At 40.9% G+C, this 288,358-nt stretch overlaps 9 protein-coding genes across 11 annotated transcripts; 6 read left to right on the top strand and 3 right to left on the bottom strand.

The window, feature by feature from the left end:
• Window positions 1-69,411: 69,411 nt before the first annotated feature.
• Window positions 69,412-77,671, top strand: clptm1l (CLPTM1 like). Of its 2 annotated transcripts, none has more exons than XM_083982410.1 (18): window positions 69,412-69,674; window positions 70,693-70,892; window positions 71,048-71,142; window positions 71,571-71,760; window positions 71,974-72,161; window positions 72,439-72,517; window positions 72,792-72,909; window positions 72,999-73,093; window positions 73,462-73,546; window positions 73,741-73,844; window positions 74,287-74,352; window positions 74,569-74,619; window positions 74,734-74,816; window positions 74,919-74,953; window positions 75,119-75,174; window positions 75,344-75,388; window positions 75,624-75,739; window positions 75,843-77,671. In XM_083982410.1, the coding sequence occupies exons 2-18, from the start codon at window positions 70,728-70,730 to the stop codon at window positions 75,919-75,921; spliced, it is 1,650 nt and encodes a 549-aa protein (XP_083838536.1). In that variant the 5' UTR covers window positions 69,412-69,674; window positions 70,693-70,727; the 3' UTR covers window positions 75,922-77,671. The 2 variants fall into 2 exon arrangements, with proteins under 2 accessions (XP_083838536.1, XP_083838535.1); XM_083982409.1 differs by having other exon boundaries at window positions 70,672-70,892.
• A 785-nt stretch (window positions 77,672-78,456) lies between these two features.
• Window positions 78,457-80,767, top strand: rplp1 (ribosomal protein lateral stalk subunit P1). The gene is made up of 4 exons (XM_083981852.1): window positions 78,457-78,670; window positions 79,724-79,798; window positions 80,267-80,381; window positions 80,639-80,767. Exons 1-4 carry the CDS (start codon window positions 78,599-78,601, stop codon window positions 80,719-80,721), a joined length of 345 nt encoding a protein of 114 aa, XP_083837978.1. The 5' UTR covers window positions 78,457-78,598; the 3' UTR covers window positions 80,722-80,767.
• A 5,129-nt stretch (window positions 80,768-85,896) lies between these two features.
• Window positions 85,897-145,188, bottom strand: LOC310994112 (focal adhesion kinase 1-like; the record flags this gene model as incomplete). Its single annotated transcript, XM_083982674.1, is given in 40 exon segments — window positions 85,897-86,917; window positions 87,012-87,097; window positions 87,445-87,525; window positions 87,753-87,908; window positions 88,990-89,093; window positions 89,472-89,511; window positions 90,225-90,287; window positions 93,486-93,590; window positions 93,775-93,882; window positions 95,251-95,325; window positions 95,420-95,531; window positions 95,845-96,049; window positions 96,188-96,277; window positions 96,777-96,877; window positions 97,370-97,485; window positions 97,612-97,712; window positions 97,822-97,906; window positions 98,305-98,402; window positions 100,140-100,160; window positions 101,165-101,221; window positions 103,959-103,976; window positions 106,000-106,086; window positions 106,500-106,564; window positions 108,320-108,350; window positions 108,771-108,888; window positions 109,779-109,886; window positions 110,009-110,086; window positions 110,282-110,422; window positions 115,134-115,188; window positions 117,258-117,320; window positions 117,667-117,746; window positions 118,003-118,090; window positions 119,483-119,652; window positions 121,270-121,514; window positions 127,579-127,605; window positions 144,942-144,972; window positions 144,975-145,034; window positions 145,037-145,060; window positions 145,062-145,176; window positions 145,178-145,188. Coding segments are annotated over 40 exon segments (3,546 nt in total). The 3' UTR covers window positions 85,897-86,790.
• Window positions 145,189-148,733: 3,545 nt separating this feature from the next.
• Window positions 148,734-170,740, top strand: dennd3a (DENN/MADD domain containing 3a). Of its 2 annotated transcripts, none has more exons than XM_083982434.1 (30): window positions 148,734-149,287; window positions 152,068-152,168; window positions 152,501-152,656; window positions 152,933-153,068; window positions 153,267-153,382; window positions 153,498-153,628; window positions 153,715-153,826; window positions 153,934-154,053; window positions 154,703-154,801; window positions 154,899-155,018; window positions 155,669-155,784; window positions 156,293-156,448; window positions 156,542-156,638; window positions 156,733-156,836; window positions 157,450-157,655; window positions 157,740-157,899; window positions 158,324-158,480; window positions 158,953-159,175; window positions 160,690-160,769; window positions 160,984-161,163; window positions 161,264-161,434; window positions 162,298-162,427; window positions 162,739-162,846; window positions 164,905-165,002; window positions 167,314-167,468; window positions 168,233-168,299; window positions 168,453-168,525; window positions 168,619-168,737; window positions 168,861-168,998; window positions 169,107-170,740. In XM_083982434.1, the coding sequence occupies exons 2-30, from the start codon at window positions 152,088-152,090 to the stop codon at window positions 169,299-169,301; spliced, it is 3,804 nt and encodes a 1,267-aa protein (XP_083838560.1). In that variant the 5' UTR covers window positions 148,734-149,287; window positions 152,068-152,087; the 3' UTR covers window positions 169,302-170,740. The 2 variants fall into 2 exon arrangements, with proteins under 2 accessions (XP_083838560.1, XP_083838561.1); XM_083982435.1 differs by having other exon boundaries at window positions 152,065-152,168.
• Window positions 170,741-175,861: 5,121 nt separating this feature from the next.
• On the top strand, window positions 175,862-226,255 carry slc45a4a (solute carrier family 45 member 4a). Its single transcript, XM_083982814.1, has 16 exons — window positions 175,862-175,982; window positions 177,387-177,465; window positions 194,658-196,023; window positions 215,676-215,864; window positions 219,929-220,108; window positions 220,226-220,416; window positions 221,108-221,294; window positions 221,448-221,909; window positions 222,024-222,295; window positions 222,586-222,747; window positions 223,041-223,140; window positions 223,243-223,323; window positions 223,413-223,543; window positions 223,862-223,930; window positions 224,049-224,203; window positions 224,363-226,255. The coding sequence occupies exons 3-16, from the start codon at window positions 195,723-195,725 to the stop codon at window positions 224,550-224,552; spliced, it is 2,670 nt and encodes an 889-aa protein (XP_083838940.1). The 5' UTR covers window positions 175,862-175,982; window positions 177,387-177,465; window positions 194,658-195,722; the 3' UTR covers window positions 224,553-226,255.
• A 5,539-nt stretch (window positions 226,256-231,794) lies between these two features.
• LOC310993208 (G-protein coupled receptor 20) lies at window positions 231,795-237,320 on the bottom strand (the record flags this gene model as incomplete). Its single annotated transcript, XM_083981523.1, has 4 exons — window positions 231,795-232,382; window positions 232,658-232,790; window positions 236,719-236,975; window positions 237,135-237,320. 4 exons carry the CDS (start codon window positions 237,318-237,320, stop codon window positions 231,795-231,797), a joined length of 1,164 nt encoding a protein of 387 aa, XP_083837649.1.
• Window positions 237,321-243,205: 5,885 nt separating this feature from the next.
• cfap20 (cilia and flagella associated protein 20) lies at window positions 243,206-245,287 on the top strand. The gene is made up of 6 exons (XM_083982012.1): window positions 243,206-243,367; window positions 244,177-244,256; window positions 244,348-244,459; window positions 244,629-244,817; window positions 244,917-245,030; window positions 245,167-245,287. Exons 1-6 carry the CDS (start codon window positions 243,284-243,286, stop codon window positions 245,170-245,172), a joined length of 585 nt encoding a protein of 194 aa, XP_083838138.1. The 5' UTR covers window positions 243,206-243,283; the 3' UTR covers window positions 245,173-245,287.
• Window positions 245,288-248,017: 2,730 nt separating this feature from the next.
• On the bottom strand, window positions 248,018-259,322 carry dgat1a (diacylglycerol O-acyltransferase 1a). The gene is made up of 17 exons (XM_083981456.1): window positions 258,774-259,322; window positions 256,353-256,440; window positions 252,478-252,518; window positions 252,213-252,298; window positions 251,893-251,945; window positions 251,268-251,373; window positions 250,895-251,023; window positions 250,405-250,479; window positions 250,203-250,306; window positions 249,989-250,027; window positions 249,827-249,868; window positions 249,658-249,702; window positions 249,156-249,268; window positions 248,909-248,974; window positions 248,720-248,807; window positions 248,343-248,405; window positions 248,018-248,226 (listed from the first exon to the last, which is right to left on the bottom strand). The coding sequence occupies exons 1-17, from the start codon at window positions 259,124-259,126 to the stop codon at window positions 248,080-248,082; spliced, it is 1,638 nt and encodes a 545-aa protein (XP_083837582.1). The 5' UTR covers window positions 259,127-259,322; the 3' UTR covers window positions 248,018-248,079.
• Window positions 259,323-260,647: 1,325 nt separating this feature from the next.
• Window positions 260,648-272,694, top strand: LOC310993381 (TBC1 domain family member 20). The gene is made up of 10 exons (XM_083981717.1): window positions 260,648-260,882; window positions 262,169-262,223; window positions 263,070-263,200; window positions 263,302-263,382; window positions 264,013-264,199; window positions 264,343-264,444; window positions 267,623-267,764; window positions 268,667-268,851; window positions 270,146-270,255; window positions 271,890-272,694. The coding sequence occupies exons 1-10, from the start codon at window positions 260,813-260,815 to the stop codon at window positions 272,069-272,071; spliced, it is 1,245 nt and encodes a 414-aa protein (XP_083837843.1). The 5' UTR covers window positions 260,648-260,812; the 3' UTR covers window positions 272,072-272,694.
• Window positions 272,695-288,358: the final 15,664 nt, after the last annotated feature.

Below are 288,358 nucleotides of genomic sequence, written 5' to 3'. Positions count from 1 at the left end.
CAACTCTTCTGCTGCAAACTTGGTCACAGCTTGTTGATTTTTCAGAGGTACAGTTTGTTTCCAGTCTGTGCTGCCACCGCCACCACTGCCCTCCCACGCACAGACGCACAACACACACAACTGGACAGCAGTCCCCTTGTATTACGCACTGTGTCAGAGCTGTGACTCAGTGAATGTGGACAACGTGATTAAAGGAAAATTCCACCCTCAGGTGCTTTTTCTCTCTTAGATACCATCAATCTGTGATGCTCTGTGCATTGCAGCAGTTATTTCGTGATTAAGTGTCGCAATTTAGTCGCTCTGTGTACCCACTCCCTCTCAACCTGTCCTCTACTCCAGTTAATGCTTCCCTGCATCTCCCAGAATGAGTTTAACCAGTCCCTTCAGATCAGAAATGAACTTGTTGCTTTCAGCTGTCAGGGTGTAGGTGGAGGGAGAAGCAGTGAGAGACAGTGAGATTTGTTCCTATCAAGAAACAGTGAGTCACGCGCTCTTTTGAAAATGCAATGTCTTGACGCTGCAATGCATTATGGACTATCCATTATGGGCAACCGTGGGCGGAGAAATTCATACCCAGTTCCTGCTCTGCAATATATTTCACCCTGTATGAAAAATAAGTGTTAATGGGAATCCTTGCACTGATTGAAAGACACAAAAAATATGATAATATGATTCATTACAATTCACTCAGCTGCGCCGGACATATCTCGCATGATGTGACTGCATCTTCGATTTCTCACAATGTCTGCTGTTTTTCCAAAAGCATACTTTTTTGTTCAAAACACTGTTCACGGACGGAAACCAGTCATTTCATACCACATTTTAGTCGCAGATTGGCTCAGTGGCAAACAGCCAATGGGAGATCCATTATCAACTTTACCAGCTAAAATATAGTCATAATAATCAATAATTGAAAAAAGAAAAGCTAGGGACATATTTTCCTTTCGTACTTTAGTCACTGATGCAGCTTTCCTCCCAGATGAACTCAGTGGCCAAATTTATAACTAGTCTGGTACCCATTACATCACCCATTGGGGTTAGTCTACAAAACTAACAGTCTGATGGTTTGTGAGAGGTTGACCTAAGATGGGGTCAATTTCCCAGCCTCAATTACTGTTTCAGTCCACCCCTGGACTGACTCACAGTAATGTCATCTACGTGGCTCCAAACTGTTCAGTTAAAGGCCAGGATTTTTATAAATACTCATAAGTTATGGGAATCTGGTCATAAGTCCAAACTCCCACGTGTATTTTCTTTTCATTTATTGCCTAAAAAAAGGTCAGTTCATTAACCAAAAACATTAAGTTTTTGGAAATGTAAATATTGGCTGTAAAAAAACAAAACGTAATGAATTCTTAATATACTATAATCATTGAATATAAACTTGTTTTGATGGCAACCCTGCAGTTTCTTAGAAATATTATCGAGAACTCTCCTTTCCATTGATATTTTATGCCTGAAGTTTAATTTGAACTTATGCAAATAAATATGGTATAACCTATTTGGCCAATAAGCCACAACAATTAAGAAACATGGCACCTAGCAAAGTGGACCCAGATGCAAAATACATTTTTCACTCCAACACTGGTGCACAGTTTTATAGCAGGGTTTTTTCGTATTAGTGTCAAGACGACGGTTATTCCCACTGTCAGATTGATATTTGGAAAACTTTTTGGTCCAATGTCATAAGTTTACTGCCCCCCTGTAGGAGATTAAATCTGATATGTTCTCCTCTGTGTCCACTATTTACTATTCTACATTCTATATATAAGCACTTTTGACAATGCTAGCCTGTGTCGTCCACAGTAAAATCCAGAGGTTTAACCACTACAAATCATTTCATGACACTAGAACATACTGCCCCCATTTCCAGCCTCGCATCCCGGCTGGAAGCGAGCCGCTTGTGTACCGTCTGCACACAGAGCTATCTGATTCACAGGGTGATGCTTGGAAATTAGTATGAAAATAAACCTGCCATCACATGGAGAATAATCGCCTTCGCTTGAAATCTTTAACCACAGGGGAATGTTTCTCACAGGATGCCGTCTCCCCTCCTCTCCTCCTCTTTCAGAGTTTCTGGTTAAACGTCAGAAACAATGAGGTTGTGTGATGATTTTATTACTGTAACACTCCATCGCAGGAGCAGGGCTGTGTGCTCACATACAGACACACATTTTATTATTGTAAAACTAGAACAGCAGGCATGTAACACATGTGGTTCAAATACAGCAACAGCCCTCATGTATTACAATCAGAAAAAACAGCCACACACGCACGCACACACACATACAGTATACGGTACTCATACAGTATGCGCAAATCTATACACACACAAAAAGCTATTGTGAATAAGTGGAGGTTTGTGCGTCTAACTGGAATATTGAATTTATTATTCCTGTTGTGGAGGCGAACAGACCGGATACATATAGGGTTGTTATGGCGGGACAGATAGATTTGGAAATATTACTCATGTAATCCAAATTCCAGTAGAAAAAACTGACTCCGCCCCCGCTAGATTTCCCTTTTTTTTTTTTTTCATTTTTCAGCTTGTCACTGTTTACCACATGAAGTCCAACGTGTCATTTTTGTCAAAAAAAAAAAAGAAAAAGATTTGTGGTAAAACTAAACAGTTTCCCTTTTGACACAAATGTGTTTTAGTATTGCAGGAGGTGGAAGGGTTTTCCTCAGTGCCAGGGTCGAGTGAATCACTCGGGACTCAAGTTAGACAATGGGCCTCATGCAAGACGAACTAACCCTAACCCCATGAACACTTTCACTCTTGTGACAGATACTGTATGACTAATTTAAGACACTTGTGGCATTGAATCACTTTCTTGTTCTCTGAATTTTATCTCCCATTAAGTTTGAATAACATTCATGGGTGGTCCAGACCAGACTTGCAATCCCAATGCATTAATGAATTGAGAGTTTACAGTATTTAGGATACTTAAAGTAAATTACTAAAACACTGCTACATTAATTATTATCATGGTTGCAAATTTACAAAAAATTGCAACAAATTGTATTTATTATAGCAACTGGAAGTATGTCCAGTGGAACATGTCCCCTGTGTCCAGCAGCGTAACACCTACTTCATAACATCCACTCAACCATCTGTGACTGTGATGTCTCCTTGACAACCAATCAACCCGTCATGGACTACCCTGCTTTCTAAAGATGTTCTGAGCACACAAGGGCAAACCATTTTCTATTTATTATCAATTTTAACCTTTATGTCAGTAACATTGTGGCACAGTTGGCAGTCTACTCACATCATCAAATTTGATATTTTTTTATTCTTTTTTATTTCTAACAGTAGGTCCTGAACCTCTGCAGTGTGAGATTTTACTCTTGGGTTATTTTTTTGTGAATGAAACAGATGTCCTTTCATTGTGGACTGGAGGCTTTGATTATGCAAATTTCACAAACATACACAAGCCGATGACCAGCTGGCATTCACTAAGATGTAACAAAGCAATTTATAGTTGTTTTTTTTAGTTATGCAACACTTGTGCAAGCAAACTGAAAAACTACAGATGGTGATACAGTACGTGTGTACATTCATTGAAACATCTGTACAGTAAGTCAATCCAATCTTGATTTAAGGCAGGTCAACTGTGTAGTCGTTCTGTAAAACAATGCAAATGTTGTGCTATTTGTGTTTACTTCTGGGCTCATTGTTGCTATCCTTTAAGTTGCTGGGAAAGAGGGAGCCATAGATGGCAGCAAGAAGGGTTTTTTAAAGTCAACCATGGTGCATGATGGGACAGCAGGGACCTCCTCTGACCGAAATCCATCTTTAAAATGGTCCTGCGTGATCAGAAAGAAAAAGTAAAAACTGCTACATGGCAACAGCACATTTGATGGGAACCTTTGACAATAACTATTGTGGGATATTGGAGCATTTCTCACTCCCCCTACCCTGCACCAGCAACCATGTGGCAGCCAGCCCACTTTCCGAGAGTCTTGCAAGGTATTGCATTACCGTATATTTTATTTATCTACTTTTACATCTGTGAAAAATGGTACTATTCATTGTTGTTGTTCGTCTTGCTTGGTGAAATGGTTCAGCAAATGGTTGAAATAGCGAACAGGCCTGTTGTTTCTGAGACAAATAACTCTCCCTGAAGTCAAAGTACCCTCCATTTCTCTGCTTATTCCCCCTTTTTTTATTCCTAGCTCATCTCTCCAAGGACCATTTCAGGGTCAGAAGAGGATTTTCAGGGCACCGAGCCGAGGCCTGCTGGTTGTTGCTAATGATGATTTAGGAATTGAAGCTTATTCTACTGCTGCACTCCTTGGTAGTCAAGCTGCCAAACACTGCAAGCTAAGTGCCAATAATTCTAAATGTAAAATGTACACAAGCATGAGTTTCATCCGGTATGACGGCTCAAACTGTGATGCAAACCACAAAGACAAATAAATACGACAAAGTGTTATTTTGCTGAGAAGGCATAAGACAGTGTTTTGTTTGCTGGTTTACTGGAATTAATCTATGGTAAATAATGCATGTGCACGCACACACACACAAACACACACTCATATCACTTGCATAAATGCACTCAAACTGCTCCTTTTTGTTTATATAGTTCCCTTCACCACAGATATATGCACACAAAATTCAAATACACAAGACATTGGGAATAAGTCAAAACGTGCATATCTAACAACATATAAGATAAAACAATAAAATGGAGTGCACAGTAAGAAGTGCTTTGTGCATCGTAAACAGTAATTGATTCTACCCGACCAGAGGAAATGATGAAAAAACTGATGGAAAATAGAAAGAAAACTATACAAGACTGGACTGCAGATGAGCCAAAGTCAAACATTAATAAAAAGGGGTTTATAATCTAATTTTCAACACTTCATCATCTCATCTTGTTTTCAGGATTTTTTATTTTAAATTTTGAATACCTTTATTGATTACTTGCTGTATTTTAAATTGAGCTGAAACGGTTTGTCGATGGACAGAGAATGACTGACAACAGGATTTAGGAAAAAATGAGTTCCAGAGTCTCACTTTATTACCATTTTATTTGTCCTCTATTATATTAACATCCTTATGTAAGGACTTGTTATGGGCTTGAATATTAACGATGTAAACATTCACAGTACAGAAGAAGGGAGGTAAAGTAACCAAAAGTTTACCAGGCTGTAAGCATGTTTATCTCTGCTATAAAGCTGTTTTGGCACTCGCCTGGAAGTCGCTCCTTGGACAAAATAAGCTATTTGAAGATTTCACTCTGACATTTCATGACCAAATCACCAAATGATGAATAACTCAACAGACTAATTGATAATGAAAATAGTAAATCAGCTTCAGCTCTCATTTGGAAATTGAATAAAACTACAAGCTCTGTAGTATAAATATGGAAAATCACACAGTGAAAAAATACCCAAACACTCACCAGAGATACACACACAACTTAATGTCATCAATCTATGCCTCCATTACAACAGACACCTGCACAAAGTCACACTCTCTCTCACACACACAGACAGTGCAGCTCATTGCCAATGACGTATGTGTCCAATAGAGACAGTATTGATTAGCAGTATGTGGCAACAATAAATAGCTTACTGTCAACTGTAAAATATTCTCCCGTGTGTGTGGGTGTGTTTGTGTCTGTCTGTGTGTGTGTGAGTGAGAGAGAGAATGAGACAGTGTGTGATGATACTTTAATGTATATTTAACTTTGTTTGTGTGTGTTTTTGTGTGCGCGCCTTGTGTCCTCTATTCACCTCTTCCTACACCTATAAATACTCACTGTAACTGACTCATACTGTCCAACACACACACACACACACACACAGCCAGCCATAACTATAATTTGTGACCAAGTGCATCATCCTGTCCAAGGTACCAGGATATTTATACACACATTCTCTCAACAAGCCAAATTAACTACACCTATATAACACGCTCTGTCTTTCTTTCTCTCCCTCTCTCTCTCACACACACACACACACAACCAGTCATCTATAGTATTGAGAATAAATGTGTGTGTGTGTGTGATGGCGAGCACGGTGCATAAAGCAGGTTGTTACTGGTCACAGGTCCGTTGCTGGTGGCAGTTAGGGGAGTATCAAACGCTGACTGGGAGGCTGAGGTTGGGGACGGTTAAGACACCCAGAGCCATTTACAGCATATATGGGGACATTAAAGAGGAAATCCTCCCTAATATAAAATTCCCACACAGTAGAAGTGGACTGTAGACTGACTGTATGCTATTCAGACTCCAAATACACACCATCAGGTAATTACAGGGTGCTGCTGACAGGTGAGGGATGAAGCTCTTAGTCATTTCTCTACAGGGAAGCTTTTGTTATCAATTAGCCTCATCACTGTTCGTCATTCCTGTCACTTACTGTGTTATAGTGGCCATCAGAGACAACACAATGCAGCTACTGTATGCTGATGACAACAACAACAACAACAACAACAACAACAACAACAACACATACTAATGTTGTTCTTTCTTTCTAGAGAGGAATCAATTCTATTTCCCTAATTTGACATGTCATCCTTGTTTCACCCCAGGACCAGTTAGACCCAAATGAAGTGCTTTAAAAGGTTTTCACTTGGTGTCACATTTAATTACAATACAGTAAAACCCACCTGAATGCTTTAAATAGCCTAAATAGACTTTTCACAAGCTTCGTTATTAATCAATCAACATCTTACCTGTAATAAATGGGTAAAAATGTAATGTTTTTGTCAGGTTGTCATGTGCTACAAGCGTGCTTCAGCCAGAAAACAAGGAACTGCTTATTTATTTATTTATTATCAATCTTAGGAGTTTTTCCAAGCTGTATAAATGCCTTTGAGGAATAAAACCCAGGTCAAGAAGACTCCCCGAGGCACTGGTTCAGTTTGTGCTGGAGGTGAGGGTGGATTTAACAATCTCTGTCATATTGCAACATGTATCAGGAAAACCAGGATCAGAAAATCCAAAGTGGTCCAACTCACTGATACGTCAACACCTGTCAGCACAGACAGGTTTGCCTCCAGCTGTACATGAGCTACCCTGACCTTTCAACATGTGGACAAACATGTGGAATATCATTGGAAGGACAACTTCAGTATCATATTATTTCATCTGCTATCCAACGATCTTATCTCGTTCAAGAGCTTGTGAGCATAAGCCAGTCTCTCCTGAAGCTTGGAAAGAGCAGAACAAGCCTATCGTTATTTTATTATGCCATCAGGACATAAATCCTCAAGCTGCGAGACAAATCCCTGAGCTGCTTCAGTGGTGGTGAAAAGGACGCCGAATTTGTGGTCACAGTGGCAGCACCCGGTGTGATTTTCCGGGGATACAAGCACATTTCTGGCTGGTTCACACCTGTTGGCTCGATAATGATGTTAAGCTCAATTGTGGATAACAACGTCCAAAGGCATACCAAAATTTGGTACCACAGAAAAATGCATATGAAGGAAGGTGAGCCATTGTAAGGGCATCGTTTTTAAGGCTATTTTATTCATCCAAGACAAAGGTGAGCACATAGTTTTGTAACATAGAAGACACAGCTATTTATACTGAAATATTCCAACACCGTTTAATGTAATAATTTGCGTTGAACTAGTTTGTTACCTTGTGAATTAACTTCTGAGGAAAAAATAGCCACTGTTATTGATGTTTGATGGGAAATAAATATAAAACCTAATTCTATTATATTAGTATTAGACATAAGAAAGCAAATTGTCAGTGCGCTAAACCAAACTAAATGGTAACAAATGAGATGACATCAACGTGTAATGGATCGGGGGGGGGGCATGGCATTTCTGGTGTATATATATATATATGAAATTTAATACTGAAACTGAAAAACAGGATATAGAGATAGCTTGTCTATATCTCATTGGGAGGTTACTCCACAGTTGGGGAGCCCTCATGGCAAATGGCTACCACCCAGCTAATCTGCAGATCTAAGAGTGGGAACAGTGTACGGGGTGAACAGGTCAATAACATAAGATGCAGGGGCTCAGGCTGCTCAATAAATTTAAAAAACAAGCAATAAGATTACAAAATAAACTCTGAATGCCTCTGGTAACTAGTGCAATGAGGCAAGAGTTTGAGAAATGTGATCATATTTTTTCAGTTCTTGTGAGTACCCAAGGTGCAGTAGTTTGGACATGTTGGAGGCGGTTGATGGATTTCTTGGGGAGCCTGGGTAATAAGGATTATAGTAATCAATATGAGTGGAAACCAAAATGTGGAAGAGTTCATATGTAGGTGAATGAAAGAAATGCTCAGATCTTGGCAATATTCACTATTTATCCAATGGCTGATTTAGTGATTTCACTAGAATTCTTATTAAGATTCAGGTCGGTATGATTTCTGGTCTGGGTGCACTACAAAGCTAATATTTGGCTCACATAATCCCTGTGTGCCCTGGGTTCAAGCACCATTACTACCCTTTTGTCATTATTTACCATTACAAAGGTGCATGTCATCCATGACCTCATATCAGCAAGGCAGACATTGAGTGTAATGACTGAGACCTGATGGTTTGATAAATAAATAAAATTGGGTGTCCTCTGCATTAAAGAGGAGACATATTTGATCTCTGGATATGGAGAAGAGGAAAGAATACAGAGAATCAGTCAGGTAAGACTTAAACTAGCATAAAGCACGGTCAAAAATGCTCACTGATAAATTATATGATCTGAGAATTAAGTATTTTGGCAAGAGACATTCATGTGTCTAAAAAATGCTAAGGTTACTGGTGTCAAGGTTTGATGATTTCAGAAGTGGTTCAATCATTGATTCAAAAACTGGAATAGCCCCTGAAGATAAAAAAGAAAAGAAAAAAAATCTAATATCAAGGGGAATAAAAGATCTCTTTTACAATTTTTATTTTATCAAAAGGAGAAGAAAAGATTTCATCCCATTACTAATCCTCATTAGATCTGGATAAAGCTTTACTGAACCACCTGGGTTCTGAGGTGTGATTTGGACTACAATGCCAGAAACTGTATCAATAAAAAAAAAAGGACAAACACTTCTCAGTAGAGGGGATGAGGAGTGAAACATCCACAATAGTAGCCTGGGGTTGTGAGCGTTTGCAAGAATGTCACTGACACTGTTATTTACCCGCAGTGGTGGTGTTTGCGGGAAGGTCTCTGAAAAATTTAAGCAGCCTCCAGAGTGACAGCACATAAGCTCAAGAATTGAGCAGCCAGCTGCTCCACAGAACATGACAGATCAAGTGGGCCGATCGTCTGAGAAGCCTGATAGGTGCTGAAAAGTTTGGGTATTAATTGGCTGGAAGTGTGGATGGGGCTCTCATGTCAGAGGGTGTACTGTAGGCATTGGAGAAACACTGAAAAAGGACAGCAGCACAGTCACAACACTTCCAAAACCTCAAGGTTTATTGGGCCAAAGCCACGTATGGTAATTAGATGATGGATGAGGCCAGACGTATGCAGACGGCAAAGGTGTGGGTAAAATCATCGTATTGTCAGCGGAACTCTGTGATGATAGGAAGTTTAAGTGACCAAAGTCAGACTACAATAAAAAATGGCCTTTAGATTAGGGAGGGCAATATAAAAGCAAAGTGAAGGAAAGTAATTAAAGGATATGAAATAACAGACAGTAATGGTTGACTCATAGTGAGTTTAAAATGAATTAGTAAATTGGCAGGCATATTCTGTCTTTATGGAGATGAGTTCAGATGGAGTTCCTCTATGCCTACAAATACCAGATCAATGTTTGGTCTGTATACTGTACTAGACTTGCTGATACTGGGAGAAAGAAATCAGGTACCCTAGGAGTGGGGGTTTACAATATCAAGTCCGAGTCTGTCACAGTGTAGTAATTCAATTACGGTAGTGGCATTGCTGTGGGTCCAGCGGACATAAAACACTGTGTGACCGGTCACTTGGCCAGTGAAGCTGTTGCAGACATATGGGTCGCTGTTTATACGTATGTAAGAGCTGGCTCTATTTGTGTGAGACCATCCCTCTGGTAAATCTGACATCTCTCACAAAAGTCAATGATAGTATCATCATCATCGCAAGCAATCAACAGCAGGTGCATAGGTGTCGGCAGGGGACTGAACTGATCCACCCCGATGGACATGAGTAAGGACTGGTCCAGAAATTACTCAACTAAGCATACATTTAAGTAAAAAAAAACTGCTTTAAAACTCAATATACAGTAAAGAGACCAGTTAGATTTACCACCAGGCTAAAAACAAAGCAAAGCTAGACTCACAACAGTCCAGGCCAGAGGTCGGCAACCTGTGGCTCCGGAGCTTTTGTTGTAATAGTTATTTCTTTGGAAATTGAGGTGCTTTTGTGATATTAAAATAAAACTTGTTTTAATATTTTGTCGATCAAAATATGCGTCCTGTCAGGTTTTTTTCCACCATGAACTACATCAAAAAGTAAACTTCCAGCAAACATCAAGTAATTTATTATGAACTTAAAATCCAGTATAATATTTAACCTTAAAACATATGGATGAGAACAACCTGGATCCTAAAGTAACATAAACCAAACAAAGTGAGAAATGTAATAGAGCTTCCTATGGTGCAGATCTATACTATAGCACACTGGCTCACTGCGCTTTTGACGATGGGCCTTTTCCACAGCAGACATTTTGACTTGTCATAGTAGGAAAAGTGTTACTAATAACATCCACAACAGCCCTGCTCTGTGTCAGTGCCCCAGTAAGGCATGACAGTGTGACAGTGAGCCAGCACAAACAATAGCAGGAGCATGAAGGAAATCCAGCCATCACACATTGTAATATTTACACCTGTGCTTTTCCTACTGCGACAAGTCAAAATATCCGATAAACAATGAAAGACATTTGTGCTGCTGTGGCATCACTTGTGTTGGCTGACACTGTCAACAAACACTTGTTGTGAGTGCCAAAACCTTGAGATGGAGGTACGGGGGAGAAATCACATATGGTACACAGCAAATCACGGCAGGTGGTGCCGCCATGCCCGTCTTACATCATCTCACCTTGATTACATTATCAGCAGGTGGCAACACACGAAATGATGAGGTTGTGTTGATACTTACGCTTTTAAAATGTGTACAAAGTTTGTTATTGACTAATCAGACATCTCATTGTGTCGTGTGAAGCGAGGTTTAAGATCCTATTAGTTTAAACAGCATAGCATCAACAAAGAAATGTATGTTTTATCAAATATCAGAGTATAATATGGCTTTTAAAAAAATAATCACTGTGTCTTTGAGGATGGTATCTGTCAATTTGCAGCCAGCTAAAGAAATGATACGATTATTTTTGTGACACTGTAAAATGCAGCAAAAACTTTTAAAAAAGACCAGAATATCTCTGTTAAGAGCAGATAATGTAATATCAAAACTTGTTTAACCAGAAGCTCTGCTAACCTCGCTGCTGAAAATACCTAAAACATCCAATAGATTATTTCATTGTGACACCTATGATCCAGCTTTTCCCCGCTAGATATAAAGTATAAATTTATTCAAGAAAATTAAAGGTAATATCAGATTCTTTTTTGACACCTGGGCAAAGAAAGCATGTTTGAAACAAATGAATACAACCAAATTAATCTAAATTGAGCTGAGCTGCCAGGTTAAATAGAGAGAGAGTGTGTGGGGACAGAGGGGAAGAGACAAAATGACAGAAGAGAGAAATGGAGAGAGACAATACACTGACAAACGGTGGCAAAATGAGTAAAACGTTGACTCGAAATGTGATTGTTCTCAATTGATCAAAAGAAATGGATTTTCACTGATATTAATTATTCAAAAAAGTCGTTAGTAATTCATGACTATAGGAGACAGAGTGGTTTTATTCTGGAGATATGTAACCTGACTGTTCCTCATTTTCTACAGGAATCCTTTTTCACCCCATGTCTCTTTCTCATACTCTACTGAAGTTAACTATGTGCAGAAAAAAAACCCTAGTACTTAATACATTTCACTTTTAGTCTCTCTTACACTTTTTCAGTCTCTATTGTAAATCTATTTCTCCCTATTTTTATCCTTCTCTTTATTCCCTCGTCTGCCTTCTCACTTCCAAATGTTTTCAGGCGTTTCATCTCCACTTTAGTTTGATTATTACAGAATTACCAGAGACAAAAAAAAGAGAATAGTTAGAGAAGAAAGGGAGACACTGAGTGCAGAAAGGTTAATTGAACAACTTGTACTTGTATTTTGCTCGCTATGTGTGGGACAATCGCTCCCTCTTGTCAGCTACACAGATAAATAAACTCAACCAAATCTCGTTTTTCTTACATGTGAGCTGGCATTATGCAACAGATGAAAAAAACAACAAACAAGTCCTTCAAAACAGTCCCGGTATCAAAGTCAAATGTCGTCCCAAATGTGGAGTTGATACTTTGAAATGGAAAACACAGACACTCATGCTAATCCTCTCTCTTTCCCATTTTCTCAGTCATACTCTCTCAATTTCCTCTCCCTTCTCCCATCATCTACCTCATGAGTATTCAACATCAATTCTGTATTCATTCATTCTTTGTACTGCATTCAAACAGAAATGTAATTTGAGAAGACTGTCTACCTTGAATAGTAATAAAATGAAATAAAATAGAACAGTTATATAGCAGCTAATGAGAGGAGGAGGAAGGAGAGAGAGACTCGATGACTGCAGGGAAATGATCTGGTTTTAACTGTTTAATGAGGAAGACTACTTACTCTAAACACATGCTTATTAATTCCTGATTCCTTCCAAATACAAAATTAAGATTTATTTTCCTCTGGTTTCATAGAAAACATGTTCCTATAAAAACGTAATTCACAACTTTTATCAAAGATCAGCTTCCACAATGCGTTTCTGTTGCATCTAATAATTCCGCTAATATTATGGCATGTTTTGATATGATGGTGACACAACCCTGACATTTATGATGCATTTCGTCATATACAGTAAGCCGGTGCATATTCTCATTTTTCCAGGTCATAGTATTTCAAAGGAGGTTAAATCGAAAGCAACTGGACTTAGTTATTTGTCTAGGAAGACGTTTCACCTCTCATCCAAGAGGCTTCATCAGAAAAAAAAAAAGTCATATACAGTAATTTCAAATTCAAAGTACTTGATTAGACTTAAGAAAAGATTATGGTTAAAAACAGATAAAGGCTTGTTTTGATTTTGCTAACTAACCACAACTACCATCTGTCTCGATCCTTAACCATCTGTGTTAGTATCAAGTCTAAAAACATCTGGGAGTCAAGGTGACTCTCAAGTGATTCCAGTCGGGATTTAATTAGTGCATTTGTGAAGATTAGTGTTTTTTTTAGTGTAACTGTAGAGAGCCAGTTCGTTTTCCCCACATTAGCTTAAAACTCTCGTTCTCCTTCCTGATACCCAAGCCAGTCATTAACCAGCATGCTCTTTATCAACCCAGTTAGCTGCACTTGCCGCATGCCTCCTGCTGCTTTAGACAATGATTTGTCCACCACCAGAACCATGACAACTCTTACCCACAGATGGAGGTTGATGGGAAATGGCAGGGTGGAGATAAAAAGTCATATTTGATTATTTGAAGACCAAAACAGATTGTATCAAGGCCATCAGCAATACAGTTTATCAGAGTAATAACAGCGAGAGATTATCACAAAAGCACATTTGCCAACCGTTTAACATTTCGGATTTAATAGTTTTTTCTTAACCAAATAAAATCTTGGAAAATGGGCTAAATCCTTAGCAAAACAGACAACTCTTAAAGCAAAAGTGCCATTTGAAATAATCCAAATTTCAATTAAAGAAAGGCAAACAAGACTTGACCTTCCAATATCATGTGTACATGGTTATGAAGTTGAACGCAGTAAGAACAGAGCTTTCAATAGCTTTGAGATACTTTTAAATAGCTAAACACTGCTACACCCACATTATCCTTCTGAGCTCGGCTAAACCATTTGGTTTTTCTCTCAAAATCTGGTGTCACCAGTTTATAGCATCCTTTTTATAAGAGTGGAGACAATTAAACCTGAATGATTACTGAGGTTGGTGTGTGAGCAGGAGTGTGGGGAAGTTATTAAGCATCTGTATAAACAGAAGACTGATCAACATCCTTAATGAGCTTGGGGGAAAAAAACATAAGAAGAATTATCCAGAATGTTTCATAATAGGCCAAGTACATATCATAAAGGCTTTTTAGCAGATTGTGCAAAACACATTTGATTAATTTTGGCATTAGGTAGCCTGTAGTAAATATGTGTTGTTTGGCAACAGATGTGCAATGAAAAGTCTTCTTTATGCAGTCTTCATTCGGTGAAAAAGTGTCTTCATCTTCAACAATGGGTTTGTATAAATCAGTGATTGGTGCAGCTGGACTGATCTGAAATCTGTTTCTTTCTGAGGCCTCTGTCTCTTGGTGTGAAAAGCCTGTTCTTTGCAGATAACCAAGTGTTGCTGTCCTCAACGCATCAAAGACAGATCGTTGTCGGTATGTGTTGGAGTGGGTGTATAAATATGTCTGAAAAAAAATCTAAAAAACACAGCAATTACAACAAACTAAAATCATCAACTGACAGCACTTTTGTATGGACTTTACATACAGACATTTGTTCATTTCCTGTTTTATTTTGAAATAACTGACCTTGTACGCCCACTGTGTGTGTGTCAATTACTCCCTTTGTGATCATCTGTCAACCCTGATGTGCTTATGACAAAAGTTTGATACAATCTCTGAGATTCTGCAGAACTTTTCATAACCACATCTTTTTCTGTCATGAACAACCAACACAACTACAGCCATCTCAACACAGTGTAAGACTCAAGGTGTATGTACCCACAGCACTGTATTTTAAATTGTAAACAACTGATCAGCCATACAGCTGCAAGTGTGTGCATCACTTGAGTCATTTGGTTTTGAGTGGATAACTGGAGGGGGAGGAGTTGTGTGCACTTTTTCCTCTATTGTCACAGAGGATAAAATCCTGAACCTCTTTTAGGGTTTTATTTTTGAAAAAATGAGTGTTGAGGGGTTTGTGGAATAAGATGCATAAATTGAGAAGGTAATTAAGTTGGAAGACACCTGAAGAAAGAGAGAGGGAGATATGGAGAAAAAGGAGGAGAAGGTGTTGAAAACTTTTAATCAAATATTATAATGTCAGCTCTATGGCCTTTTAAATCAGTTATTAGAGCTACAGGGGAGAAGGACAAGGGACAAAGAATAGAGAAGAGAATAAGAGGGGGACGCATGCTTGCAACTGAAAGACAGGGATGCCGCATGGTTCTCCACTGATGAATGATGCACTGCTGCCTGTACAACTGAAATAATTCTTCAGACAATATTTTTGAACACTTCATATGATTTCTTCCCTGTGATATTTAATTTTAATATTTAATTACACATGTAAATCATCAAGCTCCTTCTGGTTTGTAGCAATATGCCTGGTATACAAATGCATTGGAACGAATAACAGATTAACATGATAGAAATGGAGACAGATTCAGTAAATCTGTGAGGTTGTGTGGTTTTCAGTGAAGAAGGCATTTTAAGGCATTCTTATACATGATATTGTTAAATTGTTAATACTGATGAAATAAGGCACCATCTCACTGAACCAGAAAAAAAGGAGAAACCGTGGAACTGCTAACAACTTGCAGAAAACATGATTAGGCCAACCAACTAGACACTTTTTGTAAAGGGTCAAAGGCCTAAAAATGATTAAAATTTGCTTTTTCACTTTTCTATGTAAAATGTTAGTCTGCAACAAATCAACAAAATCAACAAAAGACACCAAGCACAGTGATAAAACTTTAGAAACCAAACATAGAAATCTGCAGCCAAATATAGTGAAAAAGTGAATAGGACAACACTTCTTAAATAAATTAGACAAATAATTGAACTGTTAAGAATTTAAAAGTATCAATAATGCACTTTTAATTAAGAGCAAAATCTCAAAGTGCTGCAATTTTAAAGCACTGACAGCACAGTGGGGAATCAGTTTTATTATAAAGTGTTGGGGTATTTCCTGAGTTTGGTGGAGATGCGTTGCAGGGTCGGGGGGCAACTGAGCCGTAGGCAGCCTAGTGCTGGAGGTACAAAGGGTCAAAAAGTTGTCAGAACTGAGGTTGCAGAGTTTGGAAGTTTTGGGGTGAGTAAGCCTTTCAGGTGGGCTGTGCATTTCTGTAGATAGTCTGATGAGTCAGAGAAGAATTTAGGAAACAGTCGGGGATGGCACTAAAATGAACGTGCTGCTGCTCTCTCATATGACCCGACCACCACTCCAGAGTTTCTACGGGCTCCTGGTAAAGCCCCAAAGACATGAGAATAAAAAGGACTGTGCACTGTGCAGTGGTCCAGCCTGAGGCGAAGGTGAGGGGAGCAGCTTACATGCTTTTTATGATGCCTTAGTCAAGCAATCGTGTGTACTGAGAAGTAAAACGATGGTAGTTAGGAACAGTCATTGAAACTTATCTAGCCCTTAAGTCAAGCCTTTTTCCCCCTTAAGATTTAATGACGTCAATAACAGGTGCAACGTTGCTTTTCTATTTCCTCCTCAGTTTTCCACAAACAAACCATTATGGATAAGTATTATTCAATGTTTTGATTTTAAATTATTACAGTCTGAGACTTAAACTAAGCAGAAGAACATCCAGGGATGACCTCAGAGGAAAGAAAAGCATGAAAAAGGAGAGAAAGAAAGGAAAGCAGAAAAGGGAGAGAAATAAATAGTTGAGGAAGAATGAGGAATGGAGCAGGAGCAGTGGAAGCTTTTAAGTCATCGTTGTCTCACCCTGTCCCTGTCTCTTTCAGTATCAGATGGGTGGTAGTGTGTGTGGGTTCATTTATATGTGATACAGCGCAGATATTTGTGTTGTATTTGTCAAATTCCTGAAATCTTTCTGAACGATGTGAATTTCATGCATGGCCTTCAACATTTCAGAAGCTTTACATTCATTCAAACACATGTTCACCTTTGCATTGGCATTTTAGCATGCAGCAATGCTCTTTAAAATATGGTTATTTTTACTTGAGACAAAAGAATAACTTGCTATTCAAATGAGAGAGAAAAAGAAAGTATTTGGGTCATTAATGAGCGAAGTCGTTACGGTCGTACAGCAAATACAAGTCACCACCAAAGTAAGGTGGGTGAAAATTCAGTCGGATTTGCCCCCAAAGTTCCTACATCGACTTTCTTGGCACAAATGGATCCAACATTCAAGCTCATAGCCCCCATTTGGCCCTGCTGTGATTTAAGTGCATTGTAGGATGTGTGAAAAGGGATTATGCACTTGCTGACAACACTGAGCACTAAGACACAGAGTAAAATTTGGCATGAAACTATTTTTTTTAATAAACTGAAGGAAAAAGAGCTAAAGAATATTAATCCCACGTTCAATTAAAATTTAAGACTTTTTCTTTTTTTCTTATACCAGAGTCTTTTTCCTTCCCGCACAGAGATTAATGACTATCCTTCTACCTACACCCTTCTCTTCCTGAGTTACTGCATCACATAATGACTGTGAAGTTGCCCATTGACCTTTTGGACATAAAACACCAACACCTATGATTTTATCCTATTAAACATATCAGTAAAAGTTTGTCAAGGTGTGAGCAGTTTATCGTTGAGCATTCATGCCAAAATTGAAGACACTGACTTAGAGTTAAACTGTGTATGTGGGACGCACAGAGGGAAAACCCAAACACATGATACTGGCACAGAGTAATAGACACCATACATTAATAGATTAATTCATTAATAAAAACTTAAACTTTCAAACTTAAAAAGAGGCTTTCAAAAACAGTGAAAGGTGAATAATTTAAGAGTAAAATCAAATGGGATATGCTTGTTTGTGCTGGGGATTTCTTGTTCATCACTTAAACATCTGCCACTGTGTGAACATCATGAATAGCTACAGCTACATAAATTCAGGTTTTATTCCTTGTAAAATATCCATTCCCTATTTAACTTCTATCAGTTTAGCACCATTCACTCCGGTGACTTTGAGTTGGCCGGTGCAAACACAGAGATGAGTAACGTGAGGGTCGTGGGTTTGGCTGCAGTGATTGGCTGGAGGCCAGCTGCTCCTGGCATCGCTAACGCAGCTCGCAGCGGTGTTGATTAGGTTTTTCTGTGGGAGACATCAACAGGTGGCAGGACGCCTGTTTGGTAGCGGCTCTGTGCGGCCAAGCAGAGCAACTTCAAAGTCCGACTGTTGTCTGTCCGTCAAACCCAGAGGAGCTGGGTCCAAATTAAGTCTGTGGCCCATGACACGCTGCATGGCGCACACACTCACACAGATGACCACTGACAGTCCCCAGACCACATCGAGGGTGAACTTCGACAGAAGAAACTAGTGGCTATACGAAGTCATTGTGCGTGTTAATGTGTGCACTTTGTGTTTTCATATCAGGGGAAGTATATAAAAGAGAAATCCTTTGCATCAGAGAGCTTTACTACCTCTTTTATTCTCTCTCTCTCTCTCACACACATTTAAGTACAGCATTGCCCTGCTGACTGTCCAGTACCCTTCACCCTGCATTGCTCCATGCTCTTTGCATGGTACAGTGACACTCTTTCAGCAGTGTGTGTGTGTGTGCGCGAGGTGGGGGGGGGGGGTGTTTAATGCTTTTTGCTACTGGAATAATTCACCCGTGTGTGGGGAGGCTTTCTGTTTGCACTTTTTGTGTAACATAGGCTGTGTACAATTCATCTACATTAGCAAGAGATTAACCTGCTCACCTAACCCATCCATCACTCTCGCGCGTGCACGCATCTGTGTACACTGCCTAAGGCAAGGGCAGCGGAGGAACGCACCCGAGTGTGCATGCAAATATGCAAAACACTGTGGTGCAGTGCAGCCACCACCACCACGCACACATCAGAAACACTTAGCTACTTTAACCTGCAGTGTAGAACTTCTGTCTCCCCCTTCTGGCAGAAAGAGGAATTTAACACTATAGCGACACATGCTCATGACGGATGCCTACATGTGAGCTGGCCGGCTTCCCCCTACTCCGAGGAGCACGCTCTTCAATCTGAAGTCCATGTGCAAATAACGGCAGAGGGGAAAAGAACGGTGACTGATGGAGTCGTCGGGTTACATTAACTACTCTAAATATTCTACAAATACAAATTTTTCCAAAAGCTAGGAAAAGCCAGGGCGGGTTGGGAGCCGCGCTAACTCAGCTTGGACCCTAAAAGAGCGACGAGTACAAAAGAGTCCACATTGGTTATCAGCTTGCATCCCAGGGTTATTTGTATAGTCAAAGACATCCAACAGTCACCTGTCCTCTCAAAAATGAGAAACGGCACTAGCTAGCACGCAAATGCTACATAATACGACTAGCCCATGAGGTCTAGGAGTGGCAGTGTTTCATACGTTCATTTATTTGTGGCGGATATCGCAATATAGTTCTGTTCATTGATAGCGCTCTTTCTCCGTTATTGGCATTCACACACACACACAGAGGCGCGCATGCATGACAGCAGTGTGCGGTAAAAGCGAAACTCATATGGTCATTTACATCTAAAAGCCCTGCACTGTAGCTTTAATTATATGGTGTATACATTCGACCGAGCCACACATCGGTACTATGTGGTACACTCATTGAGAGACTTAACCCATCAGCTTTACAGTCTGTTCAGAAAAAGCAGAAAAACTATCTAGAACTATATGTGAGGAGCAAGGGAGGGTGGTATTGAGAGACTGAACAAAAGTCAAAAGTCCCTTATGGGACCAGAATCAATAATAGTTTGTTTACTTTTCTATTAAAGAAGAGCATGAATCGGCTCCATGAGCCAGTACAGTTGTATACACAAACACACTGACCATTCAAGCCAATTCACAATCCATACAATTCAAGTTTCACTGGTTTTTTGAAGGTCTGATCTTACTGCAGCCAGCAGCCAACAATCAGTGCACTGTGGTAGTTTAGACGCTGACATCATAAAGGCAACACCACAGGTCTGAGCCACACTTTTGTTAAATTTCATTCCCATTTCTCAATGCTCATTTCCTATTAGCTCTCTAATGTCAAATAAAAGACAACATTGAAACATTGCAGAAAATTAAACACTGTAATTGTGTCTAATCTATCGTTGCATCAACAAATCACAACTTTAATGTTTTATTCGATATAGCCATTGTATAAATAAAAGCTTTTTATATTATTGAAGACGAGTACCTTGGATTTTCCTTTTTTGACACAGTGTTCAATTGTTTGTTTTCAAGTAATAAAGCTGTAGTATATTTCATAAGCATGCCGATTCAAACCTAGGCACATGCCAAACCTCTACTGCCGCAAATCATGCAGTCCTGTAATGTCACCATACTAATAACATTTTACAACTACAGTAAATGTGCAGCGTGAGGTAACTCCTGCTGTTTGCTCATGCTACAATTTCTAGTACTGCACAGAACTGGGTTTAAATGTTAGAGTTTAAAATAACTTTAAAGAGCCCTTTGTTTTGTTTTCACACAGCAAATAATAAAGCACATCCATCATTTTGCAGGTTTTATTTGTCATGAAGCAAAATATTTGAAATTTTAAGCACACACATGCACACACCTATGACACGTGGTCTCAGAAATTACCTAAACCAAATTTGTCCCTCTGCAACAACAGAATGCGCCAGAGGGCAGATGCTCCTTAAAAAGGTTCAAATCCAGTTCACACAGTTAGGGGAATCCAAAATATAAACTAATTTTCAAAAAAAAAAAAAGGTACCGTGTGTGTGTGTGTGTGTGTGTGTGTGTGTGTGTGTGTGTGTGTGTGTGTGTGTGTGTGTGTGTGTGTGTGTGTGTCAGAGAAAGATAAAGAATATGTATGCCTCAGTTAAACAGGTTTACAGGATCCCACAGTTTAATTACAGGAGTTGTGATAAAAACACACAGGAACCAGCTTGCTGCCTGGAATTACAAATTAGATCAAATTATCATCCTTGTTTCCTCTGTTTGACTAAAAGTCTGCAGCCTTGGTACTAGTCCAGATTAAACAGCAAATTAGTGAAATCTTGAAAAAAAAAAACATAAATGCCAACAAAAATACAAAAAACAAATCACATTTAAAGTTTATTTATAAGAGCAGTGACAAGGAGGAAAGTGTGGATCAATGCTAATTACTTCCACATTCCCACAAACATTTTCTCTCTTCTTTTTATCTCCATCTTTCCCCAAAAGACTCACACAGACACATTCATACTGCACATTCCTTCTGTTTCTCCCTCTTTGTGAAAAGCAGAACGCTTTTTCTTTTTCATGTAGAAAGCAGAAAGAGAAATTCAATTTAATAGCTTGATTGGCTGAGTTGCCTTTGGGAGAGAAAAAAAGAGGAAACACAAGAGAGAGAGAGAGAGAGAGAGAGAGAGAGAGAGAGAGAGAGAGAGAGAGAGAGAGAGAGAGAGAGAGAAGGGAGGAAAAAGAATTGAGGAGGAAAAAAGAGAGAGAGCAAGAGACGATGAAGTTAGCAAAACAAGAGCGAGAGGAGGAATCCATTGACTGGAAAGGTGTGGGGAGGAAGGGAAGCTGATGAAGGGATGAAGAAATGGAGCGAGAGAGAGAGAGAGAGAGAGATAGAGAGAGAGAGAGAGAAGAAATGATGCAGGGAAGGAGTGACGGGCTGAGGGAGCAAGGGATGGAGGGATTAAGGGACTAAGGGAGTATAAAGAGAGCGAGGGAAGAAGGAGAGGAAGACAGAGAGGCATTGTGCTGTGTGGCAGCCCCCAGCCGCTGTTTGCTTTGGTTGCCGCGGCAACCGCAAGAGAGCGGACTGATAAGTTAACCAGATGGTTAGAGACTGAGAGAAGAAGCAGTGTGTGTGTGTGTGTCTGTGTATGTGTATGTGTGTTGAACCTCTGCTGGTGATGGGTGACGAGTGTTGTAACTTCTTATTAGTATTTGAATTTTTTCACATTTCCACCAAGGCTGCATGCGACTCAGGTGAAGACACAACACTTTCCTCACTTTTCCTCAGTTTCTCTTTCCCCTCATCACTTTTTTGTTTCTTTTTTTTCTCTCCCTCCCTCCATCTTTTCTTCTTTTTCCTCCCCACTGCTTATTTATGTGAGATGGATGTGTGGTGGTCTGTGCCAAGGTGTGTGTGTGTGTGCGTGTGTTTTAGAAAGTACAGGTCTTTGTCAAGGCCAACTAGAAAGAGAATTTTATCAGTTTAATTTAAAAGTGAGAGGAAGAGTGTGTGTGTCTTTGTGAAGCAGGTACAAGGGAGATGAAAGAACTTTTTTTTTTCCTTTTATGAAGATTAATTTTACAACCTGAAGGCATAAAGCAGAGAAAGAGGCAGGAGCAGAGACACTCGGGGTGAAGGGGACGAATGAAGGAAGTAAGGAGCAAAGGATAGAGGGAGAGAACATACAGTAAGAGGGAAAAGAAGGACCAAAAAAATAAAAAAGTGAGGACTTTCTGCTAAATTATTAAAACATTTATTAAAAAAACAACAAAACAATGGCAATTTGTAACTTAATTTTAACAAAATAAAAGAAGTGGCCATCCTGGACTATCAAACATCTGTATCTAAGTGTTGTCCAGTTGAATATAAGAGATTCTGGTTTGTTTCCCCGTCCCCATTCAGTCATGCCTGTGAGACAACACAATTGTAGACGTGTGGGGTCTATTATAGTAACTCCTTCTAGCACCTAGTATATGAAATGGTGTGGGATCTGAGGGACAGAATGTGAACTACCCACACATTTTGCCCTTTCCATTAGAAATAAAAAATCTAACTTTAGGAGAATGACACTGTTACTGTTGCGGATAACAAAAGACAGAGGAACTTTTAGAAAACCATGGGTTGGTTACAGATGAATGAGGCAGGCAGGCAGGGAGCTGGGCAAACAGACAACGATAACGATAACAAAACTCAGGTTGCATGCACATAGGAAAATGCTAAATACACAAACCAACAAGGAGCTGAGGACAATGGCAGGTCTGAATACGACCCTGAGCGATGAGGGAACTGGGGAGTGCCGTCTGTGAGGCGAGCTCAGGTGATTGACAACGCAAGCAGGTGAGCGGATAGAAACGGGGACAGTGAGAAAAATCTGGGGACATCTGGTGGGCAGATGGAGAACGGCCGGTCTGGGGGGGGATGAAGGGATAAACATGAGCAGGGGCTGGAGATGGGGGCTGTGGGGAACCGAGGAGACACATCCAAAATGAAACAATACTGTCCAAAAGTTACAAAACACAAGACGAGTCATTATAAGCAATTTATAAACCAATAGTTAAAGGAACAGCTTGAAGTTTGGAAAACACACATGTTTGCTTTCTTGCCCAGAGTTGGATAAGAAGGTTTTATATACCGCTTCTTACATATGACGCACACAGGAGTATGGTCATAATTTCCCAGAAGGTGGTAGTATGAATATGTATTATGAGTTTAAAAAATGAATAAATAAAGAAAATAAATAGAAAAATCAGGTCACTACCATTTATCCGGTGTGTGCATGTTTCTAATTCTGACTGTCTCCAGTCTTTGAGGTGTGCCACCCTGATGCCAGTCTGGCTGGCAATGCCACTCACACACAGATGCTTACATGCACTTGCACACAATTTAACAGTAGTTGCTTTTGTACTCGTGATCAAACACAGTTAACGCACGCACACAAAATCATACACGAACTTGCAGTAATATTAGTATTTGTACAAATGCTCGCTCACATTAAAACTACACACACACACACACGGTGAGGTGTGCTGGTCTTTCGCCAGCAGACATCTAGTGAAAGACAACTTTGTCTGCAGAAAGAGAAGTAAAGGCGGAGGAAAGGAGGGAGATAGGGGAGAGAAAAAAAGAGAGAGGGGCTAGACAAAGAAAATAAGAAGGTGAGAAAGTGGAAGTGAGGATACTGATAGATGGACGGACACGATAGGCCTTTCAGAGGAAAGATAAATTGCAAATCTGCTATTCAGGAAGCAAGAAAGACAGAGAGAGAGGGGGGAGATGCAGACTAATAATAGTGAAGGAGTCAGAGAGATAGACAAATGGCAGATATGTGTACATAAAGAAAGAGAAAAATAAATTGCGTGGAGAGATAGAGGGGGAGCGAAAGGGGGGGGGAGGTGCAGAGAAACAGAGAGAGTGTGTGTTAACAGTATGGCAGCAGTAGCAGTAACATTCCTGGCTGAACAGATCAGCTGGCCTGAGGAGAAAGACAAACACAGGAGAGGAAACCACGTCTAGACTACCGCTAGACACACACATACACATACGCACACATTAGAGGAACACACACACGCAATCTTAAGCACACACACACAGACACACACTGAGCTGAGACACAGAAAATACACACATTCACAGACACACATCAACCTGCTAGTTAGACAAGGTGGGCGACTGCCAAGCTCTGCCAAGAACCTGGGGTGGGTGGGTGGGGTGGTGGGGTGGTGGGTAGGTGGTGGTGGAGCAGAGATGGGAGGAAAAGAAGGAGACAAAGAGACAAAAGAGACACGGGGAGCGGTGGGAGAAATGGACAGAGGGTGGTACTTTCAAATGGGACTCAAGTTTAGCCCCAAGTTTTGTCCATGCTGCTTTCTAGAAAAGCAAAAGTTCCTGCAGGACACACGATGTGGAAAAGTACTGCGGGTAGATAAACAATACGAGGAGGCAGCTGAGAATGGAGAGTGCTTCATCTACACAGTCCTTCAAAAATAAGTACACTGAGTTTTCTTATGATAAATGTGCTGAATAAATAAATCTACTGCCCAAGTCCATTGTACAGAATAAACTGAGAAGCCACATGCACATTTATACATTCATACCTTTTCTTTCTAAAACACTGAATATCCTGTTTTTCTACTACCTACTATTATGAACTGTGACTTTGTGTAAGGAAATGTTGTAAAACAAAAAATGGTTGTGAAGTCCACAGTAATTTAATCTTTACAGTATAGTACTGTTTAACAGGCCCAAAACACAGTAAAAGGCAGTCTGCTGTATAATTCACAGTAATAATCCCACTACTGTATGAATTGACAGTGAACATATCTCTGTGGGAGATCACAGTAACCATCAGAGCAACGATCTTTAATAGGAAAACAACTATTTATATAACCTTTTTCCTACTAAATATTAATTCAAATGTGATTTAATACGTTTATTGGGTCACAGCAAATGGAGGAGTATAAAACTCTGCCTTCACCGTTAACCGACTTTGCTAACCTTTTCCACAAAACGTGACAACCTGAGGGTGAGTGAGCCTGTTGTCACTCTGTAATGAGAGGCCAAAACAGTCTGTTTGACATTTGAAAAAAAAAAAAAAAATAGTGGGTAAAGCTGATAAACCTCGGAGGCACCGGGCGGGAAGAACAAAGTATAACAAATGAAATGATTTCAAATGGCCTGGGGTATTTCTCAGTCAACTGAAGATTCAAAGGAGACACAACCTTTATGAAAAATATAGACACAGCAAACAAGAGAGTTGACCCAAAGTCTTACCAGGTCAGGCGAGACGGGGAGAGTGGGCCTCCTTCTGGAGTTAAGACGGTACATCAAGGTTGTATGCTCGGTGGCATTAAAAGCAGCTGTCCCTGATCTATGAACGGTGACTGGAGGACAGAGATACAGTATGCAGGTAACGGCCAGTGCGTCTTTCTCAGAGCTGTCCGTGTCTCCAGGAGAGTGGCTGGCAGGTCAAAGAGGTTGCATGTGTGCACTGATTGTTAATTGGTCACAGGTAAGTCGAACTCCAAAGTCCAATCAGCTACAGCACCTGAAGTGGAAAATAGACTTCCTGTGACACTTCAACAAGTTTCACGACTAAAGTCCTCGGAGCTGACCTGCGGCACTTTATCACCTTCTCGCTGCTACGAGTGGTTAGTGTTTGTCGCCTCCTGAGATGCCGCTGGACAAGTGTAAAGCAGTGTGTTGCCGCTCTCAAATGGATTACATACCAAGTGTAAAAATTACACTATCTCCTGAAATATGACAAAGCTCCTATGTTAAATTGCAGTTCAACAAATTCTCAGTTAGACTGGGGCATTTTCAAATAAAAAATGTTCTGGTGGTTTATATGCATAATGGGGATTTTAAAATGGTTTTATTTTGACAGAAGTGACTCATCGAACAAGCTTATGCTCACCCACACATGGGTTTTGTGTGCATATACAGTCCAGTGAGATGATATAAATCTGTCTCTGTCTCGTTTGTAGCCTTTGGTCTCTTGTTCCACTGTGGACAATGTTGGAAATCAATTAGCGGAACTTTGTTATTTATACATGATTTTTACATCAGTATGATAAAACAACATCCCTGTCTGTTTCACCAATTCACCATCTCTCAATTGGTTTCCCAGGGATCATACAGATAAATAGTAAGTGATTGAACTTTTATTTCTATCGTCCACAAGTGGTTCACATAATCCCACAATGTGGCCACATTGTCAGAGCTAAAATATGTAGAGAGACCAACAAGGCTTCAGGAGGAACATGTGAAACTACAGCCTACAGCAATAATATATGCACAATGAAATGTATAGTCCACTGATATACTTCAACAGATTAAAATAGGAGCAGGAAGAGAGAAATTGATCATAAAAAACTATAATTATTATTGGTAAGTTATGTCCATTAATGCAGTTTTGGATGCAATTTAGCTACAGGCTGCACTTCAAGTTTCAGGCTTTTTGAGAATGGAGAACTTTGACGTCCTGAAGCTGCCATAGATCTCCGCCACATGAAATACTCACGGTGGCGGCCGGACACACAACAAGTCGTCTGATAGTCACTGTCAGATTGTCCCACTCTCGTCTATGAAAGAGAGTGCAGCGGCTCTTCACAGAATGCGAGTGGAATGATTAATCGATACAACTGGGAAATCACGGGTCAAACCCGTCCTGTACTGGTTCAAAATGGGACGCGCTGTTTAATCCTCAAATAGGCTACGTGGCGGCTGGCAACCCTTACTGCCACAGGACACCATCACGGCAGACTACAACTACCAGGGGGAGAGCGGTGTGCCATCACTTCAATCACGGCCTCCATTCAGAGAAAAAACACACACAAATACACACAAGCGACTGACAAAGCTGTCACACGCGTGCTAATTCATCGCACAGACATTTTTTTTCCTCATACAGCCCTGCAGTAGGCGACGGTGTGTCAGCGTTATAGGCTAACATTACAGGGTTGGCTCGAAAATCTGCCCATAGCACCCATGCTACAGGGCACAGCACAGCACAGACATGTTTTCACACAGCATTTGTAACATACGTCGCAGCGTACAGCCCTGCTCAGCAGTGTATCACAGTATCAAGAAACAAACTCAAGGCCTCAAATCTGCTCCAGTAGCAGAGATTGCTACATGTGCTTTGTATACAGTCCTTTGTACCATTCATATACAGTAGTCAATGGTGCCAAGGCTGAACCACCTGCATATTCCTTTCCAGTGGTTATTGGCTATTAGCAAATGAAAATATCAGATTAGATTTGAGATTAATTGCTGCGCAACAGGCAGACGTTTTGACATTAAAACTAGATACTGCAGCATCATTTGAGATATCAGTGCCCTTTTTATTAAACCATGGTTTAATGTGGCAGCACAGATTGAAAGAACATGAATGTACAAGTCATATCTGTGATGCACACGTTCCTTTGCTGAAGGTTGTTGCAAAAGACGGAGTGAGACACACACACACACACACACGCACCACTTATTCATCGCCCACAGCAGCTCGGTGTCCAGGGGCAAGCTGTTTCAGATGGATAGCTTATTGATAAATATAGCCTCCCTCATATTTTGATGTGTTCGGTTTATGGAAATCCATTTAAAATGTCACAACAGGACACCAGGAAATCTATTAAGACATGGCTGAAGACTGCCCTCACCAACCCAACCCCACCCAACCGGAGGAAAGCAGTCAGTTTAAAGTTTGATGTCCGCATCATCCTGGCTCGCCTCTCTCTGCCTCCTTGCGCTTGAGGAGTCACAGGTTGTTTTCACTGTATCTTGCTCAAGAAGAAGGACCAAAACATTAAAATTATTTTCAACAAAGTTTGTTTTTCATGTCAGAGGCGTTTTAGTATTACCACAATTATGTTTGTATCAGTAACAACCTGATATTTACTGCATGCTGCATGTTTGTGGTCAATCATGAGTGAATAATATTATATTACTATATTATCTACAAAAATATGCATGTATTCCAGACTACCTTCAAAAAAGGTGTTTGCTTTTTTTTTACAGTCTCCAGAAAATTATTGCAACTTGAAACAACTGTGTATTTCAAAACAGCTAAAAATTAAGAGTGCGAACTTCCAAATTCTGTACACTGCACAGGCTCTTCAACAGGGCATCAGAAATGTCTTCATGAGCTTAACACATCTGGATTTGGGGTATTTCCCCTATAATGTTTCCTTCATGTAACGCTTTGATCAGATGGGAGGCACCTCAACAGTTATCTCGCAGTTACTCCACACATTTTCAAATCAGTTGTAAGTCTATACTTGGCAGGGCCGCTCAAGGACTTTCATAATTTAGTTCTGAACCGATTCCATTTTCAGCCTGGTTTCATGCTTGATCACGGTTATCTTGGAAAATACATCCTCAATCCAATCCAAGATGTTTTGGCAATCTTAAGCAGGTGCTCCTGAGGGCTTTGACAGCATTTGATTCCATTCATTTTTTCATCTTTCCTTTACAAGTCCTCCATTTACTGCCACTGAAAAGCCCCCTGGAGCGTGATACTACCACGAGTGTGCTTCAAAGTAGACATGTTGTTACATGGGCGATAACCTATGTCTGGTGCCTGCCAGATGTAACAGCACATCCCGAGTTCGGTTTTGACTTTATCAGAGCACAGAATCTTTTAGCTCATGCACTCAGCCTTCGGTGTGTTTTACCCAAATCAAAGCTATTATGTGTCTTTTTTTTTTTTTTCAAGGCGTGTTTACCTTTTGGCCCTCCATCTACACAGCACATACGAAATGTGTAAAAGCTGTACATAGTGCAGGACACATCTAACTTATCCAACATAATTTTAGATGCAATTCAACTCTGTTTCAAATTAATTTTGACATCATGGTTTGGTTAGAAGCAATTCCCTTTTTTAGGATTTAGGTTTTTGGGCTGTGAGAGCGATTGAGTGCTTTAGTACTTTGTGAAAGAGCTGCAGATCTAGTCAAGTCTATCGTATTCTTACAACAGAGCCTGTATGTTAAGACTGCTGCGTGGTCTTCAGTCTCCAAATCCCTCTAATATGCTTCGTTTTTCTGTAAGTAATGAAGTGGGATATTTGTGGGTTGAATGTCTCCTTTGTGTCATAAATACTCAATTATGGCTCATACAAACATTTCTTTTTTTTCCCCCTCCTGTGTTTACTATTGCTCTCAGGACGAGCCTGTTTGTATTCCTGGTTTCTTTCCTTTTAAGTGATTGCCACAAATTACGTCTTGTCATCTGAATCCATTGCCACAATTAACGTCGATAAAGCAATAACAACAAAAATGGAGGAAACATCAGCATTTCTGTTTCTAAAACCTACTGAGGCATATATGAAATTATGTGAGCATTAAAAGATTTTCAATAAAGCCTTTCAGTCATTCACAGAATTTTTTTCAATAAACTCGAATGAACACTAAATTATCATAGTGGCTGTTTGATTTGATGCATGGTTGGGAATATAAAATCAACAATTAGGGGCCTTATCATGCAATTTCATCAGGATTATTTTGGGGGAGATTATACCACAGGAATTAATGATCCTTGCATCGAATTTCATTTCTTTTTCCAGGTAGACGCAATAGTTACATAAAGTAAAAAGCTATGAGGACAAATCTTCATTTGCACAACCTTGACTTTTAGACACTGATTAAACTTATGATGCAAATTAGTAAATCACTTTTGGAATTTTTGTTACAGCTCTCAACAATCTTGTTTACTCAGTCTGAATCATCAGTTTATATTTTGCCACAATGGCTGAAGTCTGTCCAAGCGTGACAAATAGGTTGTCTTTCTGAAGGGCAGGCCCAGGCTGTGCGAATGCAAGATGTAACCGAGTCTATAACTCATTCCATTTGGGAGATATCTGAAAGTATGAATCGTATTACCAGTGGAGGGTGTTTATGGGTTTCCCCCACCAATACTGCAGTTTGCATTCAGTGCTGTGCAGCCAATCTGAAGTTATGTGGCCTCAACAGCCTTCCAGCTTCCTCAATCAAATCTTCTTCACCCACAGAAATTTTTTTTCATAACTTTGTCCACCGATTCTTTTGAAGGCAGGTGTCCGTTACATAAAGAGAGAAGCATTTCAGAGATTATGAATATGATCCTAGGTATTGTTATACTCATTGATTGGTATTGTATTTAGGTTGCAGAGGAGGATGCACTGAGGCACAATGAATGATCCATTGACCTAATGCTAATGTCAGCATGCTAACATACAATAATAACATGTTAACAGGTTACAACAGTTGAACATGTTGGCATCATATCTACAATTGATTTGCAGCAGCAAATAAGGAAATGTAACTGTGACTGAATCATATTTTTTAAAGGTTGAGTCTGGAGGTTTTTGCTCAAAATTAAACGCTAGACTCAAGGTCTTTGCACACTGAGTCTGTTTTTTTTTCGTATGCGTTTTTTCAATCTGACAAAAATCGTTATGCATAGACACTTTACACACCGAGTCCGGTGCATTTTATTTGCGTGCGTTTTTATATTCTGTTCCAAATTTTGGAAAGGGAGACAAAAGTCGTCACGCAGTGAGGATGACTTTGTGGTCCTCTCACTTGTCGAGAAATAAAAAGAGAAAAAGAAAATACTGTGTCCATCAAATCCTGAAAGGAGATCAAGACAAAAGAGACCTGCTTGTAAATGAGCAGCGGAATTATCATGATCACTTCAACCGTTTATTTTAGGATGTCAGTGGTCCAGTTTAATAGATTATTAGCTCTCCTCTTCACACACACAGACAAGCGCGCATGCATGATGGATGGTCCGACCCACCGCCACAGTCTCCTTGCAAACCTGTGGGAACCACTGCTCCTACTCGTTACAGCATAACACTGGAGGTTCCTGTTGTCAGTGGCGGGCGGGTATCGGTCCGCGGCTCCAGCGCTTCACTCCTTTGCTTTGCAGTCTTACTGCTGCTGCTGCTGTCGTCGTCAGGGGCAGGAGGCTGCAGTTGAGCCCGAGAGGAGGGGCCTAGTTTGAATGTTTACAAACTGCAACGAACGAACCTCCAGACTCTTTAATTGGCAAAAATGTTTTTAATTTGTGTATTTCACATGTTGATTCTAAATTAATCTCAAACATTTTATTTCAGCCAACATATCAGTTTTTTTTCATAATATCTCATCTTGCAGTACAATATCCACTTACAGTGACTACAGCAGCATTTCCCAAATATTGATTTATTTGCGGCAGCCCGCCACCAACGCTGACTGCCACATATTGATTTTGGTTTTTTTTTTTCCTTTTATTATTTCAAATGGGTAAAATCTTCTTTCATTGTAGATGTAAAAGCAGAGCATTGATTCCCTCGTCCCACTCTCTCTGCCTCTCTGCCACAAGCGCATTTACAATGGACCTGTCTGTCATAGTTTTGACCGACCATCCAGAGCACAGAGAGAAATCCTGCTACATCAGTGGGCTAGTGGCTTCTCTGTGTCGGCCTAGCTGGTATTCAGAGCGGATCTGTACGCACTGTCTGTGTGGGCTCAGTGGCCGAGTTTGATATGTCTACTGACCCACCCTAACTGAGCCCCACCTCCATTAGATTTCACCACAAATGGACTCTAATTCTGAAGGAAACACTGTAGAGCGATATTAAACTTTTTTTAATAGCCGTGTTAAGGCGCTCTCAGCACTTTGGTTTAGGTAAGGGAAAGATCGTGGTCTGGTTTAACTTCAGTGACATTTAAATCAAAACCACAATCTTTCTCAAACCTGAACCAAAGTGCTTTTGTTGCCTAAACCCAACCACCGATGGGTCCTGGATGCAAACCCAGGCTCTGGTATGACAGTCATCATGTGTTTTGTGTGTCTGCCATCTACCCCAAACACCTCCTGGTGACTGGTGCAGTTCATAAATGTGGCACTCCATTCCAAAAAAAATTGTTTCCTCTGAAAACAATCCAGACAGTGATTACACTGCCACCACAACATAATTAGAAAACAATTTAGTAATGTATGAACCTAATTTCTAGGACACAATAGGTGGCAATAGGTGTTGAGACTTTTCAGTCTGGACAAATAAGCCAAGAGACAAACACACTGCCTTTCCTAGAAATATGTATTTATGCAGCACCACCTCTTCTGTCCATAACTACATGAAACTATATAACAATGCCTGATTGAACTTAAATATAAATGACTTCACACAGCACATAATGTACTCAGCTGCAGTATGTGTTACTCCTCTGTTCACGATAGCAACCAGCAGTGCCAGGGCTAGTTTTCTGAAGGCTAAACGTGTGTGGTCTCTCCAGACAGGGCCTGCCGCCCACTCCCCTGACACTTGGGTGAGATATGAAGAAAGACAGAGTGCTGCAGAGGAAATATCTACGTGTTGACACGCTGAAACACACACACACACACACACAGTGTTCCTCCCTTTTCCCTTTCCTTTCCTCCTCTCAGTCTCCACCATCTTCTCCCCACCTTTCTGCAACGCTTCCCTCTGAGGGAGAGACCTTTAACCACATGAAAATAGATAGTATTTCATCTTTATCTAAATACTGTGTGCATGTGTGCAGATTAGTGCACATTATGAGAACTGAAAAGAAAAAATAATGTTACAGCAGTATCGAATGTAATCCACTGATCTTCAAATCGGAATGACCTGACATACAGCAGCTGAGCATTACAGAAAATTAAGATGCACTCTTCTTACACTTCTCAATGCAATAAAATGTTTAAAAGGTTTCTGGCAAAATGCCTAGGCTCTGTGGACAGTCTCACACCTTTTAGTTCATTTTTGTCTGATGTAATTCAAGGTCATTTAATCTCCAGGTTAACTGATCTTTGTGCAGGTGGTGACATTGAAACAATTGCTACAGTGAGCATGACAAATGCTCTGTTTTTAGGCCTTGGCTATATAGTTAGTAAGGTTTTGTGCTGGGCTACAGTACAAGGAGTTGAGAGGAAAGCAGCCTGGCTCCTGAAGAGGAGAGGAAAAAACTACTGATCTGGATCTCAGCTTGAGAGCTGAAGAATCCCTGACTTGCAGTACTGCAGATGGCCAACCAGCAGGTTCTGCGAGTGTGATTGTTGACGTATTGAAAACTGAAGTAAAGGGTAAAAAGTTTTTGGTGGGGTTTAACAAAACTCTATTTGAAGTAAATATAGCAACACGTGATGTTAAACCTAGGGACGCTCCGATTGACTAGCCGCCGGTTCGAATCCCACATCAGGCTGCCCTTTCCTGCATGTCATTCCCCCCCCCTCTCTGCCTCCCCATTTCCTGTCTCTCTCAACTGTACTTTCCATTAATAGGCGAAAAAGCCCAGAAAAATATGTATAAAAAAATAAAAAAAAACATGTTGTAAATTTAATCAATGCTTAATAAAAAGGTAAAAATGGTCAAAAAATATATTGTACTTCTACAAATAACGTTGTGCAACTTCAAGAACATAGTGTTAAACAGACACAACTTCCAGGGCATATTCTGTCAAAATAGGGACTGACCAACAGCCGACACTGACCATGAACTGTGAGCCGACTTAATTAAAATGTACCATTTACAAACAAATGATTGTCTGTAAATTAAACACATATTGAATCTCCGAGCGCTGGGTGCACTAACCAGCATAATAGATTTTTCCATGTGGGAAAATAATAAAACATATTAAAATAAATATCCAATCATAACCAGCATGCTCATGTATAAACAGATGAAAAAACACACTCTGAATCCTGCAACGTTGAGAACCCTGAGGAAAAGCTCTCCACAACGAGAAACAGCGAATAGGTGAACAAAAGGGAAAGTTGCAGTTTTCAGGCAACAAAAGAAAAAAAATAAACAGGCCAGGCCTACACCAGCGCTCAGCAACGCACACAGCTTGTTATCAGAAATAGCAACATGTCGACTCGCTGTGGGGTTAATCTTGTGGCAGCCTGTTAACTGTGAGACCCATGGTTAGGAAAACCCAGATGGCGCTCATCTCCTAGGATATTTTAACTGTTTAATTGATACTTTCAATTCAATCAAAATTCTTATTACAGTTAATTGTTAACAACTCTGTCAAAACATTGCATTTGTAGCCAGCTAGTTTTAATGTCCTACCTTTAGGCCTGGGCAGGACTGTGGCCAAACAGGATGTATAGCAGTTAGGTACACTTCCTATGGGAGCACTGTCAGCAGCAGCAGCAGTAGTCTTGGCTCCTGTCGGTTTGTGGAGTCAAGCAGCAGCCTTTGTTAAATCAGATGTGATGGCTGAACTGTCACAGCTCCGTGTCTGTGGCCAAACTTCGCAGCCATTTTGTGTCCTGCTAAGCGAGCAGTCAGACACACTGTCCTCACTCCCTACACTTCGCTTTAACACCCTCTCTAACTGTTTTCTGGTCGGTTCGGTTTGAGAAGTTGGTGGTGGAGTGTGTTCATGAGTTTGTGATTTACTCGTTCGATTTTTATTGACCCCGCGCAATATTAAGTTTCTTGGCAAGCATCTTAGTGTTTTAACTGTCAGCTCAACAAAAGAGCAAATTTGTTTTGTGTTTCAGAAGTGTGTGCCTGGCACTCCTTCCTGGCTCACTGATGATGAACGGAGGTCAAACTTCAAATTTTGATGATGAATGGTGGCCTGTCTGCAAGTCTGAATTGGATGTTTTACCAACTTAAAAATGACAGTCATTGTTGTGTCCTCTCAAGTTATATACAGTCATTTGCTCGTTTATAATAATTAAGTGCACCTAGCTTATGCAGTCCAACACAACAGACCTGAAACAATTCCATCATCATAAAGATTACAATGTTCAGTCTCAGCTGAAAGTGTTTTCGAGGCATTAATTCAACTTTATGGTCATTTTGTGAGGCATGCTGCAGTTTGTGCAACTGTTGAGTCGTATTTCTCGAAGAAGAGCATTTTATTTACCGTTACTGATGGATAAAGTGGGTATTGGTTGGAGTTTCCTGTGCCTGATTTGTGTGAGGGATTTCAACAGAGTGCCAGAAAAGAGTGAACCCACCCCCCACCCCCCCAAAGCTCTCAATGAAGTTATGAAATAGTTCATACTCAAAAACTCAAATGATCACATAAATTGAAATATATATATATATATATATATATATACATTTTAGAAGCTGAAAGCAGCACTTTACAGGCATATTTGGCATGATAAATGCCTCAGATGAATTAATAAAAAATGTTTCCAATTAATCTTAAATATATATACTGAATGTATCCTTCTCTGTATTTAATCCTCATGTCTGACAGACACGTGTTGACAGTTGGAAGGAGGCAGAATGCAAATCACAAATTGCACACGTTGTACAGGACACTGACAAAAACCAGACACTTCCACCTCTGCTTCTGACAGGAGACAGTTAACAGTGGCACAACAACAACAACAACAACAACAACATGAGGTCATTTGACAGTAAAATACAAAAGATGATGTGCCTGAACAAATGGCCAGTGTTGTCACTTTTTTGTGCCGGTTTTGATAACCAAGTCAAGGTAACCACATTTTTTGGTGTTAACTGAATTTCGGTCGTGGTTCAAACTCTCTCCTCTCTCTCTCTCTCTCTCTCTCATGCACACGCACACACACACACACTTCACTGAGATTGGATGAAGAGCTTTCTATGACATAGTGAAGATGACTGCAAATTCACACCAACTGTTCACACTTGATTTTGGCCTTGTTCAGGCGGTAGCCTCCTCATAAGAGGAGAAGTGATTTGGTGACCAGGCAAACGACACTTTAAATCCCTACAAGCAGAATAAACTGTGGGTGTAGTGACTGAGAGGTAATCCCCTCTCCTGAAGTGCTCTTCAGCAAAGCACTTCACATGCACACACACACAAAAAAAACTCCAGTGACGCTGACAGTAGACAACTGCAGTTGCATGCAGCTAATAGGTATGAGTGAATGTAACTGAAGCAAGTGCTGCGATGTGAAGCAGGATTTTACAGCCTGTCCATCTCTGCTGCAGCCGGCTCATGATTACATGCTACACTATTTCATGAATCATGCAATACTGTGCATGCCTACTGTAAATCTTTTTAATTTTCCAACACTTGGCTGCTGTAACGGTCCGTCTCAGTATTATGGGGTATCTGTTTTAATAATAACGATACATTACAGAGGATGACTAGACAGAGGTAATGTAAGATTTTGTGTGTGTGTAAGAGGGAGGAAGAAAACGGTTGACAGAGAAAGACAGCGTATGTATGTGTGACAAAAAGAGAGAGTGAGATGGGGGAGAACGAGAGACAGACAGAATGCGTCTCTCCATCTCTTGAGCCTTAGGTAGCGTTGTATTTGCCAATCTCTGCTGGTTTGTGTGTGTGCGTGTGTGTGTGTGTGTGTGTGCGTGTGTGTGCGTGTATGTGTGTGTGTGTGTGTGTGTGTGTGTGTGTGTGTGTGTGTGTGTGTGTGTGTGTGTGTGTGTGTGTGTGTGTGTGTGTGTGTGTGTGTGTGTGTGTGTGTGTGTGTGTGTGTGTAGTGAGATATGGCAACAGTGCCATCTAGTGTACATACTAAGTTTGGGGGGGTTAATTTTAAAGTTGTGGCCACTGCATCAGAAGAGGCACACAGACTGGACCACACATGACAAACATCATGAGCCTCATTCAAACGCTCCATTTTCTGAGGACAGTGCGTCCATTTGATTTTGTCTCTCTGACGAAAAAAAAGAAAGAAAAAGAAAATGTTAAAGGTCCCATATTATGCTGTTTTTCAACCATTTCACACAGATCTAAGTGGTCCAACCACATTGTATTTGGAGTGTATTGCCCCAAATTAATCTGGTACTAAATCTCAGCAATCTGAAAGTACTGTTGCTCTCCAGAGCTCTGCTGAGAACGAGCCATTTCACTACAGGTACCATGTGCTAATGTTGACATTGGGAATAGGGGTCAATGATCAAATGAGTGATCAATAGTTGTTCAATTAAAAAAAATCCAATAGCCTATTTTATGAGACTATCGTCTTGTCTGAAAAAATGTAAATGTTCCCTTTTTACTGGCGCAGGAGAAACATGGAGAGACGCCTACAGCCATCAGAAAGTTCTGTATTAAACTCTGTCAAATAAAAAACAAGTGAAACTGAGGCGCAGCGCAAACTGTGCACGGTGCGGACTAAGAAATGGGCCAAGTCAGCTGCCTCTTGACGTCAAGTGGAGCCGCACTTCCAACTGACCCATTTGGGCACATGATCTCAAAAAAGTGAAGCAATCAATTCAGGGAGCAAACAGACTTTTTTCACCTCCCGGCATCAGCGAAAGGCCACGGGAACACATAACCGCCACAAAACCAGTATAAAGTGGATTTAGCATAATATGGGCCCTTTTATTTTGGTGTGTCGCATGAATCCGCAGATACTTGAAACCTGTTTAGGATTGGTAATCTATTGCAATGATCGGTCCAATTTTTTAATCAAAGTTATATTATCATTGCATGGTACTGCAGCTGTGAGCAGACACTGTTTATTGTCTGTCTCTCTTGATGTGTTCAAGTACTGAGACGCTTAACAGTTTGCTACCTCTGCAAGCTTGTACATGGAGCCTGAGTGCAGTGCTTTTCAGCACCAGACTGATTCATCTTTTCTCATACTCGATATTCAGAACTCAATATCCAAGGGATTATACAGCTTTATATAAACATTGTACTGACATACTTTCATTTATTTACCATTAATTTGCTCTCTTGAGACATCTGTGCGTGTTATTTTGTTTTCTGGCCATTTGCTGTGTCAAACTAATGGTGCTCTTGTGCATCACTTATCACGAGACTCAAGGGATCAACTGTCAGGATCGTGTCAACCTGGTGCCCATATGTTACTTGAAAGTATGAACCAAATGGAAGAAGGGAAGATGTGAGTAAAGGATGAGACAATTAATGTAGGGCTTTTCATTGTCAATTATTTTACTGATTGATTTTCTTTTTAATGAATTCACTGAACGTTTGCTGTACAACATATCAGGGTGTGGTGAAAATGGTCATTACAGTGCCCAGTGCAGGGTAACTTGATACATTCATGTGACCAACAGGCAGAAATCAAAATATTTTTAAAGGAATAGGTTCAACATTTTTGGCAAATTGGCCCATTGCCATAATCCCTATAGTTTTAGGAGTACGTTCCTTACCTTTAATTGTCGGTGCAAGCTATTTTTAGATTGGCCGAGCAGAGCCGTGAGCTGCTCAGAGCTACGCTACGGAGGCTAATGGGATTTCTTGGTTTCCCTCATCAAATTCATCAAATACACAATCCAACAACTCCAAAACGCTCTCGTGGTCAAGTTGTGACCTGCACATTCACCACGATGAGATAATAACAGAACGTTACGAGACAAGAGTTGTTTTCAAGGCAAATGCAAAGACTGCTTGCCCGAAAAACTGCCCCCGATGGGAACGTGCATCAGCGGTTTTGCATGAATTTACCTCGAAAACAACTCTCTGAGCAGCTTGCGGCTCTGCTCTGCCTATCTAAAAATAGCTTGCACCGACAATTAAAAATAACGAACCTACTCCTAAAACTATAGGGATTATGGCAATGGGCCAATTTGCCAAAATGTTGAACTATTCCTTTTAAGTTTTCTGTCAGATATGCATCAATCCAGCTTTTTCTCTCCTAATAGCAAATCTGATATCAACTCAGGGTATCTGCCTGGTACATGTGTTCATTCTCAAATCTAAGTTTCTGTGTCTGTTTATCCAGCGTCATAAAAAAAATATGAACCATTTGAAATCTTGTCATTACTGTCTCAAGTAATGGCTAAAAAATGTTTTGTGAGTAGGGTTGGGCACCGAGAACCGGTTCCAAATAGGAACCGGTTCCTAATGTCCGGTTCCGGAACCTTTAAGAAGACGTTTGCATTTCGATTCTTTTTATCGGTTCCTAAATGCCCGCACTAGTTTGTGTTACTCCGCCTGGCGTGCTGCTGCGCTCAGTACTCCGCCTGGCGTGCTCTGTTCGTTTCCCAGGTGTGTATTAATCCGCCCTGCATGCTCCGCAGCTACTCTGGTCATGGAACGCAAACGCCGCTCACAAGTCTGGCTCCATTTCAGTGTAAAAAAAGACGGTTTTGCACAGTGCAACAAATGTGCTAAACTTATAACCGCAAAAGGAGGATGCACCACAAATATGAGCAAACACCTTCGCCTGCTGCATGGTATCAACATTAACGAGTGTACTGTGTTTGACGTGTTGCGTCGCTCTCCTGGTCCCGTCGCTTCCTCGGACATTCAACCATCTGCTGGCAACTCCTCATTGGAAACGGAATCAGGTACATGAAAATTATGATTATCTTGACTCTTATTCTTAACAGACCAGCTTAAGTTATAGACTACCAGTTGCTAAAACTGTGTCAAATCTGTTTATAGTTGTTGAACGCTCCGAGAATGATGCTAACGTTAGCCAGTCTGGGCCTGCTGCTGCTGCGGTAACCGGCCAGCGACCCCCGCCAGCAAAGACACAACAAACCCCTTTCAGCATGGCAGCAAGGGGAAAGCTGTCAGCGCAGCAAATTGATGAGTGCCACAGAAAAGTAACCGCTTATGTGGTAAAAAGGCTGCACCCCTTCAGCGATGTCGAGTCGCCCACATTTAGGTAAATAAGAATAACGTTAAGCTAACTAACTTAGCTGGTAGCTACTTTATCTACAGTTACAGTAACAGTTCAGGTTTAACTTTATTGACAGATTTGTTTTTGGCACAGACTAGTGCTCGTTTCATTTAAAAACATCATAGAAGAATATGGACATATGCTGAAGTGTTTGTGTGTATTTATTAACTTACACATTTTATGCTCTGTATAAAATTTAAATGCTTTTTTACTAAAGATATCTTATGTGTGTTTTTGTGTTTGCAGGGATATGATCCATGCAATAAACCCAAAGTACACCCCACCTACAAGGGAGTGTTTGACTAATAGATTGATCCCATCATGGTACCAGGTAGAAAAATCAAATGTGATCTCAGAGCTGAGTGAGGTCAGTCACATAGCTCTCACTTGTGACGGCTGGACTAGCCTAACCCAAGACCACTACCTAACTGTCACAGTGCACTATTTAGTGGAAGGCAACATGAGACAGAAGGTCCTCGCAACAAAAGCTGTGTACACAGCCCAGACAGGCATTGTCGTGGCAGAGGAAATCGGTGACATCCTGAAAGAATTTGGCGTGTTTGATAAAGTAGTAGCCACTACTGTTGATAATGCGGCCAATATGGACGTAGCCATCAAACGGCTGCAGTTTGTAAAGCTCGGCTGCTTCGCGCATTCACTAAACCTAGCAGCGCAAAGTTTGTACTCCAGCAGCTTAGTGGCTCAGTGGACTGCAAAGATTCGCGCCATCATCGTCTGGATGAAGAGGTCATCGATGGCGAAGGTGGTTCTACGGGAAAAACAGGATGTCCTAAGTAAGAATCAATGTCTGTGCTTAAATGGATACCACAAGGATCAAATTAAAGCAATTCCTCTCTTCATAGTGCACTGCACACAATGCACTGCACACAATCTGCTGGTATTAACAATAGTAAAACAATGAAACATTACATAAATCTGTCTTACTTATTACACTATATAAAAGTTGCATGTCATATTGATGTCAATTCTCTATGTATTTGTGATTTTCTTGTTCGTGTCAGACCTTCCTCAACATTCACTGATTCTCGATGTGAGAACAAGGTGGAATTCTCTCTACCTAATGATGGAGAGATTCCTTGAACAATATCCTGCAATACAAGCAGCCAGCCACGACCAGCGCCTGAGAAAGAATATGGAGAGGGACAGGTAGAGATAGAAAGATCAATAGGATATAAAAATAAAATTAGTTGGAGCCTAAGAACGTGCATAAGGTACTAAGAAAGAAGTTAGCACACTGGTTTGCTGTATTATGCAGTGGAATTAATTTAAACTCACTTGTCAAATGGCACTGTTTTTGTTTAAAGAGACAAAAAAATCTATATTTTGAACTGTATTGAAATGTATTCTTTTGCACACAGGCTTGATCGGCTGACAGATGGTGACTTCACCAAGGCAGAAGACTTCATCAGGCTGATGCGAGTTCTTTACACCAGCACACTCTGTGTTTCCACTGAAAAAAGCCCAACAGCCGGACAGATCCTGCCAATCATCCAAAAACTTGAGAAACACTTCGCTCCAGTAAATGGAGACACAGCATTTGTAGCCGACTTGAAGAAAAGGGTCTGGGGAAACCTGTCTACCCGGTACAAGGTAATGACTGAGGCTATCAAACGAATGAAAATTAAAATGCATGAAATACTTCTGTTCCTGTGGCTTGATGCAATAGTAGTTTTGTTTTTATTGTTTTAAAGAATGAAGACATTAGGTTCTTCTTGGAAGAGGCCACTGCCTTAGATCCCCGCTTCAAGAATAAAATGGACAACAACACCGCAGTCTGGGAACGGATAAAGTTGAAGCTCCTTGAAAACTCTGAGGAGGTGAAATGTCATTCATACACAAATATATATATATATATATATATATATATATATATATATATATATATATATATATATATATATATATATATATATATATATATATATATATATACTGTCTCCCTCACTCCTTAACATTTTATATTTAATTTGCATTTTACATCATCCATGCAGTAATCAACACTGTACTGTTTATACTTTTTTATCATCTTACTACGACAACTCTATTGTTAATCAGTTGAGTGCATGCCTTTATTAGCACATATTCTATGATAGACTGTGACAACTCTCTGTACTGGTGGCTAAGACAGTTCACTGCTGTCTAATTTTATTCTTATATTCTATCCATCTTGTCCCTCTCCATATTATGTTCTCCGTAGTCAGTGGCAGTCCATGACCAAGAGTTTGGTGTCATGCAGGGCGAGGGAAACCAGGAAGGTGTGGAGACTGAAAACGAGGAGGAAGAGAATAATGTAAGTAGATTACTGAAATTATATTTGTTATGTTCTTCTCAGTCATGAAATATGTTTTTAATGGGTTTTTTTTTTTACTGATAACTGTTCTGTCCTGTGTACGTTTTGCAGCCTCCTCCTCCCAAACAATCCAAAAAGTCTCCACTGGAGGAGCTTTTTGCCGAGGAGGATGCCATGAAGACGACCTCACAGGAGGGGTTGATGTCCACAGAAAGTTGTGCTGAAAGGGAGATCCAGGCGTACCTGGAAATGCCCCCAATCATCACATCATCTGACCCTGCAGCCTGGTTCTGGACCCAGAAACAAACCTATCCTTTACTGTCATGTCTGGCCTTCTCATATTTATGTGTCCAGGCATCCTCAACACCTAGTGAACGGGTGTTTTCAACTGCAGGAAATACAATCTGCGCAGAACGGTCACGCTTACTGCCCGAAAAGGCAGACATGATAATCTTCCTGAATAAGAACTGTTTTTGATTTGTTATGACTGCATCAGGGTTTGAGTTTGTTTTACTTTGTTTCATATACATCCACCTGGTCTGCAGGTCTTTGCTTTTTAGACTGCTGCCAACTTGTAATGTTATTTAAGCAGTATTCAGTTATCCAGTTACAGTTAGGGACCCTCCCTTATAATAGAATACCCTAGTTACAGTACAGCAACCAAATTAAACTGTGTCAAGTCAACTGGCATGTGAATAAATAAAAATGGCCCGTGTAAAGGCTTTTTCAAATGAAAAAAAATTGTTGTTTTTTTTCTCTCCTGCACTTCAAAGAATCGGAATCGAGAATCGTTTAGAATCGGAATCGATAGTGAGAATCGGAATCGGAATCAGAATCGTTAAAATCCAAACGATGCCCAACCCTATTTGTGAGGTCACACCAATGTTGACCTTTGACCACCAAGGTCTAATTAGTTCACCCTTGAGACCAAGTGAACATTTTAATCAAATTTGAAGAAAATCCTTACAAGGCCTTACAGAGATATCGTGTGCACAAGAACAGGACCAACGGACACCCTGACAACAACATGCCTCGGGCTCTTTAGCCGGCGCGGAGGCATAAAAAGCAGAAAATCCTCCTATTTGACAAGCCAAAGCCAGAGAATAATGAAAAATTACATAATGTGAAAAAATGCATAATATGTAAGATAATGGTTGACTTCAGGGAAGCCAAGGATGGTTAACACATGGAGCATATCTAAACGGACAAAAAACATCTCCCTCACAGGGAGTGAGCAGCCTCTGCCACATACAGTCAGGAGTTGCCCAATCTTGTCTTGCTCTTTTAGCTGTTGAACAACTACACTTTACTTTGATGGCCTAGTCCTAATGTTTATTTGAGTTATATTTGAGTTTCTATCAGTCTTTATGTTTTGAGCGACTGTGTTATTCTTGGGCAGAGGTTTAGGTGAGAAAAGATTTCCATTTGTATATCAACAGTAAACTGAGTAAAGTGTATCAATATTTACTGTTGTGTTACAAAACAGACCATTACATATCTACCACAGAACTACAATACAAGATGTTTAGATATGGTTTGCCAGCATTTTGCAAATGTGGCTGAGACGTGACTCTAGGAATAGCGAGTACCTTACTGTTCATCCTGTCGTTGTTAAGTTGCTAAGCTCAGCCACTTCATGGAGATCTATTTCAATGCCTTCACTCAGAAAAAAGTAATGTTTCAGGCGCTGCAGTCTTTGGTGTTCTTGAAATATCAACCTATAAATATGCAGATAGTTTTCCTTTTCAAAATGGGTTTAAATCTTCTGCTCTGTGTGTGTGTGTTTGTGTGTGTGTTTCTGAGATGAGGAGAGGGTCATCAGCAGTGCTTACGTTTGCCATCGTTCTCCCTGAAGAGACACACAGGCTGATTTGTACACGCACGGACACGGACACACACACTTTGTCTGGATGGCCTTTTCCCTTCACAACACTGGTTGCCGACAGCAACGTGCCCTGAGCTGATAAACTTTATCAACCGACACACACCTGTGTTTGTGCACAACCACACACAACACAAGCACACCACTCGCTCTCACATCCACAATACGCGTGCTTCTTGACAACATAGACACCTACTGGTATGGTGTCGTGTGTGTGTGTGTGTGTGTGTGTGTGTGTGTGTGTGTGTGTGTGTGTGTGTGTGTGTGTGTGTGTGTGTGTGTGTGTGTGTGTGTGTGTGTGTGTGTGTGTGTGTGTGTGTGTGTGTGTGTGTGTGTGTGTGTGTGTGTGTGTGTGTGTGTATGCGCATGTACTGTAGGTGTGCATGTGCCTCAGTGTGGAAACCATATAAATGATGTTAGAGGGCCCAAGGTGCCAACAATACACTCCTGGCTTGAGCACATGGCACACCCCATTGCACACCCACAAAAAAACACAATCACAAAACCCTCAAGAAACACAAAAAACATGAACAGAACAATAACATTTACACACCTCCGTGGAGATCGCTATTACTGCTAATATTATCATTGCGTTTCCACCATGGTAATATAATGGTCTATCTGAGTGTGAGTGGAAAGTGTCGGACATGGGAGCACAACACGGTGGAGCAAAGTTCTTCATGCAACAGCAACATATCGAGCTCTACAGGGTTACAACATGCTGTATGACTGTATGAAGATGGACGACACATCTCAGCTCTCTCCCACTGTACGAAAACAAAGACAAACTATCCCGGGGCCAGAATGTGCACAACAGAAAGCAGCTGGTGCCACCAAGGTACGGAGGTCCCACCTGATACAATCGTCAATCAAAGCTGTCAATCTGTCAGTCACACCCCCTTTTTATATCATCAAATAACTATGTAAAATCAAATATATCAGATAATTTAACACTGGAACATACATCATTGTGACAAGGACCCCCTAAAATGACACCAGATTTGGGAAAATCTTTTTCGACATGTACTGCAGCGAACCACCAGGGGGGCGAATTACGTATTCTGACTTCACTTCTGAGGATCTGTCAGGCTCAACCCTCCCATACTCAATCATCAAAACTTCAATTTTGCCAAGAACAATGTTCGAAACAGATCACAGGAGCTGCAATTTTCTGGCAAAGGTAAAAACATGCCACAGCACATACCATAAATGAAGTGTCGTAATGTTACGGAAATGCCTTGGCCACAAACAGGCAGATACAACTGAATCTTTAGAAATTCCAATAAACCATACCAAATAAAGAGTGGCACCGTAAACCACACTGACACGCAACATGATATTTATATATGACATGCTGTCAGTGTTTCCATGACCCAAAAGGCGGCCAACGCTGCTGTGATCTCAGATTGTGTGGAAGATTCAATCCATCTGTCAGTCTACCACTGCATGATGCAGGCATGCAGGAGGAAGTGCGCACATGGTCTGAAAATAGATTTTTTTTATATACAGTATGTAAAAATAAATAAATAAAAAACAATATGTAGCCTAGCAGGTTTACGGTACATTATTCTAAAGGGAAACGTAACAAGAAAATGCATTTCAAACGCATAGAAAATCTAATTACCCCTCATCAACATAAAATAATTTCACTTGCAAAGAGGCAGGAGAGCAAACCTCCATGCAGTTTTGTACACATTTGCTGCACAAAAGGCTGCCACAGAGTACTGTACCTAATTTATGTGAAAACAACCTTGAAGTTGTGTGATACTGAAGTTTTGCTAATATTATGAGCCTTTGCACATAACCTGATACTTGAAAACATTGAAAAGTTGCAACTAATGCGTTTCTAACCCACTTGAATTAACATGCACTGAAGCTGTCAATTTCAACCTTGTCTAACACGCTTTTACATTGTTTTAAATTTGTAAAATAATCAAATAATACATTTTTGTGGGGAAATTATTTTTTTTTTAAACAAAACAAACAAAAGCAAAACATCTTCCACTGAGTCTTTGTGTCAGTCAGAAACATTATGATGATGAACGCCAGTCACTCTGCTTTTGTCACTCTGTCAACCTCTCTGTCAGTCACTCTGTCAATGTCAACTAGCTAGCTAGCGCCGCATGGAGGGAAAACCGGCATCAATCAGGCTCTGTCAGCAGTGGGGTCCCATTACTTTAGAGGGATTATATCGGAAATCGTAGGCCTATGGGCTAACAGAGAGGGGACGGATAAATGTTGAACTTTTGAGGGGGGAAAAAACTGTCTCCATTAACGCCTCATCCAGCTCATCTAACTACGCAAATATTTGCAGTCATAAAGCCCTTTCTTTCTGAATCTTAAGTACTTGAACACAATGAGAATATCAGGGACCTTGATGGTTTTCATCTACAAACACGCACAGACAGCGCTGTGGCCTTCAGTAAGGCATTAGGGCTGAGTCTGCATAATGGATTCAAATATAAATCAATTGGAAAATATAGGAAGGAGGTTACCATCAGAATGCCATTATTCAGTGTGGCTGGTGTTTACTTCATCAAGGTGCCATCGGCGTGCCAGTCCGCAGCTCATGTTGAAACATACACTCAAACACATGCACACACTAATACAGTACATATATGCCCTTAATCTCATTCACACACACACAGACACACACACACACCTCTGTTTCAATTCTCTCACTCACTTTTCCCCCACAGTGCAACAGTGACCCTGACTGGTAGAAAAGTGCTACTGCAGTGCCTGTGTGTGTGTGTGTGTGTGTGTGTGTGTGTGTGTGTGTGTGTGTGTGTGTGTGTGTGTGTGTGTGTGTGTGTGTGTGTGTGTGTGTGTGTGTGTGTGTGTGTGTGTGTGTGTGTGTGTGTGTGTGTACTGTAATTACTAGAGGAGATAAATCTTGTTAATGAAACAGACGGAAAGAAGAGGACTCTGGAGAGTGAAGGGAGGAGCAAGAAGAAGAAGCAGAGAAATGGAGGAAGAAGGGGAAAGAGAGAGGAAAGGGAGACAGGCTAACAGAGAAAGAAAAGGGGGGAATGCGAGGAGAGACAGGTCTGAGGGGAATAGAGTATGGGGGAAAAAAGTTGACTGTCACGTTTTGTCTCATTGCATCATATATCAGTATTGAGAGAGTGACGCAGAGACACAGAGGAGGAAGACAAGAATGGCAGGTTGGGAGAAAGATGGAAAGAAAGAGACAAGTGAGTGCACACACAGGAGGAGGAGACGGGTTAGGAAAGAAAAACAACCTGGAGAAGCCACGTTTTCATCAGAAAAATGCTGGAGTGTAACTGGTCGCGCATATTAAAACGAACACGGCGTGTTAGATGTTTCGTGGAAGGACACTGTATAAGTGTACAAAGCCTGAAGACACATAGGGTGTGACAACGTGTGAGGAGGAGACATTTGCATGTAGATGTGCAAAGGTTTTGCATTTGAAAGATGAAGGGACTGTGAGCAAGGCAGGCAGAGAAGACACTGGAAAAAATAAAATTAACCACAGCTTCATCTTTTTCCATTGCACACTCTATAAGTTTTAGAGGGACAGGCTGGGACATAAAAGCAGCCCCGGAGTTTGACCCGGAGCAGCCGAACACAGATTCCTTGAGTCCAAATTAATGGCAAGTTGTAATGAGGATAGAAAACATACACACACAAAAGAAAACAAACTGTGCGGTAAACAGCTGTACTTTGACCTAAAGGTTCCCTTCAGCCCAACCTTGACTGTTTCATGGACATTAAAGCCTGGTCATAATAAACACAACATCATTACCTTAGTTCTATTAAAAAAGAGCACCATCAGTTGAGAGTCATTTCCAAAACTCAAGCCAATTCCGCCTTTACATGATATGGAAAAAGTAATTCACGCCTTGGTTGCATCAACTGGACTATTTCAATTCCCTGTGTTTAGGCCTTTCCCAGTACTCATTAACTTGCCTGCAAATGGTCCAAATTGCAGCGGCAGGGATGATGGCTGGTACTAAAAAGTATGAGTACATCACACCAGTCCTAGCCTCTCTCTTCATTGGCTCCCTGTTCATTTTAGAATTCAATTTGAGACCTTGCTGATTGCTTTCAAGGCTCTTAATGGTCTGACCCTATCTTATATCACAGACCTTGCTCACTGGCACTCAGCCCCTAGGTCTCAGCTCCGACAACAAATCTCTCTTGTACATCCCATGGTCACGACCAAAACTACACAGAGATGGAGCCTTTGCAGTTGCTGCTCCACAAGAACCCTGTTACCACCAGATAGCACACCCACTCCCTCCCTCCATCTCTAGTTTTACATCTAGGCTAAAAACTAGACATTTTTCTTTACTGGACAAATCTTTTGTCATTTATGCTTTTTCTGAATCACTTATTCATTTATGCATCAATTTATTCATGGGCATTAAAGCAGTAGAATTTAACTTTAAGGACTATATTTAAAAAAAAAAAAAAAAAAAAAAAGCTTCTCACTTCAGGTGCAAAACAGTGGCCGTCCAGGACTACACAACATTTAGGACCAGATTACAACAACTAAAGATTTACAATCCCTTACAGTCTAGCCTACATGCAACAAGATAATATAAAAGCAAAAGCAGGGGGTGAACACATGAACACACAACAAATCAGATATGCACAGGCCCCAATCACAAATCAGACTTGGCAAAGCTCCAGCTGACCCCTGTGCTATCGACAATTTGACATGTGTCGGGACAGTGGGCACTAGCTACAACAGGCCGCACCGCCATACAGTGGGAAAGTTTAGTTATATTATTCACACGGACATACCGGGACAGAGCCACAGACTGAACGAAGAAACATTTGAAAGTGTGTTTGCCTCTCTTACCTGTAGCTGAAGACGATTCCCCCTTCACGGTGGAGATCCTCTTGTGCAAAAAAGTTAATGAACATGTCCAACGTTGTAGCGCCGAGTTTTGGTCTTCTTCCACCGCCCTCCAGATCTGTTTCTGGCGCTTTTTTTTTTTTTGCTTGATCACGCCCTGATTGCAACCAAATAATTTAATGCTTTTTCACAAAAAAAGAAAGAAAAAAAACAGTCACCTGTGTGGAACTGGCGAGCCTGTAGAAACACCATCCAATTATTTTGAACGCCACATTAATTTGATCGTGATGCGTCAGCCATGCTGCCACCTGTCCCTCCCTCCTCTGCACGGTAGGTAGGCGACCGCTCTTCGTGCACTCATCGCGGTCGTGCCAGAGACGGTTTATAAACAAATAGAGTATCTTTGGTCGTGCTCCCGCTCCCGGATTTCCACCGGGTCCGTCAGCGCCGCGGTTTTGCTTCGTCCTCTGATCCTCTGCGGGCAGAGGCTCTGCCCGGCGTGGCAGCGCTGCCTCGCGAGCCGGCCGTATTCACGTGAGATCACGAGAACACGCGAGAATCCAAAGCTAGTTTCTGTAAAGTTAATTTAAAATCACATTTTTATAATCTTCAGTCCTTTCTGCCATTGTCCTTATAAAAAGGATCTGTAATCATGTCATAAATAATTGTGTGTTTTTCAACTTCCACAATTGATCTCTCGTTGTTCATGGTGCCGAATCTCCGAGACCCTGACATAATGTTGATGTGAAGTTGTGATAATCTATATATGAACTCTGTATTGGGTTTTATTTTGTAAGGGGGCGGGAGTGTTTTACTTTGAAACTGTGTCGAACTTCCTGTGTGGTGCGATCTGCTCTGTTTAGCTTGACGTGCTGCGGCGCGGAGAGCCGCTGCAGACGTGCTGCTGCACGCCCGGTGGAAATGCCCTCAAATTAGTAAGTGCGACAGCAATCAGCTCTGCGATTTTGAAATTATTCATTTGGGAATTCAATAGTGTGTTTTCTCAATGGTGTTTTAAATAACTGTTTTAAAGTTGCTTTTTCAAATCCTTTTTGAAAGCCTTTGGTTTGGACATAGGTCTATCTTTTTGAAATTCCTCTTTTAAATTTATGTGTCTCATGTGGTCCTCCATTGATAGCTAATTGACAGACATAACCTATTTTTACATGCAAAATTGTTGGCAACACTGCTTCTTAGATGTCATTGCAAATCATCCAGGCAATCACAAGGGGCAGCTTTGGTTTCCTAGTTTGTCACATGGATGTATTAGCCTATATGATATTCTATATGATAATATTATATTATTCTTATAATAGATCCATGGTTTGTCAGCACTCGGGGGACCTTGTCTGTTCACATGTTGCACCTCTGGGTTTAACCTGAACAATGTATGACCTTAAAATCACATCTCTGGTAAGTTGCTGCTCCTGTGCAATCATGAAATCATGAAAATCATGTTTCATCACTTTCATGCAGCCCTCAGTAAAACTTTTCCATGTAGTATTGTCTTTTGTCATATGTATCTTCTATTGCATGATCAGCTTCAGACATAGAAAGTTATCTAAGTCTGTAACTTTGTAAAGTAAGTTTTCAAGTAGGCGGTTCTCCATAAATCTTTTAAGTTTAAGGTGAGAAAAGGTCAAAGTCAAATCTACTTCTCTGAATCGGCAAAGAGGAAGATTTAAAACTTGACTTATCCAACTTCTTCAAGCAGACGCATACCAAAATGGGAAGTGTGCCATCTAGACACGTGTAGTCTCGCTGACCATGTGTAGGCTACACCCTTTGAAAAGTATGTGCAGGAGTGTGTGTCTGTGTCTGTGTGTCTGTGTGTGTGCGCGTGTGCAGACGTTGGTGTGCTCCGGTGAAATTGAACTGTCATGGCCAGAATGGGCACTTTGATCATTTTATGTTCACTGGAGAGAAGAATGTAGAGGAGTTAAGGGGAAATAAAAAGAAAAGAGGAAGGACAAGGAAAGGAAAGGAAAGGAAAGGAAAGGAAAGGAAAGGAAAGGAAAGGAAAGGAAAGGAAAGAGAGGACAGAAGATGGGAGTCGATAGAAAGAAGGAAAGTAGTCGGAAAGAACCGCTAGGTGAAGGAAGGAGGGGAGGAAAAGGAAAAGGAGAGAAAAGAGAGACAAGAAACAGGAACCCAAGGAAAGGAAACGAACAGGGGCAAGAGGAAAGAATTCAGGAGAGTCTAGTTTGATGGAGAGCAGAGCAGGGAATGAAATGAGAGGAGGGAGAGCTGAATAAAAAGGAAAGAATGACAGGTGTGAGAACGAGGAGAAGAAATGAGCAAGCAGAAGAAAAGACAAGAAAAGGAAATACAACAAAAGAAGCTGTAAGAAACTAAAGAGGAGGGAGAGGAAAAAAAATGGGGGCGAGGACGTGGAGAGTCGACAGAAAGAGGGGATATTGATAGAGAGAACGGATAACGGATGAAAGCCTTCTTTCTCTGAGTGATGAGGATGTACTCACATCACACGCTACTTACCCAGGATTCATAGCGTGAGATGAGTTCCCAGCATCCCTTTCATCTCCACAACACCCAGTAGTGGTCTATCAGAAATGAGCCTGGGGAGACACTCAGCCATAGACCATCACACATGAGACACACACACACACACACACACACACACACACACACACACACACACACACACACACACACACACGGACAATCAAATAAAGACATGCAAGCATAAATTCTTTTCTTTCCATCTCGACACACTCAAGAAAACACAATTGCCCAAACACATTACGCACACACACTCATACACTTCCTCAGATTCCTCCACATTGAAACAAACTCTGTAACTAAGATCGCACATCTCTCTCTCTCACACACACACACACACACACCGGCCACTACATGCAAATGGCCACAACAAAGTGGTCGGCTGTCTGACCGTATCCACAGTGATCACAGAAACTGCTCGTTGCCATGGCGTTTGATCTCTCGGTTGGCTCAATTGCCGAAGCAGTTTGTCAGTGTCTTACGAGAGTGGGAGAAAAAGACCAATGTGTTTAGTGTGTGTGGTGTGAGTTTAGGTAGTTAGGGGTTAAAGGAACAGTTTGATATTTTGGGGAAAATATTAGTTTGTCATGCAATCAGGAGTTAGAAAAGAAGATGAAGGGTGTTGTTCAGCTCGGTTGGTAGCGTAGGCGCCCCATGCAGAGGCTACAGTACTCGCTGCAGGCGGCCCCGTATCGAATCCCAACTTAGCTGCATGTCATTCCCCCTCTCTCTGCCTCCCCATTTCCTGTCTCTCTCTCTACTACTACACTATCGATTAAAGGCAAAAGCTCAAAAAATATAGCCTACTTTAAAAAGAAGATGAATACCACACACGCTAATTAGCTGGCTTGGCACAAAGACTGGATAAAGACACATAAGCTAAGCTTTGTCCAAATTCAATAGGCTATCGACAGCAGAACACATTAAATAAATGAATAGTAATTCATAGAAATAAGTGTTAAGATGACACTTTGTCACTTGACATTAGCCTATTTGGTGGAGCACTTATTGGCTGAGCAACACTCCACAAATTATACTACCAATAAGAGTGACTTAGCCTACACTTCAATCAACACCTTTATTTATTCAGGGGGGCCAATTGAGAGCAAGCTCTCATTTCCAATGGCGCCCTGATTACAGCACAATACAATCAATACAAGTCAAACACATTACAATACATATCCCTAATATATACATTCAACATTCAACATGGCACATTGTGAATTTAAGAAGCACATGTACATTCAGAATTCATAAGATCAACAAGAATGTTTTTAAAATGATTAAAAGGAATCAGTGAATCCAACTGAAGCTGAGACAGTAAATTATTCCATTTAAAAGGAGCAAAATAAATAAAAGCGAGTTTCCCTACCTCCGTTTTAACAGCTGGGATATTAAGAGCCAGTGGGTTTTGTGTTAAACTTGTTAAATCTGTTAAAGCAGAAGTAAGCGATCCAGTCGTTTTGGCTAATGCTGCGTTCCAGGCCGGCTTTTGAAACCGTAAATTACAGCTTCAAGTCACAACTTACAATTTTGTAGCGTTCCAGGCAACCCACTTGTGTTTTTCCGACCTGTTTTACCTGTGAAAGTCACTATAACGGCCACTCGTAACTTCCGACCCGTGAACTCGTACCAGATCGAACTGGTATGACTTCACAGGTCGGAAAAACACGAGTTACGGGCCGCCTTGAACGCACCATAACAGTCCTCGTCCCTACGTCACCACATTCACGCGCATCCCTTGGCTGCACACACAGCCCTGCATGCCGTTCTCTCTCCTCATTGGATAAAAACTGTAGGATACGAGAAAAGTTTTCTCCTCGGCTCAGAGCAGAGCAGAGTGACTGACAGACCCGTGTTTTGGTCCAAACACTCTATGTAAGTGATTGCTGTCGGAAGATATAACTATTTAAGACTTATATTAACACAAATATATCACTTACTTCTGCTTTAAAGCTAAATTAAGCTCAACTGAGTTAAGCTAAGCTCAAACAAAATAATTAAGTTAAGCAAATAAGTGTCTGGTTACCTTAGTTGAGTTTATGCTATGTAGGATTGTATTTTAGTTTAACTAAACTAAGCTAAAAGAAGTTAAACTAATCTGTGTGTTGTTAACTTAGTTTAGTTTATTTTAGTTGAACTAAGTTAACTAATTATTTTTAGTTAAACTAAAATAAACGAAGGTAAGATAATCAGCATGTGAGGTTATGTTAACTAGTTTATCTTAGCATATCTCAGGTTAGTTTATTTTATCTTAGTCTCAGAATAGCATATTTTATTTTAGCATAAATCCCTATGAAGTGCAGGACTTGCATGTTGCCTGTTAGTGGTAGGCCTATACAGAAAGTAATTTTTAGGAGACAAGGTTGCTCAGGCAAGAAATGCTGTAGCAAATAAGGCATGGCAACTTGTCATCTTTACACTTCAGCTTTTGAATGAATTAAAAAAACAAGTTATAACATGTTTATTTATGAGCTCTACATGTCCTGATAGGTAGATTTTGTTGCCTTTGGACATATCCAGCTTATATTTTTCACTGTGTCCTGTCTTTCTTCCAAGTTAAGCCAATTGACTACTAACAGTAACTGTAACTGTTTAATGGAAACCCACGAGACTGGTGTCAATCTTCTCATCAAAGTTGTGGAGAGAAACCGAATGAGCATTTCCCAAAACATCAAAGTATTGCTTTAAGAATTAAAGACTTAAGGGACTTTAGACTTTGTTTTTGTTAACTTCTTTTTCTCTGGCTCATTCTCTATCCTAACCATCATCCCTCCATTCTCCTTTGTAGCTAAATAAATTACACATATCATTTATATATCATTTATCAAGGGATTTACTGTCACATTTTCTCAGAAAGCAGAAACCAATTTCCTGTTGTGTTAATTTTCTCTGTTTGAGAGGGTACAGATTTCCCCTGTGTTCATTTCCCAACAGTGTGTGTGTGTGTGTGTGTGTGTGTGTGTGTGTGTGTGTGTGTGTGTGTGTGTGTGTGTGTGTGTGTGTGTGTGTGTGTGTGTGTGTGTGTGTGTTTACAGATTGTAACTACACTCATGGCTAACCCTGCGAGAGAACATCAGATGTCTCTCCATCTCTCCTCCGCTGTCTCTCGCTCAGTGCATCTGTCCCTTCACCCCTCCATCGCGCCTTCCCTCTATGATCTACCCGTCACGGCATCACCACAGCGACAAGATTCTCTCCATCCAAAGTGGCACACAAGTCAAGATGAACAGATTAAGCACACATGCACATAGACGAAGGTGTGGAGTGGAGGCCAGTGGTCTGTGAAAGTGCTGAAGTTACAACTGAGTGGCGTCGCTGAAAAAAAAGGGAAAGAAAGACAGACATGCATGCCTTGCCTAATTTCACTGGCCTACAAATGGTTCACATGTCACTTGGATGTAACCATCATCAGATCTCCATTTCCTCTCATCTATAGTTGATACATTGCCTTTCTATCACACTGAGTCGACTGGCTATTTTCTGGACATTTACTGGTGAAAAGTAGCAATAGCTACAGACCGCAGCGTTGAAAAAGAAAATTACATGTTCCCAGCAACAACGTTATCAGCAGCATCAATGTTTGTTTGTTTTTACATGGATTACAGTAACAAGGACTGCAGAAAGTGTCTTTTTAAGTGAAGAGAAATGTAGTCAGTGTACATGATGTACCGTAATGGTGGAGATGCAGAATTCACAGACGCTTCACTTCATATTTCTGATGATGATATTACGTATTTGCCTGCTGTGAATATTTTTGTTCAACAACATAACACATCAGCTTTACTGTAAGATACCACATGTATGGACAAGAGGATTAGATAAAGAAGACAGAAGCAAGGTGCTCAACTCGAAGAATCTCATTCAGTCAGGGCTGATACCATGTGCATAATGTACTGTGACAACATGGATCACCTCCATGATCTGTTTCTCCCAAAGTCCAGGTTCCACAAATGTAGAAAAATCTATAAAATTAAATTGCAAATTTTAAGGATATTATGAAGTTATGAAATGATTTTGATCCATGGAAAATTAAAACCAATCATACTGCACCTCTTTGGCAAATCAAAACAACCATCTTAACCTGGTAGTTAGTGTGTGTGGATAAAATCGATGTGGAAAAATTGCATGAGAAACAGAGTTGACTGGTGCTTTGAAGAGTTCCTGCTGTTGTGGCTGGAGGTGACATTGTCGTGTGTGTGTGTGTGTGTGTGTGTGTGTGTGTGTGTGTGTGTGTGCGTGTGCGTGTGTGTGTGTGTGTGTGTGTGTGTGTGTGTGTGTGTGTGTGTGTGTGTGTGTGTGTGTGTGTGTGTGTGTGTGTGTGTGTGTGTGTGTGTGTGTGTCTCTGGGGGTCCTGGCCCGTTCATGGATCACGACTGGGATAGTTAACTGACAAGTCAAATAAGGCTATGTCCATCCTCTCCAAACCTCTCTTTCTCTCCTCCCTCTCTTTCTCTCTCTCTCTCTCTCTCTCTGCTTGCTCTCTCAGCTGTGTGACACATAATTGACATATTATCAGCCAATGACCTTGTGTCGCAGGCGAATCCCCACCAATTAAAAATTGGGCCATTTCCTTGTCAAGAGTGCGTAATGGAAATTCATACGGTCCGCAATCTAAATGAGCATGCCACGCATACACACACCACACACACGTATACACACACACACACATGCAATCATACAAACACACACCTGCTCAACCACGCACAAAAAGTAATTGTGTGAAAATAGATATTCACCATACATTAAGCCAAGCATGTCAAATAGCAGCAATAGCGCAAAGGCTTAAGAGCCAATGAAACGATGTACACCTAGGTCGTGTGTGCTTGCATGTGTGTGTGTGTGTGTGTGGTTAACCTTAGAGGACAGTAGAAGGGTATCCAACTAACTTCTGAAGTCACTCAATCACAAAGAGACAGAGCGAGGATGGCTGCAGACCGACAGAGTGAATGAGAAAGATGGAGCGAGACAGACGGAGAGTGACAGAGAGAGAAGTAGTGACAGAGACCGAGGGTGACTGAGAGAGACAGATTGAAAGAGGTTAAAGATTCAGATAGACGGTGAGAAAGAGGGGCAACGAGGGAGAAACGGGGGGAATTAAAAATAAGAGTGTGGGAGATTGTGGGAGAGCCGCAGCGTCTGACATTGCCTAACCACTGGGAAGCAATACATGAGGGAAAGAGAGAAGGAGGAGGAAGAGAGGAAGAGGGGGGTGGAAGATGGGAAGGAAGAGAAAGGAAACAAACAAGGGGAGGGATATTACAGTATCCTTGTGAACTCAACACATGCAAAGACAGAAGGGCATTGCAAATTCAGAAACAACTTGACAATCATTTTTGACAATGCATGAGCTGCAAAAACTCACAACACAACAGTATCAACAGCTGTATAAGTGTACAAGTATGTATTGTGTTATATTTGTGAAAAAAATTGACAAAAACCTGTATTTTTCTGAGATCATTATAAAAAATGAGTGAAGCTGTGAGGCCTTCGGGTTAAAGATAGTCCATGAGCCAGACCACCAATCGCAATCGAAAGGGTGGGCAAATTCTTGTTGCTATTTTATTATTCCTATATATGTCCAGATTATTAATTGGTATGATAACCGTCGCACAAGAGTAGCTTAACAATATTTATCATGCATTCACTATTTTGACCATAAAAATGCCATATACACCAATTATGGCCATTCTCCGATGTTGCACATTTCATAATTTGTGTGCCACTACTGATGATTTAGAGCGCCTTTGCAGTTGCAGAAAGGCCCTGCAGATAATATTTGTTTGCACCACTAGTTGGCGCTAATTCCACTGGGTGCATGAGGGAGCGAGGGGGAAAATCGGCTTTAATACTGCTGTTAGCAGGAAGTAGCAGAGGACTTTTGTGAAATCACATTATACAGGGAACATTTTTAATGGTTTATATATACATCCAAGGTTAAGAAGGCTAAGATGTAGTGAGGAAAGATGACATTAACATTATAGCATATTACATGTCATCCATAGGTTTGGGGTTATTTAGGGGGAACTGGGGCATTGTTCATTAGGCTGACTGCAGAGAGGAAGAAACTGTTCTTGTGGCGTGAGGTCCTGGTCCGGATGGACCGGAGCCTTTTGCCAGAGGGGAGGGGCTGGAAGAGTTTGTGTCCAGGGTAAGAGGGGTCAGCAGCTATTCTGGCTCTGGTCCTGGAGATGTACAGCTCTTGAAGAGATGGGAGGCTGCAGCCGATCACCCTCTGGGCAGAGTGAATGACATGCTGCAGTTTGGACTTGTCTCTGGCTGTAGCTGCAGCACAGCAGACTGACATGGAGGATGTGAGGATGGATTCAGTGGTGGCAGTGTAGAAGTTCACCAGCATCTTCACAGGGAGGTGAAACTTCTTCAGCTGCAGCAGGAAGTATAGCCTATCCTCTGCTGAGGCTTCTTGGTGAGGGAGCTGATGTTCTGCTCCCATTGGAGCTCCTGGGAGATGGTGGTGCCCAGGAAGAAGAAGGACTCAACCAGGGTCGCTGTAGAGTCACAGAGGATGACAGGGGGGAGGGCAGCTTGGTCCTTTCTGAAGTCCACTATCATCTCCACTGTCTTCAGAGCGTTGGGCTCCAGGTTGTTCATGCTGCACCGTGACACCAGAAGGTCCGTCTCACTGCTGTAGGCCGACTCGTCCCCATCAGAGATGAGGCAGATGAGGGTGGTGTCAGCAAATTTCAGGAGCTTGACAGACTGGTGTCCAGATGTGCAGCTGTTGGTGTACAGGGAGAACAGCAGAGGAGAAAGGACGCAACCTTGGGGGGATCCAGTGCTGATGGTCCGGGTGTCAGGGACATGCTTCCCCAGCCTCACAAACTGCCGTCTGTCAGTCAGGCACATTAAGCTGGGAGAGCTTGTCACGGAGCAGAGCTGGGATGATCGTATTGAAGGCAGAGCTGAAGTCCACAAACTGTATCCTGGCGTAGGATCCTGGGGAGTCCAGGTGCTAGTGGAGGGCCATGTTTACAGCATCATCTACAGATCTGTTGGCTCTGTAGGTGAACTGTAATGTCTTTAAGGTGGGTCAAGACGAGGCACTCAAAAGTCTTCATGACCCCAGAAGTCAGAGCAACGGGTCTGTCATTAAGGCCTGTGAGCCTTGTCTTTTTGGGAACTGGAACAATGGCTGAGGCCTTGAAGCAAGCTGGCACATGACAGTTCTCCAGTGAGGTGTTAAAAATGTGTGTGAACACCGGAGACAGCTGATTGGCTCAGTGCTTCAGGGTGGAGGGGGAGACTTATACCCCTTTCCCACTGGCCAAAAAACCTGTTTAAACCCACAAACGCACCGACCCGCGTCAACCCGGGACGTCTGTCTGACTACCCATTTCTCCGACCATACATTTCTTTATTTTTGAGTCCATTAGTCCGACCTCCCATTTCTCCGACTTAAGTAGCCCTAACCCTCAACCTTACCCTAAACCTAACCTTAACACTGTAGAATGGGTAGTCGGAGAAATGAGCTGTCGGACTTTTCAATCGGACTGATGTATGCCCCCCCGTCGACCCGCGTCAAATGACTCGGCAAGCGACGCGGCAAGCGACGCGGGTTAAAATCGCCTTCAATCGGCTCGGCTCTGATCGGCTTGCAGTGGGAACACCAGACCCGGCTCAACCCGCTAATTTATGTGATGACATTGGGCGTTACGTGATGCCACATCATCGCACCAGTCACGTCTCACGTAGGCTACCAAAACAAAGCTCTGCTTGCATTCAAGACTGGGATTTGAAGATCAAAGAACACTGACCAAAAAAGATTGAAAAAAAAGAAGCGACAGTCTGTTTAACTGACATGTTGTGCCGCGGACGTCCATCATAAGGCGGCCGCGGCAGACTCGCTGTCCTCCGTGGTGGGCGGCTGGGGCATGACACGGTGTTTCTCGCACTGCGAATGAAAGCGGGGCGACTGGTTTATGCGGGGGTTAGACAGACAGACCCGGCTCATTTTGGTCAATAGGAAAGGAGCCAAATGCCGATTGTTAGCGGGTCGACCCGCATTTAAAAAACCTGCGTCGACCCGCTGATGTTAGTAGGAAAACGGCTAGAGTTTGGGCCTGCAGCTTTGCACGGGTTCAGCCGTTTAAACAGTCTCTTCACCTCTCCTTCTTTGATTTGATTTGATTTCTATGATGGAGAGAGGTGTGAGAGGTGTGGGGGAGGGTGGCACTTGGGTGTGGGGCTGTGTAGGTGATCCAGGTTTGGAGGAGCTGTTGCTGATCGATGGCTGGTGGTTGGAGGTGTGATGGATATCAGGTCTGTTCCATTGTCTTTCAAAGCGGCAGTAGAACTCGTTCAGACTGTTGGCCAGGCGTAGGTCATTGACAGAGGGACACTTGAAATACTGTACTGGCAGTATGCTCCACATTATTTGTGACAGAAGGAGCAAGCTCTTTAGTTGATTTTAATTGTGTAAAAAAATATTTGTTTGTTCTTGTTATTGCATGAAAAGTACAACACTCTAAAGACGTTGGCTATTTCATGTGTAGGCCTATGTTCTAATTTTTATCACATTTTCATTCACATATTCCTGAGGTGAGTCTATTATTATTACAGTAGGGTCTTGATAAAAGGGAAAAACATCCTTGAAGTGATTTAGGCACTGAGTGGTCAACAAACAGCATAATACCGAACAAGCACTATACACAGTTTTCAAGTTTCCACTCTACCGGTCCACATATTCAACACATGATAACCACCACTAAGCTACCTGTTTGCAATGGTTATCATGCCAAACTGTTCACTAGAGATGTCTACCAAGTCAAAAAAACAAACTAGAAATTGCCCACCCGTTCGATTGCGGGAGGCCAATTTTGGGGTCTTGGCTCATGGACTAAGAAAACACATTGTTTGTCAGACTGCAGCAGCAGCAGGTCACCTTAACAACAACACTGTTTCCACACTGACAGAGGTGTGATCGAAAGGAGAAGCATTGATAATGATTTCTGGTCATAACAGCAGCGCGGGCCACTGGTTCCTGTATATTTATGCAGTGGTGCAGGTGCCACAAAAGACGCATGAAGAAATAAAAGATTTTTATGGGGAAACGTGGTTGGAAAACTGTCTTTGTGTCTGATCTATGAGCCCACGCACAATATATTCCATACTCCGCCAACCTGTTGCCATTGTGCTGAATCTTCAGATGAAGACAAATTAGCATTTAAATGAAGCAAGTTATTTTCCATTTTACCCCCTCTCTAAATTACTAACGCAGTAGCTTTGACTGAGATGAGAGGGGGGAGACTGGTGACTTTTTTAGTGTTATTGACCCAGAAAAGGTTGAGTGAACACGCTCACTCTTCCTCAGCAACACCCCTGCATCAAACTCACAAAGTTACACTCGCTCACAACAACCGAGAGAGCTGCAGCTCAGCAGCCTACAACCACAACCCCCCCAATGTCTGGCATGGAAACAGCTGGACTGATGCAAGCTGTCTCGCCTAAAGGACCACTCCAATGATTTTCAACCTTATCTCTACAGTGTTCGTGTCACAGAGAGATTCTTTAATGCACCTGTACTCTTGGCAGGACTCTCTGTATCTTGTAGGAAGCCTCTGTACATGCTGTACGAGCAGCAAGAGGGTAGGCCTACAATTGTCTCACGTTTTACATTCAGTAGTCTGGATAATTTAGACACAAGATTTTGCACGTGTTAAAAAAAACATTCAAAACAATACTGGCATTTTATTCAAGGGAGTCAACATAAGAGGCCTACGGTTGCCCTGAGAGGTCACTGCACAACAACTTAAGAAAACAAAGACACAAAAGTGCAACAGCTTCATCAATTTAACACCTCTTGAGCTGCAAAAACTCACAACTCATGGCTACAAAAAAAAATGAACTCACCTAATTTCCAAACACCAATGACAGGCAGTCATCTGCAAAACTTCGCAAGTCAAGAAGCACTGAACAAAAGCGCACCACACTTTTTTTTTGTGTCTCTGGATACACTTCTGTTGAGAGTTTTTGCATGTATGTGAGTTTTGTGTCTTTGCATGTGTTTCCTGAAGTTGCAGTGTTGAGCCCTCAGGGCCACCGTAGAGTCCTGGGTTAGCTGAATCCCTCATGCAGCCAGTGCGACGCAGAGGAGAACAATCGTCTCTCTTGAAGCCACCACTGACTGTGACACTGCTCCCTCTGGTGGACTTTCTGTGACAGTCCTGTCATGAATAAAGCCATAACAGACATTTATGTGACTATTACTTTGACAGGCAGATGAAGCCAACAGTGTTACTGTTAGGTATTACATGTCTGAGAGGGGCTTTGTAATAAAGACACATCACGGCTCAGCAATTTAGAGATTAGAGGAAATCCAGACTGGTTCTGTCACATCTGGCTTCATTTGTATCGATCTCACACAGTAATTCTGACATTTCCGACATGCAGCTGAACACTGTGGGTCATTTTCTTTCTTTCTTTTTCTTTTTCTTTTATTTAGATGTATGTACATGAATAAAACATAACTGAATAGTCATTTTTGACATTTGCAACTCACACCTACATATGGTAGATTGTGTCTGAGGTCAGTCTTATGCAATATATCAAACAGCAACTTTTCATATGAGTCACTGCACTTGAATTTCTCACAGCCACAGGGTTAGTTCTCCCTTGCTGCTGTGACTAACCTTTGCTCCAGCACCTATAAGCTTCAATCAAAGTTCTGCAGGAGTCTGGCACATATAGAGCCGTTGTTGTTGGGTGCCAACTTCAACCTCACAACAGATGATTGGTGTCAAAACAAATGGCACCAGTGTTCCCTGTAATGTCTATAGCACCTATAACTTATTTTACTTCATAGTACAAAAAATAATGACAAACTAATAAACAAACAAAATATAAATGCAAAATAAAACCATTTTGGTAATGAAAAAACTATTCATTTAGTATTATTAATGTAATTTTTGTTGTATGTTTGTGGATAGTATCAAGCCCCTTTATCTGCATGAAATGAGCTAGAAGTTTGATTCAGTAAAACTTTAGAAGGGCGATGCACATTTACTTACAATGTGAAAAAGTAATTTATACAAATAAAGTGACAGTCAGCGAGACTCTTCCAGCGAAGGCAATTGAAAGTAGAAAGTGGACAGGGACGCATTTTCTGTCTGTCTGGGAGGTCATTTGGAAACAGAGAGCTGAGTAGCCTTCTCTTTGCCCCTGACTGGAAGGCTGTCTTTTTCCTCTCCCTCGATTTCTCAGCTCTGCGCCCCTGACTGAGAAACTCCATAAAGAGTGATGGATGTTGATGGAGACACATGGAGTGGTGATTATGGATCTGGATCATCGCAGAGTATCGAGGAAGGACAGAGACAGAGAGATAGAAACTGAGGAAGAGAGGAGCGATTGCAGACTCAGAATGGTTAATGGCAGGACTGATATCTGAAGATGGAGCCGTTGCGCCACTGAGTGGTGAAAACTTTAACTATTGCAGCCAAGATTATTATGTTCAGGTTAGGAAAGGTTATGAAACAAAATCAATCCAATAATCTATCAATGTATTGATTTATTAAAATCAAACCAACAAATATATACAAATAACACGCAACTTCAAGCAAAATATGAAAATAATAAGCTCTGGAAAAAAAGAAAAGAAAAAAAAGGTCTAATTAACCAATGAGACATCAAACCTTACATAGACAGTCCACTACAGGTAGAATTATTATTAGAAAAATGTTCATAAAGACTCAAATAGAACATCATTTATACAGCAGAGTCGCCCTTATCTCAATAGATAATAATAATTACTTTAATCATTATTAGTGCAGATGTGTGAAAGAAAAATCTTTGGTTCATTATGAATTGAACCGCTTTATATAATACTAAAACTGTTTATCTGTAACTGTTAAACACAAACATTGTGTAAAATTAAATGTCATTTTATCAATAGTCTTAATCTGTAAAGCCACTGCAGCTATTGCGGCTGTTAAACAAAATGTAGTGGATTTAAAAATATATTTCTTGCTGAAATCTAGCGGAGTAGAAGTGTAACGTGGCATAAAATGGGGAGAGAAAAAAAACTTGAACTCCATTTATGTAGATTAAACACAACCATTAAATGAAAAAGTGACATTAACAAAGTACTTTCCATGAATAAAAGCTAGAGGAGAAGTGGCATAAAACCCCCTGACCGGGGTGATTCAGAGCTGGGACGCCCTGAGAGCAGAGAGTCCAGTCACCTCCTGTCTCAGAGAGGAGCTGAGGAGCAGCTGATGAACCTGCCTGAGGATCTGAGCCTCCTCTCTGGATCACAGGGGAGCAGGGATTTTGCAATTTAGCTAATGTATGAGACTCTGGTTGCCTGAGGGAAGGGAACAAGTACATCACTGGTGTGGGAGATCGGTTGAAGCCTTTTAATCACTTCTGACAAGTAAATGGACGTGAGATGTATCAGGGGAAAGCTCTGCCCTTGCATTGGTCATATATTTAAAGTGGTGCCATTTTTTTTTCCTTTACATTTTTCCCAGGACACCCACCCTCCACCCAGAGGTCCAGGCACACAGACAGAGTGCTTCTTTAGTGTGGGAAGCTTGGTTGTAATGCAGACCCATTATAAAGTTTCAATCATTCTTATAATGGATTAAAAAAAAATAGCATAAATAAAGAAATCTAATCACATTGATAAAAGACCTTGATTATATATAGATCCTTTATGTCAATGCACTGACAACAACATCATCATCATTCATTTAAATTAACTACATTGTTTTGGGACACTTGAAATGAGAAAAAACAATGTTATAAAAAGAAAATCCTGTGCGTATGGCTATTATCATAATATATCATTTTATAATATTGCTTTTTGTCTACTTGATTTTTTTTAACAGCTGTGATGTTATAACTGACTGTGAGGAGAAGAGGTATGTAAAATTTTGTTTTTTATTTTGCTTTTTTCTGATTAACTCTTTTCTAATTAACTGACACAGAAACCAGTTTTGAAATGTTTTGGAAATGTTTTTGAATATTAAGACCTTTTTGATAAATGTTTAAAAAGTTTAAGAAACACAGTCATTCAGTGTTTTGCAGACAGGTGAAGTCAAGGCCTTGGCCAAAGCTCCAGGTCTTATTTCTCTCTCCCCTGTGTTTCCTTCCTTCATCTATGGATTTTCCTCTCTGCCACTCATCACCTGCCTGTCTCTCATTCATCTCTCCTGCCCTGGTGTCCCATCAAAGGATCCACCGCCCCTGCCATTCATCGCTCGCCCGCCTCTCATCCATCTCCCAGCGTTCACCTTTACCTGCTCTGCCGCAGTTCCCCTCACAATAAATCCACCTCTCAACGTGCACAGTACACCTGAGTGTGTGCTCCGCTCCTGGGTCCACTAAACAGTCGCTGCTTATAACACAGAGGGGGCCGTGAGGTGATTAATGAAGTATGAACGGAGGGAAAACAAAGTTATGCTACACAAATCTGTATTCGTCTTTTAGACTTTGGGGAGAAATATGGCTGCTGCTGAAGAAAATGCATCAGAAGGGGGCACATTTATGTCAGTGGAACAGCAAAGACATGTGGGCCCATCTAATAATATTCAGGAACAGATTTATGATGGGATGTTCAGCTGGGAAATTTGCCCACAAAGCACTTCAAGAATGACAGAGCTCAGTTGTATATTGCACATACGGAGTCCAGTCAACAGAAAACACACTTCACACAGTGTGAGTCGACTACAGCAGGTCAAGGAGGGAGGCCGTGATACAGCTAATGGAAGGTAAAAAGACAGACAGCTGCTAGAGCTTCATTTAGACTGAGGTCAGTGCTTATACAGGCAGGTGTGAGGAGATCTTCACCACAGTAATGATTCACGGTGAAAGTGTTTCTCAATTGTTTTGACTCATTTTTCCAAACAGTCTCGATACTGAAAGTACAACTGTCACAACAGTTTCATGGTTCATCAAAACTCTGTCACACATAAGTCTCCCGCAACATTTCATTTACCTATCAAAACCTGGTCTTTGTATCAGGTTTCCTTAGATCAGATTCAGATTCTTTATCATTTTACATGTTAAAAACACAAAGAATGAAAAGTGTTTCTCAGGACCAGTGGGATAACTAAAAAGACAATAAATAACCTAAGAAATATCTCAAGGAAATTTCAATCGAACACAACTGGACTTGGTTATTTGTCTTAGAAGACGTTTCACCTCTCATCCAAGAGGCTTCATCAGATCATGCTCGCATCTGACCAGGCTGGGACTGGTCCAACTAGCTGGTGTGGAGACCCTGGTATTTAACCTCTGTGAGGGCGTTCACAAGACCAATGATGTCACTGGATCCCTTTGTGCTCCATGTGCCAATGACAAGTCGTTATAATGTATAATGAAACTATGTTGTGATTGAAACAAAATTGGAAAAAAGACACAAAAAACTTTAGCAGTTCAAAGAAACCAAAAAAAAAAAAAAACTTTGTACCTCTTTGTATCTTATAAGTTCTCATCCATGTGGACATCTTGTTGATCTTGTTGTTCTGACCAGAGATTTTGCCAACATCATCTGTTCAGAGATTTGAGCTTGATGTTTTGCTTCACATTTGAGAATTGAGCCAAATTCATGAGAAAAAACAGTTAGTAAAAGGTTAAAGCAGGTTGAATGTCATTTCAGGACAAAAGTAAACCAGTTAAATGTCACTGTGACTGTGTTGTATGTCTGGGCAAATACAGGTGAATGGCTCTTTTTTTATTTCACAGGCACAGATAGAAAAAAATCACTTAGGAATTCTTATGTCTGTTATAGTGTTTCTGCCCTGAGGTTATGTGAGTGAAATTGGTGTTAGCTGTTAAATTATTTTACCCTCAGGCTGCCCTCAGACAAATCAGCATTGACAGGGTTATCATTCTGTTTTCACACACGACTCTTGCATGTGGAGAATGTAATGTTTTAGGTATTGCTGTGTAATGTTTTAGGTATTGCATTTTCATTTCATTTCTAAATGAAGCCCACAGCTCCATAATAATAAGCAGGCACATGGATTGGTTTCTGTGTCTAGTTGAAGTATGGGTTAGAGAGGGATGTTTGGCTGCTTGCTGGTAAACACCCAGGTGGACAATAACAGTGTGGGCAGCTGGAAAATATGCAGCATCTCTCCTCTCCTTAGTGTAGGAGGGAAGACAGGAAGGTCTTACACAACCAGAGCTGGTTATAGGTGGATTACAGTATAATTGCTTATAAAAATTACTGTGAATGAGTCATTAACTAACCACCACATGATTTCTGTGCATTGGTTATGAAAGAGTAAAGATTCCATACAAATGTAGGCTATGTCCCTAATATATCCAGAGTCACCTATGAGAAGATATGCAAAATAAATATATATATGTATAATATTTGTGATATGGTAGCTACTTATACATAGTAGCCTACCTATCTCTAACTTTGAATCATCTGACTACACCAACGCTGAAACGGTGACTGTGAATTATTGTCAATTTACCGTTCACACCAAAAGCGTCATTACGCTCTGGTCGCTGGCATCTCGCCGCCTGCCAACACTAACGACCTTTACGTGGACACTCATATCATCAGCCAGCCGTGATCGTATAGTGGTTAGTACTCTGCGTTGTGGCCGCAGCAACCCCGGTTCGAATCCGGGTCACGGCAGCTGTTTTGGGCAGAGAGTCGCACACCAAAGTGTGATCTGTGGCCACCTCACCTCTCCTCCGACTTGTCCCTGCTTCTGCAGGCTAAAGGTCTCCGGGGGGGGGGGCTGCACCGGACGCTGCTGTCGGAGCAGAAAATGAGGTCCTCATTTCAAATGCAGCGTTTCAGTGATAAAGGGCAAAGGTTAAAGTTCTTATTTTAGTTAGGCCGCCTAACTATCCTGTGTGTTTCCTAAACGGCAAAACTCGTTACAATAGAGACGTAAACCAAAACAAATAGCATCAAGAGCATTATCATTGAGATCAATAGAAACTCACGTGACCCGATGACCTTTTTTTTTTAGGTGAGCACTATTCCACAGTCCAGTCATCCAGCTGTGATCGTATAGTGGTTATTACTCTGCGTTGTGGCCGCAGCAACCCCGGTTCGAATCCGGGTCACGGCAAGTTTTATCCAGAGAAATAGCCTGATTCTGGTTGTTTAAGTTGCACCATATAAGCAGGCGTCTGTTGCTGTGTTCACCCCAAATAACTTTCTCATAGGGCTCGGCCTCATCAAATGTGATGTCATGAACCCAGACAGTTGTCAGCCAGCCGTGATCGTATAGTGGTTAGTACTCTGCGTTGTGGCCGCAGCAACCCCGGTTCGAATCCGGGTCACGGCAGTTTTTAATCACCAAGATAACTGACCCGTTGAAGTCACTAATGAAGACCGGGGATAACACCAGTCAGTCATAGCGAGGAGAACCACGTATGTTTAACACAATAGGCCTTAGTGTAATGATGTTATTAAAAGGAGTTAAGCTTAAACACCAGATTTGATATTGTTCACACAATTATTTATTTGATTAGCCTACCTTAGTGAGAAAATGATTGACTCTTAACAGTTCTAGCCTATCACATGCTTTAAAGAGTTAAAAATCACAGCATTTCTCTGTGGAAAGTTATTCTTTCTGTTTGCATCCCAGGCAGTCTCTAGTCTATACCAAAACCCCACAATATTTTAGACCTAATGATTCTGATGCAAAGATTGAGGGATCTAAACTAAAAACAATTAGAATTCCTGCTGATGTGACCAGAAAATAAATGTAGGCTATAGGCCTAAGTAAATGAAAATCCATAGCCTCAGGCAACCTTAATCTCCCTTTTATTCCTAGTTCAACTAGGTATTTCAATACTTTCTTATATTCTTGTCACGAGAGTGTCTGTTATAACTCATTACAATAGCCTATATATAAAAAGTTGTGGACACTTGTTATTTCATAGACAGCTGCTCATTCAGACCTACAGGGTAATAAGTTGGTGGTTATAGTTGAGGTGCTGCTGCTGCTGCACATAGACAAGCACAGCAGTTGGCCAGCCGTGATCGTATAGTGGTCAGTACTCTGCGTTGTGGCCGCAGCAACCCCGGTTCGAATCCGGGTCACGGCAGCTGTTTTAGAGGTGACATCATAGTCCTTAAACACACAGACACATATCGCTCTCTTACACATAATAATCGGGACAGTCCTGCTTCATCTGTGTAATTAGAAGTCTCAATAGAACTATGAAAGGTAGCCTATTGGTAATGCCACAACCTGACCTAAAGGAAGGAAGATGGGCCTTTGTTGCATTGATTGGTTGATTGATTGATTGAGCAATAAATCACATTTGTCCAAATCAAAACAGTTTTAGTGCCTTGTGCACACTAGACACCAGTGTGCAACAAGACCACATTTAAACAAACACACTCACAAACTATAAACTGCAGCTTGGGCTTGTGAAGCTTTAGGAACTTGTCAAAGTACAATACAGAATGGTTACAATATCATTTTGGTAGCATGCTTTGTTCATATGGATGAAAATTAAATATTTCAGCTAAACCTAATTAGCTGATGGTCCCTGTCCAAGTCAAGGCTTCATTACCCACCAGGCAAAGTGGGCAACTGCTCAGAGCATCAGTTTTATTACATGACATGTAATAGAAGAACATAAATTATCATATTCTCATAGCCTATTATATATCATTATACATATTATGATTATTGTTTGTTTAACTATCATATTTGATTGAATGTTTTGTGTATAAAATGTCATAAAAAAGTAAAAATGTTCAACATTCTCCTGAAGGAAAAATAAACATATTAGGTAGCCTACAATTTATTTTGTTTGACCAACACTGAGAATCAACAAAATGTTGAGTTTAACTGGCAAATAATGGCTACATAACAAATTAATTAATTATTTATTTTTTTGCTTTATTGGCAACAACCTCTTTTATATACTGTCTATGGCAACAACAAAGGAGTACACACAAGGATGAATACAAACAAAGATAGGCCTAAGGGGCCCCTAAGCCCCCAACAGTATTACACAAACATGATACAATCATAAACACGCTAGGGTATAATATTGGGTTTAAGGGTGACAACAAGACAAAGAAAGAAAAAAATAAATACCTATTCAATTAATATTTTGTAAAGCTTACAGAGATCATATCTTTTAACAGCTTTTTTTTATTTTCACAATCAGATGATCAGGAGATGATTTGGCTCGGTGACATGAAGTCTCGCGTTACTTCCCCCCCACAAATCTCGTCTAGGAAAACCAACCAGGAAGTGAATGGCGGAAATATAGATCCACCTCACGCTTTCATTTCACAATCTTTTTTGGCCCGGGGCTTTTTCTTCTCCCCCTGAATGGAGAGGCTGGAGGAAGGTAGGCTGCACACGTCTTCAGATAAGACTGCTGGAAGATTTTGAAGAACGATGTCGTCGCGTTTAACTCCCCGGCAGAAACGGTGAAGTGAATGGACGGATAGCGACGAGCCGAGCCGAGGTCCTGTGACTGACAACCTGCAGGATTTAGCACCGGTACGTTCAACTTTAAAGACTCTCTCTTACTTAATTTATTATATGATACAGTATAACAGGGAGAAATTGTTTAAGAAATCTGGTTGAAGACCGCAGAGCCTCAGAAAACAAACCCCGCATGTGATTTAAAAACAGAGGATGAGCAAACGTATGGACAATTGACAGCAAACGTCTCAGAGCTGAAGTACTAATTTAAACGGCTTCAAAATTGTCTCTAGACTACCTACAATCTTTAACATGGTGGTCAGTTACCGCCATTATAGTAATAATTCACTGCAACATCAGGTAAATGGATGATACATCAGTGACAAATACATACATCTGACACCTGTGACCTAAAATGTTCACCATGATAAAGCTGTGACAGCAGCATTAACCTGCGTGAATATGATATTTCTGTCAGAATTGGTCTCTATAGTCTGTATGAGGCCCTGCTGTCATTTTTAGCTAGTCTGGTGAAACAGTGAATAACACTATCATATTAGTTTCCATAAATATTGAATGAGCCTTGTAAAATTCATATATGCATCTACATTTTTGCCCATACACTAGTATAATATCTGTGGTGACAAACTGTGAATCTACCCAAGTTATAAACAGACACAGACAACAAATGTTTTCTCTTCCCACCGTTCATCTTGCTAAATCATATTTATTGACCTTTGCAACTATTAATTCCAAAGGCCAAGTATTTTTATTGCACTTTATAGAGCTACAACCAAGAGTCATCTAGGTGTTTATTTAAACAAAAGGTGGAAAAGCTTTGTTAAGACACGAGACATCATTGTGTATTAGCTTTAGATTTACATGTTAAGTGTTTATGTACTTGAATGTTTTTTGTCTTTGGAGTCTTAGACTATGTTTAACCTCCCTGAAAAATAAAACATTTAGAAAAAGAAAAAAAAAGCTACGACCAGTGGTCAACTCATGTCAGATCCTATTTAATCATACCACACACAGATATGTATGATATTTGTATTTGGCTCTTTATTCGCAGACTTATGGCCTTGATCCTCAGGTAGCCCGGGGCGACAACGACACAACGCAAGCATCATGTTTCTGAAAACATCTTTCACCACCCTGATCGTTGGGGTGTTTGTAGTGTACGTGCTGCACACCTGCTGGGTGATGTACGGGATAGTGTACACCAAACCCTGTGACAGCCCCAAAGGCGACAACTGTATCACACCGTTCTTGGCAGGAAACCCGAAACTACAGGTCAGTAAAGTGGATGGATCGTCTCACTGATCGATCGGTTTAGAGTAGACTCTTCACTCTAGTTTGTCTGTGTGAGTGGTTTTGCTTCACTTTGAAGAAGATTAAATTAGAATTAGATTAAAAATGTAATAATCACTGTAATATCTCTTTATTAGTTGAGTATCTACACTGCACTGCGGCCCAATGGAGAGGGAGGACACACCCTGATCCATAAAGAGGAGAACTTTGAAGTCGACAGCAAGTTTGAGAGGTTTGTGGTGCCTCCTATGTTTTAGTGATAATAGGAAAATTGATAGTTTCTCTCATCAGATCTGATTGGTTATGGGGAAATCAAAGCGCTGTGACAGTTGTTTTTACTAAATTACTAAATAAAACACTTGCAGATCAATATTTCAGTCCAATTCTTGTTTATAATGTCAATAGTCTGTTTTGTTTTTCTTAAATACATACTTTTTCTTTTTCTACCTCTATGTTTGAGCTCCGTTAAGGGATGAAGTCTTATCTTATCTTGTCTCTTATCTTAATTCCATGTCATATCCATATCAAAAAAGCTGCTTTCCGCTGTTTTCACATAGGAGCAGCTGTCCAATAGACTAAACTATGAAACAGTGTTAAACATACTAATTTGATTACACTCTCTCTCATCTTCTTTCCTCTCTTTCCCTCTCTCCCTCCCAGGATAGTTAATGTATCCCTCCCTAAGAAGACCCGTAACAATGGCACTTTATATGCACTAATATTTGTCCATCAAGCTGGCATGACTCCTTGGGAAGATCCGCGACAGGTTCACCTGGTGGCTAAGCTCACCACATACATGGTCCCTAAACTGCCTGAAATCTCTTTGATATCCGGCGAGGATCATACACAGGTGTGTGTTAAACATGATCAGGTTTAGTAAATAAACACATGGATGTAGAAGAAGCTCAGACACACCTCATCCACCCCAGAGATGCTGCACGCAACACTTTTTTTTTTGACATTGCAGTCGTTTTCTATATTGTGATTTGTTAACTGAGGTGAAGATACATAAGAGTTATGAATCTGGACTTGTTTTGAGAGTGATTTTTTCTATGCGATGCAGGGTCAGAAAGAAGAACGTCAGAAGAAGAAACATGGTGATGGTAACTCAGCAGCGGGAGGTGAAGCCACCTCAACGTCGGATCACCCAGCGGCCCACTGGCGTTGCCGCCTGACACTCAACATCGTCGGCGACCACTTCCTGTTTGACAGAGAAAACCTACCGAGTGATGTCCACAGATACCTCAGAGTGTGAGATAATGAATACACAAGCTAAACACACACACACAGAGGTCTGAGCATGTATTAGAAACTACGGGTATTATAAAATATAACTGTCGACTCTTTGGCCCTTGAACTTGATCTCTTTGTGTTGAATTTACAGCCAGTTTGTGTATTTGCATGTATTTGTTAAGATGCAATGTGTTGAGCCCTCGGCTCGGGGCCATTGTTGGTTTGAAGTTGTACTGGTTGTACATAACGAAAACTACAAAAGACATCAAAGGATGTTTTTGTTTTTCTGTTTCAGATTCCAAAATGGTAAAAAGATGGTGTATCTACCTCTGCTGTTTGTTGATGAGCTTAGCAACCGGGTTAAGGACCTTGTGGTAAGTTTTAACTTCATATTATGTAACACACTGCAACAATCTGTCCAGTTGTTTCCCAAAGGCAGATTGTAAATTCACCGTTTTTCTATCATTTAATTAGAATAAAACAAGAAAACTTTTTGTATAACCCTACGATTCAAGGCAGGATCATAGTCCTGACCCTTGTTAATTTGTTTTAACCGCCTGCAGGCATGAACTGCTTCCTGCCTTAGAGTAATACACACTCCTTGATGAACATTTCTGTGTGTGTGTGTGTGTGTTTGTTTGTGTGTAGGAGATCAACAGCACCTCCTCAGAGCTCCCACTGACCATCTCTTATGACTCCATCTCTCTGGGGAGACTACGCTTCTGGATCCACATGCAGGATGCTGTTTACTCTCTGCAGCAGTTTGGTATGTTGCTTTCTCTGTCACACACACACACACACATACACACACCATTGCCTTTTAATAGCATCTCTTTATCTCTGTCTGTGTTACAGGTTTCACAGAGAAGGATGCTGATGAGATTAAAGGGATCTTTGTGGATACCAACCTGTACTTCCTGGCTCTGACCTTCTTTGTTGCCGCCTTCCATGTAAATCTGAGCTCTCTATCACGTAACACAAAAATAGAATAAAACAGAACAAAGACGTTTGGTAAAGTGAAAAAATCTTAAAACTACTGCATCACATGTTTATCATCCTCTCTGCTTTGACTTCTTGACATACTAGCAGGATAAACTGGAAAAACTTCCTAAGCACAACATAACGTCAGCATTACAGGATAAACATCATGCTAATCCTACATGCTATAAAATTGCAAATTACCATGTCACTAGTTGTTGATGCAGTCACACACTGTACTGTATACTTTAGGAAATGTGTTTGTAAAAAGCAAATGTTTACCCTCTCTTTACTGTCATAGAGGAAGGATAAATGTCTGACCTCTCTGTCATTTTTTCAGCTTCTCTTTGACTTCTTGGCCTTCAAGAACGACATCAGCTTCTGGAAGCAGAAGAAGAGCATGGTGGGAATGTCGAGCAAAGCAGGCGAGTCTGGTGTTTGTGCTGATCTGCCAGCACACTATTTAACAGTAATAAAAACAAAACAACATAGTATAGGGAGCATATACACTCTCTCTATATGTAACCCTAACACCTTTTAAAATAGACCAAACGATTCGTCATCATTGTTGAATATTTCACATTGTAAAACTGAGTATTGTCTGTGTTCTGTCTTTCAGTGCTGTGGAGATGTTTCAGCACCATAGTGATTTTCCTCTATTTGTTCGATGAGCAGACCAGTCTGCTTGTCCTGGTACCTGCTGGGGTCGGCACTATCATTGAAGTGAGTTCACATACACTGGAAACACGCACACACTAAATCTAATACACTCATAACTACATCGAGACATTTGTATGAATTCAACTACAATATCCAAAGAGGGAATTCAGTTTTACGATGGAAGTCATTTATTTTCTCAGCTTCATATTTTAGACAAATTCGACATCTGTACTACGATTTTTACATTTCCACACAGCTGAAAATAACGACAATAATTTGACTGCCTGGCTCACCATAATGAAATGAAGTGTTTTGTGTTTGTTTTGAATGCCATTTTTGAATAAGCTCCAAGTGACATGAAATAATAATATTTAATACTTGCCACATGAAGACAGGGCTTAATTGGCTTGATACCTCTTTGACACTCTTCTCTCCTTAAAAATACATAGGATATTTAACAAAGGCGGTATTATTTGGGGATTATAATAATTATGTGTACTTTCAGGTATGGAAAGTGAAGAAGGCCTTCAAGATCCAGGTTTTCTGGAAAGGAGGCAAACCAACATTCCTGGTAGGTGCAGCCTCTGAGAGATGCAGCTTTCTGTCAGTAGTTAATTCCCTCTGCCTGCTGCAAGGATAAAGCTTTAATTATAATGAGTCAAAGTGACACCAGAGAGCAGATACTGGAGCTACATTTGCAACGAACAAATAATTAATGCAGTTCTCTCAGTACGATACACCTGTCATGAATGTAAGTGTATTTCTGTGTTTGTTTTCTGTGGAACAGTTTGGGAAATTAGATGAATCAGAGAGGAGAACAGAAGAGTACGATACTTTGGTAAGACACAATACACTCACACACACATAGACAACAACAAACCATATTTCTACTATGAATAACTGTATAAGAGACATAAAACTTTATCATCTCATGCCTTGTGTTTCTCTGTAGGCCATGAAGTATCTGTCATACCTCTTGTACCCACTGTGTATTGGAGGGGCTGTGTATGCGCTCATATTCCTACGATATAAGAGGTAGGTGTGTGTGTGTGTGTTACTTCATGATTATCACAATTATGCCATGTATCTTCCATTCATTAACTACCTTCATTGCTTATCTCTCCCTCCCTGTTATAGCTGGTACTCATGGTTGATCAACAGTTTAGTGAATGGTAAGTTGTAACACCTTTTACCGAATCAATTAATCTTAGTTTTTACCCACTTACTTTACATTATTTGATTTTACAAAATCAACTAATCTTTTTTCCCATTGCTTTATGTTATTGGATTTAAAAAAACAACAACAGGTTAATCGTTATGTTGTGTAACCTTTACAGGTGTATATGCCTTTGGCTTCCTCTTCATGCTTCCTCAACTGTTTGTCAACTACAAGGTCCGTCCCTCCGATACACTGTATCATGTTCCATACTATTTTATACAGGAGTAATGAGTGAAACAAGGCAAAATGTTCGCAAAATACAACGTTGGCCAAATGTTTCCTCGAGATCTTAGAAACAAAACAAACATTAAATATTAATTCCCCTTTGTTCTTTATTCAACAGTTGAAATCTGTCGCCCACCTGCCCTGGAAAGCCTTTATGTACAAGGTGAGAGCAAAGATTTCCAATGTCAGCCTGCTAAATATGTTTTGGTCAAGGTGGTCTAGGTTCAAAGAGCTGCTGTTATTATATTGATCAGAGCACATGAGTTAACTGTTATTAGTATGGTTTCTTCTAGCACACATTATTTGTCTACTTGATGAGAATTTAATCATCAGTACAGTTTTATGTTTTCAGAGTGTAGATTTTGAATTATTGAACATACCTATTTGTTTTTTTCCAGGCATTCAATACCTTCATCGACGACGTGTTTGCCTTTATCATCACCATGCCAACGTCTCACAGACTGGCCTGTTTCAGAGATGATGTCGTGTTTCTCGTTTACCTCTACCAGAGATGGTACATTGACACACTCACACACACACACTTGCACACACATTCATTTTAAAAGTCATCAGCAAATTGTTCCAGTCTAAGTCTCTGCTTCTGTCTCCGTCCCCAGGCTCTACCCAGTGGACAAGACAAGAGTAAATGAATATGGGGTTTCTTATGATGAAAAACCCAAAGCGAAGACTCAATAGAGAAGAAAGTCCATTTATTGGCCTCCGTGATGTGATATCTGCAGGTTTTGTCTCTGCCCACTGGTCTCCACTGATCTCATCTGGCATCAGCTGAGCTGGTTGAGTGGTCCAGGTGCAGAGGGGAAAATTGGCTGTAAATGATACAGGTGCATCGACATCCTTGTGATTTGTGACTTTTTCACCCCGTCCCATACTGCAAAGCGTTCAAAGGGAAGGTCGACAATAAGCTCAATCATATCTCTCTTTTTTAAACTGACGCAACAACATGGCAATTGTGTGCTTGTGAATGGCTAGCATCCTGCTCAAGACCCGAGTCCACTACAGGTCAGACACTGCTCAACTCTGATATGAAATATTACCTTGTTGACTATAGTAACTGTACTATAGTAGATATCGGTGGCAATGAGCCTCTCTTGACCATCTACTCTGGTCTTGGCTTTTCAGCTCACAACACTTGTCAAAATCCTTGTTGTAAGGCCTCTTGAGAGCCTATGTAGATATTGTATTTTTAGAGTTTTAATTTCAATGTCAAAAAGGGATTATTGCTATTTTAAATGATTTCATGTTGACAAATGCCTGTGACTGACAGAGTAAATTTTGAGGAGACTGCTCTGAACACATGCAGTTTATCTAAGAAGAGTAAAATGGGAGTACATCGGAGAAGCTTTTTTTCATCAAACCTACATAATCCTAAAGAGAATTAAAAATATAACTTTCATATCAACTCAGCATAGGTGTGACTGTGGGGAGCTAAAAATATTGTGCTTCGACATACTGTGTATCCCTATTGATCCCTTCTTAAAGCATTATTATTCCATAAGCACCAAGTCTAATACACCAGACTAATTATAGCTTGGATGTTGAAGTGAACACTGCAAATCGAAAAATGGTAATTAATTATGGTAACTCTGACAACAGGAAAACTTCAAGTAAGGCATAATTTGAGTGGTTCTCCACAAATTGTGAAATTGTCAATTTGAAACTGTGAAAAAAAGCTGTTAATAATGCATTTTAGCTACTTTATAGAGATTTGAAAATGATCTCTCTCCAATTATCATGTAGACAGAGCTAACGTGTTAACTCTGGGGTAAATTGCAGAATAACAAATCCTGTTTCCTTCAGTTAAAGTGAAAATATGTACTCAAAAAAGGCAACTTAAAATGGCACAGAAATGCCATAGTTAAAAATGTAAAATAAATCCTTTAATTTTAAGATTCTTGCTAATGCATGATGTAAGATCAGATCACTGCATTAGAAGCACAGTAGAAGATTCTGTTGCCATGACGACTGGGAACAAATCGCCCAAACATTCCGGAATCTGCCATGTCTCTGGCTCTGTCCAAACATTTTATTAAGTCTGACCTTTATTACACTGTAACATGAGAGAGCACCACAGAAAGTCGTACTGTCTTTTACATCCATTCAAGTTTTGTAGTTTTACCTGCTCGAGTATTTTTTATATATCAGGGCCAAGAAAATCCATTTGTGCCAAATGTGAGAATGATTCCTTGAATTGTTTGTGAGCTTTATATGTTCACCCATCAATGGTCCATCTGATGTTTTTGAATAGACAATGACATTGCGAGGGAAACGGTAAATGGCAAGACTTGTGGAAAGTATTACTACATCTGGTTTTACACAGTCACATTTTGATTTTTCTGCCATAGTTATAATGTTATGTTCAGCCTAATTATTTGATTTATTGTGCTGTTTGTTTTTGATTGAAATTGAATAAAGTTAACTGAGTGAACATGTTGTTTGCTGTGGATTTATATATATATATATATTTTAAAAAGAAATCCTAGGTTCTTTAGTTGAGATTTTCAGTGATATAGCAGCATATAGACTGGTGCAGTGTCAGATTTCTTAACATGAAACCTTCATGTAGTGGTTTGATCCACAATCTTTTTTTAGTACAAGTTGTCAACTAAACATTAATTTGTTTGGAGGAAATATGTGTAATTTTATACATTCTTAAAAATAAATTTATAATATACTAATTTGAATAATAATTAAAATTTTACTAGATATTTTGCATAGATCTAACTACAGTAATTACACACAAACACACACATAGGTGAAATCGATAATAATAATGAATAATTGAATTAATTTGAATAATTTTTGGCCGATGTAATTATTTTTCAGATTTTCATTTATTTATTTATCAATTTCAAGGACAAATCGATTTACATTACAGCAGAAGGAGGAGATGCTCTTTTTCCTTCTTTTTTGCCTACAGGTTCATTTATCTTAAACGTCTTTATTGACAACAAAACACAGGCTTGAATACAGTTAGAAATGAGAAGGAGGAGATGCTCAGATTGAATCATTTTTTTTTTTTATTCAAATCTTTGTTTCACAGTACAAAAATAGTTTTTCATGGTAACATGCAATTACTAAAGCACATTTATATTATCCGCTCAGATTGAATCATAGGATTGAATATGGTCGACGTCTGTCGTCACTATGTGTGCGTACTGGCGTCACAGTCACGCAGCCGTGACGCACAGTATATATACGAAGCTCCCGCCCTTTCCTCCTCCCTTTCCGCTGTAGGAGTTTATCGTGCCTAAAGGTGCTCGGTTCTTCACCCGAAGCTAAGGCCCACAATCCGGCGACTAGCACCGTCAAATTTAGGCATCCGACGCCAAAAACATAAAACCTACCATCTACAATGGCCTCCGTGTCCGAGCTTGCTTGCATTTACTCCGCTCTGATCCTCCACGACGATGAAGTCACCGTCACCGTAAGTGTCCGAGCTCATCCCCGCCAACAGCACATCCGGCGTCCGAGCACTAGGCAACACACTGCCTGTTATGAAAGCCGTAAATAATATAGAGATGAAAAACTCTGCCTACCTACTAGCGTAACGTGATATCTGATTAAATACTTAAAGAAATACAAGGTAAAACAGTGGCTAATAAATAGTGCCGTCTACCGGCCAAAATGGCGGCATGCTTGTTGTCAACGTTAAACCACGTTTTCTGTGTCAGGATGGTTTATGTCTTGCCACTGACACTTGTCAATTAGATCCACTACTCAAGCTGATCAGTCACCACACTTCTTACGGATCTATAGTTTTGTGTAAAGTTACGGATGTGTTCCTCATTTAGTGACAGGTGCTAGCTAATGCTAAGCTAGTGAAACTCCAGTACACCCTGCCTTTCTTTTCAGGAGTGTAAGCATGCGTTTTAGCCTTTAAACTACTATTTATTAGTGTGTATTGCCTCTGTTTTTGTTCATAACACTGTAGTTGGTTGAGTGGCGTCCTCCTGACAGGTTGATATATTGATGCTCAACAGCATCAATGAGAACATGTGGCTACATGAACTACCAATTTAGCAAGAAGCCACTAAATACTATTTGGTAGTCATCAAATCTGATGTTGTAATAAAATATTTTGTCTCTGACAGTATAAACCTGGTTAATTCACAATTTAACCTAGAAAGAAATTGCTTATCCAGAAAAGCAATTGTTGGTATATTAACCAACAATTTAAGTGGTAGCCTACTGTTTGAAAATAAATGTTCACCTTAAAATCTAACTGAAAAACATATGACTATATCAGACAAAGCAAAACATTAAAGGATGCTACATTGGGCTGTTGGAAATCATAATTGGCAAATTCCACTGTTTTGACATTTTGTAGAGCAGAATTAAAAAACGGCACCAACCTAAAATAAAAACTGCTTGCAGTCTTATAAATTGAAACCAACATGTGATGAAGAGTCTTGTACTTCTAGTCGGATAGATTAAAGCATAGACTAACTCTACAATGATTACTGTCTTCTCTCTGCAGGAGGACAAGCTGAATGCTCTGATCAAGGCTGCTGGAGTCACCGTGGAGCCCTTCTGGCCAAGTCTCTTTGCCAAGGTAAGGGGCATATTTGTCAAAGTGATGATGCTGTGCCATAATCTGAAGAGACTGGTATTGATTATAGGGTTTTAACCTCTGAGATTTAGAATAACCTCTACTGAGTTGGACTTCAACAGACGTGTTTGCAGTTTTCTGCAGCCAAAGTTAAATTGTTAGACTTCTCCATGGATAGTAAGTGATGAAGTCTTGGGGTCTCGATGCTCCAGAGACTGAATGTTTTGGGCTCAATTCACTGATACAAGAGAAAAACATAAACCCTGATCGCTCTGTACAGTGAATTTTGAGTGAGAAATCTAGTTTCTCAGTTGATTTTAGTGTAGTTGTCACTTTTCAGAGGTTTAGGTGAGTCTGTATGAGCTGGTTTGCGTAGTGTTGTTGACTGATATTGTTGTGTAAAACAGTCAAATTATCAGTCACTTTTTTAAAAGACATGTCACTGACCTGTGTATGTTGTATTTGTTGTAGGCTCTGTCCAGCGTTGACATCGGCAGCCTGATCTGCAACGTCGGAGCTGGAGGTGGTGGTGCTCCCGCTGGAGCCCCAGCTGCTGGAGCTGCTGTTGCAGCTGGTGACGCCCCAGGTACCTAGACATGTTGACGTTAATGAGGATTTTTGAAGTTGTTTGTCTCAGACTAAATTATGCTTATGGCTTTAACATTACCGACTGGAATAAACTGAACAATTTTCTAACCTCCCAGAAAAGTCTTCACTGTGTTAGGAACTCATTATGGAGCATTGAGGGAATATATCATTGCTCAAAGTTTTGGGGTAGCATGTACTGTATAATCTACGTCTTTAACTTTGTTAACCATAAATCCTTCTGCTTTGCCCCTGCAGCCAAGGAGGAGGAGAAGAAAGAGGAGAAGAAGGAAGAGTCCGAGGAGTCCGATGACGACATGGGCTTCGGTCTCTTCGACTAAAACACTTGTTTTTGTAACAAAACACAATAAATTTACAAAAATGGGACCCAGCTTGTCTGTGCTTTTACTGTCAAACACCACTTTTTGTATGAAGAAAATATAATATTGCATTGAAACATTTTTTTAAACAAGTGACTTTGGCACAAAACATTGAAGTGGTAGAGGAATTGTGATGAAGTCATTACTTGTTTGTGGTAGTAGGGCACTGTTTACTCAAATGCGAAGAAACATGACAGAAAAGACTGCCAAATATAAGCTGGGATCAAAATGAATCAATGCCGACTCATTGTTAAACTTGTGTGTCTACAGTTAATGGATGGACATGCACAGCACAATACCATACTTGTAATTGTCATGATTTGATATCAATCAATCAATCAATCAAATTTGATTTATATAGCACCTTTCAAAACAAATAGATGCTGTTCAAAGTGCTTTACATTTTGACTGAACAAATAGGAGGTAAAACAAGAAAAGCAAGGAGACTAAGATATGATATGTGAACATGCTACTGTACTTATTAACAGTTTACTTGGTCCCTCCCTTAAAAATTACAACATGAAAAGTAGATATGATCTGAGTTAACTTGACCCTGAGTTTAAGCTCGTGCCAGAGGCAATGACTTCATCAATGGAACAGATAACGTGATTCACTTTACCAACAAGCAGATCCTCCTGCTTCTCCCTATTGGACTTTGAGATATTAATGAATACTTACGCAGAAAATCAGCACATATTTCAATACCTACCCCCAAAAAATACAATAGCAGCTGTTTTTCTCCAAACATTCATTTTCTATGGGAAAAACTTGTGTTTTACCAACAAAAGTAACATCACACACACGTCCCGTTAGCGCCTCAGAGCGGGAGCACCGTGGCAGGAATAATAGACCATTCATCTGAGAGCGGTCAAGCCTCCCCAACATTTCAAGTGCGCCCTTATTGCCGGTTTTATGGCAAATGCTTTCAGATAACTTGGAAACTTCCGGTTTTCAAAATAAAATATGGGTATTAAATGCATTAAAAGCATAGATTAAAAGTTTATCTTAAATAAGAGGATCTGATTTTTTTTAAAGGAAGAAAGAAAGAGGTGTGTCTCATAGAAAACAAGTGGGCCTATGATCCTGCACTGCACATATTTACGTGATGAAATTTATTAAAAATGAATTTAAAAAAATATATAAGGGGTAGTAAAATGAGATAAAGGAGGTGTGCCTTATACAGCAAGTGTAGCTCTACTGTTCCACACATATTTTGATATATTCCATTAGGTAAATAGCTCAATAACTTCCAGGGTCAAAATTAGTGTGGAACAGAAGAGCCACTTGCTGTATGACGCACACCTCTTTTATAGTGAAGCTATGAAAATACAGTTGGGTTTACTAAGTATATTTTATTGTTGGCTTCATGCTAAATAGTTTTCGTGCAAATTGGCGAAGAGTGTATGGTTGTAGTTGTTTTGAGTAGCCACAAGAGGGCGCTTCATGTACATTCTATGAAGGAAATCTAGCATTGCCTGCATGGCATGCTGGGAAGGAGACGCTAGCAAAAGCCCCGATAAGGGCGCTACCACGAGATATTAACGAGCAAGATTGACACTTTATGGAAGAGTACTGGTTTGTTTTCATAGACACGAGTCTGGATGTGTTTTTGAGTTGTCATGAGAGAGTGCCTGGACTGCTGTAACCGAGCAATTGCTGTGTTTTGTTTTTTCAACCGAGGACTCCGGTGAGATTGCTATGCTATGCTACATTGCTAACTGTTAGCTTGTTAATGGATACGTACATTTTCAGTTTATGAATGCGGAAATATTGATCCTTCCATAAAAAAACAATCGAAGTTGACAGTAAATATTACGAAACGGTTGTAATGAGTTAATATGCTGGGTTTTGAGTTTGAAAATGCATTTGTTTTGTATAAAGGGTAATTTTCACTGCGCCATTTGAAAGGGGCTTCATGTGCGCTAAAGCTAATGATGCGCACATACAGGTTTTTTTTCCTGATTTTTCTAATTTAAATAATTCATTTTGTTGATTTTTAAATGTAAATGTGAACGAGAAGCATGATTAAATAGATAATAAATAATTAGTGTAACATGATTGATATACTGTTAAAAAGACACGCATCAGTGGTGACTTGAAGTCTCATGATACAGTCACTCATTCTTTTGTGGTCAGTATTATAAGTTACATTTGAGTAAAAGAGAAAAGAGAGATATAATTCTGTATAGACATTGATGACTGCTAATTAACTTTATGTTTTGTTATGCAGATTGTTTTTTTTTTTATGCCAGTTGCTGGATCTACATCGAGACAGCGTTGAGTTCGACCAGGGTTTTCCATCTGAGGCGAGGCGGGATCGGAGAGATGCAGAATCTCCACCTTCATCGTCTTCATGGAGTCACACCTGGAGGAGAAAACCTGAGCAGTAATATACATACATGCACACACACATACTACCCGGGTAGAATACATACACACTGAATAGACTTTCTAAATAATAACAATCAGATCTTAACAATCCTCATATAAATAAATAATAATAATAATAAAATATAAACTTTTAATGCGTTTAATAACCATGTTTTATTTTGAAAACCGGAAGTTTCCACACGCTGCAGTAAACTTGCGCTGACTTTCCCAGTTCTCCGAAAGTATTTACCATAAAGTCGGCAATAATGGCGCACTTGAAATGTTGGAGCGGCTGGCTTCACTGCGTGAAAACGAGAGACGGCTGGCTTGACCGCAGCAGTCAACTGAAGGGGAGCGTTTTAGAGTGTTCACTGGGGGTTTAGTTGTCACCATAAGAAAGATAATGTGGTCTGTTAGATACAAGTAAATGTTGTTGTCATTATATTATCGTTAGAGCTTCTTACTACAACCATGGATGTATTATAAAAGATCCATTGCTACAACCAGACATTGCTGAACACTAGCAGATATTAGCTTCCAATTGCTAACACTAGCATTAGCTTTTTGTCTTCACTGGAACGCAAAAGTCATGAAACAGTCTACGAACGAAGTCAAAAAGGACCACATATATCTGTCCTATTCAAGAATGTGTAGCCAATGGTGTCAACCCTAGACATGCAGGTTTCCGTAGTGTAGTGGTTATCACGTTCGCCTCACACGCGAAAGGTCCCCGGTTCGAAACCGGGCGGAAACACACTTTTCATTTTTTTCCCTTCTTATGCAAGTTTATGAACAAATACAAAGTTGCCAAAATTTCCAATTATTCCAACCATATATATATTATTCCTCATCTGAACACATTACTGTTACCTTAAACAGCATCCCAGCCTCTAATCTGGTTAGACTCTCAACGGAAAGCATAATTTGTACCTACCCAGTCCAGACAGGTCAAAACTGTGACAGAAACCTAATTTAAAGGGATAGTTCATCCAAAATTCAAATTTCACTCATTATCTACTCACCGTCATGTCGACTACGGGTTGGGAGAAGTTTCAGAGTCATCTGTGCCTTCTCTGAGTTACAGGGGTGACACCGGCGGAGCCATGAACTGGGTGTTGCACTGACAGAGGTAGAGCAGTGAACTGAGACACTGGGAGCTTCTGCTACAAACAAGCTTAAAATATAGACTTATTTAATTTTTTTCGGAACAATTTCTCATGTCGGGGCTTCAATACAAGAGGGACATTACAGACGACGAGCACTATCGAGGTATTTGGATGTTTTTGGTGTGTCTTTTTGGACGAAGAAAAGTGAGCCCCGTTCGCTACCGTCATATGGCAGTGCAGTGCTGCGCACAGATGACTCTGAAACTTATCCCAACCCTTAGTCGACATGAGGGTGAGTGAAATTTGAATTTTGGGTGAACTATCCCTTTAAAAGCCCTTTGATACTGCTTTGCATTTAGGGTTTTGCTCAATTTTCAATTTGAGTTTTGACAGAATACCTTTATTTCTGCCCAGCTGCTCTAATGTACTGTGCTTTTTTTTTGAGAGAGCTGCTCAGATGACTGTTCAGTTCTTGTTAACCTCCCTGACCGAGCCTCTTTACGCCCATTTACTCTGCTTGGCTAGATGGCTTCATCCGAGGACGAGTCCTGGCTCTTCCAATCTTCTTCCATTTCACCAACACTGAGGTCCGTCTGCTAATGGGATCAACACTTCAGAAATAATTCGGAGCTCTTGTCACAGTCATTTACAGAGAAATCTTTGGTCTTCCTGTTTCGGTTTTTATCGTCACCTGCGCTGTCGAGTGTACAGCTTCATTATGTAAAACGGTGTGTTATTGTCTGGGCTATGTCTAATCAGGTCAGTTTGCTACAGGTGGACCTCAGGACAATCAGTTTTCTAATTAAGCCAAACAGTATACACCTGGCCATAGTTTTATGTCCCACAGCAAGATATTATGAATAAAGAGGTCTTTACAGAGAATATAAAGGCAGATAGAGACAGCAGAAATTAAAATTGCTCAGACAAAGAAGACTGCTGGTCGTATTTCTTTATAACAGTGTTTTTATTTGCTTGGTTTAGCAACTGTACATGTGGCTCCTTCCTGAGATTACTGCTCATCTCAGGGGAGAGGAAACAGTGGAAAGGAGAGAGAATCAGAGAGGGAGGAGAGTATGGGGTAACGGAGGAAGGAAAAAGAAGAAATGCTCGGCGGACTGGGAGAAGAGAGGGAATAAAGGTATAAATAACTCCATAGAGGAGGTAGAAAGATAGAGGAAGATGGGACGAATGATGGAGAAACATAACGAGCAAATCACATTGGAGATAGACATTTCCTGGTTTGGAGAAGAGTTGTGTGGTGCAGCTATTTCAATGCAGCCAGTTGTATTTAAATTAATCTGTAACTGTAATTCACCCACCAAGAAAAACTAAAAGAAATCAAATTTGTAGAAAAATTGTTTCCAAGTCCCTGAATATGAAATTTCTGGATCAACTAAACTGAAGTGTGTATTTCTGTGAGGATAAAAAGAACTAAAAAGAGTGACAGGACTGATACAACACATTTGGCTCCAATGTACAAGGCAAACAAAAGGGATTTGCTGCTATAAACCAATATTTATAATACAATGATCCTTTTTTTGTCAATTGCAGTTCGTTTGGCACAGGGCGACCTGCTGTACAGTATAATTAGCACCTCCGTGGTAACTTAAAAATGACTCTTCCTCCACCTCTCATCCCTCCATCCCCTCACTCTCCCCCCCAGATCATCCCTCCCCCTTTTATTCACTAACAACTCCTGCCTCAGAAACGTGTTAAAAATATAGCTTCTTTATTTACTATGTAGTTAACTTAAAAAGTGGCCTGTGGCAGTAATTTTTTTTTCATATTTTAATGTTTTTTTATCTCCCTTAAAGACATTTTAGTTTGTTCTTCAAAACTCAGCTTTCATATTTCATTTGTATGCCATATTGTGACGCCTGAGATAGAGAGATCTAGGGAGGAAGATGGAAAAAAAGAAGAGATAAGATTATGTTGTTTATGAGCAGCTGTACTGTAAATCAGTCATTTAGCTCAAGAGGAAGACTGAGAAACTGACACAGATGTAGTGTACTGTAAGAGTCTGAAAGTAGTAATAATAATAATAATAATAATTAATAATGATATAAAAGCATGTTCAAACAACAACTTTGTGAAATCGTCTTCATTATCCTCCTCGTTCTGGCTCTTCAGTTCCAGTTGTTACATCCTGCAGATGTGGAGAGTGTTGTTAAGTCTTGTGTTTACGTGACAAGTTGATGAAGCATCTGTTCATTTTCTTCAAAGATTAAAAAGTAGTGATGAATGATTCTTGAGGATACGTGATGGGAGAGAGAGGAGAGTGTTTCTCTGGATACAAAAGCAAAAAAAAATAATGCAACAAAAGTACAAAACGACACAATATTGACCGAAGGCGGCTGCTGCTGCTGGAGAGAAGAAGCGATGAATGTTTGAGGGAGGGGGGAGGAGAGAGAGCTGATTGTTTCAGTCCTGTCTGCTGTCCATCAGTTGAGGTTTCTCATCCATCTTAATGTTCTCTCATCTACGCAGCAACGCAATCTCCTGGCCCCGCCCCCCTCCTCGCTGCCCACCGGTCGGATGATATTCAGATCCTGGGCTAATGTGGGCGGGTCTGGGTGATCATCTTGAGTCGTGATTGGTCGATGACGTCCAGCAGGTTCTTGGCGTCGACTGCGAGGGCGTGAGCTGCCATTAGCATCTGTTTCTTGTAGTCCTTCTGTAAACTGATCGGAGACCAGAAAGGGTGTAAGCGTCACTGTGTCAAACCACGACATCGTTGTTACTTATCACAACATGTAGAGTGTGTTTTACACCCACCTCGTCATGACGTACTGCTGCGCCAGTTTCATCTTCGCTATTAACTCAGCCAGATCTGAATTCAACAACTTCTGAGCCATCTCGATCTGTAACGATACAAACAAGACATTAGTGTCTTAGTATCTTAAACCAAGTAAAAGAAAAAAACAGTGAACAGATAATTCTTGTGGGGGGATAATACAGCCCTTCAAATGAAGATTTTTCAAGACCACACTAATAACAAAAATGTAACACATTTCCCAGAATACAACAGGTACACCAGCAAGATGGCTGCACAAGCAACTGGCAAGACATAAATGTGCAGTGTTTGTGACATGAGAGCACAAGTCTGCAAGAAGATGTGTAAAAAAAACTTTCCTTTTGAGTTTGAGTGAAAGAAAATAGTCCTTTAGTAGTAGAGCATAAAGATGGGATGTGTGTCTGTGTGTGTTACCTCTCTGTGTGTGCTGGCTGGCAGCACAGGAATTGTTTCATCTACTGTAGCGAGCAGAGTCCTCAGAGCCAGACCCACCTCCTATCAAAAACACACACACACACACACACACACACACACACACACACACACACACACACACACACACACACACACACACACACACACACACACACACACACACACACACACACACACACACACACACACACACACACACACACACACACACACACACACACACACGCCTCAGTTTTCAGTTCACACAGTAACACAACAACTTGTCAGAGACTGAAAGTGGATCCTACCTTGACCATGGGGACGTACTCCTCTGGCGCAGCCGGCTGGATCCTGTTGGACATCTCTATCACAGCTTTAACCAGCCCCGTCACGTTCTCATACACTTTGTCGTTAGAGCGATCCAGGTTGGCGGTGGGAGGTGGGCTGATCTCCTGAGGCTGCAACTGAGACCACAGGAGAGAAAGGTCATTCATTTTCAGGAAAGTAGTAAAATTCTCCCTTTATTAATTAATTTAATTGTCTCTACTTTTTTTTTTTTTTTTTTTTTTTAATTTTATCATTACTAATGAACAACTGAATTTTTAAATACCAGCAAAAAAGTTGCTGTCATTTGATAAAGATAAGTGTTGTTGTTACACAGATACAACGCTGGGGGGCAGCATCTGACTACACACAAATAGGAAGATTTGCACACACAGAGTCTCTCTATCATACACACACACACACACACACACATGCATTTCTACCTACACACTACAGATATGTTGATTCTTCTACAGTGACAGACGAGTGTGTTGTTAGCCTAATGACAGTCACTAACTACACCAACTACAACTTCTAGAGTGACTTTTATTTTTCTTCAGCAGAAATATTTTTTTCACAAAATGTGGCTGGTGGTGTCTTCAAGTGCTGATACGAATTTCGTCTCATTTTTTCGTGGTGCTGAATAATACAATTGTTTCTCTGTTTCTGGTGAAGAAAAACTCTTTTGCTTCGATCACTAAGAGCTAAAGGACTCTACAGTGAGAACAGACACACACAGATCGTCTTACCCTCCACGGCTATGGGGAGGTTGAACAGAGGAGAGAGAGTTGGGGCAGGTGGTTTGGTGGGTTTGACAAGGAAGAGGGTGAAGGAGAGTTGTGCACAAATGGGAAGTGTTTGACGGATGGATTGGTGGATGCGGGGTAAACAAAACAAAAAAAGAGGGGGATATGGAATAAAGGAAAAAAAAAAACGAAGGGGAGAGAAGAGGGACAGCACATTAGGGCCAAAGCCAACCACCACAGGCAAGGCATGACATGGCAAAGCATGCAACCCATCAGCACAATGCCAAATAGTTTTCAAGTCAAGTCAAAAACTATACGCCACAGTGGGACTGTCCGAACCGAACATGCAGGATTCACACAGCTCATGAAAGAAGCTAAAATGAGAGCACAGCGTTTACAAAAAATGATCTTAATCAGCAATTTCTGATCATTTTTTTCTTTTAGCTCTTGCACATGTATGAGAGCAGATCTGTACCTTGACCCCCTCATTGTAGCTGTCCACAGGGCACAGACTGGCCAAGTTGGTGAGATGACTGGGAGCTCCAGGGCGGGGCGGCTTCTTAGGAGGAGCTACATGCTCTGGAGAAAAAAAAGTAGGAGTAGCAGGAGTAAGCTCGTATTCATCGGTACAGAGAAGCCTAGCCTAGCTTAAGGTACTTGTACTTTTTCCATTTAATACTACTTCAGACTTCCACTCCACCACACGACAGTTTGAAATACTGCACTTTTTCCAAGCTACTGTGCACCTACAGATTACAATCTAATACACACAACATGTGATCAGATCATTATTATGAGATTAAACTCCACGATAGTATATTAATTTGACGAAATATCATTCAATCCATGGCCCTAAAATAGTAAAATGATACTAACGTGTTAAGAAATCAATAATAATGTGATAATATAAGACCGAAACATGAACTATTATGATTATATAGTGTGATGGTCTCTCACCTGGTTTCCCTACAGGCTGGTAGATGTGTTGGCTTCCACCCTGTACAGAGACCAAACACACAACAGGTTAATGCAGGGCAACTTCTGTAAAGATTTCAAACAGCCTTTAATCACAAAATTAAAAACAATTATTTAAATACGATGACTCATTTGGGTCAAGATGACTAGAAAAGTAGAAAGAAAAAAGAAAGAAAACAGTTTGCAGCTGCTGTGGTGCTCTGAGAACCGCCTCCAGCTGCGGCTCAGCTGATACAGAGCTGAGAACTTGTCTTAGCTTTAGGATATCATAACCCTGGTTTAGCAGTGAGATGGGACTGTGCAGAGCCTCTGGGTTTAAAGTTCCCATGAGCCTCCTGTGGTCATGTGGTTGGTGAGTGGGCAGTGCCTTCGCTGGCACACAGACAGAAATACTTTCCTTCCTTCTCCAGTCTCTGTCTGTCTAAAAGCTTCTCTCTGCTTCTTCTACTTTTCATTTTTGTCTTTCTCCTCTTTTGCTTTTTATTTTTTTTTATAATTTTCAGTTTCTGTTACTTCATCTTCCATCTTCTTCTTTCCTACTTACCAACTACACTTCATCCATTTCCCCCTCATCATTCCTTCGTCTATCAATATCTGTGCTTCTGTGATTGGAAAATCAATCCATCTTCATTGCAGTTGCCACACAACTCACTTGTGAATTTACTTACAACAGAAGTACTGACAAGATGTTCACACACACAAACGCACACATAAAGTAAACAAACAGTGACTGACCGGTGCTTGTAGCGTGCCGTCCTCTCTGTCAATGCTTCCTCTGCTGTTTCTGGACTCGGCCTTCTGCAGGGACACAGAGACACAGACACTAAATCAATGGAGAAAAGTAATAACACTATTAAAAAAAACAAAGCACACACAAGCATGTGGTTCTGTGCAATTTTCATTCCTTTGTAATTACACTCAGGCTTTCGCAAACTATTCTAGTTCAGCATTTAAATAGAGTAAAAAATAAATTAAATAACAAAGAGTTAGGGTTTTTCCCCAACAGCTTTACTGTTTCATACCAAGACTTGCACAACCAATCACCTGTAGCTCACAGAAACAATCTACTGCTCGTTTACTTTCCCGACCAAAAACCACAAAAAAGTAACAAACAAAAAACTACTACAAGCTGCAGCAGATTGTTGTTTTTTCACATCATCAGCATCATCATCAGCACCACCATCATCATCAGGATGAAAAGCAGCAGATGAAGATAACAGCACTTTAACTCCTGCAGAGAGCAACATCAGAAAAACCTGTCAAACGTGACCGCCACTGCCACCCCCCCCCCCACCCCCCTTCAGTACCGTTTTGGTGAAGCACGCCTTGAAGAGATGCATCCTGGGAGAAAAGTGCCTGAAGAAGATGGGAGGAGGAACGCAGACAGTGGAGGCCATCGAAAGAAGGGCGGGGATAGGGAAGGAAAAGTATGAGAGATAGAGAGAAGGAGCGAGAGATGGAAATGGAGGAAAACCTTAAGACATGGAGAGAAAGAGCGAGTGCGAGATCAGAGAGGGAAAGAGAAGCAGAGACAGACAGCTGAGAGAGAGCAGACGGCTGGAGTGAAATGAACTGAGAAAGACAGAAAAACTGAGTCAGGGAAGAATGGAGGGGGAGGAAGAGACAGAGGGAGAAAGAGGGAAAGTTTTTCCAGAAGAGGAAAAGCTCCACTGAGCCACAGAGACAAAATCCTGGAGGGGAAAGATCCAACCGCCTCACTCTCCTCTCTGTTTCTCTCCTTCACTCTGTTTCTCCCTCCCACTCTTTCCATCCCCCTGCATCTCTCCGTCTCTCTCTCTCTCTCTGATGGTTTTACTCCTCGCTTGTTCCTCCCTCTCCATCGCTCTTGCCAATCCCACTTCCTTTCTCCCTCCTTCTGTCCTCCGCACAAATTTTCATCTCTCCCTTTTCGGCCTTTGCTTTCTTTCTGTTTCTTTGCACATTGTTTTTCATTTTCCTGTTGATCTTTCCATCTATCACAAAGTTCACTTTTATATTCCACCGGCAGAGATTCACTCCAATCACCTCCTCCGTGTCATCTTCCAACACACGCTGTGCATTAGTTAAGCTCCATATTTTGCTTAATCCTTCATCCCTTGTTCATCGAGGTTAAAAATCTTCCTCAGCTCTTTCCTTCCTGAAAGCAGATCTGAACTCAAACTGAACTGAAACAAACAACTTTCATGTGGACTTTTCTGCTGAGAAGAGCACGTAAGAATCTGACCACATCCTGCGTTATCTGTGAATGATAATCACAGTATAAGTTGTTTTTACAAAACTTAACATGTCACATGTCTTTTTAACAACATGTACGTGAATGCTCCTTCTGATGTTGTCAAATAAATTCCTTGACTGGTAACAGCTACGTTCATGAACCACACCACCTCGTAAAACACCCCACTCACAATTTGTCCTTGTGGTTAAATCAGCTGAGTGTCATATCTGAAGTCTGCGGCTCCGTTTTCAGCTTCTAGAATGACGTTATCATTTTTGACCACGATGAGCAGAGACTTGGATTCATCCACACTGAATTTCCTGTTTGTGTGAAAGGACTTTGGTCTTAAAATGGTGGGAGCATCGAGGGGAATGGAAAGAAGCTGCTGCTGCGCGGTGGTCGTCGTTAGTCTCTCTTAGATGTGTGTGGTTGATAATGAGCCTGTCTAATAATGAGATATTTCATTAGTTCCTGTCGGGGCAGTTTCCTCTCGGCAGGGATCAAAGGTCGGGGTCAGCCACAAACAAGACTGATCCTGAGGATACTGGGGATTTGCCAGTGAGAAATCTGTTGTGAAATAAATGAGTCTCACAAGAAGTTTGTAGAAGGTGCGTAGACTAGAGAAATAAAAACACATGAGCAAGAACAACAACAAAAAAAAGGCAAATAAATAACACGCAAAATATAGTGCCAGGTCCTGTGAAGCAATAAAATGTGCCTGTTAAACATGGCAACCCGATCGGTACCAGATGTACCAGTAAAAAGGATGATAGATAAATAAAGAGTGGGGACATCGCTCCTCAACACTCGCTCCACTACTTCTGGCTCAAAAATGAAAACGCTCTATCAAGGCAAGAGGAGGAGAGGCAACCTGACCTGAAGAGAGAGGAAAAACAGGCCGTGAGTTTGGCTCCTTGTGGGGATACTTCAGTGCCTGATGAGATAAATCAAGCAACACTGAGCCTGTGCAAAAAACCTAGAGAAGATATTCTTCAGCTCATCTGGCGTCAGTGACACACACGGAGATGCTTCCCTCAGTGGAAAAAGTTCAGAGCAAAGCAACTTTTTTTGTGTCTGCATTTAAATATTTATTGTTTTTGCTCATGACAACTGCACTTGATGACATTTTTACAACATCCAACAAATATGTGATTTTCTTTCTCCAGATGTTCTATTATATCTATTTTTCAGAAGATTTCTTTGTTTTTGGTCCTGTCTAATTCAAAATATGAATCTCTGCAAACGACAAGGAGAAGACGATGACAACACAACAGCGCCACTGGCACTGAGCTCCACTTGGCATCAAATGTATGCCACCTCCTTTCATCGCCAAAAGCTTTGGGCTTGTGTACTGTTGTTTTTCCACACACGGGGGCACTTGACATTGAGAGCAGGGCTATCCCCACTTAGCTGCAGCTCCTGCCAAATTTAGAACCACTGGCCTTAAGCAGTATGACGATGAATAACATGATTTGAAAGAGACAATTATATTACTTCCCAAAGTTTCTCTGCTGTGAAAACCACAATTCACTCTTCTGCCTGTAGGTGACGCTGTGCCCCAGTCACCCCCAAACGACCAACAGGAAACTGGAGCTCGATAACGAATCATCACCTGCTATTTCCCTTGAACACATCTTTCTCTCTCTTTAGCTCCTGATCCTTAGCACACACATGCTACGTTACACATGTAAACAAACCAATATGTGATGATGAACAGGCAGCTCATCCATCATATCGTCAATAAAGGTATTTCCGTGTTTCAATGTGTGTAGGAGTGTTACCATGAAGCTCTCCTCCTGCTCCAGCCACCGCTGGTCATCCTCCATCTGTTGCTGCTGCATCATCAGCCTCTCCTCCATCATGGCATGACCAACACACCCACCATCCTGGAGGAAACAAAAACAGAAAACTACACTCGGGTGTTGGACAACGACTTTTCCATTTAATGCTCTGAAAGCTCAACAGAAAACATGCTGCTGCACGTGTGCTTCATTACTGGTCACAGTACGACTCAACAGGGGCACAGTGCGTTTGCTCTGTCAATGTATGTGTATTTGTAATATACTGTACCTCCATGTTCGGGCTCCACAGCGCATTGTGTTCAGGTCTGTGCTGATTCCAGGAATCGGTAGGAGGGTAGCTGCCTCCTACTCCTCCTACACCTCCATGGGCTGATGGCTGCAGGTGGGCAGAGAGAAAGGAGATCATGAATTAATCATGTCATCCTTGATGCTTCTGCAACACAGCTCAACACCAAGGCCAAGACAGAAAGCTGTAATGACTGTTCAAAAAGGAGGGAATTACATAAACTGATAAATCTATGATTCCTCCGACTGTTTTACTATGATTTTAATAACTTGCATAACTCTAACACAATTAAATTTATAATCCTGTTGCTTTTGTTGAAATGATGAAAAATTGAATGCAATAAACATATGAACATAAAAGTAATATACAAGTAAAGTAACATGCAAAAAACAAAAGCACAACAGAATGCAGAAATTAAGCGAAAGCATTAACTTTGTGACTCTACTTGTTTGGTTTGGCTTTGTTCCCCTACAGAGATTAATGTTTCAACTGTGAAAATAATCTGATATTTCAGAGATGACATCACATTTGATTCCCTCCCATTCCCTGTCTGGACGAGGACAGGAAAAAAAACATCTTGTGTGCACCTCAGGTTAAGTCTTGTGTGTAACACATGTTACCATGATGTATGCTATTCTGACTCGTGATATGATTTTACTTTGACCTATACAGCAGTTAAAATGATGCTCTCCATATAAGGTCAGGTGAGACAGGGAGCAGCTTATTGCCATAAAAGCTGAAGAACGATTTTGATTTGTTTGTGTGTGTGTGTGTGTGTGAGTTTTTTTTTAGCACTACAGGAAATGCCTTCTGTCGGCTCAGTTTATGAGGAGAGGAATGACTGCGCTGAAAGTCTCTCTCTCATTTTCTCTCCTTTCACATTTCTCTTTCTGACGTGGACACGTGCAGCACACGCTTCCTCTCCTAACACCGTCTGTCCTGATGTTACTTAGTTACACAGTTTTTACTGCTTCATTTTATGATAATGACAATGTTCAACCTGGACATGTCAGGGAAAAAAAGATTAGATTTATAGAACCTGTGAAGGTATTTTTTCCAGAAATGTATGATATAAATTCTATTGGGTTGTTTTTCGAGATTTGTGAATAAAAATTTCCAGACGTTTTGTTCTTTGCTGAATTTAAGGGGTATTTAAATATTTTTGGGGGCTTTTTACATCTTTATTTTGAAACAACAGCTGGAGAGAGACAGGAAATGGGAAACGAGAGAGAGGTTGGGAATGACACGCAAAAAAGAGGCTGCCAGGTGGAATCAAACCCAGGGCCGCTACAGCGACGACTACAGCCTCTATTTATGGAGCGCTTGCTCTATCGAGTGACCTATACGACGCCTCCAAAAAAACATATTCTATTCATCTCCAAATTGAACTGTATGCAACTATTTAACCATGTTTGTGAGTGAGACGGAGCGAGAGAGCGAGCGTGTGTGTGTCCTTACCGGAAAGTGGTTGTGTTGGGGGCTGGAGAAGAAGCCCTCACTGGAGCGAGGACTGGGGTAACCTGGACGACTGGGCTGTAGACAGAAGGATAACAGTTTGTTTTTTGTTTAATACCTACATACAAAAATACTACTACCAATACCAAAATGTTCTGTCTCAGAGTCTTACTTTAGGTGGTGCTTCATCAGACCCTCCAGAGTCCCAGGACACTGTGACTTGTCTCCTCATCTCCATCCGAAGCCTCTCCTCTTGCTGAAGCTTCTCTTCCTCCAGTATGGTGCTACACAAATTTTACACAACACTAGTGGTCAGATTTAATCTCATCTTGATATAAACCAACTACTCCGATACAGTTTTCCACCATGGTGTTATCATAAGATGCTGTTCAAGTGGAGATAATATTGTTACTATCATCACATCTCACAATTTCTTCATGTTCAATGGAATCATTATGATTAAAGATCCTGATGATATTTGATTTAAACACTGTGTTTAAAGTTTGGTCCATTCGTTTAGTAGACAGGCCTGAAAAGTAAAATGTGATTAACGGCACTGCATATAACTTACACACAAGAACAAAGACATGTTTGTACCTGAGCTGTGTTTTGAGTTCGGTGAATCGCGGCCTCTTGCTGGGGTCGTACGACCAACATTTGGTCATCAAACTGTAGAGGGTGGGTGGGCACTGAGGAGGCATAGCCAGCCGCTCTCCGTTTTCTATCCTGCCAATCACATCGTTGTTCTTCACCCCCTGGAAGGGCTTGATGCCGTACATCAAGATCTCCCACATGCAAACACCTTAAGAGACACGGGCACAAAAAAAAAGGAGAGATTTGATTAAGACAGAAAGGGATCAGCGTCAAACAAAGACACTCTACAAAAGATTATTTTTCCAGTAACAGAAACTAAAACAACACACAAATGATCTCATCATACCAAACATCCAGACATCACTGGCTGAGGTGAATCTTCTGAAGTTGATAGATTCAGGTGCCATCCACTTGATGGGAAGTTTACCTTTAGAAGCTGAAACAAAAGAAGATACTGATGTCTGTCTGTCTGTACTGTCTACGGAGTCCAGAGAAATTCATAATATAATCACAACAATAAATCTGTGACTTAATGATCAATGGTTAATTATGCATCCACGAACGAAGAGGTCAGAGATGTGTGAGAGAAGAAATTCTTAGATTAACAACATCCAATAGGCCACTCCTATCAGGATGAACTGCAGTCGCCCAGTGTCACCAGTAGATGGTGGTAAAGTACAAGCAAGTACAAGACACTGGCATTGGCTTCACAACTAGATACAGTATGTTAGTGGGCCAAGAAATACATGCTGGTCCCAGGTTAGCTCTGCTGCTTTCTAATAATCAACAGCATCACATAAATAAGGCGGTAGAATAAGTGGTAGCAGTGTGGCAGGTCAGGACATAAATATTTGGACTTATAACAAGGCTGTGTACTGTGTGCGTGTGTGTGTGTGTGTGTGTGTGTGTGTGTGTGTGTGCAGGTGTTTCATTACCTTTGTAATAAGAGCTGTCCTCCATGTATCGTGACAGACCAAAGTCTCCGAGCATCACACAGTCAACTGAGGAGACCAACACATTACGAGCTGCAATATCCCTGTAAGACACAGTCACTGATGTCATTGTTTTGTGGATAAATGAGACTCAATATGAATCAGCATGTTACTTACAACATACAGATATGTGTCCTCATCATGAATTTATATAAGTATATTATGCAACATATATGATGACTGATGAGTCTGCTCACAAAAAAGTATGGAGTCTCTAATCTATTATACATCAAATAATGGATGAGTGGACAACGACATGCTGTCATACTGAAGCTAAATTATATTTTTCTGCTCTTTTTTTTTTAGAAACCAAATCCTTGAGACTGCCCAGATGGATAATCTCTGGCAGTAAAACTATGAAATCAGTGCATGCAAACACATAATCTGAGCCCGCAGATATGCCTTTCTAATCTTTCTTTTTGTGTGTGTGTGTGTGTGTGTGTGTGTGTGTGTGTGTGTGTGTGTGTGTGTGTGTGTGTGTGTGTGTGTGTGTGTGTGTGTGTGTGTGTGTGTGTGTGTGTGTCCTGCATGTTTACCTGTGTACAAAGCGTTTGCTCTCCAAATAGGCCAGTGCTGTACTGAGCTGGTAGGCAAACAGAATCAGCGTGGCCAGGTCTAAATTGTACTTCCTCACCTGAAGGAACGAACGCAGCTGTAGATAGAGAGAGGAAGACGGAGAGAGACACAGTGATGTCATATTGAGAGACACGGTCTTACAGAGTAATAGATAATAATGCACTCATCCCAAACGCACACAAACAAAGAGCCTCAAGCCTACCTCTCCGAGCGTACAGAGCTCCATGATGATCCACACCGGGTTCTCTGTGATCACTCCGATCAGCTTGACAATGTGAGGGTGGTCGAACTGACGCATTGTCACTGCAGGGGAAACAGACACATAGATCTAGGTAAGTATGAAATGTGTCACATTTTTCTGGTGTGTCAAGAGTGTAGTGTGGTGTGTGTATTGTGTGTTGTGTTGTCTTACGTGCTTCTTGTAGGAACTTCTCTCTGACACTGTCTGAGGTACAGTTCTTACAGGTCTTAATGGCCACAGGCAGACCTGGCTTGTCCTGCACAACACACAGCGCACAGATTAGATATGACTGAGAGATGTGGCTAAAATCACCAACATATATACTTAAACATACATATACACACAGTATATCAAAACAATAACAAATACACAAAATCATGGACAATAATCACTGTAACTCAGTTTTTAATGGAATAAACAGACATGTACACTTATACATGATGTCATAGCATGCTCATCTCAAGTTTTAAGTTATGTCTTCAGTTTAGTTTCGGTGAGAAGCAATAAACAAGGTCAGGTGTTTACACAGTTTCATCATGAGCAGTATGTAATCTAAATATTTTCCTTGTCATTTCAATTAATTCAGCAACTTTCAGATAGCAAGGTTAGGGTTATGTTTATACAAAGAGTGTTTGTGTGTGCACCGCTACATACCGGGCTGTTATAGACTCCTTGGTGCACATCTCCAAACTGACCCTCTCCAATGCAGCGACCTAACTCTATCCTGTCCCTCTGGATCTCATAGTCCCGCGCTGGGAGAGAGGAGGAGGAGAAAAAAAAAAAGAAGAGGAGAAACTGAGACAGGTCCATTCACCTGTTTTTCATAATCGGGAAACACCGGAAAAGACCTGTCACATTTTACATGCTTCTCTTGTAGACCACACAGACAGGGTTTACCAGGACAAGACAGTTTGGATGGTATACTGTAGTAACACATTGATTGGTTAATAACAGACTAATACGTAAAAGTACTGGGATACTTTTGAGATACTTTGAAATCGTTTGAAACACTGTATTATCAAACTATTGTCCTTTTTGGTAAACCCTATCCACTGGCAAAAGGGTTGTATGAAAATAAATCAATTACAATACAATACATACACATACATTTGTAAATCCAGGGAAAAGTTTCTTCCCTGAACACCTCTAACAACACAAACTTTGACTTGACATGCACACTGCAATACAAAATTGCAAACATACCAACAATAATCCCATTTTACAGGCAAATGTAAGGTTCATTAATCCTCTGTGTTCACATGCACACCAGAGAAAACCAAAATCATCTCAGTATCTGCCTGCACTGGCATGGTGAAAACGAGCACTTCTGAATAAGATCATTAACTGAGGAAAAGGGTGGAATGATCTGCACATGTAAACATCGGGAGCCCTTCTACAAAGCAGAGAAGAAGGCCTGTTCAAAACACTGATATAAACTCAATCACTGGTCTTTGCTTTGCAGTATTTCTTCTATTCGATATGTCAAAAAAAATCCAAGTGACCAGTTACAGCTGACATCCACATGCTTATCACTTTGACATTTATGTGTTATTTCTGTCTTGCTGAGAAGGTCATGAAGAATTTCCATAGAGGTGCATTCATGTCAGTTGCCAAACAAGTGCAGCAAACGGGACTAAAATGCTGCTTTCAAGAAGTTTATGCAGGACATGGAGCATCATGAACTCATCCAGTGAGAGTTTACTTCTCTGGTGGGCTTAAACAAAGTGAAGCGACTGGACTCAACCAGCAGCATAAACACAGTTAAGTCACAAAATGCCGACAGGATAACCAAAGCACATTCCTTAAGAGAGAGAGATTTACTTCCAATTAATCCATACTGAAATTCACTTGCAGGAAATTAATGGCTGCTTTAAAGTAAAACAAACACAAAAAAAAACCCACAGAGGAGAGAAAAAAAAAGAAAAACACACGACCACATACTAAATCACAATAAAGAAATTAAAATGTCACAACCAACAAGATGGTGAAATGAGAACCAAGCCAGTATACAATGCATATACTGTGGAGCGCTTTAGCTTGTTTTCAGTTTGGATTGAACTACCAATAAAATAACATCTTGCACTGTTTATGGATTGGCTCTTCTTTTCATTTCCAACACCAAACCCACAAAACGAACTGCAGTCTACAAAAACACCAACGACCACAGGTCAACAACAAACTGGACATTAGATACCTTGACTCTTTGTATTTTTCTTTGCCAGGTACTATAATGATGAAATAAAATATCTAATACTGCTTCCCCAGCTATTAAAAAAAGCCACATCACTCATACAGTTACTTATTAAAATCTAGGGTTATTTTCTGGATTAAATGACCAAAAATACCCCGGAGCTAACCAAGAAAGTAACGCTAATGTGTTTTTATAGTTAATACAAGTGCCCAGCAAAGAAAAATATGAAAGACAAAAAACAAACTTATAATATCAAGGTATTCTGCTAGGAGGGAATGAGACAGACAGGCAGTTTTACCTTCAACTACTCCATAGCTCACTGTGTTGGCGATGGGAGAAAGAGGAAGAAAGAGAGATGAAGAGAGGGGGAGAGCCAGACAGCTGCTTTAAGATTGAAAATAGCTCAGAAAACACACACACACACACACACACACACTGTATACAGACAGTGTCATACAGACAAGTCAGGTGACCCATTCAATTCTTTATCGAATGTTTCCCTAATAATCCTTAATAGTAAGTCAAAAGTGAACAGATGCTGCCACATAACTGTTGCTTTTGAGCCTTTACAGTTACACATGGAGCAGACAGCGTGACATGAACACACAAACAAACGCAGTCAGGGCAGGAAAATATGTCAAAAGTCCTCTTAGAGGAAGTCTGCTCAGAGAACAACAAAAAAAGGCAAAGACAGATCGAAAATAAAAATGGACAAATATAGCAAGAGGGCGACAGATAGAAAAAGACTGTGGGAAGAGAGAAAGAAGAACACAGTCCATTTTCAAAATCGGCCCCGTAATCAAACAGACGAGTAAACTGCACTGAACCAAAACGTCGTCTACTTTAAAAGGTTTTGGAACAGAGAATTACCGCCACCGTTTCTGACAAAGCTATAGTTGGACCTAGCAACGCAGACAGGGCTTTGACTTACAGTACATGTGAATGAATTTGACAGATGTAACATGTCTGAACCACATGTATGGAGTCGTAGCCTGTGCGACCTCCAGCCAGTATCTCCACTGTTTATACAAGACAGTGAATCTGGCCTGACTTTGATTAGCTCCCACTTAACCTAAAGTGGCTTAACGCAGCTTCTCTTACTCCTCATGCTGAGTGTGTTTCTTGGACGGGATTCCTTACGCACTCGTTTTATTATTAGATAGCAAAATGAAATTAACGTTTGTTTGAGAGCGTAAGCGTCTTGACAGAAGAATCACAGTGAAACAGTAACTGTATCGCTCTCTTGTGTCAGTTTATTCAGTACAAATATTTTAGTTGGCACAGTAGATTAGGCTGAAAGACGAGATGGAATAAGTTACTTACTGGAGGGCATGGTGTATGTGTCCTCTTCATCAACTATCTCCGCATAGTCATCAGTCTCTGTAACAGCGCACAAACACAAACAGTGTAAAATAAGACATAAACGCAATAAGAGAAACACACACACACACACACACCCACACACCCACACACAGGATCATGTCTAAAATAACACAAATACACAAACAAAACGATTGTGCACATGTTGTCTGATTTACCGTATGTCCACTATGGTATGTAGGGCTCCTGATACAAATAGTCACACGGGTGTGCAGCAAAAAGTACAAGTGCACTAAGAAAAAACTTCAAAATAAAGCAGCTAACTCTTAAAATGAAGTTTCAACAACTCCAGTGCAAAGCAACACCCACGTAGCTCCTCTCTCCCTCTCTTCTGCCTCTCTCTCTCTTTCTCTCTCACACACACACATACACACACACTTGGCAGAGAATGTCAGCTGAGCATGTGTTGTGCATATCTGTCTGTGTGAGAGCAGCTGGGGTGCAGGGAGTAGCTGTGGTGGTGATGGAAACAAAGACGAGTAGAAAACGAAAAGAAAGAACAGCGACGAGAAAACAGGATATAAAGAATAAAAGCAGAAAGACAGAGAGAGAGAGAGAGCGACACAGAGAAGAGGAGAAAGAAACGGTGTGTCTCCCTGTCACATAAGCAGGTGGTAGCATTTATAGTGGACAGATAAAGAGAGAGAAAGAGGAGGGGGAGAGAGAGAGAGAGAAGAGCCAGCAGGAGAGGGAGAGGGGAGAGATGGACAGAGTCTATCGTAACCAGATGGTGGTGTTTAAAATAAAATCAGTGTGCAGACTCAGCTGTTGGAAACGAGAGTCAAACATCTGCTGTGCTGAACGCTCTCCTTCACAGCTCTGCTCTGGATTTATTAGGCTCTGTGGGAACGTGTCCCCAAATTCATCAGAAATCTGTTTCTAAAGCTTGTGGCTGATTTTCTCAAGAAACTTCCCTCCAACTTGTCGAGTGGGAGAAGCCGAAGAAAGCACTACTGGATGACTACTGTGTTATTTAATATGAAGGCGGTTGAATAAAACACTGGATAACTGCCCGCCGAATGAGCCTGAAAAGTCATGGCTATAATATTAGAACTTTAAACAATTACTTAAACATTTTTGATAGATACGTTTTTCTTTAACTTTCTCATTCAGGGTTAGATATCACTCTTATATCTGTATGAAAAATATAAATCCAGCAGGCAGTTACCATAGCTTAGCATAAACACTGGATACAGGGGGAAACAACCAGGTAAAAAAACAAACCAACAAACTAACTAATCCTTTTCATTCCTCTCAGAAGTTCAACATGTTGTATGTATAACATGTTCAATCCTGACAGAACTAGGTTATCTGTTTCCCCTCTGCTCCCAGTCTTTATACTAAGATAAGCTAAGCTAAGCTACCTGGCTGCCAACTTTCATATTTATAGGACAGACATTAGAGTGGTGTCAGAGTTCCCATCTATCTGTCAGCAAGAAGGCAGATTTAGTGTATTTCCCAGAACCTCCACCTGCTCTGCCTTTAAGGGTAAGTAAATGAAACGGTGTTAATTAGTAAGGATTTAGACATCATTACTGCAACTGCACGCACTTTATATTTTAATATAATAATAATTTAATAGCCCATTAGTGAAAAGGCTGCAAAGTTTTAACATTTAATCAAACGGGCATGACCTTTGTAAACCCACTGCAACCGTGATTTATGTTTGACATGGGAGGAACAGCATGTGCTGCTTCATGAGCAACATATCATTAGTAAAAGTTGATTTTTCATCATTGTTTATTTGACTAGAAACATTTTTCATGATGTTTTTTTCCTCCCAGCCACATGTTCATGAAATGTCTGCAGCACCACTTTTTAACTTGTTTGTTGCCTTTAAATCTGTAGCCTTTCTTCCATATAATTATAATAATAATGATGGTAATAGGAAATATTTTACACTGATTTGTTAGTTTGCACTGTGAGGTCTATTGTTTGCATCGCTGCAAATTCAGTCCCATGTGGTTTGGGATTTGTTCAACAAAATCGACCGTTTCTAAGTTTGACTGGCCAAACTCTGTCTCTTTATACTTTCAGTGCAGGGAAAGTGTGTGTGTGTGTGTGTGTGAGATCTAGTTAGCCCATTATAGCCAGGAATGCACCCGCTCTCGAAACCAGCAAACCTCTCCCTACTCCACTAAGTGTGCGCGAGTGTGTGCATGAATGTATGCAAGTACACGTGTGCATGATTTTGCCTGTGTGTGTGTGTGTGTGCAGAGGGAAAGGTTTGGAGAAGTTCCCTTAAAGAGAAATACCTCATAATTTACAAATTATATCTTTTGTGTTCGTCTTGTGGTTAATAGCAGACATAGTTCAAATTTAGTGGTAATCTACTTTCCAAACGATCCCCAACAGACATGGACTCAAACACACAACATCTTAAAACACAATACTACAACAGTGAGCCGCTCAAGCTACTAACAAAATCAAACCCATTAAAGCTACTGGTGATTTATTCATGTTTCCAGTCAATGAAACATGAGGAGCTGCACATTTAACTAAATAATGATTGCGTCCTAAATCATTTCATATAATTTAAATCAACCATAATTACATCATAGAGCACATACACACATAGAGCTATTGTTAAAGAGGGAGGAATGCATGCATAAACATCAACCCACACACACCAATACACACACGCTACCCCTCTTCCCAGGAGGGTGCAGCGTGTTGGTGGAACGAGACAAGAAAGAAGGAACAACAGAGAGATTGATAAACAACAGCATAACTTTACCATCCCCACTAAGATCTTCTGCAGGGTCCAGGAGAGCATGCAGGAAACGGGACAGCAGAGGAGGAGGAGGAGCGAGAGAGAGAGAGAGAGAGACAGAGAGAGAGGCAGAGCCAAGAAGAGAAGAGGAGAGAGAGAAGAGAGGAGGTTAAAACACAAAAAGCCTTGAAACAACACTCAGCAAGCAGTTAGTTAAGATCCAAAATATCTCCAGTGAGAAAGCAGAGCCACCAACGTCCATTAACGCTGTGAAGGTTACTTGGCAGTAAAATGAATGAGTGCAAGAAAAAAGAAGCAAAATGAAAGGCAGCGTTTAAAACCAAGTTTTCACCATAGTTACATACCACACGGGATTAAAGAATTACACACATGTTATTACCTTCATACTGGCTACAGTAGTTAACTTATTAAGGCTGCAAAATATGAGTAAAAAAGGGGCAAACATTGCAATTATGAGTTAAGAGAGTGTGTGGGTCATTTTCATTTCAAATACTATAAAATTGTAGCTTGTTTTGTACCAGACAAACACGTTCCTTTTACACCTGTATGAGTTGTTGACCAGGGTGTCATTGTAGCAACTCAACACATACGGTGCTCATCTTTACATTTCATAAAGAAAACTAAAATATTGCTGCTTTGGATCATTTTGATTACACTGTGGTTAATCGTGCAGCCCTAATAGTTTCTTTTGTTAATTAAATAAGTCAAAAATGAGAGTAACACAGAGACATGTACATTTACATAAATATAGTTGTCACTGTCAGTTCAATTTGAGTCACCATCGTTCACAGTAAACTTTGAGATTTGTAATGTGGCATGTCGGCCATGCCTGCGTGTCACATTCGGAGCCTTCAGAATGAACGGTTTGGATCGTTTGTTCACGTTTCATCAACAAAGCAGCTGCCGTCCAGATCCACAACTTTTTCTCTGAGCAGTCCTGTGAGCGGCTGACGACAGCTGCCAAAACCACAGATGGAGACAAGAGGACATGTCCTGACCCACATAGGATGTCAACCTTTGTGCAGGACACATACTGTACCACAGATGGATTAAATTTTGATTAAATTTTGGCACAATAACTTTTGCATGAACCAGTTTTGTTGTCTTCTTCACCTACAGAAGAACAATCTCGAGCTTTTAGGGATCAATTGCCCAGAGCTGCTCTGGTGGTTGAACCAAATCTTTTAATGGAAGAACAATCTCTAACAACTTGGCCACCCTGCCACGAATAAAGCCCTGCCTCTTTGAATTAACTGACATTAAAAAAACACTGAAAATAATGGTTAAAAATAACCAAGATGTGACCTCAACAGCAAGACATGCACTGAACAGAGACTGGAGAGAAACATTTTGTGTGTTTCTACAGGCTCTTTCCAAGAGGAAAATGGAAAATGTCAATTATTAGCAGCCTTTGTCATCGGAGAGACTCAAAACTGAAAATATGATCTTGAATGTAAAATGTAAAATCTACAAAAAACGGTTACTAATGAAAAGAAGGGCTTAGGGAGGGACAGGGTTAACCCTAACTCCACAATTACTAATGCATGATAACAGGAGATACATCCCAGAGGCTTCATCATTTGTCTCCCATTTTAATCCCCACTGGCTTGGTTATATGCAGCAACACACAACCTGTTATTGTGGTTAAATCGTGTTCACTCCTTTTGTGTAAGACTGAATTAGTTAAAGCAACCAAGCGGTGAGGACAAAGACAGTTTAGTAGAAGAGAGCATCCTTAAAAATGATTTGACACAGTCACTAATCCACAGACCCAAGAAAATACAGACTGCCCCCCTCCCAAATAAAAGCTGTCAAAACTGTGGAAATATTTTGAATGGGCATCTTGCTGAACCAAATAATGCCAGACATCGATCAAAGAGACCAAAGTGACACTTTGAGCAACTTTTAAATGCATCTCCTGTGTATTTTTTGACAGTATCCGAATGTAGAGTTACTCTGTAAACAAATCAGGCATTTTATTCCACTACATGTCAAATTTGTGGATACGCTCCTCTACTAACAGTCCAATGAGAGCCGAGGATACCATTGGGTGGCGAATCTGAACAGAAGACAAAGGGGAGGAGGAAACGCCGCGCCTTGGTTGGCTTAGGAGGTGTCGATGTCACTAGGTCTTCAGCCAATGAGGAGAAGGAAAAGGAGTGGGGGGGGGGGGGGGGGGGGGGCAGAATGCGAGTGGAAAAGAAAAAAAAACAAGAGTGAATGGATGTTGAGTGAGTGCAGTGGGGGAGAAGTGAGGGAGACTGAGGGGGAGAGGAGGAAGTAAACAAAAGTGAGCAGGAACAGAGAGGAAGGGATGAGAAAGAGAGAGAGAGAGAGAGGGAGAGGGAGAGGCAGTCCCAACAGAGGAGGAAACAATGAGGGATGAGGACTGAGAGAAAAAACAGATGTTGAAGGAAACGGAGACAGAGAGAAAGACAGAAGTTGTAGCCAAAGAAGCCATCAGCTTGTCTTCATCTCACCGCTCAACCAGTCAATGTGTGAGTGAGTCTGTGTCCATGTTTTTTTTTTCTTTTTTAATCTTACCTGAGACTGAGATCGCTCTCACTCCACTCCTGACTGCTTCCAACTTTTTCTCATTGTTTGACACTCTAGAGTAGAATAAAAAAGGACAACGTTAGAGAAGAATTACACCTCAGCCAAAGAGGTTAAAACTCAGGGAAAACAACATAAACATACCAATGTGAAATCAAAATGTATCAGCTATTTTCATAATCAGAGTTTCCATAAAGAATAAACAGTGGAAACTCAGAGCTCTGCAGGATGGAAAAAACTAAATACTGCCATCACTGTCTGTGAATTAAATCGTACTGTTTCAATTAGCTCTCTGCTTCTGCGGCGGTTTTTCTCTCTGCCCGTGTCATCTGAGCTCTACTACTATCTTTACATCACAGCCCACAGAAAAAGAAAGGCACCGAGCAAAGAGAGAGAGTTAGAGTGAGAGACCGAGAGAAAGAGGAGGAGACTAGTGGAGTGTTTAAAAACCCTAAGTGGAAAATATTTGGCTCCTAAACTTATCTCCTTATTTGACCAGAGACAGAGAGAGGAAGAAAAGAAGGAGAGAGAGCGAGAGAGAGAAGGAGAGAGAGAGAGTGAAAGATTTGTGTTGAAAAGACCAAAAGTAAGTTCAATGTTTTTTGAATCTGAGACAACTGACAGTGAAATGTGGACACGCCGACGTCCAGGCTGCTACGGTCACAGATAAACAAACACGACGAAGTCACAATGTTTTCCCTGAAAAATCTTTTTGAAGGTCTGCGGATTCTGAACCGCAATTCCTAAAAAAGGCAGATTGTGGAGAAAAAAAACAGCGAATATATTTGGTCGCCCCCTTTCTGATGCAACACTCACATTAGCTTTCAGTAAAAAGCCTCAGATCGAATTACAGTTAAATAGTATTTGAAAAAGCTGTGGGTCACTTTGCTTCTCATCTATTTCTGAATCTGCACAACAGAAAATCTATCAAAATTTCCAATATAGCTCCAAGATTTAAAAGGCAGGGGAAGACTTTTAATTAAATTTGGGGTTGTGGAATTAATTGGAGGTGTAATAATTAAGAGCTGGTCCCCTACTACCAAATCATATATTTCTTTAAGGGAAGCTTCTGTTGCTCTTCCATGACCTGTAAGATCACACAAGTCTCACACATTAAAAAATGCATTTTGTACAGAATTTTTTTTTTTCATTGCTTATAATTTGCTCCTTTGGTTGTCAAACTGCTGCACCAAGCTGAACAGGCATAAGCAAAGTGACACTGTGCCACAACAAGTATCCCAATAGAGATGTCAAAGAGGCTTGTTCTACTAAACAGGAAGGAACAACAACAGATTTGTTGGAAAGTGATCGTGTTTATAAATAGTTGTTAAACCTGACACTGTGCTTCAAGTCCATACACCTGATTTAATGCCCTTCTTCTTTAACAGTGGAATAACTCAGACCCTTTTGTTTTCAGAAGAACTCATACATGACATAAAGGACTTCTCAGATAATAGAGGAGGAGGCTGAGACCTCTCACATTTAGAAACAGATGCCCTGCGGCTCTGAAACACACACGATCATGACCTGTATTAATTATTAAGTATCAGTGTTGGCATGAATACTGAACATGGCGGTGCACATGCACTGCAGCATTACAGGTCAAACACTGACTGGACAGTGTGTTTATTATAACTTTTAAACATCAATTTTATTATCAGCTGTGTGACGGGACTCGTAAGCCTACAGGACAATCACCTACAGAGTCAACACACAACGGAGAACAGACAGGAAAATAAATACTTTGATGAATTGGGTTATTGTGGTGTTATGTTTGCTGTAATGACGCTAAACGTGAGGCAGGTACTTACTTTGGGATGGAAGGCAGCGCTCTCTCTCCCTCTAGAGGACAAAAACACACATCATCCAGATCAGAGGGATTATTATAAAACACAGTAAATAATATATACAAGGCTGTATCCAGGATTTTATAGTGGTTCTGGTTGGAATTTATACAGTGCATAGCACATAACCAGTTTCTTCTGCACACATAACCTGTTCCAGATACAGCATCTGAACTGGTCTATCTAAAATGCAAGGAGTAAGCTCATAGTTGGGGTCTAGAGCTGTATTTCAGCACAGTGCCATACAATATTTATCAAATAAAAGCACTGCACAAGTAATTACAGACCCAGAGATATAGCAATTCAAAAGTCATTTATACTAACCTCCCCAAGTTGTCAAATCATGTTTATCTGTAATAATTTGTGTTTGCATGATTCTGGGAAACTGTACAAAAAGGAGGGAACTACAGCTTCATACCTTTCTGAAATCGGACGATGAAGGAATGAGTTTCCATGGAGATGAGCCGACAGTAACCATCAATCAAGTCAGCCAAGTTTTCCGCCATGGTCAGTGATGCTGTTGTAACAGTAAGAGGCTGTACACACACACACACACACACACACAAAATGTTGGGTGTTACAAAGAGCCTCTATCTCCAAAAACGCAGACATACTCTTACTCATAACAGCACATCGGGGGTTTCCCACTGCTCATACATCAGGGGAAAACACATCTTTCCCACATTGTGTGTGTGTGTGTGTGTGGCAGTAAATCCAAAAGTATAAATGCCAATGAAACAGTAACAGCAATGAAATGCTAACAGAAAGACATTTTCTCTGTGATTAGAACCATTATATGCAATGTATTTAGATGACAGAAATCATTTTTTTGATGAGCACTGGCATAATAAACCCGTGATCTGATGCAAACAACTTACAAGTTTGTTATATTTTGAACCAGAGCAAAAAGGATTTCTCTGTTTCTGCTCCCTAAACTAAACAGTTGGATTTCTCTCTCTACCCAACACGTAGTGGCTCCTTTTACTAAAGTAAAGTGACACTTTTTCAGTGGTAGTCTGGTGTCTTGGATGTGTTTCCACAATAGATCACGTTATTCACATTGCTGCAGACTTTGCTCTCTCTGTTTATTCCAGCGATTCCACAGCAAATACTTTACAAAACTTAAAGAACCATAAACTTTAACAAGATCAACTCATTTGCACCTGTGCCTCCTGTTCTCTATGATCACACTCTCCACCCCCCATCCAAACAACCAACATTTAGAAGAACAATTGGAATGTGAAATAAGGGTTTCCTAGATTAATATTAAAGCGGCCTCTACACGAAAAATGGCATTGATCACTAACTTGATTTGGCAAGACTCATCAAATTGTAAAAAAAAAAAAAAAAAAAAAGTTCAGTACCTGGTCACGGTAATTAATTTAGTTTATAAGGGAAAAGAGACAGACAGACAGACTGGTAGTACCTCAGCAGCTCCAGCGACATTGAGCTGTAACATGCCTTTCCTGTCCTTCTCCTCCATAGCTGAGTACTGGATGGACTGGACTTGGTTAAAGTTAGCTAGATGGGTAGGCTGGGTACAAAAAGAGAAAGCAGAAATGAAATCATGTTGACCTGCTTAAACCTAATCGGTGCTTTTCACTTTAAGTAGAAACATTATCAGGAGCGTCCAGCTGTGGTCTCTGATAAACCCACCGTGGATCCCTTGTCAGTGAGGTAGCTGATCCCTTCCTCTGGCCCAATAGCCAACTCCACCTGGATCACCCAGCTGGACTGTTGGGAGAGGAAAGAGAGTTGAAAAAGGAGAGAGGATAAGCCACACAAAGGTGGTTATAAAATTATAAGACACTCTCTTTTGAACAGCGTGCATGCAGGACCTGATGCGACCAAAAGGGGTCAATCTAATGCTTCTAACCAGAGCTCTCAAAGCAAAGCAAAGTGCAATCAAGAATGGAAGAAGAAACCTACCCCGAGGGCACATTTGAAGCACTCTTTGTCATAGCGGTAGATGGGTGCAAGTATTTCCAAGAACTTAAGGATGCACTGCTCGTCGTTGAGATTGGCCACCTGCTTAAACGTCTGCTGAATCAACTTGCGAAGACTTTTAGCCTGAAGAGAGGAAAAAAGAAAGAAAGAAAAACAACAACAGGTTTCTTCATTTAATTGTTATGTAGCAGAGGTTAAGTCCTGATGTGATGATGTGAGTGTGTTTTTCTGCGTGGGTGCAGCAGGGTGACAGGGACACTCAGCGAGAAGGACATTGATTAACTAATAGTCCACTCTGGTGCCGATCAAATTGACCTCAGCACTTCATTCTAGGGCCACTCTCCGTTCAGATCAATATCTTAACAAAGGCACATTGGCTGTGTTAGTTACCACTCAATTAAACATCAAAAGAGTCTGTTCATTCATCTACACGCTAACTTAAGATCTCACTATATAGCACGTAGAGTGTGTGCTCTTACAGCCATTCAGAGTGGCAGCTGTGTTTTCTCTGTTGGCCTTACAGTCAGATTTTTTTTTTTTGAGACTGATTGTTTTTAAGGCTGTTGTGTCGCCACGGAGGAGACAGATGGGACAGAAAATCCATCTAGGAACATAATTCTAGCATTTACATCCCCCTCTATACTTTACCATTTTAGACATAAAGATACAACACACATATATGGACATACAGCTGAAAGATGCTGTAGATAATCCTCACTATCTGATGTATATGTACAAAACACCCAGACTTATGAGGATTTAACAACCAACCTTTCTGACCTGTCCATCCCCTCATATGATCTCTGGCCTTTACATCCATCTATGCACAAATGTGCAGTATTAAGGACATTAAAAAAGTATATGGGTGACATTATGGTCCAAAAACGCACTAACTACATAACGAAACACAGGCACTTGTACTGTATGGACAAATCCAAGCTATAAATAGTCCACATATATAGATTAAGATAGAGATTAGAGGAGATTTAGTGCAGTAAAGACCAGGCTTAAAAAAAAAATGTGCAGAATTACAGCAGACTAGTACGTTACATTAAGGTCAATCTGTACAAAATAAATGAGCAGTTTCACAGCAATGATTATTGGAATTACAGTCATGTATCAGTTGCGTTGATTTATTGACAACAAATATAACAAAACTGGACCTGACAGATTTCTGGAAAGTTTAATAAGGTTAAAACTCATGTTGTATTATCAGGGGATGCTCAGTGTTTTATAACCCTCTGTGTGCACAATCCTTCATAAACCATAATATGAATATGATAATATCGACTGTGTTCAATCACAGACTATTTATTCCACTCATGTTTTTGCATTTCTCAATACAGTGAATGCTTTAATATCTTTACTGTATTTCAGCAGTACAGAGCCCTGTTATCATCTGTCTACTACTCATTAAGGCCTGGAGGAATCAGAGATCTCACAAACCCACACGTAAACATACACATCCATGCACTGCACACACTTATCTGGAACGTTCCCATGCGTTCAGCTCTGTGAGTGTTTATGTGTAATTTCCAGATTTCATAACACATATGTGATTACAAAGTATAATGTGTGTGTGTGTGTGTGCGCTCTTGTATGTTCTTCAAGCTCTTGATAGGATCACTGTTTTAATTCCTAGAATTCCAGCGCATGCTCACACACACTCACACACAGATACTGTCAGTCCCTAGTGTCCACCCTTCCTGAGAGGAAGTATAGCAAGTGGCTATCACTTCACGATAGCAACAGGCTGGTCGCTCATCTGACCGCTCACAGCACTCACACAATGTTTTTTCTTTATTATTTTGAAAAAGCCCATGAGTCTGTTTACAGGTAAAAAGTGGTAGCCTCTGTGTTTTCTAAAATATGATTGGTTCAAGTGGTGGCTGGAAGTGATTTGGACAAACAAACAAAAATGACCTCATTTCAAAACATTTGAACAAATATTCAGTTTAGAAACAATAGAAACATCAGAAGAGACTATACTATCTGTTTCTCTTTATTCCAATCATCACTGATTTAAAATATTAAGTTTAATTTGATCATTATGAACTCACAGTAAGTATCATATACATAACAAGTAAGCCATAGTAAGTACAACATATTTTAGGCCTGTATTTTTATACCCTAAATAGAGGTTAACTTCCAGATAAGTAACAGGGATGTATAGTAAATGTATGGTCTTTTAAAACAACATATCTCAGCGCCTTGATTCAATGTGTTATTATTGCTCTATGAAGAGAAACAGAGCGTTCAGCTCAAGCTGGAGCTGGTTGATCAAACTTTGATCTCTAACACCACTGAGGTCAATTTAACTAAACCTGGTGCCAAGCCTGTCAACATGAATGAACAGACTGTGCTCTTTACAACAGCTAACATCAGTCACTGTTTACTACCACAACCATCTGCTCTGGGGTTAGTGTGTGTGTGTGTGTGTGTGTGTGTGTGTGTGTGTGTGTGTGTGTGTGTGTGTGTGTGTGTGTGTGTGTGTGTGTGTGTGTGTGTGTGTGTGTGTGTGTGTGTGTGTGTGTGTGTGTGTGTGTAGTAGAGTCCATTGAGGGAGAATAATCCCATTAAATGACTACCATTCCCTTTCACCAGAGTGAACCTCAGAAACGTAAATGACAGCTGTACTCTCTCTCTCTCGCTCTCTCACAATAACACACACACACACGCGCACACACACCTCCAACACAAATTCATGTGTGTGGGAAGCAGATCTGTCAGAAACTTATCAACGGTTTAAAATTACCACAAATGCTTTTAACTGATAACATACAATATGAATATGTACACAACCTTACAGAAAGACAGAGACAGAACCCCCTCATCAGAGATACAATCGATCATTTTCATTATTGATTGATCTGATTATTTTCTTGACTATTCAATAATTTGTTGGCTATAAAAAAAATGTGTTAATCACAAAAGTACAATCTTACTTCTGTGAACCTTCTCTGTATTTCAGGATATTTCAAATGTAAGTCACTAAATGCTTCCACCCATTGTCTTTTTGTATTCAAAAAATAATCCAAGAAGTCATTATTAGATTACAACATCAATCCAGACATCTACAATCAAGTGGGATCAGGGCAATTATTGGATGTCTGGCTGCTCTTATGTGTGTAATGTGTGTCACTGTGTGCATCTTCGTGGCTCATAAAACAGGCTGCAGGGCAAATGTATGATGTCATGTCTGCAAAAGAAGCTGAAAATGACAGAAAGGAGGAGAGAGGAGAGGAGGTAGTTGGGCAGCTGATGAAGGGGGAGTCAGCAGAGCTTAACAGACAAGGGGAGGGGGGAACCCCGAAGAAGACGCACAATGTCGCCTCCCCCTCCCTCCTCATTGAAACGTCATTTAAACATGACCCGGGGGTCGCACACACACACACACACACACACACACACACACACACACAGTTTCTCTCCCTCTACTGAGCATCTGTCTGCCCGCCTGCTGACATCAAGACCTTTTCGGGTCACTAGGCCTTTCTTACAAACACACACACACACACACACACACACACACACACACACACACACACACACACACACACACACACACACACACACACACACACACACACACACACACACACACACACACACACACACACACACACACACACACACACACACACACACACACACACACACACACACACACACACACACACACACACACACACACACACCAAGAACGCTCCCCATAAACGCGTGCCGTAAATGCATCACTGACACAGACACTGTTCATTATGCAAGCACCCTGAGCCATCACGTACAAACAGGCACAATACAAATCTGTCAGACTCTGTTTAAACCAACTGAATGAAACAATAAATCCACGATGCTGAAGATTTGCCACAAATCAGTGTAAACAAAGTTCAGTACAAATCCCTGATACTTTTTCATAATACAATTAAACTGAACACATAACAGTGTTTCAATCTAACCAAGCTGTGCTCAGTCTGTACTATTTACACATTAGCTCAGTTGAGCTTACCGTACAGACTGAAAACAGGGGAAATAGCTAGCTGGTATCTGACCAAAGGTAACACAATCTTCGACCAACATCTCTAAGGCTCATTAATAAACTAATTATGTCTGAGCTGTGAAATATGCAGTTTTGGGCAGTGTGGCAGACTGGCAGTTCCCCCCAGCCAAGAAACAGTCCAGCTTACAACTGCATAAAACCACAGCAAGTTCATGCAGTTTTTGTAGAGACAAAAAGACATAATATGAAAATGAATTATTTTTGTTTGTTTGTTTTTTACCTTTAGTCGGAGCAGATCGACTGTTTCCTCCTGTTTTATACTAAGCTGGGCTAAGAGGCTGCAAGCTGCTGCTTTGCTCTCTGCCAGAATGTAAATGTGTGTATTTCTCCTTTAAAAGGTGAAGCCAACATAAAAGTAAATATCCATCACTCTCATCTGTAAAGTGTTGGTTACTCTGTTCTCTTACTCATCCTGATTCATCGGAATTAGGCAAGATTTAATTTTAGAGCTGTGGAGTCTTGGACTTCTTCACATGTTGTCAGACGGACCAAACAACACGTCAAGTAACTTTTTTTTTTTTTTTTTTAAGAAAAAAAGAGCAGTCCAGAAGAGCCTCCCTTTATATGGGGGAGCTGCAGTTCAAACAAGATTTTGTTTCTTGTGGCAACACTATGATAGCAGCTTCTGAGTGTGGAGGTGGCATGATTTAGTCACACTACTGGGACACTGAGGTTTTGATCATAAATCCTTTCACTGAACCATTTTTTTTACACAGATATATTGAGAGGAGAAAGTTATGTATTTTATACAGGGATGTTTCACTCCTTCACTCTCACCTTGACTGAATCCAACAGGTCTTTTGGAAAAAAACGCCTCAAACCAACATCTTTCCTGTAAGGAGACACAGAGAGAGATACAGAGGCGTGTTTATTATGCTGTAATTACACAGAGGAATGTTAATCGGAAAGCACTTTACTTTCATTATCTGATCTCGGCAGCTTATTTTTTCCTCTGCTGAAAAATTACTAACAACTGCTTACAGAGAGATACAAGTGAGGCAGACGTGCAACTGAAGACAAGCAACAGAAAACAGAAACAGAAACAGAAAGCTGTGACTAAGTCCTGACTACAGAGTACTACTCATCTTTTCCTAAGAGACGGGGTTGAGAGAAAACAGAAATAGAGAGATAGAGAGAGGCAGGGAAGAGTACAAAGAGGGAGACCGCAGAGACAAAGAAAGATGAACAGAGCTAAAACAGGAAGCTAGCTAATGACTCAAACTCCTCTAGAGAAAAGACAAGTACAGGGGGAGGAGGAGGGAAAAGAGCAAAGAGAGAGTGAGGCACAGGCTCAGGACTTACATCATCCCTCTTGTTCCTCCAACGTAGGTCATATATCAGTCCCAAACTATTATTATCATCACAGAGAACGAGCACCGACAAAGACCGACCGATTCAATGCTTTGCATTTGCTCGTAAACCACAAAGACCACTGCCAACTACAGCCAGCTGATCACCAACATGAACATATGTTTTGTGGCTGGAGAAGGGGAAACTAGTCAGTACTTTGTATTCCTGGCAAAGCTGAGGAAAAACTTACACTGGTCGAATTGTAGACAATATACAAAATACATATATGAAAATACATTTCCAATACAATGATGTATCCTAGAGTTGTGTCGTTTCAGTAAATCCTTACAATGTTCAAACACTTCACATAGTTTAAGAGTAATGACAGTTGATCATTTCTCAGTAACTGCTACCATACCCTACAGAGTGGAGCAAAAACATATATTTATCTACAAGCAGGCATCCAACACATGTACAATGTCTAATGATAACAGAATAATGAATCAATATTTACTTTGGTTTAAACTTAGTGTCTTTCCAGGAAGTGATAAAGGGAGTATTTAGAAATATTTAGAATTATAGACCTGTAAAATAAACTCTTTACTTCTGGGATTTTGCTAGTGTGCGATGAAAATGTTCAAGAAGGGGTAAAAAAAACAACGGAACTAATAAATTTGTGCTAATGATTTGTTTGTTAAGCTGAACAAAACAGGACTCTGTCGGATTTCTCCAGGGCGAGCTAGAGCCAAGTGTGTAGGAACACTCAACTCATGCCCAGCAGCCCCTGATGGCCGACTGTCAACTTGGTGTCTCAAAAACCCCAACAGCACTTTCCATCTCCTTCTCTTGTTCGTTTAAAATATGCAAGACACAACATCTTTTTCCAATCAACAGAGATGCAACAAGGGAGCGAGACAAAACAAAAGAGGAATAACACAGGAAGAAAACAGACAAAAATAGAGGATGAGGGTTTAAAGAAAAGAGACAGACAGACAGAGAAAGACTGGGGGGACGAAAAAGAGAGACAAAGAGATCTCAATGGAAAGACAGTGTGCATTCTTCTCAGTTAATTGGAGAGCTCGTTAGGCTGATGGACAGAGAGAAAGACTGCGCTGGAGGAGGGCAGCTCATTAGAATCAGACCACATTAGAGCCAAGCCTTGTTAGGACTGGAGTTTGTTAATGCTCTTCATTGACTTCCATCTAACAGAGAGCTGTTAGTGGATCGACACAGAGGCGCAAAAAAAACGACAGAGCAACCGGTCGAAAATGAATGAGAGTAAAATACCAATAAATATGTAGACGGGTGAATGAATACAAATAGCAAAATCAAGATTAAAGCTGTGTTGAAAATACAAAACTGCAGATAGACTGTAGACTTCCTAAGCACCAGTACAAGAAACGTGTTGAATCACAGTTGGACAGCTCCAAAGCTCTGATTTTTAAATGTTTCCAGACACAGTTTTCTAGACACAGAGTTAACTGTACCCAAAGACGGATGGCATGGTTATGGAGAGTTACTGAACGTGTTTCACAGGTAGACGGAGGATGTGGCCCAAAAAAGTGAGGAGCCAGATTTGGTGTGTGCTTCGCTCATGGAGAAAATACTTACTCCAGTAGTTCATAGTTGGATTTCTTATCCAGGGCGTTTCCTCTCATCTCTTTAAAGAACCTCCTGGAAATGAAACCAGTGGGACACAGAGAAAATGTATTAAAATGTATTCTCTTGTTCTCCGTGTTTGTACACAGCGCACACCACAATGGAATTACAGTTGAAAAAGAAATAGCTGTTGCTTTGAATAATGATTAATAAACACTGACAAATCTTTGGGCAAGAATTACCAGAGTAGCTGAAGTGTAAACACAGATTGTTCATTACAAAACAACTAGAACTGAACCCAACTGCTTGTTGAGGCAGGATTTTTTTTTTTAATGCACCAACTAAGTAACTTTCAGAGAGAATCTGATGGGATCGCGCCTTTTAGCTTTTAATATAAAAAGAAAATAGACACCGGTCCCACCTGATTTCTAGACAACCCAGTTTGAGAGCTACATCTTGTTCCACCTGATCCCCAATATCCGTCATGTAGTCAGTCTTCACCTGGAGGACACAAATACATGCCACAACATGTTCATTGAAAAAAATACCCAAGGAAACAAATGAGAAGCCATGTATCTCTAAAAAAACAAAAAAAACACAGCACATGCACGGTCCTACTGACCTAGATTACCCAAAGGCCGACACACTGTCTTCTAGCAATGCCATATGCCTCAGCGTTGGCCGCTGGCAGAAAATGAAATATGTTTGTGTGTCTGGGTGCCTCTGTGTGAGTGTGTTTGTGTGTGAGTGCGGGTACCTGGTGGTAGAAGTAGTTGAGTGTAGGTTTGTCTTCTGTAAACTGCTGCACAAAGCCCTTTGGAAGATACCGGATCCTTAATTCATACCTACAATGTAAGAGATGAAGGAGAGAGTGAATATGTTTTGAAGAGCCGAACCAAAACCATTTTCCAACTTAGTAGTGTGAGAATCAAAAAGTAGCTGAGACATGCTGCTTTTCTATATTCACAAGGAAAAAATGTTGGGACAAGTCTTTTATGAGTTTTAAGTAGTTGTTGAATTTGGCAAACATGCTTCCAAAACAATCCAGTTAAATGTAAACTATGAGAAAGCACAGTCAGTGGTAAGCCAGTGCCAGTGAGGGCTAAGAGAGAAGAGAGGGGAGGAAATATGACTCAGGACATGATGGTGAGTAAAAGAGGAAAAATGGCCGGAGGAGGAGGAGGAAGGAGAAGAAATATATAACATGCAAGAATGCAAATGAAGAGACGGAGCAGAAGTAGAAACAGACAGAGTTGTTGACTTGGTTAGACAAAGAAGGCATCTGGTTCTCTCTTTCTTCATGTCACAGTTCAAAAGGTCTCCACCTCACAATAGGATTAGCACCAAGACCACCACAATGAAGCCAGCCTATACCAGTGCATTAACATCCAAACTGCCAATCCAACACAACCCCGCCGCAGCGCACACAAGGCCTCCCCATCACCACGCGACAGACGGGTCATGCTATTTTACCATGGCGCTGTTTGAGATAAATCACTTCTGCTACTTTTGGTATACAATAGGGCAGGCTGCTGCAGCTCGCCGTGTGGGGACACACTGGATTTACAAGGCCAAATAAATCACATCTAGGCAGGCACCCAAAGCAGGAAACGTAATAAAGTGTAACATTGCAGCTTTTCTTCAAAAAAAAAAAAAAAAAGATCCTTGTTTAGGTCGTGGAAGCACTTTCCTTGAAAAAATGTTCTCAAAAAATCTGCCTAGATAGCTTCATTAATCCCCAAAGGGCCCCATGCACAGTGATAAATAATGAAAAGGACAGAAACCAGACAGGAAAGAGCAAACAATATAAGGAAGACAAATAACACATTTTCAAAAAGGGCATTACTGTAGCTCAGGCACATGCATCACCTCTTTAAAAAAAGACAACAGGAATACAACTGATAAAATGCCAATGACAAGAGATGCAGCTCAAATTGGCAATCCGGTGTAAATATAGGAAATAAAACCCTAAAAATCAATGTCAAGCCAAACAGGAAAACGGCTAAATCCTTCTGCTGAGCATCTTGCCGCCCTCAGTTATCTGTTGTCTTTGGGCTTTGCATGTCGCATGTCGTTCGCTGTCTTATAATCGCAGTCTGATCCAACACTTGATGCACTGAGCGCAGCATTTTACACTTCAGCACATCTTCCATTTCTTACATTAGTGTCGCCTCATACTGACTGATCGAATGTTTTGATGGATACACATGCACACACATGCACTTGTCTTCTCTTACCTCCACTCCTCGTTTGGTCGTGCCTGTTCATATTTCTCTCGGACATGAGAAACGCCCATATCGGGGTGGAGCCAGTGCAACTGGTCTCTGGATTGGCTGTTGCTGAGACGCAGGCCGAAACAAGACGTCCAGCGTACTTTGTGGATGTCCAAAATTTTCTGGATGATTCCCTGCAAACAAAGAATGAACAATTTTACTGCTATTCGTTTAGTTTTTTTTTTTACCCAATTCCCCCGTCACAACAAGCATCATTTAGAAAAGTAACCACGGATAAAGATAAAGTTGTCCAACACATATACGAACAGATGTGTGGTAACTATTGACTATAACAGAGATGCCCAGCGGACAAAAACCTCTGTAAAGTCATCCGTGTGCCAACTGCGCTTGTGTTTCTGTCCGGCATTTTGCATCAGGTCAATGAGGGCATCAGGCTATCTATGTATGTGTGTGTGCGTAGGTGATTCCAAGTGATTTAATATGACATTCCCACCCAAACAAGTTGACAGACATCATACACACACGCACGACAATGCTCAGAGAAGCATGTGTGTTGCCATGCAAAACGCTAGGGGGTCTGACCCAGATACTGAAGGAGGGAGTGATGGAAGAAGAGGTGGAGAAGAAGAAGGGAGGAACAGAAGAGGGATATTTGCAGTGACGTGTATGACCACTGAAGTTTGACCAGCACTAAGCAGTTTCTGTGTCATGGGACTGCATCTAAAAGCATACTGCTAAGTAAACTCAGACTGGTACACACACAAACACACACACAAGCACAAGCACAGATGGTGTCCTGGGGTTACATGTATTTGCAAGCAAAATAATCTCATTGCGCTGAGTGTCCTTTATCAGAGCAGACAGCTAGGACCTTGAGTTAAGGACAAACAGCAAGAATTCACCTATAAAAACTGCTGCAGGGGAAAAACTGTAATATATAGGAGGTGGAGACAATGTCACAAACACTTCTATACAATGCAATTACCTTCCACAAAATATCACGGCTGTGAAGGTTACATTGTTGAGTTGTAGTAAATTATGGCCTGAAATGTATTTCTATTCTTACTGTCAACAAAATCCCATGAGAAGGGTAAATAATCTGTGTTGTAAAAATGGACAAAATAAACAAAGTGCAGATTTTGTAAAGTGAAATAAAGATGTGTTGCAGAAAGGACAAAGTTTGAGCATGGAGTGTCATTGTGTTGTTTCCTTATTGGTCACTGGCTTTATAAAAAAGAAGAAAAGAGTAAAACCAACATGCAGAGCTCCAAAGCAGTCCAAAAACTACAATAATATAACTATATTATGCTACTAACTAGAAGCATATTATGAAGCTACGCTGTTACAGTGGAACACATGTTCTCCCTTTAACAATATAAACACTGCAGTTAATTCAGAGTTATTACCACACACGGCCCCACTGCTCTAAATACTCACTAAAATATTACATTTTATCACCAAGAAATGCACATTATTAATGTTTAAATATGTATGACAATAACAAAAGTTCTTCACTGTTAGGCCTCATTCAAAAAATGAAGATGTACCTGTGACCATTTTTTGAGCTTTAATACAATTGGCCTTGATAGGAAAATCCTCATGCAACTGAGAGATGGACAGATTCTTTTCATGGGGTTTGACAGCACAAAGACAAAAATAGATAAAATGACCAATCTTCAAGTTCCTTCAGATTAAATTGTTGATGCCATAGTGTGAGTTCTTATGAATTGCATGCCATTAACTGTAAGGTGTCTCTAATAATTTATCATATAGTGTGTCTCTCTTCTTACCCTGACATCAGTGGCATCTCCATATCTGATATTGGACGACCAGCAACTGTTCTCAGTGTTGGTCTCGAAGTGATGGAAGACTTTGAGCACTCTGTCCACGGAGCCAGCCATGGTTCGGTCTGACCCTCCTGCACTCAGCCGTGACTTGGCGCCTCCCAGGAGGGTATTATTCAGGTTGGGGTCCAGGTAGGCTGTCGCCATGGTTTTCCCTGCTGACACTGCAGCTGCTAGGTGTCTGTCATATTCTGTGGGAGAGAGGAGAGCAAGTCAGGGGTTAGAGAGATGAGGAAGGATGGAGAGTTAGGGTTGAATTTCTAAAGCCCCTCTAAAAATAACAATTATGAACTGCCAATTGTTTTCTTTAATTGATTAGCTGTGAGCAAAATGTAAAAAAAAATAATGTCAATGACAGTTTAACAGAGGCCAAAGAAACATCTTCAACAGTAAACAGCCTCAAGTGATTCACCCACTATCAAAATAGTCAATTCATTTTCTTCTCATCAGCTAAGTGATTAGTTAACTACTCATTTCTGTTGTGCTGGATTTAAAGTTGAAACATTCAGATTCTGCAACAATTCTAGGATAAAGGAAATATAAACCCACTTTTATATCATCTATAATGTTGAGACCTGGTTCAAAATCACTCTGAAAGATGAAAGAACATGTGCAACATGACAACCTGACAGGAAAGCAAATTAACCATCTCGTCACTCGCACAACTGACGTTACATATTTTCTCCTCCTTCCTTTTTTGTTGCACTTGTAACTTGAAAGAAACCGTGCTCAGAAAATCCCCGTCCCCGACGAAACAAACACTGGCAAAGACGAAACACCGCTGAACAAATAAGATACCAGGGAGAGAAATAAAAAAGGACGGGTCAAGGCTCAGTGTGTGTGAGCACCAACAGAAAAAGGACAATGCACCTCAGGCTGACGTTTTTCCTGAATAAGAAGTCCCGACATTGACACACTTCCTGGAATTTCATGCTAACTTCATCTGGGAATGTCCGACGACAAGAAATACCCCCTGAGTTTGAGATGTGCGTGTGTCTGTTGCTGAGTATGGGGGGGATTGTAGCCGCGAGAGAAACATACAGAGATCTCTTTTCACTCTCTAGCTTCCCCATCTTCCCTGTGCGCCTCCTCTCTCCTCCATTAAAAGAAAATTGATATGTTCTAGCAGGTAATTATACCTGAGAGAAAGAGAGAGAGAGAGAGACTGGGAGAACACACACCTCAGAGGAAAGACTGTAAAGTTGTTGAGGGATATGTCACAGTTAGATAAAAATGTGCTACCGTCCTGGCTTACTGTGCCAATTTCAAGTGGTAATGACTTTTGTTGACAAGTCACCCTGCTGGCTTTCAGCGCTTAAACCTGCCTCACACACACACACACACACACACACACACACACACACACACACACACACACACACACACACACACACACACACACACACACACACACACACACACACACACACACACACACACACACACACACACACACACACACACACACACACACACACACACACACACACGAGCAACGGCAGCTCTGGCAATACACCAAGTCAGTTCCCATGGAGTCAGATGTCACTGTGGAGGGGCTTCATGCCACTTGTTTTCTGTGTGTGTGCAAAAAGGAGATTTCATTCATACCTCTCTCCCAGCACATGGGGAAGGGGCTACAGCCACTCGTCGCCATGGACACACATGTCTGTCCGTCCCTGTGTCTCTCTGCTCCGAGGACAGATAGACAGCTCGCGGCTTCACAACCTCGCATCACACTCGGTCGAACTCCTCGTGCACACGGAAGTTACATAAATAAACACAATAATGTCCTGGTGCAACTGCGAGGGAACTCTCACATAACCCTAATAGACACACTGCACAAATGCACACACATGCACACACACACACACTAAGTCTCAAAGGTAGAGATTTTTATCTCCAACTTTTCTCAGCAGCGTTGTTAGCCAACAGATTCTTCTTCCGGAGACATAAATCCACAAAAGGGCTAATTTTCTGGTCTGTGGACACTTTGTAAAAAGTGTGAATTTGCTACAGACATAAAGTCAGAAGGGAAATTGGAGAAAAATCCCATCCTTCAAAGAGTTGCTGCTTTGTTAAGTGTGGTCTTCTTAATCTTTTCCTGTTATCCACAGTTGCACATGTCAAGAATAATCCCCAGATATGTGAAAGTTACTCTGATCCACAAACTTCTCTTCGCTCTTCTCTCTTTCTCTGTCCACTTCTGAATTACTCCTCAGCGCCGGCGCCTCTCTGATGACAACACTGTTTGTTTTTTTGCCTGATTTCTGCCCATTGCCTTGCCCTGCGTAGTTACACAGTTGCCGTGGAAGTGTGAAGCGCCTGTCACCCAGGAGAGGACTGGGGATCCTGCTGCTACGGTGAGAACGCTGCTGCTCCTCCAGCAAAAAAAAAGAGAAAAGTTCAAGTTGGGTTGGTGGTCACAAAAGACGGAGAAGACAATTACTCTCCTCAGTGAGAAACAAACAGAAAAGTTATCGTCTTCCCTTGGAGAAGGAAAGTAGGAGAGAAGCAGAAAAACAAAAGGAAACAGAGACAGTGCAACAAAGAGGGCAAGAGAGAGAGAATTGCAGCGATTGTTTCAAGCTGAATGAGAGGAAAAGGAGGACAGAGCTCAACTGAAAGAGTTGAGTGGGGAAGGAGAGAGTTTGAGAGAGCGAGAGCAGGAGGAGCTAGAACCTATTAATATGCTAATCCCGTCTCTTCCATTCATTGGAAATCCCTCCCACTTCAGTTTATGAAGCTGATCTCTAAACAGTCCTCATGGTGAACTACTATTAACTCCAACTTTTTCACTCACTGTGTAGACCAGGCATATAGAAACACTCTTTTCCAATATTTTAAGCAATATCAGTGTATATTATTTTTGTTTTCTACAATTTTAGAGTGAATAGGGAAACAAAGCAACCTAACCTGGAGACTTGAGCTCTCAGATACTAAGGTAGTAAGATATTTACTATTTACTTTTTTTTTTAGGTGCTAGGTACCAACTATGCAGGGTGTCCAAACCTTTGCTGCAGGCCCTTTTCCTTTTCTGTCATTTTGAAAATGTAAAAGATGAAAATAAAATGATATATTGTTTAAAATGTAAAGGGAATGTGTCATCTGTAACTTCACGCCTTTTGGAGATCATGTCAGTTTCCACTTGCTTAACTGTTCACATTAACAGAAATTTTGTCCAGGGGTGCCCAAACTTTTGCATGCATTGTATTATTGATCAGAGGAACAAAATGATCTCCGTCATCTTCCACTGTACCATTCACTGCACCAAAAGCACACTCAGAGCTCAATATCTCCCTCCTGGCCACTGTTTAATATTTAATTTAACTTTCTTACAGTCCAAATCCGAGCTGCCACAATTAGTCAGTAAATTGACTAGTTGATTCAGCCATTAATCAATCATTTTGACATTCTTTGTCATATGTGACTGTTAATTGGATCAACTACTGACACATAAAAACAAGCTCAAGTTGAATACCTGACCTTTGCATTTCTCATCATTTATGACATTTTACAGATCATTTACAGAGTCGCTGCCCTGGTGTATATGACCAGAAGACAAATGACCCAAACATGCACAAAAGATGAGGAGAGCAGCAAAGACGTTGCCATGACTGTGCCCAGCATGCAAACTAGCAGCTGCCAACGATATGCAAACCAATCCACTTCAAAACCCACAAGGTCTCAATCAATCATTCCCCTCACTGCACATTTGAAGTCATTCACCTTGTACTTTAAGGGGGACGGTCATACTTTTTTTACTATCCCTCCGAGTGCTCAATACCTCCTCAATACCCTCAAGCGAGTGGCATCTATTGCTGCTCCTCTTGTGCTGCTGCTGACCAGATGCCAGCCGCCATTAATCAAACAGACGTTTATATGGCCGCACACAACCTCAACTGAAGAGCTGAACGAACCCCAACAACTTACTCAACAAGTAAAAATATCTCTGACATACATAAAGTGTGGGTAAAGGTTGAACTTGAGAAAAAAAATAATACTTGAAATCTTATTGTTTCACTGTTTTCCGGACGAGCGTACTGAACGGTGTTTTGCCAGTGTGTTTGCAAGTGTGTGCACGTGCAGGTTTCCTATAATTCTCGCTCCATCTCTGGTACTGGCCATTGTTATGAAAATCTGGTGGGAGCAGGAGTGTGTGCGCATGTCTCTGTGTGTGTGTGTGTGTGTGTGTGTGTGTGTGTGTGTGTGTGTGTGTGTGTGTGTGTGTGTGTGTGTGTGTGTGTGTGTGTGTGTGTGTGTGTGTGTGTGTGTGTGTGTGTGGACTATTGAAAGCCTTTTGTCAGAGGGCCGGATGCTGCCATGAATGGGAAGCGCTCTTTTGGGACTGAGCCAAAGTCTACCCCTCTATTTCTATCTTGCTGTGCCTTTTTGAACACATAATTATTTTAGTAGGGGAGGGAAACGCTGCACTCACCTTCTACTAAATGCAAATAACAAATGAAAGGTGCAGGTGAACCTCTGAACTGTAATAGCTACTTTGATGCACCCTTTTATATGCTGTATCAGTGAACAACCAGTGTGTTCACAACCATGCATTGAAGTTAACAAATTCAAAGGCTATTTGAATTATAAACATATTTTATCTTACAAATGCAGATTTGTTTAAAAAAAAAATCTCTTTGTGTGTTCCTCACAGCACCGGTACTCTTCTGCTGCTGCCTTTTTAAAAATACTAACAAGTCAGAGGTAAAGAAGAAAACTGTGATATTTAGAGTTAGAGATGGTTGACTACTAGCAATTTTGTAATACTGTGATGTGGTTTTAATCAGGACTCTTTGGTAAAACACAAACTATATTGTCTGACACACATGAATTGTTGGTATCGACAGTGTCACGTGACCTTTGACCTTTAGACATTATGAGCACTCATTACAGTGCAAGCATGACCCCTGGCCTTGCTCATCAAATACATAGAGAGGTGGATAAATCGTAATATTTGAACATACCATGTAAAAGACTGTAAAGACTGTTGTAAGCCTGAAGATGATTAAATGAAGTAATAAAACATAAAATGTGCAAAAAGCCCCTCAAAATATTGCCACAAACACACAGGTGTTGCCCTTGAAACATCCTGTCAATTCCATTGTTGCGGCCGTGCTTCCTCTCAGCTGCTGACGGGTACTGTGAAACACACTTACAGTGAACAGCACAGTGTGCTGCTGCGAGAGGAGGGAAATGTCTGAAGAATTAATTGAGAGGAGCAAGAAACTTTATGAAATGTCACTCACGTGGCGCCGTATAGCTCTCTGGGTTGAGCAGGCGCCCCATGTGCGGAGGCTACAGCCTTCGCTGCAGCCGGCCCCCCGGTTTGATTCCCCCGGTGGCCCTTAGTTGCATGTCATCCCCCCTCTCTCTACCTCCCCATTTCCTGTCTCTCTCAACTGCCCTATCAATTAAAGGCAAAAAGCCTCCAATAACACTTGCTAACTCACTTAGCTGTGGATATGGTTTTAATTTTCCAAGTGAAATTTTGGATAGTGTTCTGACTGTATGGTTGTTTAGGTCAACAGGAATTACGGCTTGTGATATTTACAATAGGAGGCAGCTGGCAGCTTAATTCATCTGATATAAGAGGCCGGAGACTAGGCATGCTTTCAGGGCACAGTGCCATGATACATGACTACACTCCACTGCTTTAGTCATCTCAGTAACACAAAGGACAACAAATTCTCACCCTCAGGATGAAAGAAGCTTGACCAAGACTCACAACCGTCCGGACAGGAAAGTGTTTGTCTGTAGCATCCGCAGTGTGAAAATTACAAATTAGTCACCAACATTCAACTAGAGCAACGTTCATTGTTTTGCTTCACTAATGAGATTAACAAACACAGAGAGATAGTTCCACTGTTTTCTCTCTCCTTTAATCTAATCTATTGCAGTCACAAATGTGACTCATATACTGTAAGTACTGTATGTGCAATGAGAGAATCTCTCATTAGTGTCCATACAGATCTTCACCACCCTGAGGTCCTGGGAATATTTCAGCAGTTCAAACATTAATGTATAAACAATAAAAAGCTGTACATGTTTTCACCGCACATGCAATTTACAAGCTCTTTCAAATGAAGCTAACTCCATGACTAGGACATTGTTTGAAACGTTAAATGCCTATATTCTTCAGCCTTCCCGTTTGGTGACCAGACCACCAGATTTAAAACTGTGTATGACTGAATGACTGAAGCAGCTGGATTGATCCCAGATGTTGTGGCAGGTGTTTGAGGTTCAGCTACTCACCTGTGTAGTAACCAATCCTGGAAATATCTGCAACACAAACAAAGAAAGAAAGCACAGAGTTAACTGGTTTGTTTAATTATGTGGCACTGCATAAAGAAATCAGCCACTCAGAACAAAAAAGTAACTGAAGTTTATCGAGTTAAGCTGCACAGCAGGTGTTCACGGTTCAGTTGCTGAATGTGCATTAGGGAGAGGACGCCAGTGCCAGCTCCATGACACTTGCCAAATTAAATAGCTGTAAAATCCATCAATATCATGTTGACATTTCAACAGAAAATTGATGGATCTCTCCTAAAATCAATATCCCATTGTAATGTAATTTACCTCCAACCCCAGAGAGCTGGAGCAGAAGCTTTGGTTTAAAGAGCGAAATTGCCAAACTGGGTTTATTGTTCATGGGGGCTCATGTTTAGCAGCTGTGAGATGAAGATGTTACACTGGGTGAGCAAAGTTTACAGACTTCTCTTTTACCACAACAACAGTATAAAATCAATGACAGTATTAATGCTGGGACATGTTTCTTTAACTTCTAGATGAATGTGTTTTTCCTGAGACAATCAAACGTCTGTTGAATAACTGCAAAATCTGAATGACTATTCAGGGTGACTGTATATTTCTCCCAAAAAATAAAAAAAATAATTATGTTGCACTGTAGAAGTACATGCCTAATCCCACTTTACTCATTATAAATTTATATGGGTACTAAATAGGGGTGGGAATCACCAGAGGCCCGAGAATACAATATTATCACTTTACTTAGGCTATGTCTCGATACGATATTATTGTGATATTAAAAATACTGCAATATGCTGAGATTGCTGTTTATTAGCTTTTTTCAACTGAAAATGATGTCTCCAAATGAAAACTTTATTAACATCTGTTTTTTCTCATAAGATAAACTTCTATGTATGTTCAGATCGATACAATACTGCCATGCAAAATATCGCAATACATGCTAGTGAAGAGAAAACATGAATAAAAGGCCAAATATTGCACAAAATGCTCTAGGTTTGTGTGTTGAAAGTAAACATGGCGGTCCTACTCTTACTATTGAATAGCTATAGGTGCATTACACTGAATCGACAACTCCCAAGCCCTCACAGGAAACCAAGAGGAAGCCTTCTGAGAACCTGACACCCAGTGAGAGCACTGATAGGGCCGTATGCAGGAGGAGGTCAGGAGGATAAGTGCCTAAGTGCTTGGACCCCTCATGTTCACACAAATGCTGGGTAAGCATACACACACATACACACACTACGGGGGTGATCTGACAGCAGGGCATGTCAACAAAGATGATGTAATGGTAAAAAGAAAACCCACACACTGAAAGGAAATGCCAGCAAGGTGACTCATGGTGTGTGTGTGTGTGTGTGTGTGTGTGTGTGTGTGTGTGTGTGTGTGTGTGTGTGTGTGTGTGTGTGTGTGTGTGTGTGTGTGTGTGTGTGTTTTATCTGCAGAGCCGTTGTCATACAAAACCAGGACCCTAAGTGTGAAGTATGTGTGTATGTGCGGTAATGGGGATTCAATATTACAGGAAGGCAACTATTGACAATCCCAGAACTTATCACCTCCCCCCTTTGCAACTGCACTTCCTTTTTAACAACTGATTTATGAGACAGCTGGGTGGGTGGGGGTGGCTTTGTAATATAATCACAATGTTAAATTTTAGGTGTTTTTATAACATATAATCCCATTATTGTATGCTGCCACTAACTCCAGCTGAAAGCAGTAAGCAAAGCCGTAAAATGAGGGTACAACCTGTCACCAAGGCAGATTGTAGGACATTAAAAACCAAAACAATGAAAAATATCACATATGGTGAAGATTATCTTGATATTCTATATTATCAACCACTGGTTTAAGCTTAATGATACCTTTAATATCAAGCCAAAGAGCTATATCCATTACTAAATAGCTAAAATGGACTCTAGTAAACTGATCTGGATGATGATCTGATCCGGATAATGACAGTCTGTCTTTAAGTGTCTATAATGATATCTAGATAGATCTGAAACCTACAGACACCATCTGTCTCCTGGATGCTCACTCTGCTTGTCTTTCCCTGTCTCTCTCATCACTGTAGGTTAAGTGCTATGTAGCCTGAGATGTGCAGCCATGCTGGAGCTGCTGCAGTCTAGACTGAAAACCATAGGAGACAGTGGCTCGCTCTTGTCTGAGAAACAAGATTAAACAGCACCTGAGGAGTGGGATAAGATAATAAGACAGCAGTCTTGATACTAATTATTAGTTAAAGCTTATTTTAAACACTCACATTTCCAGCCTCTGTTTTCTTTATTCTTCTTTTAGAAGTGTTACTTGGTTTTGTTTTTACTCATTTAAATGACTGGAAACTCTGGGTTAAGTAGTGTTAACCTCACTGGGTGATAGTTTCTTCCCTCCATGAAATATGCTCCTTGGGCACTAGGATGGTGCTAATTACATACCCGTAGACCTGTTTAACAGCTTCCACTGCAGGTAAATCAAAGAACGCCACAAACCTTCCACACACACACACACACACACACACACTTACACACACACGCTGGCAGTCAGCCCAAAACACCTGCTACTCAAGCTGTTGAGGAGAATGAGGAGCAGCAAAGATTCATTTCATAGATTTTTGTAGAAAATACATTTGTTTTACGAATCATCATCTTAAGTGAAACTGAAAATACATTCAATGCACCATGCCCTCTTGGTAACTACAAATGTTTTCTTACTCTTTGAGTTCCTGAGCTAGACAAGCTATTGTGTAGGAGTGCTAGAAAAATAAATACAAGAGCCAAGGCTGCACGAAAACAGTCACTCTTAAGCCAAAACAGCCAAAACAGTGGCTCTCAGAGTTACAGCTCTCAGTGCAGACAAATAAGGAGAATAGAGCGGGTAAACAAATGTGGATAAATATCTCTACTACAGCGCTGAATGTTTCAGATACAGATTTGTATTTTCTATCTACTAGCAATTCATTCTGGTGGTCTTAACAACACGAACGCACGCCACACATACACACAAGAGTTTTCTTTCATCTGTATCTCTGGCATCGACATAATGAGACAGCATTAGTAAAAGTAAGTGGGTGCTGTTATTCTGTAAAGGCTCAAGTCTAAAGCACATCACACACACACACACACACACACACAAACACACACACATCTTTACAGGCAGATACATATCTCTGCACACACAGACAGACAGAGACGCACACACACAGTCTCCATGTCTGCGAGCTGTGTATAATTGCATGGTAACGACAGGTCTTTGGGTAAAGCTAATTAGACAGAACAATCAAGAGAGAGTCTGCTATGAAGTGATGCTTAAACTACAGGTCTCGGATCAGTCGTTTTCCAGAAATGATAGTTTGAGGAAGGTCAAGAGAGGTTAGTAACTGAGAGACAGTTAAAACATTTAAATCAACAAAAGCTAAAAGTTTAAGTTTTTTTTTTTTTTATCATAATATTAAATTAGATGGTCCGCTACAGCTTTTAATGTGTCTGAATCTGTATCAAAATCACATTATGGTGTTTTTAATTTACATGTAAACTGGGATGGCCTGGCTTGACACAAGTAAAAGATGAGTAAAAAACGAATAAAAAAACAACGCAGCTAACTTTTAAAAAACAACAGATCAAACTGAGAAACAGCGGCAGATGTTCTTCTCCAACAGAAAATAAAAACCAATCACTTGTCCTGTAAAAATTGACTGATTCAACCTGAGGAGAGCAGTCAGCTGTTCTGACTCAATGCACAGTGTTTAATGGTTAACCCTCAAGCTGAGCTGGCACACGCTCATGTGTGTGTGTGAGCGCGTGTGTGTGTGTGGGTGTGGGAGTGTGCGACTGACCCTCTGGACAATGGGGTGTTACTGGAGCGTGCAGTCTTACGATGCAACAACATAATGCCTGAGGCACCAATCACACCTGCCAGTCACATTGACTGCCACACACACACAGTTTGTCCATTAAATTATACTTGTATATGTTTTAAACTGAGTTCTGACTTTGATAATGACCCATAATACACATTTATATGATTGTATGTTTATTTCATGTGATGGAGGACAAGTCATTGTTTTCAATTATTTGATTTAGAGTGAAACACACACACACACACACACACACACACACACACACACACACAGTGAGCTCTATGTGTTCAAACAGAGGAGGGCACATGTGCATTTTCTCATGTCATTATTCACATTCAGATAAACATCGAGCAATTATTCAAGACCTGACACTAATAGACAATAAAATGCATTGCTGACACAACATCACACACACACACCCACGCGCACACACGCGCACACACACACACACACACACACACACACACACACACACACACACACACACACACACACACACACACACACACACACACACACACACACACACACACACACACACACACACACACACACACACACACACACACACACACACACACACACACACACACACACACGGGGATGATGCATATTCCAGATAAGTTCTACATGCATGCAACATAATAAGGTCACGTAAACGCATGACTGCTCATCCACATTTATCTGTGAAAAGCACACACACACTGTGACGCACACATTCACTCGAGTGTGTACAGTTCAGGTGCAGTTACAAAGCCAACTGGCTTACTGGGGCGGCTTCATGCATGTTAAGGTATCACACTCTGTCCAGATACGCGCCATGTATAATTCAACACACCAGACTGAGGATGAATGAATGAATGAATGAGTGAGACAGCTTAAGCTCTAAAAAACAGAGACTGCTACAAAATTTTAAATAAATCAAAACACATCCAGCATTACTAACACCAAATTAACATGCACTCCCAACTGCATGTCAGTTAAGGCATTCATAAACACACACACACACACCTACTGAAAATGATTTTTTTAGTACGAAGCAAATCAAATCTAACATTAAATATTGAACGCTTCTTTGATTTTGTATGAGTGCGAACACTGGGGAACACGCTTACAAGGCTAACGAATCCTTAATTCTAATTGGCCAAAGAATTACAAATCCTTACTGGTTGTTGAGTACGAGACCACGGTAATGAATCTTGATATTTACATATGGGCTAAAAAATGCTGATTTTTGTAAGGTGAATTGTATTCATTTCATTTTATATACTTTAGTGGAGTTGATCCTTATCTGGTTCAGGACTCTTAGGGTTAGAGGGCGTATTAATGACTGATAGTAACATGCTCTGAGCCAAGTTGTCATTTTAGTGTACAGATAAAATAGATTTAACATGAGCGTAATGCTTATAGATGCATTTCTATCTGTTGTGGTTAACCACTTCCAGTCATGGGATCAATATCAATATCACATCTGGGGGAGTGCATAAGTTAAGTTGCTTTAATGTACGGCAGCCAGGTAAAGGTGCAGTGTCCCATGAGTGTGTGTGTGTGTGTGTGTGTGTGTGTGTGTGTGTGTGTGTGTGTGTGTGTGTGTGTGTGTGTGTGTGTGTGTGTGTGTGTGTGTGTGTGTGTGTGTGCGTGTGTGTGTGCGTGCGTGTGTGTGTGGGAGGGAAGCTGCAGGGTTTAATTCTTGTTTAGCAAATCTCCATCAATTATGAACCAAGATCGAAATATTAAAACACACTGAAATATATATGATCTAACCTAGAAACAAAACGCCGCAGGGGGATCGTTCCTTCATGTTTACAACACACATATGCAAATGTACACACAAACATACACACAAACACCTTCACACGAAGCCACATCAGCAACACTGTGCACAAAGCTGGGCACTTGCATTCAAACACAACCTACTAATTTAACACGCATCATCTCTCGCACACACGTTTTGCCTCCCACACACACACACACACAAAATTACACACATAAGTACACACAGGCAGCCCCCCCCCCCCCCTCATCATCACTTGAAGTTGAAACCTCCTACATGCAGGCAACACAGTGCTTACATCTCCTTTCTCTCATACACACACACACACAATTAGTGTGTCATATCAGTTGCTGTTCATTTCCTCAATTATTTGGTCGATAAAAAATCACAAGATTGTAACATTTTTAAAAGAAAGCCTCCAAAAATCAAAATTTACCTCAAACAGTCAATTATATTCAACTTTCAGTATAGAAAACCACAACATTTCAAACATTTGAGAAGCTAAAACCAAAATGTTTGAAATATTTGGGTTCAAAATGATTTTACTTGATCAACTAACTGACTGTTGGTCTAATTATTTAGCTCTTTTACATCAACTAGAGCTGAACATGCAGGTGAGTGTGTTTTATCATTTTGCCGCCATCCTCTACTCCCTCCTCCTCCTCCTCTTCCTCCTCCTCCTCATCTCCATCACAACTATCAGGACAGAATTCATCAACAATACTTTCCAAGCGATCCATTTCAACCTCAGCTCTGGTTCTGATTGTAAAACTGTGTTCACAAGATTGTTTTTAGTTTGGAGTTTGCAGAATGAAAAATACTAATTTTACACACAGATTATAAACAAAGTCACGTATGAAGATATGAGAACACACAAACACATGCAACCACCCACACTCACATATACTGATAAAAGCCTTACCATGGTATAGTCCTTCCATTTAAAGTCCAACAGAAGAGAAGAGAAGAGAAGAGAAGAGAAGAGAAATCTCTTCCTGACAGACAGCTAAATTAGAAAAAGCTTTGTGATGTACTCGTCAGCTAACGCAGTCAGCAGCGATGATGAGCTTAGAAGAAGCCAGCCTCCTCCTCCTCCCCCTTCCTCCTCTACTACTACTACTACAACTACCACTGGTACTACACTGACACACAGATACACAGCAGGATGAGTGGGAGTAGAGTAAAGGGAAGAGCGAGAGGAGGGAGAAAGAGGGGAGCGTTAGCCTATGACCGTGAAAGGGGGGAGGGAGGCAAAAGAGAGAAAAGGAGGAAGGAGGTAGGAAGGGAGGAAGGGAGGGTGTGTGTGTGTGTGTGTGTGTGTGTGTGTGTGCGTGTAGGAGGGGGGGTCTTTGTCTCCCTAGGGAGGGATGGAGGGGGAAAGACGGAGCCAGATGTACAAGAGACAGAGGGAAAAGCAAGTGAGAAGTGGAAAGACATGATAAAAAGATGGAGAGAAATGATGCAACAATTGCAGGAAGAGAAGTGAGAAAGATGGAGAAAAAAGAGGAGTAAAAAAGACACGAGAGCAGATGGAGCAGAGAAGATGATAAAGTGAGGAGGAAATAAAGGATGGAGGAGAATGACATAACAAGGGAAGGGGGCAAGAGTATGGGTTGTTTAAATTATGTGTGAGTGAGCTGTGTTGCCTTTGGCTATTCTGCCTCTTTCACACAAATGAACCCCCGAGGAGATCCTCAATTAATCATAACGCGCTACTTCTTCTCAACTCGTCACTGTCCCCCAGAAATCATCCATCTTCAGAACAAATGAAACAAATTATAGAAGATGTGGGAGAAAACAGTCAGTAGTTTAATTGACTTTGTTTTGTTGGGGGTGAGCAAATAATATACAATTATAGGCTACTGTGTCATTTTTTAAATTTATTTTAGATTACTCAACCCCATGGGCTTAAACCGTGACAACTGATTATTTAATTATTAAGTAGGCCATGGTGGTAAAAAAAAAAAAACCGAATAGCTAACTACTGAACATAAACCATAGGAAAATTATATGCTATGACAGTAGCTGTGCAAGGTTGAAAATAGGCACAGAAGCATTTGGTAGTACTATGCTTATGTTGAGTAGACATAATGTTTATCATGTTTACCACCATAGTTTAACATGCTGGCATGCTAACAGTAATACTAAACTATTCTGAAGGTGATAGAAATGTCGTAAGTTTTGTTATTTGGTCACAAAACAAAGTATTTAAATGTTGACCTATTGGTGGTGGTAGATTGTTGAGGCTTTACTTGACAATTTTCTCTTGGTGGGACATGAATGTGTGTGACAAATTTCATGGCAGACCATCTAACAGTTGTTGAGCCATTACACTCAAACCACAAAATGTTAACCTCATAGTGGAGCTAGACAAAGGTCAGGGAGATCACAAAAGTCATTAAAGGATAGATTATCCAGGAATGACAAATGTCTGCACCTGTTTTTTTGTGCCAATCCACTTGGATGAAATGCTACTGGAAAAGTAACAAAACAGAGTAAAAGTCAGAGGACTATCAAAAACAATCGGCTTCATCCTCTCCAAGCCACAAATATCTGAACAAATTTTCATGGCAATCCAGTAGCTGAGACATTTCCCTCAAACCACAAACGTTAACCTCATAAGAAAAAAAGAGAGGAGTCAGGGGATCAGGAAAAAAGGCAGGATTCATCCTCTTGGGAAACATGTATATGGAAAATATGATGGAAATTCAACTTATAGTTGATGAGATATTTCAGTCAATTACACAGAGTCACAAGAGAATCAATCAGAGTAATGAACTGGTTGATGAATCTTAATAATCCAAATGAACTTTGAACCCATTGATTATAGATATAACATCCAGTCTGTCACAGTATATTGGTTGGACAGGACACAGTGAGTAAACTATGACTGAGAGAATATCTCCCTATCTCTCTCTCTCTGTGTCTGTCTTACACATGTACCGGTACACACACATACACTGACAGTCCACAACACAAATCCTGACACACACTTACACAAGCAAACAAGCTGACAGAAAAGACAAGAGTTGCTCAGGAGTAAAGCAGATTAATGGGCCACTGGATTAGTAGGCCAAGATGTCACACACACACAGACCCACACACAAACACACACCACATACTCTCTGTCTCACATGTAGAGGGCAGATCTAAGCTCTGCCGCTCTATCTCACTCCCTCAGCGAGTCGCTGCTTGATGAGTTGAAGTGTGAACATCGCCCTCTGGTGGTGGTACAGTTAGAAATGACGGACTAACGAACCCTGGGTTTTTTTTTTATTATTATTAAATGTAAAACACAGGCTGTCTGGGTAAGAAAATATTGTGTACTTCACCTTAACATCCAAAACATTATACTTTTTTTTTTTTTTAATTGGCACAATACGCTTTGGGTCCATGTGCATGTCTCACCAGGGCTCCTTTTTTCTTACATTTTTTTTTACCAGGAGTGCAGTGGCCCCTAACTTAGAATTTTAGGAGCGCATGCAGAAAATTTAGCAGCACACATCAACTTGCAAAGCAAATATTCACATTTCCTTTTCATTCATGATCCTTACACACATTGGCCTGACACCTGTAATGAAAGATATCAGATTCTTTAAGTCGCTTCTTCCAAGTTTCACCAGTGTAAAAAAAAAAAAAACAGCGAATATACTGGTTGCATATGGACAAGCACTAGATGAAAATTTACTTGCACTGTCTCAAATCTTAGAGGCAAAATGCCTCCAGTCTGGAGCCCTGCTCCCTTGAGCAAACTAAACTGATGTATGAATAATTTGTTCAACAACTCAACCAAATATATTTACTGTTTAACAAAAACTTTAAAAAGCAGCCATTTCAAGCAGAGCAAAATAAAAACACAAGCAACAGAGTCCTGCATTGTCTTTCATGATGTTGTTTTCTGGAGTTTGCAGCGACTGTTTTCAATATTCAGATTAGAAAACTATTCAAAAAGACACCTAACAGACAAAGGGAGAAAGAGAGAGGGAAAGCCAAACCTCCAGGCTATTCTTCAATGAAGCTTTGTTACAGGAGTGTGTCTGCTGGTGACTAATCACACAGACACATGTGCACTGACACACAGACAGACAAACACTGTGGCATTATACCCACATCTGACCTCAGCAGCAGCACTGATTTATGGTAACCCGTCAGTCTGGGAGTGTGTGCCTGTGATGTCATACCTGTGGGTCGCATCCAGGTGTTTCACTGCTGGTGTGTGTGTGTGTGTGTGTGTGTGTGTGTGTGTGTGTGTGTGTGTGTGTGTGTGTGTGTGTGATCTCTCTGATCTTCAGTATTATGACTGTGTTTTTTCAGTGGGTGCTGCATAGTGATTGTGTGCGTGTCTGTTTCTGTGGCTGTGCATGAATCTAGACAGTGGATGAGGTCATATGATAAGCCGAGCTGACACTGATGTCTGCCTTGCTCTCTCTGTATCCCTCTCTGTCTCTCTCTCTGTGTCCCTCAATAGAGGACCTGTCTTTGTGTAAATTATGACACGACTTGTGTCTACTGTTATTCTGTGTAAACCAGTCACAACCGATGAAGACAAGTCTGCAATTTAATCATTTTAAGCTTTGAGAACTGGCTCTTGTTCAATATGGTGAGTAATGCATGAATACATTTGTGTGCAAAGATCAATTAGATCCTTGTGTGTTCCCCCGAGTAACAAGAATCCACCAATCAACATCTAGATCTCATTATTTTAACACATGCTATCTTGATGATTTAATCTGTATACAAACTAAAACTGTCAAACTACACATCAGCTGCACAGATCCAGGAAGTTATTATGACCCCCAGACCAGAAAGAAGTTGTAATGTCATTTTCCATAGTGGATTAAAAGTGTAATTTTTACACTTTAATGCTAAGCTAGTCTGAGCAGCTTCTTGAGGTTGCTTCATGTTGACCGTACAGATATGATAAGGTACTCATTTTCTCACCACAAGGAAGTTACTCGGTATATTTCCCAAGATGTTGAACAATCCTTTTAACTACAGTGACACATGCCAGTCCATGTAGTTTTATTGCTGGAACAAGTGTGTTTGGTGTCTGAGACATATCTATCCCTGAGATATCATAGCTGGTGGACAGCTGAACAAACACACACACACACACACACACACACACACAGTAGGGGGCAAAAGAAACCGACCAACAAGAGTATTTACTGTACAACAGCCACTGTGAAAATTGAACAGCCTGTCTATGAAGCTAAATGAATACAGCTAGATATCTGTGTAATGACATTATCGTGAGTATAGATATGGTTCATCTCTGGACTCGCTCTCCTTCACTTTCTGTCTTCTTCCCTCATCTCTTCATGTCTCTCTTTCTCTCTTCTGTCTATCCCCCTTTCTCCTCCTCCCACTTCTTTTCTCTGTATGTCTATATGACAAAGTGGAACAATTACTTCTTTCTCTCTCTCTGAGTCACTGCTATGTAATTACAGTGACTGTCCACTCAAACACACTGACACACACACACACACACACACACAGGGTGAGGGGTAACTTATTTACAATATCTGTGGTTGCCAGTTGTTGTTTTACAGCTCAGTCACAGCTTCGCTCATAATGAAACGAAGGATCAAGAGAACTGTCATTAGTTTGTGGACTAATTTTGGTTGAGCCGAGGAATCTCACGCACAATACAAGCCAGCGAGCGCACACACACACACACACACACAGACACACACATATTTATACACCAGAGGGACTCGCTGCGCTCCACTTCCATTCATCACCACCTGACACGCTGCACCACTGACCTGCATGACTGAAGGTAGCTTTGCACTGAACGCAGGCGTGTGTGGGTGTGTGTTTGTGTGTGTCCTTGTGTGCGTGCATGCCCCAAGGAGTGACAAGTCATTAGCTATGATGTCATTTCCTGCCATTGTAGCACACTGCAGCACACACAGAAAGCACACTATGCTGCTGCACACACTGGTCCATCTACACACACACACACACACACACACACACACTAAAACAATTGTAGTAAAGCCAAGCTCAAGAAAGCTGCAGACGCCACTGTCTTCCATTGTGCACACATTATATAACTTTGACCGCAGAAGAAATACAATACTCCAAAGTACATTGCCACCTGCTTCAGCATAAAGCTATACAGATTGCACTGATTAAATCTACACACTCGTACACCGATCTGAGATCACGGATCACTAATACATCCAATCCACCTCAATTAACACTACACAAATGTACCAACAGGATCACACACGTTGCTGTATGAGTAAGATACAGACAAACAGACTAAACCAAGGTGATGTTTATTCAGCTTATCTTGGGTAAACAGTCATTACAGTACAGTAACACACAAACAAGCACAAACTTGCACACACACATGCACACGTGTTGGGTCTTTCTACCGTTGTGCGGACATTTGATGACACGATGCATTCTTCAGCCCTTTACGCTAATCTGAAGCACTACAAATAAACACCGAACCCTAATCCTTTGAGGTGGTGAGAGGAGCAGCCAAAATGTCCTCACAACAACATCGGCTTTCAACCCTAAATTTTCCACTTAATCATAGACACACAAACACACACACACAGAGAGACCAACCCACTAATACACACATAAACACTACACAGAGGCCTGAGGAGCATTGCTGCTGCTGCTGCTGCTGCTGAGAGGAAGAAGGCGTTTTCCTTTAAGCTCCTGGGGGACGCAGCATGTTTTAGGATGTACAGTAAGTGCTCTGTGACTGTGTGAGTTTGTCTGTCTTTCTCTATGTGTGTGTGTGTGTTTATGTAAGTGTGTGTGTTTGTGTGTCTGCATGGAAGGGTGTGGGGGTTGCTTCCTGAATCAATCCAGAAGCAAAGGGAATCGACCTTCATTCAGCCTCCTGTCTGCAAACACACACATACACACACTCCTTTTCCTTCGCAGCTGAAACCACATGCAGAGGAGGATGCACGGGCAATAAGCTCCACAAAAGAAAGGAGCTAAATTTATAGAGTTGGGGACGCATATGATCACATACATGCCAGCACACGCACAAACACATGTACACCCGCGCACACACAGTTAGTCACATTCTGAGTAAAGTTGCTGGTGTGAAACAAAGAACCCCAGTTGCTCCTGTTCAACTGTTCATTCATGTTATTTTCCTTCCTGAGGTGAGTTTGCAAATAGCTTCATACATTCGTTCAGGACGTGAGAAAACAGCTTAGACCTCCTCACAGCTGCATGTATTTACACAGTAGGTACGAAGTGGCCAATCACTGGGGAAAGAAACTACCACAGTGTTTGCTATAGGAAAACAGCAAACAACTATTTTTTTCTTTAAAATGCTCAAACTGCAGGAAACAGTACAGAGTCATTCTTCCTTCATTTGGTATCATGAATTCTTCACAACATAAACATATTAAGAGCACAGACAGTCGTATTCACCTCTACATACCTCAACATACACAGTAAGTGTCCGCATTGATTGCTATCACTAGTTAGAGTCATTATGAGTCACGACGCATACTGCAATCTACTGACACTTGACTGCTGGCTTTGTTACCCTCTTGTCTCTTTCTCTACAGTTTCTCTCCGTCCCTGTCTGTCTAGAACAGACCAGAGGAATACATATAGCACATAACCTCACAGAATATAAAATGTGAAGAAGTGACATAAATGGACTAAGAGTGAGGACAACCTTGCAGGAATTAAAAAGAGAAAGCAGAATACAAACAGTGGAGCTCTCTGCAATGTAGTGGACTGCTCCTGTAGGATCTCTGAGTGTAGTCAAGTGTTTCTATAAATACAGGCCTCCTGCACTGCTCTGCAATTTACACACACATATGCACACACACACACACACACACACCAAGCCATGCCTTTATTAGCCTGCTGTAGAGCAGCCACAGTAAAAGTCAAGTCAGAAAGGTGTAGCTATTACACTCTGCAGAGTGTATTCGTTTCCTCCAACAAACCTGTGACAGCTACCACTGAAGCCAACTAAATTAACGAAACACTTAAAGGGAGCAGAGGGGTCCATATAAAGGAAATTCAGTACCACACATGTGTATGTCAGAAACTGAGGCAAAACAACATAGTTTTCCACTTGTTTCTCACACACACACACACACACACACACACACACACACACACACACACACACACACACACACACACACACACACACACACACACACACACACACACACACACACACACACACACACACACACACACACACACACACACACACACACACACACACACACACACACACACACACACACACACGGTAATGATATGTTTCTTGAGAGAATGGATTACACTGCATTTATTTTGGTCCTATAATGCCAAATTAGTAGACTGAGGCTTGACTTTACTTACATGAATGGAGTTAAGTTCTATCTATGTAATGAAACCAGACCATCTCCATACATAACATACTTCAAGCTTGAGTGTCTGTAGTGTTTGTGTAAACTGCCAAAATATCCACAGGAAGTGATCTGTGTCCACACAGTCAAAGGCAATACAACCCCTCACTCTTGATCATGCTGAGTGAGCTGAATCAATGCAGCCGCAGTGTGGACATAAATACATGCTGTCAAGTGGGTAAGCTAATTAGCAGTGGGGCGGCTTGTTTGCTGGGTTGTTTATTCTGAAAAAAAGTGTTCATTATTACATCTTAATAGGAGAGACAATGTAGTTTTGCAGCTAAGGGTGTTTGAAGGTGTTTGGAACAAGCAAGCTAGAGAAGAAACATTAAAGCTCTAGTTTGTTGTAGGGCGGGAAGCAGCGTCCACAGGACATCATCCTGGCAAAGGCTTTCTTCTCACCAGAATAGCTATGATTCAGACGACAAGAGTTTTATTGTTACACCACCACTGTAGTGGTTACAGAAAAAGAACCAAAAAGAAGTGTGACGACATACTTAAATTTCATAAGTCAAGTCTATTTATCATTATGTGCTATTTCACGAGATGAGCAATATGTATTATGTGGGTATTATGTCTCAGAGAATTATTAGTCTTTTTTTTACAGTTTCATGGGATTTAGACTTTATGTGTTCTACTATTGTACTCCAGAGGGAAATTTCCCCTTAGACAATTAAATATATTACGTTGAGGTTAAATTTAGTTTGTCTTGGTAGACAAAAGCCTGTGAAAATTAAGAACCAATCAAGATTTATATATAACGTGTGTAAATGACGTAAAGGTGGATCTATGATTCAACCCATGACCTTAAATAAACTCTAGAATATATGAAAATCAAATTTTCATACAAGCTACTGCTTTAGGTTTACCTTGTCACAGAACTGTATACGTATGCATAACAGCACTCCTATTAGTGTACTCTAGGTCTGAAGCCTCCGTGGCCTCAGGATACTGCAATTCATTAGCATTTTCTTGCATCTGGAATATGAAGTAGAGGCAAAGCAAGGCTCAGGCACCACAGCCCCTCAGACAGTTGGCCGAATGCAGATCACAGAGAGCCCTGTGTCTGCGAGGGCTCGGTTGTATTTGACAAACACATTGAACCATTGAGTGTGTACTCATCTTGATTCTTTACAATCAGAGATTCAACTCTGGCAAAAAAAAAAAAAAAAGTATTTTAACCAAACCTCTTTTTATGACAAGACTAAATGTATGAAACAGATTCCCCTACAGTTTCAGGGTTTTTTATGAGGGTCGTAGGAGGAGGGTGTGTTGTTCATGGATTTTAATTCATGAAATGATTGTTTACTCGTTAACAACATTCCTCTGAGTCAATGCCATGGATCAAATATTGAAACAGGTGGCGTTGTTGTCTGACCACCTGTCCTAAAATATTCAACTGTTAATCAAATAATAGAGCAGAAGCAAATACGTGGCATCCATGCTTCATTAAAGCAGAAGTAAGCGATATTTTTGTGTTAATATAAGTCTTAAATAGTTATATCTTCCGACAGCAATCACTTACATAGAGTGTTTGGACCGAAACACGAGTCTCTCAGTCACTCTGCTCTGCTCTGAGCCGAGGAGAAAACTATTCTTGTATCCTACAAGTTTTATCCAATGAGGAGAGAGAACGGCATGAAGGGCTGTGTGTGCAGCCAAGGGATGCGCGTGAATGTGGTGACGTAGGGACGAGGACTGTTATGGTGCGTTCAAGGCAGCCCGTAACTCGTGTTTTTCCGACCTGTGAAGTCGTACCAGTTCGATCTGGTACGAGTTCACGGGTCAGAAAAACACGAGTGGCCGTTATAGTGACTTTCACAGGCATCAGGTCGGAGAAACGCGAGTTGCGGGTTGCCTGGAACGCTACAAAGTTATAAGTCGTGACTTGAAGCTGTAACTTACTGTTTCAAAAGCCTGCCTGGAACGCAGCATTAGCCAAAACGACCGGATCGCTTACTTCTGCTTTAAGCAACTGAAATAAATAACAAGTTTGTTGTGGGATAAGTTGCTGATTGGTAATCAATAATGACGTTGATTGTTTCAGGTGAATTAGCAAGATTAAAATGTGTGGATGTTCACTTTTGCAACACTAATACACATCTAATGATCTACACTAGCCTACTCAAGAGAGTACAAGCATCATATTATACACCAAACTTTAATTAGTAGTCTTAGGAAACATTATGCAACATAACTGGGTCAATTACAGTGGTATGCAAAAGTTTGGGCACCCCTGGTTAAAAATATCTGTAAGCAAGAGGATGAAATGATCTCAGAAAAGGCATAAAGTTAAACATGAAACACTCTTTTACAATATTTTAAGCAATATCAGTGTACGGTTTTTGTTTTCTACAACTTAAGAGTGAAAATGGGAAACAAAGCAGCAGCCTGCAAGGAATAGGAAACCCAGGAGACTTGAGCTCTCTGATAACTTTGACCAAGGTATCAGACAAGATATTTACTATACACTGTGATAGTTATCAAAGGAGGTGCTACTAGGTACCAACTATGCAGAGTGGCCAAACCTTTGCTGCAGGCCCTTTTCCTTGTCTGTCATTTTGGAAATGTAAGATTAAAATTAAAATCATATTGTTTAAAATGTAAAGGGAATGTGTCATCTGTAACTTTATGCCTTTTGGAGATCATTTCATCTTGCAGTTGTTTAACTGTTCACATTAACAGAGATTTTGACCAGGGGGTGCCCAAACTTTTGCAGGCCACTGTAGTTAGGTTTATGAAAGCCATCGACATCAGAATTAAATCAGAATATGAACCAGAACTGGTTCATTTATTCAGACAGAAACCAGGAGCTCAGTACTGTAAGTTCAGGTGGGCATACATACAGTCGTCTTGGGTAACGTTACGTGGGACAGGGAACAAACAAAACAGATAGATGTGGGAGCAGAAAATGTAGGTTAATCCTTTGCACTCATGTACCGTGGGTTGGAGTCAACGTTAGTTCACATTCACTCCATGTGACTGTGGTGGCGACGAGTTAGTTAGTTTGGTGGCAGGCAGGCAGACAGTCTCTCTATCTCTCTCTTTCCTCTTCCCAACTGCTCCAAGTTACTCAGAGGAAAAACTACGACCTAGTTACACGGTGATGTGAAGCTAAGCTAACTTATCCGTTATTTCCCCCGACGGGCGAAGGTGAAGTGAAGTGGATAAAATGAGAAATTAGTTCAAAAAATTTCAAAGGGTAGAGAGGAAACGGCTAACACCAGCCAGCCCAACGTTAAAACCAACCACATCCCATAATAATTTCTTTTAGCTTTTGAAATAAAAAAGAAAAAAAGAAAACCCAAACAACATCACTCACGCTGCTGACTTGTTCCAGGGGACGTCCAACGGGGGTTTGTAGTGACTTTCCCGGCGGGAGAAGCTGGTAACAGTCGGTAAATAATCCGTTATTTCAGTCGTAGAGCTGGTAGCAGGAGTTGTTGGAGAGATAGTGTTTTTTTTCCTCCCTCTCTCTCTCTCTCTCTCGCTCCCGTCTATCTCCCCCAGTCTCTCCCTCCCTCTCTCCCTCTCGTCGCCTGTTCCTGCTTCCCCTCCACATCCAGCATTCCAATATGGCTGCTACAGGGAGCGACACACACACAGGGAGAGGGAGAGGGAGAGGGAGAGGGAGGGAGGGGGAGACGGTCAAACTACTCACTGTGAGGAGGAAACCCTTGCTGCAGGCAACCCATGAATGAATGAACAGAGTTGGGCATGTTACTTAAGAAAAAAAAAAAGTATTCAGTTGTAGTTTCTTGTTACTTTCCCCAAAAAGTAGGCCTAAGCATGAGTTAGTATCTGAATACATCACCAAAAGTAACTGATTACCAGGAAAAGAAACTATTGTGTTACTTTTTTCTTTCTTTTTTTAGTGCTTAAATATGTCAAATTACTTGGACTCACCTTATAGTAGAAGTAGTAGGCTGCTGTCTGTTCAATCAGGAAAAAACATAGCAAATATAACTCCATCTAAACACAATATAAACTTGGTGACCGAGGTCAAACTTTGCGGCTGTGGCTGATATTGTGCTTCCTATTTATATTAAGTTTTTATTTGAAGTTTACATTATTAAGATCCAAAATTGATGGGTCCCTGGTAGGCCTAGGCTATATTCTTCTGTCACTGTCAGCTTGAACGACATCCTCTACAGAGCAAAGATTGTCATGTCAAAGCCCAATAAATTTTTATTGTTTTTATGTAACATTACCTCACCTGTAGTCAACAGTTATGCTCTTTCGTATTAATGCCACTGCCAGTTATTTTTTGCAAAGTTTATATTGGCTAATAAAGCCTGGGCTTCTTCCTTCCATACACAGGTACAAAGACGACATCTGGTGGTTATTATTTGTAATCGCAGTATATTTAGGTTGCCAGAGGGCATGGATTTTCATTTATTTATAAAGTGTAATTTTTCTTGTAAGCCTTGCATTATTTTTCTATTTTTATTTTTTCAAATAATTCAACTTGGATTTTGGTCAGACTATTGGGATGCAGATAGAACAGAAGAGAAACGCAAAGATTGTGGAAGTTTTTTAATCATGTTGTAGAACCAGGTCTATTGAATGCCGTTGTGATTACTAGTCTGTCGTTTAGCTACTCAGTATGGGAGAACTTTTAGATCAAATCCTACACAATATTGAACATGACCTCAGTGTACTCCATTAAGAACTGTTTATCAACAGAGGAAAATCTGCCGTGACCCGGATTCGAACCGGGGTTGCTGCGGCCACAACGCAGAGTACTAACCACTATACGATCACGGCTGTCTGACAGGTTGGTGGATACATTACATGACATTACAAATGGGTTGTGTGCTTGCGTGCGTGCGTGCGTGTGTGTGTGTGTGTGTGTGTGCGTGCGTGCGTGCGTGCGTGTGAGGGAGGGAGAGAGAATATCAAGGAGGATGTATCATATAAAGTTGTTTAAATGTGAGGCAGTGAGTGTGGGACCACATGGGATTGAGTTCAAATCTTCTATTTTAATTCAGTCTTTCTCGTGGAAAAATTGCGTTGAACACGTGGGTCTTTGTGGTTGCTGCCACATCTGGACTTGCAGAATCAGCTGCACCGAGGAAAAGCTGCCGTGACCCGGATTCGAACCGGGGTTGCTGCGGCCACAACGCAGAGTACTAACCACTATACGATCACGGCTGACTGAAAAGCTACAGGCGTCAGGACATCACATTATACTGTAATCAAATTCAATATACTATTGAGTCGTCATAACCATAGACACGTGGTCATAACAGTGAAAGGAGTTTGGGGTTAACACAATAATACACCTGCTAATGCAACTACATTTATTGATTGATGATTGAAACCTTATTTATCTGCACAGGGAGATCCACGTGTCTGAAACAGTGATAGTAACAAAAAAAGAAAGAAAACAGTTAATAAGAGCCAAGTCCGTTCAAAAAGTTTAAAAAGGTCATGTCCATGCGTCAAAGGGTCAGGTCTGGTCTGCGTGCAGACAGTGTAGATAGCCTACACTCTCCAGAGTCACCATGTGGATATGAAGTGGTGAGGTAGCCTAGCCTATAGGATATCGAGTGAGACCACAATTTTAGACAGACGTAGAAACCGTACAAATACCGATTGCTGAATATCTAAGGTTTATAATTAGAGGTAGGGTGCCAAGTTTTTTGTGGTCTAAATGTGCCGTGACCCGGATTCGAACCGGGGTTGCTGCGGCCACAACGCAGAGTACTAACCACTATACCAGGGGTACTCAAATACATTTGTCGAAGGGCCAAATTTTTCTTAACAGACACCTTGGGGGCCGAACATTCAAATAGGCCTAGATTGAAATTAAATTGACCTTTTTCGTCTAATAATTTAAATATTTTTATTTTACTTGTAAGCACATAATTTATATTTATACACTTCACTGTGTTTTGTAAATGTCTTGACATTATCATATCATAATTTACATATCATGAGCTTTACACTGCTGACTTGTATCCTCAGACATGCCCTGTGATTTTCAGCTTAAATATGAAAGGAGGCTGACCATCACAGGACATGTCTGACTCTGTTCTGAGGATACAAGTCATTGGTCCTGAAATGTGTGTTTCTCTTCTATAATACACATTCTACATCTCGGGGGCGACGTCTTTCCACACATGGGCTTCCTTCACCTTTCAAACGAGGCAGAGCTCAGTGGGAAACAGTAGGAGACACAGACCGAGGGCACCGGGACACAACACCGGGGGAGAAGCAGGTTGTGCAGCTGTGCGCCGCGGACGTGCACGAAAAAACAATTGCGTTTCATCGCGGCTACGGCTTTTGAGTTGTGAGCGTGCATGACGCGCGGCTACATTGAATGGGTTTGAGCTCGTGCAAAAGACGCTTCATCTGAACGGCCCCCCATGCATGATGCACACACAGTTGAACCAAGACGGCGGTCAAAATTACCCACGGTCTCTGCAGACAGGCAGGGAAAACCCTGCAGTCCAGCCCGCTCCCAAACACTCGCGCATGGTGATTTGGGTTCGTCAGCGTTTCTGTATCCCAGTGCAGGGCCTCACAGGCACACACAAACGCTCCGCACGTGTTTCCATGTCCCAGCGCTTTGACTTACAGGCGCACGGAGCCCGAGAAATACAGTATACAGTAACATGTAAACTAGTAGAACTCAGTCGCGGGTCTGATTGGAAGGTCCGGCGGGCCGGATGCGGCCCGCGGGCCGCCTATTGAGTACCGCTGCACTATACGATCACGGCTGGCTGGGTAACAGTATTTGTAATCAGGACATAATGATCACATTCAATACTCATTCAGACATAAGTTTGATGATGCTGAAAACTATGGGTGTTGTTGGGGGGTCTATGGGGTTAACACAACAACAGGCGAACAACTGCAAGTATGATGATACACCCTCCAGAATGACCATGTGAATGAGTATGATCCTAAGGTACGATTCCGATGATAATATTGATTAACATTGTGCTGAGATGTGAGCTGAGATGAGATCTTTCTGTGATCAAAATCTGCCGTGACCCGGATTCGAACCGGGGTTGCTGCGGCCACAACGCAGAGTACTAACCACTATACGATCACGGCTGGCTGCTGTCTACCCTCAACATGACCACAGTCGAAGGACAGCTGTGTCACTTTACATAAAGTTAATGTGGTCATCTGGCCAAAATTAGCCTAAGAAAAGAGCAATAGCCTACATAGGCTTTATTGATCACATTCATAGCCTAATTATAGCTTTAGCGTTTTAATAGTAGGGAAAATATTTTCGTTTATTATCCAAACTGTCAAATCAATAAAAGAGAAGTAAATTGTGTTTTTATTCGCATATAACAGTATAGTAAATCAGTACAGTAGATGGCGCTATTAGAACTGTTATTGCCGTGTCCTGAACCGCGTAAGAAATTTGTTTTATTTTGAAATTTGCAACACAGGAAGTCCAAGTGGACGTGGCGCTGCTACGTCGAGTTTGACAGAGACCAGCGGTAAACCAACCTAGTGGATGTGTGTGTGTGTGTTTGTGTGTGGGAGTCACAGTAGAATCAGTGTGTACTGTAAAAGTTAGCGCTAACATTGGAGCCAGTACTGTGTCGTTTATGAGACGCAACAGGTTCATGACAGCGAGAGTCGGAGCTGGCAGCAGTGTAACTTCACCCTCCGTCCGTGGAAATGGGAAACGAGTGATTTAAGGTTTGTCTTTTATTTTCAAACTTCGCTGTGTCCTAAATTTAACTTCGACTGGTCCCGACGACTCGGTCCTGCGCCTTCACCATGTTTACGTTGCATTATGAAATAGAAAGTTATACAGATATCGCTTATTGTGACAGCCTTTTTCCTGCTTAAATATGACTCTAGCTTCCTAATTTATTGAAGTAGACTATTTTTTTCACCGCCAGCATTGAAGTTAGAGGCAGCTGCAAGGAAAGAAAAATCTGGAATATATTATGTATGTATATAAAACAGTATTTATTGAGTAGCCTAGGCATATGCCACAATCATTTCCTACTGCATGCCTTTCTTTATTTTGTCAGCTGGTTCTGGTCATGAATGACTGGACCTAGTAAATGTTGTCTGGTGCCCATTAAAGGTGGCATGTCAGCCCTTTTTAAGAGGTCAGCCTCTTCCTGTGCCCCATGAACAGCTATGTAAAAAAAAAAAACTCATGCTCTGCCAAGTTTGTGGTGTCATTGCATTTAAAATAGAGAGAGACTCACTTATAAAGTAAACTGATTCCATGCAACAGAAGAAAGAAAGAAACAGAAAGAGAAACTGGTGATTATTTTGATTTCATAAATCCAATCCATAGTGATGCAAATTCACTCTTCACCCTAAGCTTGCCATTTCTCCTAACCACTTCTTTTCTGCAAGCAGCCTTCTTTCATATGTCTTTTCAGTTCTGTAAAACACTGTAGTACCAGCAACTGCTGTGCAACATGTTGCCGACTTCATCAAAGCAGCTTCCTCTCTCAAATATGAGGCCAAACTTGTTTGTTAAAAGTCCTGGATGTGTTCATTTCACAGCATGGGGTCCCATTCTTAAAGCTACTCTCAACTCTATTATGATTTAGTGTCTGCTCATTGTGTTTGTTTTCCTTTTCTTTCCAAAATCTTTGTAAAACGCTGGAAATATTTAGAGAGTTAAAACCTTTTGATGCATTTTCTCTGTTTTTCTTTTCTTCACAACATCCTCACTTTAGTAAACAGTTGGGTATATGTGTGTTTGTGTGTGTGAGCAAGATAGCTCTAAAAACTGCAAAGATTGTTGGCCTTTCTTTTAGTTTATGAGCAGCATAAACACACACACTCGCCCCCACAGGTTTGCAAAATTAGGGGTTTTCAGGGAATAGATGACTTAAATGTGTGCGTGTGTCTGTGACACAGCAGGGTAGTTAGTCAGAGGCCGGAATGGCCTGAAGACAGAGAGAGAGAAAGGAAGAAAGAAAGAAAGCAGGCAAGCGTGTCAAAGGTGAAGAAAGGAGAGAAAATTGCAAAACAAAGAAAAGAGAGAACATGGAGTTGTAGGTGAGAAGGAGACAAAGGACAAAGGCAGGCCAGGGAGGTGTGATGAGAGAGAGAGAAGACCAAAAGAAAATCTGGGAGAAAGAGGACAACCAAACAGTGCTCTTCCTCGGGTTTAGCCTGTAGCTGCAACTAATGCAAGTCAGATGTTTAGTATTGGATCTGCTTCAGCCAGACAGACGGATGCGTAGGTAGGTAGGACAGTTAATATGGACAAAGCAGCACCCTGTATGTTGATGATACCTGAGCAATGGTATGTGTACCACAGGGGGACTTCTGAACTCTCCAGGGCTTAGATGGAGAGACGGTGGCTTTCTGTAGCTTAGCTCAGTTCAAAATGAAAAGAGATGAACAGAGAACTCTGTATCAGACATTGACAAATTTTTTCTTCTTGGACGAAATTTACAGTTGCAATTGAAATGTGTCACATGTGTTATTGCAATACTCATGATTATTGGAAAATGTTCAAAACTACAATAATAGTGTCATGCTGTACAGTGAACTTCCAACCTTGACCAATTGAACTTTTGTGTGTTTTTTTTTATTTTCATAGACTGTGGCAATACAATAATCTATATCAGTAAATGATAATTAGCCTATTATAACTGTTAATTCTCCTCAGCTGTAAAAAGAACATATTTGCATCCTGATAGCCCGAACATTTGAGCAATTATACAAAGTGATAGCCAAATCCGGTGAGTCCGTTTTTAGCAAAACAAAACCGAAGCGCTTTCTTCTTCTTTGTTCTCTCTCAGACTCAGTTCAACACCAGTGGTGACCAAAACCGTAACATCTGTTGTGTGTATGTGTCTCTTGAGTGTACATGCAGGATTGTGTAATATTGTGTGCACATGTGTTAAGGTGTACATCTGGAGGAAGTTGTGCAAAGAGAGATTTGTACATGGGTAGTTAAAAAACCGAGAGTCTGCTCGCTTGTTATTTATAAAGTCACAGCTTTAATTTACAGAAAGATTGCTCAAGCTCTGGTTTTGTCATCCGATAAAGTTGAACCCAAATGAGATCATTGTCTGTTTTGGGAATCTGTTCTGAGTCATGCTTAAAATATGAATGACTATACAGTAAGCGTCACTGCAGCACTTTTTAGGTTAAAAGTGGCTTTCTGTGATCTCTCAGTTTCATGTCATCACATCTAATACATTGTAATAAATGCTTTTATTTTTCAGGAAGTTCCAGAAATGAACCATATAGCTGTCTCAGCATTTTTGAAGGTTACATAGGGGAAAAACCTTTTACATCCAACTTTTCCATCAAACAGTTGTGCTCATTAATTTCTATTTTCAGAGACCGTAAAGGGAACGCTGCCTTGGTGTATATGACAAACATTATTGACAAAATGTAGTGTATTGTCTTATGATGATGTTTCATGTGTATGGCTCTTAGTTTGAATGATATCTAGTTTAAATGCATGTTGTTGTGTGTGTTTCTAGCAGCGTGTGTGTGCTTGGATGTGATGGCAGAGCTCCCGTCTGGACTGCTGGAGGCCTGTGTAGTGGTTGGGGCCCCCAGTGATAAGCTTCGAGACATATATCAGGTCTGTATGAGTAGAGACTGAGGTCAAATTGTATGCACAATGTTAAATAGAAAATTCTTACACAAAGTAAGCAAACACACAGATGTTGGCAGCATTTACTGTTTGCTGTCTTAAATGTCAACATAGACTCTGATTCTAGATCATTGATATGTTGATAGTGTGAGGTATTTCTTAACTCAAAACATTTACAGATCATAATATCTTGGAAGTTCACACAATTGTTGCTTTCATCACAAAGAGGAGTTAATATGCTTGCAACATGTCACCTAACTTCAGAAAATTAGCAACGACATTTACCAAAAACAAATGAAAAACTCCATACTGTGTTTCAGCTTCATCAGCAGAGTAAGACAAACGAACATCCTGTACTGGAAGCTGAGGTTCTGCAGGTGCATGCGCCCCCATTTGTTACCAAGGAGACCAACTCTAGTCAGGCGATTGGTCCAGCTTTTAGTCGTGTCCAGAGAAGGAAGAGTTTCATTAAGAAGGTATTTCACCTATACTATATACAATTCTAAATATAAGTGCATATATAAATGTATTAAAGCAGAAGTAAGCGGAATGTTTGTGTTAATATAAGTCTTAGTTATATCTTCCGACGGCAATCACTTACATAGACGAGGGACGAGGACCAACAGATCCATGACGAGGGCGGGGACTGCTAACTCCATCGGCTGACAGGAAGTTAGCCAAAACGACCGGATCGCTTACTTCTGCTTTAATGGACAGTTTTTGGAAATTTTTTAAATATTTTTGTTTTTCAGAAAAGACGTGACCGTGTACCAGAGTTATTATCTAATGGAGACACAGCTAGTCGTGCTGAAGTGTCATCAGCGACAGAGGACATCAGTGTCCCAAAGGATCTGGACCTCATTGCCTTGCCACAGCTCTGTTTCCCTGGTATATCATATATAGTATACATATACATATCCATATCTACATATATACAGTATATTATATAAAACCATCTGTGACTATACTAGTATCTAACAGTCCTCTTTATAAATTACCCTTAAATATTGTCCACTGGGATGAGGATTTGCACCGTTGCAATGTGAATGTGCTCTGTTTAGTGGTGTATCTCCTTGATTTTCATAGGTGGTCTCCAGTTAGCCAGTGAGCAGAAGGAAGACAGTTATCACTTCTTGGTTTTCACCGACGTGTTTGGGAACCGAACCCATGGAGTTATTGTGCAGTGCTACAGAGCTGTGCAGGTACAAACACACACTGTGAAAATCTATCTGTCATGGTCTTCTAGTATTGAATGAACTGAAAACATGTTGAATCCATCCAGTGAATGCAGACAGCTGTTTTTCATTACTCTGTCAGTCCTGTCATGAAGGCGTTGTCCAAAATGGCCACAGATGGAATACATCGAAGAGCCGTCTCTACACGCCCTTCGCTGTTTGTGTCATCTCCAAGTTCCCCTACTACAACGCTCTAAGAGACTGCTTGTCATGGTAAGAATACATTTCTATTAAATGATGCATAACCTTAATCTGAAGGGAAGTATTCAATAATCCAGACCACCTCTCCACCCTCTCAGTCTCATGGTCCCGTTGCGAACGGCAAGACAAGCCGACTTTGAGGAGACAATCAAGGAGTTTTCAGCCAAGCTGTCACTGGTCCCTTTGCCCCCTCCTGGACAGCTACATGTGGTCAGAAAACACTTGGCTCTTCTTCCTCTATCAAGTTGTTTCACTCTTTGTCTGCCCCGTTTGTTTATCTTAACAGCAGTGTGTGTGCGTGTGTGTGTCTGTGTTAGTCCTTCAGCCTCCGTCCTCTCCAGGTGGTTCTTCCGTCCAGGGACGATCAGGACAGCCCAGTTATTGACATCAACTTGCATCTACCTTTCCTCTGTTTCACGCACACGACACTCCTCCAGGTAATTCACGACACAGAGCCTGGTGCTGTGTGTGTATTTGTCATGTCAAGGAGAAATCTTAAAGTGATTCAGTCGGTGGTACAAAGGCAAAAGGAGGAAGCAGTCAAACTGTGGATTCTATTAAAAATAACTGACAGTATTTCTGATAATGGACCAACAGTTTGCGTCAATCGTCAAGGAATTAAATATCCTTTGGATTTGGTCTGACGTCTGGGAAATTTTAATGGGCGTTTTCACATGCATTTAATTCGTTAATCGATTATGGATAAGTCATAGATCATCATCAATTGCGGCCTGAGTCCTGACCGTGCCACACATCAATAAGAGACTGTCCTGTTGCAATGCCTATTGATTTCATGGATTTACTGGAACAGCCCATCTGGGTGAGGGATCCCTCCTCTGTTGCTCACCCTGAAGTTTCTCCAATTTTTCCCTGTTAAAAGGGTTTCTGGGAGTTTTTCCTCAGTGGATGTGTGGGTCTAAGGGCAGAAGATGTTGTTATGATGCCATGTAAAGCCCTTTGAGACAAACTGTTTGTAAAAATGGGCTATACAAATAAAATTGCCCTGGCTTGACTTGAAGTAGTGCAGTACACAGTGTTGAGTGCAGTCCAGTCATTTGACCCTGTGAGGCTTTCCCCCCTCTGCAGGTGCTGTCCTGCCTCCTCCAAGAGCAGAGGTTGGTCTTCTTCTCATCCGACTGGGCTCGACTCACTCTGGTTGCGGAGAGTTTGCTGCTGTACCTGCAGGTCAGTTCGAGGGGAACATCATGTCTTTTATATACTTACAACTTGTTTACAATGGTAGTAAATTTTAGTTCTTCCTTCATTGTGTCATTTCTTCCAGCCTCTGTCCTGGCAGCAGCCTTATGTTCCTGTCTTGGCGAGAGGAATGCTGGACTTCCTCATGGCTCCGACCGCCTTCCTGATGGGCTGTCACATCAGTCACTTTGAGGAGGTCGCTGCTGTGAGTGCACCAGTGTCACTGTCTTACACCACAGGCTTTAAAAAAAAAATCATCATTAAGGATGGTGACAGGTTGGCTTCCTCTGCCATTCCCATTTTTTTTTTTAAATAAATAAACTCGATTTGATTTGATTCATTACTTTTGCTCAAGTCATGTTGGTCAATCCTGCTAATCTGACTGGTCTTGCCCAGGATGATGGACACAATCAGTGTTGGCTAAATAACCAGATAACAATATGATGCTGTTTAATCAACGGAAATAATTGTTTTACTTATTTCAGCTATTTGCAGAAACAGTGGATTTACTAGATAAACAAATATTGCTCTAACTCTGGCTTATAACATCCTGGCCATTTCAGAAAGAGCAAACAAGTAATGTTTAAATGGGTAGTGCGTGATTTGAGTGGGCAGTCTTTCAATTGTGTTGGTTGGGCTTATGTAACATATTTAACAATAAGTGCTTATTCTCCACTGCACTCATCTTTATTCAGAGTCTTACAGAAACTCTGTTCACATTTAACAGTGGCTTTCTGTTAGTCACACAGAGCAGGGCTCAGTTAGACTGTGCAGAAATGAACTGTACCCATTGTACCTACAATAAGTATGTGTGTGTGTGTGTGTGTGCATGTGTGTGTTGGTGCTTGTGTACAGGAGACAGAGGACCTAATCCTGGTCAATATCGATGATGGTCTCATTCTGTCATCCTGCTCTGAAACCCTTGACCTACCAGCTATTCCACTGGCTGCAGCTGAGAGCTTTATATCAAGGTGACACATGCAACAATGGATACACTCTGCTATTTAGAGTTTGTATGTTGTCTTGTCATTTTGTATTTTGTGTTCCTGCATTTGCATATTCCATCTCGGACTGAATCGGTTTCTTTTGTTTTGTTCATTTTTTTGTTTTGTCCCTGTGATCATACTTTTTAAAGTTGCTTTATGATGAAGCCACGCCAGTTTGTGTCGATTTTGTCTTTTTTGAGTGATTATAAACCCCTTGGATACTCTACAATCAAGAAACAGTCCACTTCTAATCGTAAACATAAATATACTGTATAACCAGCTGACTGTATCACTGTGGCTCTAGAAACTGCAGTGGAAATTCGGCTTGGATCAAAGCTTGAACAGATCTGAAGCTAGAATTAAATCTGCCCTCCAAATGCCGGCTAAATCAAATTACAAATGCAACACAATTTAAAATGCTCTATTAACTCAGAGTCATTTAAGGCCGTAATAGACTGCATTATTCTTACATGCTGTGTGGGTGTTTGTCCAGGGCAGAGTGTCTCCAGCTACATTATGACTTGGAGCTGTGTCACCTTGGTGCGGGCACTGATGCCAATGCCATGCGGTGCCAACGCAGAGACTGGCAGAGGAGACTGAACACACAGATACAAAACATAGCCCTGGAGCTAGTGGTCAACATTTTCAGGTAGGGATCTGTGAGTGTCCCCGATAAAATTGTTATTGATATTGTTATCTTATTTTATCAGTCTAAAAGTTCCTCTGTCTGTTCCTCTGTCAGAGGGGTGCAGGACTTTCTGAGCCATGAGCACAGAGTGTTTAACAGTGAGGAGTTTCTGAGGACCAGGGAGCCAGCAGACCAGTCCTTTTACAAGAAGGTACACACATTTACACACACACACACACACACACACACACGCATCCACAGGCAAACACATGCTTACTAACAAAACCCTGCATGTTGCTCTCCAGGTATTAGAGACTCATATCTTCCACTCGTTCCTTCGAGACAGGCTGAACAGGAAAAGCGACACCTTCAGTCGCATGGAGCAGAACACGCGTAACAATGCGCACAGGTATGGGGCATGCATTATGTCATAACTGAGGTAGGCTATACAGTAGAGATAATCAGGCAACACTTAATGTTATAAAGCTGCATTCTTCATGAAATATTAGCTGTTTTGTTGATCAACGGGTGTTTTGACACCAATATGCATGATCATACAGATGGGTGTCACTGTATTAGCATTTATTCAGGGTTAAGTAATGACGCGACCTCCTGTCCTACATTCTCTCACAAACTTAATGTGGATTCTTTTATTAGGCTACCTAAACTGGTTTGACCTGTTAAACGAGGTAGATGAGTCAGCTAATCCATTTTCTGGTTTCAGGTTCTACCCAACTTAATATTTGTGGTTTTTTTCTTTTCATAATATCTGATATATCAGATAATTATTAAAGAAAATAATTGATATATTAATTGTTAATAATTGATAGGTAGATGCTGGTGTAGCACTTCACGAAGCACAACTTTCATTTGGTTTTTATACATTTGTAAAGGGAATAATGAGTTGTGTGTTTATGTGTGTATATATATATTTACTAGAACTATAGTTTTATCTGCTGAAACCTGTCGTAATGCCTGCATTTATCAGCACCGATCATAACCCCATCTTCCTCTTTCTGCAGGAATCGTGCAATGACAGAGAGTCCTCGGCGTCCACCCATGTCCGAGCTGTCCAGGACTGGCTACAGCAGCTACATCAACCCTGACAACAGACTGAGCAAGAGGCTGGGAGCCAGCCTGCCTAACCTGCAGCAACATGCCAGCGACTCCATGACAACCATCACCTGCAGCAGACCAGCCTCCCTAAGGAAGATGACTCCTGACACTGGTGCGTACCAGTGGAGGAAAATAAGATAGAAAGAGAGTTGATTAAGAGTCAGTTGACTTCTAATTTCATTTTTCCTTGTTCCAGGGTTGAAGTCTCCTCAGAAACCAGTGAAGGTTTTCCGTCTTCCAGAGTTCCCCCCTCCTCTGGCCTATCAGTATATACAGAACTATTATTCTGACATGGTGGTCTCACTGGGGAAGGCTATTAACGCCACACCGCCTGACGAGTCCGCTCTGCTGGCCAGGTACAAAGGATAAAGAAAGCTGAAATCTTCATTATAAATACTGCAAAGGCTTTCCTTACTGCAGTTTGCTCTTGTTTGCTTTTGTTAGTGTTTGAGCTAAAAATCTATGACAGCAAATCTGAGATAACACAAGTTTGTTTTTCTGCTTTTCTGAGAACTAGAAAAACCGATTATTGGAACACAAACTTTTTCCATACTGTCAATGATAGTATGAAATATTTTGCAGTTAATTTGACAAGTGGACCAACTGGGGACCAAAAGAATTTAAAAAACAAATTATCTGGTGGTGATCATTGATGCAGACCAGAGGAATCTATAAATAAAGTTCAGCACAGATCATGTAAAACAGCCCACTACTACACAGTGAAATGAACCCTCAGTCTTGTCAGAGGCCTAACCCGGTGTATTTGTCTCTTTTTCCCAGGTACCACTACCTGCGTGGTTTGGTAAACACTGTGTCCACCAGGCGTCTGGATGCACTGGAGGACTTCCAGAGTCTCTACAAGACCGACTCAGAAATCTTTCCCTCTCAGATGGTGAAGTCGCTGGTCGACTCCCTGCCTGAGAGTGAAAGGATACAGGTCAGTCCATGCCCTCATGAATGACACGGAGATGACTGAGATGGAATTTGAAATGCTCTTATCTGCATTTACTTGACATTATTACAATCAGAGCCACAGATATACATCCAATAGTGAGTTACTGATATGTCAGCAGGTGTCAGATGCTGATGATGTGATTTGATTATTCTAACTATATGATTTGGTTCATGGATCAATAGAAATAAATCAGCAGCAGTTGTGAAAATCGCTTTGAACTTGAGTCATTACAACAAAAACAAAATGTTCCTCAGTTTCTCAAATGGGATAATTTTCTTCTTTTGACCAAAATATCTTTGAGTCACACACTGCTCATTAGTCTATTAAGATATTGTTTTGTATACCGAGCAGAACAGATAACCCAATTGATTATGTTATAAGAATAATTACTGATTACAGCCCTAGAAGCCCTAGCCTAGAGTAGTAACTAATAATAGTTATATCCTCTCCACAGGCCGACAGACGTCCAGAGCTCAAACGGCTCATCAGCCGGATTAAGAGGGACCATGAGCGTGAATGTGCGCGCCACGACAACGGGTACGAGGAAGGCGGCGTGAAGCACTTTCAGCTGCCGAAGAAATACATGCAGCTGGAGGAGTTTGTGAAATGTGTCCAAGAGTCTGGGATTGTGAAAGACCAAGGAACCATACACAGACTCTTTGATGCTCTGACTGTCGGTAAGTGCTTCAGTATGCTGTCAGTTTGTCTGTACCAACGCTGCAGTCTGTGAAACTATGGGATATGTGTTGCCTTGTGGATCCTTTCTCACAGGCTTTCACGTCCAACACACTCAAGCACACACTCATAAGTTTTTCAACTTCACCCCTCCTCCTTCCTTTTCCCAGGCAAACATTTATTCCCTGAGTTAATCATTACCTCACTGCGTCTTCAAGAAAGAGAGTTTGTCTTGCAAGCTTGTTTGGTGTTGTGGGTGTAACTGCTGGAGCTTTATTTACTGGCACTGACTCGGTAAAATACCATGAACAAAATACCTATATGCCTTTTAACCCCCTTTTCCATGCTGACAGTCAAGTGTCTGTGCTTTCACCATTGGGATTGAAATGAGCCTCAGTCCCAGTACAAACATCACGAGCAGCCAGTTTCATGTAGTGACGGCCAGAGTGACCCGACAGCATTCCTGTGAACTCAGATTGATCGTGTTTGCGAGGAGTCAAGGAAAAGATATTTGAGCTGTGAGGGTATGAGGGATATTTTGTTTTTGATTCACGATAAGCACTTTCGGAGAGGAAGGGAATCATCGGGTCTTAGCCAAAATCCTCAGCTGGATAGCAGTATGGAGCGCTTATCTTGTTCACCACATTGTTTTTAAAAAAAAAACCTTTTACATCCTGTTGGATATAGTGAGCAAGATTTTGTTTCCCTCCTCTGACCTTCACTGGAGATGGAGATAGAGACTGTCGGATCCCTGAGGAATATTCGACTATTTGGAAAAGTGAAGAGCAAGACATCTTGCTGTTGTCTTGTGAACAGTGTTTTGAGTGCCCATTGATTCTCTAATTTATCTTCATTTTTGTTTCCTGCTGAAACAGGATGTTGGCTGTGACAAATCTGTGATAAATCATTTAAAAAAGAATCGATCGGATACTTGAAAAATATCCATATTTCCTGGAACCTATTTAATGAGACAAAATGAATATAATAAGTACTACTTCTATCCATAAAGTTACTATTATTATTGTAATTGTTACTATTGCAATTTAAAAAAGGGAGAAAAAATAGAGAAAAGGCCTTTCTTTTCTAAACTACTTCTCAGTGGCCATTAACTGAGAGCTGTGTCTGTGTGGGATGCCGGTCAAGTGTTGAATGCACAGACTTTGCACTGTATGTATGTAGTCATTGTTGAAAAGACGTCAACCCCCAAACAGTTACTACGCAGCCATAGTGACATTGGACAGTATGAAATGAGAAGAAGAGCTGGCCTGGTCAGCTAGCAGGTGTTGTGTGTGTGTGTGTGTGTGTGTGTGTGTGTGTGTGTGTGTGTGTGTGTGTTTGAGTGTGAAGCAGTGCATTCCCATGAAGGTTGCTTAGTCAGCCATGTCTGGGTAAATGAAGACTGAAATAAAGTTTTGAATCTCAGTCATCTGAGTGTGTTCTGGCTCTGCTGACTCGGAACAGTAACAGGATATCTACTAATATGTCGTTTTGAAACTCTATGTGTGTTTTGTTGCAGGTCACCAGAAGCAAATCGGTCCAGATTTGTTCAGAGTGTTTTACACCATCTGGAAGGAGACTGAGGCCGAGGCACAGGAGGTCTGTGTAAACATTTTACTTGTAACATATACCCCAAAGATACTATATACTAGTAATAACACCAAAAGCAACTATCAGCGTGAGTTTGGTTGATTTGAAAACCAGCATCATTGCATGGTTTGGTAGCTGTCAGCGGTACTTGGTTTTACACCAATGAATGATGATGAATCAGCGGAAAATAAAAGCTGCCGACTTGTATTAATGTCATTTTCAGGTGTGCCTGCCTGCGTCTGTGTCCGAACACATTGAACCCAGCGAGTACGTCTTTAAACTCTCCTCCTCGGTCAAGACGAGCCGCGGTGTGGGGAAGATCGCCATGACTCAAAGACGGCTCTTCCTTCTGACCGACGGGCGACCAGGATACGTGGAGGTGGCGCAGTACAGAGATTTAGAGGTAAGACTGTGGGGTGAGCGCCTTCTATCTGGATGTAAAATGTAAAATCTGCTGCTGTGTGTTGATGTAATAGATCTTGGTTTTATCTCTTTCCTTTTAGGAAGTAAAAGTGTCCTCGGCTCCCTTCCTGCTCCTGCGGATCCCCAGTCTGAAGCTGCGTGTTCGAGGCAGGAAGGAGGTCTTCGAGGCCAATCTGAAAACAGAGACCGAGCTCTGGAACCTGATGGTTAAAGAGATGTGGGCCGGACGCAACATGGCCGACCAACACAAGGTAAAGCTGTAACCAAAAACTGTGTGTGTTTGTGTGTGTCCTATATGAGGGTATAAAAGTGTGTCCCCATAAATAACAAAGAGGGATACATGCATGAGTAAGGATTATTTGGTGAGGTATTAAGTGTATTTATTACTCATTTATTACTTATACTTTGCCTTTATCTTGATATCAGTGTGTGTGCGCATGAGTGCGTGTGTGTGAACTGAAGTGACCTTTGGTAGTGTGGTCAAAATTCCATCATGCGTACAATTACCATAAATGCACAACCTTCCTTTGTGAAACCAGATGATGTAACTGTCTCACACTTCACTACCAGTGTGTGCAGTCAGCCCCAATATTGTAGCTGCACATTGATATCTGACTTATCTGACAAGGTGGAAAAAACAGTGTTTACTAAGAGCTGCTCTACTTTATACTATAGCGGATTAAAAGTGCCCATCCTTGTTATGCTTTTCATTAATATAGAGACAGTTTTTTAATTCAATGATCTTTGATCAACAGATAAAGTTGTTTGAGTTATTTTTCAAGCATAAATATGCAGTATTTGTTTTTCCAGCTTCTCAAATGTAGGAATTTTAATGTATTATAGAAAATTGTGTATAGTCGACTTTTGTCATGTTGGCTGCATAAAAGAAAGAAGTAACATAGCTTCATAGGTGAGCAATTAATTAATTTTTCAGTAGAATAATCAGTAGATCCATATTTTTTTTAATTTTTAAAAATCTTTTAAGAATTGCTAAATGCTTTGATTACAAACCCCACATGTTTCAGATTTTCAACCTCTTTTCTAAGTTTTCCTTTTTGTGAAGGACTTTATGTAAATGTATCAAATGTATATCTAAATGCATATTTCTCTCCAGGACCCCCAGTACATGCAGCAGGCTCTGACCAATGCTTTGTTAATGGATGCAGTAGTGGGCAGCCTTCAGAGCAGCAAAGCCATCTATGCTGCTTCCAAGCTGGCTCACTTTGACCGCATCAAGATGGAAGGTAGTGAAAGACACTGATCATAATGGTTATTGATGTTTTTTCTGGTTTGGCTTAAATTTGCCATCTGCAGTGCTACTAAGCCTGTCACCGTTCACCTTGGTTTGGATCTGTTTGATTGCATTTGTGTCATTGAAAATTCATTAAAAAAAACATTCAGTTAGGTTTGTAGGAAAGTTCAGAAACTTTGTGTTTCCCTGAATGACTAACCAGAGGTTGTGTAGAGTTTTTATTGCTGTTTGGGGTTTTTAAGCCTGTGTTGGTGCATTCTCCACCTGGTGAAGGACAATGACTTATCTCTTCTGTGTCTCTAGTGCCCATGATGGTTCCCAAGACAACGGCAGAAACGCTGAAGCACAAAATTAACCCCTCGCTGGAACTTGCTGAACCTCATCCTGTGGATGTGCTTTTGTACACACCAGGTACACACACACACACACACACACACACACACACACACACACACACACACACACACACACACACACACACACACACACACACACACACACACACACACACACACACACATATTGCCCCTGAGTTTATCCTGTAACCAAATACTAAGTGTTACGTTCCCCTCTCTTTCTCTGATCGGTCTGTGTCACAGTCTGTGATTTGATTTGTTGTTTCAGAAGCAGGTCATTTTCACAATCACGAGTTTGAACTGTGACACGTGCAACACACGGTCACTGACACATTCACAGACTGATTTATAAACACACAGGTGACCTTTGCTTTGCCATCGTCTCTGCATCACTCAGTCACGTTCGTTCAGAGAATGACAGACCATAATAAAGCTGCACATAAAGTAGCTCTCAACTGTTATTTCCTGTAAACTATAAAAGGAAGCTGACTTAAAATTTAGACACTTACAGGGAGTGGCACCTTTCCTCCAGGTCCAAGAGTCATACATAGAAAATATTCCAGTGGGGGTTGTGAAGTAATTTGGAAACGCAAGCACAGTCACAACTTGTCTAATTATGGTTCACCTCTCTGCTATTAACAGCAATAAATTCACTAAACTTTGGGCTTAGTTTCGTCTTGTAATTCTAAGACGTCCCTTGATGAATCAGCATCGTGATACTGAGTTTCACACTGAGCTGTAGTCAGTGTATGAGCGTGACAAAACAATGCAAACACTGCAAGTTCAAACATAGTTCTTTTAATTTGGAAAAAAGGCTTCACAAAATAAAATTCCCAAGACCGTCCGACATATAAAGGAAAACCCCAAATACACGCGGAGCCCACCATGTAAATTTTCTGACGTGACACCACGAGAGACCACTGAATGGTTTGATGACTGCTGTGTATGTAAATGATGTGAGTCATTACTGAACTGAACATCTTGTGGAAGCTCTGAATCAGCTTCATCCCTCCAGCAGAGCTTCAGCTTTGACTTTAAAACACTTTATTGGGCTTTTTTCCCCCCTTTAATCTGCCACCCTGCTGGCAATCCCAGTCCTCTGATTTTATTATGGGAGAAGCAGAGGGGGGCAGACACGCTGTCACAATATGTGGCACTGGTAAGAAGCAGCTTAAAATGTACTACAAAGCCATGTCCTTCAGCGGAGACACCATCTGGGGCCACTTAGATGCCCGGCTGGTGACAAACTGACCCCCCACCTCTCCCCCCTAGCACTAACACACTCATACGCACTCATTCTCAGTCATCCACACATATACAGACACTGCTCAGTTCTTCTATAGCAGTCAACTCTTTGGGATTTGTGTTGGGGAAAAGAACAAATCTGGCTATTCAGACCCACCCTCCCTGCCTCTCTCTCTCTCTCTCTCTCTCTAGTGTGAATATAGGTCACTGAATTGAATTCCTGGCACATGGCCACCTCACTCTCCCTCCTTTTCTCCCCCCTGCTCTCCGTTCCCTTCTCACTCTCTATTTCTTCCACTTTCTACATCTTCCTCTGAGGTCTAACCTTTCTCTTACGTCCCCCCGCTGCAGACCCCCTCTCTGTTTTCTATGCCGATGAAATACAGGATGTCACTTTCTTTGTGTCAGCTAGTGGCACTTTTTAAATAGCAATGAATACGTTAAGAGGAAATCTGACCGTTAGGTGAAGCCTGGGTGGAGTCGCGCGGCAGAAAAATAGTTTTGAACATGAAGTGTTTCCATTCAAACTGCTGGGCCGCCCATCACACTGGGAAAACTCCAGAGCATATCCTGGTATTTCCAAAGTACAAGTCATGGACCTGTATCTAAGTGTTTTAAAAGTATAAGGCAGGTTGTTACAAAAGTGATTAAATTTACTGTATATCTAGAACGTCTATGTAATATTTGTAAAATGGATTTTAATGGTGATTCACTCACAAGGTTGTGGTATTCATAGTTCTCAGCTTGTCGCTGAGTAAAAGTAAACACTGGCAGCTGGAGGTATTAAGTCTGTGATAAGGTATTGAGAAATAACTGATAAATATGCCGTGTGTGTGTGTGTGTCTGTGTGTGTGCGTGTGTGCTCCAGGTCAACTATGGGTGTCAGTGAGTGGGGGGAAGGTGATGGTGTTTGATGCCTCCAGCTGGTCCCTCACACACACCTGTCATGTTGGGACTGCAAGACTGGTAAGACAACACACACACATTCACACACACTACATTCAGGTCAAGAACTACACACTAACACAAACACAAAGATGCAGGAGACACAACAGGCAGATATGGAGTTTCCTTATGTTTTTTTTTTTTTTACTTTTATTTTTTGTATAAAGAGAACAAGAACATATACCGTAGATTCTCTTTCTACAGTCACAACTTAGTATGAAAAACAGAAGGAGAAGAATTATTATTATATTATATTATAGGGGCAATAAAGCAGCTATAATCATTATGGATTAGTTCACCACCTGCCTCTTTAAGACGTTATTTTGTGACTAAGAGCTCTCTTTCTGTGGTCTTGATTGTCATTTCTAGACGCAGCAGACACCACAAAGCTATTAAAAACCACTGAATGTTATCGGCCCAGCAACAAATAACAGTCAGATAAAGTTGGTGACTGACTGGTAAACAGAGTGGGGCATTTAGCAGCTACAGTGTAGAGAGACAGATGTTTCCCATGATGTAGACAAAATCAACACTGAAAGTGGGAGATTAACAGTTCCATTTCATCCAGTACTGTTCACTCTTGTTTTAGAGTGAGTCGTCTCATTTCCATGGAGTTCAGATACTTGACAGTTATCTGTGACAACGCCCATAGGGGGAGGAAACCCTAACCCTCTAAATATTTTTGAAATGGCATATAAGGGGTTTGACACAAACGTTTAGGCATCTCTATGAAATACAGAGAGAGAAACAAGAAATAAATATTATGTTGACATGATTCATACACTAATCTGTACAATGAGAGTTACATTTTGACTTTTGCTTTTGAGGTATGAGTAAATCTGTGATTTGTTTGAGGTCAAAAGAGTTTCTCATTAGGAAGTTTTAGACTTATTCTAAAATGAAAGTGATAGGATTATGGTTATGCATTGAAGATGCATTGAAGACCATCGGCTCAGTTGTTTGAATGAAATATACTTACCGTATATTCCTATCTGTAAGGTAGCAGAAGAAATAAGTTAGTGGAATCTGTTTTAACTCATGCTGCAGGGAGTTGGCCATCCTTAAATGAAAACACTTGGCAAAATGTGCAGCTGCTTCACATCGCTCGGCAGAATCAGCTGATAAATAACACATGCATTCCACCGACATCAGATACACATAAAACTGTTTTCCTCAGGTTTATTTATTTTTTGCCCTCGTTGCTTCAAACTTCAAACTGTGCCAGTATTATCTTAAGACTTGCAAGCACATGTTTTGTGTAGTATAGAGTTGTGTTTTGAATACCTTTTCACTCCCTCAAAGAGCACAACATTTTCTGTGCAAACGTTTATGCAGGAAAATGTGAACGAGTCGAGGTCGGCAGGAGTTCCTCAAAGCTCCTTGGGGAGAGCGTTCTGGGTAAATTAAGTTAAGGATGAGTGTGACTTCTCAGGACTGTGCTAATCACCGACCTGCACTCTCCAAGCGTGCAGGTCACAGTCACATGAAATAAATCAACCCTAATGTGTGTGTGTGAGAGAGAGAGAGTGTGTGTGTGTGTGCCCTCTCTGGACTCCAGCTGTAATATTTGCACACCCCTCACTGCCAGGTTGTGTCTTCAACATCTGGACCATGCTCTTACTCCTGAGGGCTGATTAAAGTAACGACTGATTAGAAAATAATGGTTTGAGGTCAAGCAAATTAAATGTATAATTTATTTTTTCTGTTTAGTTTTCTTTTAAATTTGTGTTGATCAACATTATTAAGCTGCTGCATTTTTTCTACATAGTTCTGTTTAAGCAGAGAAATGTGTTTTGCAGCCAAGTACTGCACTTTATTGGAGCAATGTTACCACCTAGTGGAGAAGTTACATATTACACATAAAACCACCTCTTTCACGGTTGTGGTACATTACATTTCAAAAAGCCTGAGGTGTCCCATCAGTAATCAGTTCACTCTCATACACTCTACTTATTTAGAAGCTGTAACTGGTAAATGTTCAGTATTTTTTTATTGCTTGAAAAATAACAATTTATTGCAATTTATTATCAGTGCAGTTCCAAATACATTTTCTGGTGATCAACTAATAAATGTTTCAGGAAACAGTTTCAGGTTTAACTTACTTATTGTCTTTTTATTTACATGCAAAGACAAATCCAGCATTTAAGAGTTATTACACAAGCAAATCACTTACTGTACCTTCTAATGAAAAATATAAATCGTATTTTCTGTTCCAGGCCCCTAGTGTTTTTGTATCTGCTATTAAAACCACGTCTTTTATGGCATCTTTGACTTTGACTTTTTTTTACATTGTCTGCAGCTGTGTGACTCCTAATGTGTCTCTCTGTTTCAGAACTGCATGCTGGGAGTTGACAAGGATCAGGTCTGGATGGGCTCTGAGGACTCTGTTATCTACATCATTAGCATGGTGGCCATGGTGTGCAACAGACAGCTGACCGAGCACAGGGCAGAGGTCACCGGTCTGGCTGTCGACACAGACAAATACAGGTAACACACACACAGACACAGACTGTCAATCATACAGCCAGTGTGTGTAGAACCACACAGACAGCAAATTCATAACACTGTAGGAATCATATTCTGTTAGAAAATATATTTATGAATGGACCTGATGTTGACACTGCAGAATCAGATCTTGTTCTGGTCAACACTTATAGTAAACAGTAAACATCACAGGTCAAATAATGCAGGTCACCATAAGAACCATATGTGTAAATCAAATGTTGGTACATGATTGCAGATGATTAGTGTGATTTAAATGCTGCTAGAAGTGTATTGTGTCGGTCAATCAGTTCTGGATCAAACGAGTCCCTGCTTCGGGGTAGGTACTCAGATTGGCCCCGAAAAATTCCCGCGTGGGGCTTAAGGTTTACTCTGTGCCGATTGGTCATACTCAAAGCAGGATGTGATGCCAAGAGAAGTCCCTGAAAGAAGCGGTACTTTTAAAACCCAGCATTGTTAAAAAGAAAGTCAGTAAAAGACGTATGATAGTAGTAGGAGTAGTAGTAAAAGACGTAGCCTATAATAAGTGGACAGACAACTACACGATCGCGAAAACGCAAAAACAACATTTTTAAAACCCAGTATTATTAGAAAGCGTCTATACTGCTGGAAAAACAACAAGTAAAAAAAAGGCAGAGTGAGAGGACAGTTTCTGTAAAATTCCTACCCCCTCTCTTTACCTGGAACTCCCGCAGTGGAAACACAGCTAAAGTGTGAAACAATTCTTACCATTGTGCTTTGTTCTTCAGCCAGAAGGTGGCGTACTCCTGCAGTGTGGAGGGAACTGTGATGGCGTGGGACGTGTCCACGCTCCAGGTCTGTTTGAAGCAGCATGATCATTTAGTTTGTCTAGTTCAAGTATGAACTGATCCTCACTGCCTCATCTACTCCACCCTTTTCTTCTTTACAGTTACATCAGAAATTGGTGGGTTTATTTTTGATGAGTTGTTATTTCTGTTTTTCACTCAGGTGAGGAGGCACTTCCGCCTCTCCTGCGATTGTCTGCAGTCTGTCAACAGCTGGAACAGCGCACTGTGGTGCTGTAAGTTTCACTCATTCACAAGTGATAAACTAAAAAAAGCTGAGAGTTGAGAGTAGAAACCAAATAGTCTATTCTCTGTTTCTCTCTATCCAGGCTCCAGAGACAGCATCATGGAGGTGTGGAGGAACGGTTCATTGAAACATCGTCTGAATCTACCAGAGCAACACAGAGGATCCAAAGCTATATTCAGCTCTATACTGCTCTTACCTGAGGTACCGCACACACACACACTTGTACACTCTTATGGTGATTCTGTATCTGGTGTTTGTTTTGTTTTTTTCTTTTAAATTCAAGAGCATGTGAGTTTTATTTCTCTGTTTCTGGTTGTGTGTCAGAGGGAGGAGCTGTGGAGTGTGTGTACTGACTCAGGAGAAGTGTCTATATGGCATACTAAAGACTCTACCAAACCATTTACCCGCGTGACGCTTCAGGACTGCACTGGGTGTTCCTGCATGATCAAAGTTAAAAATCAGGTTATTACACACTGCTCATGCACCAACACACAACACACACAAAATAATACACAAATGACCTGTATGAAGTCGTGTTTTAAATCTTTTTTTTTCGGGGTCTGTTTCCAGGTGTGGGTTGGTGGTGTGGGCCGCAGCTCGTCCAAAGGGAAGATTTACATCCTGGACACAGAGCGCCACCAGGTCCTGAAGGAGCTCCACGGCCACAACGACAAGGTGACGGCGCTGTGCTCCGCCGAGGACCGCTACATCCTCAGCGGCGCCGGCAAACACGACGGAAAGATCGCCATCTGGAAGGTGGAGTAGGAGAGTTTACCGACTGGAGACGGGACAAAGTAACTGTTGAAAACTGTTTCAGTAGGAGTCCAGGTCTAGAGTCTGCGGGAGACAGAGTGAAGCTCTGTGTTTGGAAACCAGAGTAAAAAGATGGGGTATCAAATTCACAGACTCACGGGGATATGAAGGAATCACATGTCAGTCATGTGAAGCAAGTTTACGAAACTTACACTGCTATGATACTATGAAATGGTAATTTGCCGACTTTATTTTTTGTGAATATGAAGACCAAATGAAGACTGAAAAAAAAAAGTCCTGTTGGACATGTTTTTAAAATCCAAAGTTCTTCACTATACTGAAGATTTTAAGTATTTATAGTATAGTCACACCGTGCCTTATGTAATGCTGTACTGTGTTTATTGTAAGTTTAACCACACAAGTGTTGTGTGGGAACATCATGGGACTGAGCCTCGCCTCCAACTGTGCGTTTGAGCCAAACCTGAAAACAAAACTCCTGCTATCGCTGTGGGGAAGACGTGAGGAGAGTTTGTTTTGATGGGTGTTATGCTTTCATGGACAATGTGCAGTGGAGGGTGATGGGAAACGTGGTGAAAGAAGATACAGAGTTGGGGAGCTGGACATAAATTTGTGAGATAACTGCCCACATGTTTTGTACAGTAAGACGTGTTTCACAGAAGCTCAAGAAAGTCCTGCAACAACTGGAGTTTGTCAGCAGTTAAAAGCGTAAAATAAGAACTAACCCCACAGTACTTTCAAGTCAAATACTTACCTCATTGTTAAATAATGCCTCTACTTTTTTTTCCTCATTCTTTACAAGTACAGTTTTTTCTTTGTTATGAGCCAGTTGGTTTTAACAAGGAAGTTTTTTGTCGTCATACACAAACTGATGGTCCCTTGTCAAGCAAAGTTCATGGCTTTAATATGCCTTATGCATAATATGAAGCATTTGGTTATTTAAAATCCCCACGTTAAAAATAAATCTATTTATAATCTGTAGCAATTTGTATTCTGTACATTTTAAGGATATTTTTTACAATAGTGTTATTTGCATTAATAAAGTGAAACTATACAGCCTGATGTTATTGATTCTTCACATGTGGAGAACATTAAGTCTTTTCACCTTGTTGTCTTTTACAACATTTACTCTGCAAAGTGCCAACACAGAAGTCAAGAAGTATGTTATTTTATTTTTTATTTTCTATTCTAACATGTCACTTTTAATTAAACATTAGCCGTGGGATCATTCGTCATGCATTTAGGAGACACTGTCACCTGAGGTTCAAAGGTCCAACTAATCATTTATTAATGTATTTATTCAGTGTATATAACTGGTGAAAATGCATGTGATACACATTTCCTTAAGTGATGACAATGCAATAACTCTACCATTGTGTATGTATTTTTTCACTGACCTTTTGTGAGGCCTCATATTTACACAGTATATTATCTCTAACCAACAGTGAACAAATACAATTTAGTTTTTAAAGGAAGTCTCAAGTTTGTCTTTATTTTAAACAAGAGAAAGTATACATGTTCCTCTGATATTTGCTTCAATAACAATCATTCATATACAGTAAAACAAACACACAAAACAACAATGACACAAATCAATGATGGTGGACCTGGGTCAGTACATATTAATTCACCGAAAAAATGTTCTCTGTGTTAAATTTGACAGTCATTGATCTTAAAATAGTTTCATGTACATATTTTACTGTGCCCATCCCAGAACTTAAGGCTGTTATCAACTACAAGTGCACTTCTTTGAGCTCACCAGAAGAGGGCACCATTTGATATAAAGACAGGCTACTCAAGTCACAACTCAACATATCAATATGATAGGACTGCAATTTACATTTTTTTCCCTAATAAGATCATCTGCTAATAATATATATAATATATAATATGTGCTGATTGGTAAACTGTTTGACAAGCAGATGCTGGAAAAATATCAACTTATGTTTATAATGATTTCCAAGCTCAGGGTGGTTGCACCCTTCGTCCTTTTCCATCAATTTACAATGTATATGAATGATTAAATCTTCATAAAAGAAACTCAGCAAATCGTCACATTTAAATAGATAAAACATTTTAACCAATCAGTTAATTGACCATCTAATTCAGCTCTTTAATCCCTGCTCTCTCTGCTTGGGCAGCAGAGTGGCATTGTGTTAATGAAGATATAGTTAGAACAGACTGTGTCCAATCTGCTCTCGTGTCCTTGTGAAGGACACTGACTCCCTGCAGGGGTGCCTCAGAGAGAGTGACCTCTGACCTCTCAGTGATGCTAGTCAAGGCCCTTTTACATCAAAGCTCCACTGAAAAGCCCTTAAATGACCATCAGATATTGTGTGTGAGTGTGTGCGTGTCGTGTGTGTGTATGGGAGTGTGAACGTCTGTGTACGTCCTGTGTTGGACATTTGTTCGTTTACATAAAACCATAAGAAGCTGTTAATCTCTCAACGTGCAGGTCCACTCGTGCCTTGGCTGCAGTGGAAGATAAGTTGTTTTCTGTCTCCCCCTGCAGCGTTTAATCAGTTTCCACTAATCCACAAACTTTTACTTTGGGACAATTGCTGTTTGTGCTGCAACTTCAAACCAAAACACTTGAAAAACTCAGTGCTCAGTGCAACGCAGTGTCAGAACAGTAGCTCTAGTTAAGGACAGCACGGTGAGAAAACAACACAGAAACTCCTCTTAGCTTGGCACTGTAGCATCTAGAGCAGCCTGTGGTGCTTAAGCTCTGTTTGTGACTCTTTGTGGTGGCTGAAAAACAAAAACACATAAATATGAGTGTGGAGGAGGAGGCTGAATGACAAACATTATCTACTGATGGAGAACACATGTGCTATTAAAGGATAATTTTATGCATATTCAACAAAAACAATAGAACAAAGATGATTTTTTTTTTTTTAGCAAACATTACTCAGACAATGACAGTGAGTGACAGTGAGTGTTTATGGCAGCAGGATGGAATATGTGGAATTGGGGTTGGCCAGTCAAATTCATGCAAGTGTGCGTTACTGATTGATTACTGTGTAATGTAACTCCACATTTCTGCCGTTTAGGACACTTAAAGATAATGTTTAAAAACAGACTCAAGACCTGTTAGCTCAGATGCAACTTCCTGGTTATATTTCATATCTCGATGTGCACACACCAACACGGGCCACTTGTTTGATGTTATTTTTGCATTGTCCTATTTTGGACTCACCATCCATGGTTATTGTTAATAAGTAATAGTGTCAGTATTGAAGAATGAATTCTATATTTGGTCTTTTCATGGGATTTGTCAGGCAAATTCAGAATCTCACCAGACTGATCTAGAAATAACTAAGATAAGTGCAATTTTTTCACTCCCAGGTTAAATTCCTCCAACACAGAATTGTCCTCTGCATACATATAACTTTCTGGCTTATTGTTTTTGATGGTTTCATGTTCGTGCAAATCAAAAAACACCAAGACAAATCAACTGACAGGGGGCATTAAGTTCAGTTATGATGGTGGAAAACAGCTGTGTCCAGGTCATGTGAGCATGATGACGACGCTGATCTGCCTTTTTTTTTTTTTACATAAAAGTATTTATCCATCCGGATAAATACTTTTTGGATGGATGGATGGATGGATGGATGGATGGATGGATGGATGGATGGATAAAAGTTTTTAGCTGTGAGCTCCTGAACACATCACAATCCCTCACCTTACACCTACAACTGTATTTGTATTTTCTCCACTGAAAAACACAAATGGACTTATTGTTACCTGACATTGACACCTGCTTCTGTCACTTCTTGCATGACCCTTTTTTTGTTGTTTGTTTTGTCTCTTCACATTTCTGTCTGGCAGGTACTCTTCAAATAGGTCACAGAAACCAAACTATGTCACCAGTCTGGATGTCAACACCCCACAGTTCTTTAAAAGCGGTCTCACCACATGTTTGTTGCTGATTTGAAGGTAGCATGTACATATTCAAGTTGTTAGACTCTTCAAGACCCAGCCTGCAGAAAGAAAGACGATCTGGTCAGGTGTGTTTTCACCCTCGGAGGCAGGTAACATCAGCCAGAGAGAAATGCAGACAGCAGACTTACAGGTTTATTACAGCATGGACTTGCTGCTGCTCAGGTTTAAACACAACATCAGCTAAACTGATGAACCACAAATGGTTGTGTCATGTGCTCTTACCTCACAACATGAACACGCAATCAAGCAAACACATGCCATCTATTGTTGTTATAACTTCTGCAAAGAATCAGCAGTATTGTCTGAATTTAACAGAAAGCTGAAATTTCAGTTTTAACATTTGGCTAAAAGAACAAAGAGAGTGTTGTTGTTTTCTGTATCAAAAGAAGGAAATACAACCAAATTAATACATGACGGAAAGTTTAATGGCTGACATTGTGACATGTTTCAAGCTTTGACTTTGGTTCCTGTTGAATACCTTAATTCATTGAAATAATACATGATGAACAGATATATAATTTCAAACTGTTTACTAATTGCATCCACAATTAGGTTTAATGCAACCTATTTTCATAGTTGACCATTATTGTCTATAACAAAGCATCATATTTTCCAATTTAATATGTCTTCCTATGTGAAATCTTATACATCTTTTAAAAGTTATGAGATGATTTCAGGTAAAGTCAGATAGTTTTTCTCATTTTTTTCTTTTTCCCTTTGATTTGTTTTAATTGCACTTTCTAATCTTAACTTCTCATATCTTCTTTTTAATCTTGTTCACTCTCAGTGTTTTTAAGTATATTTTTGGGGCTTTTTATTGCCTTTTAATTGATCATGCAGGAAAGTGCCGCCTGCATTGAGGACTGTAGCCTCAACATGGGTCGGCAGCTCCCCACTTTCTGTGTTTTTTGTTGATTATTTTGCATTTTCTTATATTCTATATTATTAATTGTCCTTGAGTGACAGAAAGGCACCTATGAAATAAAATGTATTATTATTGTCTCTGCCTGCTCCTCCCTGCTGCTGCTGACGGACGGTTACTCCAGTTCTCCACCCTGCTGCACTTGCTCGTCAGCTCGTCAGTGTCACCTGTTGTTCCCAGCTGCACCATATCACCAATCAAGCCTGTGTATAACCAGTCAGCACCGATGCCAGACCTTCCAGCACTCTCTCTTGGATTGGTTCCCCTGGTTCTGCCTCGACTTGCCTTTGATAACCTCTCCTTGTCTCTGCCCTTGTAGACAAAACAGCTTACCTTCCCTGACCTTCAATTTCATCTATTCACTGGTTCCTATCTGCCTGTGGCTGTGTGGCACGCCCCAATTTCAGTGTCATCCGGAGAGCCCTGTGTCGCCTGCCATGAGAAACACCCTCAACAACCTGTGAGTGCTCCTGGTTTGACCTCATCTTCTGATTCTACGATTCCCCAGGTCTGTCCACGACCTTCCCATCTGTGTCTCGGCCCACTCAGCTGTCATCAACACCCCACGGTTCCTCAATAAAGCTCTTTAACTGCTGCCTTGTTGTTTGCATTTGGGTTCAGCTACAATTGAATTGTGACATTGAATTCAAGTTGAGGAAATCATTTAAAAACAAGTCATATCTACATATGTCTGCCCCGTTCTCTTCAGAAGAGTAAATTCCACTTTGACTATAGGTGCTGTTTAAAAGTATTTTTCTCAAGACTTGTTCATACCACTCACAATTTTTTGTGTATTTCATCAACAGTGTGAAGAAGTATTTTAGGTTTGTTTTGGTGCCAACTCATCATGCCAAAAGAGCATTTCATTTGTCAGCTTCTCCAACAAGTTTTTTCTGTGTGAGGCAGTTTTGAGCACTTTTATCAAGATTTCTGTTCACTACAAAAACATTCAGCTGTCACACAATCACAACTGTGATTGGATTTCAAAACTATCAGAGTAACCTGTCTATAAGATTAAGTGCCACTCAACTTGAACACAGCATGGCAGGATTTTAATGTCGTTGGGCTTGTATTGATCCCTAACACAAGTCATGATTATTCTCTAATGTAATTATTCTCTGAGCGTCCATGAACAAACCTCTTCTTCAGAGCTGAAAATGCATTGCCAACATTTTTGATGAAAGATTTGTAATGTCAAGCCATAAAGCAAAAGTGATACCGTCTTAACATTTATCTGTGATGGAATAATACTGTAGGGGGAGACCATGGTTGCAACAGCATCACTTTCACTAACAAGGGATAACATTAGAGTTATGTGATCATTATCACTTGCATGTGAATTTGCATGCACCCTGGGTCACTCACTGCCTGTGCCGTGGTAGCTTTGCCTGAACCCACCCTGTATTTTTAAGATAAATGTTGCAAAAAAGGTTCATTATGTATCATCTGTCAGTGAAAAATAGCGGCGTAGCATCATAAGGAAAATATGAACGTGTCCTTGAATGCATTCGTTTATTACCATCAGAATTTTTACGGTCTTCTCCTTTAAAAAAAAGTCTCAGCTTCTTTTGTATACCACCACCACGACCCCGCCCCTTTATGCAAATCAGACGTTACGTCAACGGAAGCCAGCGCTACGTTTCTTCTTCCGACAGATATTCCTTTAAAGGCGTATTTAAAGCCCTGGCTTCAGTTGCAGGAGCAGCGGAGGACCTATGCAACAAAAGCCGCCGCAGAACCGAGCGACCGTCCGTCCGAGCGGTCAGCGGACAAACACACGGAGCCAGCGGCTGTCACGACCCGGCGAGGTGAGCGCGGTGTCCGGGTGAAACACCGGCGACCGGAGGGGACGGATATTAAACATTTTGTAGCCGCTGCTTCTGTTCGCGGCTCCGGCAAACGGGAATACACAGCATCTCAGGTTGCTCGCTGCAGAGAGGAGGAGGAGGAGGAGGAGGAGGAGGAGGAGGAGGAGGAGGAGAAGGAGGAGGGGGCATTTACAGTAGTTTCTGTAGGCCTGTGTCAAAAACAACACGAGAAGAGGGGCTGGGGGTGCAGGCAGCCCGGGACAGGTCAGCTTGCATAATGAGCTTGCTCTAATTAAGTGCGCATAATTAGGGGTTGTAAATAGTGATGTGTAAAAAGCCCTAAAACAACAACAAAAAAACAAAACAAGGAGGCTGAGAAGGGTTGCACCTAGTTTAAGGTACTTTGGTAGAAAAACAAGCTCTCCTTCATTTCCTTCATCACTCCATCTTTTGTTATTAACCTGCAACAGGCACTAAGGAACACACCTGTGACTGTGACAGGACAGAAAACAAAACAAGCTGCTGGTATGGTTGGACTCCCAGCATCTGGTCTTGGCAGTTTTAAAATAAGAAACTATGAGAAGTTGTTATTACCTATCACCTGTTTCCTTTATATACGGCTTCTGGAGCGTGTAAATATCATCAGATGTAGGTGTTCCCCACCTGTTTGACCTAAAAAAGAAAGAAAGAAGAAACTAAAAGCTATAAGGAGTCATTAAAACCATTTATTTTGCAAAAATAGCAGTGGTTGAAATGGGAATATGTTTTATAATCTTAAGGTCATAAAACAGAATAAACAAATATGTCATTGTTTGTCTTTGGGAATCATTTCTGATGTGTTGCGTCATTATGAATCTCTAAAATAACTGGCAGGTTAAAACTATGTGGTAAATAATCTTAAATTGTGTTCCTAATGTAGTGATACACCTGTCAATAACAGAGCTGCTCCACCTTTTTATGCTCAGAAAACAGTTTCATACAGAGTTTGCCTTACAAGACCATAACCTTCAATAGGCAACTATTTGGTATTATTTTCCTGTTAGGAACTCCAATTTGATTTATTGGAGCAATTTTTCATTTACATTTCTTCATTTAAGTGAAGAAATGTGTGTCAAAATGTCTGTGTTTGACAGCTGCAGCTCTATCATGTTACTGATGCACACGGCTCGTGAAAGGAGAGAAGCTGGGGGGAATTTGTGTCGAGCATTTTTCTGGTTTGTGTGTGTTCTGATGTGTTGGCAACTCCTGATTTATTTTTGTGCCGGGGAGCGCCGGAGCGCATGTGCCGTATTGATTTAATGTACATACAATGACTTACTGCTTGTGTGTTTGCGTCTGTGTGCACTGTGCTGATTTGCTGAGTCTTAACTCTTTTTGTGTGTGTGTGTTTGTGTGTGTCCTCAGGTACGACTTCAGGGCTTAAGATTGCAGCCTGGACCAAACAACGTCTAAACGACATTTATGAAGCTTTCAAGGCCTTTTGGTGAGTCACACATCCACACGCTCGAAACACCAAAGAGGCAACAGGCATTTTGTTTTATTAATTTTCATTGCTGCATTTTTTTTAAAGTCCTTCTTGTGTGTGTTATATTGCTGTTTGGTGTCTTGTAAATCTGCACAAAAACATAACAAACGTGCCAAGCAGAGATGTAAATGGCCACCAGATGTGTTTCCTCTGTTGTCTATCAAGTGTGATGTGTTTCTATTCTGCTGAAAACCACAACCAACACCAGTAGGACGACACCGAGTGGATCTAAATAGACGTTACACAGCTTCAGTGTGATATGACGGTGGTCTTAGTTTGGATTGACAGGGACAGGGATCAGCAACAACAACAAACACACAAACATACACTTCTTCCTTTGTCTTTCTGTGCTGCGCTCTTGCTTTCGTCATGTTGTGATGCAGTGTAGGTTTCAGTGTGCGCTCAGGCTCAGCTGAAGTGAAAGCAATCGACTTCCTCTTGATGAAACGTTTGCTGACTATCAACTGGTGCTTAGTCAGCATCCAGTTATTACTGACACAAAAACACACACAGTCAACCACATAAATGCAGCCCGACACAAGGGATCACGCGCAGACAGTCACATGAACTCACGCACACACTTTAAATGTAAATTTGCACAGACGTTTAGCCAGCAGAGCAAACGCCCTCCTATACATACACACACACACAGGAAAGCTCTTGTTGTCCACAGACTAATCTTTGATAGTTTGCATTGGGAACTGGTTCGTATTTCCATGAACAACATACAAACAGAGTCTTAGTTCGGGTCACAAGCTGCCAGCCTACATACATGCTGTATTGTTTTTTACATGTATTGCATGTGTTATTCTAACAGATGCTCCACATTAAGAGAGGACTGAGGACAGGACTGAGGTTTGGATGTGAAATAATAAAACTTTTGTGAGGGATTTGTCTCTTTAGGGCTGAATTGTGGCCCCAAATACACAAAAACACACACACATTCATTCATTCACTAGCTAAGGTCAGTCAAACTACAGTATATATTCCAACTGACTCTGGCGTGATCCCAGTTTGCTGTCGAACCCTGAGAGGTCAGCCAGCACCAGTATACGCTCACTGTCTGTGACTCCAGGTCTGTTTGCTTAATGGTTAGAGCATTGTGTGTGCAAGCTGTAGAGTCTCAGTGGGAACAGACAAAAAAAACTGCGGGTTACCCTACCTACACAACAACAAGATGATTGGCACGCGATCGCGACACCAACACTTCCTGGTGCTCTCAAGCTGAAAGCAGTGTGGTTTTTACGCTGAGTATCTAGTAGTGTGTTTATTAAGTGAGCTTTAGCGTGCTGGTGGCTGCTTTATATTTCCAATCCAGGTTGTCCTGTATTTCCAGTCTTTGTGCTAAGCGAAGTAACCGGATGCTGGATGTTGCTTTGTATTTATTAATTATTGCCAAATTATTATTGACACTCTTCTGATCTAAATCGCGGTAAAAAGCAATTAAGCCTCTTTCTCTTGAAATAAATGAACTGGTGTGGACAGTCACCCATGAGACAATGAAATTGGATCCATCAGGTTGATTATGATATCATGATACTTGAAGGCTTATCCTGGTAGTTTATTGTAATAGTCCTGACATGTAATAGTCAACTGCAGCACTTGTTTTTAGTTAAAAACTCATAATTTGTAACTTATACGATCTCATATCCCCCCGCCGCCTGCCCCTCCCTCTCCGTCTTGGCCTTTCTCTGTACCACACACACACACACACACACACACACACACACACACACACACACACACACACACACACACACACACACACACACACACACACACACACACACACACACACTGTCGCTCTTGCTCATGCTCACAAACAGTAGTTCTGGCTTTGTGTCCTGAGCCTTGATCCTGTGTGTAGATAACCCATTTCCTACAGACGTGAAGTTTCTGTATACAAACCTGTAAGAGAGAGGGAGAGAAAGAGAGAGAGAGCGAGCACGTAAGATCAGAGCGCAAGACTGTGTATTTATGCTTGTGTATGTTTGTCGTCTCAGTTACATTAGTGCCATCAATAGTCCCCCTTATCTCAACCAGATCTTACACACACACACACGCACATACACATACATAGACACTTGTTGCAGCTATAAATGCTGTTGTGTTGTTTGAACCTTGTTGGAGACACAGTGTTCAGCTGAGGAGAAAACCGGACCAGTCCTGGACTGTGAATATATAGATATCAACTTCCATTCTTTTTTTCTTCTTTTTTTTTAATGTTTTTGAGCAACAGGCCAGTTGAAATGTGATTCGTGTAAAGATCTGGCATGGCTTTTCACAAGTCTGGTGGGTAAAATGACTCAGTTACTTTATTTCTGGCTCTTAGCTTTGCAGTTATCTTCTCTAAACAACTTCTTCAGGCAGCAGGGAGGAGAGAGTGACATCCATGCTGTGGAAAAACAGAAAAGTAGATGTTGGTTCACCATCAATCTATAATAGATTTAGGATGTGAGTGTGGAGACAACAACACTATCAGCTATACTACGTGCATAGCAAGTTGTTTTCTAGTTGTGGAGGTCTGTTATCAAAGTCAATATCAGATGGCTGTACTGTATTTAGCCCTGGCTTTAACTTAGAGGACGGACACACACAAACACACACAGCACAGCCAGAGAGATTGTCAATAACTCAAATGCTCTCCAAGAATAGAGACTTTGCACTTTGTTTACTTGCCGTCCTGTCACCTCTCCTCCTCCTCTGTGTCTTTGGTTCTCACTTGTTTCTTCTTCTCTGCTGTCTTCCTTTTTTTGATTACACATCTCAAGCTGGTATTTTATTCCATGAGGTTAAACTCATCACTTTTAATAAATAAATTTAAAAACGTGTGTGCAGAGATGCATTACACACTTTAAACACTCAGACTAAAAGTTTACTTGTTATAGTTTCAGACATTTAATAGCTCTTAAGGAGCCGTCCTATCACATGATGTTCCTCAACAGACGGGGCTGTTGTTTTTTTGTTGTCACCTTCTGTTCTCAAGGTCAAGACTGAACTTTTTTCAAATATTAGTCAAAATGTGATGATAACTTTGCTAACTCCATCTCCTGGTGATCTTTATGTTAAATAAAACGATCCAGAATAAAGACAGAATTTCTTTTCTCAATGCTCCATGATTTAAAAAAAACTCTTTTGATAATGCTCTTCTCATGCCAAAAAACCAACCAGAACACCTCTGATATATAGGAACTGTGACAAATAACAAGGATTTGTCACAGTTCCTTTATCAGAGGTGTTCTGGTCTTTAGTCTCTGCTGTCTGACCAGAACGATGAGCTGTTTTTTTTACCCAATGTTTTACTGCAGTTTCTGCAGATGTGAAATACCATCCATTAATAAGTTTGAAACTCAAGCATGACGATTGCTGTTCCTCTCCAAAGCGCAAATGCAACCAGATTTGCAAATCTTGACCTCTCGGAAGGTGAAAACACTTATCAAAGGAAGTAGCTCAATTATTAAGTTTTCCAGCCATTTGGTGGTTTGGATCAGCAGCCTGCGTCTCTGTTATCTTGGCTGGATACTAATTCAGATTATCGTTAAAAGCTTTAGAGCAGTAAGAGCTACAGATATCAATGGTTTCACGTAGCTGCTTAAGTCTCTCCCTAATGTAGTTTTTTTTTAAATTACAAAATGCACCAATAGTTATGGTCAAGGTCAGATTTTTTCCTTCAGGGCAAACCAAGACTTAACTTAGACAGCATGAAAAGCTTGAACAACCGTGGCCTAACCACACTCTCGGGCTGTCTGGCCCCTGCTGCCTGTGGTTGATTTTAATACTCGTATCAGCGAGCTCTGTGTCTGTGATGAAACATCTGCAGCTGGAGCCAAACTCTCAGCACAGACAGACATTGAAAGTTTTCTCTTGCCAAAGTTTTTTCCAAAGTCACTTTTTTTTGTTTTTTTTATTTCATCAGGCAGTGAAACTTTGCTTTCAAGGCGTCTTTTTGGGTTTCCTCCAATCACTGTTCCCATCTTCACTGACTCATCCTGAGCATAATATGTCCCCGGGCAAACTGATGTCCTGTCTTCCAATTAGATGACCCAGGGCTCACCAGACGCCAGAGATGATTGGCAGCCGTTCAGAGACACTTTGGGAGATGCAATTTGGTGGCATTAAGGTTTTCATTAAGGAGAGTTAAAAAAAAAAGTAAAAGTCAGTGTACTGTACAGTATGTAGCCTACGCAGACTCAGTACTTATCCTGCTGACAGACACAGGACAGAGCCTGACACCCTCTGATGTATCACTGTGTCTGGGACGAACACACATACACACACAAAGACACACTATCACACACTATCTCTGCTAATAGACACAGAGTCTAATGTCACATGATCATGTGTCTGCAGGTTGAAGTTGATGTGTGAATAAAAGTCGCAATACTTGACACAGAGAGCATAGCGACACAGGACGCTGATGTGCAAAGCAACTTACTCATGCTGCTTGTTTTTGGTGTAGAGGGAGCGCAGTTCACAATAATGGGAGAGAAAATACAACATTGCCTTATACAAGTCCTTATTGATCTTCAGTGTTGCCTTCACAGTATATATAAACATTACCCAACCCCAATGTTAAGTCACAGTTTTAAAGCTTTACTTCCTGCTTTGTTGTAATTGGTTTCTATGCCCCATTAAACACTTTCTTGATTGTTTATGCGCCTTTACTTGCAAGACGAATGGTTTTTATTTCGATGTATTTATTTGAGCCATGCCATGCCAGAAAATTGTTACTAGGAGGTTAGTAAACAGATTTTCACACCAGCTGTTATGGAAAAAGTGACCATTTCAAAATGGCTCATTTCAAATGATGTGAACAGCACTACACCCAGTGATTGTTTACTTTTTTGTTTAATCGACCCATTGTTTTGGTTTTAAGATAACAATGAAAATCTATTAGCCAGAGCTCAAAGTGATGTCTTGGAATTTATTTTGTGCAACCAGTGAATTCTTTGCAAGGGCAAAATACTCGAGCGTTAATTCTGTGTCGACGAATCATTTGAGAGACTGCGCCATCCAAAGGGGCTGTAGTCAGGCAGATGGGTTAAAATGCCAGTCATGTCATTAACACTATTTGTAAGGCTGCACTCAGAGTAATGGACACACACACACACACACACACACACACACACACACACACACACACACACACACACACACACACACACACACACACACACACACACACACACACACACACACACACACTTGTTATATATCACATAATATGAGTTAAGCTGTACACACTGTTTGGTTTAGAAGTGTCACCAACAGAGCTCCGAACCATCACGCTCAGACTGCAGTGTCAGTGTCTCATTTACCCAGAGGTCCTTTGAAACACTTGTTCCTCTTTCACCTCTCTCCTCTCCCTGTTTGTTTGTCACTTTATGTGCTTGTACTGTTTCTGTGTCACTCAGCAGGGTCAAGCGCAGCCAGAGTGACAGTTTTTTTTTTTTTTTTTTTTTACTGTGTGGCCCACCAAATATGAAAATGTTTCCACTCATGGTTCTTTGAAGCAGTTTGGATTAAAAGCACCACCAAATAATTTAATCAGCCCTGCCTGTTTGCGTGTCCCAGTTATTGATTTATAGTTTATTTTGGATGGTTTTTGTACACTGTGTCCTTGTGATTATGGAAAAAAATTCCCCAGTAAAGTTAGTTCCTCTGAGCGTTTGGTGAAGTATTTGGTAAAGTCAGGCATGAGTCAGTGCAGCCTGTGTGGTGCCTGATTTGATCACAACATCATGTTGTCGATGCCACGGATGAAAATGTTGGCACAGTGTTGCAGGAAAACTAGTTTGCTTTTCTCAACAGACATTTCTGTTTGAGTTGTGGCCGTTACAAATTAAGTCTTGTTGTTCATCCTGTTGTGTTGACATGACATGACTACATCTTAAATCATTTACATTTCTCAACACAGGAAACTTGACTAGAGGACCTTAAAGCCAAAGTTAAGTAACATTGAACGGAGAACATTGATGGATCTGGCTTTTCGTTACGCTGAATCAGCTGCATGTGCTGCATATGCTGCAGGATGTGATCATTTACAATATGGCATTGGTCAGCAAACTAGCAAACACATTAACCATTGAAATCACAGATGACTGGGCTATTTTTAGCTTTGTAGTCTGCCATAGATTAGGGGTGAATGGATATGTACCGAAGGAATCAATATTATTGATATTAGTCTTTTATATATAGTCATATATTAGCATCATTACAATTTAAAATGATCTGCTTCACATTAGCTCATATATTCAGCACATAGACACACAACAGTAAAAGGAAATACAGTTTGGTAAATCATTTGATGGTAATGCATTCAGCCTTATTCTAGTCCTGTATTACTTTGCATGAAATTGAATCCAGACTTCGTGGTGTTGCCCACCCATACTGTGTTTCTGCAGCATGGTGATTTTTTCTTCTAAATAACCACAATGACTAAAAAGATTTTATCAATAGCTACATATGTTATAAGTTAATACTAAGTAAGTTTTTAAAGCAGAGGCAGTCTGGGGTGTTAACTGATGGAGGTTAAGTGCTATGTAGTGAACTATACACTGTAGTGAATAGGAATTGTTTTGCATGTGGCTTTCACTACGGCACGTCCGGTTGCATTTCACAGAATATTGTATTTGTGTTGTTTTTATTTACTAATAAAATGCTTTCTGATTTGTACGGCATCTCTTTATTTTGTCTTGTAAAGTTTTTAACAAAATCTTGATTGGGATGATGATTTATGGAGTTAATTGCATCTGGCATAGGCTAGAGAGGTTGCTGACGTGTTGCTAATTTTCGAACAGGTGGTGTTTGTTTGTGGGTTTGCAGGCTGTGTTTGCAGGTTTTGGTGAAACTGTTGGAGACGGTTTGGTTTTGTATGCAACCCAAACTAAAATTTGTTCCATGCGCCAGCTCTCATTTGTGTCCTGATCTGACAGAGCAACAACATATGAGGAGTAGGAAAACTTTCTTCTCTTGTCCCATTAACAACTTCTCATATAATGGCTTGTTTTTTGCTCTCACTTGACAACAGGAAATTATCGAGAACAAGATGGTCCTCTATGATTAAATTAAACCAAACTAGAGCAATTCTGTCCTAAAAAGTTTGTTAAAATGTTAGACTGGCAATGATACATAGATGTATTTCTGCACCCTATCATCACTGCAGCAGGGTGAGCGTGTTTGCATCGTAATTAGCATGTGCTACATGCACATAGATGTTTGGCAGATTGTGATGATTCAACTTCAGCGTTGACAACTAAACCAGTGTTTGTGTTCGTGGGGAGTTGCAGGTCAAGCCGTTTGATGCTGCTGATTTCAGTTGGCCGTTATCAGCATGAAGCATGTGTGTATCTATGAGGTGTGCGTGTGTGTGCGTGTGTATGAGCTCTGTAGTGGAATATTCCAGTAGTTGTGTGGGTGGGGTTCAAAATTACCACCTTTAGGTCTTGTACAATCCTGAACAGGTCTGTACAGGCAGTTATGATTCTTTTGACTCCATGTCAAATGTACCGCTGTGAAACAATGATGTTGGTTACGGGACACCGCTTTTTATAGGTGCATTAGAGTGCTGTTGTTTTGAGTCGGCTTGTGTTGCACACCAAGGAGTAGTGTGTGTGTGTGTGTGTGTGTGTGCTGTTAAGAAGGATAGACTTGATTGAGAGGCAGGCAGGTACACGGTGCTGGGTGTCACCAATGGCTGAAAACAAACACAAACGACCAAATGGGGAGATGCACGCGATCTACATCACTTCTTTGCTTTACTGTTATTTTTCTGTCGCAGCTCCCTTGTGGGTAACGGCCTCAGGGGTAAAGCCCCTCCTCCCCTCCCTCCCACACACACACACGCACGCACGCACGCACGCACGCACGCACACACACACACACACACACACACACACACACACACACACACACACACACACACACACACACACACACACACACACACACACACACACACACACACACGCGCACACACACATACATACACACACACACCCTCCATCCATCCAAGAAGGGGCTGGCCCCCTGAGGTCAGAAAGACAGGATGCAGGTGGGGGGTGCAGTAATGTGATGTGGAGTAGGGGGTACTGTAGTCAGAGGGGGCACAGATGGGGTTTTAGGTGGTAAATTACAGACTGTTTGTGTGTGTGTGTGTGAGTGTGTGTGTGTGTGTGTGTGTGTGAGAGTGGTTTTGTGGTGAGGGTTACACACAGCCAGCAACGTGACTCCAGTGTAGAAGTAGGCCAAGGCCGCTGTCAGCAGCCTGTCAAAACCTCACAATATCAAGCTTCGAACATTCAGACCGGCAAGAGTTAACGCTGCTTTTGACATAAAAGGGCTCCGATGGCATTTGTCTCCAATAAACACACACTCTGTTTCTGGGTCAGGATATTACATTATTACATGAAAATGATGCCAAATGTATGAGATACTGGACACTCTGTGACATCAGCTGTCTAGACAGGCTTGGATCAGCAGGCCTGCAGATTAGAATAACAGTGTATGTTTATGTGTGTGGTCGGCTCTACTAGAAACAGATAACACACAATTTGTATTGCAGTGTTTTTTTCTTCTTCTATAAAGCACTGCTCACTTGTAGCCTGTCTGAACAGAGGCTATGTTTATTTTTTGGTTTACTTTAGCCTAATTGTCTGTAGCAAGTAACCACCCAGCTTAAGAAAAGCTAAGGAAGCTAAAACTAAAGCTCATTGATGTTTTTCCTGTAGTGCATTCTGGCATTGAACTGATTGCAGAATATCTGTGGGCAGGTCTCAGTGCTAACTAGCTACTTTTTTAGCCAGCTAGGCTAAAAATAAAAGCAAGGATGACACTATTACTGGCTGTTAAGCTAGCTGACACAACACACAACACACATCAGACTCCTCTCCTCGCCTCCTTAAATAACCTTTGCTGTTATGCTAACATTGACTGGATATTCCCTGAACTGAGTCCTTTAAGCCCCTTGAAATAGACCTAAGCCCCATTTTATACCTCTTGACCTACAGTCATCTTCAGGTGACATTAGGCCTACAGCAACTTCAGTGTATTTGTAGGCTATATTGATTGTAATGAGTAAGTTGTGTTTTTGCCATGACACATACCTACAGAAAATAGTCTAACAACCTTTTGAAATGTGTCTCTGTTAAATTAGGGCGATGGGAAAATTACACTTTCAAAATAATACGACAGTGATATCTGGATTAATCTTCTTACACTGGTTTTAACCACAGAACTACAGCAGCATTATTACAAAGCCAGGTCAAGCTTAAAAATTGCTAGTTTGACACTGAGGTTGAAAATTAATGAAAATGGACGATGACAGCAGTGGAAAGGGAACAGTATTATTTCCTTGTGTTGTAAAACTGTCCTAGTTTACGAACTCTAGTGTCTGAGTGGTTAGCGGCACTGCTAACCTCGTAGCCACAATAGGCGGCTGTGTTGTGAAAATAACCTTTATCAGTAGGCCTACAACTGTGTAACTCTTTTAATTATGTGAATAGACAAAATAATAGTTATTATTGTCACTGGTTTGTCTTTTTTTTTTTTTGCCAAGTAGCTCATTTGAAATTACTGGATGTAGGCTGTGAGGCTGATTTGATAGTGTGGCTGCTCATAATTATGGTTTTCATGAGGTGAATGTGGCTTAATGATAACATTAGTGTAAAAAACAAACATGCCTGCTAGCGTGTTAAATGGGGCAGGGCAGATTTATTCAAATTCACTTTACTGTCAGTATTAAGAAATATGGACTTTATCGCTTTATGGCTTTATTGTGCAAGTTCAGATATTTAATTTACATACAAAACACACAATAGCCGAAACAGGGTTTGTATTGCTAATTTTTGTTTTGTGTAGTATGACAAAAGATTAAAAAAAGACACCAGACAAAGCTTTTATTAATATTTTGATGATGCAGTTTTGTTTTCTAGCCCTTCGTTTCACAAACAAAACAATAGAATGAGTAGGCTACACTCATAGAGATTAATATAATATAATTTAAATATCTGGTGGCTAACCTGCCATAATGGTGCTGAATGTGACAATATTAAGCTAAAAATGTGTATAATTTGAGAAATGTCAGTGCCACTGCAGCTTGATTTCTAATCGTTTGAGTCTCAACTTGATCATCCTATCAGTAGATCGACTGATTGACCTGGACTGAACTCAGGGTTGAGATAGTGAAGACATGTAACATCTATTTTGAGAGGAGGCAGCTGTGACGTTCAGGTGGTGGGGCTGGGGAGACTGGACATTTTCTGGAGCTGTTAAATGTCATAGTTATGTCTTGGTAAAAGCGTTGAGGACGGTGTTATAAATGTTGTATCATGAATGTGTGCATGAGAGTGCATGTATGTGAACAGCAGGTATGTTACATCACAGTCATAGCAGCCACTATAGTGATATAAGCCCTGTGTTATGAGTAAGGGATTTGTCATTGACGCTGGTGCACGTTGATTCACATGTGCCCCCCCTGTGCTCTGCACTGCAGCAGCACTGCACCATAATGCACACATCCAGTTCTTGTTTACCTCTCTCTCTCTCTCTCTCTCTCTCTCTCTCTCTCTCTCTCTCTCTCTCTCTCTCTCTCTCTCTCTCTCTCTCTGATGCTTATCTGTGCCATCTGCTTCCAAAAGCTGGGAATATGGTTATTTTTCATGGGTATATCAACAACTGGTTGATATCCTAAAACTGTCTCCTTCCTCCTTCTCTGTGTGTGTGTGTGTGTGTGTGTGTGTGTGTGTGTGTGTGTGTGTGTGTGTGTGTGTGTGTGTGTGTGTGTGTGTGTGTGTGTGTGTGTGTGTGTGTGTGTGTGTGTGTGTGTGTGTGTGTGTGTGTGTGTGTGTGTGTGTGTGTGTGTGTGTGTGTGTGTGTGTGTGTGTGTGTGTGTGTGTGTGTGTGTGTGTGTGTGTGTGAGAGACAACATATGAGTACTTGAGCTACAGTATCTCAGTGAAAGACTGATGGAGACCACAGAAGTGTTGACATCTGTCAGTGGCATTATTTTAATTTCATTATGTAGATGCACACACTTATGAGCCACAAAGCAAAAAAAAAAAAAAAAAAACTCCAGCCACCAATATACATACAGTAGCTATACATGGACAATCATACAAATATACATCCATATTTAAAGTAAAGAATCGTGGAGGAAAGGTTCAGCAGTGGGAACAGCACTTAGAAAAACACCACAAGCAAAGTTAATGACTTATTCATCTGAGAAATATGTGCTCACATACACCCACAGGTATGTTTTATACACACACAACAGCACCATTGTCCCAGTGGCTTTAATCTTGCAGACTGAGAGTGCCCCGTCATGGGTGATTGAAAAGCAAAACTTCCTGTTCCACTTAGAGTCGAACTTGACTGTGACAAAGTGGCCCTGATCATTCATAGAGGGCTTCACAACAATAAGATCATCTTTAGTAGCTTATAAAACCATCTAATCTAGCATTAGGATGTGAACTGTTCAACCGGAAGGAATTTCTTGCATTTCACAGGTGATCAAGCCACAAATACATCAAATCAAATTAAGCACTGATTCAGGTCATCGGGTCTGTTTTTGCATGGAAATTTGTAGCCTTGTCTCTTTCTCTCAGTAACAAAATCCTTCACTCTTTATTTCTGTCCACTGTCTCTTCTCTTTCTTTCCTTTTCGCACACAAACATCCACAGGTCCCCAACAGTATGTGAACTTGATCCCAAGGACCTCAGACCTGTAATCTATATCCATCCCTATATGGGTCACAGCTATGTTGTGCGTCATATTCACTGTGTTCACGTGTGTCTGTGACACCAAAACTTGTCCAGACAAAACCTTATAGAATATAAATGAGATGCAAACATCAGTGACCATTAAACTGTGTGAAGTTATACATCCACACAATGTCCCAACACTTCTTTGGTAACATTATACAGATGTTATGATTTTCAGGAGGACAGTACAAATCACTTATTATTGGTTCAGTGTCTTCCTACATCTTGACTACCGAACACACACGCACACACACACACAGCTTGTGGGCCTGAAAGGTCCTGCTCTCTACCTCATGCAGTGCTGCAGCTAGATTTCACAACAACAGGATCACAAAAACATATCAAAACTCCTGTAGGAACTTCAATATTTTTCTTACATCATAAAATATACACTAATACCCATATCATCAATCTGATCCAAATATGGTCACTCTGTCAATTACATTCCAAAATATGCTAATACACATATGCATGTTGCTAGTGGAGCAACATGAAACACAGGAGGGGAAACACAGAGAGCACAGATGTCCAATGACATACACCAGAAAAGAGGATGGGGAAAAAAAATAAAAATTTTAAAATCAATGATCTGGATATGCTCTACAATGTTAATTGGTTCTTTACTTTTTGCTGTCTAATAAACAGATGTGAAAAATGGAGGTAAAGGAAAAAGAGAGAGATTTTCAGTGAAAGGCATCTATCTTTGATTGACAGGTATATGAGGCGGTTGGCTTTAACCCCACCTCTCTGCCCAAACTGGGATTTCTTGGCTTTAAATAACTTTTACATGGTGGTGGTTTAGCAGGAACCTCCATCTCCATTAACTATGTCCTACAGGCTGCACTGTGTGTGGGTTGAATCACCTTTTATAGGACGGCTGAGGGACCACAATCTGCAAAGTATTCAACAATTCAAGTCTTACGTGATGACACTTGCAGCAGAAATCGGACTTTTACTGTTTCTAATGTTACAGTTACATGCCAGAGACACATGTAGCAGGTATACGCAGGGAAGGTGGACGAAGTGAGAAAGGCCCGGGCTTGCTCTGATTGCTTGGTTGTGTTACAGGTAATCTGGTCTGTGGCACAAGAATAAACACTCACTAAAATAGACCCGGTTGTGTTTAGTGTCTGTGGTAGCAGATAGAAAGCCTGTGTGTGTGCGTGTGTTACTCTGTGAGACACAGGAGACGACAGACTCTTAATTTGTCTCTGACCTTGAACTTTAAAAGCATCTCCTCCCTCCGACTCTTGTTGTCCTCACATCCTTTATTTCTCCTCCTTCCTTTATTTTATTGTCTCTGTCCATGTGAAGATATCTGACGTGCTTTTGTCTTCATCCTTCTTCTACCTCATCCTCATCCTCTCCATCTTTTCTTTGCTACACCTTTCCTCTGTCCTGCTCCTCTTCTCACGTGAGATTGTATTTTGTTTATGTTGCCCCCCAGAAAAGCTGAGGTGTAATTCTATCTAAGCTGAGCTCAAGTTACGGACACACACACATGCACAAACACACAGAGAGACAATAGTACAGCTGACCGATGCTACATGCGTACGGACCTACAATCAGATAGCATTCACTGCTTTGTGTGTGTGTGTGTGTGTGTGTGTGTGTGTGTGTGTGTGTGTGTGTGTGTGTGTGTGTGTGTGTGTGTGTGTGTGTGTGTGTGTGTGTGTGTGTGTGTGTGTGTGTGTGTGTGTGTGTGTGTGTGTGTGTGTGTGTGTGTGTGTGTGTGTGTGTGTGTGTGTGTGTGTGTGTGTGTGTGTGTGTGTGTGTGTGTGAGAGAGTGTGTGTGAGCAGATGCAGGCCAGATAGTGCTGTCAGCTGAGAGAACAGCAGGGATGGATAGCAGCACCCTCACTTGTCTTGTTTATTTACTTTGATTTGTTTTCTTCTGTCTCAAAACCACTCAATCATTGTTACATTCTGAGCACAGATCCACATTTTTTTTGAGACATAGCACACATACTTTTAGCCCCACAAAAAAATATGTGCTCTAAGTCGATGGGCTGCTCTCAAACGCTCCAACAAAGTCTCTAATTTCACTGTCAGAACAGATGGATTGATCGCTTCTTGTGTTTACAAAAGTATTCAAATGGTTTTAGCTTCTGTTTCATCTCAGTTTCAACTTGTGCTGTTTGCCATCTCTTTGATTTATTGAGTCTTCTGGCTCATTGTGTTTAGCAGGTGTCCTCTCTCTTATGGTATTTACAGTTCTTACAAAAAGAAGCCAAGTTCAGAGCAGAACGGATTTGCCCACAGATGCAAAAACACTTTCTTTAATGTAGAGATTTTTTTTTAGAGACCACAGTCATGGCTTTGTATGTGTGAGACCATTAGCAGAATAGGGAGTTTTTTTTTGTTTTTTTTAGAATAAAACTGCAGAGATGTGAGAGAACAGATTGCGCCACAACACCTGTGAAGTGCCAGTGCTGTCCCCCGAAGGCTGCCTGGGCCTTGGTAGTTAGAAAATCAGATTTGATCAATGAGGGGAAAGAGTTAGAGTGGAAGAAGTAAGTTGCAACCATCAGAGTGGTGTGAGACTGTCTGTCGGTCCCAAACAAAGACTCCCACATGCTTTTCTTTAAAGACTCAAATGTTTGTGCAAAGGAATTTAGTGTCGCGGCTCTGTCTATTATTTGGGCCTCTCTGTGTTAAGTGAAGGGCTAGAGCAATTCTGTGGACATCAGAAAACAAAAACAAAGCTTATTAAAGCAGAAGTAAGCAGAATGTTTGTGTTAATGTAAGTCTTAAATAGTTATATCTTCCGACAGCAATCGCTTATATAGAGTGTTTGGTCTGAAACACGGGTCTGTCAGTCACTCTGCTCTGCTGTAAGCCGAGGAGAAAACTTTCCTTGTATCCTACAACCTTCATCCAGTGAGGAGAGAGAACGGCATAAAGGGGCGGTCCTCTCTGTGTGTGTGTAGCCAAGGGATGCACGTGAATGTGGTGACGTAGGGACGAGGGCGGGGACTGCTAACTCCATCGGCTGACAGGAAGTTAGCCAAAACGACCGGATCGCTTACTTCTGCTTTAAGTCTTTAGATGAATGAGCAGGTGAATGAGGCGACTGTGCTCAAATAACTAACGAGACTGATGCATAAATGAGACGATGAGACGAGCCGGTGTGTGAGAAACAACTCAGTTCATTTAATAGTCAAATGTTTCACCCAGCACAGTCTGAACCGAGTTCAGCCGAGGTTAAAGTTTGTTACTGACCTGCTGTATTTGTATCATCGATGGCTGCACCTCCACTGAGGGAAACCCTGGTCCGGCTTTGATTTTTCTACATCACAGTTTGTAAATGTGATGCTGCTGCTGCTCGGCTGCCAATTCACATGTCAGACTTTGCAGCTTCAGCCCCAATAAAAGCATCCGCATGTATGATTCACTGGGACCAGTTACCTATAAGCTCATAGGCGGCTTTAGAATTGAATTACTGTAGTCATCAGGCACATTTACACCCGTCAACTCACACTGTTGTGTAATCAACTGATCTTTTTACATGTCGTGCGGCGTTCCCACTGCGTGTTGTCTCAAGTTAATGTGTTTACCAGTCGAAATAGGCGTGGTAGACCCAAGACGATAATTTCACCATCTACACCCTGTTCCCATCATTCCCGCATCTACTTACACTCCAATCACACAACTTCCCGGATCTGAACCGGATTTTATCGTTGTTGTTGTTGTTGTTGTTTTTGTAGTTGGTGTTAGCATGCGACATACATGTGTGATCATAGAGGCTTTGGGGGTTTGGCACATTGTGTTCTCCCTGTGACAGTGGAGCTTTGGTGTCGTTTCTACAGAACTGAGGGGAGAATTAGTTTGTATTTATATACATGCTGAGTGTGTGTGTGTGAAGAGAAGGGTCTGTTATGTAATCCACTGCAGTGTGTGAGGTCAGGTGAGGAGGGAGCTGTGTGTGTGTGTGTGTGTGTGTGTGTGTGTGTGTGTGTATAACTTGAGTGCATCATGAATGTTAATGTAGACATGTGAGAGCACTGAAAATGGAGAGGTAAGATGAAGAGAGGAAATGGGGAGAGAGAGAGAGACAGAGAGAGAGAGAAATTTGGGCAGAGACCAATGTTTTTGACCTCGGCCCTTATCCATCTGTCCGTCTTCCTTTTCTTCTTCCTCCTTTCTACCTGTTCAAACCCTCCATCCGTCCTTTCCTACCTCCCTCTTTTTTCCCCATTTCTCTCCCTCCCCCCTTCGTCTTTCATTTTGTTTTCTTTCTCAACCTCTCCCTAAGAGGCTTGATGAGGGTCTTAGCACTGTTATAGTGTGTTTGAGTGTGTGTGTGTGTGTGTGTGTGTGTGTGTGTGTGTCATTCACGTGGCAAGCATTAGTTTGTGCTGGGTGTGACAAAATGTGCCGTCTCCATGGGTTCTAATCCAGTGGCCCGCTGCACACACAAAAAAAACACACACACACTTTGGAATTTAACTCTGTGGGAAATGGTATTGAACATCCGTGCAGTGTGTTTTCCTCTCTCTACAAGGCGTGTTATTAGCCAAAGGCCTTGACTGCCTGTACTCCTCTTTCTCTATCTCTTCTGTGTGTTTTTTCTCACTCCGCATATCTCACAGTTCTTCTCACCACACACACACACACACACAGCCCTCTGTTTCAAACAGTAGCTCAATTTGAAATCGTCTCAGCTCATAAAACACATTGCGTGCTTTCATCCTTCACATTCTACACACACTTCTCTTCCCTTACCCCTATGGTGCCTCGCCATGCAGATAGTTTTGGGTTGATGTGTCCCAGGTTTTGAGATTTCTGCCTCCAGCACAAAACAATAAAGGTGACTGGAATTTTATTTGTGGTGTTGACAGCCTTGAATTTCAAAAACACATCTCTTTTTTTTTTCTTAAAATAAAAAAAAACATATCTATTGGAGTTTTCATTGGAACTCTTCATCCAGTATTTAAAACTGATCACAGCGTAACTATGAAGATTGATGAAGTAAAACTGAACGAATAGACCACCAGTTGTCAATTGTCCTTTTCCCCCAGCACTTATATCAGCTTTATCAGACGACAGCAGTTTGCGTTCCCAGGATCATTACATCATGCACTTTAACCTCCTCTTCTTCTTTCTTGTTTTTCGTGCTTCAGCTGATGTGAAACAATGTTATGTAATTATCTGCACACACCTTTCATACAAAGACACACCTGATGTACCAGATGCACACCTGACACGCTTGCATGACAGGAAAAATATAGCTTAGCTCTGTTCACATTGCTCCCATTCTCTGTTAAATACTTATTTGAAAGGTTAATTGCTGCTCACTTATGTGTTTTTTCTGTCTCTCTTTTTTGTCTCCCTCCTGTTGACCTTTCCTACCCCACCAATGGGACACCTGCCTGCGTTGGTTTCTTCAGATTGATCAGCCAATCGATGGGGATTTTCAGAGGAGCTCCGCCCACCGTCGCCGCCTGCCTTCCTCCTCCCCCTCCCCCCTCCCCCAGCACCCACGCCGTCATCCAGCTCTCCATCCAGCCCTCCATCCAGCCCTCTATACACAAAATGACTCTGGAACTCACCGAATGGTCTTCTATATGGATTTTTACAGCTTCTAATAGACAGTAAAGAGAAAGAGGGAGAAACCTCAATGACAAAAAAGCCATAAACACACACACACACACACTCACACACACACACACACACACACATGCAAACACACCACTTGCACACATAAACAGACATGTAAACACTGACATATCAACATACCAAATAAAGCTGACAGAGTACTCGAGACCGGATATCACACACCTGACCAACACAAGACACAAAGAAGCAAACGCACTAACTCACTCTTGGAATGTACCGCACAATCTTCCTCTGAAAATTCAACTGCTTCCTTTTACTTTTGGGATTTTCTAGAAGCATTTTGAAAGCTGATTTTGTTATTATTTCTTCAACTCACCTTGGGGGGAAAACAAGGCGGCAAGAAGAGGATTACAACCAAGCTGAATTTGAAGCTGCAGTGTTTTTTTGGACAAGTTCGAACAACTTGTTCAGTGGACAAATGATTGCTGACTGACTTTGTTTTTTTCTTTTTTTGACTTTAGCAGATCTGGAAATTTATGCTAGATCTATTGATTATAGATCAGTTTTTCTTTGTTTATTTAGTGTCCACAGCCACAGAGCCTTTTTGTTTTTATTATAGTAGTATTAGCACTCCATTCAACACTTCTTGAACACCTCACACAGGTAACTTTTCCTCTAAAGCTGTAACAGCTGTCTCCAGTACGTTGCAAAGATTGTAATGAAGTTACTTCTAGGAAGTCACTACTAGTTTTTAAAGTAACTACAAGTAATTTGATACAAGTAGTTTGTGAAAGCAGGGAAGTAGTATTGTTTTTTGTTCTTTGGTAGCTACAGGTTATTGTTCTCAGATTTGTCAGTGTGTTAGCAGGGGTGCGCTTGTTTTTCTTGTTGCGTGCATGCCCTCCAACATGCCTCCCCAGAACACGGAGGCTGACGCTATGCAGGTCGGATCTCTGGTGGGCGGGGCTAACGACAAAAACTCAAGCTCGGATGAGGATAAAGGAGGAGGAGCAGCAGCAGGCGAAACGGATGGATCACGAAAAGGAGGAGGTCGAGGTGGAGAGGAGGCAGCGAGTGAGGGGTCGGTAGAAGGCATTACTGTGAAGAGATGGGTGATGCACGGGGCGGTGATGTTTGGCCGGGAGTTCTGCTACGCCATGGAGACGGCGCTGGTGACGCCCGTGCTGCTGCAGATAGGTAAGTGAAGAGTCCACAAACGCAAACCCCTGCAAACCTCTGGCACATCATTACATTACACTCAGACAAAGACCTTTTACAACATATGATATGAGTTGAACAGCATAATTTTGGCTCACTCCATAAAAAAGTAATACTCCATCATAGACACCTGTCCCATTGCTTTTTTCCTGCTGAAATCACCAAAATATTTTCATCTGCCCTCAATTTTTTTTTAGTGCTGCACATGAATATTTGCAAAGACACATTTACTGTATGCACTCATGTCAGATCTGTTTTATTCAGCTATTTTAGTTGTGTTGGCCGAAAGGAGCAACAACAAATCATTAGGTTTTTAAATTGTGTATTACATAGAACATGGCATCCACATAAACAGGAGCAGGAAGTAATATTGAGGAGTAAATGAAGTAGTTTGTGAGAGGGAACAAGGAGTCCTGTTTGTCCTGATGTTGTTCTGGCATTTAAGGAGACACCTTGGCAGCTAAAATGTCTCGGCAAGTTTCCCTCCTCCTGTTCACCTTGCTCAGATGGACATCTACAGGATATGCCAGGAGATTAGCTTGACTGAACTGTGACTCACAGCGTGTGCACACAACACACGCGCACACACACAAACCTCCTCTAGCACTAAGTGTACTGTCATTTGCACCCAGCGTTGTCTTTGACAGCCTTTGAGACGACGCCAAGTGCCTTTTTTTTTCCTGAGTAAAGTGGAGCCCATTGGGAAAACACAGAGAGTGTGAAGAGTGAAAAGGAGGAGAAGAAGAGGGGAACATGATAGAGAAGGAAGCGGTATAGAAGTCTGAAGCTGCCATAATCTTATTTACAATTTAAAGTCCTCCTCCCTTCTTTCTTTTTCCTCTAAATCTCTCCCTCCACCTCGGTGACGCAGTGTGATCTCCTAGCTTACATAACCAGGGCGACATGAGTGGCAGGTCGCTCTGTGGCCACTGTGACTCCTGGCTGACTCATGATGAACCACCGCGGGGAACCAGGGTTTGAGAGGCTCGCTTCCTATTTGCTGTTATTTCAAAAGGACGATGCAGAGACCTGCCAAGTGCTGGAGCTGTAAAAGCTTCCAGCCTCATTCAGAACCAAACCATCTAAAATGTTACAGCAAGTAGAAATAGCCACAATAATCCTTAAAAAAAAAAATAATGGTGCAGTTTATGAAAACGATCTCTCTTTGTACCATAATTACAGTGAGCTTTTTTCTCTTGTGCTATCAGACCAGGGAGGTTGCTGTGTGCCCCTTTCTTCTAATTTTAGCCCTGATTTAGTTGCCCTGACCTATTTAGGTTTTTACATCACGATATGTCTGAGCCCCTCTTAGTAGGTTTTGGAGCTGCTGCTACGTACAATGACCACAGATTAGTCAGCTGTAATAAACAAAACCAATGCAGACAGTGAATGGTGGCTTTGGTTTCATCACTAATGTGGAGAGTTAATTCTGTGTTAGTCCTTTTTTCCGTGTGTGTGTGTGTGTGTGTGTGTGTGAGGCTAATCGACTGCCTTTCATGTTGACCTTTAATCCTGATCAGAGGTAGGGAGGATTGCTTTCCATCCAAATGAATTAATAAGTAGACTGCACTCCACATTAACCAGATCTCAGACATGTTGTGCCTGTCAAGATGAACGACTGGACAAGATTTAGTAGATGTGTACGGATCAGATCACAATCATTGTTGCAGCGGCAGCCATTGTTCAGATTATTCATTGAACACCAGAGAGCAGAACCATGTTTAAAGCACAGATGAACTAATTTCTTTATGGTAGAAAACACTCACATACCTCTATCTTCATGTTGAGTTGACAAAACTCAGTTATCTATTATCCTCAGTTATCTACTGTATTAGCTCTAGCTTGGTCTCAACCAGCCTCTGCGGTATTTCCTCCAGGACAGGTTTTGTTGTACTAGAGAAAATGATCAGATTAAGCATTAGATCAGATTAAGCATTAGATCAGATTAAGCATTAGCAATTTATAGTATATACTTTCAAAGGTCAAAGTAAACCCTGATATTGTGGACTGCAAAATCCAAACAGCATGCTGCAAGAGGCTAAAAGTTCCTTTCACTTAAATGTTTTTAGTAAGATTTGTGGAATGGAAATGTCAAAGGTTGAAATTAACTACATCCTGGTCAGCACCATGAAGAGAGTGTGTTACAGCACAGTAAGACGGTGTGTTGCCAATTTGTCCCAGTTGCAGCACAGCAACAAAGAAATCCCATGTGGCCAAAAAAAAACAAACATTTCCCCATAAAACACCATTGTAAAAGTGTTGACAGGGCCATTGTAACACAGTTGAAAAACTGTTGACAGAACAAACAAGGTGGAAGAAATGAGGAAATAAACTATGATGGGGGAAAAAAAACGGCTCATGTACATGGTGAGCAACAATTGAAGTTACATGTACCTTGATCACAACCAATACTTCCCCTAAGGTACATTGTGTGCAGATTCATTCATGTTTTTAGCCCACTAACAGACACAGGGAGCTGAAAACAACCCCTCCACCACCTCCTCCAACTCTTTGCCCTGCTCCATGCAGGCTGTAGACCGACTGTAGCTACTGGAATTAGCTGGATAGCTGGTAAGCTGGCTGGCTCACCCTGAGTGAAACCATTGTGTGTGCAACCTCACAATACTTGGGTCAGAGAAAGAGAGAGTGTATGTGCCTCTGTGTGTGTGTGTGTGTGTGTGTGTGTGTGTGTGTGTGCGTGCGTGCGTGCTCAGCAGACACAGTGTGGTCAAGGAGCCTGTATTTACACAACCCAGAGAAAGGATAAGAAACTTCTACCTTACAAGGTCTTCTGTGGAGAGCATGCAGAGCTCTTTACTGCGCTGTCTCTGAGCTGCTGGCACCAGTCACTCATACAAGGATACAGGCTTTTTCCTCTAGCTGATAATGGTCAAACCTTCAGCATTAAGAAGTGGACTTAGTCTGTGACAGTCTTGGTTAGATGTGTTCGGTAATGAGATAAAATCATGAAATTTGCCCCACAGTTTTACAGTCACTCCATTTATCATCTCATCCTGATTTTGACTCCTATTTCCCCTCTTCTTAACAAATGTCATCGAACAAGACAAGACAACATTTTTTGGGTGTGTGAGTTGCTCTTTTCGCCTGGGGGCTTGACCTCTGTGTCACTGGCCATGATTCAGACTTGTCCAGCAAATCAAATAGGTGTGGTGTAGTTCTCACTGATGACCATTTTCCCTAATAGGAGCAGTCGTATTGTCAGTGAGATTGAAGGAATGCTTTAATGATGCAAGATTGAATGTTAAGAATTAACTTGGCAACTTTTACTGGTAAAACAAAGAAGGTTCTTCTAGTTAGGCATCCATTTAGTATAGAAAGTTAGGCATTTAAGCTTCATAGATATTGGCTTAGCAAGAACTAAAGTTATTGTTTTTACATGTCCTTTTTTAAAACTGATTTTTAAAATCTGCAGAGAATTAATTAACAGCTTCTCCAAAGAGAGGCTCCCTACAGACCTACACAAGGGTATTATGGTAACCATAGTTCACACAGGCTTGCAGAGGAGGCGATGTTTACCTCTCTTGACATCTCAACAGTATCATGCAAACCTTGGTGTTGAGCGGGCTTATTGGTTGATTCTCAATAGAATGTAAATAAATTAAATAAATAAAAGAAACCACCACATACCACCATGCATGTCACCAATGTGCTGCCTGAGCAGGTGTAATTCTGGCGTTAAGAGATGCTGGTAGTTGGATTTGTGACCAGGAAGATGAGCGCAAAAACCAAAAAACCAAAAACCAAAATTGTGTTTTCATGTGGAAGCAATTGTTCATGATAAGATGATGTTTAAGATAATACGTTTTCAGTGCATTAAAGTTGCCACACAAGCAGTTCGGGGGCATTTTTGTAAAGATTTCACTTTAAGTCCCGTGGCTTTGTTTTGTTTTGTCTGTCCTCTACTGGTTGCATTTATTGAAAGTCGCCCTCAGTAAGAGCATCAACTAATGACATAATGCAGCTAACAGTTAGATCAGCGTGAGAGAGAGAGAGAGATCTAGTCAGTGATAGGAATGGGATTAAGAGAGATGAGTGTATAGAGCTGAAGAGAGAGAGAGAGAAAGAGGGAGGGAGGGAGACGAGAGCCTTTGAAAGGAGCGAATGGAAAAAGGAGGAGGAGAGGAGGTGATGAGTGCAGATGGCGTGTGGTGTCGTTCTTTTTGGTTTGGGACATGGTACATTACGTAACAAGCTTTCTCAGAACTGAGCTTTAAGTGCCACAGGAAAAAGCTGTTAAAAGTATCATGATAGAGATTGAGGGATAAATCGGAGGGGAAAAGGCCATCAAGTGAAACCTCACATCTTCATTGACCACTGTTGGCGCATCGGCTCCATACAGCAGGAAGAGCTCGGTCGCCTCTAAAAGGACATTCACTGGTCTCAGATTAAGGATGGTACCAAATATGGAGAAATACATACAGATATGAGGCAGAACTTCAGAGTTGGATGACTTAACACAGCACATTTCTGCTTATACAGAAGCAGAAATTAGGATTTGAACACCAAGCCATTATCCTCAATCTTGTAGCTTGGATACTCTGCAGAGTTAGATTTCATCTTGTTACCGGTGTAGAAGCACTTGAAGTTAACTTTTGTTTTGCAAACAGGTTGAACTACTGATAGGGTACTAAGAAAAGCCTTCCTCGGTTCAATGATGGATAAAAATGACTGGATATAATGGTGATGTTTGCAGATCTGGTGAAGAGTGAAGTCAAAGATGTTGTTTTGAATATGAATTTATTTATTTGGCGAAGGTTTCACTTCTAAGCACATTAGTCTGGCTGGGTATTTGGAGCAGCATAATCTGAAGGTGACACAAAGGTTGCTTTTTCACCATTAGTCTTGCTTATTCTTAATCTTTTTATTGGCTTGCTTGAGTAACTACAGTATGTGCATGCAGAAGCAACAGCAGCAGTGCCACCTGTGTGGTACCCAAAACAGTCCAGAGCTGGCAGCTCCCCGACATTGTTATCCTTCTTTGGAGGCCTTCTTGGCTTTACTAAAGGAGATTACTACAAATCCAACAGGAAGTGTCCCTCTATTCATTTAGGTTCTGTGGGTGAAAGCCACGGCTCACTGTATTAGTGTCTTTACTTCATTTGATTTGCTTGGCTGGACGTCCCACTGCTCTGAAGTGCCACATGGTTTTAATATTTGCATGCCACAATTGAGCATGTTGATTTAAAAAAAAAAAAAACAATCACGAGTCAAAACAAACACTATTATGAGTTGTGTGGCCAATACACAAGCGATGTTGGTGCCCTGCAGGACTCACAGATTTGCCTGTAATTTATCAAATCGTGCCTCCATTTCTAAGCAGTGTTTGTAGATTGTTGTTGTTGTTGTTGTTGTTGTTGTTGTTGTTGTAGCAGCCTGTATCTTACAGCTTGTAGCATGCCCAAATAGAGTTTGAGGTTTACAAGCCAAACACATCTTGGCTCTTTCAGACCATAACTAGCAATTTCAAATTCAGTCCAAAACAAAAGTATTTTATGTGCAACCATGATGCTTTTGCTACATTTCCTTAGCATGTTCTCATAGGTTTTTTTTGTGATGTTATCATGTCATACTACAAAATAAAGAGTCCCATCTAGCATGCTAATTACTGTGCAGCTAACCAGCTTGATCTTGCATTGTTTATGCTAGCACGCCAGGTGACCTAATCCACTGAGTGATCCCATCATGTTAGCTGGTCTAATCTAGCAGATGACCTTGCAGACGGTGTTATATAAATGACTGGCTTGATGTCACATGGTGACTAATCAGCATAATCTGACCCAGTCATTCATGGTACAGACCAAATAGAGGACAGAGCAGGTGGGTAGGGATGTTTTTGAAATTGAAGAAATGGGAATTTATGTTAGGAGAAATGAGACATGGGGAGAATAAAAAACCCCCCCAAAAAACAGCCTGTGTGGAGAAAAAAGGAAAACAGGCGAGAAATGGTAGCCAGTGACAGTGTGAATTGAATTCCTGCCAGTCAGCGACACCTTTAACCACAATCTTTAATCTCGAGTTATCTTTTTACACTTCTGCCTGTGTCACCGCAGAGCGAGAGATATGAGAGAGAAAGGGAGAGGGACGGGCAGAGTGAAAGACAAACACAACAGTCTAGTCGGTTATTTAAAGCCTCTCTATTTATAGCACTTATATAATCACTGCAGTAACTTTATTCATTTATTAATGTTATCACTGTACACACACATACACAAAAGGGTTTTAGAGAGGGTTGTTTGCTAACATCACCGGCATTACACGATGCAGTTATGGGTGTAATACTGCTGCACTGAGAGACAAGACAAACAGCAACACTAGCATGCAACGACTGATGCCAGTGCTGCCCAAACTGTGGTCTGTGGACCGGGACTGGTACAGGTAACACCACAGCTCTGTTATGGCATTTATGTCTTTGTGTATGTTTGTGTTTGTGATGTTCATGTACACGCAGAGTCAGCAAATACTCAAGTCTTTGAGACAAAGCCAGTATGTGCACATTTTTCCACGCAACAGGCGATAAGCCAGGTATGTGGGAGCTATTAGTGTAAGATATGTGAAGAATGCAGAACTGATTGTGTGACTGTATGTACTTGTTTGTCAGCACATCGCCCTCCCCTCTCCCGGGAGGTGAAGTCATCAAAAACAAACCCCCACCCGAGCTCTCAGGTGATGGTGAGAGACAAAAGAAACATCAGGGGAAGCAATTTCTTTGAGCGATGGCTAAAACTATTTTTTTTTTTTTACCATAGCGTCCCAGTACTTTACTGTCTTTATAAACCCACAGTTACAAAAACACAAAGTAGATGAGTTCAGATTGTTTAAAAATAAATTCTATATAATGAGATGACAGTGAGTATTATTATACAGACAGAAATGGAAGTAGATTTCATCTCTGAATTTTTGTCATGTATAATATACATTAAATGGCCTGTTCACTGACTTTATGTTTTACCTGATCTGCAGTTACAACACATATTAAACCACTAATAATTGTCACTTGTAGCCAAACACAAAATACTCCTTTAAATAATTAAGAAACGAATCTGGCTATAATCAATGTGAACCATTTGCTCACTGCAGCTGTTTCTCCCATCGTTAAAATGGTAAAAAATGAATAAGGACATACTCTAAATGGCTTTAGACCATTTAATGTTTGGTTAGAACACATGGTTTGATGTTTCATGTGTGTGATATTCAACTAAACATTAAATAATTTGTAAAAAAGCGATTCATTAGTCATACATACCCGTGTGCCTGCGAGTGTGCAGGTGCACGTAGCTCACAGATGTTTTGTTAATACAGTCCATGCGGCCTCCAGTTGGCCCAACATGGTAATAAACACAACAGCCACACTGCATTAACACTTCACCTCCTGCTCGTCCAGAACATCACAGCCACAAACCTCTGAGCTCTGCACTCATCTCAACATGAGGCTAATGGGACATGGGAGCGCTGCTGCTGCTGAGTCACAGTGAAGCACTCAGATAAAACCATAACCACGCTGTGAGCCCGGGACTGCCCACTCACAGCGAATACATTTCCATCCAAGATAAAAAGCTTTATATGAATTATAGATTCTCTAATGATTATCTCAAATATAGTGCACAAATATGAATCTTTTCTGCTCAAGTGGATTTTTTTTTCTGTTTGTGCGTTGTTAGCCCACACAACATTTATTTATTTATTTATTTATATTGTTATCTAAAATACAATGAGTTGGACTGTATAGTACAGGCCAGTCAGTCAAAGAAAATCTTTGAAACCCAACAACAACAACACACACGCACACATGCACGCTTAAACACACACCAGGCCTAATAGCAGCCAGCCAGCACACCAGTAATGGCTGGCCTCAGGGTTATTATATGTGTGTGTGTTTGGGGTGTATTTAAAGGGGGGGAGAATAAAAACATCTGCTCTGTCTCACTCACACTTCTGACTTTGACAGTGTATAAATGAGAGAATGGATGGATGAATGCTGACAGATTAATCTGTTATGGTTATATATCCAGTTGAAAAGGCGAAGGTTCGAGTGATTCAACTATACAGAAGTCATCATGTTGTGATGCTTCACTCACCATCCAGCATTATTAAGAATTCATCATAGTTTCCATTTGCATGTTTGATCTGAAATGAAAATAAATTGCAGAACTTTTTAACGTTTTTGAAACATTAAAAACTGCAGGCAAGTCAAGCATGAGCTGAATATGATGACTGGTGCGTCATCGACCAAATTCCTAATGAGTTGTAGCATTTTGAATTGACACCTGAATGCACCCTGACCTACTGTACTTGTACTTATATAAGATTACTGATTGATCACTACTGATTGGCTTTATTGATCATTTCTATGGTAGTGAAAGAGCAGTCACTGATGCCGGTGTGAGCTTCCTGTGTGATAGGTCAATCACAGACAGAGGCCTGCCTTCCCGCTGTCAGTTATGGCTATTAATGTAAATGGGCGATGTTAAATTAATTAAATATAATGTACAGACACAATTAATAGATTCGTATAAGCATTTGCCAGATTCCATGCATCACATTCCCTTCTCCCTGTCCTCTCTCTCTCTCTCTCTCTCTCTCTCTCTCTCTCTTGCTCTCTCCCCAGTAGGAGGTCAGTTTACTGCAGTGGTGTTACGTAACTCTGCTGACTAGACGCAGCTGTGTGAATGTGTATGTGCATGCATGTATGTGAATGTGCATGAGTGTATGCGCATACATGCAGGCTTCATGTATTTTTAATGCCACCTCTAATGCAGGGAGGGGCGGCTGGTAGGGTGTTTTTCTATTCACACACCTCATGGATCAGTGCATGAGGCTGTTTTGTGTTAAATGAGCTGTATGGGTGACCAACTGGTTTTCCAAAACCAGTTTTCACTCAATGTAAAACAGGATTGTGTGTGTGTGTGTGTGTGTGTGTGTGTGTGTGAATGCTGACTTTGAAGTACATGTACATGTGTTAAGTCAAGCTTATCCTCTGTGTCCTCTGAAAAAAGACATTAAGAGTCTGTGAACCTTCGGGTCGGGCTTCATTCATATTAATTACAATAGTTTTCTATAATTTATTTGAAGCTCCACTCGTTCGTTTTTTTTTTCTTTTACGTTTCTCTTGAGGTGTTTTGCCTCCATCGTTCTGCTTTGATGGGATTAGCAGCTCGTCGGCGTCATCAGCTGTTCTACACTCACCCATACATCACTCAACATTTCACTCAACATTTCACTCAACATTTCACTCAACCAGGCACTTTGTTAATGATGACCTTGGCTTGTGTACATTTTGTCTGCATTTGCTGGAGTGTGTCTGGGTCCTGGAGACTGTGTGTGTGTCTGTGTGTGTGTGAGAGATTGATGTTCGCACCATCTCTCGCTGCTGGGAATTATTATGACTCACTCCTTTCTCTCCCACTGTCTGTCTCTGTCCTTTTCTTCTCTCACTTCATTATCCATGTGAGCATAAACTCTGGCTGCCTTTAGCAAGAAGCACAATCTGCTGCTGCTGCTGCTGCTGGATCTTTTCTTTATTTGCTGTTATCTCAACAGTGTTTAGGTCAGTAGGTTTCACCAATATCTGCAGGATGTTCTGTGTTGAGGAGAAAGCTGTTTACGGTGTCTATAAAGTGCTTGTACTTGTAACGAACTGGAACTAATGTCTTTTTGTTTTACAACTTTCAATCCATTAATTAAGATTAATTTTACAGCGACAACCAGACAAATCACACAAATGGATTTACCGCAAGAATTAATGAACAACCCTCCTGATGATTGATTAAATAAATAATTCAAAATAGTTGCACATTGAGTTTCAGTTTTTCCAGTAATTGATTAGTTGTATTGTTGTAATTGATTAGTTAGTAATTTTTTAAAATATATAAACTAAATAAAAACTTGTTTTAATCTGTTAGTCGAAAATGAGAATGAACAGACACCACAGGACAAAAGGTTTACTCTTAAATTTAAAAATTACTGTACATCTTGAAACTTATTTTACACTGGAATATACAGTATATAAAAAAACACATATCCAGCTTTATTTAAAACATCTTGTAAGATCATTTGCGTTCAACAGTGTCTCCATCAGTGCGGTTTCTGCAGCTTTTACTGGTGTCATGTGGGACACAGAGTTCTCTGTTGGACCAAGTGTGTTGCTGTTACTTATTTATTTTCTACCATTATACCATCTGCAGTTATTATCATTATCAGTCCTTCTTTCCCTTACTACTTATTTGACTTGATCCAACCTTCCTCACTTCAGTAAAGCCCCCAGCTGAACTACTCATCCTTGTGTAGTTAGTTTGTAGCTTTTACTTCTGGTTTGTGATGAACAGTTTGTTCCTTCCTGGGTGAAAAAGTAGGCTACTAGAAACTGTTAAAATGTGATAACTACACAAACAGACGTCTGCTGAGTCACTGACCACATTGGCAGAACCTCTACGGACCCAGTTTTGTACTGATCTGACGCAGTCTTTTCAGTTATGTGTTTGTATATTGTTAATTGATGATCAGCAACTAGGACTAAGTATGAAAAGAAAAGAGTTATTAATATAAAAACTACCCATTTGTTTTGCATCAGAAATTGATAACTTGGATGCAGCTGTTGTCTCAAACACATGCCTGTGTTGATCTTTGGTTGTGCAGCTTTGCGTATCCTTTTTTTGTCCCTTTACATTAAACCAAAAATGCAAAAGTGATCTGTGTATCTGCAGATACACAGAGAAATGCTGCAGTCCCCCGTGCTGGCATAAAACCCACAGCGAGATGCTTATCAATAATAAAATATTGATGTTAATATTTTAAATCTGCTCCCAAAGACCATCTGTCACAAACCACATTTTCTTTCCTCTCTTTCTTCCTCGCTGAATAATACACCTGACTCAGTCCGCATGTTTTGTTTATTCAAAAACACCTGCTTCCTCCTTTCCTTTCCTCGTGCTCTCTGTCTCTCGCTCTCTCGCTTTCACCCTCCTTCCTTCCTGCCCACTTTCTCCCTTTGTGACCTCTGCCCCACTCTCACTTTTCGCACCATTTCTCTGGCTCTTTTCGGGGACGCTTGTCATTTTTCTTGTACTTTTCTCACGCCAGCGCAGGATATGAAAGGATTGTTTTGTGTTTACAGGGAAAATGGGAACGGGGAGGGATGGGAACAGAGGGAGAGAGGGAGGAGAGGTGAAGGGAGAGAAGGTGAGGTGAGGATGAAGCTGATTCTTCGCTGGTCAATTTATGAAAGCTGGTAGGAGATACTGTAGATGCTCAATGAGAATGGAGGAGGAGAGGGTGGAGAGAGGGAGGGATGGAAAGATGAAGAGGTGAGAAGTGAAAGGGTAATGAGAGGTGAAGTAGAAGATTCAAAGAGGGGGAGGGGAACAGAAAAAAAGAGATACATTATGATGACTCACCTGCAGCTTTTTAAAAACAGCTCACAAACATATAGTTTCATTCATTTCCTGGACGCGTCACTCAGAGAGGAGTAAACAGCTCGAGTAGGAAACGCTTTTCAGCGTTGAATAAATACAGCGTCAGGATGGTGTGAGACTGACTTAAAATAAAGAGCCATGTTCATGGTCATAAATAGACATGTCATCTAGTGCAGTGCTGTGACTCATTAATGATACTTTAATAGCTTTTAGACAACAATGGAGTTCTGTGGCACAGTGGGGTCAGACAAATCCGTCTTTGGACACACACACACACACACACACACACACACACACACACACACACACACACACACACACACACACTGACAATACTTGTCGGTGAGATCAGTCGGTTATTGATTTGAGTTTTTAATGGGATACTTTTGAAAGGATGTTTGTAAGTGTAGAGCCGGTCTCAATAAAACCTTCAAAAACAAGAAAAATTGAAAAAATGTTGTGTTTCATGTCGTCAGTCAGAGTGTCTCAACCTAAAGAAACGAAAGATCACATCTCGGCAGTCAAGCAGGTTCTGACTTCATCTCAATGTCAACATCAGCTACAGTATATATACTTAGATAACAGACAACTCTGTAGCTGATATCAGATATCAGCTACATAAACAGTGTGGACTCCAGCAGGTCACTAATGTTTTTTTTTTTTAAAGTCCCCCTAAACCAAAAATTGACTTTTTAAAATTATTAACATGTCAATTTAGTGTTTGGGTTCAGCTACAAGACATTACAGCAGCAAAGTCGCTATGCAGTTGCAGTCACAACTGAGCATTTTAGATTTGAAAATGCAGTTTCAAAGCCAGAGTCTGAAAAAGTTGGATTCAGTTTTTCAGCAAACAGTCAGTCGATTAATACGTCATAATCCCTAGCAACCAGTCCCATTGAATTTGTTTTGCATCTCATTTGTTGTTCACTGTGATGTGATCTACTTACACAGCTAGATGTTCAACAATAGTATCATTAGTTGCCGTGGCCGAGAGGTAAAGTCACCGCCTTAGATGCGGAAGACCAGGGTTTGAATCCCAGTGTTCATATTCATAGAATCTGGATTTTTCAATGAAGGAGAAATAGTAGACGCGATTTTAGCCTCTTTGGTAGTTCTTTTAAACAACTATTTTGTGGGAAAGCAATTTTAATCAAAAAATAGTCATGGCAGAGCATTTTTTACAAATTTTGAAATGCCGCTTTAGGGGGACTTTAATGATTTAAACTCAATTTCAGTTTGATGTAATGATAAAAGTATAATACAGCGTTTATATTGTCAAGTCATTTAAATGTGATTTCAGAGTGACCTTCTGTCACTTTAGTTTTTTTTGTTGTTCTCCACAAACCTCATGTAGATGTGGAAAACAATGCCAAATCAGACGTACATCAAAATCTGTGTCTCTAGATCTAAGTCCGTAGGTGAATGGAAAATCAATTAATGTTGAGGGGAAACCATAATTGTACTTTTTAATCCAGGGTTAAATTCAACGTCATGTGATTCTCCTCCAACTGGAGATTTCCAACAATCAGACAAACAACTGGAGCCAGAAAGTTTTACTGTCGGTGCAGAGGCGACGTGGAGAGGCACACGGTCTACGTAGAGGTCGTGATGAATGGGCACTCTGTACTCCCAACAGTCACACATTGAGCTCCATTTTTAGTATACTGTATGTGTGTGTGTGTGTGTGTGTGTGTGTTTATCTGTGTGTGTGTGTGTGTGTGTGTGTAAGGAGGAAATGTACGTAGTAAAAATGAGCGTTTTGATGATAGATTGAGCCGACTGTAAATTTTTCTTTCCCACGATCAATCAGCAGCGCTCTGTGCCGTGTGACAGCCTCAATATGAACCTTCTCTGTGGACTCTCCCTCTGTCCTCCACATTTCCTCCTCCATCCCTCACCTTATCCTCCCTCCCTCTCTCCCTCCCTCACTCTCTCTGTCCTCCCCTTTTCAATTTCTTTGATCTTAATTCTTTCTCACACTACTTTGCTCTCTCTCTTTTCCTCCGGCTGCACTCTTTTCTTTTTCTCTCTTTTCTAAAATACTTCCTGCGTCTCAATTCTCTCAGTATTGTTCCCTGTGTATGTGTGTCTTTGCACATACAGCACGCGGAGTGTGTGGGAACTCAGCTCTGTGTGTGTGTGTGTGTGTGTGTGTGTGTGTGTGTGTGAGGGAACTGTTTACTAGAAACTGTTTTCCTGTTTTGATGTTGACAAACCTACAGACGGACAGATTCCTATCTGCAGCTTTGTCTCCTGCTTTATAGCTCTGACGCTGTTTTTAACAGGTATTGTGTATGTGTGTTTGTGTGCACTCTTTCTACTCGGTGTCTACAAATACATAGGCGTATGTTTATGTATATGTTTATGTATCTCTAGGTGTGTGTGTGTGTGTGAGGGGCAGAAAAAAATAAAATAAATGTGAGACAGATGGATAGAAACAAAGCTTTCCTCCGTCTGAACAAACCCCGCAACAGGAAGCTCTGTATGAATGACACAGACATATTAGGAGCCAGGAAGCCAAGGTGATGGAGTCTCCGTGGTGACAGGGTTCCCAAGACCTGGTCACCACCACGACAAAGGGTCAAGGCCCCGTTTATGGCCGTCTCATGAGAAGCACAGAGGTCAACAGGAACACGGCCTGTAAAGTTTGACACAACAGAGAGGGTGTAGTGTTTAATGTATGGAGAGATGGATATAAAGATAACAGTAGCCTAAGAGTTTGTAATAATAATAATAAAAATGATAAATGAGTCCATTCATGAGCCGCTTCCTTTTGTTGTACAGTCTCATCACAGTGGGGATGATTAATTGATCAGTTAGAAAATGAATCAACAACTGTTTTGTTTGTAATTGATAAAACGTATTAGTAATTTTCTTTTAAAGCTAAATAAAACAAAACTGGCAGATCCCAGGTTCCCAGCTGTCACTATTCCTACGTATATCCTACTATTCTTTGATTGGATTTGTTTCTTACAAGTTTTTCATGTCTTATACAACAATCACTTGACCAATCAGCAGATTAACAGGCATTCATAATTAATAGTAGCTGAATAATAGAAATAGACTGATGTAAACAAGGTCCTGTCTTTGATGTTTTCTATTGACTTTAACAGCAGTTCGTCCCTGCCTCTGTCTCTTGCCAGATGTATGGAGGCATTTCGTCATCAACCTCACATCATACAGTATTTTCCTATAATTGAGCAGACAGGCGATTTGAATGCAGGCAGTATTCAGCAGTCAATGCGTCAAATTCAAGTGTCACAGTGATCAAAGCTAACGAGGCCTTCTCTGGCCTTGCATCAGGCTGTGGTTGTGACGAACCTGTTTGTGGATGTTAGTGACTGAGGGGTGCTGATCATCATTAGTTTATCCCTGAAGCCACCTGTGGTTCCAGACAGAGACGTGGAAGTAATTTCCCAAAATGTGGATTTAGACAGGCTTCTAACTTCAGTAAAAATGTAACTCAGTTGCCGCGGCCTGCAGCAACATCATCGTAAGAGGCATAAAAATCCATTTGTTTTGTGTGAAAGGTCTTAACTCTGCAATCAGAAAAAACACTAATGAGCCCCAAACTCACTATTAGTCTCAGTCTTCATGCCTCTGAAGGGATCTGCCCCCTAGGAGTTGATCAGACTGTGACACGTTGGAGAATAAGCCACAGAGCCGGGGCGTCCTCGTGGTCCAGTGAGTGATGATTACTGTTGCTGTTATGTTCATTGTGGTTTGAATAGGTGTGTTTGATACACGTTTTCAGTGGCTCGTGTTGTCTCCACATGAAAATGCTTTTTTTTTAATTATTTTTTTTTATCTTGGCTCATTTTAATGATGAGGATCATTAAAAACCACGTTGTTGACTCTCGAGGCTCAGACTGTAAGCGGCCTGCAGATCACGACTCCTACCACAGAGGAACATGTGATACATCGACGGCAGTGAAACTGAAAATTAACTTGATTGCAACAACTAGGTTTCTTTCACATGATGACAGCGTTTTGTTGTTGTTGTTTTTGGCAAACGCACAACCTCCAAACTTCTGGAAAATCTCACACGCTCACAGCAGCTTCCTCAACAACAACAAAAAACAAAAAAAACCAAGGACACACAGTTTTGTTGAGTCACGCAGGATTTTTATGAATTTCCCAACCAAATGAGCTTCTGTCTCTGTCTGCTGCGCTGTTTGCCAAGATCCAGTCAAATTCTGCTACTGGATCGCGTTGGTCCGGTCAGCAGCAGCAGCAGCAGGTCAACTCTCCAGACAGACTGGGACACACCTCACACTACTCAGTGTCTTCACTGATTTAAAGTGCTGCTAATGGCTCTGTGCAGGAGGTGGGGACATTTCAGATAAGCTCTTTATTATTAGATACCATGGCACTCAGTTATTGATGTTGGTGTCATTAAAGGGGGTCTGTTTGAGGAATATGAAACTGCATTTTGAATTTATAACAGTCTGATGTCCTTTCTATTAAATTAGTCTCCATCAGCTCAGCAGCTTTCTTCCCCCCTCCATCTCTTTTGTTCCCTGCCAGCGTCATCTTCCTCAAATTAATCTACAGCTTTTCCACGTCTCTGCTGTGTCTCATCCTTTCAGATTGCTGTAGATCTAATAAACACTAAGAGGGGATTCTGGCCTTTCACAGACGCCTCTGTGTGCAGCCTCAGTAAGGTTATAGCCTGCGTTTTGAATAATCCTCAGACAACCAAAGAGAGAGAAACACACCTTCACCAAAGGTTTAATAAAAAACAGGTGTTTTCTACAGATAAAGTAAACATGAATCTCTCAGAGCTCCACTACAATCTGGAGACACAGCGTCTGCTCCTAGGAAGTGCTTTAGATCTTTTGCCGCTTCGACCTGTGTATCACTGGTGGCCTCTGCCCAGACTGGCTCTTATCTCTGTCTGGTAGGAAATATACTTTTATGTTTGTTTTGTCAAATAAAATACAGATATATCACCTATTTATTTGGCTGTAAAACTGGTGAATATATGAATTAATGCTTTTATTAATTAATTAATTTGAAGGGTGTCTGGTTTGACAATCCAATGACGTTGTGGTTTCTTGAAGTTTGTAAAACTTGAAGATGCTTCCCGAAACTTTAAGCTACTGATCATTACTGGAGCCAACTTGGCCTGGCACACCTTCAAACTCCAAGCAGAGCCATTAAAAAGAGTGGAGGAGGAGACACCATGAGTTGACATTTTCAGAGACTGTCCCCCCCCCCCCCCCCCCCATCTCTGTCTTCTTGTCTCTTCAGTGAAACGACTGTGTGGCAGCCAAATGGTGATTAATGTAGTTTCACTGAGCGAGTTTAAGTCACAGTTTGACAGAGATACGATGATAAAGTTCTAATTTGATTATTTATTTGTAATTCAGCTGACTTCACTTACATGAAAGACTTGACGTTGCCTCTTCCTCCTCCTCCCAGCTCCCAACTCAGTCTGTACATAATAGACGTGTTTTTTTTTGTTATTTTGGCATTGACAATGGATGGGTGTGTGTGTACTCTGTGATTACTGATTTCATTGTGTGATGATTGAGTTCATTCATGTGTAGATTAGACGCCTGTGAGCAACAAGTACTAGAAATGCTTCATTATGAGTAATAATTGAATCATGAGTTCAACGGGTCATGAGTTCAAGCCGGAAAAACACCTAGAGTGTTGTATTTTATAATCACAGTTTTAAAATATTCAGTAGACCATGTTAATGACAATGCCCCTTGTGGTGACTTACAAATAATAGTAGTTTAGTTAAGCATTTAATAAGGTCACTAATTAGTTCTGCCAACAAGTTTTGTATGGCAAGTTGTCAAGAGTTCATAAACATTTGACCTCCAGGAGAATCTAATGCATGACGAGCCGTTTGAGAGATAATTCATACTTTCTTTTACATAATACTCAGACACATACGCTAGTGTATGAGAGAGTGTAGTGGTGTGTGCGTGAGTGTATAGTAGTGTATATGTGAGAATATGATATTACATAAGAAAAGCAGGACAGGACAACAACAACAACACAACCTTGGTTTCAGACGCTAGAATGACTCAGACTGAATGATTCACCTTTTACCCAGCCAACGACTTGCTTTGTGAAAGGACGAGGAACAGGTGTACGGTGACAAAACTGGCTGACAACACTTTGAGACTTTGCGGTCAGTTTCCACAAACCTGTGGCCTGATTTTTGAGCAGCTCTTGTTGATGTGTGTTTCACACTGTCTTGATTTGAGACATTTGAGGGTCTAAGGGCAGAGGATGTTGTTATGATGCCATGTAAAGCCCTTTGAGACAAAAACGGGCTATACAAATAAAATTGCCTTGCCTTGCCTTGCCATTTGTTTGCATGTTTTTATTGTATTTCATATGAAACTTTGCAGTCAGAGTGGTCAGAGCTCGCTTCTCTCAGCTATCATGTTTGATAATCTTAATATGAAGTCTCTTTAACTCTTGAGGCCTTACTTTTTTTTAACCAAATAATGTCTTAATAAAATAGCACAGTTCACTTAAATTGTAATCTCAGATCTCCATTTACTTTATGATAAGTTAATGTATTGAAATTGTGGTCCCTTTGTCCGGACAGCTACTTTTATTAGGTTTTATGAGGAGTTAATAAAGATCTGCTTTTGTTAGTGATCGTGTGTGTGTGTGATGGGTTTACAAGGTGTTGTCTGATATCATTCAAGGGTATTGAAAGCATGTGTGCTGTACAGTGTGCAGTACGTGTTCCCATTATGTCGCTGCATCCTGTGCACGCGTGTTTAGTTATTACTTATTTCCATTGGCCGATGCTAATCTGAGACCCTGTCGTGCAGCGTGTGTTTGTAATCCCCCACCTGGTTTTAGGAAGTGGAAAGATCAGCCACAAATATAATTAGATGCAGCTTTAGTGACAGAGACGCATTGAAAGGATCTTCCTTTTAAACTGTTTTAAATTTAATCTACACATGAAAGACTTGGCACCAGAAGAAAGGTCTGGTCTTTCTATTAGCCAGTGTCACTTATTGAGATGTTTTATGAGCTGCTGCTTTTACATTCTTGAGTTTAATGAAATTCGTGTATTTGCCAGAAGCCAAAAATGACAGGACAATGACAGAAACACTTAGATGTTTTGTACTTTTCAGCAGAAACATCACAAAGATATGTGTTTCATTTATTCACTCATAATCACAACATTCCCGGAAGATAAATTCTCTTTGTGGTGTTTCTCTTGTGTGTGTGAGTGTGTTTGTTGTTAACAAAAGCCTGGGAAACTTGATCACTGCGTCTCGACTCTCCTGCTTAGTTTCTCTGCATTAACCGGCACACAGGAGTTGATGCTGCCGTCCTTTGTGAGATAATCCAGGGGTGAACACTCACACAGAGACGCTCAATAGACCTGAGATAAATCCTCCTGTCGGGTACAGCTGCGGTGGCCTTTTCCTCCTTTTTGCTTTTGTGCTGGTCCAAACAGAAGGTGTTGAAAAAGTGTGCTGCAGGTCATCTCTTAGGTAACTGAGGTGAAAACACCAACACAGCGGCTTCACCTGAGACTGCTGGAGCATGCATATCACATGCAGCTTTATCATATTATAATATACTCTACTAAACTGTATGTACTAATTAGAATTACAGCAGTAGTTTATAGTGAACGTCACTCTCAGTTTAATTCAGTTTAATAGGGAGATTTAAGGTGGATATAATAGCAGCATGGTGGTACAGCAGGTCAGTATCAGCATGTGCAAAACCCTCTACAGTATACAGTGTTGTGGTGTAGCTGGTTTTATTGGGGCTTATTGGGATTAATGCTCTTTGATGCAGAGATGCTGAGCCTGAGGGGATAGTAAATGATCCCATCTTATGAAGTAAGTCATATCTCTAAGTGGTGTTACATCACCATTGCCCTGCTTCATCTTTTTCGTGCATTGCAGAAATTCTAATCCATTATCTCCATCTTTGTCTTTAAGTTTGATTTCAGTTGAAAAATATTCTGTTTATTTCAAACTAATAAAATAAAAATGATGCCTTTCACTCCAACAGTTAGGATGTTACTTGCACCCCCTGGTGGTTGACAGAAAAACTTCACAGTCAAATCTAAGATGTTAATTTGGTTTTCTTTTGATGTCTCTTTGAAAATCATACAAAAACTTATAATAAGCTTTTCACTCCTCTCTTTAGCTGTCAACATCTCCATCTTTGACTCATGTTTGTCCTTTGTCTGTGTGTCCCCAGGTCTTCCAGAGCAGTACTACAGTCTGACGTGGTTCCTCAGCCCGGTGCTCGGCCTCATGTTCACTCCTCTGATCGGCTCGGCCAGCGACCGCTGCACCCTGCGATGGGGCCGGAGGAGGCCGTTCATCCTGGCTCTCTGTATAGGAACCCTGATCGGAGTGGCTCTGTTTCTAAATGGATCACTGATAGGTGAGTGTGTCACACAGTATTTTGATGGACAATTCTTCTTCTTACTTGTTGCTGCTTTTCTGTGTTACATTTCAACATGTTGCCCTGCAGAGTGCAGACACTCAGCTGCAATTAAACACAGTTTAATAATCACAGGCTTAAACAAACTGTAGAAATCACAAAACATATCTGTTGAAAATAATCCAATAGTACTTGTAGAGAATTATATTTTCAAATTTTATCTAATTAAATGTCAGTTATTATATACTGTATATAACATCATGCCAAAGCACTTGTTTTATATATAAAAAAATAACTATATTGCTACAAACACTGTAATTTTATGTAGTCATTTTCATATTCTCATATTAATAACATACAGTAATTGTCGATTAAGTGTTAAACTGTATAGTTATACAGTCATATTACGAATCTGACAGTTATTTTCTTCAATAACTGTTTGGTTATTTGGTCTGTAAAATATGAGAACACTGTGGATATTACCCATCAAATATCCTAGAGAGCACAAAGCAACATCATTAAATGTCTTTCACATTTATTAACGTGAAACCATAAAAGTTAGCTGCTCAGTCAATTACAATTGAAAAAGAGTCAAGCAGAAACTTGTAGTGTAACTTCCCAGAGGCTAAAGTCCTTGGTCATGTCCTGATGTGTTTGTTTTTGACTGAAACATTTTTCATTAATTGTCACATGTGGATGAAGACGAGCAGCAAATCTGAAATCTGAAGCTTGATCCAGGAAATATAAACGAAAATTGATTAATTATGTCGACATTAAAATGATCTTATTATTGAGTAATCAGTTGATCTTTGCAGCTCTAGTTTACACATCTCAAAACAGAAACCTACAATGCTGAGTGCACACGTGCTGCTGTTACACACCGACCTGAAATTACACAAGTTTACTCTGTGCCATCTGCTGAACTCTGTTATCTAACAACGCTGTTATCTAAACCACCTGAGAGCACCACAGCCCCCCGGTGGGAAATGAACCCCAAACTGACGATGAGAGCAGCGTGGTCACTTTACCCAGCATGCACGTGTCCAAGAGATGAAATAAAAGAACGGGACCTCTTGCATCATAGCATCACTTGGCGAAAGAGAGTCACGTCCTTGTAGTGTTGTTATCCTCATACAAACCCTCTGCTTATTACATCACTCAAATGTCATGACAAGGTCATATTCATCCAATCCAATCAAAGTAATTGATCATCTGCCAATCATAGCACACAGATATTGATCCTGGGCTAACTATGTCAGTGTTGTTCCGGTTTGCAATGTCATTAACTGACATATTGTGGCTGCGCATATGTAAACATGCGTGCACACTCAGAGTAAACAGGATCGTGAGGTTTGTGTAACCAATGGATTTTCATGTGGTGACAAACTGTGACATTTAAACTGAAATGGTTTTACAGTTTTTTTGATCAATAAGAGCAAGTTGTGAAACATAACAGAGAGAAACCACTGAACCAAGACGATGTTTGCATATGTTGGCTTTGTTTAACATAAAATATGCAGGAAAAATAATCTGCAAACATCCAAGCATCCAGACAGCAACTAGGAACTTGATGTACCAATTGCTGTCATTTTAAAATTAATTAAGTTATTAAATAATGTCAATAAATTGATTAATCAAAAGAAAATCAGCACCTATTTTATCTTACAATCAATTTATCTTACAAATAATTCATCATCATAATTTCTCTTAAAAATTGTAAAAAAAAAAAAAATACTCAAGTGCTGTTTGCATTGAAGAGTATTGTTGAATGTTTCTTAAAACAAACAATAGTTAAATTCAGTTCACCAGGTAGATTTGAGATGGATGTAATAGATGCACGGTGACATAGCACTTGTAGACAGTAGTCTGTATTGGCATGTGCAATACTGGGACAATTATTGTGATTTAATCGGTTTTATTTTATCATACAATCAATTTACCATTATGTTAAAATAATCATTCCAATACAGCAAGTATAGATAAGTAAGATACATATTTACAAATAATTAGTAAAGAAATGATAAATATTCTCAGATTTCCAAAGGGGAATTAAATTGCTGCTTTTCCTTGTCATATATTTAAACAGAATAAAGAGGACATCACCTTCAGCTCTGTCAGCTCTTGTGACAATTTGTTTTTAATATTTCATAGATTGTTATTGTAATATTTGACTAATTGAAAAATTAATTGGCAGATTCGTGTGCTTTGAAAAGATGAAGTGTTGTCCTCAACTTCAACTTCATACTCATTCATCTGATTTTGAGTTGTTGCCCATGTTAAATAATAGAGTGTACTGTCCGTGCTTCGTATTCAAATGGACCAAATGGGTGAAAAATGTGCCGTGCAACAATAGCAGAGCTTTTTTAAAGGTCTCTGAATAGAACAAAGTTGGACAAATGGTGAGAGGAGATATAAATAACAAGAAGGGAGTTGTGTGAACTGTTTACTGTCAGCAGTTTCTATTCACTTCTACTCTGCTCTACCTCCATTCTTCTGCCCAGAGGTTGGCACTCAGGTCGCTTTAGGGCACCAGGGGAGTGTGTGTGTGTCTGTGTGTGTGTGTGTGTGTGCGCGCCTGTGTGTGTTGACCTGTATCCGTATGAGAGAAATGAGACAATAAATGTACGTTTCCATGGTTGTGTAGATGTGGATGTGTGTGAACAACACCGGGTGACATGGGAAAAACGTAGTAATCTGTATACGAGCAATGCATGTGTGTGTGCATGGGATTGTGTGTGTGTGTGTGTGTTGACATGGGAACACAGAAGCAGGCAGTTCACAGGGAAATGCTTCCTGTTTGCTTCTCTCTTTCTACCAATCACAATTTACTTCCTGTCTGCCTGCCTCGCCAGTGAGTAGGGTGACTCCATTGTCCAACACACACACACACACGCACACATGCACACACGCACATGCACACACGTACACACATACACACTTTGCCATCTATGAACGTTTTTGTTTCCCCGACATTAATGGATTTTGGTTTATGAAGTCATGCTGCGTCACACGGCGCCTCTCTCTCTCTCTCTTACACACACACACACACACACACACACACACACACACACACACACACACACACACACACACACACACACACACACACACACACACACACACACACACACACACACACACACACACACACACACACACACACACACATAAACTCTTTTTTATATACAGGTTTTCCCATAGCTTTCCCATGTCGCTCTGTTTTGTTCTCACACACTGATGCATTTACTTCGGCGCACTGACACAAACACACAATGAGCAGCTGGAAGGAACGACCGGGTCACAGATGTAATGAGACACACAAGGTCACACACACATCACATGCACGTTCACAAGCAGACAGACACACACACACACACACACACACACACACACACACACACACACACACACACACACACACACACACACACACACACACACACACACACACACACACACACACACACACACACACACACACACACACACACACACACACAAAGCTGTATGGAAAATGTGCAGTGACCTGTGTGTGGGACTGCAGTTGTAGCTCAGCTATCAGGTATTGATCATATGTGCAGCTCTGACCAGCGTTGCATCAGCATTACAGCATGAATAAACCGCCGCACTTACTATGTATTTACTCTTTACGTTGTCATTAGTTATGTGTTTACTTTTGCATTTTAACTGACTTTGACTTAAACACACTTTAAATCAACATATCTATAGAAGAATTGTTCAACTTTACCAAAACTGGAAAACAAATGTAATGTATATAAAAGTATTACATTATAAAAATATAATGCTCACATCAGTCATATCCATCTCAAAACCACTGCTGACTTATATATTCTAGTACTTTATTTTTTATTCCGTCTATCTAATTATTTATGCTTTTATGTCCTGTTACTGACACTATTTAACTGCCCTACAGGTGAATTGTAAAGTTGTTGAATTGTTTTTGATTGACTTTTAATTTGTTTTGTTACAGTCTCCATTGTTGGTTTGTGTCTTGTGTAGGCAACAATAACACACATTAACTGATTTGCATCTCTCTCCATCAGGTCTGTCGCTAGGTGACGAGCAGGGGAGACAACCAATAGGTATCGTTCTTACTGTGCTTGGAGTCGTGGTGCTGGACTTTTGTGCGGACGCCACCGAGGGACCAATCAGAGCGTACCTGCTAGACGTGGCGGACACGGAGGAACAAGACATGGCGCTCAACATCCACGCCGCCTCAGCAGGTACGGCCGACATCACACACACTCACACACACTGTAACTTTCAAAGGACTTTCATGGGGATGCCTGCTCATGTCTCCTTCATCAAGTCTAAATCTGTTTGTGTGACTGTGTGTGCAGGTCTTGGTGGCGCGGTGGGCTACGCTCTTGGAGGTTTAGACTGGACGCACACCTTCCTCGGAGTCGCCTTCAAGTCCCAGGAGCAGATCCTGTTCTTTTTCGCCGCCATCCTCTTCTCTGTATCTGTGGTATTGCATCTCTTCAGCATCGAGGAGCAGCAGTACTCGCCTCAGCACGACCGGCTGGACCAGGTACGCTGTGAACCATAAATTAAAGTGGTGGGCGGACGCAAGTTATATTTAGTTAGTTATATTATATTTAGTTATATTTATATTTATATTTATATTATTTAGTTATTTGCTATTTGATTTTTCGGTAACACTTTATTTTAAGGGGTCCTTGTTCCTGTGTATCTACCTAATTAATTACAGTGTAATTACCTATGTAACCGTATGTAATAACATGTACTTACATTGTAAATACATAGTGTATTTTGGTGTACTTACAGGTCCTTGTTACACTTGTAATAAGAAATGCTTGTGCAAAGAGAGAGGCCACTTTGGCATTTCTTATTACAAGTGTAACAAGGACCTGTAAGTACACCAAAATACACTATGTATTTACAATGTAAGTACATGTTATTACATACGGTTACATAGGTAATTACACTGTAATTAATTAGGTAGATACACAGGAACAAGGACCCCTTAAAATAAAGTGTTACCGATTTTTCAATGAGGGAGAAATAGTAGACGTGTTTTTAGCCTCTTTGAGAGTTTTTTTAAACAATTTTTTTGTGGGAAAGCAATTTTAATCAAAAAATAGTTATAGCAGAATAGTTTTTACAAATTTTAAAATGCTTCTTTAGGGAAACTTTAAAGTAAAGAAAAAGAAAACAGATGCTGAGCTTTTCTTTATGTCGTCTCACTGCTGTCTCACCAGGAGAGTCCAGATCCCAACAACCCAAAACCATCGGCCAACGGCAGGACTGGACTTCTCGCTCCCAAGTTGGAGATGATCGGAGAGGATGAAACAATGGACAGCTATGACCTCTACGACCCCTACGGAGATGACCAGTCAGAGCGTGGAGATATGGATATGGACTTTCTGGAGTTGGAGCTTGTGAGAAGTGAGTCTCTCCAAAAGTCATGATGGTGATGGTTGATGCCGGTTCTCCTCCTCCTCCTCCTCCTCCTCCTCCTCCTCTGCTTGTTTATCACTTTTCCTCACAGTTCCTCTCATCTAAACTGATCTCATCTGCCCTCTCCTCGTCTCTCTTCAGGTAAAAGTGACAGCGTTCTTGCCATGGCCGACAGCACCCTCGACCACCTGGACCACGAAGCGATGTTCCTTTGCCACATAGAGCCGTCCATCTTCGCCGATCGCCTCTCGCCCTACCGCGGCTCGCCACCCACCACCTCCTCTCTCTTCAACCCCGGCCACAGCACTCCCCCTCCCCGGCTCGCCAGCATCAGACGCAGCAGCAGCGCGGGCAGCCAGGATCTGCTCCGCCCCCAGACAGGCAACCACCAAACGCACGCTCCCGGCCCCAGGATATGCCGCCTTTCTGCTTTCTTGCAAGAGATGGAGAACGATGACGGACAGGAGGCGCTGCTCAACAACCAGCTGAACGAGCAGCGCACGCTGAATGGGCGGCTGTTAGCCAGTGTAACCAACCCTGACCGGGCCAACGGTAACAGGCTGAGCTCTAAAGGACAGGCCCACCGTGCTGGGATGGTCAAAGGTCAGTATATTTATGTGCTATTATACCTATATGAATAAAAATATGACATGAAATGGAGAATGTGATGATGATAAAGAAAAAACCATCGCCTTTGTAACCCGTCTCTTTTTCCAGCTGCCAGCACTGGAGCTCCCATGAGGCAGTCGCGTCACCGTCACATCTTCTACCGCCAGCCGTCCTGCACCTTCTCCTACTACGGCCGAGTGGGCAGCCACCGGTACCGTTTCCGCCGGGCCAACGCCGCTTTCCTCATCAAGCCGTCTCGCAGCATGAACGACCTGTACGAGGTGGAGGCCAGACACAGGAGGAGGAGCCGGCAGAGGAACAGACACCGGAGCGGAAACACCAACTCCTCCAGTGGAGACACGGAGAGCGAAGAGGGCGAGGTGAGGAGGAGCCGCTGGGATTTACAACTCAAATAACAAACTGCGGTGCTATTAATATACTCCTTTTGCTGCCTATGATGCTGGTAGAGAAGCAGCACAGACTATAATGACCAGTGGGCAAATCCAAATCCAAGCAGTGGAATCACATAATACATTTTCAAGGGTTATTTTTTGCCACTAACCTGCTGTAACCATGGCAACAAGGTGGCCCCTGTCATTTCTTTTCCTTCTTTGTAAACAGTCTCCTCTTGGCAGTAAATGGTGTAATATAATGTTGTGTTAACTCTCAGGTTGAGACCACTGTGCGGCTGCTGTGGCTCTCCATGCTGAAGATGCCCCCGGAGCTGCTGCGACTGTGCGCCTGTCACCTGCTCACCTGGTTCTCCATCATCGCCGAGGCCGTCTTCTTCACCGACTTCATGGGACAAGTCATCTACCACGGAGACCCCACCGTACGAGCACTAGCAGCTAAACATAGCCTACACAACATGCGCTCTGCAGTGTTAACATTTAAATGAATGAGAAATAAATTGTGAATGTGTTTTAAAATAGGAAACAAGTGCACTGAGGAAAAAGACACTGTTGTATCAGTCAAGAAAGAAAAATACACTTTATAGGTCAGAAATGACAAAGAGAATCAGTTTATAGCAGCTCATGACTTAAGTGTCTACACAGGATGAGTCTTTGTTTTTGTCGCCTGCACGGCTCAGATAGAAACTGTCTGTTTCTCTCTCGTCTCCCTCAGGCTCCTGTTAACTCGACTTTGCTGGAAAATTATCACAGAGGAGTTCAGATGGGATGTTGGGGACTGGTTATCTATGCCATGACTGCTGCGACATGCTCAGGTAACCACACACACACACTGCTGCTGGCTGTTTATAACCTCTAATGTACATTTTCAGACATGAAACTCTGAACTAAACTATCAACTAATTCGTCCTCTGCAGCTATTCTTCAGAAGTACCTTGACAACTTTGACCTGAGCATTAAGATCATCTACATCCTGGGGACACTTGGATTCTCCATAGGTATGAACCAGACCTTACAAACAGTAAAACAGAACAAGACCAAGATGAGTTACTTTGTGTTTTCATCTGTTGTCTTTTTCCCTCTATAGGAACTGCTGTCATGGCAATCTTCCCTAATGTGTATGTCTCCATGGTGATGATCAGCAGCATGGGCGTCATCTCCATGAGTATCTCCTACTGCCCCTATGCCCTGCTTGGACAGTATCATGAAATGAAACAGGTAGAGACTCACCTTTTTGTTTTTTAGCTTTGTTTTTGCCAATCGATCAAATTTAATGTTACATCACAGTGATTTAATTATTAATAGAAGAATGGATGGATCTATGAACTTGATATTTATCAACTAGTAGCTGAAATCAGTTTCCCAGAAATTCACAATCTACCCCTGTTTGAGGACGTTAGCTACAGTGCCTGGTGTTTTATGGGAAAAATATTCTTAAATGAAAGTAAACATTTGTGACATCTTCATTAGAAACCAGAAGGTGATGATTAAGTGACAGACTCATTTCATTGGTTGGTTTCTCTCTACCTGCTGCAGTACATCCAGCACAGTCCTGGTAACTCCCGGAGAGGCTTTGGCATCGACTGCGCTATCCTATCCTGTCAGGTGTGTGTTCACATTGTCTTTATAAAATCCATGCTGCACGATCATATATATGTGTTATATTAGGCTAAAAAAGGCTGTAGTTTTATAATCCTAAAGTGGTATAAATTATTTTTCTTAGGTGTACATCAGTCAGATCTTGGTGGCCTCAGCTCTGGGTGCAGTAGTGGAAGCGGTTGGCAGCGTCCGTGTCATTCCCCTGGTGGCCTCTGGGGGCTCCCTCCTTGGCTTCTTCACTGCCTGCTTTTTGGTCATTTACCCATCTCCAAACAACGGGTGAGAAAACCACAGGAATAGTTGTTAGGAAATGTACCGTAGTTTGCTTTATTTCTATCGTGTCAGATGAGAAGAATGACACCAGGTAAAATGAAACAACAGCCTAGAAGCTGTCCTAAATTCTGTCCTAACAGTTGCGATCTTTCTTGCGGTTCCTAGGGACGGGGAATCGGCCAAAGCTTCCGAGAAACGCGCCTTGACCAAGCTGGAAAAAACCAACAGCAACGAAGCGGCTGTAACTGTGGTGATAGAGAAACCCAGCTTCCTGAAACTCAACAAGGAGGGCAAGGCCACCACCACCACCACCACCACCACTTCCGGTCACACGGAGAACGAGTCTGCACTGTGATTGGCTGGCTGCACGGACGGACGGACGGACACGTTGCTGAAGACACGTCTGAATTCACTTTTATCATCAATGCTGTTTTGGAAAAGACCTGTGGATGTGTCTCCATCGTTGACGTAGAGGAGAGAGAGGAGGGCAGCTGGGGCGCTCTTTCCGTCTGCTTTTGCTTTTTCTGAGTGGGTGTATCTTGATTTGCTGCAGGAAACAACTCAATCTGAGGTGGGACCAGCGTCATACCAGACTGACTTACCCCTACAAAAAATAAAAAATCATTCTGGTCCCAGGGCTGTTTCAGCCATCACCGAAATTCCTTCCACTTCACCCTCGCAGACGTTTGACTGATCCGTCAGGGTCGTCCAGGAGTGAATAACTTGCAGGTCATGGTTTTAAAGAGAGGTCGTCTCTGTCTCTCAGGGCCTCTAGGAGGTGCTACTGAGAAGCCGCCTGGACAGGAAACTTCAGGGGATTCACATTCGTACATGAGAAACCTTACCCACACATGCACACACATGTCTGAATCTGAATCGAAAGAACACTGAATAATGAACTCTGCTGAACTTTATTAAGTCCTCGAAGCTGCAATCATTAAAAAAAAAAAATGCTGAAATGGTTCTTCCTCACTGTGGAATCCACTCGATTGAATCTTTGAATCTCCGTGATGTGGACGCTGATCGACAAGAGTGTGTGTGTGTGTGTCTGTACACAGTGTTCACCAAAATAAACCCAACACACTCAGCTTTGCGGGACTTTTACAGTGCTCTGCAACAGTAGCTTTAAGACTCTAGAGACTTTTTTGAAGTGGCACTTCTGAGACAAAAAGCCGAAGCCTGATGGTTCCTGAGGGGAAATGTTTGATCTCGAGCCCCTAAATTGATTGCGAGTTTCTTTTTTTTGTTTTTGCCTTCCGTCACACGGCAAAAGCGCTAAAATCTTTGATTTAACTTTCACTCCAGGGCAAAGATGACGATATTGAAAAGGCTGTGCCACTTCAGTGTGGAGCACGCGTGTGAAGTCACCTGTACATACTTGAGAGTTTATAACAGTGAAACAGTGCAGATGTTTATTATTGAGAGAAATTCCAGGAAAGAAAGAGCAAAGATGCGTGCAGCATACAGGGCATTACAATCCAAAATACTATTTTCATGATTTATTGAGGACCCAGAGAAAGCATGGATGATGGCGATAATGATACTTCTGTTTGTTTTGAATAATCAGACTAACCTACATGCTGCATGTCAGAGGAGTGGAGAAGAGACAAACCAAACAACAGAGAAGAGACATGTGGAGTTGTTCTTTCTCACTCCTTTTTTTTTTAGTTTATAGAGAAAATGCTGTTAACACCATGTTTGTCACTAACTGCTGGGCCACTGTTTGTTGATGGAGCATACAGTTAGACAAGAGTTGTTTGAAATCCTCTTGGAGAGTGGTGGTAGTTGTTTGTCTTGGCAGTTTTTTGCTGCTTCCAGTGGATCCAGCGACTGTACCAGTAAAGACCAGGGCATATTACAACAGATCCTGGTAGATCTGGAGGAAAAACATCAGGTTTCTGGAGCACATGTGATGTAATGGAGAAAAACAAGGTAAATCCCTCTAACGGGCCAAATATATAATCAGATATATAATCAGTAGAGAGAAGCAGAAAATAGCATTTTAGCTGCTAATTACTTGTGTGTGTGGCATGAAATGGTATTCAACAGAGGAGAGAAATGTCTTATGACATGTGCTTATTCACTTTGTTGTTAGATGAGAAGATTGCTGTCTGTCCAGTAAATATAAAGCTACAGTCAGCAGCTGGTTAGTTTAGCTTGCTCTAACCAATAAGGTCTGCCTACAAGCACCTGTTCTGTCTTTGTGCAGATAAAATAAAACATAATAACACGCTAGTTTTAGAGGGGCTGGTAGGTAGATTTTGTTGCTCCTAGACTTTATGCTTAGCTATGCCAAGTTATGCTTGTCAGCCGCTGGTTTTAGTCACATATTTACATGAGACGTTAGAGCGATATCAGTCTTACTGAAGTCAAGAAAAAAAAAAGTAAAGTGTTTTTCCCAAAGTGCTCAACTGCGGCTTTAAATGTTTGAGCTTAAGCAAGATTTGAATTGTTACAAATTTGGAAATGTACGTCTTAACTTTAATTTACCAAATTCACCCTGAATGATGAATCATTATTTATTTCTAGTTGGCTACTTTAATTCATTGAAGATGGGTCTTATCCATTTTGCAGCCCTGACCCCAATTAAACAAAAGAGCCTTTTTTTTCCTTTTTTTTTAAGCTTTCGCAAATTAGCTGCATTTGCTGTTTCATGGTCTGGTGATGGAGGAGGAAGTAAAACTGCTGAATGTAGCTTTACTCCGACCCTGTTAACATCCACACACAGCAGTAAGACCAACAGGCTAATCACAGAAATATCTGATTAAAAACATGGAGGGGATGAATGCTACTTATATAAAACTAATCTCTTAATAGTACTTATTGATATTGTATGTAGACCAATGAGGTTAAATAATCTTAATCTTGGGAATGTTTCCTTTGCTGACAATGCTGGACGTGTAAAAACAAACTTGAAGTTAGAAGGGCAAAGTTAAAGATTTTTATTGTTGTTTATTTCTTTGGACAAATCAGATCGTTTGTTGCAATAACGGCTTCAGTTAATCAGCCGGGCTGGAGGACTGGGAGAGATTTGTGCGGGCAGAGCAGGGTCGTTTGGTTCTGGGTGTTGTTCCTGCCGTCTGACAGGGTGGAAGGCCGTGGATATTTGGGTCAGTTTTTTTCCTTTCAGCTCAATCAGCTGAAACATGCAAATTGAAAGGAATTGAAATGTAAAATTGCAGTGGGTTCATTTCTGAGTGAAAGAGTGTGTATTAAAGACTTTATTGCAGAACCTTTTTTTTTTTAGGAGGGTTTTCGAGGCGAATTTACTCACTGATGTCGTGGTTGTTATTTTTTTCCACTCAGGGTTGGCGTTGCAGAGTTAGCCCTGTTTTTAATTTTAATTTTATTTTATTCAATTCCTTCCATAATTTCAGGTACATTCAGTAAGTCCCAGAGCAGAACAGAGAGGCTAAAGAATATTTATATTTAGTTTCCTGGGTTAAAAAAGAAAGAAAGAAAAGAAAGAAAGCAGGGATGGGATGATGACAAAAGATGAGGAGGTACAGGTGCCACAGTTTTTTTGCACGGCTTCTGTAACCACTAGGGCAATAAAATATTCTGGATAAAAAAATGGACACACAACTTCAGTTTAAGGACAAAACATGAAGATAAAAATAACAAAACAAAAAACTTTGGGTTTGGGAGGTTTGCATGCAATAATGCATGTGTGGAACACCAAAGTATGACTCTGTACAAATCACTCCAAGCTCTTTTCTTTATTGTCCTAATAGGTCAGGGATGTATTTTCTAATGCATGGCTGGATGTTTGTGTCTTTTTGTTTGAACTTAAATGTGTTTTAAGAAAAAAAATACAACAAAAAAACCAACATGTACTCTTTAAGCTGAAGCATTGAGCTCGGTCTGGGTCAGTACACTCTTAACAAGCATGTGACCTTTTTACATTTTTGCACATTAATGAGTCAAGTGTCAGACAGCGCTCATCTTGTCGCTTTTCAGCACAACACGCACGTGGACGGAAGGTGTGGGAATGCATAAAAAAAGACGAGATGTGTGTTGTCCAGGGCAACACTCCTTGTTAAAAGTGTAGGCGTGAAAATCCAAGCCGTGAATACTTGAAGTGCAACACGAGTGTTTCTGTTCCAATGCAGTGGAAAGTCTTTTAATTTGGAGGGAGGAGGGGTTGTTGTTGTTTTTAATGTCCCAAGCCTTTTTACCGTTGACTCTGGAATGTTCAGACAGCTCGGCCACTCGCTCGGCCTGCTGGGAGATTGAGTTCTTACCTTTGATTCCATCTGGTGACTTAAATGTTTGAGAAAAAAAAATAGTAAATGAATGTGAGTTGATTTCAGCTGAAATCATTTTTGTTTTGATCGACAAAGCCAGGGGGGGTGGGGGTCTGACATTGCACAGAACTTGCACATAATAAGTTAATAAGAAAATACAAAAACAGTAGAATTGTGTTGCAGAATGAAAAAAAAATAACTGTGGATATTTATTTTTTGAGTTTTCTTATCTATAAAGGACACTTTTCACCTAGTTTCCAAAAGAGTGAATTAAAGTTATTCTATTTGCTCTATTTGTGGGAGATGTTACAGAAACGGACTGGATTCTATGTATGTGTGTTTGTGTGTGTGTGTGTGAGCAGTCGTCTCACAGCTGCTCACATTTTAAAGCAAAAGGCAGGAGTGTGTTAAAAACAAATGTCATCTCAGTGTTTGTACTTTGGTTCTTGTTCTCTGTTCTTTGCAATCACTTGGTTTACACTTAACTTTGGAGTCGACGGCTGCAATACCGGAGCTTATTTACAAATCTTTTTTGTCTCTGTTCTGGTGTTTTAACTCAACTAGAAAATGTATTTTTTTTGTATCTGTACTCTGACTTTTAGGCAGAGCCACACACAATAGTTTGGCCTTTGCACTTTTTTCAGTGGCAGCCATGTCGGCTCCACCGTCCCAATCACTGAATGAATGTGCCGACGTGATGACGCTGTTTCATACTTCCAGCCAGCAGCTGTGTGTCTGTGGCAGCAGCATGGCAGCCATGCAGTTAGTCCAACCTGGCCAAACTGTATGTGTGTGTTCGGTGTGTGTGGCTCTGCCTTCAGTAAACTGTGTGTGAATGACGGAGGAGTGAGATGCCTATATATATATACTTTGATCTTCACAGAGATTAAATCAAGAAAAATGCTTAAAGAATGGGAAAGCAAGTATGTGCAGTGTACTATATATGACATGCCTTGTTATTTGAAAAAAAAAAAGTGTAAATATACATATTTCTCTTTTAGTTTCTTCTTTTTTGCTGCTATAAAAAAAGATGATTATTTTTGTTAGTAGTTTTGTTTTCTATATAAAGACTGTATATATCTCTGTGTTCTGTAAATATGCTTGAGCCTTCATATGTAGGACTCTGGATGAACACTGTATGGAACGCACCTTTAAAATCTGTTCAGAACTTAACTAACAATGTCTCATTTCATTATTTAACATTTTTTACTCATCTTCTGATGCATCTGGGATGATGATGACTTGATTTGACTCAACACAAGCAATTAATGTGCACACATAATAATGGCAGGACACACGAAAGTCTCAAAATAAAATGAACAATCTGCTGTGGATTTTATAACAAATCAGATTATATTTATATGTATTTACATAACACTTTTCAATATAAACACTCTTTTATATGAGTCAAACATAAAATATCCAAGCAAACCAAAGTAAAAGGTAAATGAAATAAACAGACTGAGGAGAAAAGGTGGTTTGAAGATGCTGATCTGCAGTTTCAGGAACTTATTTTTTTCTCTGGACAGAACGAGCTAGTTCAGCATCTTCAAACCAGAATACTGGTTTCCCATGATGCTGCGGGGTTAGGCAATGGAGGAACTTTGTTCCTGCAGAGTCAGATTTCTGTCTGACACACGGGGTCACAGCCCCTCTCTCCTTCCATCGAGAGAAACCAGAGGAGGAACCTGAAACTTGTGTGTGTGTGCGCGAGCGCGTGTGATCTAGACTCATCTTGTGAGAGCAGGACCAGCTGATGGTATGTGTGTAGCCCAGCACATTACGTTAAGTGAACTATAGTAACCTGCTGTGCCTCTGGACAGGTTAAAGGGAGATTCCACTCAGTTTAATGACTTACATGTTGCTGTGACTGACACTTCCCTTTAAATGATCAACCTGAACATCTCTTCTCTAATTAAATAGGAGAAAGGAGAAATAAAGTAGATTTAAAGTAGTAAACAGGGTAACAATATTTATGTGTCGGTTACATAATTGCATCACCTGCTACTGTTCATTATGAATCAGGCTGCTGTGGTCAGACACTGTCCTCTGCTGGAGCAAAAGAGACTGAAGATTAAGTTGACAAATGTTGAGCGACAAACATGCAGTGTTCAAGATATATTTGTCCATCAATAACCATTAATAATGATTTATATCTGCAGTTGATACTGTAAACGCTCTCTGGACTCATGGTGTTGTTTTCTCCTGGCTCAGTTCAGTGCTCGCTGAAATGTACATGAATTGAAGAACTTTCTAAAACGGCGCATATGGTAAAGAAAGATAAAGAAAGCAGGAGAAAGCACAAGTGTCATCGCTGTATGTTCATGTCTCCCAGATGTTTTATGATCATCATGAAGCGTCATCAACAACTGAACTGCAGAAAGTTTCTGAAATGTTAGAAAAATAAAATACAACGCAAATTGTAATTGTATTTTTAATAATTTCCTTCAAAGTTGTTGATATAAGTTTTCTGTCCGATGCTGATGACACACGTCCATTAAAGCACTTAAAATAATACACAAAGGCATGAAGGAGAGCTGCGCTATGTGCTTGAGAGACTGTTACAAGTGTTTATACTTGTGAGGAGAGCTTTGATTCCAGATTATTTAGTGCGTTGACTCAAGACTCTGTCTCACTGCGTTGCTTTCTACCTCTTTCATTCTGCATTTTAATGTTGCTGATGTAATCTTCCCTAAATGTTTTCAACCGCCACTTTGGTTTCACACAGCAACCAAGGCCAAACATAGTGACAAAACAGGTAGGAGTGCACACACACAACAGACTGTTTCCATTTAAAGCATCAGAAGCTGTTTCCCCAGTTCAGGAGCCGCATCCTTCTACACAAGTGTGGCCTGAATTGAAATGATGACGGTCTATGGAGGATTTGGGCTTTGCATCACAAGCATAGTCTTTAATAACTGATGCATGGCAAAGAGCAGCTCCTGTCGCCCATCAACCTTGACATTGAGTAACTGTTTTTCAAAGGTTTACAAAAGGTATCTTGCAGGTCATAGTCGCTGTTTTAACTTTTAAGTCAGAGGGTCACCTTTCAACATAGTAGGCTACCTCAGATTCACATCCTATAACCATCACAGTGTGGTCCAGAGTTTCTCACAGTCTCAGGAAAACATCTAAGGAGGAAAGGTGAAAACATGAGAAGTAAATTGACGAGGATGGATACAGCAGTTAAAGTGGTTTGTAGTGTTTATATTTATGTTTTTAATCTTTTTTCCAGCCTCTGAATCAGCATAACTGTCCATCACTGTCTCTCTGGACTGATCCATCCACAGGTGTGTAGGGTGAGGGGGAGTAGGGGGGAGGGACACACACACACATACACACACAGCCGTCTAAGCAGAGTGGTCCATGCTGGCTGCAGAGAGGGGAGTGCTGGTGAGAGTGAGGGTGGCCACGCTGTGAGCTATCGCCAGCGCTGTGCCTGAACATTTATTCATCGAGTTCCTCTCCATTTCTCCCCCACTTGTGTTCCCGGCCTCCCCGTCTCCCTCCCTGCCTCCCCTCCTCCTCGTCCTCCACACCCTCTTGAAGCTGTCTGTCACGAAGCAGTAAACCACTGGATCCAGGCAGCTGTTGAGGCTGCTCAGGGTCACCGTGATGTGATAGGCGAGCACGTGCCCCGCCCCCTGGCCCAGCCCCTCCCCTCCGACTTTGACCCGGAAGTAAACCAGCACCTGGCGGATGTGGAAGGGCGTGAAACAAATGGTGAAGACCACCAGGACCGTGGCCAAGAGCCTGATGGCACGAGTCCTCCTCGCCCGGCTCTGCTGGGGCATCAGGCCATGGTTGGAGGAGAGGAAACAGGCCACACGCAGCGTGAATCCCACCACAGCGAGGAGGGGGAGGAGGAACTCCAGGATGGTGAGGTAGAAGAGGGCAGGGAGGAGCACGCAGGATGAGCTGGACTCCAGCGCTGTGGTCTGTAGAGAGGAGGACAGGCGGGGAACATCAAGTCTAGAAATGGATCCTCTCCTTTAAATGAATTATCCATCTAGGAGTTATCCCCTACATGACTATTTTGGCTTTTCACGTATCATGTATTTGTCTCATTTCAGATTTTATTTTAAATTCTGCCTGATGTTTTAGACATACAGTATGTAACTTTTTCTTTCATTTTTGTGAGCCCATGATATCAACTGTAACTTTAATATATCCATAATGCGTTGTGTTCATTGTGCTTGTTCTGTGTCCTCACCTGGAAAGAGTAGGTGACCACGACAGCGATGAACCACACGGTGGCGCTGACACACCTGGCTGCTCCTGCGGTCCTCCAGCGATGGAGAGTGCTGGATGCGTGAACAACGGCGAGGTACCGATCTACACAGATACTGGAAGGGGATGGGGGGGTTAAAGGGATAGTTCAACATTTCGGCAAATACAGTATGCCTATTGCCATAATTCCTACAGTCATAGAAGTAAGTTCATTACCTTTAATTAATTACAGATGTTACTGGTTCAAAATTGCGGGGTTTTTCCTGCACTGCAGGATCGCGTGATCGCGTGACTTTTCACCACAACTGTTTTCCTCTAGGTGGCAGCACCGTACTAAATACTGCTCAGACGTTTTGGGGACAATGCTGACAGCCTGATAGCCGCGATTAGGAGTGGCGCTGTTCATGATACAGAATACAAGAGGATGAAAGGAGAACTAGCTGCAGACAGTAAATAATATAGTAGCCTCGTTTTTCAATGACAAAATGTAACGACGGCAGCTACAGTAGACTATAGCCCACGTCTCACTCTCTTTTTTCGGTCATCTGTCTCGTCATCTCCAAAATGTGTTTTTAAAATGAGCCAACTACAGTACTGTGCAGTAGTGCCGCAGATTTCTCACTCCGCACCTTGTTTGAGAGTGCAGCTGGATGATTTCTTGTGAATGAACGGGTCTGTGTCACTTTGGGGCTGGGCGATAAAACATAGGATAAATAACTTTCCCTCGATAGAAGACGCGGCCGATACAAAGTCTATAGGTTTAATTCATCCATTTTTTGACAGACAACACAAACAGCCAGTGATAATGAGAGTGGTGACACCGTCAGCCATGCAGCCGGCCTGGACTTTTTATTTTTAATTATGAAGGATCATCTGCGCAGAGGAGGGACGGTTGAAACAGCATGTTTTAAACAGAAACTACTGACATTACTCTCGTTTTTATGAAGCATATCGGACAACATACTAGTGTACTTGTTATTGCCAAAATGTCACATAATTTCTCACAATATAAATAGGTCAAATAAATATTTTTGTCCCGTGCGCAATTGTCAAGATCCGCATTTCGATTAAACTCGCCTTTCTTCTTTTGTACGAGTTGTTGGACAACTGCATTTTCATTTAATTTACTTATTTCCCTGCCCTAAGTCATGTTTATGGATACACAGTTGAACATATTGTCATTTTTCCCTCGGCATTTTCCCCTCACTTTGCTGAATATCTGTTGATTCACGTCATAAACACGAACATTAAAAATATGTGGTGTTTATTAAAAATACATGTTGTTCATTCAAATCGGTTGTTGTTCATTGCAAAACAGTTAGGCTATTAATTTGGTGATTTATATACAGATATTGATCGCGCAGTGTGACCACAATCACTACGCACGGTGGCGTGAGGGACATTTGAAACAGCTGTATCAATCGTCCCTCCAGCGACTACTGACAATAAAACCTGTTTTGCCTCTAAACTTCAAAACTATGACATTTCATAATTTAGGACCTGTTTATGTACGAATTCATCTGTTGTTAGGTCATATTATTATTGCATTAAACACACAATACAACTTTTGATCACTTTCTCCCCGGCTACGTTGGTGGAGATCTCCCACACAGTAAAAGATTTAGGCAACACATTCTTCCAGCTGGCTGTTTTTCTTCCAGTTACAGAAAATAGCCTATGTGCAAAGTACCACATTAACATCTCTATTCATATAACGCCCATCGAAACAGCTGATTTACATGTCGGCCGTTAAGGCAAGGCAAGGCAAGGCAATTTTATTTGTATAGCCCGTTTTTACAAACAGTTTGTCTCAAAGGGCTTTACATGGCATCGTAGCAACATCCTCTGTCCTTAGACCCTCACATCGACTGAGGAAAAACTCCATGGAAACCCTTTTAACAGGGAAAAACAGGAGAAACCTCAGGGTGAGCAACAGAGGAGGGATCCCTCACCCAGGACGGACAGACGTGCAATAGATGTTGTTACAGACAAGAAAACAGTTTACAGTTTGTCACAGAATGTGCGGAATATGGAAATGTTAACACATGGCGATTGGCCATTCACGCGGCTTTGTTCTTGGTTTCGGCCAATCAGCTTATAAGCACATGGCTAATTATCAGCTTTCAACCAATCGCACTGTTTTAATGTGTGTGTGTGAAAGTTATTTTCTTTAGTTCATTTTCGTTTCTTTTGGATTTTTTTTACAACAATGTATCAATATAATATTGTTTTCGTTTCATTTCGTTATAAAAATCAATCCCTTTTCTTTGAAACAATGAGATTGAGCAGCTAAAACTCAATAAACTCAACCATGGCTTGTCTTATTGTTAATCTGAACGCACATGTATAAAGGGCAGAGTCAAGGCAGCAGATAAATCACAAAACATCAACGCGTCCGTGAGCGCAGCGCACCTCATTTTCTCCTGTGAAGAAGAAGAGAAAAAATAACCCCATGGTCCGACCTGACCCAGTTATTTAATGTTTAGGTTTATTTAGAAGAAGTCTGATTATGACTGCTGTTCTGGATCAGATTATTTGCTCATAATTCGGGTTATTTTCAAACAGTGGCCAAACAACAGATCAATTAATTATTATAGACTATATTTTCCATTTTTGCTAAGCGGTTTGTTCTGAATTAAATAAAAGCCTGTCCCATACAGCCGCGTGTGTTACGCCGTGTTTTGTTGATGCTATCATCTTTGCCTTGCGCAGATGATCCTTCATAATTAAAAATAAAAAGTCCAGGCCGGCTGCATGGCTGACGGTGTCACCACTCTCATTATCACTGGCTGTTTGTGTTGTCTGTCAAAAAATGGATGAATGAAACGACTTTGTATCGGCCGCGTCTTCTATCGAGGGAAAGTTATTTATCCTATGTTTTATCGCCCAGCCCCAAAGTGACACAGACCCGTTCATTCACAAGAAATCATCCAGCTGCACTCTCAAACAAGGTGCGGAGTGAGAAATCTGCGGCACTACTGCACAGTACTGTAGTTGGCTCATTTTAAAAACACATTTTGGAGATGACGAGACAGATGACCGAAAAAAGAGAGTGAGACGTGGGCTATAGTCTACTGTAGCTGCCGTCGTTACATTTTGTCATTGAAAAACGAGGCTACTATAGCCTATTATTTACTGTCTGCAGCTAGTTCTCCTTTCATCCTCTTGTATTCTGTATCATGAACAGCGCCACTCCTAATCGCGGCGATATGTGATACATAATCATCAAGTCATAAAGCAAGACAGGCTTTATCATATTACAATAGTTTCTGTGATTTAGGCAGTGTATACAGTAGTTAGTTCTAGTTTAATAGCCTAGAGTTTAAGCTGTGGATTACTGCACAGATCACTGAGTCATCCGCCTGTCGTCCTCCGTTCTCACAGATGCCACCTGGCGGTTGTTTTGGCACATTGAGGCTTTTCATTAAAACCTCTTGTCTCGCCAAAGAAAAAAAATGCATGAGTCTTGTGCCGTCTCGCGTGGACCACGCGTGAAGTCCGCAAATTTGAACCAGTAACATCTGTAATCAACAATTAAACATTAACTTAATTAATGTTTGCTGCTCAGCACAATGGAGGTGAATGGAAGGGTCCCCTGAATTTTTTCGGTCACCAGCCGCCACTGAATCCAACAACTCCAAAACGCTCTCGTGGACAAGTTGTGACCTGCACATTCGCCACGCTATGAAATAATCATGTAAAATCATGTAACATTACGACACATGAAGTAACATTACGGCCCAGCAGCCATGTCTAGTTCCGGCAATGCATTTACCTCGAAAACAACTCTGTCTTGTAATAGCCTATTACATTATTATTTCAAAGCGTGGTAAATGTGCAGGTCACAATTTGTCCACAAGAGCGTTTTGGAGTTGTTGGATTGTGTATTTGATGAGTTTTGAGGGACAGGGGACCTGTATAATTCACCTCATTCTGTTCGCTGAGGCGAACACAATGGAGGCGAATTGCCAAAATGTTGAACTATCAGGTTTTCTGTCTTTATATGCTGATGATGAATGATTAATGGTGGCACGACCCACCCACCTGGTCAGAAACAGGATACTGCAGTACATGTTGACAAAGTAGCTGAAGGTGTGAACGTAGGAGCAAGCCACGCAGCTCCCTCCACTGTGGTACAGGGCAATGCGAGCGGGCAGGGACAGCGCCACCAGCAGGTCAGCCACTGCCAGGTTCATGGTGTAAACTACAGGGGCTGAAGAGTGGGTGGAGGCCCCGCAGAAGATATAGAGAGCCAGACTGTTGAGGACTACCCCAACCACCAACATCACACAGTTACACACCTGCAGCAGGGAGGAGGTGAAAGTTTAGTGCCTTGCGCAAAAGCAGTTTGACAGTGGAAGAGTTTTGGGTCCTTCACATTTACCACAATAGCAATTCTAATCAATGGATCTAACGTCGACCAAAATGGGCTGTTTTTTTTATTTATTTTTTTATCTCACCATGAGAGAGACCCACACAGCGTAGAAGTCTTGGTACAGCTGCACATCCAGGTGGGCTAACCTGTGCAAGTGCGGCGTACCCCACCGTTGGTCCCAGGCGGTGCAGTTAGTGGCGTCTGGAGTCAGGAGAGGCAAGAGGGGCTCAGTGGAGGGAGTGGAGCTGATGTTGGCAGGAAGACTCTCCATTGGTTGAAAAAGATGACTGAATAGCAGAGCTGGGTTATTTTAGGCGAAATACAGAAGCGAGAAGAGAAATTATAAACATTATTATTATCTATTAGTGCAAAACCAATTAAAAGCTTTAAAAGATTGACATACTTTGTTTCTAAACAAAGAGCTGTCATTGTTTCTGGTGAGAGATATGGTGAGAGGAGGGTGCTGTATGAACAATAAATGATAATCTGCATATAAGGCAATTTTGTAATGTGTTTATTGGCAGCAGAAACCATGGTGGCAATGCATCGAATCAATTATGATTTTGTGTGTTTTTGTGATGACAAAAATGAATAATTCCTTCAGACTTTTTCTTTTTACTTTAAAACCTAAAATCATTTCCAATGTTTCCAGGTTTGTTTCCAAACTTTTAACCATCTTTGCTCAGATTATATATAATATTCAGGCTTCTGTTGTACACACTCCCAGCAGGAATCTAAACTAATGACTCCCATAATGTTTACTGGAGACAAATGCCTCAACCTTTTACCCTGGAGTCAGCCATAGATATTGTATTGTAAATAGAACTGAACAGCTCAAATTCAAAGTAATGGGGAGTACAGAGTTTGGATTAAAACAACTCAATAACCCAAGCTTAAAGAGATGACACACACGCACGCACACGCACGCACATGCACACGCACACACGCACACACGCACACACGCACGCACGCACACACACACACACACACACACACACGCACGCACGCACGCACGCACACACACACACACACACACACACACACACACTAAAAACTCAAAGAGTAATGACTTCTAGAGATGAAAAGTGGTCAACATCTGCATGAGTTAATCCAGAGAGAGACTCATCTTATAAACAACGTCCTCTCGTACTGTGGCGATGACTGAATCCATCTTCATATGCTCTCTAAAAGGATGTGACACTCTCAACAAAGTTAAGTACATGACCTTGCGTCTTACTTTAAACACAGCGTATAGTGTTGTATGAATCATGTCAGTGTGTGCTGCAATTTAACAAACTGCTGACACATTTTGTGTCAAGGCATAGTGTATGCGTATGTCTCGAGCGAATCACATAAATTTGATGAATGTCTGGTAACTATACAATATCCTAAATATAGACAAAGACATTTAGGGTAACTAAACTTTAGAGGATGTTAGGACAGATAGAGCTGTGTCAAACAAAACCTGGCAGTTTTCAAACTATGGCGTCTTCAGCTGTAGGAATGAGTTTCAATCACTGATCACTTCTTTTCATATGTGTACACTAAGACTGCCATAATTTCATCCAGAGCTGTTGTATTACAGTAAATCGTTTTGAGAGGATTTCTGTCTTTGTGTTTTTCTTTGTGCTCCTTCCCTCAATAACCCTAAAATGCCAAAACTTAGCAAGTACTAAGTACATTAAAAAAAAAAAAAAATTCTGCCTAGTCAAGAGTGTCATTGATTTAACAAAGTTGAGCAATACATTGAACCAGGAGAAAAATACAGATATGTAGCCTATTGTGCATCGGATCAAGTTGAAATCTAAACGCCAGTCCCCATTCACTTTCACCATTGCAATAATACATGTGTTTATAATCAGAACACTTGTTGGTTTGAGGCGTTCTCAAGGTGTTAAAAAATAGAAAAGTCTTGGCTGAAACATAAAAAAAAAACTCCAGTGTTGAAGAAGAGAACACTTCTGTCCATAGATAAACAGCTGACGTTTAGGTCTTACACACCGGTGTTTTAAACATGTCACACGTTCCACACATTTACAGTGTAATCAGGAGTTTATAACTTCAATATCACCTAATGACAGCCTATAACACAGATTCATTAATGTTAAACTACAGAAACAATAACTCAAGTTAGGTGTTTTGGAAAATAGATTTTAAGAATAAAAAGTATTATTACTTATTTAGTCATGACTATTTGATCTGGCAAAGCCATGTTGTACAATACAATGACTTATCCACATATTCCATCAGCGTTGTTTAAATGAGGAAATGGATTTGAATTGACACCTGGGTGAACCCATTCTCTGACTGGACTGGAAAAATTGTTCCTCACTAAAAACGAGGACAGAAAACCAGACTGCTTACTGTTAAAAGTTACTTGCCAGACCCACTGGTAATGGCCAAAAATGTCTTTACTCTTCTTATAAAGACCAGAGACAGATGAGTTCCTATCTGTTAACATGTCCTGCTGAGGAAGGTCTTTCCACTCTTCATCATTGTACAGACAGTTGGATAAAACATGGTCCTTCAGGACCAAAAGACAGAAATATACAGTCACTCTGGTACCTTAATACCAATTCTGTTTTTATTCTGCACTTTTTAAAAATGTTTATATAAAATAAACAATGTATCAGCATGTGGGTCTTTCACTCTTACCCATCACTTGGACTTTGGTTTGATCATCATATCAAAATTTTACCTTTTCATGTGTGGAGTGCAGGAATAGTACTTTTTTTTTTTTTTGCCAGAAGATAATGGATAAAAAACACTAAACCTACAAAATAATCAACAAAGCAAGCATGTCTCCACCTGCTGCCTGGAGCCTGGACTAACATTTTAGCCCAATAATCATCTTATATGAACTATCAGATCCATAGCTTCCTTCGGAGTAAACCTTGAGTCATGACTCCCAACATTTTCAGACAGAACAATGAAATGAACTCTTAGTGAGTTTTGTGTAATGCCTCATTGAGGAAAAAAACAATAAGCTGCATGTAACCTATTGGTATAAGGGTCCTGACGGGTAGCTGAAATAAATACGACTCAGTCTCTTTTCCTTCAGCTGTTATTGCAATAGGATGCTTAGCTGCAAGGCCCTCAGTTGGAGTTTCGTGTTCAACAGTTTCAGCCTAAGCAGCTCTCAAAGCAAGAATACTAGTGACTGGAAAAGGCAGAGTGATGCAGATATTCATATTTATGATATCATGATCAAGTAAAACAACAAACTCAAGAACACGATCAAGAGGTAAAGTTTCTGAAACCTACCTGAGGAACACAAGGAAGGGATGAAAAAGTCCTTCTACATTAAATCCACCCCCAGTTTCTTACAGATGAGGAGTTGAAGTTGTGAAGTTGCTGAAATTTTGCCCCTTATATTTAATCTTCTATCCTTCTCTCTGCAGTTGGCCAGTGCTTGGACAGGAGAGAGTGAGTGGAGAGTTTGGATGTGACCCTCTCTGAGGCAGGAACGATTCCAGCAGCAGAGCAGGCAGCTGGACCTCCTCTTCGTTTATCTCTCATGTCACACATCATAGAACATGTGGAAAATAATTTCTCCTCTTGTCCATCCTCATCTTCATCCTTTTTGATTTTTCATATGCAGTATTTCTTCCCCTCTTTCTCTGATTTTATTTTCTCTCTCACTCTCCATCTGAATATATGAAAAAGATAAGAGAAAATATAAGGGCTCAGTAAAACAAGATTTGGACCCAGTAAGCAAAGGAATAAGACACATGGATAAGTGTCCAAAAAGGCAGAGAGGGTTGCATGGCTCAATTAATAAAATCAACATGTATACTGCATCAGGATGTCTATACTTTTATATTTGTCAATTGTATTTGTTTTTACAAAGACCGAAATAAACACACTAAATTAAACTATACTGAAGGCAGCTGCTAAATTAGGAATAACAGGATCTAAAGTGAGAGAAGTGGGTTAAGTAATGGGTAGACAAAATTGACAAAGAAAAACTGTGTAAAAACACAGAAAAACCATCAAAGTTTAGGGTACTTTATTTGTCATTGCCACAATGAGACATACAAAACAGACAGCCCCAGACACTAAAACCTAAAAATTAAGTGCTACAGTATAATAATAAATATTTATATGGACAATGTTTTCTTTGTGAGACAAAAGGGAAAAGAGGCCAGAATGGATTAGTTTATTCTAGTAGGGTTTAATAAAGTTTATTTAAAGCTGTCTCTGGGGTGGTCTATCATTGCAAGGGTCTCCGTTTGTTTCTGTTCTGATATCTGGCTCAATTAAGGAAGCATGGAGGGGAAAATAATAGTGAGAAACAGACAAAGAAGTGTAAACTGTGTCTGTAGATGTTTTTACTAGGCTGCCAGGTCTGTGAACCAGTTACACTAAATTTACACACAGACTTCTAGGAACTGGGAGAGACATGGAGAGGTCTTTTACATTCATCCAGACACCTATATACTGTAGAGACGCAGCACTTCGTAAACCACAGTAATATAAACAGTTGGAGAGACCACCACTTTACAGTCCTTGTGTGTGTTTTAATGTGTGTCCAGGTGCATTTGTATGTTTGCGTCTGTGTACAGTTCACATTAAAATGTAAAACAATTCAGTATCAGTCTTTATGAAACTAATAGGCCTATTGCATTTTTGATGCATGTTATTATGGTGCAAAGTGCCTGGCTAATGTTTGATCAAATGTTTCTCTGCTTGTTCAAATATTTGAAACCATTGTCAGATCTACCCAGTTTGTTTAAAGTGCTGGAGACCGAGAGGAAGGATGTCCCACTTGACACTTTAGTGGGATTTACTGGATGAAAGAAGTGCAGAGATACAGTTGTGCTATTTCTGGAAACTGATGCCATTACTGTATGTGGAAATTGAAGGGGCAATCCAACAATTTTACACCAAAAACTTAGTTAACCTGTGCATATAACCCAGCTATGTAGCCTGAAACTGTTAAATGTGGTTGTGGAGGAGTCTTCTAAAGTAGCACTTGATTATCCTGGCTTGCACTTACACTCTTCGGCTCCCTGCCAGATCACAAATCACAGAGCTCTCTTGTAGCTTCATCATTTTTTTTCTGTGGCTCTGTGGCTAGTCCAGTCTTGGACCAGGGACCCATAAGCAACCTGAAGTTACAGTAGGCTAGTTTTTATACCATTGTGAAGTTGACAGCAAAAGAAAACATTATCAAAATCTCTTTTGGGGAAACCAGATCACCCAAGGTCAAGGTAGCTACATCCATTATGGTCAATGATGATTAGATTATGACACATTCAGAGGCTGATGCACCTTCACGTCTTCTGGTTAATTATATTTGACAAATAAACAAGTGAAAAAGCGAATACAACATGCACACATACAGTTTTACTCATATGCAACCTGAAGTTTGTTTTTATAGCCTACCTTTGGAAAACTTGACAACAATTTAAAAATCTAAAAAAAAATTGAACCCAGAGCACCCAGAGTTAGCCCATCATGAGATGCTCAGTGATAGATGATGATTAGATTGACCTAAAGATGTTAAACCCAGTCTCCACTTTAAAGCGCTTCGTAGAGTCCGGCAAAAACTGGTAATTTTTGACCTCTTTGGTGGTGCAATGCATTACAGAGGGCAACCAGGCGGTGTTTGAGATATCACAAGAGCAGCCTTGACTTGTCCAGAAGAGGCAAACTGCATCTGGAACTCTTTGAGCACAGCCCAGCAATTCTTTGTAATTTATCTCTACTAACTGAACTTTATGGTTATAGTGTATAGTTTACTCCATTGTCAAGAGTGATTTTCAATCCAAGTTAACCTTGTTAGCCTGCCTGACAATTGATCAATAACTGATAAATAAAGAGAGTTTCCTAGAACAGCCAACAATGCAGTTGGTGCGTCGGACACCCGTTGCCACGGCGACCGTGATGCGTCACCGTTTAGGAGCCGGTTAAAACAAGAACGAGCGATTCCGTTCCCTAGCAACACCAAAATAATGAAGAGGTGAAGACTGTCCTCTTTTCTTTTTACGTCTCTTTAAAAGATAAGTGCGTTAACATATTAACACGGATTCAAACTATTGTTGCGAAATGTATTAAACTGCAGTTCTCTAAAAAACAAAAACTAACAGCGGAACGGATTATCTAGGGAACAACGGAAGTGGTAGCGCTGGGAACGGAAATCAAATCTGTAAACAAACGTATCGCCTGTTAGCAACAGTTGTAGAAGATCCAAACACATGTGCTAAAACGACACGGGACTAAACGAAGAGGATGTTTAAAAACACATTCCAGAGCGGATTCTTGTCTATCTTGTACAGCATCGGCAGCAAACCTCTTCAGATATGGGATAAAAAGGTGAGCAGCTACCCAGAGTGAACACATAACTTAGAGCTTCCTTAGCGTGTTGTGCTAAAGCTAATTAGCTATGCGTGTATTGCCCTTAGAAGTCTGCGTTTAGGCACATGACTCTAGGTGACGCAGTTTAAAATTACTGCACATTTAGTATAAATAAATTGATAATAAAAATATAAATTGATTTAGTTGGCACCACTTTTCACGCTTTTAGAGTGTTCCCTGTAATATTCCCCTTTGATGACATTTTGAAACTAAACATAGTTACAATTGGTTATTCAAAGCACTAAAAATGGAAATATGAATTACCGAGACTCTTGGCTGAAATAAAACAAATGAAGCCCCCTGTTTTTACTGGTTGTCAAACGTGAGATTAACAGGACACATGGGGGATAGAAGTCGCTGTTGCGTGGCAACAGTTAATAATAGAAACAGCAGTGATGTCATTAGTTGTCGACACGTTTAGGGTAAACTTATCGGGCTGGAAGATGTAAAAGCTCATGACAGTATTAACTGACATCTTATCTGACATCAGCTCCCATATCATACATACATATCTACATAACGTTACACATATACGAAATTATCCTGTCTGTAGACCAAGATGTGTACTGAGCTGTGACCCACTTTATAAATAACCACGCAAACATATCTTTGACATTTCTGTCCTGCAGCCCACAATAGTTTTAAGTCCATGATATATGCATATAGTAATCCTCGAATTGATTAATATCTGTCAAGTTAACCAGAGAGAAACGTGTATGTTTATGGCTTGGTATAACACAAGAAACAATAATTTACTGGGTTCACAGGTGAGAAATGGCCACATCAAGAGAGTGACAGATGATGACATCCACTCACATGTTTTGGAGGTTGTAGGGGCAAACGTCAGGTGAGTTTGTATGTGTAGGAGTACGTCATCTTTCAAAGTCAGTTTGTGCAAACTTGTTCCCACTTTCACCTTATTTCCCTGATTTCTGCAGTACCACCTACATAACGTGTCCTACAGACCCCAAGAAGACACTGGGGATTAAGCTTCCTTTTCTGGTGATGATCATCAAGAACCTAAAGATGTATTTCACTTTTGAAGTCCAGGTGGGGAAGGCACTTGCTCTTGCTGTCTTAACCTTTCATCTTGGTGGCTTAAACAGAAAAAAAGCCCTTAAACAAAAGCCTGTGTGTTATGTGCACACGGCAAACTACTGATTACAACTCAGAGATGATGTTTGGGATTCATAGTCTCTTCTACAATCTTTGCTCTCAGGTGTTAGATGATAAAAATGTTCGGCGGCGGTTTCGGGCAAGTAACTATCAGAGCACAACACGAGTGAAGCCGTTCATCTGCACCATGCCAATGAGGCTGGATGATGGATGGAACCAGATCCAGTTCAACCTGTCAGACTTCACCAGGAGGGCCTATGGAACAAATTATTCTGAGACGCTGCGTGTACAAGTGAGTGCACAGACACAGACTAGGAAACCAGGTGTCCCCAGATGCTACTCGATGACATGATCTACATACCGGTAATCATCTAATCTGTTCTTTTCCCAGATCCATGCAAACTGTCGAATAAGGAGAGTGTATTTCTCAGACAGACTGTACTCTGAGGACGAGCTGCCAGCAGAGTTTAAACTTTATCTGCCCGTCCAGAATCAGAAAGCCAAGGTGACACATACACATTCACACACAGACATATGAAATGATAAAATGTGCATTGACCTGATCATACAGTTCAGCAATTCCTCAGGCAATGGACAATCTTTTTTTTTTTAACAAATGTTTGTGTGTTTGTCTCTTGCAGCAGTAGAGCTTCTCATCCTGCACCATTATCCCAGACCTGATGTGATGTTTAGCTGTAAGATTTCCTGTGTAGAAATTGTATTTTTGAGGCTTTGAGTTTTGAGTGCTGTCTTGTGTTGCTCTCTGCACAATAAAGTTTTTTATGGACTTACCTTATCGACTGTTACATAACATTTTTTTTGATACAGTTCTGCACAAGCACAGATCCTTCCGCTACCATTTGTGATCTGACAAATGATCAGAAAGTCTCTAATCCAGTTATTACTAGAATGCACGCAAAATACTAGTTTCTTTTAAAGACAAAGAAATATAGACGAGTCCAATCATCAAATATAAACAATCTTTATCAAACAACACAAATAATTTCAAGTGAAAGGCTATGAAAATTATTTTCATTCCCGAAACATATAAGCTTTGTTTCACTTTGGATTTCAGTTTACATTTGTATGAACACAATCGCAATACATTTATTTTACATACTGCATCATGTAATAAAATTGCAAAAGACAGTTCAACTTAAAGCTGCATCTTTAGACTTATTCCAAAAGCAAACTTGAGTGCATTGATAATGTTGAAACAGGAAGTGGTGAGTTTGAAACAAATAACACAAAAAGGCAAACAGAGATAAAATCTGCTCTCACAAGAACTTTGATAGTAGGCATTGACTGATCAAATATCATGTTCCTCTCAGACCTTACACATGGGCCGTGTGTTGTTAAAAAGGGGTCAGACTAATATAAAAGTTTCCTTTTGTGTGTTGAAATACCATTTATGTGGTAAAATACAGTATATGCATGGCTCTTCAATAAACTCTCCATGCGCTGTTCAAATGGCAGGTCCCAAATATTTCAACACACTAAACTATATTGTGAATCCATTGGCTACAGAGCAATAGGGAAATGTATTTGGCCTCTGTATCTTAGATAATGTCTTTTACATTTGGAATTCAGGCATTTCTTATTAATTTTTTTTTTTTTTACAGCAGGCACTTTTTTCAACAAGGAATGTGGACATGTAGTGTTTTTGATCACTGGTGTTATGACTTAACAACAGTGTTTTCCCTGAAAAATTATCAATGAGGAACTAATACTGGTCATATTTTTTTTTTCAAAGATGTAAAAAGGCTCAGATTTCACATGTTCTTTCAGTTTTCACTGGGTATTTAGAAAACAGATTAAAATGTCAAGTACTGTAAAATAACAAACTGTCTTCCTGTATTCACTTTTTATATGGCAATATCTATATTGGCAACAGTGCCAGGCTCCACCTTCAAGCCCAAATGAAGAAAAAAAAAGATTCTTCTTGGGAATTCAATACTGAAAAAAATACCTATAGCATGAAAAGGCAGTTTGAAACTCCAAGTATTCCTGCTGCATTTTCTCTTTTACTCAACCATGTACAAGAAAATGTCAACAAGCAAATTAAAGAATATACAAATTATTCCTACACGGGACATTTTCCCCCTCACATGATTGACACAACTTAAAGAATACATTGATAGAAATCTATTGCTTTTACAACATGCGTCTCCTTAAAGTGCAAAGAAAACATTCATTGGCTCAGATCAGTAAATCAACAATTGCAATAAATCATTAGTTTAACATAAAATCCAACATAAATAATATATTAAAGAAGGCACAATATAACAAAACACAAACAAACCATTGGATAATTCTTGTGTAACACACAAAAAAAGTCAATAAAGCCAAGACAAATAACACACCTGTATCAGGTACTGTGACACTAAGAGCTTGCATTGATGTTTGTAGTTGAGAAACAGGAGTAGGCCATCTGCAGGTCCATGACTGTGCAATTACAAAAACATCCTTTTACCCTTCCTTCAGTTTTTGGAGAGGTGTACTTTCTTCATGTAATTTTTTAAAATATAAATCCTTTAATATAAATGTCTGTGATAAGCTTCATTGCACCAGAGCAAAGGATATAAGATATATACAGTGGAGTCAAAAAGTCTGAGACCACTTTCCCCATTCACTTGAATGATGACATAGAATACATGTAAAAAGTTTCACTGTGGGTTAGGGTTAGGAGACATCTTGAATAGGGCTATTAGAACATTTTAAGCCTGAGCTTGCAAAAACAAACTGGCTTCAAAATTTCTGTATTGCCTTTGGATTCAAGAAGAGAGCGATGTCTCAGCCACTGATATAGAAATTACATTTTCACATCAGCTGTTGTGGCTTGCGGTTGCTCGGCAGTGGCTTGTATTTGCTGCACGGGTCGGTGTGTGTGCATTCTGAAATACGCACAGGGAGGAGTGCTTGGTTGGAAGTCGTATTTCCACTTATGAATGCAATGAAATGCTTAGTGAAGTTGAAGAAACTATTAAAGCTTAATTAGGACAGTTTCAACGAGGGCAACTGACCTCTGTATGAGCTCAGGGATTGTTGGCCGCCACTCTAGGAAAACTTAGCACCACACATTTGCTTTTGGTTTTGATTCAAACATATTTCTAGCAAAGTGAGGGATACATTTCAATAACAGAAACCCAAGTGCTATTATGAGTTGATGTTTAAACATAGTGGGGCAGACAGACAGATCTGGTAAAGATGATGATGGCTCCCAAGGTTTGTGAATACTGACATCTGATCACAAAAGGCGTATGTCATACCTAAGTGGAATATTGCTTTAAATCAAGCACTTCCCATGTTGTTGAAATAAGTTCCTGACATTCTCTGGTCCATTTCTCAAAAGTGCAAAAATAAAAACGTCAAGACAGTTTTCCTGCTGTTGCTCCAAATTAGCTGGGCTTTCCATTATTGTTGCCTTAACTTCCTGTACATTCACCCACTGCAGGCTGGTTTATGTGTGTGTGTGTGTGTGTGTGTGTGTGTGTGTGTGTGTGTGTGTGTGTGTGAGAGTGTAGTGTGGGAGCATTATTTGTATTCGTCTGGTACTATGTGGTGCTCCCGTAATGGATGACGTAGTAGTCATGGACATACATCAACACAGCAACAGGCTGGCCTATGATGAGCGAGATCCACACGGCAGCGTTTCCATAGTTTCCATTCAGGAAGCGACCAACAAACCAAGCCAGAGGAACCTACAGAGGTTGAAGGTGAAAGGTCAAAATGGTCTTGTGTCAGTGTGTGTCTGTGCATAAACAGCTGCCAAATTATTCGCCAAAGAGTGAAAGAGATGTTCAGTTCTGTGCCTCACCTGAGCCATCATCCCCATAAAGGCCCAGAGTCTGAACATCTTCAGAGGAACGCTCACCAGGTACTGAAGGGGAGAGAGGAGGAGGAAATGTAACAATAAATCCTACACACTATTTTATCATCAGAAGTTGCACATTAAATTTTGAAATTGCATAAGGCAAGGCAATTTTATTAATATTATATAACACAAATGGGTATAAAACAACTGTGCTCTTAAATCATTTAACACTATTTTATAAGTTACTGTTGTGAGTGAAGCAGCTGTCCAAAACATTAGTGTGTTTACTGTACAGACAATAAGCCTAAGTGAATCAAACTGTTTTGAATGATTAAATAAAGTTTTTTGTCACAGAGGAAAGGTGAATGCTGTTGGTTCACCTCGTGGAAGAAGGCAGACACCAGAAAGACAGCAGTCTGGGCCAGAAACTTGTTGATCCCCATTCTCAGCATTGGCTTGTAGAAGTGTCTGTAACACAGAGAAACACACAAATTACACTGATCCTTATTCTTTAAATGTAGCTTGAAATATCTGCAAGAAAATATTATAATAGAAACTTTGGTGCTCACCTGAGGCACCACTTGTGCACTGGGATATTCCAGTTTGACCAGAAGTAGGTGACAGATTCAGAGTTCCTGAAATAAAACAAAACACCAACATGAGTTATCATAGTTAGTAAATTTACATAAAAATTAGTTGGGCTACACTGATTATGTGTGAGTGTTTACATGTGTTTTTATTAGTTTTGGTCTTTAAATGTTGTGAATATTGCTTGTATGTGAAATAATATCTGAACTGTCTGATCTCTGAACTCACCACCAGTCCTTGTAGAACTCTCTGTCTCCAAACTGCAGCAGCTCTGCCACAAAGTTCAGAGTGGAGTGGAAAAACCAATAAAAGAATATTAACCATATCAGATGGTTAGGGACCTGGGAGAGGGAGAGGGAGAGGAGATGGAGAGGCAGAGGCAGAGGGAGAGGGAAAGGGAGAGGGAGAGGGAGAGGGAGAGGGAGAGGGAGAGGGAGAGGGAGAGGGAGAGGGAGAGGGAGAGGAGATGGAGAGGCAGAGGGAGAGGGAGAGGAGATGGAGAGGCAGAGGGAGAGGGAAAGGGAGAGGGAGAGGGAGAGGGAGAGGGAGAGGGGGAGGGGAGTTAGGGAAGGTGTCTGCGTTGGTAAGTTTACACCGTGGTCACAAAACCCTAATATACATGTGAGACAGTAATCAGACATTGATCTCGGTGGTTCAATATGAAAGGTCAATTGCTGAGTAATGAAAGGTCGTTGTTGTGCATCCTGTGTAGCTCCATCATGATACTCACAGCTAGTTTCAACAGGCGCTCCACCATCCGAGAAAAATCCATTTCCTGTTTTCAGGCACAATGAAAAATAAGTGTTACGATGTAATTATTTTATCTCTAAAACAATATCTTGAAATTTCTTGTTAATTACTAGCCAAAAGCTGTTGTGTTATAGATACAGTATACATACCTGGAATGGTTTCATTGAGTTCTGTATAGTGGGAACCATCCACTGAAAGACACATTTGAATTGTGAAAAGACACAGAAGGTAAATATTTGTACAACAAATGTATATGCTCTGCACACTCTAAAAGGCTTGCCTGCATTGTGTGTCAGATATATTCTACATACCTGCTGTATTAATCCCACCAGCAGCTGCATGAAGAAAAGCTGCAAAAGAGGGAAGAAATTATGATTATAACAAGAGATGTCAGAGACATATACAGTAAATAATATTATCAACTGTGAAGGTGAGACAGTGTGTGTGTGTGTGTGTGTGTGTGTGTGTGTGTGTGTGTGTGTGTGTGTGTGTGTGTGTGTGTGTGTGTACTGTATTCCCTCTCACCATTTCAAAAAGTCTTCTCAGCAGGAAGCTTTTACGTATTCGAGGTGACCGTGGGAAGTTTAGCTGGTAGCAGAGGGTTGGGGCAAAAACAAAGTAGTACATGTCTGAAGACAAACAGAAGAACAACATCATAATAATAATCAGGATTAAAATGTTTTATTTTGAAGAGTGCAGTTAATCCATTTGAAGCCATCACGGTTACCTCTGTGGGTGAGGTTGCCTGGGTAGGAGACATGACTGTGAACCGCTGAGCCATTTGACTGGGCTACAGATGGACCTAAAAAAAAGAAAAAAGCACACAAACACATGATGTAAGTAACTGGTAGAGTCAAAGTGTCATAAAATAATTGTCGCTCTTTCACACAGTTATTCCTAATATTTGCAATATGAAAAAAAAAAACAGTCAGCAGCAATACGTAGGGTTGCACATCTGTCTGACAGAAAGCCACCACATAACATTCAGACTTCAGGATTAAAATATCCCACACATAGTTCACCATAACACCACTAGATGGCAGTAATACAACATGAATATGGTACATAAAAATGCAATATCATATAATCCTGTTTAGCAGAGACATTTGTGTGGATTAATCATTATTCAGTTTATTCACAGAATTACGAGGTGTTTGTATTTGTTGAGATGATTCAACATTTTCTGTGTGTGTGTGTGTGTGTGTGTGTATACTTACATGAGTATGATCGTGTCATTCTTTTGGCTTTGGCTTGTCTGATTTCTCGACACCACCTGTTGGTATCTTGGTAGGAGTACAGCTTGAGAAATAGCACTGTGTAGACAGCTAGGGAGAGTACACCACCCACTGACAGACACACACAAACACACACACACAGATTTTTACTAAGAGCAATACATAGCAATGCACTGTGCATGCCTTAGTGTGCATGTTTGTGTGTGTGCATAATTCATTATAAACTCATCATTTCATTGTCATTTCTGAAGCAGCTGATTCATATTTTTGGGTCAATGTAAAACATACACATGAATGAACTATTTTCAGTCAAGATGCTTTATGTGTGTGTCACATTCATGTTATTTATACACACCTGGGGTCATAGAAGTCACAGTGAGTACCGTCACTGAAGGAAAGATCAACATGGACGTCAGGCTAAGAATGTAAAGAATCGCTCCTGTAGTTTGGGAAATGGTGCCCTGGGTGGAAGAAAAGAAAAACAGACAGGAGTCTTATCACAAATATACTTAAATATACTATAAATTAAGTATGAATATACTTCACTTTTTTTACTTGACACAAAAAAATGGAAAAACTCATAATTTACAAATAAATATACTGCATATGTACTGTAAGAGGAGTTTTGGACCATATCTAGTCAATCTGGAGTTCTTATCAGAGGTGAGAACAGGTATGGAGAGGGCAGGGCTGTAATGTTGAACCTACTGCACAGGAACTATCAAGTGCCTATTTTGAGCAAACATCCTTGATGGGAGATAAGTAAACACACACTCACTGCACTTACACATCGTCTAACAGTACAGCAAGACGTTTTGGATCTAAACAAATGTGGAGTAAAATGTTTCCACAATTTATCAGCACAGGTAAAAAAAAAGATACACTGAATTCAATTTTATGAAATAGGCCAAATTAAAAGTGTCCCAAATAGTTAAATTTGGGTCAAAAGATGAGTTGTCTAGGAAAAAGTGAAGACTTACCACAGCTAAACGTCTCTCTGTGTACAAAGCTGCTAAGATGAACACATTAGACACTGAAACGGAGAACAGAGAAAAAGAGAGAAATCAAGTACAGAAACACACACCGACTGCAAAGTAGTTTCACTTGATGCTAATTGAGAGAAACTTTCAGGCACAACAGTGGATGACCATTTTCTCTTAACAGTTCAAGTATAATTTTATTCAGATTGTTACGACACTACACTGTCTTAAACACCAGTCCTGAGGTCACAGGTGGACAAATGGGTGATTCTGCAGTGGTTCAGCATTTATTTAAGGCGGTAAGATAAAGGCTCCCATACCAATGATAAGGCAGGCTGCTGGCCAGCTATAGGGGTCCTTTAAGAATAGCGACACCACTTGGATAGGGTCTACCAAGATACCATACCTAGATGAGAAAAGAGGGAAGAGAAATTGGTCTCTAGGACTCTCAGTAAAGAAAGTAATTTTACATACTGTGTAATAGTGTGTTTTAAATTGAAAAACAGTGGTGGGATGGGAGGAGAGGAGGTTGTCAGGGGTGAGCTCTATCAGCATCATGCTGGCACAGTATAGGTGTGTACTCACTTTATAATGTTCTCCAAGAAGAGACGTGCATTACTCAGCCCCTGACAGAGAAGATAAGGAGTTGATGAGTATCAATCACAGTATCAACAAGAAACATACAAACAAATACACTTTAGAGTTTACGGTTGTTTTGTGTCTGCACATCGACTTAATCTTTGTTTTTGAGCTACAAATGCTTAGCTGTAAATCTGCCTTATTGTTTTCTTTGCCCACAGCTCTGCTAACGATTAGTCTGCAGATTTCACTGTGTGGGAACAGACCGGAAGCCTTTCTTTAAAAATAAATGTGACTGCAGTTGGTTAAACAGGTAAACACACCTGTTTATTATTATATTATGTATTAAAGCTCAAGGTCCGCGCTCAGCTTTATCTCAGTCTTCAGTTATCTGAGCTTTGCTGGCATAAAACTCAATACACAAAGAGGCAACCCTGCATATGTGTAGCAAACATACAACTTTTAGATAACTTTTATGACAGTAAAGATTATTCTGTGAGTTAGAGACAGTTAAGATAATGAGGACAGTGGGGGTATGACACATGATAAGGTCACGCAGTAGTGATTATGTGGCATGTTGCACCTCAGTCCGCTGGTCTGCCAAAAACCTTGTAGCAATCTGGTTTTGATTCAACTATGTATTTTGTCCCCTGGACCAACCTTTGCCTCAGTAACCTTCACCACGGACAAGAGACCACCGTGAAGTCCAACGTAATAAACAGGAGCACTTGTAAAGAGCATTGCAAAATCAGATTTTGCAACATTTAACTGTGTAGTAGTGTCTTTCCTCTCGTCTCTGTCCACACAAAGGTCAGTGTTAGAAACAGAGCAGTACCCTGGGAGTTGGCAGGAATTCAGCTTCTTGCTCAAAGACACTTAAGGACAAATTGACTGAATCCAGGCTTCCTGCTTAAGAAACCATTTCTATCCAGTGGTGCACTGGTATTTGCTGTCAAGAAGGTTTTATGCAATCTGTTACCTGTGATTTAGTTTATATAACTTTGCTTAACATGCACTCTGACCTGCGATCTGAGTCCTTTTGGGTCAAGTCATTTAAGGCAAATCCATATCATCTATGAATTAACTTATTAATGATAATGCTGGGTTTGTTTTTAATATGAGCCACCTTCAAGCAGACTAAGACAGGGAATGATCTAATCTTCTAAATTATCATTTACAATTTCCTGAGTAATAAAACAATGATAAGATGGCCATTTCAGACAACATCAAAAAAATATCCCAGTAACGTAAAATTCAAAGTATCTTATTGCTGTTTATACCTGTGGTTAATCTTGATGTGTTTTAGGGCTAGGATGGACATATCTGATGGGAGCACCCAACACTGACTTTTGCATCATTTCCTTTAAAACACAGTGAAGCATATAGCCAACCAAGCAGCAGCTGCACTCAAACATGCTCAGCCAATTTCACTCATTATCCAAAAAAAGAAAAAGCACAGTAGGAATACACACAAAACTGTCCAGCCACACACGTTCACACCGGTGTGTCTTTCACTCTCTGAAACCAGTTTGCAGCTGACAGTGGGCAGTTTTGCTTTGCACTGACCTTGTCAGCCTGTGGTCATTTCAGATATTCACATGGTCTATTTGGCTGCACATCAGAGCAGAACGATGATATGACCCAGCTGAGGCCTCACTTACTTACACCACATCCTGGGATGATTGTTGCTTGTCAAGGATCAAAACTCAACATTTGATACACTTATCTTTTTGTTGGTTCACTAGCACAGATGAAGTAGTTGAAATGCTAATTCTAATACTTGTCTTTAAACCTCTGCTTTAATATGGACTGCCAGTATTTGGAGACAAGGGAGGTTGACTGAAGGATCTGAATAAGAATAGGTGACTATTTCCTGGGAGTCACGACACAGGACGATACTTTCAACCAGAAAATATGATGCCACTTTAGAAAACCATTTAAAAAAATGTTTCAATTAACATCAAATCAATATTAGGTCTCTTTTCAGGCACTTCCTGGACACCACAGATGGAAACATCAGATGATTTAAGGTTCAATTGCTCATATTAGCACATCTACACTCTCATCTTGAGAAACAAGTTACCCTGTGGCTGACATTTTGATCCTGGTTATTGAGGACAAATTACACAACTAAGCTAAATGTTCACGACGTGCGCGGTGCGCACACACATACACACACACACACAAAGGGGCACAAGACTCAGCGTTTCCACCTCACACTCCTACAGCTTAATCCAAGTGGCTTCAGCTGTCCCTGGTGACCACAAAATGGAGGACGTGGTCGTCACAGCAATATACACTTTCAAAACTGGGATTAATTCTGTCAGGGAGCTGCAAAATTAGGCCCGATTTAGAAAAAAATGCCACAAAAATACACTGCAAACACACACACACAGTCGCACACAGACACATGTAGACAAAATTCCCCAGCTCACATAAATTTTACACAAATGCAGTGACATGTGCGTACACACTTGCACCAATGCTCAGTGTCCTATATTTAGTCTGGGTCCATTTCAGCTTCATTAGGATTACAGCTAAGTGGATATTTGTATCCTCCATGCCTATCAAAACACGAAAGTGACAGGATTTTCACAGCAGGGTGTCTCAAGAGACACACACACACACACACACACACACACACACACACACACACACACACACACACACACACACACACACACACACACACACACACACACACACACACACACACACACACACACACACACACACACACACACACACACACACACACACACACACACACACACACACACACACACACACACACACACACACACACACACACACACACACACACACACACACACACACACACACACACAGCATTGGGACAGAAAGCACATTTCTCTGGATAGGACCTTGTTGTCCTCAAGCGACCTTAACCCGGGGGGACATGATTAACTGTGACACATCTGTGGCCACTTATGCACTGAGATTAATAATTCACTAATTTAACATTTATTTTACAACAGTGTTGCCAGGCAGGTTTGGGAAGGCAAAGTGGTCAATATGCTTTTATTGTTTTATGATGGCCATGTTGGTATTTGGTTAGGGGCCACTTTTCAACAGCCAAAGCCAGAGTTCCTGACTGACATTCTGATATCTCGCAGATCAGGACAACTACAGAGCATCCTGAAAGTGAAAGTGGCCCACAGCATCTTGAGCAGTGTGGGAACACAGAAGCACAGCTTTAAGCTGCGGGTTGTCATTCAGAGTACTTCTCTCAGATCTTCTGATGCAGCTTTCAAGTGATCTCTGTGACCCTGCATTAGCAAAGATTTTTAGGGGTCATAATCAAAACTGTCCCTGCTTAGAGATTTTATTTTAGTGTATGGAGACGAAGTGGCACTGGAAAGGAAACTCTTTCTTTCTGTATCTGTGTGTACATGTGGTTAGCTTACTGGTGTGAGCAAAGATAATGTTCATAACAACTTATCAGACTCCACGCAGACAACACCCACAGACACAGCAGAGAAAGTCAGTGTAACAAGGAGGATGTTGCCTACTACTGTATATGCAAATGTGGGCTGACACTTCTGTTTTTTGTTGTTAAGGCAACTGTCAAGGCAAGTGTTGTTTGTGAGAAAGTGAGAGACAACAGAGAGGAAGATACAGTGACTCGAATTTCTACAGAACAGCGTGAGGTACAACGGAAGTGCTCACACACAAAATGTCTAAACACAGTTTGTTTTCATTTTTTTTCTGAGTCATTTTTAGACTCGCTCACATTCAAACGTAAAGGGAAGTGACATATAGTTGTGTCAGGTTCTAATTCGCTAACAGTTGACTGTTTTGTAAGGCACAGCCCAGTTCATTTACAGTTACTGTAGAGACACACATGAGGTTATACTCACCAGCATGACGACACACCAGTTGAGGATCCCTCTGTAGTTGCTGTAACCGCTGGCCGAGCTCAGCAGAGACTCCTGGAAGACGTGACAGCTGCAAGAAAAAACATGGGCTCAATAACTGTACTGGTCAAGCTCTTTGTCATCTTTCCTGCTTTTTTTTCATACTGTAACGATTGTGTAGGCATCTCCTGTTCACCCTCAAACCTGGGTTAGGAAACACACTGTATGCATGTTTAATTGGTTTGGCAGTGAGGCAGCATGATTCAAACCTTACACAGCATCTATGACTCATAGTAAGCCAATTCATCATCAGCTTCAAATGGTGAAAAAAAAAGCATTTCACACATTAGACATGATAGTGTAAGGGGGGAACCACTCCTGCACATACTGCTGCATTTCCAACTGCAATAGCACTCAGTGCACCTCCACCCATCCAAGGGATCTGGAGCTGCACCAACTTTTACCAAGTCAAAGATGTTAACATCATAAATATGTCTGATTTCTTTCATCTAGATCCACACATCAAAATGCTTCGTTTCACAATATGTAGGAATGTGATTTACAAAATGTTTTGGATCCACTTCCCTTTGACTAGATCTGCACTGAAATTTAATGGGATTCTTCCTGGCCTACACCCCATCACTCCACCAGAAGCAATTTTGTGTAATTGTGCTAAAAAACAAACAAACACACAACTAAATAGCCTAAATGTGTTAGAAAAAATAAGAGGTATAAGCAAATGGTCAGTATGGTTTCTGTCCTTATTTTGACAACCCATTGAATCTGAGCCAAAGCTGGAAGGGACAAAAACAGAGCAATCAATAACTGTATCCCTCACATTTCACCTTTGAATGAATGAATGGATGGATGGCATTTTTTCTTCCCACGACTGCAATAGATAAGGAGAAAAGTTACGAAATCTAGGTTAAAAGTTAGTGTGAAAAGTCAAACGACTCATCATATTAGCCAACAATTATACGTGGCAGAGAGTAAATGGAAGGGGGATGAAAGAGAAGGAGAGCAGGAAGGAAAGAGGAAATAGTAGGAAGGACGTAGAAATGTAAAAGTAAGGAGATGGGGGTTGAGGGAGTAGACTAATGGAAAGTCAGCAAAAGTGGAGCTGGAAAGAACATTTGAGTAATGAGTGGAGAGGTTCCTAAATGTGGCAAGACCAGGCCAGCAGAGGAACGTGCAGACAGAGAGATAGGCACAGTGTTGCACAAGCAGATGCCATTGTTGTTCCTCAGCTGCTGTAATACAGAAAAGTGACACTACACAGTACACGTACGTGGAACAGCTGGGAAGACTCCACTAAACTTACTACAACCACTTTATTTCATTCTGGTTGCAGCACCACATTAACTTCTGATGTAGGAATGACATGCATGATCAAGAGCGGCGGTGTCCCCTTTATAGGAATGCATGTTTTCAATGTGAAGACATGTCTGGACAAGTGGATGTTTTATCTATTTATAAATAGTTACAATTAAGGGTAAGGATTAGGCCCTATAACCCTAAACCACAGCCAGAGGTGACATCCAACATATTGTATTTTAAATAATGGTCCAAATCTAAATTCATTCACTTAGCAATGATATATGAGCACACACACCCACATACACACAACAGGATATCTGAAGCTTAGCCAGAGTGGCCATGGTCAACGCCCTCACAAAGGCCTGTTCTCCCCCTGATTGCTCAGTTTGGCTGGGTTGCCAGTTATATGAAGACTCAAACATCTCCCATTTAAGAATCATGTAGGCCACTCATGTGCTCTTGGGAAACCTCCAATGAAGCAGATCTGTGCTTCAACACCATCAAGTCAACTCAGCTCTACAGACAGGTGCTTTGACCTCATGGCCTGGTTTTTAATACCATTTATACTATCAGTTGTGAGACCGCCGGAAAGAGAAAGTGTCCTCTGCCCTTTCCTGAATGTCCAATCAACTGCACTGACCACAGGTGGCTTTCGATCAAGATGTAAGAGACATCCCACAGAAGATCAAGAGGAGTCTGATACACCAAAGCTAAATTACAAGAGTCACTGTAGAGAGTTTTAGCATCATGCTGCTGCATCATAACACAATATGAGAAGAGTAAAGGGGTCTGACCTGGTCCATATTACCCCCTCAAAAAAGCCACAGCTTGTCTAAGAGAAAGGTCAATTGCAGTGTTTTGTTTTTTTGCCCATCCACACCAGACAACATGGGCTTGATTATTTAGGAGGGTGTAGGCTACAGTTTGGTTTTAGACTAGTCTTCTTGTTTACAAGAAAAATAAGGCTGATTACCCTCATCTAGGTCATCTCAATATCAGAAACCTCAAGACCCAGATTAACCCAGACTGTTTAAAGCACACTTTCAGAGAGATTAAGGAGGCCAACTTCAACGTGGTGTTATAACTGTGCATGAAATTACTGTTTACCTGAGTCTCTCGTTTATATCTTCCACTGCACTCCTCTGTTTCCTCGCAGTGTTTGTGGGTTGCTGCTGCTGCTGCTGCTTCGGCTGCTGTTTCTGCTGTTTCTGCTGCTGCTGCTGTTGCCCTGACACCCCCGGTTCTCTCTCCGTCTTCCCGTTGTTACTCGCATGCCTGTGCACCTCCTCCTCCGGCTTGCCTTTGGCCGGATGCTGTGGAGGTTTCTCGGCGCCTGCATCGTGGCACTTGCTCCCGTTGGCTTGCTTCGCGCTGGTGGCCGGTGGTCCGCCGCTGCTACAGGAGATGGTCGTCCTCCTCCGGCGGGTGACGGGCCCTCTCATCTCGGCTCTGTCGCTCATTTCAGTGGCTTCAGTCGTGCAGTTATTTTCCTTTCTTTATTTTTTTTTATATATATATATATTTTTTCTTTTCTTTTCTTTTTTTACCTGGCTGCCATTTCTGATCACACTGAAACCTCTCACTTATCCCCGTCCCTCTCTGTGGCTTTAAATAACCACTTACTGTCCAGAGTCCCGTGTGGTGTCAGTCTCAGTACTGAAGAAAACGCCGCTGCAGCTCAAGGTACACTGACAGCGAGGTTGCCAGGTTTGTGCTTTCAGCAGCTGACATCCCCCTATCGAGTCAAAGTGCCAACCCATTTCCGGATTAGCTAAACTAATACTGGGTTTTTTCCTGAATATTTCATAGTTAAAAGGAGACATACCGTTGTAATCGCAGAACTTTTTTTTATTATGACAACGCTATCTAAGACTGAGGACATTTTTTTTGTAAACCTTAGAAAGCCGTAGCCTCTGTAATAATTTAATTGGCTTAAATGGGCGAAATATATCTTAAGTGACCCATTGTTTATATTTAAGTGAATTATTATTTATCACAGCATTTATTAACCAACGTAACATGGCCTATTTTATACATAGAGAGAGTTTAACATTGATTTTAATGAGTTTTGTTTGATATGTTGCCCTGAGTTTAGCCTCTCAGGCAGAATTACTCCCAACACAACACCAACCTCATCTTATCAATGAGCATCATGATGTTCTCCGTAATGTGCATTTCACAGTACTGTCTCGGTCATTTCTCAGGCTGCAGAATAATTGAGATGTCAGTTGAAATGTTATAGTTGTTTATTGTGGTCAGGGTCATAGCTGGGGTTTGGATTTACAATTTATTTGTACCATGGATGAACTTTGTACACGACCAAGCGCAACCAACCTGAAGGACAAAACTCAGGGCAAACTGTTTTCAAAAACCGTCGCTTGTGTGTCCTAAAATGACCCTTCGTCCCAAGTACTGACATTCAGGGCTTTATTCATATGGCTCAAAATGTGGGGTTTTATTGATTTACACAGACTCATATAATCATATCCATTAGATTTCATTCATGTGAAGGACGTATTCAACAATGCGAAATAGGCCTACAGCCTATATTCTTATAAATAAATTTAACATATTCCAACTACAGTCTTGGGGTTTTTCTTTGTGTGGATTCGGATTGTTGTCTCCTTCACTCTTATGTTTCTACATAAAGAAAAGTAAAATAAATAGGCTACACAAATAAATAGCCTATGTACTTGAAACTTTTGGTGTTATGGTGCAGCCTAACGATTTTCTAATTTGTCTTAAATATAATGTGTAGCGCCTGTAAACTTGGATAATAACAGTGTCTGTATCACTGACCACATTTCAATCGTGTGTGTCCATTTATAATGCAAAGTATAACAAACCCAGCCCACAGAACGACAAAACTACAGAAAAGTCAGTTTGCGGTGCGAATCGATGGACAGCCAATTGAAATCGTGCGCGGGGTCACGTGTCAATTCTGACCAATCGCAGCGTCGTAGGGAGGCAGCAAGGTAGGTTGCTTCCTGTATCGAAACAGCTGTAACAAACGCTGTCGCCGTTTTACCTGGAATTATCACCGTTTTTGCAGGTTTAACAGTCCTATTTTTTTTTATTTTTTTTTATTTTAACTGGCCTATGGCACAACACACTCTTCGTTACTGGGTCATCAGTATTTAAAGGGGATGAAAAGGCTCAAGAGGAAGAAACAAAACGCCGGAGTTGGGGTGAATGGGAATGGATCTCTCACAAGAGGTAAGGCAGACAACCACAGAAACATGAGCTAAACAGTGTATGATGTACAGTATTTAGTATGCACACACTAGTTATATAAACCCAGTTCTGTCGTTAAAACCCCCTTTAATATGGATTCACTGGGCGTACACAAAGAAAACTGACCAGTCCAGTGGTCACGTTGAAATGTAATACAACTTAATTCTATTACTGCAGCCTGCTGACACCTAAATGTCCAACACCAGTCACCGTTTTGTAACCTACATACGTATGACCTGCCTGCCGCTTTTTTGTTTACACGTGTTGTGTGATAGTAGACGTCAGCAGTCACATATCCAAGTGGTGCCTGCGTGGCAGCGTGTCAGCCACATTGGACAGTGTGGAAACTTGTATCTGACAGCCAAGCCGACAGGAGATGGAGACAGAGGACTGTTATCTCTCATTTAATCAATCAACACTAGATTTTTGTTCAGCAAGTCAAATCTGTGGCCGTATTTGTAACTCTTCACTCTTCAGTTGCACTATAATGAAGCTGTTTTCATCTTATAAAACAATGAAAATAATCATTCAGTGTCAACAAAAGAATAATTTTGGTTTCTGTTCTGTTTTTAGACTGTGGTATGTGTCACATCTGAATCCTTTGGAGTTTACTAGTTTTCTGCATTATTTGGTCATGAAATGTGATTCGATCTTCATCTAAGTCACAAGTATGGACAAATACAATGTGCTTAACCTAATTCCACAATTATAATATTTCATGTCATTATCGAACACATCCATTAAACATTCACACTGCTGGTTAGTGAACCCTCTCTTGAGGTCATTCCCACAGACTTGGCCAATCGAAAAGTTGGATTTTGTTATCTTTTTTTTGAAGCCACTCTGTTTTACTTTAGATGTTTAGGGTCAATGTCCTGCTGCATCACCCAACTTCTACTGAGCTTCAGCTGGCAGACAGCCACCCTGACACCGTCCTGTAGGATGCCTTGATAAGAACATTAATTTATTTTGCCCTCAATGATGGCAATCCCTCCACCATACTTCACCATTGGAATGATGTTTACATGCTGGTATGCAGTGCCATTTTTACGCCATACGTAGCGCTGTGTGCTCTTTTACTCAGTCCACAAAACATTTTCCCTGTGGTGCTGTGAAGTGTCAAGGTGCTCTTTGGCAAACTTCAGACGTGCACTGATGTTTTTTTTAAATCCTTTTTAATGTTCCTTTCTTCCTTGTCCATCCCTCCCTTCTCTCACTCATTTCTGTCATCCTCTCATCTCATTTTCATTCATGTTTGTCCTTCACAGAACAAGACTGTGGGAGGAAGCAGAAGTTGGCAGAGATCCATCAGGCTTTGATAAGGTTGGTATTATGTTCATTTACAGTCTGCCTCTCCAGCTTTCTCTTTATTCTATACTCGGTGGCATCTAGATGGACATTTGTTTTCTCTTTCAAAACTGTTCAGCTGTTTTACTTGTGATTGCATTTCCTTTTTTTTTTAAATGTCAAATGGCTCAGTTACATATCATTTACATTTAGTGTTAAAGTGGTGAAATGCATCACAAACACAGACACAGGATGTTAAGATCCAGCTGATAACGTTTTCACAGATTAAGAACTTTCCCCCCCAAAATCATCCATAAAACTTTTCATATTTCTGTCAGCAACAGGCCATATGGGAATGCCTCTCCCTCTCCCTCTGCTCATCCACCAAACTGTTCTGCCATCAAATAGCATGCAGTTGTCCACAGACAGTGACCTCCATCACTCCCCGCTAAGCTAATTTCACACATGAAGGATGCTCACATGTGCCCAGAGGAATAGTTTGGTGATGGTCATGAGGACGTGAAATGGCACAGGAATGCAGAATTGAACAAGATTTATGTATGTGGGTTATGCCTGCCTGGTATGGTCAGCTAAGCTGGTTTCAGAAAAGTGAAACTACATTTTCCTTTGTACTGCACTGATATGTGCTACAGTATGTGTCTATGTGGTGAATGGGGTGAACTGACAGATGCCACAGTGTCAAGAAGAGGAGTTGGGATTATGGCTCTTGAGTCTTGAGGTTGAAATTGTCATTAATGCATTCGAATCAAGAAAAGTGACCCAGTAAATATGCTGATTTTCACTTTTTTTCTGGCATGTGAGCAGATTTCAAATCAGTGAATTACCCTGAACACTGCCCTGTTCTGGCTTTTCAATGTGCAGTGATCCAGTGGACATTGAGACCCTGAGGAGAGCAGCAGCCACTAAAGGAGGACTGCTCACTGATGAACTGAGAAGGAAAGTCTGGCCCAAACTACTCAACATCAATGTATATGATCTTCCATATAAACCTGGTTAGTAGTATATGGTTATTAATATTTACTAGTTGAATGAATATTGTACACTACTATATTGTTGATACTACTGTAATAACAACACATTTCTTCTGTTGCAGGTCGAGATGTGAGAGAGAACCACAAAGATTACAACCAGGTTCTCCTGGATGTCAGGAGGTCCATGAAGAGGTTCCCTAAAGGTGTGTGTGTCTGTCTTATCTCTAAAGATAAGAATATAGCTCACAGCACCATTTATTAAACCCAGTATTTACAGCATTATGCAGATATATAGAAAGTATTAATAATTAATGAACTAAAAGCTGCACCAGGGAAGACTTTTCATGTCTTTGTGCTGTCGAACCACAAAGTTAGGAGAGAAACAAAAAAGATAGTCACTTTAATCCTAAATCTAAACATTTCTGCCCAGAGGAAGCAACAGAGGATCACATTAGATTGTCACTTTTGCTAATCACTGCCAGTAGAGTAAAGTTTTCGACAAAATGTATTGTGTTGTATAACATTAAGTTGTGTTTTATACCACAACTGTAAACATCCTGGGTTATAAGCAGCCAGACAAGGATCAATAATCCATGTTCACCTATGCATTATGGTGATAAAAACAAAACATTTCCCAAGTTTTATTCTTGGATGTGTTGTTTTTGCTATATGCAGGTCATGACTGGAATAATACTGTGATGGCACAGTATGTTTCCATGAAGTTCTTTACCACATCGCAGTGGTTGCCCAGGCCTTTCCACTGCTGTTTCCATATTTAACAACACTGTGTGCGGTTGAATGCGCTAACCCTCTACTCTCTCTCTCTTTCCCAGGTATGCCGGCTGCAGAGAGAGCCGTGCTGCAGGAGCAGCTTATCGACATCATACTGGAGGTTTTGAAACGCAACCCTCAGCTCCATTACTACCAGGGCTACCATGATGTGGCCGTCACTCTGCTGCTGGTAGTTGGGGAGCGAATGGCTATTGCCATGTTGGACACACTCTCCAATTATCACCTCAGGTTAATTTTTTTTTAATATATCCACTGGTCTTGAATTTCATATCATTTTACTTTTAATCTCTCAATTAAAACTCATCTTATTCCAAATGATTTAGCGGTAATATTTTTTATAACCTCTGTCCTCCCTCTCTCTCTCTCTGTAGGGATTTCATGGATCCTACCATGGACAGCACTAAACACATTTTAAACTACCTGATGCCTATACTAGAAGAAGTGGATACAGAGCTACATGACTTCATGATCAGGTATGTATGCATGGCAAACACACTTTTAAAATGATAATTAGCAGCTGTATATGTCTCATTTTATAAAGCAAAAATCTCCTGAACAGTTTTACTTTAGCATTGAACACAATTTTAGTTTGTTTAAGGCTGATGCGCGATCTTTTTTTAAATATATATATTATTTTTATCAGGGAGGAGCATACAAAATCCTTTCAGCACAATTACACACAAAAAAACATGTACAATACACATGTGGCACACAAACCACTTGTACAACTACATCAAAAGATATTTCCCATGTATTGCTCTCCCTTTCATTTTACAATGTGCAACAGAACATCTGAACAACGGATGTCAAACTTTCTCATTTTTCCATGAAGATCTACTCACAGCAATTTTCAGTCATCCCAATAGTTAATTGTCTGGAACTTCAAACCATGTGACAAACGTACTCAAAGCAGTTGGTCCCCTTGATCTTATATCTGATCCATTTCGATCACCATTTCTTAAATTTCTTTGATTGTAGTTTTAAAGTGAATGTCAGTCTCCCCATAATATAGATTTCATGAACAGTTCCTTGCACAATCATTTTTAAGGGCAATCAGTTCCTGTTAATAGTAGAATATTGACAAACCTGTGCTAAATAAAGGTAATATATAATGTAATATTAGCAACCACCACTAGAGGGAACCAAAGTGTTGACTTCCACTTGAGACAAAGTGCTGAGTGTTTTTGCAAAAATTTAAAAATGCATCGCTTTGATTGGGGAGGTCTGGTGTCAGATGGTCCGACAGCTGTTTAAGAGGCATTTGAGTCCCACCAAGGTGTGCACCATCACCTTTATTTGTGATGTCCCAGTGTGTAATTAGCCAAAAATGATACAGGGAAACAACAGAGACACTTTAAGGTACAGGCAGATACTGCAGGTTAATGTCGGGGCTGAGCAGAGAGGACTGGGTATGGGATTGTTGCAAATCAATGAATTGCCCTCTAAGGTATTTCAGAGTGTGTGCTTGTGTGTTGGTTTGTGCAAGTGCGTGTATGCCTGCAACTACAGTACCTCTGCTGTCTTGTTGCCTGTTCATAATTGATGCTGTGCTGGCAACCTTCATATTTGCAATCTACCCCTCGACTCACATGCAAGCTCGCACAACAACACAAAAAGCACCAAAAAAACAAGACGATGCACTCGCAGAAAAACGGCAGGATAAACAACAGCCAACTTCAAAGCTTGAAGCGCTCTTTTTAGTTTGCAGTTCCTCTTCCCCTTCTTATCTCTGCCTCTTTTATTCACTCCCCTTTATCCTGTTGCCTGTTCCTTTGTTTTTCTGTCTCTCCCACTGTATTTTATCTCTCCGTCCCTCCCATCACACATGCTCCTTGCCCTTTGCTCCCCCACTTTACCCTTCTACCTGTCTGCCACTCCCACAGATGTCTTTTACTTTTCACTCCTCCCTGAATGCTCGTACCTAATATTCAGTAACAGCTCCTCAGTCTCCAATTTGCTTGAGACTTTGTCTAAACTAACTGCCGGTTTATGGAAGCACGGCACTGAAAGAAAGGCAATAAACAGTATGTGGAGGTAAAGAAAAACTACTTTAGAAGTTATTGGGCTAGTAAAACAATTTTGTAGTGCACATGATTCAGGACCCTGGGATAAAAACAAACTCTTAAAGAGGCTACAAATCACATTGTGTGGACACCCTGATTGACTGGCCACTGATGATTATCACAGATTTCTATAAAAAATCCATGATTGGTAGATCACAATTGATACTTCTAGTCACCAATCACCTGTGGTTAATACTCTGGTGTACTGTTTTGTGGTTTATCTCAGTCTTTAAACTGCATCTCATCTGTGACTGGGGCCTGGCCACCATGCACATGAAAAACATCATGTGCTGGTACATGGAGAGATAATAACTCCTGTCTCAGGTCAAAGATCTGGTCTGGCCTTGTTCCGGTTGTCCCCACGGTGATTTATGACTTTGACAGCCTTGCAACCTAAAAAAATGAATAATGCTGCGATATTTGGTTTAAGTTTTTAGGATCTTATTGATGTTTTTTTCACATTTGATGAATATATTTTAAAGCAGATATCAGTGGAATGTTTTTGTTAATATAAGTCCTAAATAGTCCTATTTTCCGTCAGCAATCACTTACATGAAGTATTTCAGCCTAAACACGAGTCTCTCCGTCACTCTGCTCTGCTGTAACCCGAGGAGAAAATTTTCCTTGTGGGATACAAGTGTTATCCAATGAGGAGAGAGAACGGCATGAAGGGCTGTGTGTGCAGCCAAGGGATGCGCGTGAATGTGGTGACGTAGCACGAGGACCAATTGATGCCTGACAAGGGCGGGGGCTGCTAACTCATGGTGCGTTCAAAGAAACTCGTACTTTGTGTTTTTCCTTCCTGTGAAGTCATACCAGTTCGATCTGGTACGAGTTCACGGGTCGGAAGTTACGAGTGGCCGTTATAGGGAACTTTCACAGACAACAGGATGGTAAAAACACGAGCTACGGGTTACCTGGAACGCTACCAAGTCGTAGTTGTGACTTGAAGCTGTAACTTACGGTTTCAAAAGCCTGCCTTGAACGCAGCATTAGCCGAAACGGCCGTGAAGCTGATATCTGCTTTAACTGGCGTTTCCAACTGCAACATTAGTTTTAAGAGCAATCTCCTGCCTTCCAACCAACCACTGGTTTTCACTGTTTTCACGACAGTATGAATTACTCTGGTGGTGGGTCACCTGTGTCAAGCAAGTTTTTTTTTTTGCATTTGCAAGTTCATTTTAGCAGTGTGAAACCATTGGCTGCACAGAAGGTGGGAAATGAAGTCTAGTACACCCATTTATATTTGTGTGTGTATATATTTACCACTTCTATGTATTTATTTCCTGTTTTATGTTATTAATTTCCAGCTCAATGCCAATACTGTTTTGGCCACAACAGACTTAAAAGGGACTTTTATCTTATTCATGAGGCTTTGGGGCTTGAATAAAGTTTGGGGAGAAAAAAAGGAAATAAAAACATGATATAAAAGAGACACAACTTAATGTTTAAAAGTGGCATGAAAAAGAATATAATGATATCAAAACAGCTTTGAGGAAAAAATATATAAAATATCAGACTGTTTTTTAAGCATCGGATGCCCATATGATGTTGTTGTTTATCCTTATATTTTTGGCTTTTCTTTTAGAGCGGAGGTGGGAACCATCTTTGCGCTGTCGTGGCTCATCACATGGTACGGCCACGTCCTGTCAGAGTTCAAACACACCCTCAGACTCTATGACTTCTTCTTGGCCTCACACCCACTGATGCCCATCTACCTTGCTGCCACGGTGAGAGGACGCTGAAGCTGTCAGGGAAACGAGCAGGAGGCTGTGACTTTGTTTTGCATGTAATCCACGATGCTCGCAAATGAATACATGCTGGCACACACACACACACACACAGGCACACACACAGGCACTCATTCACACAGTGAGGCAGAGCACTCTGAAGTCACTGGACTAGTTAATTAGATACCTCCTAATGAACAGAGGCGAGAGAGTGAAGGAAGCGTACAGAGGAAAGAGGAGCAGAGGGAGGGATATAAAGGAGAAGGAGAAGATAGAGGATGAGGCTGCATCAGGAAACAGTATGACGAGGAAAGCTGACTGATGTTTGATGGAGAAGGAGGGAGAGAAACGGATTACAAAGGGAAAAACATTTTTTTCTGACTTTTTTCAGTTGTCCCACTCTGGAGTGACCTCTCCAGTCTTCTTGCTACTTTCACTGTCACTGCTTGGCACAAATGTTTCCTACTGGAACATGTATGTGTGCTTGCGGAAATAACTTATTTTGTTTTTTATGGCTTTTTTTTTTTTTAAACTAAAGGGTTTCTGTGCACAATTGTGTACAATTTGTGCTTGTTTGGAGTCAGGAGTGTTTGTGTTTGTTTGTGTGGCTGTGTGTGTGTGTGTGTGTGTGTAGGGGCTGGGCAGAGGGAGAGCTCTGTTTGAAGTGTGTGAAACAACAAAGCAGAATGTAGTTCATGTTTCCTCCAAGGCTGAGTACAGCGCACAGCATGGGGGGGGGGGGGGGGTTTAACTCTTCATCTGCCTGTTTGTCTGCTCCACTCTGTCTGCCTCACAAGTCGAACTGAGAGCTGCTACACGTACAACACGTAGAAGCTAATTCACACTTTTCACACAGTGAAGTAGTCAAGGGTTAAAAAACTTTTCACCCCCCTCCTCCGCAGATTGTGCTGCACAGAGAGAAGCATGTGAAGGAGACAGAGTGTGACATGGCCATGGTCCACCACCTCCTCTCCCGCATCCCTCAGGACCTCCCATATGAACCTCTGATCGCTCAGTCCCAGGACCTGTTCAACCAGTACCCTCCATCACTACTGGCCAAGCGGGCAGCGCTGCAGTCTCGCAAGAGGTGAGGAGGGATATACTGAAAATGAAATGAAAATAGTGAATCATATCAGTAGTAAAAAGGCTTATAAATAGTGCAATGAAGGTAGTTAAATGAAGACGATTTTTTTTCTTATTGGCGACCGAGTATGCAATGCATTCACATTAGCTGAATGAGACGGGGATGTAGTGGCTTGTGCAGTTTGTGAGAAAACTGAGACAGAAGGTGACTTGCAAACAGATTGTAAGTCTCTGAAGGACAAATCTGCTATTTTGGCTGTGTAAATAAAATGCACTTGTTGCAGTCGGCTTCATATCAAACAACCTGAGCAAGTGGACAAAAAGCAGAGTGCTGAGTCACCATTTTTTCCACTTGCATGACGCTTTTACCGTCATAGTTTCACAGCAGCTATGCCTCTAATGCTGCAACTATGACTACCTGTCAGCTGGGTAATCAATTAACTGACTGGTCTATAAACTGTTTAAATTTGATTATTATTACCGATTTTGTCTGATTAACAGTCCAAAATCTAAACATTGAATCCACAAGAATAAACAGAAAAACACAGGAATTATTCAATGGAGGACATTTTTGCTTGATAAATGACTTATACAATGAATCAGTTATCAATAAACTCAATGATTTGAATTATTGCCCCAGTATTTTCACCTCTTTTTTTCTCAATAATTTCATGAGACTAATGTCTGGCTACCCATGGTGTCCTGTAATTCCTTCAGTAACCAAGAGGGGGTGCTAGAAAAACATATCAAGACAGTGATGTTGCTGACACACACAGGTCATTTAGTGTGTGTGTGTGTGTGTGTGTGTGTGTGTGAGAGACTGTATATTTTATGACTGAGGAAGAACCAGTTGACACACAGCTACTCTCTCTCTCTCTGTCAGTGACCTTCAGCATTGCCTACAGTCATTGCTCAGGGCAGGAAATGACATCACTGACATGAGGCCTTGACTAACTGATACCGAAAAAGATACAGATGTCCCAGAATGCAAAGCTTCTCACCCACAAGAAGTACTGAGTTAGCAGTTCTCTCAAATTGTCAATAACTCTTTGCCTTACCTGACCCCATCCATCCATCCATCCATCCATCCATCCATCCATCCATCCATCCATCCATCCATCCATCCATCCATCCATCCATCCATCCATCCATCCATCCATCCATCCATCCATCCATCCATCCATCCATCCATCCATCCATCCATCCATCCATCCATCCATCCATCCATCCATCCATCCATCCATCCATCCATCTCTGACTCTTTTTCATTTGTTTCTTCCTGTTTTTCCTCTCTCCAGTCGGTCCATCAGCACCTTCCAGGCGTTTCAACTCTCCACCCTCCACCAGAGGCCAGACTCTGTTCTTCAACGCCTCACCAAGGCCCAGGGCTCCACCACCTCCAGACACGGTAAAAATAGTAACTGTAATCTTATTACTGGCTCTGAAGAAAGACTCCACACATGCAGACAGCACAGGCACCTCTGTAGATGAGTGAAGAAATCATGAATTCTTGTTGGATGCTCTTTGAGGTTTGGGAAAAGATGGATATCGACTGTGAGGTTTTAAGAACAAACATTTTCTACACAACCAAAATCGTTTGATGGATCCACACGCCTTGGCTTTTTTTTTTTTGGGTGCGCTACATAGGAGCATAATTCTTCAAAAACAAGGCAACAGTAAATATGTCATCCCCCACAAACGCTGCCCCCCTTTGGGCCAATCAATAACAAGTAAACAAATGTTGTAGCACCCCCATCAGACCAATCAAGTGCAAATTTAAATGTGCCAGAACAGAACAAAGAGATGCATTATTCCCGTAGGTTTTGTGAGAATCTGATCAGCAGCGTCTGACATATTGTCTGCTATGTACATGCAATCAAAAATATGTTCTAGCATTCCCCTCAGGCCAAACAGTGTATTATTAAAATTAATGCACATCGTTCCCTACAGTTTCATCAAAATTCAATTAGCAGCATCTGAGACAAAACTCATAACGGACAGAGAGAGGAGAGGGTCGATCTATAGCACCTCCTGATTTCACTTTGGCAGACAATGAATTGGAGTCGGCAAGCAAGAGAGATAAGCTGGCATGTAAATCTTATACCAGAGATAAATATTGACAGACCAGTGGACTTTAAAAAGATAATCCTGAAGATTTCCATTATATTAAACCCCATTTTCACATGGTTTGCATGTTTTAGCTGTAGCTGTTAAGTATGTGTTTGTAATGTAGTGTAGTGCTGTTTATTGGGTGTGAAAGTTCATCCTTGAGCTTGGGAATAATAGTTTGACAATTTGATGATGACGGCTCTGAGATGCAGTGGAGATATGTGGAAACCAAAACATTTTGTCAAAATAGTAGTGGTCTTTTATTTCTGTGTATGATAGAAATTGCATATACTCAGACCTGAAGTGATGCATGTTTGTGCTTGAAGCAGACAAATGCTTTCATCTATTTCTGATGAGAAAATTGATCAAGAGATCCGTATCACTGTGTCAGACGGTAGTATAGACTTAACATTATAATTTCTATGAATCAAACCTACTTTATTAAACAACAGCTCTGCTGAACCTCTCATCTTGCAGCGGTGGGGTTGAGGTGTGTCGCTGCACTGTGACATCACTGTGCAGGTTGGCTTATTAAAGTGGCCGCTGAGTCACAAAGACATTAACCATTTGACCTTCAAGTTAATGAAACTGAAGCTGCTGATATTATTAAGCAATGTTCATGTTGCAGCATTAGTTGTTTTGTACTGAATGGATTGTGATATTTTGACACCCCTCCCCCCGCCCCCCCCTTCACCCCCCAGCCCCCCACCCCTCTAGCCCACCCCACCCACAGCCATTGTCTCTATTCCTGGTGTTTGACGCTTTTTTTTGGTTTTCAATCCCACTAACAAAATGCAGCTTGATGCTCCTTTTGTTCAGCTTTGAGCATTATGAAACCTCTTGACCCCTCCATGTCTGGTCTCCTCGGTGTCTGACCCCCCCCTCCTCTCCCCTCCCTCCCTCCCTCCCTCCCTCCCCATTTTGTGCTCGTAGCCTCTCGACACTCGGGCCTGGAAGCAGCTTTGCCCCGGGACCGAGGCCAGCTGTGGGGGAAGGGGAACAGGATGGTGAAGATGGCGGTGTGGGGGCTGTCTGCTACACTCGGGGCGGCTGTGTTCGCTGTGGCTCAGACAGCCATGGACTGGGGACCTGAGGTGCTACTACAACTGTTCTGACATGGCGGTGGGGATGGAGACTGTTACACACTCAAACACACTATGACAGCAGACACGGGTCTGCTCCTGTGATGGATCAACAACATACAAACACACCTACACAAACACAGACTGTGACGACTTGAAGCCCGCCTCGTGCTCAGAGGACCTGATAGAGAAAAGCAGCAGGTCAGTCATCGTGGTGCCAAACAGGTTGTTGCTACTCAACCACAATGAACATATGTTAACCACTAGTTAGCCTCAGGATGTGTGTGCATGTGTGTGAGAGGCTGTGTGTGTGTTGGATGCTTCTGAGCATGTATGCCAGACCTAATACCACATGTCAGCATGGGTGAATGACGGGCCCTTTGGCCACAGGCCCAGGAGGTAATGTAGTAAACAGGCTCCGGGTGACTGGTAATGTTACTTGATGGAAAAATCATTCAAATAACATAAGTTAAACTACAAAATAACCTAAAATGACTACCAAGAGATGCAGAACAACCAAAAAGCGACGCCAAATATCTACAAAGAGACACAAAAGAACTGCTAGAAAACAAAAAGACATTAAACGATCACAGAAAGATTCAAAATAACCTCAGAAATGCAGAAAGAGATACAAAATTACAGCAACAGAGTGCAATAAAACTAGCCAGGCTAGCGCCGCCTACTGGTTCCGGCAAATTTCATTTGCCTCAACAATGTAGTCAGGACACTAGCAATGCGTTTCGGTTTGCTCCGTCCGCCAGAGCGGACGGACCAATCAGCAAACAGACGGGTAAGTGAAGGCGATGACGTTGAACTCAAGCGCTCAAGATTAACCTATGAGCTTAACCGGTGTATAGCACACGTGACCACCAAGCAGCAGCGATTAGTTGAAGCAAATGTAAGCAACCGCCTCCCGGAAGCAAACGAATCCCTATGGCTCGTGTTCAGACGATATATGAAATGTAATGAAGTAAGCGGCTGATGCATCAGGCTACAATAAAACTGCAAAGAAACACAACTTACAGACACAAACATCTGTGACGACTTCAAAGCGAAAGAAGACAACTACTCAAACACACTAAATGACACAAAATAACCTCAAACAGACATGTTGTGATTGGTTTTTCCCAGGGCCTTGTTGTGTCATAATCCGTCCATGCATGTGGGACACTAACACATCTTGGGCTTTCAGGTTGTTGCTCTCATGCCACAGTTGTTGTACCAGTTTACGTATCTCTGCGTGTTTCCCGTTGGCTGATCATTTTTGCTGATGGTTCGTTTTTAGACCATCACGCTCGACTACTTGGATTTCTGTTGAAAGTGTTATTGTGCGCAGCAGCCATCGCTGAGAGCCAATACTGCCGGTAGCCAGCACGATGACACATGAATGCAAATTATTAAAGAGCAGCGTTTTCTGCTGAAAGCTTCCACTTACAAGCAAAGAAGGAGAGCAGGAGAGAAAGAGGCAGTGATGGAGAGAGGGATTTTGCCTGTGAGCCTTTTATTAGTTGCTTTACTCCACAAGCCAGTGGCTTACATTAACTGTAATGTTTGACACACAAAACAGGCTGCTGTTGCACCCAAATGGGAACCTCACACACAGTTTACAACCTCACAATACAAGCAGTGGGTCTTAAGCTGGGGGGTACTGAAATCCATATTTTTTAATGTTATTTTTTATATTTTCTGTAGTGGTTTTCTAGCTGTCTGGCCCATTACTGCTGAAAGAATATGGGGAAGACACCAGTACTTTTACATTCTTAAAATATTTAGCAGGTTTGCGCCAACATCCACCCTGAACAGCCGTCAACAGAGGTACAGTACATGGACTCAGTTCTTCTTCAACATCATATTTCTCTTCAAAAATTGACTGCTGTGCTTTAAAATTATTTTACGCTTACAGTTTGAGGACAGTGGGTGATCATTTTAACATATTTTGTGATGGGAATTTTTTTTCTTTTCTTTTTTCCTTTTTATCAGTTAGAAGAAGTTAAGCCCACACATCTCCTTAAAAGGCATCACAGCCGCTGTAGATGTTGTTGGACCAAATGAAATCACGGAGTTTCATAACCTGAAAAGTGAATATTAATAATACAGGCTGTTTCTACCTGAGGTACATACACATCCAAAGAGCATAGGGCGGGGGGGCTTTCTCCAAACAGCAATGCACGCTCTGGTTGTCGACTTATGATCTGAAATATTTATCAGCTTTTACTAGCATGTAGCCAAACTGCTGCATCTATTAACCCGAGTTCACTGTAGTCACAACAACACTCCTTCCTGCACTTCCTCTGTGATCAGATATAATTGTGTCACATCTTGACACAGCTGGATGTACAGCCTGCCCTGTTGATTTTAGCGACTACAGAGCAGATAATTCAACTGGTATGTAGTCTGTTGTGTACAAGATTACAGCATACAACGAGAGAACAGAAGGAAATGACAGTGACAATTACTTTTTAGCAGGCTAGGTAAACTGCAAATTGCATTTATAAACCTGGAGAGCACAAAAATTGCCTTTTTTTTGCTCATCTGAGGGGGATTGCAGAGCTGAATAGTTATCAAGCCTGTCAGTCAGTCTGTCAGGAGTAACTTAATAACGTGTCAATTTGTGTGAAGATGATTGGCGATAATCATTCAGTCATTTCATCAGACAGTCATTAAATCAATCAATGGCCTGCAGCTCAGGTGGTCGGCTGGCCTGTAAACCAGTTGGCTGGTAAATAAGTGAAAATTCAACATCCAGTTAACGACCTCTGCTACTCTCTAACAAGCTGTACACTACATTAAACAATGTGTGTCTGTGTGCGCTGTGATTAAATACAGTGTGTGTGTGTGTGTGTGTGTGTATGTTTGAGAGAAAGGGAAAGAAAACAGTTGGCTTCTCTGTCTTTGTTTGCTTTCTGGGCACCTACAGTGTTTTTATTTATTTATCATTTTGGTGCTTTATTAACTGTCCAAAGTCAAATTATTTATTTCAAGAGCAACAATCTGATTGGCTTGGCTGTTTATTTAACGGGTAAATATTAATTGGATGCATAAATGTTTAATTGAAATAGCTGCATACAGATTAATATGGTTTGTAATTATCAGAAATCTGATGGTTTATGCAGCGTTGATTCAGTTGTTTTGCACATGAACACAACATCAGTCGTTCAGAATCAGACAGGAGATTTTTTGGGGGGAAATATATTTTCTTGCCCTCAAAAGTTGATATCACTGTTTCCTGGCCGGCTGAGGTGCTTTCTTAAATGTTTTTAGTTTGTGTGCCAGTGGATTAAAAATAATGAACAAATGAATGGCTTTGCAAAGGGAACATTTATTGTTTTTATGGTGCATGGTTGGCAGTGCTTGGTTCCCTGCTCAGTTACACAGACAGCTCATTCTGCAGTGAAGGTAATTCTGTCACCACTGTGAATCTCTGATGCTTGGTTACAGGTGATTCATATAAACTGCTTTATTATTAGAAGGTTTTTTTTTTTGCATGCATTTGATTGTCTGCCTAGTTTAAAAATGTGCAGGGGAAAAAACCCTTTGACCAGGGTCTGTGATCTTCAAACATAAGTCTAGATGCTACTGTGTAGTTGTATCTGTGCCATGTAGTTTTACACATAAACACAACATGCAGGGAGAGATGGGCGGTGGTGCCAGATCCTAATGAGGATTAATTCCTGCCGCTGGCTCTTGGCGTGCTTAAAACACTTTCTCCTTGTCTTTTTTTTTTCCCCCTCACATTCGCATTCAAACACCTACAGCAACACCTGCACTGGTCTCAGTCTGGCAGGCGTCTTAGATGAAAAATGATTCAAGCACTGGTTTGAGTGAAACCAGTGCAAAATGTTGTTGTTGCAGGTGTTGATTGCATCACCAGAGTTGGCTCAAAAATATTTTTTTTGCAGGTTTCAGGGCTGATAAATCAATGAAACACACAGTACAAACTTTATTCTAGAGGAAGTAAACATTGTAAATGGAGGATACATCATTTTCTTTCTTCAGCATTTTATTATCTGGTTTCTCTCACTGCATATCGCTTCACATCTGCAAAGATTGTAAGCTTGTTTTTCACTCCACCTGCAAACTGTTTTATTTAATTAATTTGCCTAAAACAAACAAAATCCTTTCAAATAATTCACTGCATGAAGTTTTGGCAGTTGCACCAGATCTGATCAGTTTTTATATTGATTATGAAATGAGAGATGTATCTTTTGAATTAGAAATGTGCAGCTCTCAAGACAAAATATATAACTTTCAGGATTATTATTAAACCAGATGACCTTTCAATGCAACTGTGTGTAATTTATGCCACAAGTTTAATTTCAATTATCAAAAAAACCCATTAAAATTCCCGGATTTCATGCCAAATTATGGATTCACTGTGGCGTGAGGAAGAGCCTGACGTTGAACTCCCAGCGAGCTTGAGTCGAGCCTCTGATGACGCTGTGTTCTTCCCTCAGGTCCAGAATTTCCCAAAAGACTTTATCACACCAAATGCTATTTACAGATGCAGGTGAAAATTCAAGCCTGTAGTTATGTGTGTGTTTCTGTTGGGCATTTTAATGCATGTTTATCATGACGGTTACCATGAGGTACAAACTGTATCTTTGAACATATCAGGTTATTTGCACCTTGTACTTGTCGTATTGAAATGTGTTGTTTGGCCTGTAGATGAAGCCTCTTACTGTCTATGAAGTAGAACAGTGAATAAAGGAGACAGAAAACACTCCTGGCTACAGTGTGAAAGTTCATTTCTTACATTGAAAACAAATAGTCTGACAAATTAAATCATTACATTATTTGCTACATATAATGGCTGATTGCTTTTTTAATGATAATGACTTAATTTTTTAACCTCCTATGCTTTGATTACAGTATAATCTCCAGCTAAAAACACAGTATTTTGGGTGATCTGAAGAATCCAACAGCTGTTAGCATGTTTGCACTGCAGTTTCACAGAAGAAGAAGAAAAGAGGATCTCCCGTCCCCCTCTTCCTTTGGGTGTGTGTGTTTGTACTGTACAGCTGTTGTCTTCATAGGCCCTGTTAAACTGGCCTCCTTGGAGAAATGAGGTCAGATATGTGTTTTGCTTGCATGTGTGTCTGTGTGTGTGTCTGTGTGTGTGTGTGTGTGTGTAGGACAGGGCTGCGCATCTGTCCATCAGACCCCCAGGGAGACGACTGGAGTTAAAAGAGCAAATCAGAGACATGAGGTGAGGCAGAAAGGCAACGGTTAAAGAGGAGCAAGGGATGAGAAGGAGGAAAGATTAATACTGTAGAAAAAGACATCTGGTGGACGTGTTCGAGGTAGCTGTGGACCTCGAGAACGTGCGTTTAAACGCTGTCCCTCGAGGATTTCTAATGAGCCGGAGTGGAGCCGAGTCTGGGTCTGATCAGAGTTGAGAGCAGATGTGGAAAGGGATGGTTTGAATTTATACTCAGAGCCGTCTGGAGGTGTTATGGCCCTAATTTTAACACTAAATGATGACCAAGGTCTCTTACGCACACACACACACAGGCTCACACACTTTTCACTGAATCTCTGTCGGATTGTAGGCGCTCACCCTAAACTGCTTTACATCTGATCCTCTGTTGGTAAATAAAAGCTTTAATTCTAGCTTGGTTGCATAAGCCTGGCAACAATCTGTGTGTATTTATGCGTGTGTGTGTGTATGTGTGTCTGTGTGTGGGAGAGAGAGAGAGAGAGTGTCGGTTCATGAGCTATATGTGTTTGTGCTTTAGAGCACACAATTGGAAAAACTCAAAAGAACAGAATAGAGGTTTGTTAGGTGATGTATGTATGTGCTAATGTGCAAGTGGAGGCAAGCAGAATAAAACAGTGTGTGTGAGTGTGAGAAACATTGGGCATGTTGGGGACAACAGCTGCTCCAGGGGTCTGTCTGATGTTTTTTTTTTCCCTGGTGACAACACACACACACACACACACACACACACACACACACACACACACACACACACACACACACACACACACACACACACACACACACACACACACACACACACACACACACACACACACACATCCTCTGTGCCACCAATGAAAGGAGCAGCAGCACCTCGACTTTCACTACTGAGCCGTAACAAAATGACTTTTTAAAATTTTAATTCATTCATTGGACTTAGTTGCTCAAACAAAATAAGCTCTATGTTGCCTGTTTCCTTTGTGTTTTTTTTTAATAGATTGAGTTGATCTCGTCCCTCTGGTTCGTAACCCTGGAACTGTGCCAACCCTTTAATTAATTGGTGACATGTTAATGTTTTTTAAAAATGCATGAAAATCAATGGTAATTATCTTGAGAAAAGTGACATTTGGGGATGATCACAGTATGTCCTAAAGCTAGACTCTGATGAACAGAAAATTATCTAATAAACATCTCTGATGCAGATTAAAAAAACAGACAAGAAAGAGAGCCTGAGCAGGGAGATGAAGTCCTGATACTGGTAACACATATCTGTGATAATTTATTCTAATGCAGTTTTCCTGTCATAACGAAAATGGGAAATTATCACTTTCCCACTTGTAACTAGTGTTCACATTAACTGCCATGTGGTAATGATGAATAGAAAGCTGCAATATATCATCCAGCTGCTTATATGGAAGTGGTGAAAACAAACACTACTATTTGTTTTTGTCAGTTAACTTCTGGGTTTTCAAGGTAATTCATCTATTATATCATCTATCATAAGTCCTAATGATGTATTTCTACCTGTTGCCTATTTAGTATAATTAGAATTAATTTGGGTTACAGTTTGTGGTCATTTAAGGAATGGAAATACTGTAAAATATTCACTCTCACTTTAATTCAGTTGTTAGTGTCCACTAAGTCCTGAGAAAAGCATCCTGCTCTTTAGGTGCTAAATGTTTCACTACCATCCTTAGCTAGTCGCTAACTTTTCAATTCTGCTGAAAACAGCCGTCTGCATACTGATAGAGCTAATCTGGTAGTCAAAATAGAGATGCTATGGCTTGAAAAATGAAAACAATGAGCTGAAAGCCACTAAAATGCACATAAAGAATTAACTTTTACATGACATTAGATTTACATTACAAACCTTTCAATAATTGTTTGAAAGTTTATGTGCTTTGTTCTACTGTAAATATAGAAATATTGATTGAAGCAACTTTTGTAAAAGCTGCTTTGGACCTTTTAAGTCTTTCTAAGTATCCACTTTTGACTCACAGACACATTTCGATTATGACACATAATTTACACTGAAGCTGCATCCGTCACAAAAGCTTATGAAGTTTGAATTTCCCCATGTGAGGTCACAGTCAGACACACAACACATACACAAACCTACACCTACAAACTCTGTCTGCAGTTCTTTTTTCCCTGTTGTACCCCCTCCTCTTGCACTCAGCCCTTCACTCTGTCATGGATCAGAGAACATGTCCCAAAGTGCTTTACAGGCAACACACGTGCAGCATGTCTCTACACGCTCATGTGACTTTACAACTCCAACCTTGTACAGTAGACATTGTGTGTGTGTGTGTGTGTGTGAGAGAGAACATCCAGCAGTGACTACACAAGCTTTGTGAAGTTCCACCAGAAGAAATGTGGACACTGGACTGGAGCCACCTCTACTGGTATCTTGAGACAACTTTGAGATTCAGATGTATGAACCAGTACTCTGAGATTTAGATTCTGTATATAGGACATATGACTTTTTGGCTTAGAAACAACAATAAAAGTTTTGGCTTCATTATCTCTAAAATCAAATCTGATAAAATGATAGTTTGTGATAGCACTGTTGTCACCAAAGTAAACCAGGTGTCACCAAATAACTTTCTCTCTCTCGCACACTCAGAAGCCCATTAAAAAACAACAACAACAAAAAAAAACATTTAGAAGTGCTTCCCCTCACTGACTCACTCTCTCCTCACAGAAAATTAATTTTTATTCATTTAATTAACACACTCTTTATTTTTTAATATTAAATTTAATTGTTGTTTTATTTTTGCATAAATTAGGATTATGTTCAAAAGAAACTTGTTCATTAATTAGCTTGTTCTACTCATTGCATCGCAACCTCTCGTCATACCTTCATCGTCTTGAGATGAAGACATTTTGTTTAATCGATCCATTTTATGACATATCTTTGTCTGAAACACCAAAAAATGATAATAGAATAACTACAATAACTTAACAGAGAGAACATCTAAGCAAATACATGCAGTTATAATATAAGAATCAAAATCAAAATACTGTCGTGAGAGGAGCCAAATGTACAAAAGTTAAGACCTAAGTTGAAAGAAACTATGATTAAAGACACGAGAAGCATCTGGTAGGTTTGATTCTGCAGGGTGAAACTCAAACATGTCTTATTGCTTTCACCTTCTAACGCAGCAGAGAAAGTATCACGTTACTGTGAATCTCTGATAACCCTCGGGCCTCATTAGCTTCAGCCAGGTCCGGTCCATACAGCTCTATTAATACCTAATACTCATTACTCTGTGTGTGCGTTTGGTGTGTGTCTGTGTGGACACTTTGGCCTGACCTCCTGAGCCTTTCACGCATGACCTCACGTCCGCCCGGCGTCCACCTCCCATTGGTCCCAACCTCTGCTGACCTCACCTCTGTTTCCATGGACACCAGAGGAATTAGGAAGTGCCCCGACAAGTCTTGTGTTGAGATAGTTTTGCTCTTTGAGTTTAAAGGCCTTTACATGCGCTACACTAACAATCTGAAAGTGATGAAATACCCCTTTAGCTTGTGACGTTCAATTTTTACCTGTAGTGTTATAATCACCTTTCACTCTGACAATCCAGCTGAGCCACACCTTTCACAATAAATGTCCAGGTGCACAGATGGAAAAATATACTTCTACTTAACTTTGGCATAGCTTTTGCTGCCTTTTTATTTATTTATTTATTTTTTTTAAACTTTTTTTCTAAAACACAAAATTAGATTAAAACATAATGCAGATCATATTGATTTGGATTAAAATGTGTTCTTCGATTAGATTATTGGTAACAATAACAAGCACAAGGTTATTTCTTCACTTCCATCAAAATTATTAAAACATATGTGTCTGTCTATGGTCAATTATCTAATTGGGGCAATGGAGGACAGGTATACCAGCAGGTGATAACCAGGCGATTGCAAGCACAGCTGCAGGGAAGACCCATTCCCCATTTTCAAAGATTTACCTTAAAATACTTAAAAAAGCAAGGAAACGCACAAAACTCACACATGACATGAAGGCACTAAAATGAACTTTAGTAAAAACGACATGAACTCCTGTCTCTCTCTCTCTCCGTATATATACGTACATGCACACATACATCTTTTATGACCTTAATTGCCTACATGCTGTAGCCCGTGAAATATACATCTGATCCTCACCAATGTTATAGAAACACTATGCTTCACTCTCAAGGGTAATTCCCTGCCCTCGGGGTTCAAGATGGCTGTTGTGTTAAAGTTATTTTCCCAGTGGTTTCACAGCAGCTGATCTTTGCTGACCGATTTCACAGTTTGGCATTTGGTTAAAAGTTTCTTCCCCCTTTTCTCCACTGACTAATTTAAGATGTGTCATAACTAAGTCTTGATGTCTTCTTAATCTTTCAGACTAGCTCTCGCTGGTTCAGGCCCGCTCAGCCTCCATCCATTATATCAACCTCACATAATCTAATTTACACACACACTCTGCAGAGAAGAGGCTAACAAGAGACGGCGAGTAAATTTTACGCTCGAATTGGATCTGTCTGTGTCGAGCGTGTGCACGCCGCAGAGAAGCACATCTTCAGAGGCTGTGAAACAAGTTTTATGGCGGGAACGGATCAATCTGTCTTAAGTCACAGGGATCTATCTCATGTCCTTCATTTGAAAATGCCTGGCAGAAAAATGTGTAGAGCTGGCAAATGTCAACAAGCGTTCAGTGTGTGACGGTGCGGGTGTTTGTGAGCGTACTTCTGCCACAGTGAGGACCAACAGGGTGACTGAGTGTGTGTCTTTTCCTGTGCGTGTTTGTGTGTGAGGGTGCGTGTGTGAGAAATATGAATTTGTTGGTAAATGTCAAGAAGTTGGCAGCCTAATGGTTGGGCTGACAGATGATCCATAAAGCCATAAAGTGATTGGTTTGGAGATTCTCATTCATTCTAATGCAACTGTCATGGTGAAAAAATGTGTGTGTGTGTGTGTGTGTGTGTGTGTGTGTGTGTGTGTGTGTGTGTGTGTGTGTGTGTGTGTGTGTGTGTGTGTGTGTGTGTGTGTGTGTGTGTGTGTGTGTGTGTGTGTGTGTGTGTGTGTGTGTGTGTGTGTGTGAAACAGAGTTCACAGCAGCAGTGTAGCAGCAGTTTAACTATACTCAGAAATGGACAAGATTGTCATTTTCTTCTTTCAGATCTTTGCAGAAACTTCTGAAACTAACGTCCCTCCACACAAACCCATTAAACTCCTTAGTATTTGTGCCCTGTCTCATTTCAGACTTGAATGTGAAATGATCTTTCAGCACGAGGAAATATGTTGGTCACCTCTCCTGTACCATGTTGAATTAGTCTGTGATCTAAACTTCTAGGTATCAGCTCTGAAAATGAAATTTGATGCAGCAAACAACTGTTAATGTGAATATGTAGTGGAGAAGTGGTGTCTCAACATCTGTATGTGTTGTAATCCAAGCCTCTTTCATCTTTGTTTTGTTATCTAATGAGGACACATGTGTAAGTGCATGTGGATGTGGATATGGTATATAATGTTACACATCTGTTTTCATGGTAATGTACACCTGGCATAGTATTATGAGCTAAGCTGCTGTTAATGATATTGTGGCGAGTGTGCAGAGAGGGAATATTGAGAACTGAAAACAGAGCACAAGCAGTCGCTGGAGGTCATTAATCAGAGCAGAAGTCCCAGTCATGGTGGTCTACTATACTAGCTACAACTTGTGATCACATAAACAACCATAACAAAATATGAATAAAACTGAATAATAATAAAACAGCATTAAGAACATGAACATGAACAGGAATTTGTTTGGCAATGCTGGCATTGGTGAGTGGTGGCTGTTTATTGTTGGCTGTCGCTGTCATATACACAGGATAACCACGGTGTATTCAGTATGTACCTCTGTGTATAGTTGCCCCCATTGTAACACCTTGCTGAGAAAGCGAAGGGAGGAAGGTTGTGACTGAAAAGAGGTCGGGGGGGTGGCCAATGAAGTATTTATTGTGGTTTGGACTGAGATGTTCGTGCTCTCGAGCTCTAGTGGCAGTGACAGTAGTGTGTGGTAACATTGGCTGCACGTGCACAGTCGCAGGGCGGGTCGGGGTTAGGGTAGCGAGGTCGCCAGTCTATCACAGGACCGACATGTAGAGACAAACAACGCTCACCCACTCACATTCACACCTGCTTCTACCTTAGAGTCACCAGTCAAGCTCATGTGCACGTGTTTGGAAGCTGGAGAACCCAGAGAGAACACACACAGTCACAGAGAGAACATGCAAAAAAGCCTCACACCGAGGAATCGAACCCAGAACCTTCTTTCTGACCCCTCATTCATTTTAATCCTCCAGTTGTTTTGTGATTTGGTCAACTGTTTGCATGGCTGTGCTGCATACCACTGGTGTTAATGAGTATAACATGTATTATATTTATACTATATTATACATTTTTTTTTTATATATTATAGTAGAAGCATGAAGAACAGCAGGCGTAGAGTGACACTGACGCTATGGTCCAACTCTTGCATGTAGGCGGCTCTGCTGTGGTGACTCTCGACTGTAGCACCTCCAGCTTTCAGCGGCTCTCTGAGTGATTTAGCCTCACTGTGAGGACAGACCTGTGTGATTAGTACGGAAAAAGTGCAGAAAAGGTGAACAAAATCAATTACAGCTCCACTGCTACTGTATAGTGCCCAAGATGAGAGCTGTGATCTACTTCCTAAACTTTTAAAATGAGGTCCACACTCCATTAGGCGTCAAATGGATGACCATGGTGCAGCACTTCAGCACACGGCGCTAAAAATGAATTTATCAAAAGAAACATCAACAGGAGATCCCCCCCAAGGCTGAGCGCTCAAAATGATTCACCCGCCTTGGTTATCAGACAAAGGGTTGTAGTTGTTTCTACGTGGCCCAGAAAAGCCTGTGGGTGCATCAGTGCCTCCAGTTTCAACACATTTACTCCTTTACAAACCACATTCAGCCCAACTGCAAAACAAATAATGTGTTTTGTGAGAGAGTAATCTAATTCCTTGGTTCAGTAGTTATGCTACACTGACCATGTAGGTGCATGACACCAGGATGTGTTGAATCTTGTCCTGTTTTTTTTTTTTCCCTGTCTGCACCAGCGGGGCCTGCAGATCAGAAATCATGCTGCAAGGAGCAATTAAAAGCTCCAGTTTTTGTATCAGTCCTGTCAACAAAACAGACAGGAGATGGTGGAGGATAAAAGGACATTAAACCACCTTGAGAGAGGAGGGGGAGGCAGGGATAAGATCTACCAGGGTTCAGTCTTTTTACTGGCAGCAGTCTGCATGGTCACCAAGAGGGAAAAATGCAAATTATCCTTTACACGCAAAGAAGTCACTGTTATCATTGTGCTAGCAGGACTCTCTCTCTCTCTCTCTCTCTCTCTGTGTGTGTGTGTGTGTGTGTGTGTGTGTGTGTGTGTGTGTGTGTGTGTGTGTGTGTGTGTGTGTGTGTGTGTGTGTGTGTGTGTGTGTGTGTGTGTGTGTGTGTGTAAAGCCGTAAGTCCATATCCATGACCACAGATTATGTTATAAATAAGTGTGGCTGAGCGTGTGCATGCCGATGTTTGATTACGCTGTCACAACTTTGGACGTGACATTACTTGAAATCCTGTTTCAATCTCATTCCACTGTAGATCCTCAGAGTTGGAATTGACTATCGGCTTAAGTTGCCTTCCACCATAAATGTAAATGTTTCTGTTTACTGCTGTTTGAAAATGAAAAATGACAAAATATCCTCACAGTGGAAGCCAGTGCGCTCAAGACACACACACATACACACTCACACACACTTAATTCCCTGTTTCCTTCCTCCCACTATAAACAGGAATGGATCTACTGTATCTAAATTTCTATTGTTCTCCTTAATGTTACGTCTCTTTACTCTATACCCTTAAATTAAACAAACTCTAAATAGTCTATTGTGAATCAACATAAAAAAGAATCAAACCAGCAGCCATACTCTTGAAAAAACCCATTTTGGCCACTTGTATTCACGATCTCGTTCTTCCGGTCAAGACCCATCACTCATGACCACAAGTGAGGGTGGGGATGAACACTGACCGGTAGATTGAGACAGTTAATGCAATGAAATGCATTTTGCCCTGGCTTAATCACACGTCTTAAAATATGGTACATTACTGACAACAAATAACCTAAATAAGCATACAATACTACCAAAGTCATCCCTAAACAATCCATGAAAACATATAAATCCATATGTTCTAATGAGACTTTCTGAGCACTTCATTATCTCCGATCTCCAAATAAATTCATGCATGAAGCATGAAGTCCAGAAGACACCATAACAGGGTTTACATCACAGTGGAAATGATTTTATGTTCTGTTGGAATGATGGTGAAGTAAACAGTACGAATGTGATTCATAATATTCTACCAGGGAATTAAATTGAACTCATTTGGCCAATTTGGCCTATCAGCACCTCTAATACCCACTAATTAACATGTTGTTAGGTTGGGCTCAGAGCACAGTGAGATTTATAGCTTTACCATCCTGCCCATTTACTAAAACCTGCACTCACTAACTAGTATCTGAAGATCGTGCACAGAATTAAAGCAGAGTAAGTCTTGTTCATCAGGAAATAGTTGTTGCAGATATATATGACCCCTAAAATCCCCTGTCTCCCGACTTTACACTAAGCTAAGCTAATCACTATTATAGCACCATTAACACGGACATAACTGTTAGAAACAAGTCCAAAAGCAGAGCTAATATTGAACTATATTTAAAGGACAGTGTTTGTTGTATTGGAGTTTATTATAAAAAATAGTTTGGGAAGTATTTTAGAAACAAACAAAAATAATATTAAAAAGCCAGGCGTTTGTTATAAAGAGATATTTCCATATGGAGGACTTAACAGGTTTATTTATTCAGATTAAACAAGGGGCACACAGACAGACACAGGCAGTGAGAAGTAATAACCCAATAAAGACATAAAAGCAAAGCTGCTGTGCATTAGCAAGAATCTACACTTTTGAAAATATTATGATCATTTTCATGAAGTGCCACGCTTGGATTTCTTTTGATGTTCTCAATTATACGTATTCACTCTCCCACTCACTCACACCTCCTCTCTGTCTCATTCCCTTTCATCCATATCTCAGCTCTTCCTCTCTGACCCAACACTCACTCCTCCTTCACCACCAGCACCACACAAACACTGTAAAGCAGCAGCAGCAGCAGCAGCAGCAGCAGCAGCAGCCGTTTAGCACCACCTGATTCCAACATGCTGGTTTTACCTGGTAAAAACACAAAAATAGAAAGGAAGCAGATCCCATTACATGTGACCTCCGCTCCTCTCCCGACTTCCCCCCTGCCACCCACCTCACATTCGACATTCATTCACCTGATACTATCAGCATGTACGGAGGACCCGGGATTCATTTGGTGTTAGTTTAGTCTCTGGAATCAGCAAACAAGGCTGAGAGATCAATTCGCTCTGAGTGTAATGACTATTGATTCTGTTGGAGCAGAGAGACAGAGAGGGAGTTGAATGTATTTAGATAAAATAATGCTTTGCTCTCTCACGGTACGCCGAGCTTCTCTGTCGCTGTCGCCGGGTGAACCAGGAAAGGGCTGGATGTGAATCTCAAGTACATACAAATGCAGTCACACTTTACATGTGCATGCGTACAGGTGGGGACAAACAGACACAGACACACACCACAGCATAACAACATGCAACTGGTGTGTTATGGCCGTAAAACAAAAAAATGCTTGTTTCTGATTGTTTCAGATCTCATTTTAAATTTGCTCTTGAAAAAATCTGAAACTTGAAATTTGAATAAAAAGACCAAAATATTGCGAAAAAAGTGTGTGAAAGTTTTCACACTTAACTGAGGTGTAAAAACCAAATGCAGATCCAGCCTGGCTCTCTCAACCTTGAAGATTCCCCAGTTCTATCACTTCTCCTGTAGGCAAACTCTCGAAAAATGAAAAAGAGCGAGGTGGTGTCTGTAACCACAATATACCCAGGACCACTGTTGCATATCCATCACCCAGCAGCTGATAAAACACAGAAGACACAGTATGAGAGAGTCATAGTTTCTCTTTCAAACAGCAACAAAAGACTCAACACACAACAAATATCTTAGGGAAACGGTGATGAATGCTGTGATGCATAAGAGATACTGATTCTCAATTACTTATGTCCCTTGTCGTGTCCTTTTTAGTATAATGTGTATGTATAATATAAAGATGGAGGCTGGTGGAGGCAGCCACTGGATTACACTTTATTCTGCTGAATTTTCACTAATCTTCTTACACTTCTCTGCTATTTTCCTCCACATTTATTCCTTTCCCTGCCGTTTCTTTTGTATATTCACAAAGATAATTCAAGTGAAAAGATTCTTTACTTAAGTTGAATTTGAATTTTTGCCTCACTTCACTCTTTCCGTTGGGCGAGTCTGAATCAAATCCCCTAAATTTGTGTATGAACATTTACCTTTTATTATGAATTTTACTGAGTCTTATTTGAAAAATGCTCACAACATTTTGTGGGCAGGAAGCATGATGATGACTCAAAGTTTCTCAAAGCAGAAAACAAATGTACACTGCACCCTGGTGACATTGCCTCATCGATGTCCATTAATCTTACATTGTCACAAGTGTTGCATAAAAAGTGCTCATAAAAAGCCAGACTCCAAGTTAACCAAAAATGATCACAGAAGATGATTTAAGAAGTGCATCAGTGTGTAACATAAACTTCTTAAGTTCCAGAGAGAAATTGACAAACTTATATAAAAGCCAAGTATCAGGCTGGTAGATATCAGAACCATCATTGTCAGTTGTCTGTGGTGAGAAAGAAAGATTTTCTGCAGGTCGATAAAGGAAGCTACATGTGGTGGCGTCTGTTCATTGCTGAAAGTTAGCTGACTTGTCTGCTCTGACCTTGATGCTGCTGATAGTCTGTCTATATGAAATTAACCTGGGATTTCCCAGCTTTGACCAATGCAGCTAAAGGCAGAGCGTCAAGTCGTGATTAGAAAGGTGAGTCAGTCTTTCTCTGCTGCTGTGCTTCCTCCGTCCCTTTTCTCCTCTGTTTGTTTCTTCTGATGTGTCATCACAGCCAAGAAATCCCTCATGTATTAAA

Source organism: Trachurus trachurus, assembly GCF_905171665.1.
Source record: "Trachurus trachurus genome assembly, chromosome: 11".
NCBI lineage: Eukaryota > Metazoa > Chordata > Actinopteri > Carangiformes > Carangidae > Trachurus > Trachurus trachurus.
Note: the sequence above shows the minus strand (reverse complement) of the source record. Positions and strands in the feature narration are given on the sequence as shown.

Bases quoted from the DNA above. Each gene is read 5' to 3' on its own strand.
- clptm1l (XM_083982410.1), top strand. From the start codon at position 70,728: ATGTTTCTGAAAACATCTTTCACCACCCTGATCGTTGGGGTGTTTGTA. The intron at 71,143-71,570 runs GTTTGTGGTGCC...TCTCCCTCCCAG, and splicing joins GTCGACAGCAAGTTTGAGAG to GATAGTTAATGTATCCCTCC. The intron at 74,353-74,568 runs GTAGGTGCAGCC...TCTGTGGAACAG, and splicing joins GAGGCAAACCAACATTCCTG to TTTGGGAAATTAGATGAATC.
- rplp1 (XM_083981852.1), top strand. From the start codon at position 78,599: ATGGCCTCCGTGTCCGAGCTTGCTTGCATTTACTCCGCTCTGATCCTC. The intron at 78,671-79,723 runs GTAAGTGTCCGA...TTCTCTCTGCAG, and splicing joins ACGATGAAGTCACCGTCACC to GAGGACAAGCTGAATGCTCT. The intron at 80,382-80,638 runs GTACCTAGACAT...TTGCCCCTGCAG, and splicing joins TGCAGCTGGTGACGCCCCAG to CCAAGGAGGAGGAGAAGAAA.
- dennd3a (XM_083982434.1), top strand. From the start codon at position 152,088: ATGGCAGAGCTCCCGTCTGGACTGCTGGAGGCCTGTGTAGTGGTTGGG. The intron at 153,383-153,497 runs GTACAAACACAC...TTACTCTGTCAG, and splicing joins AGTGCTACAGAGCTGTGCAG to TCCTGTCATGAAGGCGTTGT. The intron at 157,900-158,323 runs GTACAAAGGATA...TCTTTTTCCCAG, and splicing joins GAGTCCGCTCTGCTGGCCAG to GTACCACTACCTGCGTGGTT.
- slc45a4a (XM_083982814.1), top strand. From the start codon at position 195,723: ATGCCCTCCAACATGCCTCCCCAGAACACGGAGGCTGACGCTATGCAG. The intron at 222,296-222,585 runs GTGAGGAGGAGC...GTTAACTCTCAG, and splicing joins CGGAGAGCGAAGAGGGCGAG to GTTGAGACCACTGTGCGGCT. The intron at 223,931-224,048 runs GTGTGTGTTCAC...TATTTTTCTTAG, and splicing joins GCGCTATCCTATCCTGTCAG to GTGTACATCAGTCAGATCTT.
- cfap20 (XM_083982012.1), top strand. From the start codon at position 243,284: ATGTTTAAAAACACATTCCAGAGCGGATTCTTGTCTATCTTGTACAGC. The intron at 243,368-244,176 runs GTGAGCAGCTAC...CTGGGTTCACAG, and splicing joins TTCAGATATGGGATAAAAAG to GTGAGAAATGGCCACATCAA. The intron at 244,818-244,916 runs GTGAGTGCACAG...TTCTTTTCCCAG, and splicing joins CTGAGACGCTGCGTGTACAA to ATCCATGCAAACTGTCGAAT.
- dgat1a (XM_083981456.1), bottom strand. From the start codon at position 259,126: ATGAGCGACAGAGCCGAGATGAGAGGGCCCGTCACCCGCCGGAGGAGG. The intron at 251,374-251,892 runs GTAAGTCTTCAC...TCTTCCACCCAG, and splicing joins CAGAGAGACGTTTAGCTGTG to GGCACCATTTCCCAAACTAC. The intron at 248,406-248,719 runs GTGAACCAACAG...TCTCCCCTTCAG, and splicing joins TGTCTGCCTTCTTCCACGAG to TACCTGGTGAGCGTTCCTCT.
- LOC310993381 (XM_083981717.1), top strand. From the start codon at position 260,813: ATGAAAAGGCTCAAGAGGAAGAAACAAAACGCCGGAGTTGGGGTGAAT. The intron at 262,224-263,069 runs GTTGGTATTATG...TTCAATGTGCAG, and splicing joins ATCCATCAGGCTTTGATAAG to TGATCCAGTGGACATTGAGA. The intron at 268,852-270,145 runs GTGAGGAGGGAT...TCCTCTCTCCAG, and splicing joins GCGCTGCAGTCTCGCAAGAG to TCGGTCCATCAGCACCTTCC.